Source organism: Phodopus roborovskii, unplaced genomic scaffold (genome assembly GCF_943737965.1).
Source record: "Phodopus roborovskii unplaced genomic scaffold, PHOROB, whole genome shotgun sequence".
Classification (NCBI taxonomy): Eukaryota; Metazoa; Chordata; class Mammalia; order Rodentia; family Cricetidae; genus Phodopus; species Phodopus roborovskii.
This window is the reverse complement of record NW_026126550.1, coordinates 4,837,244-5,082,829: the sequence shown is the minus strand read 5'-3', so window position 1 is coordinate 5,082,829 and position 245,586 is coordinate 4,837,244. Positions and strand designations below refer to the sequence as shown.

Here is a 245,586-nt window from a genome sequence, read left to right as displayed (position 1 = left end):
TGGAGCAGGAACCTCGGCGGTCATCTGTTTCATGTGTAAGTAAATTATCCCGGAATAAACTACACTTTATCCAATACTGAGTCCAGTGATCTTATTTCCCAGGCTTCACACCATCACCAGGTGGGCATAGCCAAAGCACTCTCGGATCTCCAGTACTCTGAGGGGTGAAGAAGACTTTAGGACATCCAGCCTGGCCAAAAGTCTGAGCTCCAGGTCCAGTGGTTAGTGAGTCTCAAGGGAATAGGACAGAGGGACAGAGCAGGACACCCACATCTGTACGTTTGCATGAGCACAGAGTCGTACATTAGAACCTGTAATTTCAGGGTTTGGGAGGCAGAGGCAGAAGGGTCAGGAGTTCAAAGTCAGCTTAGGCTGTGTAGCAAGTTTGAGGCTAGTCTGTGCTTCCTGAGATCTTGTCACAGAACCTGTTTTTGTTTGTTTGGTTTGATTTTTTTTTTTTTTTTTTTGAGACAGGGTTTCTCTGTATTGTTTTGGAGGCTGTCCTGGCACTCAACTCTGTAGACCAGGCTGGCCTCGAACTCACAGAGATCTGCCTGCCTATGCCTCCCGAGCACTGGGTGGGACTAAAGGTGTGCGCCACCAACGCCCAGAACCTCTTAACATTTTTTTTTGTATGCTTGTTTACTGAGGACTTATTGAGTCTCTAACTTGGTGGGTAAAGCTCTCTGCTAGTAAGCTAAATCTCAGCTCACTGTGTGTGTAGGCTGGAGAGTATGTCAACTGTCTGTCTTATTCTCCACCTGTAAAAGATTTTTGTTAGCATATATTATATGTAATAGATTTTATTAAGTTTTCATACACCTGCATGGTGTATTTTGACCATTTTAATCACCCATAACCCTGTCTTGCTGTTCCCACTCCCCAGTAGTCCCTTTTCTGAACCGGTCCCTCCCCTTTACTTTATATTAACTGCTAACCTCTAAACGATGTTCTACAACAAAGGTCTCAATGTTGTTGGCTCAATGTTAAGATTGGTTAGAGGATAGGATCCAGTTCTCCTGATGTGTTTTACACAAAGTCTAGTGCCATGCTCAAACCCTAGGGTAATAATACACTAAGGATATCCCATGAGAAATCCTGTGACACTTGTAAATTTGCCTGTATTTCAGTAGTGTGGTATTCATAATAAAATTGCTTTTGGAAATAGATGCATAGTCCAGTTGGTCAGCCAGCATACCCGTGTCTCATGGAATGGGTGCATATTACAGTTGGAGTGTGTGTGTGCGTGCGTGCATGCATGCTGGTGCTCTCCAAGGCTAGCAGCAGGGTATTGGGTCCACACCATGCAGTGTGAGTGCTGGGAACTGACCCTGAACCTTCTTTCTGTAAGAGCAGCAAGCACTCTCAGCTGTCAACCCTCCTTTTCTCCAGCCCCACTGCTTGTTTTGTTTGTAACAGTATCTCTCACTGACTGAACTAGACTATCCAGCAAGCCAAGTCCCAGTATTCCGCTGGTCCCCACCTCCCCAGTGCCAGGATTATAGGTGCATACAGGGTTATAGGTTTTGTGTGTGTGTGTGTCCCCTGGGTGTGTTCTCATTCCTGTGTGCAGGTGTATATGGAAGTGTGTGGTGGGTGTTTTTTTCAGTTGCTCTCCAATTCATTTATTTTGAGACAGGGTGCTATTCTGTGACAGCCCTGGCTGGCCCTGGAGCTCTATGGATTTGTACACCAAGATGGCCTCAGACTCAGAGATCACCTGCCTTTTCGCACTAGGATCAAAGACATGTGCCTCCACACCACTGAACGTGAGTTCACTAATTTAGCTTCCATGACTGTGTAGGCTACTAGGAAGAGTTCAAGATTGGCCCAAGCAATTTAGCAAGACACTGCCACAAAATGTCAGAGGGGGCTGGGGACCTAGGTCTGTTGGTAAACTGCTTGCTACATAATCAGGAGAATCCCAGTTTGGATTTCTAGACCCACATGAAAAGCCAGACATGGGCTGAAGAAATAGCTCAGCCAGTAAAGTGCTTACCACACAAGAGTGAGGACCTGAGTTCAGATCCTTAGCACTTGGGCAAAAGTGGGACATGACCTCATGTACATAAGGCCAGCACTGGGGAAAAGGATTAGGCAGATTACTAGGGACTGCTAACCAGAGCCCACCAGCTAACTTATGATTGTGTCCTTACCACATAGAGGGTATTGGGTGGTTTCCTCCCATTTAATTAGGGCAAGGTTGGGTGCTCAGCACAACCTGCTGAGTCAGGGGCCTTCATCTGGCTAGGTCATGGCTGCCAGGGATTGGGGGAGGGCTAGGTGAGGGTCTGGTTTACCATGGCAATAGACACAGTATGTGTTTGTTGTTGGGGAAGTATGCCAGGTGCCAGAGGAGGCCAGAAGCCATGGCTCCCCTGCAACTAGAGTTGCAGGTGGTTGTGAGCTGCCTGATTGGGTGCTGGGAACCAAGCCCTGGTCCTATGCAAAAGCAGCAAGTAATTTTTACTGCGGAGCTATATCTTAATACCTACATCTGTGGCTTTTTAAAAGAGGGAGACCTGAGCTGGCATGTGTCCTCTCCTTACAAGATGCACCTGCCCCTTACCTGTCAGGTGTAGCCTATGCATATTGGACTTACCAACCTCCTTAACTGTATGAAGTAAAATTCCATTTTTTAAATGAATCATTTAATCTACGCTGGGCCTGGCAGGACAAGCCTGAGGCAGGAGGATGTCAAATTCATAGCCAGCCCGAGCTACTCAGACTCTTGTCTCGAACATTAAACAGAAGGCCAAGGATAGAGTTCCTCTGTAGAGTTCTTGCTTGGTGCACAAGGTCCTGGCACAATCCCTGGATCATTATGGAAAGACACCCCTAACTGGTGGCTGTCTGTCACAGCTGCACAAAATGGACTGACAGGGTGGGGGTGCCGGGGACTGCACTCAGGGTTTTTCACATGCTAGGAGAGCACACAGCCACCCAATGGACCTGGTTCTTCATGTAATTAACAGCAAGGGTGTCCTTCAGAAAAGCCACTGCCTCTGGAAAGCCAGTATTATAACTGCTTGTGGCACTCCTCTAAGTGCCCCTCCCCCGCTGATTGCCTTGCATTTCCCAGGCAAGCAGCCCCATTGCCTGCTGAGGACACTCACTCCACTCCTTCTTGAATTAGAGTCTCTCTCCCCACCATCTTGTCTGATGGCTAATTGCCAGCCTCCTTGCTCTTCCCACACAGGTGGGTACAGAGCCGAGAGCGCATGCTGTGGGTGAATCAGGTCTCTCAACCTTCAACGGTTAGGATGCTTTCCTGTGATTATCTCTTGGCAACCCCAACCTCCAAAAGTACATTGCTGAGCTAATGTACACTCCACGGCTTCTGAAGGCTGCACTGCCCTTGGACATTCTCCGTTCTTTCTTCCCTCAGCAAGGAAGGCTTTGTTTTCACCTGATGATGAAGCTTTGCTGGCTGCTTTCCCATCACTGTCCACATGCCACCTGGACACCTGCTCCCCAGTTGGCTTTCCTTGCCAGTCTTCACCCACTGCCTGGATGTGGCTGGAGTCCCAACATATGCGGGAGGCATCTCAGTGTCCTGGGTTACCAGGCATAAAGGGAAATCCATTTCCCCAAATCCCAAAAGGCAAAAGGGACTAATATCTACTTGTGATGCCTATTAGCATACCAAAGAGCATGCTGGCCTCCAGTCTCCCAGGGCTCCTCTCTCTCCTAGCCCCAGCCTACCCTAAATTTCTACAGCTCACAGGCTTCCCTTTCCCCATCTGTTCAATTCTTAGAACCTTGCTATTTTGGCTCTGTACTCTACATCTGTCTCCCTCTTTCCTCTCTGCTCTCCCTCTCTCTATGTTCCTCTCTCTACTCTGCTCCTGCTTCTCTCATGGTCTGGTCGAGTCTGCTGGCCCATGCTCAGAGTACTACAGGACTTTCTCTCTGCTCTGGACTCTTGCAGCTGTGTAGCTGACATTTTCTTTGGCCTGCCAACCAGCTCCCCAGTGAAGACACGGAGAGTTATTATTAATTATGAATGTCTGGGCTTAGCTTAGGCTTGTCCCACTAGCTCTTTTAATGTCTATTCATCTACATGTTTTGTTTTGTCTTTGTTTTTCTAGACAGGGTCTCTCTGTGCAGCGTTGGAGCCTGTCCTGGCACTTGCTCTGTAGACCAGGCTGGCCTGGCAGTCACAGAGATCCACCTGCTTCTGCCTCCTGAGTGCTGGGATTAAAGGTGTGAGCCACTACCACCTGTCTTCATCTATATACATTTTTTGATCATAGCTTTTTACCTTTCTTTCATTTTCAGTATGTCCTACTTCCCATCTTCCTTCATAGCTGGTTGACTATTTTTTTCTTTCCCAACCTTAAATTCCTCCTCATACTTACTTTCCCTGCCTGTAAGTCCCACCTATATCTACCTCCTCCCTCTCTACTTATTCAGCTTTTTGTTAGACCAAGAGCCTTAGGCAGGCAAGGTAAACCTGCAACACTTCTTTACATAATAAAACAAATGCAACACATCTTTGCATGTTTAAACAAACACTGTACAACACGGGTGCCTCTCGCTGTTGTCTCTCTTATATCTACAACATAAACCTTCCACTTAACCACACCATGGGGTAGTCATGTCAGTTTATACAGTGTAAACTCACAAGGTGCTCAGGGTCTCTCCAGATCTGGGAAATAGTAAGCTACGGTCCCAGAGGTCCTCATCTTCAGCATTAGACACAGGTCCTGTCTATAACAACATATTCCTGTGAAGCAGATGTTCTGGGGTGGCTAGATACAAGTAACTTGAAAGTTCAGCATGGAAAAAGACATGGAGGTGGGGAAGGTCACCCTGACTCCAAGCTCAGGGAATTTCCAGGGGAGGCCTGTCAAATGGATCAGTAGGTAAAGTCACTTGCTGCCAAGCTTGATGACCCATGTTCCATCCCTGGAGCCAACTGGGTAGAAGGAAAGGACAGGTTTCTGAAAACTGTTCACACACACACACACAGAGCAGACATGCACAGAGATACACAGAGAAATAAACACATAAACTAAATGATTTTATTTATTTATTTTTTGTTTTTCAAGACAGGGTTTCTTTGTATTGTTTTGGAGCCTGTCCTGGAACTCCCTCTGTAGACCAGGCTGGCCTCGAACTCTAAGAGATCGCCTGCCTCTGCCTCCCAAGTGCTGGAATTAAAGGTGTGCACCACTAACACCTGACTACTAAATGACTTTTTAAAAATTATTATGTACATAGTGTTCTGCCTATATTTCAGAAGGGGGCACCAAATCTCTTTACAGATGGTTGTGAGGCACCATGTGGTTGTTGGGACCTCTGGAAGAGCAATCAGTGTTCTTAACCTCCGAGCCATCTCTCCAGCCCCGCTAAATGATTAAAAAATAAATAAATAAATAAAAAACCAACACTGAGTTTGAGTTGAATATATCCCACTTGGGAACTGTACTGGGTGGTTTTGTGTGTCAATTTGATACAAGCTAGAGTCATCAGAGGAAGGAGCCTCAGCCGAGGAAATTCCTCCATGAGATCCAGCTGTGAGGCATTTTCTCGTTTAATGATCAACAGGGAAGACCCAGTTCATGGAGGCTGGTGCCATCCCTGAGCTGTTGGTCCTGGTTTTTTTTTTTTTTTTTTTTTTTTTTTGAGACAGGGTTTCCCTGTGTTTTTGGAGGCTGTTCTGGAACTAGCTAGTTCTTGTAGACCAGGCTGGTCTGGAACTCACAGAGATCTGCCTGCCTCTGCCTCCCGGGTGCTGGGATTAAAGGCATGTGCCACCACTGCCCCGATGGTTCTGGGTTCTATGAAAAAGCAGGCTGAGCAAGCCAGTAAGCAGCATCCTCCATGGCCTCTCTGCATCAGTTTCTGCCTCCAGAATCCTGGTCTGTTTGAGTTCCTGTCCTGACTTCTTTCAGTGATGAACAGCAATGCTGAAGTGTAAGGTAAGTAAGCCCTTTGCTCTCCAACTTGCCTTTTGATCATGGTGTTTCATTGGAGCAAGTGAAACCCTAGGGCAGAAATGAAGAATGTTTTTGTCTTCATATGTGTATCTTTTTCACCAGTGGCTATCTAGGTGTTGGGGTAATGTAAACAAGAGCCCTCAAGCTGATGAAGGGTGCCTGCTCTGACATTTCCTTCCTGTCACACACTTGTTCTTTACAAAAGCTACATCTGGAAGTACTTATTTTGGCTCATGGTTTGTGGTGGTACCGTCCATCACAGCAGGGAAGCCATGGTAGCAGCAGTATAAGGCAGCTGGTTACACTATGCACTCAGGACACAGAGAGGTGAATGCTGGCACTTGCTTGCCTTCTCACTCCAGGCTCTTCACCCAGTCCAGACACTCCTTGACAAACACAACCAGAGCTCTGTTTCACCCTTACATATCTGGTCAACAGCAGCTGGATAGCATGTGGCTCGGTTCAGGATGAAGAAGACCTCAGATTCCCCACTGGGGCCTTCTTCTTGATTGATGTCTATAGTCACTCCTGACTTTCTTCTCTAACTTGAGTCCTTTGGAGCAATTGTAAATAAGCTGTGTCTGCTGTAGGTTCAGTCTATCCCACTAGGATTTAGACACCGCCTGTCACATCTGTAGCCCCATGGGACTGTCAGGATGATGCTGATGAGGACTGTGGAGACTGAGAGCTCTCTGGAGAACACGTGTGTGCAGGAAGGAAATGTCAGAGCAGGCACCCTTCATCAGTTTGAGGGCTCTTGTTTACATTCCAGCCTCTGCAATCAGCATCTCCCTAGAACAGCCAGAAGCCTGTGCACTTGCTGCTTAGTGCTCCCCATGGCCTCACACCTGGAGTTCAGGATGCTCTCTGAGGCCAGAAGAGGGTATTGGATCCCTTGGAACTGGTGTTAGATTTATAAGCCCCCAGCAGCAAATGTTATCAATGACTGAGCAATCTCTCCTAATCCCTCTGTGAATTTTAGCCACATTGCTCATATCGAGAAGCTCCACGGTATAAATGATTGATATTGGGACTCAATAAAGGCTGAGGCTGGGGCAATGATGGCTTTGCCGCCTCAGCTGTGGGTTATTAGCTCTTCCAGTGTGGAGAACTGCTAGTCACTGACACTGGTTGCCACCAACTGCTCTGTGGAATCCTATCTGCATAATCCACCTTCCATATCAATTATCCTTACTTAACTGTGCTTGTTAGGGTTGGGCTATCAAATGCCTCAATACTAACTTCACTTGGTCTTGAGATTCTGCTTTCCACTGACCCAGTTCCCCGATACACAACATGAAGTTTATCACAGAATATTTTGTGGAACATTCAGAAATAGTAGATACTATGATGCCTCCCCAAATAGCAAACCGTTTTATCACCGTTGAGAAGGATGTTTCACCTCGTGTGGTTAGATTGTGATTTCACCTGTTGGGAAGTAGAACTTTTGAGAGGCCCTGGGATTAGAAGTGACCGTTAGAGTGAGGCCTAAAAGTGTCAACAACTTTATGCCAGTGCACGTTTGCTTATTGGCAGCTTGAGCCAGGGTTTCTCTGTGTAGCCCTGGCTGACCTGGAACTAGCTCTGTAGACCAGGCTGGCTTCAAAATCATGAGATCCACCTTCTTCTGCCTCCTGAGTGCTGGGATTAAAGGTTTGCGCCACCACCTAGTCTATTTTTGTTTTTTTGAGACAGGGTTTCACTAAGCAGACTTGGCTGGTCTTGAACTCATAGAGAGCCACCTTCCTGTGCTTGAGTGTGGGAATTAAAGATGTGACCCATCTATCACACCCAGAGTGTTAGCAGTTTCAGAAGATGGAGACCTGCCGTTTCTCTCTTGTAACCTGGAAATATTTCTTTCTTTCTTTCTTTCTTTTTTTTTTTTTTTTTTTTTTTTTTTCTTTGAGGCAGGGTTTCTCCATATTGCTTTGGAACCTGTCCTGGAATTAGCTCTTTAGACCAGGCTGGCTTCAAGTTCACAGAAATCTGCCTGCCTCTGCCTCCTGAGTGTGCCTCCTGAGTGTGCTGGGACTAAAGGCATGCACCCCCAATGCCCAACCTGGAAATATTTCATTGTACCTTTGGGGGACAGAGAAATCCTGGATCTGAAGAAAAATGGCCTCTCATCAAATGTTTCAGCTGATTTTTGTCCTAGGAGTTGATTGAGATCATTCAATATCTTGATAATATTCCCCCATTTTTCTTCTAGGAAAAAAAGCCTAGAGTCATATTCAAGTCATCCATGTTTCTTTCAGAGACATATTATTAGGATCAAGAGGCAGGATTTCCTTTTAATTAGCTTGAACAGCATTTTTGCTGAATGTGGCCTCCAAGCAGCTGTTTCTAGGCATGGCTTCTTTGTTAAGATATCTAGCCCCTTCCTCTTTTTCCTCTTAAAAAAATTACACAGATGGCTTATTTCTTTATATACAGAGACCTTAAAAATCTTAGTGGACCTTTTCAGACATAGATGAGTGACAAAGGATAGTCTGATGACTAGCTATCTCTGTCATCCAGCTTCGATAATTCCAACATTTGATAACCTAGCTTTGAATGGCATTTCTGGGATTGTTCCCCATTTAAGCTGGAGGCAGGAATACATTTATCTCCTGCCTGGTAGGCACTTGCTAGATTTCCTTGTGTCAGTCTCACTGATTCCTGTTATCCACGTCTTCTGGTTAGCCATGCTTATTTATATCTGGGCCCTTGAGTTTCACAGCACAGTTTTGTTTGTTGTCAGAGCCAGCTCCTGGACCCCAGAGTCTCACATAGCTTCCAGCCATCTCTGCATCTTCAATTAGTTATTCTGCGGCCCCCCCCCCTTAGCATTTTCTATTTCCCACAAAGCCCTCCAGGCTCTTCTTCCATTTTGAAGACATTAATTCAGTTCTGACCTTAACAGGAAAAGTAGTTTGAACATGGGCTCCACAGTGGGTAAGCTCCTCATTTCTCTGGCTGGGTCTGAGAAGGACTGGCCATGAAGAGGTCCCTAAGGACCCAGGCTAAATGCAGTTCTGCTTGCCTCCTGTGTCCCTGAGTCCCAGCTCTGCTAGACAGACACACAGAGAGCAAGAGGCTTGGACAGGTTGGCAGTGGGTGCTTTGGAATGCTTCCCTTGTCTTGCTGCTCTTGCTGCACAGAGCCCCTCCCCAGTCCTACAGAGATCCACAGGTCTTTTTTTTTTTTTTTTTTTTTTTTTTTTTTCTTTCCTTCACTTTACCTAGGCTGCCTAGAATTTTCCAGAAGACTGGATGCTGGATGTTACAGAAAGAGCCCCTCCTCTGAGTTACCAGTAAGCTGTAAAGACAGATGCTGGTGGCTGTCCTGTGGTTTGCATCTGTCCCCAAAGCTCATGTGGGGGAAGTTCATGCCTTTCCTCTGCATGAAGGTGGTGGGACCTCTCCCAGGCGGTTAGGCCACCAGAGGCATTGTCCTCAGAAGTCAGGTGGTTCTCTATAGATCCCACATACTGTGAGGGCAGGTGATAAAGACCTTGGCTTCAGCACATCTCTGGCTTCCCATATAGTCTCTCCCTTAAACATGTTCCCACCACGGTGCTGTCTGCTGTGAAGCAAATGCAGCTGATATTCACTACCACAGGTCAAGCGGGTGAGGCTAGTTAATCTTGGACCCTCAACCCACACCTGTGACCTAAAGAACAACAGAGTCTCAGGTGTTGTGTTATAGTAATAGGAAATGAGTTACTACATTAAGTTAGTTAAAAAAATAAATACATAATTAATTAAATAAGCTACCACACAGAGAAAAGGGAGTGAGGGATGGAGAGAAGAGAGATGGTGGCTGACAGGGAGGGAGAGAGGGGAGACAATACAAGGTACAAGGAGGGAAGGAGAGTAGCCAGCACCCAGCCATGTTGAAAGCCACTATAACCCTCAGGTGTGTGAACTGAAAGAACTTGGCGTCCTATCACCTGCATCCTAAAGTGTCCAAACAATAAGGACGAGAAATAGGGCGAGGATTGGAGTGAGGGCACATAGTTAGCTGGAGTAGTATGCTAATGGAGTCCATTGGAGGCTCAGCTGTCTGTTCCTGACCGTTGAATCACAACCAGAAGACATGGTGTCAATCCTGGACAGGAAACATAGCAGCTGCACATCTGACTGAATATGACCCCATCTCTGGAGGGTGGATCTCGGTTCCCTCAACTCCAGGTTCTCCTCCTTAGTTCAGCCCCCTGGGTGAAGCTGCAGGACTCATTCTCATCCTGTGGGTACTGTGCTCAGGGACTTGTGCAAAAATGCTGGAGTCTAGCAAGATTTTCTACTACTCACTGTGTGGGGTCTCTCCGGGTTACATCCACTCATTGGGTAGGGCTAACCTGTTAGCCTGCAAACAAGGGAAAACATCAAGACTATACATCCCCAACCCCCAGGTCAGGAGACATAGGTACATGGTGATCAGATAAAAATTATTAATAGCACACAGCATGACCCACATATCAAACAGCCAGGTGCATACTGCTGCCTCTTTCGAATGCTCTGTGAGCTAAGGATCTTGTTTTTGAGCCCAATGATGTAGCCAGTCTGGCCTTAACCATCTTTCTGGCATCTCTAGTGCTGGGATTATAGGCGTGCATAACTTTCCAGTTTAAGAATGTTTTGTGGGTCTGGACAGTGGTTAAGAGCACTGACTGCTCTTCCAGAAGACTCAGGTTCAATTCCCAGCACTCACATGGCAATCCACAACTGTAACTCCAGTTCCAGGGAACCTGACACCCATGGCATAACACCAATGCACATAAAGATTAAAATTTTTTTTTGAGTGTCTTGAGAGTGGTTAAGAGCAGTTCTCTTGCAGAGGATCCCAGTTAGGTTGCCAACACCCACATGGTGGCTCACAACTGTTTGTAACTTCAGTTCCAGGGGATCTAATGTCTTTTTCTGGCCTCCCCAGGCAGGCCTATGTAGCATATCCATACATACAAGTAAACATTCATACTTACAAATAACACAACAAATCTTTAAGAATGTTTTTCTGCAGTGCTGGCCACACCCCTAGCCTGTTTTTGTCATTGCTATTGTTACATGAGACAGGATCTTGCTTATCAGCCCAGCCTGACCTTGATCTCTCAGTGTGCCTGCCTCAACTTCTCAAGACCTAGGATTATATGAGTTTACCTCTGCTCAAACCTAAGAATAGCCTTTATATTTAGAAATGACCAGCACTCGAGAAGCAGGTACAGGTTGATCTCTGTGAGTGTGACGGCAACTTGATCTACACAGAAACTACTAAGCCACCCAGGGCAACACAGTGAAACCTTGTCTAAAAAAAGGACTTCTATATAAAGACTATACTAGCCTCACATTCTCACAGAAGACTAGAGGGTACCAGCCCAAGCAGGTCTGCAATGATGGAGACCAGCTCTCTTTCAAAACATTTGAACTGTTCTTCCCAAGCGTCTTAACTGGGGCAATAAATTCTGGTCATGAAAGCGATTCTGGGCTGCCGCTGGCTGTTCTGGAAGAAACGGTTCAAGCTCAGAAGAGTCTCCTTCAAAGGGGAACTCTCTGGGGCAGAACAGCTATTTCCACGATTCCGCTTGAACCGATGCTGGTGAACGCAGAGTTTCCCTTTACAGTTCCTCAGGGGCATCTCCACCATCTTACTTTTCTAAAGTATGATTTTCTTGGCATGCACCTCTGCCCTCTCTATCCCAGTTGGGACAGAAAAGATGTCTGCCTAAGACAGAGGCCAACCAACACAGACTGCTTGGGGATCCTACTGCGCTGCTGTAGCTAGGAGCTGCCAGCAGGGGCAGGAGAGGGGCAACCTCCCAGTTTCAAGACTGTTACTTCTATGGCTGAGCAAAAGTTTTGCTACTTGCTCTATATTTTAGCAGCTATCTGCAGAGACGTTTGGGTTAGGCCTTCTGAGTTCAGACCCCTGCCTTGTCACTTCCTGTGGACACAATTTCCATAAATCCATCTTCTGTTTTCTTACCTTTAAAAAATCTATATCTATATACACACATACATATATACATATACATATATATACATACATACATACATACATACATACATATATATTTCCCATCAAAGATGGCTAGCCCAAACCTCCCCCCCTCCCCGGGAAAATCTTGTGTGCTCCTGTTTACCCAACCCTGAGATGACAGACATTTGTCATCCTTGGATCTTTATCACATCCTTACCCATTTCACGGATCATGAATTAGCCAGTGCATCATATTGAGAGTTATAAGTCCCACCAACAGGGCTTTCTTAATCAGATTATCTGAAGGAACAATTGTTTTTATTCTGTGACTCACCTAATAATGTGGTGGTTAGTTTTTATGTATTTTAGATTTATTTATAAGTGTTTTGCTTGCACGTATGATCATCACATCTGAGCATACCCACAGAAGTCAGAAGAGGGTATCAGATCCCCAAGAACTGGAGTTATGGATGGTTGTGACCTACCAGGTGGCTGCTGGGAGCCGCATCTGGGTTCCTCTGAAAGAGCATCAAGTGCTCTTAACTGTTGAGCCATAATTTTAACTGTTATCTTAACAAATCTATAATCACCCAGGGAGAGATATCATTGAGAAATTGTCTAGATCAGGCTGGCCTGTGGGGGAACTGTCTAAATTTCATTAATTCAAATACGATTTGCCTCTGTGGGTAGCACCATTCCTTAGGCATGGAAGTACAGAGGGGGCTGTCGTCAGTATGCACGCATGCGTTCACTTCTCTGTACCCTTGACTACCTGCTTCCAATTCCTGCTCTGACAGCTCCGCTGCCCCCAGTGATGGACTTCAATGTGGAACAGTGAACCCAACAAACCTTTTCTACCTTTAAGCTGCCCTTATCAGAGTATTTTACTACAGCAAGGGTAGCAGGGAAGACACGTAACTGCTGCGACTGTGGATAGCTGTTTCATCTGCGGGTGCCGAGGCCAGAGTTCCGTCCTGACCCCGGGATCCTCTGTGTGACTGCATCTGCAGATGCCACTGAGCCCCTGGGCTGTTTAGACAACATGCTTTTCGGTTTGCATTTGCTTTCACTCCTGTGAATTAAGAATGAATTACTGCTTTTGCCAGCCACGCATGTTGGTACAGAAAGACCAAGCACAGCCTGTAGGTGCCACGTCTGGCGATGATCAATGTCCTGCCCAACAGAGCTCTGCAGCCAACGTTGCAATCTCGGATTCCACCTGGGACGGACTAAACGTTTCGTACGACCCCGCCCTCCCCGTCAGCCCCGCCCACAAACGGTCCCGGCTCGCCCGGTCCAGCCCTGCTCCCTCCAGCGCCGCTCGCGGAAGCTGCCATCGACATGGTGCAGGCCTGGTACATGGACGAATCCGCGGCCGACCCGCGGATGCCCCACCGCGCGCAGCCCGACCGCCCTGTGGGCCTGGAGCAGCTGCGCACTCTCGGAGTGTTGTACTGGAAGGTAGGAGTGCAGACCGGAGCAGCGCGCGCCTGCGCACTGAGAGGCTTGGGGAGCCGGCGCATGTTCAGCATGGCCTCTCCCTCCCTGTATCTCTCTGAAACTATAGGATTTTGGGCCTGCTTTCCTCGTAGCACGCGTCTGCGCTCACAGCTAATGTTTGCAAACGCAGTGCCACCTGTCAGTCACGTGGTAGTGTCACGGGTGACTCAGTTCCAACACTGGGGCTGGTGGAGGGGTGACTGGTTCTAGCTTGTCTGCCTTGATAAGGTCAAAGTGAAATGCAAACCATCTGGCTTAGAGTCACGCCTGAGGAACTTTGCAGTCGTGTCCCTTAAAACCATAGAAGCCTGGGGCTGGAGAGATGGCTCAGCGGTTCAGAGCACTGGCTGTACTTTCAGAGGTCCTGAGTTCAATTCAACCACATGGCAGTTCACAACTGTTTATAATGGGATCTGATGATCTCTTCTGGTATGCAGGCATACTTGTAGACAGAGCACTCATAGCAAAAAGCCCACAACTGAAGTAAGGACCTGTGGATGCATCTGCATAGGGTGGCCATGTGAAGTGGGAACAATGCTCAAATCCATCTCTGCTAGGATACTTTTGAGATAGGAAGCAGGGTGAAAGGTGGCTCTGCATTGGGACACATGTCCAGAAAATGATGTGGTTGATGCACTTTTGGCCTCCTGAATCAAAACGCCACTCGTTGGACACCAGCTCAGGCATGGGGGGGGGGTAGTTTCAAAAAACATACCCTTCTAGTTTCTGAGAAGTAATCTAGGTATCCATGATGGCCCCTACACACTCACCTGGTGACCTCCAAAATTAGTGCCTTTTAGTTAACTGAAGCCATGTCATGTAAGTCAAGCTGTGCCTCTGGGGTGGGGGTGGGATGTTTGCTCAGAGAGGCCCCTGGCATTCCTGTCCAGTGGAGGAGTTAGTCTTCCCTCCCACTGCAGAAGTTCTTAGGGAAAGGGGGCAGCAGGGTGATAAAGACCCCTCTCATGACCACACAGTTGGATTGAGAGAACTTTTGTTTGGAATATTATCTTAGTCCCTTCTGGCAATCCTCACAGATACTTTAGGAGGCAAACTCAAGACTTCCTGCATGTACCAGATTATCTGTAAACAGGAAATTATTTGCACAGTTGATATTGGAATCAGATCAGGTACCTTTGGTGTCAGGTGAAGGCCAACTAAGAGCTGCTCACAGAAGGCTTAAACAGCTCCCTTTGCAGAGCTGTAGGGCCACACTCCCTCATGCAGGAGCAATTGTGACTCCACTGTGGGCCCTCCTTTTATGTTGTCTTGTAGGTGACAAAGATTGCACAAAGGGATTAGGCAGGAGCACATTCAGCACTGAAAATGGCATTAAGTGTGTCATGCTGCAGGCTTGTTAAAAATATATATTAGGGATGGACAGATGGCTCAGAGCTAAGAGCACAGGTTCCTTTGCCATCAGCTCACAATTATCTGTGTAGGATTTCTCTGTGTAGCTTTGGAGCCCATCCTGGATCTCATTCTGTAGACCTCAAACTCACAGAGATCCACCTGCCTCTTGCCTCCTGAGTGCTGGGATTAAAGGTGTGGGCCACAACCATCTGGCTGGCTCACAATTATCTGTAATTCCAGTTGCAGAGGATCTCCTGTTCTCTTCTGCCCCTGCCTACCCCTCCCCACCCCATGCTAGGTCCAAAAGTGGTGTGCAGACATACATGCATGCATAATACCCATACGTATAAAATGTATTGATGCTAGTGCATTAGTGTGCTGTTCTGATGGTGATAAAATGTGCACTTCTTTGCAAAACAAAAACTAAGAATCACTAAGTTCATTGCTAAAGCTTCAAGTAAGATTTTAGATTAGTTCTTCCTGGAGCCTTTCAAAACATGTCAGAAAGAGGGGGGCAGTCCTTGACTTTGGACTTTAGAGAATAGGTAAGATTATGATACACAAAGATTGTGAGCAGGAATTTTAGGTATGGAACCTTGCCAGGAAAGGGTGTGAATGTGTATTATTTTTCTTTTTTTTTGAGATGGATTTTTGCTATGGTGCTTAGGCTGGCCCCCAACTCACAACTCTGTTGCATTCTGAGTAGCTGTAATTACAGTCATGAGCCACCACAACACTTCCCAGGAATTTTTAAAAAATCCTTTCTTGTTTTTTTTTTTTTTAAGTTTATTTACTTTTATTGTATAGGCATTGGTGTTTTGCGTGCTGGTAAGTCTGAGTGAGAGTGTCAGATCTTGGCGTTACAGACAATTGTTAGCTGCCATGTGGGTGCTGGGATTTGAACCCTGGTCTTTTGGGAAAGCAGTCAGTGCCCTTAACCGATGAGCCATCTTTTCAGGCCCACCTTTTCAGTGGATTTTTAAGAATGGCAAGTGGTTATTTTTTCAGCTTAGAATCAGGTTTCTTTAACAGTGGAGGGATGGGGCAGATAGAAGTAGAAAAGCCAAGTCGGGTCAAAGCATAGTAGCTCTCCCAGTCCATCTTGATGAACTTGAGCTTGGTCTGTGCACAGGAAGCATGCTGATCACACAGAGCTTAGTAAGACTGCATGGAAGATGGAGAGTGGCCACACACACGCCGAGGGTATGAGGGATAAGAAGTTCACTTGGAAATGTGGAGGACCCAGCAGGACTGGTGGCAGAAGACAGCAAACTCAAGCAGAGCTGGCACTGTGGAAAACGGATGGTTTATCAAATGGGGAGGAGGAGGAAGGCTGGGCTAGGACTGGCAAAGAATAAAAGATGTCCCGTTAGGTGATCCAGTTGCAGGTCTGGAAGGTGCATGTTACTATGCTTCCTTCATATAGGGCTGGGGAGCAAGCATTGTACCAGGGGGCCAAACTCCTAGCTCACTTGTTACACATCCTTGTGCTAAGATGGCCTCCATTTTGCTTAAACTTACATAGTTGGATGCTGACAAGTACGAGAATGATCCAGAACTGGAAAAGATCCGGAAAGAGAGAAACTACTCCTGGATGGACATCATTACCATATGCAAAGATACACTTCCCAATTTTGAGGAGAAGGTGAGCAGGCCCTGCCTGAAGAGAATCATCACCTTCCTGCCTGTTAACACAAGACTTTCTATTTAGTGTGATTTGGGGCAGGGCGATACTGTCCTCATGGAGTGAGGTGGGTGATTCCCTCCTTTCCAGCTATTTTGAGGGTGGTGACTGGTGGTGGTGCTTTATCCCTTTTGTGTGGTAGATCTACCAGTGAATCCTGGATCAGCTTGGGGTTTTCTCCATGGGATTCACAGCTCCGGACCTGGCTCTTCCCTAGACTTGGATGTTTTCCTGAGATCTTAGGGGTGGTGTCTTCAGGGCACCTGACCACTTCACTGGGGCCATTTGAGTTTGGTGGCACTGAGTCATTAACAATGTCCTCACAGAGCGGAGCATGTAATGGTAGCAGTTGGAAGGTGAAGGCGGGAGGATCAGAAGTTCAAGTTCATCTCAGCTACTTAGCAAGTTTGAGGCCAGCCTAGGCTCCATGAGAACCTGTCTCAGTTGGCTTCTCCTACCATTTGGGGTCTGGGGATTAAATTCAAGACATCAGTCGTGGTGGCAGGTGCTTTTACCAATGGTGTCATCTCCCTGGCTCAGCTCCTAGTACTTTTAATGGCTTGTAGCATTCACCGTAGTCTGGCTGTAAGGGCTGGGGCTTCCTGACAGCTTCCCTCTCCCACTAGATCAAGATGTTCTTCGAAGAGCATCTGCACCTGGATGAGGAGATCCGCTACATCCTAGAGGGCAGTGGGTACTTCGATGTCAGGGACAAGGAGGACAAATGGATCCGGATTTCCATGGAGAAGGGGGACATGATCACACTTCCTGCCGGCATCTATCACCGTTTCACGCTGGATGAGAAGGTGAGAGTGTGCTGTGCTGTGGTCTGGCCTGTGCATAGACATCACAGGTGGCCATGGTGACTCCATAGCTGTGTTGCTAGAGACTCATCTCCTAGACACACGGCCAGTCACAGCTGCCTCAGAGAGAGCCAGTGGAGCCTGCGTGGGAAGGGTTAGGATCTCACTTTTGTTCTTGGTGAACAGTGGCACAGCGTTCGGTGAAAGCAGCAGGTATCTCAGGAGAGAGACCCACACCTCGCTGAATGGGGAGCCTGCACTTGTTACTGATGGCAGGGCACCTATAGGATGGGGGCACTCTTATTTGGGGACCTCAGCAGTCATGCAGTACAGTTATTAGGTGTAGATGGAAGTTTCTGCCCAGCCTCGTCCTTCAGCCGTTCAGTCCCAAATAAACACACAGAGGCTTATATTAATTATAAACCGTTTGGCCTATTACTCAGGCTTATTACTAACAAACTCTTACAACTTAAATTAACACATAATTCTTATCTATGTTTAGCCATGTGGCTTGGCACCTTTTCTCAGTAAGGCAATCTCATTTTGCTTCCTCTGTGTCTGGCAGGCAACTCCTTTCTGCATTCCCCTTCCCAGAATTCTCCTAGTCTGGTAGCCCTACCTATACCTTCTACCTGGCTACTGGTCAATCCGAGTTTTATTAAACCATTGCAAGTGACAAACCTTTACAGTGAACAAGAACATTATCCCACATCAATTAGGTCTGGAAGTAAACACAGGGATTAGGGTTTTAGTAGACATTTATGGTTAAACCTGATATTAAAGTATCATTTTTGGTTTTTAAGGCAGGGTCTCCTGTATTCCAGGCTGGCCTTGAATTCATTATGTAGTTGAGGATGATCTCAAAATTCTGATCTTCCTGTCTCGACCTCCCCAGTGCTGGGATTATGGGTGTTTGCCACCAGACCTAGTTTCTGTAGTGCTGTGGATAGAATAAGGGGCCTCATGCTGGACTGACAGTCTAACAACTGAGCTACATCCCTAGCCCAAGTTAACTAAAACAAATTTTATTTTTAAATTATGTGTTTGTCTGTTGGGGTAAGTGCTCACGGGTGCAGGTTCTTGCGGAACCTAGAAGAAGACACTGGGCCTTCTGGAACTGGAGTTGTGATTGTGGGCCACCTGAAATGGGTGCTGGGAACTGAACTTGGGCCCCCTTCAAGGGCATATGCACCCTTAACTATTGAGTCATCACTCTAGCCCTTCCAAATTAATAGTAAATGCACATGATTTAAAATTCAGAATTATGAAGCCAGGTATGGTGGCATATGTCTGTCACCTCAGCATTTGGGAGGTTCAGGCAGGAGTAATAGGGCTCAATGTCATGTTCAGCTACATACCAGGTTTTGAGGATAGGTTGGGTAAGGTGAGACCCTGAAAAAACAGAGCAAAATAAGAATTAAGAATTATGAGATGGATACAAGGAGGTCATGAACAGTGTTCTCTTCCCTCTTCCTCCAGGCCCCAGTTCTATCCCTGAAGAACGTCACCGGCTGCATCTCCATAGTTCCTTTAGATCACTGGTTCTCAACCTCCCTAATGCTGCAACCCTTTAATACAGTTTTTCATGCTGTGATGACCCCAACCATAAAACTATTTCATTGCTACACCATAACTAATTTTGCTACTGTCAGCATGTAAATATCTGATATGCAAGATACCCCAAAGGGGGTCTCGAGCCCCAGGTTGGGAACCACTGCTTTAGAGGGTGTTAGCATATTCAGAGTCACCATTCTCTCTTTCCTCCTTTGACCCCAGAGGCAGCAGGCTCTTTCCACTTGGTGCACTTCGGGGTGCACAAAGAACCCGCCTCTTGTTCACAGTTGCACAGTAAGACAAGCCTGATTTGTTTAACAGTGATTTACCCACTGGATAGGGAATCCCTGTCGATGAGCTTATTCCCACATTGTGGATGTCAATGGTTCTGTAACATGCATTTGTCAGTTTTCCATGGGTGTGTTTATTTGTAGAATGAAGGTAAGGGCTGCATGGAAACTGCATTTCTGGTTAATATAAGTGCTGACGGATTATTCTCCTACCAGCTAAACGGCAGGGGTCTGGTGATGGAAGGGCTGTGCCCAGGGGAGGAAGTAAGGAGGGTAGGCGGAGTCCAGACCTGTTTCTGCTCAGGTGTGGACCCGGAGCAGGAGTGCAGATGCTTATGCTGCTTGGAAGTAGCCACACTGCTTGCACAGAGGTGTGAAGGAGCTGAGTGCTAAGTGGATGAGACAGCTTTGAGTGCTGCCTCGATTGTTCCCACGTAATGAGTAGAAGTGTTCAGTGAGATGTGGGGCTTGTTTTTCAGAATTATGTGAAGGCCATGCGGCTGTTTGTGGGAGATCCTGTGTGGACACCGTACAACCGTCCGGCTGACCATTTTGATGCCCGGGCACAGTACGTGAAGTTTTTGGAAGGAAGAGCCTAGTAGTGCTCTCTGAAGAGTAACTGCACTATGTGAGGCTCTTGCTGAGGTTACCGGTGGGAAGGTTGATCATCTCTCTGCTTTTGTATATGAATTTGATGCCAGACCAGCTCTGCTTTCCTTGGAAGATTGTCAGATCAGAACCTTTGTAATCAAAAGCATCTATAAAAGTCATTCTTACATGGAAGCCACAAAAATGTGAACAAGTGACCTTAATTTTCCCCAAACTCTGTCAAGGTATGGGAGCCCTGGGTTGGTGTGTGTATTAATGCATAACAGATCTACCAGATCTGCCAGAAGGTCCTGTAGCTGTCTAATGGAGTGTGAAGCTATGCCCTTTGGAAGGGGGCAGTTAAACCCAGCACAACTAACCAGAAGGAAGATGTTTTTCTTGCTCACTGATCTTTGGGAGGGGAAGTGAGGTTATTAGTTCTTTTTCCTTCAGATTAAAACAGCTATCTTAATTATATGCTCCTGGTAAGTGGTGTTACACTCATGCCAGTGTATGGCATTTTACTTGTTTCATTAAAGCCCCCTTCTGGACTCCTTATATGATTTTATATGTGCATGGTTAATTTCTACATCAGGGTAGAAATTTTCCAATGTGATTTCAGCCTTTTTATAATCAAGAGTCAAAAGAAGTATAATGTATGATTTTCCTCCTCAAGTGTTTTAGGTACTTAGAACACTAACCTAGCATACACAAGGCCCTGGGTGTGGGTCCCCAGCACCACAAATAAAGAATAATAATGCTAAATTATGTTTATGTGTCGTGTGTCACAATTACAGAAAAGTCCACAGTCCATGCCATAGGAGGGCAGGCTGTTCTCTTAGTGATAGCTTTCAGTGTGATTTCCTTAGTCACTGTATTGGTTCTGCTTCTGCTGTATGGGGGAGCTGGAGCCATGGGTGGGTGACTGAAGTTGCCTCAGCTTCAGAACTCAAGCAGCACATCCTGGGCTCTACCCGTCTAGAGCTACTGTCTTTAAGTAAGGACTGACTGGGTAGCTTTTGTCTACCGGCTATTGTTGTTTGTTTTGAAGACTATTACTCTGTAGCAGTGGCTGGCCTGGAACTCACAGAGATCCTCTTGCCTCTACTTTCTGGGTGCCTGTGTTCCTTCATGGCTTTGGTTTCAGTTTTTTTCTCCCCCCCCCCCCAGATTTCTGTTGACTTCCCTACATGAGAGACTGCAACCTTGAAATAGCCCTTTTCCTCCCCCAAAAGTTATGGTGTTTATCACAGTAGTAGAAAACTGTCACACAGGCTTCCCTTTGTGTGTGCTGTTTATGCTAGATGAATGTCCACAGGCCAGTTAAAACCCTGGCCTCCTGCATATCTTGTAGCTTGAACACCCAACTACATGTAGCAAGGGTGATTTATGGCACATGAAGGTTTTGGCATTGACTCTGCTTGAACCAGACCTAGGTGAGCTCCAGACTTGGTATTGTCTCCTGTGAGCTTCCTAGTGGTGGGCTCTATATAAAGGTCTTGGGGAGGCTGGTCACATTCTGGCCTCTTACTTCTCACCAGTGTGGTTGGAAAGGGCTACACGGAGGTGTTGTTGTTCAGATGGGTCCAAGACCCACAGGCATTAACAGTCTAGGAGGACACAAGCAAGAAAGGGGGATTGTTCCTGAAGGAGTGTGGCAGTGAATAGTGTGGTATGGTGGTGAGTGATTAGAACAAGGGCCATTAAAAAAAAACTGGTGTAGTAAGCCCTTAAAAAGAGCCTGTTACTCCTGTTTTTAGAGTGAGGACAGGCTGGGTTGCCAGGGTAACTGGGGTCCCTGTGTGAGGGGTCAGAAGAGTGGAGTGTGTACCAGCATCTGCCTTGGTTTCCTCAGAGAACTTGTGCCAGATGCTGTAGAGATGAGGACAGGCAGGAAGAACTTGGGGTCTGCCCATGTGTGGGTCCAGCTCAGCATGTCAACTGTGTGGTAGTTCCCCATGTGCAAATCTAGTTCGCTGGGTCAGCTGTGTGATGGCTGTAACACCGACAGGCTCAAAGCTCATTTGGAGTGACCCAGTCTTGGGACATGATCTCAGGACGGCAAGAACAGTCACTCTTCTGTCTTCGCTAGCCCTCGCCTTGCAATGGGAGGGTGAATAGGAATGGCCCTCATGGGCTTTGAATGCTTGGTCACCAGGGAGTGGCACAATTGAGAAGGATTAGGAGGCGTGGCCTTTTTTGGAAGTGTGGGCTTTGGTGTTTCAAAAGCCCAAGCCAGGCCCTGTGTTTTTTGTTCCTGTAGAGCTCTCAGCTGTTTCTCCAGCACCATGTCTGCCTGCATGCTGCCATGCTTCTTGCCACAATAATGGATGGAACCTCTGAAGCTGTATGGCACCCCCAATTAAACTTTATGAGTTGCCATGGTTATGATGTTTCTTCATAGCAATAGAACACTGACTAAGAGGGGGTGGGGATGCAGCCTTGGAGAGTGTTGGACCAAACTTACCTGCAGATGTGAGACCAGAACTCAAGTTTGCTGTTTCCATTGCCAGAACACCTGGTATCTCTTGGCATGACATCTGATTATGTGGTGCCTGAGGTGAGCAGTGTGAGTTTGCCACTCTCTCCCCATGGCCAGAGCTGGGGACCCTTGTGGCTTTGTTCCCACATCCTGGCCTGATAACAGGCAAGATGTTGTGCCTCAGCCCCTAAGGTCTGGTCTCTGGTCATGGAGGCTGTGAGCACCCGTCTTCTGTCCTTGCTGGCAGTGAATGTCCACTTGGCTCTGCCTCTTCTGTATGCTGTATTCCCTAGTTCCGTCCTTAAGGATGCAGAACACAAGATCTGGAGAGATGGCTCAGGCTTGCTGCACCTGTGGTTCCCAGAACCTATGCCCGGGGCTCATAATTATATGGAGCTCCAGCTCTAGGGGATCTGATGTCCCCTTTCTGGCTTCTGAGTGGAATCGGGGTATGCTCCCATGCAGGAAACAAGTATCATGGCTGATACTTGTTGCTGGCCAGGCCACAGGCCACTGCTCTGATTTTGTTAAAGCAGATGTGACATGCTCTTCAACTGCCCTCTGAAACATCTGTCTTTTACCTCAAAGGTGACTGAGGAGACCAGCTAGTCAGCTCCTGAGAGTGACTGTTGCTGAGGCACTGCGGAACAGTGTTTAGTCACGAACCAACATGTACACAGCACCTGTAAGGCTCAAGAAATGCTGTGAAAGGGAGTGTTGGGAGAATGTAAGCTGGGAATGGGGTGGGGTGCTGTATAGACATTGCCTCTGAACTGAACCGCTACCTCCTGGAGGAACACAAGGCCTCTTCTCAAGGTTACACAGTAGGAAGGAGAGCTGGGGAGTGGAGGCTGGCCAGCTGAGCTGCCTTCAAGTTTTGTAGGACTCCAGAGACACAGCTTTTGACAGGCACCACCAAGTTTCTGTACCTCTGGGTGTCCGTGCTCTCGTGAGTTCCCTCCCCCACACACCCCAAATTCATTGCTTCTCTAAGTTAGTCTTGGGTAAGACAGTATGGTCTGTCATCTTTGTCACTTGAGGTATTTGCCCATGTCACCCCAGGAAGTCACACAAGAGCTTTATCTTTTCATTTATTACAACAGTGAACAGACATGTGGCTTTGCTTTGTCCCATAGACGTTTAGTTGATGGAGCTGAGGTGGAACCCAGGCCCTCAGCACACGTGGCACAAGCTGTGCTGTACTGCATCCCGAGATTGTGTGTCAGCTGCTGTCAGGCTTTACATATGTCAGAGTGGTAGAGGTACACAGGCATTGAGCACACATCCTGACCTCCAGGCCCAAAGGAATGCACAGATGCTACGCCTGGCCTGAGACGCTTCTTGTTCCAGTTGTGTTGAGTGTGCTGATGGCTCTCAACCCGTCCCAGGCCATCCAGAGTAGCCTGTCAGGCCAGGAGTGAGCTGAATAACCAAAGAGATGCTTTGGTTTGGGACATGGTAGAAGGAAGACAGTGAACTGTAATCATTTAGGCCTGTAGTGAGAACAGGCGATATCATACACTTAACTGCTTCTCTGTAAGTATTCAGAAATGATCACTGAGAGGTTAACGTCCAGGAACAAACCAAAGGGGCCCAAAGTGTCTTGTGCTTCCTGCCTCTGAATGCCATTCACACAGCCCACCTTCACCCAACAGGCAGTGCTGTGGCAACTGCACGGTAGGCAGGACAGTGGGTCTGAGAGTGGCCCCGGCTCAAGGCATGCTCCTACACCCTGTCAGATGCGTTTACTGATCCATCTGCTCAGGGGCCTGCAGGGTAAAGAGACAGGAACTAGGCCAGCTTGAGGCACTGTGTGTTGAAGCTGTCCCCTTCTTTGCTGGCAACAGCCTCGAGCAGGCTCTGCTTCTTCTGCATGCTCCTTGAGGACTCTAGCTCATACATGGTGGTCAGGTTGAAGAGCACGCTCTCATGCAGGTAGTGTCTGGGGTCCTGTTGCACCATGGCCTCCAGCTGCCGCAGGGAGTCCTTGAGCTTGCCCAGGTAAAGCAGACACACAGCGGCGTTGTTGTTGGCCTGGGGGGAGAGGACATGTGCTTAGGGGGGGCCCTGCGTGCTCTTGGTGGTCTCTGGTCCCCATGTCTCACCAGCCCCTTTATGGATGTCTCAGGCCAGGCCAGAACAGGAACCTGGGTTTGCTGGTCTGCAAAAAGTAGAGGGGCCTGCTGGGTACCAAGTCTGCATGTCTTACCACTGCGTTTGCGGGGTCCATCCTCAAAATCTCTGTGAAGAACTTGTGAGCGTCTGCAAAGTTATTCTGGCCAAGGTACAGAAAGGCTCTGCAATGCACACAGAGGTAAAGCAGTGAACACAGGAAAGCCGAGAGTTCTCTCCAGCCAGGGCCAGTGCCACGTACACCACGGGGATTAGGGACACATGACAGAGTGAGTTCTGGGCTCTCAGGTGGACACTAGATTTATGGCTGACCTGACCGAAACACCAGACTCACTAGCAAGTCAGCCATCCAGGTTCCAGTCCAGACTCCGAGGCTCCAAACCAAGGTGACTTCCCTGCCTTATGAACAGACCCCCATACCCTGTTCCCTTCCTGGTCTGGTTAGAGGGGGAGCAGGCCAGTCCTGAGGACCATACACTCATGATCTTGTGGCACACGACTCATGAAAGCTAACCCTGAGACCAGTGCTGGCAGGAGCCCGATGGCGGGTGTAACGTACCGGTGTAAGTCTATACTGAGAACAGGTGCACTCTGTGAAGAGCAGGGATCCCTGCAGACTGGTTCTTAGGAGTAAGGAGCAGGGCTGCGGTTCTAGAAGGCCAACAGACTACCTGGCCTGAGGCTCCTGGTTCTCAGCACTGAGGACTGGGGCAGGTGGGAGAAAGACACACCCCAAACTGTGGGCCAGTGAGATTACTCAGCGGGTTAGATCACCAGCTGTCCTTTGAACCCTGAGTTCAGTCCACAGAGCGCACATGTTTCAGAGCCAACTCTCCACAGTGGCCCTCCGAGCTTGGCATGCATGTGTATATGTGCACATATAGGTCACTGAAGGATATTTACCTGTTCATTAAGACCATTATTTTACCCTGCAGTCCATCCAACTTCTTTGTTGCTTTTTCAACGTCTTGAAAATATTTTTCAGCTGTTTTTATGTCTCCAATCTGCTTTGACAAAGTTATCCAGTCAGTCTAGCTGACAGGTTAGAAGACAAATAAATGTAAAGTCCCACTTGTTCCCTGGTATCATGCCACACAGGGGTCCCCAAAGCCCACCTGGTGAGCAGGAGACTTTTAATAAAGACAGAGTCTCCTATAGTGCCCAGCAACAAAGCAAAGCAACTCAGAGTGCCTGGTGCTTCCTGTCTGTTGGGGGGATTACGTTAATGTGAACAAATACCTGGCTTGAGTATTACAAATTAGCAGCTGTACCCCAAGAATAAATTCTGGCACAGCATTAACTCAAAACCAACTTTGGTAACAACACAAGATGCCCAGGTCAATTTCTGGGATATTTATGCCTGGTGACAGAGTAGATACCACCAATTTGCCAATTTCTAAGTAATATTTTAATCAAATAATACAGAATAATACTTTGATAATACTAGAAAAACAAAGGAGCAAACCCATTCATATGCCTTGTGAAAAAGCCATCTGTCCCTCAAACAAAGCAGGGCCCCTTAGGATAGGCACCTATCCTAAGGCAGATGAAAGAACGCATACTCAATAGCACTGGAAGTTCTGGCCCTTCCGCTTACAACTTAGCCCTGGCTCTCCATTGGTGATGGGGGGGGGGGGCGGTGTCAGGGTACAGAGCTGAGACGTGAAGGGAAACCTTCGCTCAAGTTAGAGAAGTGGAAGAAAATAAAGGAGTCTGTTACACACCAACATTATACATACGGGTAAAGGACAGACCATTTGTTCATGGCCTGCTTGGAGGACACTAGAAGTCCCATAGGATACCATCTTTTGACCACACCATACCTTATTATAATGAACACCCCGCTTGCCTCCTAACACCTGGAGGATCACTGAGCAACTGAGCTGTATGAGTTCTCCTCTCCATTCATGTGATGTCTAGCTTATGTATTAGGAAGATAGTTCAGGTTGTCTCAGCCTGGTGGCTCTCCCCTTTGACACCACCTTATCACTGTTTGGGGACACACTTGGGGTGACTTCTGTCTTACATTGTATGTGGGGAGTCAGCGTTTTGGGGAGCAGATCATCCTTCCTGCAGGTGTGTTTTTGGAACCAGAGTGAGGCCCAGGTAAGTCTCTCCAGAGTGACTAGAGTACACTGGGTAGGGAGCTTAGGGGAGAGAGCCTGAGGTTCTACCCTGGTGGAGCACTGCTTTGCCCCACAGGAGGGGTAACAGGCAGTTAGTGACCACTGTCTCCACAGTGGCCCTAGGCCTGGGGAGGGGGGCAAGTGGAAGGAGCCCTCTCTAATTTGGGCTCTTCTCACCTGGGGATGAGGGGGCAGCACGGGTCGAAACACTTCAGCCTTCTCATTGGTGTTCTCGAATATTTGTCCTTGTAATCATTTCTACCCACTAAATGGCTCAAAAAATAAACAAGGAAAGGTTTTGCATTTCCTGGAGAGGGGCTGACAGTTTGTCAAGCTGGAGACCATTCCTTTCTCAGCAGTTTTCCTGAGGTCTGCCTGCTGGTTAATGAGCTGCAGGTATACACACAGATATTTAATGTGATGTCTAGGACACCACCCATCAGGCGTCCTTGGGCCATTGTGTACCACTGTTCCCCACCTGCCCCTTCTCATAGTTGCAGTTCCAACTGACCATCCTCATCTGCTAGGCTGCCACCATCCCTGACATGTTGAGGCCTCTCCTGTTCCTCCCCCGCTGTGTTCCAGCATTCACTCCCTGGCTCGCTGCAGTCCCCTATGGTCTGGCACCTTGGCTCTCCAGCGATCTCTGATAGCCATGGGTCAGCTGCTTTGAAGTAATGAGTCTCCTCTTGTCCTGTCTTGGACAGCAGTGCTGCGGCTTCCATTGGCTACTACACTTCTATGGTGGTTCAAATGCTACCTTGCTGGTATGAGTGATGACCTCCTAAGAGCCAGGTGAAAAGATCTGGAGGGGCAGGGTGTGAGTCAGAAAGAAGTAACTTCAAAGGATGAATGCTCCAGATGTCCAGACATGGGACCACTCTGCTCTGCTTCTGGACTGTCTGAGAGGCTCCCGGATACAGGTGATCCCCAGCCTTCTGTGAATGGGCTTCCTCAGTGTGGAATCCCTCTCATGTGTAATCCCCTCCCCCTAGCCACTGTCCACCTGCTTTCTGAGCAGAAGGCACACATGGTCTGCTGGATGCTATGTGTGATGGTAATATCCACAGGCCCGGGAGACTCAAATATGCAGATGCCACCTGGCCTCTCTGAAGGCTGGCAGGGGATACGGGTAGGAGGCAGTCACGCCTGTGGGAATAGGCAAAGGCGTGAAGAGTTCCCTCTTAACTGGGAACTGAATCAGAAACAAGTCCTTTACTGTGCTGTACTCCTGAGCTGGGTTTCCAGCTGTTACATGAATGGCGTACAGCCTACAGAGGTGGCTGACCCTATGCTCACAGCCAGACTTGCTCTGTGCCCATCTCAGAACGGATGAAGACCAATGCTCTTCAGAATAAAACACCCTGAATAATTTCAACTGGTATGTGTCCAGGAGACCCAGCAGGGGCAAGGGGAGGGGCATGTGCCTTGTCTTCCTCTGTGGTCTAGCCAATTGTGTTTGTGGGGGTGATAAAATAATGGCTCACCTGTTCCTAGGTTACACGACATTTTTGAAAAACCTTAAAGACAAATTTCAATCTAAGTGTGAGTCCAATGGAGAAGGAGCATGTCAATCTCCAATTCACCTGTATGAGATTATCTAGGAGCCCACTGTCTGTCATCTACTTCATCTCAGTCGGTGCAGTCCATCCCCAATGGTACCGAATCTTCCCTGCAGGCCTCTGCACATTTGTTTGCAGCAATCCTCTATTCCCACTCTTCAGCACTGTGATGGGAAGTGTCTTGCCTTATTTGGATCAGTGTCTGATCTTCTATTTCTCTGGTGTACTTTCCTAGACTCAGAAGCCAGGGAGGCCTCTGAGAACACGTGAGAGTATGTCCACATTTGGTTCACACACTCAGACAGAAATGGCTGTAGAGGGGGCTCACTCTGCTCACCCATCAGGGTGGGATGACCAAGTATCTTAAGCCTGGCCATGTTGTGTTGACTAGGGCCTGAGTCTGCTGGGATGGCCAGAGGGAGGCTGCTCCTCTTTTCTCACTGAAGATTGGCCAGTTACTCCTGTGCACCCTAGGCAAGAGACTGGGTATGTAAGACTGAAGGTGCCAACACCACATTGCTTGTAGGTCAAACTCAACAGTGCACAGGGATCCTGGCCTTGAAGATCTAACCTCTTTGGGCTCTGAAGAAACCTGTCCAGAGGACTGTGGCTCTCCTCTGTCTGGCCTGCAGCAGTCCCCAAGGCTAAGCAACCCAGCCCTGCTACACAGCAAATGTATTACCCTTACATTTTGCCCTTTGTCTGCTGAGGGCACTACCTCTCTTTCCTCCCCAGGGCAGCACTGGCTTACAACACCAGTGAGCCATGCTCTCCTCTGACTTGCAGATCAAATTCAGGGTGGAGCAAGGGCTCCCTTTTCTGTCATCATCCCATGCATTCAACATTATCAGCTCCAGTTCAGTGATGACATCAGTTTCATCCCACAAACATTTACCCTTCATTCTGTTCCATGGCCGTCACTGTGGAAATGTGGTCCATAAGGGACATGCATCCTTGGGCCTTACCTGGCCCCTAAACTATCAGAATTCCCACTCTATAGTACTTCCAGTGTCCCCTCCTGTGTCCTGGGTCTTCCAAGCAGGAGGGCCTTGCTAAGGAGTCGGGACATGGATTTGGTACCTGGGAGTTCTAGGCTCCTAGTGTTAGGAAGAGTCCCGGCTAGAGATGCTGTTTTAGATGTGGTGGCCAACTGTGAGGTCATGAGTGTAGCAGTGCCTGACTCCTGTGATCACGTGCCTGTGTGGTTTGGCTCTTTCTCCTCTTGCCATTAGATGTTCCTCACCCATCTGCCTCTCCCACATTCAGAGGCTCTCAAGAGACAGACGCACCGGGCCCATATGCTGGGAAGCCTGCAGTGGGAGATCATGATCCTGGAACTGACAGGAAGACGTGCCAAACATCAGAGAGCCCTGCTGAGCCTCTGCATTACTGCAGCCACCATGTCAGGGTGCACGTGAGTGTTCCCTCCCTTAACAGAACAGCTGCAGTTTGACAGATGTCCCTAAGTGCAACAGGACAGAACAGCATCCAGCAGGATCATTGCAAAAGACACCTTGATGTCACGTTAATTTGAACTGACGTATTTCCTTACTACTCCCTATTTGTATAAGTTCTGAGGGACACAGAATTTACAGGCAAGCCTGCTGGACTGCAGCTGCCCTACTCGGCTTTCGGGCTGTCAGCACTGTAGTTGGTACCTGGAGGAGGATTCGGCCAATGCCACTCAGCAGCTGTGGCTCCTGCTCCGGGTAGTACTTGATAACTGCGTGGTAAGCGTCTACAGCCAGCACGTAGTCCTGTGGCAAGAGACCAAAAGCATGTTTTGACCTGGGGAAGCTGTATAGCTGTTCACAGAGCACTGCACACATACACACACACACACACACACACACACACACACACACACACACACACACACACACAGCAGTGCAGGACCCTTCCCTCTTAATGGGGGTGGGCTGAGATCCCTGTGACATACATTCTTCTGTTGTCACAGGGGCTCTATTCCCAGAGGTAGGCTTAAAGGCTGCTTCTTGTTAAGCAGAAGCCACAAGTTCCCACGCTGGGTCCCTAGCTCTTTTCCGGCACAATTGCTAAAGGACTTGTGGTTCTGCACCATCCCATCCTCCAAACACATAAGCCACACTTTAAAAGTGTCTCACTTTCTGTGCTAGATGCTGAGGTGAAATATCCGTATTGAAACAAATAGCCTACCAATCAACTCTGCTGTGACAGTGAGGCATGTGGATGGCACTGCTTCCTATGATGCATGTGTAGTTACTGCTGCCCTGTCCCTGTAGGGACAGGGTCACTGAGGCGCTCTGGTGCTCTAAGCTTGGTGTCTGCAGACTGCAGAGCCTTTGTCTTCACGTGTTCCAGCTCTGTACACCTTCCTAGTAGTGGCCATGTGCCAACCCTGCCTGCAGCCCCTCCTTGAGGCAGTCTGTCTATTACCCACCTAGTGTCCATCACCCACTTCTGGTCTACAGTAGTAAAAGAGCTGGGAGCTGCCCATCACAGGATTCAGAGGTCAGCTCCTCCTGCATCCTCTGTAGCCGTGCACCTGAGCAAGCTCTGTGATATGATCTGTGCTGGACAATTGTGCCCTTTTGGACATAGCTCATGGTCACCAGCCCAGGGACACCACTGTGGATTTCTTCCTAACCATAATATTCGGGAAGGTATTTCATTTCTGTATTCTAAACTTTGTTTCCTCCAAACTGGGACTATAGTTACTGAGTTTGCTAATTGGGAGGTTAAAAGACAGACGATGAGTAAAACTCCAGTTTGGCAGGAAAAAAAAAAAAAAAAAAAAAAAAAAAAAGACTCTCCAGTCTGGTACCTTCAAGTGCAGCTCGTTAAAACTAATTTTATTCAAGGCCTGATGCTCACAAGGCGCCAGAGCCCACATGCCTTCATTCCCTCTCCCACCCGTCACTGCTGCCTGAGGCCGGGCTGCCTTACTTCTAGTTGTGCCAGCAGGAGGTGCACGTGTGAGAGCGTCAGGTGCATCTGTGACCATGTCCCATGGCGTGTCCACAGAGAGGGCTGTGACTCTATGTGACAGGGTCACGAAGACAGAGAGGGCTGTGACTCTATGTGACAGGGTCATGAAGACACGCCATGCTTGTGTAGTTGTGGATGGACCTGCTCTCACACCACTGTCCTGGGGTCTGACTGCTCTACAGATGAGCAGCACCCAGTCTTACCTCCCTCAGGAGTCAGGCCCTAAGCTCCGCCCTGTTGTCCCTCTACCCTGACATGCACCTCTACATTTGGTTTCAGTGAGCATAGGCAGACGGTGCTGACTGTCACCAGTTCCAAGCCACAGTGCTGCACCTGGGTACATGCTGTCGTGACCTGTGCTCCGTTGTGCTCTTGATGCATCTGATAGATAGCTGTTGACAGGGCCAGGGTAGGAGCATAGAAGGTCAATATGCCTGGATAACAAGTCCTGCTGGGACCCTAGGCTTTTTGACTGGCATTATTGCCTTTCAAACCTGCCTGGAGTCAGGGGTTCATGCTACTGATGGCCTGGCAGGAAAAAAACAGACTGAAATATACCTGACTATACCCATTATAGATAAATGGTCTTTTTTTATTCTGTAAACATTATGTAGCTCTGTATGGCCTGTAGTGATGCAGACCAGGCTGGTCTTGAACTCTCAGAGATCCCCTTGCCTCAGCCTCGAAAGTGTTGGGGTTAAAGGTGTTCGACATCACATCTAGCTTTGATGGAATTTTACTGTAGACCTACAGGTGTGGGAACTATGAGATAAAGGAGCAGCAGAGGACAGATCAGCAGGCAGGCATCAATGTTTGCAGACATCAACAAACCTTAGGCTTTAGGGCAAGCCTGTTAGAGGGTTTAGAGCTGTGCGGGGTACTTCCCAGTTTGTTACGATTCAGTGAAACCACTCATTCTTAGAACCCTTTACAAGAACGAGGCCAACAGCAGCTTCTTGGAGAGTGCCAAATCTACTCTTCTGGCCACACACCTTAAGAACACATACAGACACTCGGTGCATGGGCAAAAGTATTCTAGCACAATCTGTTAGCAATTGCATTGGAGGAGTGACAGCTAAGCCATATTAATGGCCTTTTGCCATCAGAGGGTTCTTTGCCATCAGAGGGTTCATGTAGTGTGACCTGAGGAGGAGGCAGCCTGAGTGCTGCGGGCTTTTTCCCACAAAAGAAGAAGCCACACAGGTGGTGGTGTAGTGTGGGAGGTATGGTTACACAGCAGGGATTATCCAAGGTCCAAGGGAGGCTACAGCGCCGGGCAGGTTGGCTCTGGTACATTTACGAACAGAGGGCTTTGTCTTGCAAGCAAATGACCCAGACAATGCATTGTGGGATACTCAGAACTGGGACATATAACCAAATTTCTTATTGAAAGGTTGATTAACTAAGTCATTGTTAGCTGGCACACAGGCCCCAGCCACACAGCCCAGCCACTGCGGCAATACTGGTTGTGCCCACTAGATGGCAGAAGAACGCATATGCTTGCATTCACTGTACTTGCAATGTTTCTTTCACTCCTTTAACTCATGACAATAAAGATTACACCGAACTTTTAACTTAAATCATACCCATTGTGGAAGTATGTTTGAAACATGATAATCTGTCCTGCACTGAGTCCAGAGTGATGGGGTGACACAGGCAGGTGCTTGTGCCTGTGTTGCTGGTGGCATCACTGCTTCAGGAAAACAAAGAAAAGCATTTTTCTAACTGAGCATCTCAGAAATGCAAGCAGCTCCATGCCTGACATCAGAGCGGGGGCTCCCTTCCCTGAGGGTGTGCAGCTTGTGGTTGGGCAACACCAATGCTGCATGCCTCACAACTCTTGGCAACCAAGACTCAGAGACTGTCAGGTGATGCTGGATGCTCACTGTGGCTTCTAAGGTTGCCCCTAGCCCCTTGGCCACAGCAGTGCTGAGGGAGAGGCCTGTTTAGGGGCAGCACTTGGGGGTGGGGTGGGGCAGGCTCTGCAATGATGTCGGGAGGGAGGAGGGAAGAGTCTGGGAACAGAGTTGCCCTACAGGCAACAGGCCTCGTGCAAATGTGTTAGACACAGAATTTCTGGACACTGTAATGTGTCAAAAAAGGAGGGAAGAGCTGTGTGGTCCATGGCTGGGAGAGATTTTAGGACACCCATTGGTTCTCTGTCAAGGTCACATACCAGAGGACAAGCCTGGCCTGGCTATCTACACCCCGTGTCACACATCACACACTTGCAGAGGTGCAGAGGATGCATGCTGTCCTATAGCTGGGCTGTGGCCACATACTTTCTCCTGCCAAACCCAAGGGCATGGCCACGTGGAGGAGCACGTTTCTCTACTTGGTAACATGCCCACTGATGGACGCTCAGTCAGAATGCATGACCTTGGCTGTGTGAGGAGTGACGAGCTGTCTCGCCACAGCTCGGAAGGCGTTAAAGGCATTGCTCTGGCGTCTGCTGCTGACAGATTCTGTGGCAGCTTTAGTGCCTGCAGCTGGCAGCAAGGCCGCCAGCTCTGTGGCTGGCGGGAGGCAAGCCAGGTACGGGATGTATTTGCAAGAAAGAACCCTGAAAACACGGCTGCCTGGGCTGGCGGGACCTGTGTGGAGAACACACAGTGACTGACAGCTCGGCTGGGCTCCCTGATTTACTCTGGCTCTTCAGGTGGAAAGCTTGGTGTGACCTCCTCTGTGGGTCTAGTGGGAAAGCCTGCCTGCCTTCAGATGTCAAGACCATCAGTCATTAAACAAACAAACAAAAAATGACCCTTACACTGGAGCTAGGAGAACAAAGGACAGTTTTTCTGGATGCAGTTCAGAAGAAAATGGGTAGAATGAGCAATTTTAATTAGACCATTTAGACCTCGGCCTGCTCAATTAAATTCGGTAATGTAAACTGTTTTCTGTGGAATTTCAAAATGACAAGTTTGGCCCCCAAGTGTGAGTGAACTCTACTAAGCAATCCAGGCCACGCAGATACCGCTGAGACCCACAGCCCACTTCCTAGTCAGGCCTGCTGGAACACACAGCACTCCCCCTGCAGCAGGCTCCCTGCTGTCACTGCCCTCTCAGACAGGGTGCTCTGCAGCTCAGCTGTCCGCTTACCTTCATCAGGAGCAGGCAGTTTGCCATGGAATACAGCATACGGCCTAGACGCGATCTCCACAGCTGGATGGAGGCTGTAGGAGAGAGTGAGGGGGAGGGGGGATGGGAGGGGGGGGGAGTGAGCACGCCTGAGCAAGCATGCTCCCACAAGGTGGCAACCACTGCATCCTGTGTATTGATTTCAAAGACCCCCCCCCACCCCACCCCCCTGTTCACTGAACTTTTGTCCACTGCATGCTCCGCTGGAGACAGAAGACAGTGCTCTCACTGGGATGGCCAGAGTGAGCTCTCCTATGAGCCCACCTACACGGATGCAGCAAGAAAAAAACAGCCCAGCTCAGGCAGAAGACAAAGCAGTAATCAGAAGCCCACTTCTATGCCAGAACCCTACACCTATGAGAGGGCCTGGTGCACACACAGCACACCTGCTTCCCAGGGTGGGAGGCTGAGCCATGCACACAGCCCCTGCTGCCGTCTGTCCAGTGGCTGTGGAGAAGAGGTCTGCAGAGGTCAGGCCTTGGTGCCGTTAGCCTGGAACTGACCGCTTCTCCAGGCCTTTAGTCTCAGAAGGGAACCATGCTGCTCTGCCTTTTCACCAGCTTTGTTGAGGGTGTATACTGGTAGTGACCACAAAAGTGGCACATGAAAGGAGAGAACACTCCCACTTGCAAACAGGACAAGGGCAGTACCTGTGGCTGTCCGTGCAGCAGGCGAGTGAGCTGTGCATCTCTGCACACTTCTGATGTCAGCCATCTGGTTCAGAACCTGCACTGACTATTTCTTCTTTGGTTTACAAACTGGCTCTATGAACTCGTTGGGGCTGGCACGATCCCCCCACAGACATTTGATGTGAGCGGAGGGCGGACCGACGGTTTTTGAGGTCATCAGGAGTAAGGGCTGAGCTGGGAACTGTACTACTTTCACAAACTAGGGCAAGCTGACACATCCATGCCTCTGGGCTTCAGCCTAGTCACTCACAGAATATACCCATGTAAATGCACGCACATACACCCCAAGTCACACACGCATACACCACACACCAATCACCCACATGGCACACATACACACCTGTCCCTTCAAACCCAGGGCCCCTGGCATACGCTAGCCAGAATAACCGCTATGGTGGGAATGTGTACACAAAGTTCATGTATTAGGATATAATCTTTAAAGCCATAGATGGTATTTGAAATGGGGGACTTTGGGAGGGCACTGGGAGATTAGATGAAGTTCTGAGGTGAGGCCATATCATGGCATTGGTGGTTTTATAAAAGAATCATGTAATATCTACTTCTTGCTACAATGCAGAAGACCCTTACTACATATGCCAGCACCAACTCATGATATCCCAAACTCCAGAACTGTGAGTCTAAAACAATTCTCTTCTTTATAAACTAACCAGATCTGGGCATTTCATTATAGCAAAAAAAAAAAAAAAAAAAAAAAAAACACCACACTGAGACACAACCTTCTCAGAGGCAGATCTGCCCATGCAGTCCACCATGTGTCTATAGGCGATTTCTAAGATACCACGGAAGGTTGGGATGCTCAGACACTGATCGTGCACACTATGGCTCCCTTCCCCTCCTTCTCAATGGGCTCCTCCTACCATGTGAATCTGTCTAAGCGAGTCAAAAGAACCTAGGACACCAATGGCTGGGTTGGGCGGTACTTAGAACCCACTTATATTTCTCATCATTTGGTTAAAACCCCATGTTTTCCCTCTCACCAGGGAACACAGCACAGCAATGGGAGAAATGGGTGAAGGGACTACTCACTGTTGGGTAAGAGTGAGAACCAACTGTAGGGTTGAGCCTTGCATGCCCGAGAGCAGGAACAGCAGTGGACTGCTTACCTTGCCTGCTCTCCTGGGTGACGTTGCTCAGGCCGCCATCTTCTGCTAAGCCTTGCTCCAAGTTTACGAGGATCTGCACTCATTTCAAACAAGGACAACAAATCTGTGAGTGGATTTGTCCACACTGACAGTGTATATTCTAGAAAGAGCAAACTCCTCTGGGTGAAAAACCAATCAATCAAGGAATGTTCACACAGACACAGACGTGTCCTTTGTGCTGTGATGACTACTGGTTACTTTGAGGCAATGTGAAGAGCAGGGCCCATACCCTGGTGGAAGGGCAGAGCGTAGGCTTATGAGACTCAGACACAGACACAGGAGGTGGGTGGGCAGTGGAGGACATCATTGAGTGTCCTCTCCTCTCTTACCTATGCCACACTGACACACTCCTTTGTAAACTCAGTATTTTGTACAAGCAAGAGAATTATGGGCTGTGGACTGTGACTCAAGATAGGCGTGGGGCTCACAACTGTCCTTTGAGAGATTCAGGGGACAGACATGGGGTTCACGACTATGACCTTGAAGAGAAGAGAGCCGGTTCAAATAGCTGATTTGCTATTCACGAAGCCAGAAACTGACAAGGAATAAAGTCTTCAATCCCATCAGGCTGGAGTGGAGGGAGCCTGGGGAAGAAAGGGAAGGGATAAGGGACAGCAGAGGGCATCAGCATTCAGGATTCAGTCTGAGAGCTCAGTGAACTAGGACAAAGGCTAGCATTTACGATGAGAAAAAGCCACACACAGCAGCAAATGGACAGTTCTCCAGGTGTGAGGGGTCTGTGTGCACAATTCCTTGTGCCGGACTACCACACCACCCATCTCAGAACCCACGTGGATCTCTGTACTGGACATTCAGGCCTGGGGGGGAAGGCTGCACCTAAGGAGCCCTGGATAGCTCCACCAGCACCCATGGGGAGGGTGGGAACTGCCTGCTGTTCCGGCTCTGAGGGAGAAGTAGGGTACTTCCCAGGAGCAGCACAGAAAACAGGGTGGGGGGCGTGGCAAGGAGGGACTTCCCAATGCAAGGCCTCCACTGCCTTTCTGGGCTCTCTTGGCCTTGTGGTCCAGGGAACTGTCTTGTCTGGCAAGTGGTATGGCCTCAGTAGGCTCACTGGTTCATGCCCATGTCCCAAGCTGGTAGCAGTGGATACAGGGGAAAGATCCTTGGAACCATCTATCTGTTACAAAGGGAATAGTCTGTGCCATGTGATCTTCCTGTGATGTTTTGCTGAAGCACATGGGCCAAGAGATCAGCCCTGATTCTTCTGAAACCAGGAATCGAAACAAACATTTCTCTCTGAAGTGGTTTGTGCTGGGTAGTGGGTCCCAATACTTCTAAGAAAAGTAACTATGGTAGTTAATGGCTTATAAGACTCTTTGAGGCCAGAGCAGTCCTCAGCATAGGCCCTGCTGGCATGTGGTTAGAACCTGTGGGACAAACCCAGGTGATACTTTGTAGGAGGTCCCTTGGGTGCCATGTCCAGAGAATGGGTGCAGCACAGCTTCAGGAGGGGTGGGGAGGGGCTGTGTTCAGGTATCTGAGTGTCATGTTGGCTGTGTGGGCAGGCCTAGGCTTCATCGTCTTTCAGAGATCCTTGGGCTTGCAATCTGCCACTGCAGAGACAAGGAGCCCGAGGCCCAGGAGCCAGTTGACAGACACACCTGAATGTTTCCTGGTGATGGGAACCGAGAAAGCAGAGGACAGAGGCCTGGGTTCAGAAAAGAGGTGTCTGTCATACCGTCTCTTTCTGTAGCTCAGTCTCCCTTGAGTGCTAGCAAGACAGAGCAGAGTCAGTAGGGTCATGGGATGGCAGGCTCTGAGGAAAAGCAGACTGGACTCTGCTCTGAGATCTTTTTGAGATCTTTTGGATGTCTTGGGAAGCCATGTGGCCTTAGGAAGTGTAAAGCTGCTAATCATCTGTAGGAAGAGGTGAGGGGAAGATACACGTGTGCTTTGGATCTCAGAGTCTCCGTAAAAGATGAGGAGGGTCTAGGGCAGAGGAGACCGAGGGGCAACAGTGCAAAGCATAAGGCAGAGTGACCACGTGGGACAGTGGCCACGCAGGGCCATGCACTGCACAGGGCTGGATGACCACAAAGGACAAAGTGACCATTACAAGACCACTTACTATGCAGGGCAAAGTGACAACATGGGACAGTGACCTCACAGGACCAGGCACCACACAAGGCAGAGTGACCTGAGATTTAGTGACCACACACTGCAGTGCAGAATGGCCACTCAGAAAAAGTGACCACATGGGGCACAAGGCAGAGGAGCCATGGAAGACAGAGTGACCACGTAAGGCAACATGACAACGTGGGACGGAGTGACCATACAGGACCGGGCAACTGCACAGTGCCGAGTGACTATGTGGAAATACGTGACCAGACAGGACCAGGAAATGTGCACAGTAGAGTGAACACAAAGGACAAAGTCACAAAGGAGTGTGAGTGTGTCCACGTGGGTGAATGGGACATCTGCGCAGGAAGGGCCGCACAGCTCACTCTCCGCTCAGGAAGCTGTCTGTAAACTACAGGGAACCATGTTGTACAGGCCAGAATTGTCACTTCAGAACACAAACAGTTCCTCTAATGGCAGCCCTTCACACACTCGTGCAGAGTGAGGCAGTCTCACAACCGTGACTTTGGGCACAGTGAGATGTGGCCTCAGGTTCAGGGTGACTTGAGCTTATCATCTCTGATTCCTATTTCCTAATCTGGAAGCCCCAAAACACTTTTCTCATCTGCATTATGGGCTAGGGATTTCCATGAAGAACGTACTTGTAGAGTTTTGTAAACTTTAGGAGTGCCGAGGGAAAATTAATTATAGGAAGCCACAACAAGAAATTAAAACAAAGCAAAACAACAACAACAACAAAAATAGCCAGCGGTGGTGGCATATGCCTTTAATCCCAGCATTTGAAAGGCAGAAGCAGGCAGTTCTCTGTGAGTTCGAGACCAGTCTGGTCTACAATAGCTAGTTCCAGGACAGCCTCCAAAGCCACAGAGAAACCCTGTCTCAAAAAACCAAAAAAAAAAAAAAAAAAAAAAAAAGACGAACAAAAACAAAACAAAAATAAAAAACACTGCTCTAGTGCCTCCTAGTTTTTCTGTGGCCTTTCTTTGCCTCTGTCCCTGCAACATACAGATAAAGTTTGGAATGTGTGATCTGGGAGCAGTGAGTTAACACTTGCTGACTGCTAAATATTAGTAAGTGGGTCTCTGGAACTACTGGGAGCTTTCTCAGCAGGCTGTTGAGATGCTATGGAGGAAGCTGCAGAGGGTACTGAGGCCTTGGGGAGTGGTTTCTCCAGACACCTGACCCTAGGCTCCTCCTGGAGCCATGAGCTCATACCAAGAACTGTCAGGGAGAAGAAATGGAGGGCAGGGTTCCCCCGAAAGCATCATCCTTAAAAACAGCAGATCCCGGCCAGCTCACCAAGGAGTAATACTTAAAACACACAACACCTCACTTTAGTGCACACAATTCAAAGGCTGGATTTTGTGACTCTTAACAAACAGAAACAGGTAGCGGTGACACTGGACCCTCCAAGACAGGCCATGCTCTGGGCTTCTTTCTCTTTTCTTGGCAGGGAGTTATCTGCCACATGAGGACATGCAAGCAAGGTGTGAAGTGGGGGGGGGGGGGCTCTTATGAACAAATGGCAAAGCTCAACAGGTGTGAGGGAGCTATCTGGCAGCCTACTCTAGGCCCAGTAGAGCCATCCACCTCAACTGGAATAGAACTGCCCTGGAGGTGGTCCAGACAGAAAACCTGTGGGTGCAGTGACATCCCCAGGCTGATACCGCCTCTCAGACCAGGAGGGAATGGAATGACATTCCCAGTTCTGAAAGAGTAAAAGCTGCCACCAACACATCCCCTTGATGAACTTCAGACAAAGGTGGCAATCTAAAGCAAATCACAGAGAATCCTGAGACTCAGGCCCCAGGTGACACCAAGTGGGCCACAGACCACAGACCATGCTGGCTGCTGCTACAGAACCACAGGGCTTGCCCTGGCTTCTCTGTGCCACTAACACTGGGGCCACTTTGAAGACAGGCTCAGGATAGGAACTCTGCTCTTTCTGGTGTGGTCACCGGGTTAGAGAAGGCTCCTTCCCTGATTTTATCACTGGTTTCTTTGAGTGGCTTCTCGGGATGGGTCCCTGCCTTATATCCATGATCACAACCACCGTGAAAAACAAGGGTGGGAATCCTTTAAAAAAACCTGAAATCTGCACTGCCGCACAGAGGCCTCTGAAAAGAAGGCCCCTTGCCTTTGCAGCCCAGACCCATCTCCCTTACTGCCCTTCCACCCATGGACAGATCTGAGGACTCTGGCCTCCTTCAGGGCCCACCCTGAGTGAGATTGTTTCCTCAGAGAAGTTTCTGTCTCCCTGCACTTTCTGTAGAGTGGTAATGTATGGCAATTCTACAGCCAAAGGGAATGGAACCTGTGTGTCCCACGGGTACCATGTTCCTGCAGCTCTGCCCACCCACAGATGAATGCACAGAAGACATGTGGCATCTTCACACAGAGGTGTTCAGGAGGAGAGAAAGGAAGGAATTCTGTCACCTGCAGCAGCATCAATGGAACTGGAGGGTGTCATGGCCTGTTTGCTCCCCAGGTGGAAGTCAGAAGGAGGCTCTGAGTGTACAGTTGTCAGATGTGGGCAAAGGGCTGATAAAGGAGGCGGTATTTCCATGCATGGAAATACAGCGCCCTAACCCATCGACAGGTGCAATTAAACCACTAATCAAAGATTAAAGCAAGTGCTTTAAGTCAAAGAGTAATTTGCTAGGCAGCAGCTGATCACAAACCAGCAGGTGAGTCAAGGTTACCTTGCACTGATTTCAATGTAGGGCTTCTCAGGAGGAGCATTGAGCCAAGACACCTTGGAATTTCATTCCATCTGATCTGCACATCCTGAAATGTACCCCTCACTGGGTGTCTCACGAGCTCACCACTGCAGTCAACTTCTGGCTTGGAACTGAGTGGGCGTGTGTGAGGAGGAAGCATGGGACTGGAAGAGAGGGGCTCCTGGACTTGGCTGTCTCTCTGATGAGGAGGCTCATGAAAGCATGGGGACTTTTCCAGACCCCCTGGGCACATCCTGGATTAGATCTGGGCAAGAGACCCCCATCCCCACAAAGCAGACAACTATCACTACACACCCACAGCAAAGGAAAGCGGTGTGCCCCAGGGAAATAATGCCTTGAATGACTTTGGCACCCTGCTTGAAACTGTTTACAGCTACCACCACTTGCTTTCCACGGTATTTAAAAAGACAACCCGGAACCTGTGCATATGGAATGGACCCAAGTCCCTGCTTTAAGCTTTACAGTTACTGGAGGAGGTGGCTCAGCAGGTGTCTTAACTTGCTATAGGTACCTCGGGTCTAACTGGGAGGCCTTCCTGCCTTTACCACTGGCACCTGCGAGCCTTCTGGAAGCCACAGGGAAGAGGCTTCTCAGGGTGAATCAGTACACATCCTTACTGCTCCAGCACTGAGTGGTCACTAGCCCCGGTCACCAGCAGCATAGCTAAACACAGCAGGCCAGGGCTAGTTAGGATGAACAGCTGGATGTTTCCACCCAGGCGTGTGATTCCAAAGCACTCCACAGTCAATGACTCCAGGACCTTCACGCCTTAACAAGGGAGAGGGGTTTTCTTTCCATTCATATTAGACTTAGGGAATGTATGTGCTGAGAACAGAAAGGCAAAGAGGGCTGAATGGGGAGACATTTTCCCTAGCTCGAAAGCCTCCTTTTCTGTGGGCTCCCATGTGACCCTCTTCAGTCTTGGGTCCCATGCTTGGTGTATCAAGGTCTCATCCTTGTTTGGCAGTGCCCAGTGGCTTGCTTTATTATCCATGCCCTGGGGTTTTTAATGGTGCCATTCAGAGGTTTCTGAAGTACATTTCCACTGTGAGCCCTGCCAGGGTAGCAATCCTGCAAACCCACACAAAGGGAGGCATGGCTCCTTCACTGAGGGCAATTCGCTCTGGGTCTGAGTGTGAACCTGGAGGTCATGGAAGTGTGCCTGTGGACGGATGAAGCTGTCCTCTCTCATTCTTTCTAGCTCTTTAATCTGCTTGCCAGAGTGCCCCATGTTCTCTGACTGAGTTACAATTAATTTGCTCTCTGCAGGAGGGAAAGGAAATCGGAGCAGGAGGAGCATCTGCATCGGGGGGAGCCAGCATTCGGCAGCTGTCATCAGGGTGCTGGCGGCTGGCCTGCCTAAGCCCATAGCGAGAGGACAGTGGTGGCTGTTGTCCTGCATTTCTAACTTTGTCTACTGTAAAACAGCAAACCCAAGTGCGCCCATCTGTCAGAAACCCCTTTTAGCAAAGACACCAACCCTTCCTGGAACAGAGCTCTCACGCCGTCTCGTCAGTCAACAGTAGAGAAGTGGGCCACCCACATCCCACGCGATTCTTTTTCAGAGTGCAGGAGACAGAGCCTCATCTGCTGCCCACTCCAGCTGCAGTTAAGGAAGCCTTTCCACCTGGCTCCCCAAAGCCAAATCTACTTAGGATTTTGCAGCGTGTGTGTGTGTGTGTGTGTGTGTGTGTGTGTGTGTGTGTGTGTGTGTGTGTGTGTGAGATATTTATATTGGCAAATGAAATTAACCTCAAGCTAATTGGACCTCACTGGATTACACCTATTTATGCAAATGACTCTTAGGAGTGTCTCTATTGAGTGGGTTCTTTCCCAATTGGCTGGCAAAGCTCTGGTGAGACCCAGAGGCACAGATAGCCTGCAGAACCAGAAAGATAGGCTTAGAAGCAGAAGGGCATCTGCAGACACTGACAGCCATGAACTTCTGAGTCACAGCAGCAAGGCACACTTGATACCATTTAAACCAAACAGGTGAATTCACCAAACGGGTTGAAGACAATAGACAAAGCCAACAATGGACACCTTTGTGGAAAGTGAGTGGCGTCCTGATAAAACCAGTTGCCATGTAAGAACATCACCCTAATAGGCACACTGAACACACAGACTCCATCTGTTCCTTTGTGAGTTTTCCATACAGGAAGCACTCATCGGGGCAAACTGGATTATAGACACACAGAATTCTGTAAAGGGTTCTACTCCTCTCTCTTCTTTGGCTCCCAGGCGGTTAGGCTTCATGGCAAGCGCCCTTACCCCATGAACCATCTCACCAGCCCCAAGTCTGTGGTTTCTGAGACAGGGTTTTGCTATGTAGCCCAGGCTGGCTTTGACTCTGCAATCCTCCTGCCTCAGCTTCTTCCTTTCTAGGTCCTTTTCTGAGCAGGTGTGCACCCCATGTCTGCCTTGACTGTGCTTAAGATATAGGAGGAGTTACCATGAGAAAAAGTTGGTTAAGTGTTGGCAAGCAAGCAGGCCTGTCTTTTGGTCGTGTTTTTGGGTACTGTTCTCATATATAGCATAATCTGGCTTAGAACTTGTGCTCTGCCCACCTCAGACTCCAGAGTCCTGGGATTACATGTGACATCATGCCTAGCTCATCTACTTTCTGCATTACAGTGTGAACAGCAAAGTGAACAGCCAAGGGGGTTGAATGCCTGAATCCCTGTCCACATTCTAGTAAGGGCCTCTCTGCACAACCTGGTAGGGCTCTTGTCACTCTGCAGGGACATGGCCCTGGAATACCACAACAGTTTTATAAGGAAACCAAGAGAGTAAAAAGATACTTAACAAATGTTACCATACTTTTCTCAAAAATTATACTACGTTGCCATTACTAACAGGTCCCTAAGCTCCACACTTCTCCATAAAGTCACAGAATGGGAATGAGTTTGAGGTTCTGTTGATTCAAGAATTACTTGGCAGCTGGGAACAATTAGACAAGCACACACAGCCTTCTGACCTCTGGCATTGGTACTGTGAATGATGGCCATTACTGCCCAGGGTCATTCTGAAGATCCCATATGGCTACAGTGCTCTGCTTGGCACAGGAGTGGCCTGGCTCACTCTCAGGGAGGCTGGGCAGTGCTTACCCATGTGCTTTCCAGTGAGGAATACATCCACTGTGAACTAAGGAAAGGGTTTTCAGGACACTGCCCCAAACCATCCTCTGGCCCCCCAAATAATTGTAGGTATAATATAGTTACACTATTCCAGGACCTTGTGTGTGACGAAGTGAGATGGTCTCCCTGGGGGACAGGTGTGAGTGCTGAGATAAAGCAGACTGAATACCATGACAGTTACCTTGCTGCAGACGGTCTTGACCCTATGTAGTCGGTCCAAGGACTCCTGTGGGTTCCCCAGATACTGCTGTAGTTCTGCATGCAGAATGCGCATGGAAAAGGGGACCATGGAGCCTAGAGTAGAAATCAGAAATGAGTCAATGAGCTTGTTATGAATGTGTGTGTTTTCTGACTATGCAAAGGAGGTTTTTGCAGGTGTCTCAGTTATGATTCTATTTCTCTGATGAAATGTCATGACCAAAAGTAAACTTGGGGTGGCAGCGGCGGTGGTGGTGAGGGAGGTTTCTTGTACAGCTTGTAGTTCATCATCCAGGGAAGTCAGGGCAGGAGATCAAGGCAGGAATCTGGAGGCAGGGGCTGATGCAGAGATCACGAAAGAGTATTGCTTACACCTCATCTGGGCAGCATAGTAGAGCTGACCCTATTGACTGGGGTGCAGGTGAACTACCCTGAGAACATGAGCATGGACGCTGTCTCTGCTCCTCATCTGCCATATGGTGTAGGAAGCAGGAAGAGGGCATTCTTCCGCCTCCAGCTGTGGGAAGCAGGAAGAGGGCATCCTTCCTTGGTGCTCTGGAGTATAGGCAGAGTAATGGGAACTATAAATTTAAATCTAACTTCAGCACATCATGTCAGCTGTGGGAGGTGAACTGATTTTGCAGTTAAAAAAAAAAAAAAAAGGAGTCCCAGATGTTTGCAAAATTATGCTGCACATTTAATCTGAGCTACTAGGTCAGGTTTTGTATGGATATAAAAGTTTCAGAATTTAGTTTGAGGATGACACCTGTGAGCTACAGATGCTGGAGGGAAGCAGAGTAAGATTGGAGACTAGGTGAGAACTTAGAGGAACAAACAGTTAACTCAAGAGTCAGTACATCTGATGTGAGGGTGATCTACCAGAACTGAAGTTCTGAAGAGAGGCACCCCAGCATTGATGCAGCTGCTGCACCCTTAATTAACGAACAGGCCTGAGCCCATCGGGGCGCTGCAACACAGGCTCCCCAGTATCAATGCAGCAGCTGCAATCTTAACTAAAGCACAGGCCTGAGCCTGTCAGGGACGCTGCACTGTTGTACTGAAGATAATCAAATTGTGCTTTCCTTCTGGAGAGATCTTTTGCCTCATACCCTCCAGTGCACCAAAAGGGAGGGACTGTTTGATGATAAGCAGTACCATAAAATCCTCAAATTCAAGTCATGGAGTCTTTCCTCCCTGCGGGAGAGGGAGGGACCAGTAATGAGAACTCAGGTCTTGGGGCCTTGGTGCTGGGGAGGGACTTGCAACCATGGCAGGAGAGAGCAGGGAGTGTGGTGGAAGAGCCGGCTCAGGGGCAGAGGGCAGGATGCTTTGGGCACTGGGGCTGCTGGGCTTGAAATCATCATCCTCCTTGCTGATCCCCATGAGCAGGAAGGGGGCTGTGTACAGCAGACCAGCTGAGGGCTAGTGGACAAACCTAACTGGGCTTGCAGAGCAGATGAACATTGGATAGAAACTGCTGAACTGTCCGAGAAATATATCAAGCACAGCACTGTCCCTTTTGTGAATGGGGAAACAAAAACAAAAAACAAAAAACAACAACAAAAAAAAAACAAACTCAACTTAATCAGCTTCACACACAATTCATCAAGCCTTGTTATAAATATCCTGAATGGGTACAAATTATGTCTAATCTTTAAATGAAATATATTAAAGCTTGTTCATAAAAGTTATTTATTTGTTTGTATTACTATAACCTCCTTTTTAAAGCACATTTTAATGATTTGCTTTGCTTATATATTGTGAGCTAAAATGAAATGAATGAATCAAATTCTTACATTTATGCTTGTTATGCCACAAAATGATAAGAGGCATTAGCCAGCGTCCAGCCTATCATTGTGGATGTATGTTAACACTCCAGCACGTGTGATTTATGTCCATTTCATAATGTGAATTAGCTGCTTAATGATGCACAACTCTGTCTTCCCTTCATCCACATCCGGGTGCCATTTAATATCAGACAGAAGCAGAATACAGGCTGCACACCTGCATGTTTTTACAGCCTCTGCATGCTCTTCAGGCTGAACATCATCTGCATTCTCTTCAGGCCGCACATTTCCATTCTCTACAGGCTACACATCTGCATGCTCTTTAGGCTGCACATTTGCATGCTCTTTAGGCTGCACATTTGCATGCTCTTTAGGCTGCACATCTGCAGAATATGGCCTCAGACTGTACAGTAACAAGGGGCTGCTCTAAACCTGGACTCAAACAGCTGCTCCTAACCTTCAAGGAAGCTTGCTCCCTGGGAGTCCCCACAGAGGAATGTGTGGTGCAGACGCCTCTGCATTCCTGAGCAAGAGATCTGATGATGCTGAACAGCAGGGCAGGGGTGGTCAGAAGCCAAGGGGAGTTGAGCTTTTTATCACTTCCTCAGCAAACACCTGCCTTTTAGACTGTCCTACAACACCTGTCAAGATCTCAGAAGCCACTGATATGAAATAGTAATGCTGCATCTGCACTTCATGTGAATGTCACCTGGAAGACGCAGACCCTTTATGAAGCTTTGTGCTTACCAGCTTGGTAGTTCGGTGCCACTGAGAGATGAGTCTCTGGTTCATGCTCTATGCTTTGTCAGTCACAGACAAAACCTAATCAAACCTAGCTTAACTTGGCTCACAGCTTTAGAGCATAGAGCCCATGGCAGTGGAGCAAAGGAACAGCTGGGAGCTCAGTCATGAGGTAGAGCAAGCACCCAGAGCACTGGAGCCTCTTGAAACCTCACAGCCCACTTCCAGTGACACACCCCCTCCAACAAGGCCACGCCTCCTGACCCTTCCCAAACAGGTCCATCAACTGGTGACCAAACGTTCTACCACACTTGAACACAAGGCTTAAGAGAGCCTGTCTTTCCATCTCTCCTCTAGCCTTATTTTTTGCCCCTGTCCTAGCACAGCCCATGCTATGGGCCTGGTGTTTCTAAACAATGTATGATGCCCTTGGCTGCTGTGACCAAATTTTAAAATAAATTACGAACAGAGACTCCCAGCAGCCATCGATACAGGAAGATGAGCTCGCCTCAGGGATCTTTGCTTTTATTTCAGGAGCCTGTGCACTCATGCTGGGCCATGGCAAAATGGCCACGTTCACTTGGAGAACGGTGGGCAACAGGTTCTGACAGGGACTAGTCAATCAGCTTCTAATGGACCCAGAAAACACCAACAAGTGCTTCCAGGTCAGCACATTCATGAGCTTTTGTAGCTTCAGGCTACTGATTAAACTTCTCATAGTCTCATAAGGAAAACCCAGGACATTAATTTTGTATAAACCACAGCAAAGCAGAGCAAAATCCATACAGGACACAGATTAGAAGCAATCCTGCCTTACCTCTGCGCCCTGGGTACACATGCGGGTAGTATTCATAATATAGATCTGGCTGGTCCAGATTTCCAAAGGGTTCAAATTCCACCTCGGCATTCTGGAAAAGACCCAACTTCACCAGCAGTGCCAGCCTTACAAACCAGAGCTGAAAAATGCAGGGTTGGACAAAAGATTACCCCATGTCAGCTTGTCTTCAAGACCTTATGTAGAGCCTGACCTCCAGGACAGGAAAGACAGGACTCAGGGCTAAGATTACTGCTGTCCGCACATTCACACAGTTGAGTGTTTACAGCAACAATATGAACAACTTCATCTCACTGAATCTAATTCAATGATACAAGGTATGTGTCTAAGAAGCATGTCAGCTTCTGAAGAGAAACCAGGCCCTCTTCCATGGGGAATCTGTGGTGGTGGCTAACTGGGTGGTGGGGGCTCGAGGAGATGGCAGTGGAGACATGCAGGGAGGGGTGGGGACACAGGTAGTGTGAGGATGGTCTTTCAGAATGGAAGGGTGGACTCTGAGGAGGGCCTGCAAGCACAGGGAAGGGTGTGGTCACAGGCTGGGAGGGGGCAGTCTGTTATGTGTTCCAGCATGGTGAGCACCGGGGACTATTCATTTGGAAGGCACTGTGGACACAGAAGGGCGGGCGCAGGTGAGGGTGACAGTGTTTGGGCTGAAGGCTGGTGTCCATTCTCCAAGTGCACAGGCTCTTGGTGGGAAGGCACCAGAGAGCAAGGAATGTGCCACAGGCTGCTCCACAGATAACCTCCTGGGAGCTCTTCTCAGTGGTGCAGAGTCTGGGGACATGGTCCATTCTGGGACTTCTGGTGACATTGGAATAGACGTTAGAAACTCCACAGGGAGAGGTGAGCCCTGAGGGACTTCCGAGGCTATCTGTCACTGGAGGTGTTTCCTTCTGTGAACGTCTCATTTTGGAATAGTTAAGCTCTACACTTGCTGGACACTGAGACCCTCAGCTTAATCAGGAGGAATTACACATGCAGACAACTTGGGAAGGAAAGACCACTGACCTCTCATGGGGATCAGGTACAGGTTGTGGAAACCCCTATCCTGTAAATTTTACATGAAAGGCCACAGTCCCCTGTACAACCCCAAATAACAATAAACCGTGTAACAACACAATAGAGGGTGCTCTGACCTGCAAGGAGTCTGTTGTGTGGCTGGTGGGCAGCCCACTCTTGCCATAGCCTTGTCCATGAGCTGTGAGCAGGCGTCCGCACAGGTCAACGGCCGCCCTCCAGTTCCTGCAGCTCTGCAAGAATAGGAACAGGTGGTGTCAACCACGCACACACTTTGTTTTGTGGGAGCAGTCTCATCCAGATCCCAGTAACCAGGACAAAGGCAGCTGGCTAGCTGGTGCAGAGCTAGCTGGCAAGCTGATGTCGCTTGACAACATGGCCCATGTGACTTGGCAGTAAAAGGTACAAGAAGCAGATGTCATCAAGACATTCAGATCACAACATTACAATTGAACGATGGATACAACATGGGGAGGCCACTGAACAGCTCCACCCAACCTCTAATCTTTAAGACTGATTTCCTCTGTAGCAGATGCCTCTAGACTCTGATTTCTGTTGATGTACGGTCAACAGTTCAATTTTCTGTTAAATGTGTTAGATATATTTGTATCTGTAGGAGCATCACAGATTAAAAAATATGGTGTTTTGTATGTTCATCACAACTCTACTTCCTCGATATGGATAGTCAAGTTAACCAGGAGAAGGCAGCGCACGGGAGGACGCCCACCAACACGCCTTTCCTTTATGCTACCTTCAGTTGCAACTTGAAGCTTGGAAAGGCTGGCAACAAGGGCAAACAACTCATTTGTTTGGGCTCTCATGTTTGTTTCTTCCCTGTACAGTAATGGAAAGGGAATCACTGATCACTGGGCAGAACTATGGGATATCAGTGTTTTAACTTTTGCAGGGACTAAAAGGTGCTCAAACCTAGTCTCTCACCGTGACTGTACCAACTACACTGCAGATGTGGTCAAGTGGTGGATGACTCATTACTGCTAGGATCTCACAAGGAAGACAGGCATTCATTGCCTTTCAAGGATGGCTGGAATGACCATGTGCATGTTCAGTGGTTCTCAAACACGAAGTCTGTGTGGGTGAGGTGGGCGTACATGGTGGGTTTCCAGACTTAACCTCATATGTGTTGAGAAGAGGAAGGACAAGGAGGGAAGGGACAGGAGTCAGGAAGGACAAGAAAGGGAGGGAGCTTTCAGGCAGTGATAGGCAGAAGTGATGCCGGGATGTAACCCCCGCAAAAGGGTACTTGATGAAGAGACTAGGACAGCCAGGTTCAGGCAGAGCCAAGAGGAGCAAGAAAAAGTCTTCTGAGCCTAATTCAAAGGGCCATAGGTAGTCCTCGAGGAGTTCAAAGTATGGAAGGGATTTAATATGCTTAAAAGATGTATCAGAGTCTATCACACACATTCTCTATCCACGAACTTGTGCACCCAAACCCCTGCTGGTACTTTCTGCATGGCACACACGCTGAAAACAGCAAGGAAGCAGAACGCCAGGCCTTGTTCATGGAAAGTTCATGTGCAGCCAATGGGTCTCAGTTGCTTCATGAGGTAGCCGAGGCAGAGGGCTGGCTGCCCCATCAGTCAGGAGACAAGGCCTCACTGGTCAAGTCTGAGGCACGACACTTCCAGGTTCAGGGTTTGCCTGGATTTACAATCTGAGGGCATAGACTGTACCTCACTGCTGAAGTTAAATGAAGGGCTGTTGTGGAGACACAGACAAGTGTCTACTCCTCCTTATAGGCATCAATGACAAATTGTACTCCAACATGGGCAACCCCTGAGTATTGTTTTACTTAGAGAGGATAGGTGGGGTTGCTTACAGGAGCCTGTGTGACCTCAAAGTACCCATGCCACAACAAAGTCCCACCCTGGCATGGATGACGACTTCCCCATAACTGCACAGATGGGGTAACTTCTTCAGTAAACCTTCAACAGACTATGTGCTCTATTATCCCCTGGGGAGTGGCACTATAGTGCTCCCTGCCCGCCACTCCCCCTCTGACAGAAACCAGATATTGGAAGGTCTCTTGTGAGTAGCTGCAGCTGGTGTCCAGCAGCACACTCTGGCCAGCCCCTCTCCCTGAGGAGTCCCCTTTCCCCCCTCTCCCATCTTGGATGACAGTGTGGAGGGGTGCAGGGCTGCAGCTTCCAGGTGGCTGGCGCTCTGTGCTGACCAGCTGTGTGCCCTGACATGTTCTCTGACTGTCCCCATGCTGCCTGCAGCTCAGTCCTGCTGTTCTTAGGGAGGCTGAGGATCATCCCACTGAATGGAGGCATGTGTTTCTCCATCCACTCACTGAAGGGCACTGTGCCTGCCTCTAGCTCTTGGCAAATGTGAATAAAGCTGCTGCCACCATATAGGTGTGGGTTTCTGTGCAGACATGTTCAGTCTAGTGGAGGTGCAACCGTTCAGTTCAGCTCTTGGACTATATATGGTATGCTTAGCTCCACAGGAGTGGCCAGATTGCCTTCTGGAGAAGCAACCACCTTTGCATTCCCACCATGCCACCTCCAGGACGGCTCCTCTATAATATCAGTGCTCTAGGCGTGGCTGCTCTAATGGGATGCTGCAGTTCTCATTAGATGGATAGACTTCTCTGCTGCTCCTTTTATCCGCTCCTGCAGAGGCGACAGGACCACACCAGCCCAACCTCTCACATGCTAGCTGGAGGATCAAAACACCCTTTAGTTCTTTGGTGATTCTTTGCTACCTTCTGGTGATGAGGACACTGTTCAGCCAAGTACCTAGACACTGGGTACTGCTTACAACATGGGGACTCCATGGCTTTCCTCGGGGCAGGTCACAGCTCTTAAGGCTGAGAACCAGCAGTCAGCTGCTAGGATGAACCTGGCGCTGTGTTCCTCCGCACTATCCAAATCACGGCCCCACAGTTTCTATGTGGGACTTGTGCTCTGGTTGATAGCTTAGAGATATCTTTAGATAATTTACGCAAACGCTCTCTCTAAACTCAGCAACACTCACATCATGCAACAAACGCCTATGTATACTCACTTGGAATTACAAGTGTGAAAGGGTGAGAGAGGGAAAGATTTGTTAAGCAAGAGCCAGCTCTGATCTGTGTTGGAGCAGACCCCAGGCCAGCTCCCTTGCTATCTGTGCTCCTGATCGGGCATGTTGGCCTTGCCTAGAGCAGCACCTGGTATAAACAGAGTTGGTAGGAAAAGACCTGCCTTACAAACAGGTAAGGGCAGCCCAGTGAGCAGGACAGACAGGGACCCCTAAGGAAGACTGTGCAAAGACTTGGACAGTGCTGGGAGTAGGGGGTGGGGTGTGTAAGGGCAAGGGGACAAAGGTTCACGAGGGTGGGCTGCAGCAAGGGTGAGTCACTGCAGTGATGCCTTTTCAATTGAGGCTACTTCAGAACCAGAGCACACAGGAGCTCTAAGTAACTGCTGAGCGTGCCATTCTGTTTGCTGCCTGTGCCACAGAGCCCTTCAGCAGTCACCATGTTCTTTCCAGTTGCTGAATGGTGGCCCTGTAGGATTAGGCAAGCAGTAAGAAGAGGCCAGGCATGGCCAGTATTGAGAAGTGTAAGGATTGAGATCCAGTAGTCCTCTGTACCTGCACAATCTGCAGGTGCAAAGCTAACCGACTGCTGATGGACAGGGTTACAGGACCACGTGTGGGTTGTTTTCATGCCAGACTTCCCACCTGACACTGCCAAACAGCTGCTTACAACACACTAGTGGGCATCTGCGTCAGAAGGAATGCAGTGGGGACAACCGTACTGGGGGCTGTGTATAAGAAACATGCAGACGCTATGCCACAGTATACAAGAGATCTGAATACCCACAGGGTTTAGTACTCATGGGGTTCCCGAAAACCATCACCATAGATAACAAGTGATGACTGTCAGAGATACCGAGTCTCCTAATGCTAAGTTTTATGAATGCCACACTGTATTTTGTTTTCTTCTCAACACATCAATTAGAAAGCAATCAGAATTTAGGTGTGGGCAAAAATATGTACATGAGAAAAGTCTGTTTACATATTTTAAAAATAATTCTCATGTAGTAAAGGCTCCTATCTTATTTTATGAGCACTCTGTATGGATATCCACCACAAATAAAACATTTAAATGTACAATAAAATTATTTGTAAGGAACTTGCAGATATGAAGTGTTCCATAAATTATTAAAAAGAGTGCAATGTCTTAAAAAACCCACAGAGCCTGCTGGGATTCCACACACTGAGTTGTCTTCTATATCTCAAACTAGATCTGCTAATAAAAATGAAGCAAAACTCATCATCTTAACTGTTCATCTTTTAAGTAAGTGTAAATCTTCTGGAATTGGCTTCTTCCCTGGATGAGCAGAGTGTAGCAGCATTAGGGTATTACCAGCTGCTCCCACAGTAACATTCCCATAGATGCCCGACTAGATTCCCATGGTAACTGCTGTAGCTGTCTATACATGGCCTGCATTTAAACCTCAAGAAGTGACAGCCAAATTCTGGCAAACTCCTTACGGTAACATGCAGTGCCCAGGGCAGCAGCCCGACAGCCCTGCCATCTTCATTTCTCAGGGGCCGTAAGGGTGTTTGGGGACAAGAAGCCTGTGGTAGAGGGCCAAGGACAGGATCCAGTTTGGAACATGAAAGGGCTCCTGGTAACTCTGTGCTTGTGATCTGGATCTTCTGGTTTGGGTCAGCCAGGCAAATGGGCAGACAGGAAGGAGGGGTTTCCTCAGATTGTTATGTAAACAAGTCACCAGGCATGGTAGAGGAAACCACTGCATGCTAGCCAGTAGGTAGCTCTAGCTCACTGCATCCCTGCTATGTGTCCCCAGGTCTTTCTTATTTCCTGATGAGAGGATATAGCATTCTCATTTGACTCAAGTTTACTCTGTGCTTCAAGGATGTTTTTTGGCCCAGGAAAAACTTCTTGTCACTGAGGAAGACAACCGTGACCACAGCCCTCTCTCCTCACGAATCTGCCGTTAGATCATTTGGAATGAGTCAGGACAGAGGAGTCACTGCCCTGTTATGGGTCCTTGAAGAGTGGGTGGGGGATGTTACAGGGTGTGGACCACTGCAAGGGACCTGATAACACAGGGGACAACTTGTAATGGGTGCTGGGAGAGCATTCAGGGAAGGCGCTAAGTGAGCTGGATAGACTACCACAGGAAAGTTCCACTGTGCCTGGATTTCCGAGGCACAGCTAAGGTGTCATCCATCAGTTTTCAAATATGAATATGAATTAGCACCCTTTCGGCAAGCTTGTGTAATTTGCTTTTATTGTTCAATACTGCTTTTCAAATTTATCTGTATTTATGAAAGTAGCTGTGGTTCATTTATTTTAATTGCTCCAAAGTGTTTAATTGACTGCATGTAACATGATTTTCTTTTATTATTTGCTCTTACAGGGTTTTTCTTTAAAGATTCATCTGTTCATTCATTCATTTAATGTGCACTGGTGTTTTGCCTATATATGTATCTGTGTGAGGGTGACAGATCCCCTGGAACTGGAGTTACAGACATTTGTAAGCTTCCATGTGATTGCTGGGAATTGAATCTGGGTCCTTTAGAAGAGGAGCCAGTGCTCTTAACCACTGAGACATCTCCCCAACCTGCTAATGCAGATTTTAATAACATGTTTTAGCAACAACAAATATGTAACAAATGTGATTTTCTGTGTATGTTTTGTATGTGCACATAGGTGCACAGGCCTCTGTGCATGGATGTAGAGGGCAGAGAAGGAAGCTGGGTGTCTCTCTCTACTGCTGTCTGCTTTACTCCCTTGAGACACTGTCTCTCACTGAACTGGAAGCTCACCTTTTTTGGTGGTGCTGGCTGGCCAGCGAGCTCCAGGGATCCATCTGTGTCTTCCCCAGTGTTATAATTACAGCTGTCTACAACCTGGCTTTTATGTGGTGCTGGGGATTTGTACCTGAGCCCCATGCTTATATAGCAAGTACTTTTACCCACTGAGCCACCAGCTGCCAGCCCTTGTAACTCTTTTCTTCTTGAGGCAATGACTCAATGTGTAGCCTTAGCTGGCTTGGAACTTGATTTGTAGACCAGGTTGGGTGTGGACTCAGAGATCTGGGCCTTTCTCTGCCTCCCTGGTACTAGGGTTAAAGGTGTTCACCATTGTACCTGGTTATAAGAGATAACTTTAGAATGTCTTTCCATAAATGCACGCAGTGGGTTTCTTTTTTTAGTCTGTTGTGACTTCTTGCTTTTGTTGTGAGACATGTCTGATGTGCAGCTCAGGCCTGGGCTGGAACCTTCCTGATTCCACCTGGAGGGCTGGGGGTTCTAGGCATTCTTTTAGTTTTATCTTGCCTCTTGTGAATCTTGTTTTGTCAATAATAATCCCTTATGCCTCCCCCTCTCCTTTTTCTTTGGTCTAGAAGACAAACCTAAGGCCTTGTGCTCACCAAGCAAGTACTCTGCCATTAAGCTACACCCCACCCCTTCTCTAGGAGGTTGTTAGGTATTCTGGATCTCGGAGACAGGATCAGATGTACCCTAGGCTGGCCCTGAACTTGCTGTGTAGATTGTAGATGTGAGCTACTACATCTGGCTTTCCAAGTTTCCCAAAGCCTAACACTGGAAGTGGATCTGTGTGGTCAAAGATCACAGAACATCCATGTGATGACTGGTTTCATGTCAACTTGACACAAACTATAGTCATTTAGGAAAAGGGAACCTCAACTGAGAAAATGTTCCCATGAGACTGGCCTGTGGGTAAATGACAGGGCACTTTCTTGACTGATGATTAATGAGGGTGGGCCTGGATCACTGTGAGTAGGCCACCCCTGGGCAGGTGGTCCTGGGTTCTATAAGAAAGCAAGCTGAGCACACCATGGGAAGCAAAATAGTAAGCAGCTCCCCTCCATGGCCTCTACTTCAGCTCCTGCCTCCAGGTTCCTGCCCTGTTTGAGCTCCTGACTTGGCTTCCCTCAACCCAGGATGTTTAAGCCAAATCAACCCTTTCCTCCTCAAGTTGCCTTTGGTCATGGTGTTCCATCACAGCAGTGGGAACCCTGACTGAGATACTACACATCACTGGCTGCTGTGCTGCCAGCCTCTGCCCAGCTGCTGGGGTTGGGACATTCCTACTTTCCTTATGTTTCTGCTGAAGTCAAGTTCTTCCCATAAGTTACTGGCCACCAGATTTCCAGGAACCTCTTCTTGTCTTCTGTTGCTTTCCCCACCAGCCTATTTCTTTTCCTTCTCAGTTGGAGGAGTCCTTTTTAAATCTTGAATGCAGATCTTCTGTCAGTTCTTCATATTCGGTTTTAGATTTATCCAAAGCAGTTGTCTCTTTCATTGCTACCCCTCAATGTTGACATTTTTTGGGGGTGGTGGTGGCGGCTTGCCAAGTGGTGTTGGATTGAACCTCGAACACGTTAGATAATCCCTCCATCTCTAGCTACACAGCCAGCCTCAGAGCTGCCACTTAGGATCCTTTATCCACCACCTGCTGTTTGAAATGATAATTGCTTTCTTAGTGGTTTTTGCTATTCTCAGTATTTTCTACCTTCTTTTTCCCTTTCTATTTTCTTGTCCATTAGGCAACTGGGGCTGACTTCTTCTATTTTCTATGTGAGATGTTGGTAAAGAAAAAAAGAATACACACACACACACACACACACACACACACACACACACACACACACACATAATCTTTGAAGCATGCCATGTAAAACTTGAGGCTTCAAGAAATCCTATGGAAACTTAGTGTCTAATGGGTAGATCTTGCAGCACTCTGATGATGAAGTTAGTTTGGAATGAGAAAAATTTCTAAATTGAAATAAACACTACTTTTTAAAAACTAGGAAATAAGATAAGACTCTGAGAACTGAATGCATGTATGCTCTCATCTCCAAAGCTAAGACAGATCATCCAGTGAGATGTATCCAAGTAACTGATGCTGAGTGCAAAGCTCGCATGCTTGCACTCAAGGGCATCATTCATTCTGCCCATGACACTATGGGAGTGATTAAAATGCCCTTCTCTGCAGGCAGTGACATTCACTTATCTGTAAGTTACAATCTTAGAACGCCCTGATGAGATGTAGGAAACAAAATTTGGAGGCTCTTTCCTTCTTAAGATGGCAAGAATTCCTTTAGGACACAATTAAACACCGAGGTCTTTTTACAAATACACCCCTGTCCTGAAGATGATTCCTGGCTGGGACCTTTGGTTAGATCTCCCACGACCTCAAGCATTTTCAATGTATGGGGAGAAAAATACAAGTGTGTATTAACACCAGGAATAACCAGGAATAGAAAGCAGATGGCCTACAATCAGTGCAGGGCTCATGCGTGACTTCAGAGATGTACTGGGAGATGAAGTCATGCTGCAAGTTTGGCTTGTCCATCATCAATAGAGGGGAGGGAAACATCTGGCCCTACTGTCCATCATCAATAGAGGGAGGGAAACATCTGGCCCTAACTATGGGAATATCTGCTTGCTTTACCAGCTCACATGGGCCACAGAGGTGTTCTCTGATAATCTCACTAATAACTAAAGAGAAGCAGACACTTGGAGTAGTAGTCTCTGACTTAAAAAAAACCAGCATCTTACTTTTTTTCTCTGACAGAATCCTATCTTCTTAACATTTTGCTATGTAGCCCAGACACACAATCGTCCCACCTCAGATTATTGGAATTACAGGCACATGTTGACATGCTGAGCTACATAAAGCTTTTAATTACAGGAATAATTGGAGAATCATTTTAGTAAGAGAATCAAAGGGACATTAGATTGACATTTACTGAAAATTAAACTCTGTTATGTTGTATAATACACTGGAGCATGTGAGTCACTGACCTTTCTGAGAACACATTGGTAGTGTAGTGAAAGATGCTGAGAGCAATGGCAATTCTGCAGGCACACTGCTGCTGCGGCCAGTAGACCCAGGCTCCAGCTGATAAATGCCTGCCATAGTGACAGCTGCCTGCTTCTGTTATGGCACAAGGTCTCTGCTGGGGTTCTATACTCTTTGGGTTATCTAGTGAAGACCTGAGTTTCTGGGGACCACATGACTGTTCTAGAACAAGCAGTGTACAGAGGAGGGAGGCGTGGAGGGTTTGGTCTCTCAGACTCTGGAACAGCTGGGACTTCCAGGCAACTGCTATTTAAGCTCCTTTAAGTGGCTGTCTGTGGATGGTGGAAGTGGGGAGGCTGAGGAAACAGAAGTCAACCTTCACTGTCAGAGTCAGGAAAGGTAGGCTAACCTGTCAGGGCTGAAGATGCTGAGATAGAGTCCCATCAGGTCAGTGAGTCTTGGATGTGAAGTTTTAAAAGTTACAGCACCAAATCTCTAAATCTGAGTACACCGTATAAGTGACTGTGAAAGTAGTAGGCCTCCAGAGAGTGAGAGCTAGCAACTTTTGCTATCTTTTCTCAGAGCCAAAAGACTGATTTCTGTTTGCTGGATAAACACACATAAGCCGAAGAACATAACATAGAATTTGTTTCAAGCCCATCAGAAACAGACAAACAGATACACAGACAGATAGATGGATCAGGATGGAGACACGCACGTGCATGCATACATACACACACACACACACACACACACACACACACACACACACACACACACACCCATCCTGAATTCCTGGACACAGCCCAGTTCTAGTAGCTGTTCTGTGAAGCATCAACCCCAGTTCACAGTTAGTTGGTAGTTCAGAAATACTATGTCATGTGACAGGAAGTAATCAATAATCAAAGTCCATTAGAAAGCATGGTCTTCAGGGGCTCTGCAGAAGATGAAGGCATGGGCACCACGGGGACACCTAGGGCATTTGGGTGTCCCCCTGCCATACTCCCTTTTGGGGGAAAAGGTTTATTTGAGCTCAAACTTTTAAATTACAGTCTATCACAGTGAGAGCGGCATGGAGTCTGGGTTGACTCTTTCCTTTCTGGTGGAAGCCACTCCCCTCCCTTATTTTGTGGATTAGGAAACAGTTTGAAAAAAACAAAAGACCTCCCAAATCTCAAAACTACACTTTGTGAGTCAGGGTGTCATGTTGCTTGGGCTAGCCTCAGCCTCACTGTGTAGCTCAGGATGACCTTGAACTATGGTCTTGCGTCTCCCTCCCCAGTGCTGGCATCACACTGTGCACTACAGCACCTACCACTATTTTCCAACTCTTGTAAAAAGAGAAAAAGAGCTCCTACACTTCCGCTCTTTAGCCCCTAAAAGGGACAGAAGTGAGACTTTTGCATCTTTGGGTCCACACACAGACTGGACGTGGTGGAAATGCTCTGCCCCAGGGCCAATGAGTCCCTGTGCCCTCACCTGCCAGCGGCTATAGATGTTTGAGAGGTGTCCCGAGTCACAGCCAGGTCGTGGTGTCTGTCTTATCTTTAATAGCAGCTCCTAACACAGCAGTGTGGCTTTTTTCCTTCATGGACAGATTCTCTTGAATTCAGATGCCCAAACCACATGAAGGATTTTTTTCTTTGAATGTTTTAAAAAATTTATTATTGTATCAGTCAGGGTTCTCTAGAGTCACAGAATGTATGAAATGAATATATGTACAAAGGGAATTTATTGTAATAACTTACAGGCTGCAATCCAACTAATCCAATGATTATCTGTGAACAGAAAATCCAATAAGCCAGTAGCTGCTCAGTCACATAAGGCTGAGTGTCTCACCAGGTCACAGCAATAGAAGAGTAACTAAAATATTTTGCCTGAAAAATTAGTGGAATAAAGCTGGAAGACACCTCTCACTCAAAGTTTAAAAGCGAATGAATCCTTTAGGCTGTTCATCAGTTAGGCAAGCGAAAGAAAAGGCAGAGTGTGGGCTTGACCTCTCATTTCTGGAGTCAAACATCATTTCCCAGATCCCTTTCATACGGCACACCCACTGACTGCTTGGACATGGGCACCATGCAGTAGCAACACCAGAGTCCATGAATGAGGCAGGGGAAGGGAGTGCTCTCTGAGTCTGAGATGAGGCTACCATTTGAGAGTACTCTGTTAGCAGAAGGCCACCTGAGGATTCCCACAGGAGATATGTGCAAACAACTTCCAGGACCTGCCCCGATAACGCAGAAGAACGAACAACACTGTGAAGTGATCCCTCAATCCAGGAATTCACTGCAGAGAACTCAGCCTGTGTAGGGCTGACAGTGAGGGGCTAGCAGATTAGAGACCTGTTCCTACAACAGGGTGACGTTTGGCAGTGTTTAGGAACTCACCAGTCAAACAGTACACCCGGACCAAACGGAACACATCTGATAAAGACCTTGGAGGCAAGGTGACACGGGTCTGTTGTCATAGAGAGTGAGGAGGATCACTCAAGACTGAAATTGGGGCCAGTCTGGGCGGCACAGTGAATCTCAAAAGACAGAAATGAACAGGCAAGCAAAGCAAAACTATCTGCATTTGTGCTAGCTAATGGGCATCTCTGCTGTCTGCAGCCCTTGATCACTTAAAGGGTTTACCACGTGAACTTCAAACGGCAGCACATTAACGGAGTGTTCTCTGCTGCCCAGGACTGACATGGCATCTGGCCACACTTTCTGTTGAATCAGCTTCTAGTGCTGTATTCAGAGCGATTCTCTTTCGGGGGGAGGGAGAGACTGTGAGGGAAGCCAGGTCTCACGAGGACAGATGTGCTGAAATCAGTATGTTACTTACAATGAGTTGCTTCAGCCCCACGAACGACTGTTCCACTGAGCTGGCGGTTAACACTTGTCTCCTTGCTGCAGCCTTCTCACCCAGGAAGCGAAGCATCAAGTCCTTAACTGCATCTCCCTAAAAGAGTTCGGGAAAGAGAGGTGGGGATGGTGAAACACTCACAGGCCCTGCGCTGCGAAGCTGCAACCAGCTAGAAGCAAAGCCATGACTTCCAGAATATTCCTCGCCTTACAGCCATTCTTATTTTCAGAAGCAGCAAATCACCACCAGATCGGGTTTTTAGCAGAAACCATAACCACAGCAGGACAGGGGCATTCACTGATGGATGGATGGGTTCAGGACAGGCCCCCATCAGGTGACTCACTGAAGACAGGGGCCTGTGGTCACTCGGAGAAGCGTGTGTGTGTGTGTGTGTGTGTGTGTGTGTGTGTGTGTGTTTGTGTGTGTGTGCATGTGTTGGCTTCCATGCTGGTGGCCCCCCTCTTAATGATAAGTTCATAGCCAAGGTGAACAGGGCTCTGTCCCAGCCTTGGACCTCAAGTTCTGGGCTTGCTGGAGGTGGAGGACAGACTTTAAGTCTATTTCTGCACTGGGACAATTTTTGCCTCCCAACTTGATTCTTCTGGTTATGCCCACCCAGAGATAGTGTGGAGGACATGAAGTGGTATTTCAAGCATTTCACTTCCTCTAAAAGGGAAGTCATATAAAGCCAGGGGGAGGAGGAAAAGGTTCGCATGAGCTGCCTGGGAAGGCAGAAGCCTGCAAAGTTACAGACCCAGAGCCACGGTCATCTCGAGGTCTTTAGCTCCTTCAGTTATCCACTAGTCCTCTCTGAGCCTGACCTAATCTCCCACTATCAGGTAAAACCATTGAAATGCACTCTTTTATAAAGATTTATTTTTAGTTCTCTCTCTCTCTCTCTCTCTCTCTCTCTCTCTCTCTCTCTCTCTCTCTGTGTGTGTCTGTGTGGAGGTGGTGGGGGGGGTATGTGAATATGAGTGCAATGCCTACAGAATCCAGAAGACGGTACTGGCTGGAGTTATAGATTGCTACAAGCTGCCTGATGTGAGTGCTGGGAACTGAACTCTAGTCCTCTGAAATTGCAAACACTACCAACCACTGAGACATGTCTCCAGCCCTAGAATGCATTCTTCCTTTATTTAATTCCTTCCAAAATTTATTGACATTCTGCCTAGGAGGCTAGAGTTATAGCTGCTGCCAAGTACCTGCTATACACATTTCTAGAAAGAGATGACATGGAGCGAGATGACATGGAGACACAGAAACATTCCATACCCTACCTGAATGTTGTCAAACTTGAGGCCAGGCATGGTGAGATTCTCCTTGTCTATGAACACAGTGCCATATTGCTGGGTCGCTACCTTCATTAGGACCTCTCTGGTCTCTTGGTTAGGAAGCCATGCGTCATTCCTCCGGTCCATCTCGCTCATGCTCAGGGCTGTGGCGAAGGGATCGTCACTCCCAGCAAACACAGCCTGGATCTGTGAGAACGGCTTTGGAGACTCAGGGATGTCCAGAGGTGCTGGGGAAACACCAGATTGCGATTGTTCCATCCTTGTGGAGTAGGATGGGCTGGTGGTATCTGGGGACTTTTCTCCCACAGGGGCAGCGAGCGAAGACAGCTTTTCTGGAACTGGGGAACCTGCATTGGGATTACTGACTGAGATGAAGGTAGAAGTTGTGAAGGAATCAAAGAAGTCAGAGGCCAAGGAATTGGAGCTCATTGTGTCTCCAAAAAATGTACTCAGGCTGGGGCTTGGCTGGACCATTGGAGGAGGAGTCTTGGCTGATGTCTCACTGGTGCTACTGAAACTCGGAGACTTCACCATCTGGGACTCGAAGCCATCCTGCAGAAACAAGTGTGGCTGGGAGGGAGCAGATGTGGCCTGGCTGAAGATGGTGCAGACAGGAACAGGCTCATCTTTGGAGGAGGACTGAGTGGAAGATACTTCTGAGGTCTGTTCTTCTGGGTGAGCTTGGCTGTCCCCCGGACCCCATGTCCTCTGTGCCAACGTTCTCCAGGGCAGGCATGCCCGTCACATCTTCCTGTGTCAAGTCTTCTTTCAGAGATGCTCTGCTATCAGGTGTCATGTCTGAAATGTCTCTGGGCGTGTCGTCTCCGTCAGTTTCGCTGCCATTACTCAGGGTGTCTGCTGATTCCTTGTCCCTGGTACTGGGCAGCTTGCCATCAGCGTCACCTCCTGGAGGCTCTGCAACATCCCGCAGGCAGCCGTCACCCACATCACCGTCACTGTTGTTGGGAGAGTCGGAGATGAGCACACTCTCCATCATGTGCTCGTTCAGCTTATCTACAAAATTGTGAGAGTCTTCGGATGAGGGCTCATTCTCTTCAGACCCAAACTCATCTCCACCAAGATCGATGGTCTCCTCGTGATAAAGCAGTGGGCCCTCCTCCCCAGACACCACCTCAGGGATATTTTCAGGCCCCGCCTGGGCTGGAGGAGATATCTCACTCGGGCTCTCTTCACCTTCTTTAGTTTTTTCCATGTTGCCTAAAAGTAGAGACACTCACAAATCATATCACTGTCTACTTCAAGTGCTGGTAAATAATTTGTGTTCCCCCCCCCCCCACCCAGAGAAAGGTCTCACATAACCTGTGCAGACCTCTGTGGTTCTGAGACAATAGATAGGTTGTGCTCCTTTTATCTTGTTTCTCAGTGTGTCATGGGTTTTAAAGGTCCCACATCCAATGGCACAAAATTAGAAATTTCTCTTTTTCTAGTTTATTTACTTATTTTTAATTGTGATAAAACAACACACACACACACACAATTTACTGCTCACCATGTTTAAGTGTGCTGTTCAGCAATGTTTAGCACATTCTCATTGTTCTCCAATCAACCTCTAGAATTCTGATCATCTTGCAACACATTCTATACCCATTAAATCCGCTTCCCCCACCCACACACGGATAACTACCACCTTACCTCCTGTCTTTTAGAAATTTCTAGGGACCCTGCTTGTGCAGAATCATAAAGCATTCATCCACTGTGATATAGATTGTTACCAGTGAACAAGTGCTGTCTACGCTTACTGTGAAGCTGAGTCCTCCCTCCCTCATCCCCCATCTCAGGCCCAACCATGGCTATCTCATTGTCCTCCAAGGGCCCTTGTCTAGGTGCAGGCTGAGAACAGTAACACATCTTGACAGTAAAAATACGCTCTTGAGAACAGCTGGAAGGTAACCATTGGCAATAGATACTCATCCTGGAGGGACTTGCTCCATCTACTCTGTCCAGAACTCCAGCAGGATGTTGTGAGCACCAATTCAATGATGTCCTTTGCTCACTGTCCATCAGACCACTTGGGTCTTCTCTGTTGGATGCTGTGAGCTCTGTCTGGATAAGGTTTTGCTCTCTACTTGTTGCTTCTGTCTGTTGCATGCTGTTTGCTCTCTTTGCTTGCTAAATGCTCACTCATTGAGTGAGCTATCATTGCTGAAATCATGGCTATCATAGCTCACTCTCTACACTTTACAGAACATCCACACTGCAGCATGTACAGGTTTTCCTTCCCTTCGACAGGTGAACAACACTGCACTTCAAGCATGGGGACATTTGTTTATGCATTTACCCATTACCAGATACCTATGTTCCAACTAGCCTCTAGTGACCATGCACACTGTTGTGAACAGGATTTGTGAGTGTATCTTTGAAATTCTAATTTCAGCTCTTTGGTGCATCCTGCTCCATTGCCCAGAGATGGAAGTGCTAGATCATATAGTTGTCATGTTTTTTTTTTTTTTTTTTCATGTTTTGTTTTTTTCTCTCGGGACAGGGTTTCTCTGTGTAACTGCTTTGGCCTCCCTATTTAGCTCAGGCTGACCTCAAATTTGCCGAACGTTGGGCTTACAGTCATGAATCACTTAGCTCCGCCAACACTACTCTCTTAATTAAGTGCTCAGGTTAAACCCATCTCTTAAGGCACCCCGCGTTTGGCTTACCGCACTGTTTAATTGTGAGGATATGAGACAGAGGAGGGCAGGAGCAAAAGTTGGGGAAAAACAAAAACATATCGTGAGTACTGGTGATGCTACACGGGTACGTACTATGCATGCACATGAGCCTGACCCTCACTTTGTACGGGAGAAACTGAGGTCCAGGGTGGGGGGGGGGAGGGGAGCGTGTCCCACAAACCACAGAATTGGCTAAAGCCAAAAGCCAATCGCTGCTGGGGCTGCCGCAGATTGGCGGGTCCCTGGCCGGCGTGGGAGAGGGCGGTGACTACGCGCGGACACCGCCCTCCGTGGGAAGGTCGAGGGCCCCCGGCGATCCCTCCTGACTGCGGCCCACTCCTCACCTGCCACCCGCCCCCCGGGGGCGGACCACCCACGGGTGAAGAGGGTCCGGAGAGATGACTGAAGACAGGAGGCCGACTCAAGATCCCAGCTCTACGCGCTAATGCGCCTGCGCGTGCCGGCTAGTAGAGCTCGACTTCCGCATATGCTCAGTTCGGGAGCTTCCACTAGAAGCCGGAAGCCAGGCACATTTCCGGTTTAGGGTCGGTGGGCGGGGCCGTTCACTCTGAGTCTCAAGTCTTGTTTCTTGCTTCCTAGTGTAATGTCAGAAAAGGCTGTGACTGTAAAAGCACAGCTGTCATCTCCAAGGGGATAAGGGTTTATTCTGCAGCCAACGATGAGTGGCTATAGCTTGGGAACACAGATTCAGGTCACCTTGATTAAATTCTGCTGCCTGACACGGTAACCATTTGATTGACTTTTACAGTAAGAACAAGAAGTAAATCTATACACTTCTCGAGCACACTTAGGGAGCATTGGGTAGGTGGGTTATAGCAAAGCAGGGAACCCTCTGCTATAGGCCTCAGGTGCTGTCTGATGACATTGGTAGCTTTGAGATTGGTAGAAGCTAGTGGCCTGAGATCTCACCAGAAAGTCACAATGTTAGACACAGAGGTGGGCAATGGATGGCTACTAAGGGAGCTAATGGTAGTGCTACATAAATTGGTGTCATCAAGGCCGGTCCGAGGTATAGGGAAAAGTCACAAACACAGAAGAAACGTGTGTAAAACCAGAACTCCATAGAACCAGGCCAGTGAATTCCCGGTGATGCGGTTCTTATCTTCCAGCCCTTTCCATGCCAGGATGTAAGAGCCCTCCATCTCTGGCGGTGGGGGGGGGGGTTCTGAGCAGTATAGATCACGGGAAATGTTCACGGCTGCACCTCACGGCTCACCTACACAATTACCGGCTTGACTCAAGCTTGCAGCATCTCGTGTTTAAATGGACGTTTAAGAGCCTGCTCCTGCAGAGATGAGGGGAAGGTGGGGTGAGCGAGAAGAGAGGACGAGGGGGGTGATTGGGATTAGAATGTAAAGAAAAAAAACCCACTAAATAAATAAAGAAAGAGAGCCGGCTCCTGAGGCTGGAGTCAAGATCTTGGCAGTGTCCTGGTGCCCATTTAGTTGCTCTCTTTAGGGAGCAGGCGATGGAAGACCAGGGAGCAGCTCTTGGAACTAGAGCGCCGCTCTGGTGGCCGTCCATTCCCGCAGCCTGTGCTCCCGGCCCCGCCCTCCAACCCAGCAGCCCCCGCGGCTCCCAGCCCGCATGAGAACCCAAATGAGCATGTGCAGGAGAAAAGCATCGCCGCCATTGGTCATCGTGGTGGAGCGTACTGTTGACGCCATGAGGAAAACAGGAAGTGAGCCGTCAGGGAGCCGGCCCCTGGCGCGTAGTCCATTTTTTCCTCGGCGGGGAATGAATGAATGGTTTTGCCCGGTTGCTGGTGAGGCTGGACTCCGGCGCTGAGGCGTGAGCGGCAGGGCGAGTGGCGCGTCATGGAGGACGACGCGCCGGTGATCTACGGCCTGGAGTTCCAGGTGGGCATGGAGGAGGCCGACGGTCCGTGGCTGACCCGAGGGCTAGCGTGCTCACCCTGTTTCCGAGGATTCTGGGCATCGCGGGTGGGACTTGGGGAGAAAGGACCTGTTTGGAGTTTGGACGAGTGAGGCATGGACGTATGGGAGGCGAGGGTGCGCGTTCGGCCCCGCAGGTGTTTTAATCACACTCGCACTACTGTCGCCTCGAGGAGCAGTTATTGAGCACTGACGTGTGTGCTGGATGCTGCACAGTACAAGACCCACAGAGAGAGACGTCAGCGGGAAAAAGTACTGGGTGGGTGTTATGAAGCATTTTGCACATTCCCCAGGTTGGAAACATACTTGTTTCTTTTTTTCCTTGTGAACTTTTTTTTTTAAACCCCAGTAGCTGTTGCTGTTGAATTCTATTTGTTTACCCCTTACCCCCCTCTACCACACACACATTAATCTTATTCGTGATGTGTGTTGTTTAGATTACTGATTGGAGTGAGTAGTGGGATGGGGTTTCCACCTCCCATTTCCCAGTTTTTCTTAGGGGATGCTTGTCTATGAACTGGGATGGTTTGTAAATGAGATGCGTTGTCCCAGCAGTCAGGGTAAACCTCTGGGCTCCAAGTTCGCAGGCAAGCCTGATGTAATTGACACAGTGCACACACATGTTCGACGAAATGTGTTCAGATCGCACCGTGTACTACTAACAGCTTCTAAAATGAGGAATGCTTATGTATGAGCAAAGGAATAGGGGAAGAGGACGCGGGGGAGGGGGCAGTTTGACTTAAACTCTGCACTAAGCGATGCACATTAAATCGCAAAGCCAGGGTGCAGCAGTCCCGTGCTAGGGAGGAGATGAGTGGTTAGCACTGTTGGGAGGAGTCAGGGAATACTACTGGGCCTGTGCTAGAGTCAGCCTGGGGCTTCCTGAGGAAGCCTTGTGCTTGTGTGTCTTCAGAGCTTCAGAGGGTTTACAGGGTTTACACGGGTTCTCTGTGGCTTTGGAGGAACTAAACCATGTGTACCAGGCTGGTCTTGAACTCATAGAGATCTGCCTTCCTCTGCTTTCCGAGTGCTGGGAGTAAAGGCATGCCCCACCACTGCCCGGCTTGTTCGTTTGTTTTTCAGATTCATTTATTTTTACTTTATGCATGAGAGTTTTCCCTGAATGTATGTTTGTGCCCCACATGTGTGCCTGGTGGCCAGGGAGATCAGAAAGAGGGCATTAGGTTCCTTAGAGTTGGAGTTAAAGATGGTGGTGGGCTACCTGATATGGGTGCCAGATCCTCTCCATGATCAGGGAAGGTTTTCCTGTGCTAGACCCAGCTTAGTTAAGCAATAGTTCTCCAGAAGTTTCTTCTTGTTGTCAGCATGTGGGTTTAGTGATTGAGCTTTGTTTTCCTGGTAGGGTGGCTTCATGGGAACCGGGAATTCCCATGCTTCAGGCCGTGGGACAGGCAGGTCAGCATGGTGCTACCTGCCCTGTCTTCTCACTCAATCATGGTGTAGTTCCTGGTTATAGCTGATCAGGTTTCTTATTCTTATTTTTCTCTCTCTCTCCCTCTCTCTCCTTCCTTTCTTAGATTTATTTACTTCTACCTTCTATGTATTAGTGGCTTGCCTGCATGTATACCTAGGCATTATATATGTATAAGTGCTCACAGAGGCTAGAAGAGGGTGCAGATACCTTGGAACTTTGGACTGGAGTTACAGATAGTTGTGAGCCACCATGTGGGTGCTAGGAATTGGATCTCGGTTCTCTGCAAGAACAGCTAGTATTCTTAACCCCTGAACCATCTTTCCAGACCCCCCCCCCTCTCCCTCTCCCTCCTTCCCCCTCCTCTGTCTCTGAGATAAGTTTTCTTGGTGGAATCTATTTATTATTTAGTTAACGAATGTCTTAGCCCCCCCACCCCCACCCCACCCCTAGAGTTTCTCTGTGTAGCTCTAGCTCTGGCCATTCTGGAACTAACTTCTGTAGACCAGGCTGGCCTTGAACTCAGAGATCCTCTTGCCTCTGCCTCCTGAGTGCTGGGAATAAAGGCATGTGTCACTGCTGCCCAACTTAGCTGCTTTTTCTATTTCCATGATAAACACCATGACTAAAAGCAACTTGGGGGAGGAAAGGGTTTATTTGACCTCACAGGTCAATTATGAAGGGAAGTCAGGGCAGGAACTTAAGACAGGGACATGGAGGCAGGAACTGAAGCAGACACCATGAAGGGATGCTGCTTACTGCTTTGCTCTCAGGTTCCTTGTCAGTTACCTCTCCTGTATCTCCCAGGATCACCTACCCAGGGCTGGCACTGCCCACATCAACAGTTAATCTAGAAAATATCCCACAGACTTACTTGTAAGACAATCTGATGGACGAATTTTGTAAGTTGAAGTTCCTTCCCAGATGACTCCAGCTTGAGACAAATTGACAAGAAATGGACCAGGACATTAGATAACTACATCGTGCCTACTGTGTGCCATGCCTTTTGTGTCATTGGATCACAGTAGAGTTGGAAAGAGACAAGTTGCAGCTCTTGTGCATTCCATGCACCCATTCCCAGGGAAGAGGTGTTTTTGTCCACAGAGTTTCAGGGTTCAGTTGATCAGTTGGTTTTTGTGGTGCTGGGATGGAACTTGAGGTCTCCTGCATGGCAGTCCAGTGCTCCACCACTGAGCCATGGTTTGTTTAAAAAAGTTATCAGGTGGCTGTTTGATATATGCACTTTTATTTTTTCTTCCTTCTTTCCCTCCTCTGCCCCTTCAGCCATCCACTCTCTTACTTTGGTTGCCTTGTTCTCCTTGTGACTTGGTGAGGAGGCTTTTTGTACAGGGAGTCTTCTAACTGTAGGAGAAGGCAGGCCTGGCCTTGTTCTCTGGTTAGAGCACTGCTCTCCTTGCTGAGTTAGCATTATTAGGCTTTCAAGGCCACTGCTTTTAGATGCAGTCGGCTGTCTGCTGTGTAGTTAGCCATGCATTTCACACTTTAGGAAGCAGCCAGGTAAGAGTATAAGTTTCTCAATTGCTGGGTTCCTGGTGACTATTTTCTGCCATTGTCTGGACACTTCAGCCTTTCCAGGTCCTGTTGTTTGGCTTACTTTATGGAGACCACAGACTAGAAATCTCATTAAAAATATGCCAAAGCTTTTCTGTATGAGAACAAGGGACACATGGACTTATGAAAGGTATCTGACATTCCATCTGCAGCCACATGTCACCTGATTCACCATAAGAGATGTAGAAACAGCCAGACAGTCTCTACTTCTCTAGTCCTTTACTTAATGGAACCTGTTAGATTCTTTCTCTGATCACACCAAACTGCTAGTGCAGGTTACTTACTTTTGGTTAATTTCTTCCGTAAGTAATGGCATTTAATCCTCTTTTCTGCTTAATGTTGAACCAGAGGGTGATTTTGCTACTGTGGTCTGTGTTGATGTTTTTCACCATTAATACTTACCAGTTTGTCTTGTGGTCTTGTAAAGTCTCTGTCTTCTCTCTGCTAATGAAAAGTCTGGGTGTTGCATGTTATTAGTAGCTTACTGGAAGCAACTGTCATAGAGCAAGATATCCCATGCCAGAATGGCTAGAATAAAATGAACTTAGTAATTCTGCTTAACAAATAACCTCTCCTAAAAATGGGAGGGTCTCAGTTGAAACCTCTGTGAGACTTACAGACACATTTTAGATTTGTTTGTGAGAATGATTTCCCTTATTTGTTTTTCTAGAAACAGAACAAAACAACAAAAAACACAACTATGTGTTGTATGAGATTGAAAAAAAACACCGCGAGGTCAGTAATGCCATTCTGAATTCCGGCAGCTTGCTCTCTGAGCTCTATTCTCTGTCACTTCTCCCACACCTTCCCTGGGCACCGTAGTAAATAGCGTAAATAGCATGCCTGAGGTGACATCATGCCTGACAGGGAGGTATGTCCCTGCCTGTCATCTTCACCTGGGAATGTCAGCATTCTGGAACTGCTCTTCTTTTTTAGATGGCTGCTAATGCAGGAAACTTAATTTTATTTCCTTCTTTTGTAAAATGGAGACATTTAATCTTGTTTTCTACCTAATCTTGAGCCAGAAGATGATTTTGTTAAATGTTTTCCTTTTACTGTGGTCTTTGTCAGTGTCTTTGATATTTAATCCCACACCAGTTTGTCTTTCAATATTTTTAGCTGTCTGTCTTCTCTCTCTTGATGAGTCTAGGTCTTGAACTTCTTGGACATTTCCATGGCACCTGCAGAGCAGGAGGTATATGTATGCCAACCTTTTGCTATCAACCGAAATAAAAAAAGACTTTAAAAATAAGGTTTATTTTATTTTATGTATAAATGGGTTGCCTGTATGTAGTATGTATATCATCGAAGTCAGAAGAAGAATTGGAGTTACAGGTGTTTGTGAGCCACCATGTAGGTGCAGGGAATTGAGCTCAGGCCCTCTGCAAGAGCAGTTAGTGCTCTGAACCACTGTGCCTTCTTCCCAACTCTTAGAAAAGACTTTTAATGTGAAGTAGTCATTACTTCTTAGTTGGGAACTCTCCCTGATCCTATTTTTTGGGAACTCCAGGCCTTGTATCATCTGTGTGATCACAAGTTGTATTTGAAGGGCTTTATATACTAACCTAAAGGCAGAGCTCTTTGCCTGTTTTCTTCCCATGAGGATAGAACTGGACCCTTGGTGATTGCCTTCTTCCCTCTGACAGTCAGTGTGGTATAAGTGGGTTCTTTAGGCACATAGAGTTCAGAGGTTCTGAGGTGTCACTGATAGGCCCCAATTTTTGGTGCATGTCTGTGCAGATATCTACATCCACAAAATTTCACAAACCGGTTTAAGGAAGCCTGAACTACTTATCCAAGTTGTGCAGGTGGAGGCAAGAGTGGCCATGTGTCCTTAGCCTGCTTTGCATGGTGAGTGGGCACCTTCTCCACATGTCATAGTGCGCATGCTGCCCTGGACGGGTAGCTCCTCCATTTTATTGAAATACACTATCAGTTAAGTTTTGTGCTGCTGTCCCTGGGAAGGGTAGGGAAACAGAGGTAATATTGTTGGCTCTTCTGAAATCTAAAACTGCACTAATTGTGGTATAGACTAGATGGTCAAGACAGCTCTTAACTCTCTTGCTGATTTTCAAAGAAAAGAAAGAAGAAAAAAGGAAATAAATAAACAAACAGTAAAAACACAAAGCTCTGCTTTGATAGGAAGGAGGCTCTAGCCGGGGAGTGGCTGTGTATATCACAGACAGAAATTTAGAGGCTTCTACTGTTCCCTAGTAGAGAAGCCCAACAACGGCCTAACTGCTAAAATCAATTCACTGGGAGGTCTTTGTCACCTGGGGATGGCTCCATGTGAGTATCTTTAACCCTGCCTTTTCTCATCATCCTAGCAGCCCACATTCCTGGGCTCATGGCTCCTTCTGCCATCTTTAGAGCCAGGACAGCTGCCTGAGTGAGTCCTTGCAGTTGCCCAAGTCTTTTTTAAGCTCCTCTCACCTTTTTCTGGAGGCTCATCTTACTGAAAACCCAGCGTCTGAGGGAGGAGTGTTGATGACAGAGAGCATCGGAGGAAAGGACGGAGCTGTGTTCACAAATCAACATCTCTCTTCCAGAAGGATCATGGGTGGGAATGATGAGGCTCAGAGAGGCTAAGAAATAGAGGGGTATTCATGTATCTTCTGAGAATGACAGGGATCTTCCAGGAATGAGTATTCCTTCTCTTCTCTCTTCATGGTCTGGAATTCCCAACCATGACTGGTTAAACATCTTTAGCTCTGAAGCGGGAGGAGAAGACTTAAGTCTAGGTCAAGTAAGCCATATATCATAGTTCTGGACAAAATATTTATCAGTGACCATTGTGTCCATGCAGAGCATAATTGGATTTAAACTAAAAGGTAAGGCCTCCAAGGGGACCAATACCAAACCTTTTGCCCCTCTAGTCACCCATGGAACGCTAAGTAAGAAATAACTTCTTGGTAAAAGTGACCCAGGGAACTTGTAACCCCACACAGCAGAGATGTTATCTATGGCAAACTAACAATGTATGGCTTAGTTATGTGGCCTCCAGATTGGCTGGTTTCTCCCTCCTTGATTTCTGAGGAAGGATCTCATTATATAGCTCAGGCTGGCCTTGAACTCATGACCCCTGTGGCTAGGTCATGGGCATGCAATGCCACGTGTGAGTTGGAGCAAATGAAACTAGAGGGTTGATTGAAGTTTCCCCCTGTAACTCCATCTCTGACCCTGCTTTATTTCCATGTGTCTGTGACTGTGGCCACCAGAGCATGTTCCTGGATATTCTCCCCTTCTCCAGTGCTTGACTTTGTGGGAGCTGCACAGTCTCTTGTCTGTGTGTGTGAACACAGTGACAGATCTAGGAATCGGGATGTAGACATTTCCACTGGGCCATTGTGCTTGCAACAGGAAGTAAAGTGTAACTTAATGGGCCCTGGCCTGGGTCCTGGTAATGACTGGACTAGAAGATCTGACTAGTTCACAAGCTTGAAGCGCCAGTCAGACTTGGGTAATCTTTTTTTTATCTGAGCATGGAATTCTTCATTTTTCCTTCTATCACTGAATGCTCTGATTGTAGTTACTACAGTTTATGCTGTCCTCAGTTTCCTAGACTTCACCTTCAGGAAGGCTGGCAGCTTGGTTGGATCCTGTACCTGGAGGTGGCTTCATCTACAAAGGCATTTTGCCCAAGCCCATTCTGCTCTCTGGGGATGACCTGCAGCCCCAGTTGCTGCCTAGCTGTTGGCTTAAGCTCTGAAGGGCTATCCAGCTCAGGTTTCTCAAATGGCAGATGTCTGTGACAAATGGCAAAGTGCCACTGTTTCTGGTACACACATTTTAGAATGTTAGGGCCTGTTTCCTAGTGAATGGGCATTTGCACTTCCTGTTCTTTCCCATGTGGTTTTTTTTTTTTTTTTTTTTTTTTTTTTTGCCTTACTGTACAATGACTCAGTTTCTGCATGATCACTTTGGATGTTCCCTTATGGAAGCTTTCTCCCAGCCTTGGTGCAGAGGTCTGCTCAGTCCTTTTCTGTCGGGTCAAGGGTTAAGATCATGCACAGCTTCAGTTCTGCTCCCCATTACTGAGTTCCTCTGTGGTGAGAGCTGTGCCAGCTTCTTTGTGGAGGATCCTGCCCTGTGCAGGTTTGCACTCTAAGCCTCCTACCTCGTCACAGCTTTCCTCTGCAGGGGCAATGAAACCAGATCCAGGGCCTCTTCACAGACTAGGGCCTTTCTAGTTCTCTGCAGGGAAGTTGGCTTCAGCTACCTGCATTGCATCGCTGGAAGCCATTTCTGTTGTGTTGTTTTGATGAAGGTTAATTTGTTGAACCAATCTATTTATTGCTGACACAGTGGTTTTATTACACAACTTAACTATTGCTGTGTGAATAATTTGTGTCTTTATTGCTTAGATTAGTGCCCACTTAGAGTTATTTCACGTACAGATTTGAAGTGCAATTGTGTTAGGAGTGTGCAGTCGCCTCTAGACACTGCTGATTTATCCTTCATCACAGCAGATGAGATGAGCCGACTTTTCTGTGTCTATTAAGCCTAACTTCATAAATGTGTATGCATTTCTTTCCTCCTTAGGCACGTGCTCTAACACCTCAAACTGCAGAAACAGATGCCATTCGCTTCTTGGTTGGGACACAGTCTCTTAAATATGATAATCAGGTAACTATTTTTGACAAATGTATACATGTTAATTATTAAGCTTATTCTTAGTTTCATATCCATTTTGCTCTTGATTTTTCAAACAATATTTTAAAAAATTTAATGCCATACAAACAAAAATTTTATTAGGTTTAAGTACATATTTCCAAGTCATAACTGTTATCCAACTGTATAATCATTAAGCACAATTAATTTAAACATTCTGTTTAGTATCTCTCTTACATGTTTGTGTGTGTACATGGTGTATGCGCATGTTTATGTGTTGCATGGTTTATGTACATGTTTCTGTGTGTGTAGCATAAGTGCATGTGTATGTGGAGGTTAGAGGTTGACTTTGGGTATCTTTTTCAATTGTATTCTCTTTCTCTCTCTCTCTGTGTATGTATGTATGTGTGTGTGTCTGTAAGTAACAGAGTAAGACATCTTACTTTTTAATTGTGTATCTGTGTGTGTATCTGTGTGTGGGTATGTGTCTATAAGGCCAAAGGTGCCCTAATCCTCTGCAGAGGCAGTACCTACTCTTAATGGCTGAGTTATCTTTCCAGTCCCCATGGTTATTTCTAATACAAAAAGTACATTTGTTTATTTTACAAGGGACTTCTGTGATGTCCTAGATTTTGTTTGGCATTTGTTATATTTCTAGGCAATTAAATTAGATTCTTTTTCTTCTAAAGAAATGATAATACCTGGGACTCTTGTGCCTGTAGCTCCAGGTCTGTGATTTTTGCCACAGTGGATCCCATGAACTTGTAGGTATGGATGTCTGGGAGATCTAGCCAGTTTGCCTGCTAGAGGGACTTGAGGCCAATACCCCAGAACTTTCCACAGACCTCATGTTACCTTGTCCTCCAATTGTGCAACACCCCTTATTTGTGGGTAGTTGTGGTGTGGTGGAGCTTGAGGGTCTACATCCAGGATATGTACAGTTATGTTTGGGTCAAGTATTTCTCAACAGGCTGTTTCATCAGAACTCCTTGAGCAGCCCCAGGATTGGCTGCTGGCTATTCTTCCTGGGATTGTGTACCTGGAGAAGGCTGGACATGTGAGCCAGTATCAGGAGAGACAGAGATCAAGAGAGCCAGTCCCCTGCCATGCTTCCCTTGAAGTGCTGCCTCTGTGAGTCATGCTCTTCACTGTCTGAGAACTCTAGTCTCATCTGATGTATTGATTATGTCCCCATAATTATGCCCCCTCTTTAAAATGCTGTACTTTGGATTGGAGAGATGGCTCTACAATAGGAACCTAGGTTTGATTCCCAGCATCCACAAGAGGGCTCACAACCCTCTGTAACTCCTGTCTCAGTGGACCCAATGCCCTCTTCTGGCCTTCACAGACACTGCGTGCATGTGGTGTGCTGACTTACATGGAGGCAAAACACCCATATACATAAAATAAAAATAAAGGTTAAAAAATTCCACACTTAGACTGTTTCTGAGTTTTAGACTTATATCTAAATGATATAATAAAGAGACAGTTGGTGGCATCCAGTAACCTGGCTGGGTCAGTCATCTCCCTAGCTTTGGCTTCATGGATGTGTCTTCATTGTGCAAAAGAGTATCCATCATATTCATTGCTTTGAAAGACACAGTCACAGGCCTAGGGGTTCCCAGGACTCAGGTTATTTTGGGTTCTCTGTGCTGCCAAGCTTCCTTGGGGTTCTTGTCCTTGGGTGGAAGACTTAAGGATATTAATATATGTAGGGAGTCACACCATTGGCCTAATAAGCTTTGGGGAAAGTGTGACATATTTAATAATGTTGCCATTTCTTCTTCACATTCACAGTGGAGGGCTGGATATTGGCCTTAGTTAAATGGATCTAGAAATCCAATTCTGTAAATTTACAAATGTTGAAGTAAGAGCCCAGAAGGGCTTAGTGACTCACTTGAAGTAACACAGCCAGGAAGTGGTGGAATTCAGGCTGGAACCTAGGTGCCTCAGGTGATAGACGGACACAGACTGTAGTGTTTTCAGTGTTGCCAATATTAATTGGGATTGCAGAAAATTAATGAGATGTGGCCCATGAAAATGACTGCACTGTCCAGCTTTAGTGCAGGAGGGCTGTCTGTCATTGTCACTGAGCTGTGAGTTGAGGGCTGGGTGTAGTCATGGGCCTTTAGTCAAGGAAAGCTAGTGAGTGACTGGAAGGGACAGATTATCCAGCTGGAGCAGTTCTGTGGAGAATTGGGAAAGGCAGCAGTCAGTGTGTGAGGATCCCCCCCAGGGCACCACTGGAACCTAGATAACTTTTGGTGGGTAGGGGTGCATATACCCATGTGTACCTGTGGAGGGCAGCGGTGGGTGTTGGGTATCCTTTTAATCACCCTTACTTTTGGGACAGAATCTCCTTACTGTACTTAACCCACTCCCCCATAGGCCAGCTGTGATCTGGGGGTTCCTGCCTCCACCCCACTGGGTCGGGTCTGCAGGTACCTACAGTCACACCTGTTTTTTTTTTTACGTGGGTTCATGGGAATTGAACTAAAGACTTTATGCTTGTCTGGCGAGCACTTCCCTCACCAAGCCACCTTCCCAGCTCTGCTGTTACTTACTTACTGTGTGTGGGAAGTAAGATGATAACTCCCAGGAGTTGAATCTTTCCTTTCCCCATCTAGGCTCCAGGGTTCAAATTCAGGTCATCAGGTGTAGTGGCTAGTGCCTTTACTTCATGTGCCATCTTATGGGACCCTGCTTTTGACTTGATTTTTTGGGACAGGATATCACCATATAGTCCTGACTGGCCTAGAACTTGCTATGTAGACCAGCTGGCTTTGAACCTACAGAGACCCACCTGCCCCTACCTCCCAAGTGCTGGGGATTAAAGGCATGTGACACCATTTATGGTTGCAAATATTTTTTATTGCATTTTTTTATTTTGTGTGCATTGATGTGGGAGAGTCACACATGCTACCACTTTTTTTCGCCTCTGAGAAAGGGTTTCTCTGTGTAGCCTTGGCTGTCCTGGAACTCACTCTAGACCAGGCTGGCCTTGAACTCACAGAGATACACCTGAGTCTCCTTCAGTGGCTGGGTTCAAAGGTGCCACCCACTTTTGATTTGTTGTTTTGTCCAGTGTCCCCATCCCTTAGCAGCCCTACCACTAAGGTCTCTGCTACCTTAGGTTTGTCTCATCTGCTTCTGAACTGAACTCAAAGGCAGGGAGAAACTCATGGACACTCCTAATGTCTCCTACAGGAAAGGGACTATACCTGTGTTTGCTGGGTTTGTTTGTACTAACTGGCCTGCTCAGCATTGCAAGTGGCCAGCACCGACCATCTCAGGCCACTGCTGCCATTGGATTCCACACTGAGGAGTGCAGGGTGGCTCTTGAAGAGGTCGGGGTCATTTCTTCATGAAACACTTTGGGGGTGGGGGGGAAAGAATGGTGGATAAGCAAGAGGCCTCCTGAAGCCATACCACATAAATATGCTGTTAGCTATTGTTGTAAACACTTTAGTATTAGATGTTTGTTTTGATAGTCACACACATATCAGAAAAACCATTAAAAATATAAGCAGAGAGCCAAAGGCAAACACTGGCTCCCACCTTAGAGCAACTCTTTTAATTTCTTCTCAGTTGGGGACATGTAAGATTTTTAGATAAATATGTGTGTCATATTTGTATAGTTCTTTTTATGTTCCTAGCTTCTTAAGTTTATATATGAACATCTTCCCACATGGCTAAATAGTCTACCAGGTACTAAATAGCTTCATGGGGTTCTACCACAGCCAAGTACTGGCAGGCATCCGGACTCATCCTGGGTATCAAGGTGGCTTTGACTCCTTCATTACAGTAATGAGTGCCAATGGGGAGCTTTCTTGGAAGAAATATTTGCAGATATGTGCATTTTTTTTAAAGTATATGTACATTTTCAAAAATAAGTGTTTTCTACTGGCTTGGGTACTAATCAGAGTTTGCGTGTGAAAATCATTACGTTTCCTCTAATTTTTTTTTCAGGAAAGCATGGAGATGGTGTAGCTAACCTCACTCAGAGACAAATTTAACAGTGTCATAATTAATAATATACAGCCATGGGTGCTGATATGTTGGCCTCATTTTTAAAAAGAAACAAAAAAATGTACTAAAGTACAGTTCCATCCTACCTCAACCACTGCTGCCTTGAGTTGATCTTGTGTCATGGAGGGACCAGGAATAGTTCACCTGGTTTCCACGGGGCACTTGACACCACAGTTATTTTCATGTCTCACTGGGCGGCAGCCCCCACAGTCACTCTGGACCTCACTGGAGAGCAGTCCCTTTCCAATTCCTGTTCTCCATGCCACCACAGAGCAGGTCTGAGGGGATACTAGCATGCCCTCATCCTGAACCTCTTGAGAGCAGAGGTTTAGCCTTGGGGTTTTAGACAAGAGAAGATTGGCTGGCAGCATTATTTAGCATGGCATTGTGGAAGTCCTCCGTGGGGACTTGCCACTCTGCCTTTGGGAAGGGGCTTTGTACTCTTCAAACTGTAGGGGCATGTACTCTTCAAAGGTGCAGCCATCACTAAGTTTGCATGTTCTTCTCTATAATCACAGTACTTTTTAAGCTTCAAGGAAAGCATTTGAGATACTGACTGTCCTTTTCTTGCATTTGTAGATCCACATCATAGATTTTGATGATGAAAATAACATTATAAATAAAAATGTCCTCCTCCATCAAGCGGGTGAGATCTGGCACATTAGTGCCAGCCCAGCAGATAAAGGCGTGCTGGCCACCTGCTACAACAAAAGTAAGTGACATGATTATTATTCTCTCTCTCTCTCTCTCTCTCTCTCTCTCTCTCTCTCTCTCTCTCTCTCTCTCTCCCTCCCTCCCTCCCTCCCTTCCTCCATGTGTGTGTGTGTGTCTGTCTGTCTGTCTGTCTGTCTGTGTGTCTGTGTGTGTTTGTGTGAGCTGGAGGTGTCACGTGAGAGTGATTTTTGTATTGACAATGGTTTCTGTGGGCAATTTAGAAGTTGTGATCTTTCATGTAGGTGCTGCCCTTATACACTGTGACACTGGGAGTGAATGTTTGAGGTTTTTGAGGGTCCTGAAAGGGGGACTCTGCTCTGTGTGAGACACACAACGCCAACCATGGCATCGACTTGCCTCCTTCCCACTGCCTGATGTTGGGGACATTGGGTGTCCTGAGCTTCCATCTAGCCCTCTCTGACAACTGCAGTGTGTGCGTGCACATGCTGGTTGTGTTTCCATGTGCCTGGCAGGCCTCTACTTGCCAGACTAGTGCTCCAGTCTCTGGGACCTTCAGCATTTGTGTCAGACAGAGACAGTGAACCAACCTCATTTCTCCCTCAGTTCTGTTTGCTCTGTCTTTGTGATGACTTTCCTGATGCTGGTTTTTGGGAAAACACTCATCTCATGTCATGGCACGCATCACTTTCTGTTGGGTGTCTACCAGGAAGCTTTCTTCTAGAACCTTCTGACTAGACTCTGCCTCCATAGTCTGCTCCCTCTTCACTTATTTCTGTTATAACTTTAGGCCATCCTGTCTTTATTTTAAATATATAGACTTATTCAGGGCAAAAACAAAAACAAAAAAGTTTGCTGAAAGATCTTTTCCTTCCATAATCCATTGAAACTTTCTTTCCTTCCTTCCTCCCTCCCTCCTTTCCTTCCTTCTTTCTTTCTTCCCTCCCTTCCTCCTTCCCTGCCTTCTTTCCCTACCTTTCCTTCCTTTCTTTTTGATATGTACTTCCTATAGCTTGAGCTGGTCTTGAATTCTTAACCTTCCTGCTTCAAACTTCCATGTGCTTGGGCTACAGAGTGTGTGCGGACGCCCTTAGTGCTCTCCACCATGCCTTTTCCTTCATTTCTAACTTTTAACTTTTTACATGGTGCTACTCCATTTGTTGAGAAGATATTCACAATGAATTACCTGTCTTAGTTACTGTTCTGTTGCTGTGAAGAAACACCATGACCAAAGCAACTTATAAAAAAAATGCAGCATTTCATTGGGAGCATGCTTGCAGTTTCAGAGGGTGAGTATGGTGGTAGTCAGGCAGGTATGGCATGGGAGCAGTGGCTGAGAGTATGTCTGTATCTGTTGAGATAAGTACCATGAGGCAGAGAGGGAGAGCTAACTGGGATTGGTGTGGGCTTTTAAAACTTCAAAGTCCACTTCCAGTGACACACATTCTCAAAGAAGGCCACACCTCCTAACCCTTTCCAAAACAGTTCCACCAACTGTGGACAAGCATTCATATGTATGAGCCTATGGGGTCATTTTATTTCAAGCTGCCACACCCTAGGCTCTCCCTTTCATCACTGAGCTGCTCTAGGTGGTGTTAGTTTGTCTGTTGCTCTGCCTGTGATGACACGGCTTTCCCATGTCTTCACACTGGTATGTCTGAGATGGCGAATTTGTTATACTCCTACCTAGCTGCTGTATTGAACAGTGGTGCAAATGCTGCCCCACATCACTTGAGCAGACTTTACTTACCTCTGAAGGTGACCTGTTTGTAGTCATCTCATTCTGATTGTTGCTTTTGTTCCATGGCTGCCACACTCATCCTACTCTCCTCTATAGACTCTCTGTCCTCCACAGACTCTCCCTCTTCCATAGACTGTCCTCATAGACTCTGTCCGCATAGACTTTCTGTCCTCCATAGATTCTCTGTCCTCATAGACTCTCAGTCTTCCATAGATTCTCTGTCCTCCTTGAGCCCACTGTCATTCTCCCTAATCCTCCCTCTCGGGCATGGTGTCCTGAGGTCAGCCTCTTTAGATTTTGGTGTGCAGAGCTGAGCTTTCCAGTCATCATCGTTCACTTTCTAAATGGCTCTTTCCTCAATTTGTCTCTCTCTCACACTTCCACTGTATTCCATCTGTTGGTGACCCCTCTGGAGGGGCCAGCTTCACACTTCAGGCCAAGGCTGAGCCAGCCTTGCTGTGTCTTCTGCCAGCATGTGAGCACTTCACACTTCCTGCTGGCCTTGCTGCCTGCGGTGGGCTTTCTAATGGCCTGTTGAATCTAGACCATTTTTAATTAATTAATTATTTTCCCCCAGCCAGGTCACAGTTCCCCCTCCCTCCCCCTCTTCCCAGTCTCTTCCCCCACCCTTCCCTCTTCCCTCATCCACTTCTTCCCCTTTCTCTGTAGAAAAGTGCAGGCCTTCTATGTATATCAGCCAGCCATGGCATATTAAATTGCAGTAAGACTAGGTACCCCCTCTCCTATTAAGGCTGGATGAGACAACCCAGTGGGAAGAAAGGGTCCCCCGAAAGTGTAAAAGCTGTCAAAGACAGCCCCTGTGCTCTCTGTTAGGAGTCCCACAAGAATAGTAAACAGTGTAACACATGTGCAGCTAGCCTAGGTCATCCCCATGCAAATTCTCTGGCCAGCTATATGTTCAGTTCAGGCTCTGTGAGCCCTTGTGAGCACATGTCAGTTGCTTCTGTGTGTTTTCTTGTGGTGTCATTGACCCCTTTGGCTCCCATAATCCTTCCTTTCCCTCTTCTACAGGATTCCTTGATGTCCCCTTAATGTCTAGCTGTGGGTCTCTGCATCTGTTTCCATTAGTTGCTGGGCGAAGCCTCTCTGATGACACTTGGGCTAGGTAATGATCTATGAGTATATCAGAATATCATTAGGAATCATTTCATTTTCTTTTTCTTTTTTCTTGTTTTTGCAGTCATGTTTGGTTCTATACTAGGTCTCTGTCCAACCCCTGGGTCTCAGCTCTCAGTTCTCAGCTCTCCAGGCATTGTCAGGGCTGGGCACTCTCTCATAGAATGGGTCTCAAGCTGGACCAGTCATTGGTTAGACATTCCCATAATTTTTGTACCACCTTTGTCTTGAATATCTTGTAGGCAGGGCAAATTGTAGGTCAGAGGTTATGTGACTGGGTTGGGGTCTCAGTCTCTCCACAGGGGATGGATGGCTGGTTCAGGTTCCTTATCTCCCATTGCTAGGAGTCTTAGCTGTTGTCATTCTCATAGATTCTTGGGAGTTTCCATTGCACTAGGTTTCTAGCTTATCTCAGAGATGCCCCTGATTCCAGTTGTCTTTCTCAATACTCTCTCCCTCCATCCTCCTGCAGCCTGATCCCTCCTGTTCCCATGTCCACTCCCCATCTAGACCTCGCCTCCTGTCCCCTTGTGATGTCTATTCTATTTGCCTTCACAGTGAGATTTACCATAAAGGATAACCATGCTACAATCCACAGACCCAGAGAAACTTTGTAACAATGAGGGCTCATGGGGAGCATATGAATCTCCATTTCTTTCTGCTTTCTTCCTTAAGTTTCCAAGCTCTTTCAATTGCTGGGATCTGGGGTAGCTGCCCACTGTAGGGGTTTGCTACCATAGCACCCATTGCACAGTTCTGACCACTCTGAGAAACTGCTATAAAGATGGGCTTTGGGGCAGCACTTCTGCCCCCCAGGGTCCAGAGGTACACCCTGATGGCTTAGTGTATGTTCTGCTGAGTCTCATGACAAGTGTTATGTGGGACTGGATTTGGAGTCTTGGTGGGATCCCTGGTTGTGGGTAGAATTAAGTTTCTAGGGCTTCTGGGTCTGAATGTCAGATTTTCTTGGCTCTCCACTTGGATCTTGCCAGCTTCTCAGGCTGTATTGGCTCGACAGTGATTTGAGTTGCTTATCTGGCAGTGATTAGCAGCAGCAGCAGACTGGTATGAAGAAGCCTTTATCCTGGCTTGCTGCCATGTGCATCGGTTCCTTACAGTGACCTTGAATCTTTTTAAGTCAGGACCTTTGCAAGACTAGCTCCCCCCCCCCTCCCAGATGTTGAAGGCAGCCTGGCCCACCATTTAATATTTTCCTCATCCTTTATTCTCTCTATGAAGGAAGCAGTTTGACAGCATTCAAGTCTGAATTCCAGGAGCCCTGTTTGCAGGTTCAGTCTGCAGGAAGCCCTGGGCTCTTCTCAGTGCAGCCAGCAGGAGCTGGTGGGCCAGAGCTCCTTAGTTAGCTCTTTGCTTTTGAAGCCATGCTTTGTGCTGTGCCTAATCTACTGGAGTGATCTGTGGTGACAGTCCCCATCATGGGGCCAGGTGCCCAACTCTTTTTTTCTAGATCCCTCCAGAAAGCCTTTGCTTTACAGAGCACAACCCTGCCTCGTGTGACTGAATACAGTCAGCCTTCTCAGGAGAGCTACCTTACTTTGCAAGTGAATACTTACGTCTTTTTTTCTCCTTTTTTGCATGTAGATTACCTGTGAACTACAGGGTTTCCATGCTTCTTTAAATTAACTAGGAATTGAGTCAAAAGCACGACATACTAGGGTTAGAGCATGTTGCTTAAGGTATCCTTCTTTATGCAGATCTTCCTGTGAGGAGCAGAGTTCTCCTTCCCTCCGTTCTTTTTGGCTGGCTGTAGACTTCCTGTTATTGATCAGTTGTTAGTGTGTGTTTGTAGAGAGTTCCACCCCTTGTCTCTTCACCAGTGTGATGTGGGCTTGACTCAAGGCTTGAGGTATTCCAGCTGTGTCTCAGAGTGCGCAGCCCACTGGTGGGTAGTGTGGACAGGTGTGGGAAGGAGACTGGGTGGAGGTCAGCAGGCTTTGGGGGACCACTTTCTTTCAGATTGTGCCCTCAGGCCACTGGCGGTGTCTGCTTTCACATGTGTGCTGAATTCTTAGTGGATCTTACCGAGAGGATGAGAGACGGAACCGTGGGAAGGGGGCTTCTGTGAAGATATCTAGACATGGAATGCACTTAGAGATGTGTGCTCTTCTGTAGGAATCTTGGTGTGGACATAACAGTAAACAGCCGTGCTCAGGTTGTATCTTAATTGGGACATGCAGACTCCGTGCAGTTATCAGAAGACTGAGAATGGTGGAACCCTGTTGGATTTATTCAAGATTTAATTTATCTTTATGTGTACATGTGTGTGTTTGTGAATATCTGCCACACATATGTGGGTGTCCTCAAGAGATTACACGAGGACATTGGATCCTCTGGAGCTGAAGTTACATGCAGTTATGAAGTACCAAGGTGGGTGCTGGAAATCGAATTCCAGTCTTCTGAAAAAGTAGCACATGTTTTTAACTGCTGAGCCATCTCTCCAGCCCCAACTATCCTGTTTTAACAGCACTTTTATTTCTCTGAATTAGAGTGTATTTTGTTTTCATACTGTTCCTGTGTGTGCTGTGTATAGTATTTGTGTTTATGCTGTTCTTTGACACATGTATACCCATACCATGTGTGTGAGTGTGTGTGTGTGTGTGTGTGTGTGGTGTGTTCTGTCTCTGTTGACACTATCCTTGCTGTTATTCATGTAGCAGTGACCTTACAGTCAGTAGGGGGCACCATTGACCTGGCTGTGTGACCTTGCCTGTGACCCATCAGTGTCTCCCCACCACCACCTCCCCCCATCATGTGTTCTGGTGAACCTGTCTTTACTGTTGCTCTGAATGGCCACATGTCATTCCTGAAACCTTTTCTTCTGACCTATCCCACAGCAGACTCTGACTTGCAGGCCTTACCTGGAAGACTTGTCTCAGACTTGGGTTGACTCCTGGCACCTGTGCTCTAGTGGCTAGTGTGCATTGTGGGGTGGGCACAGGGTCTACAGAGAATTTAGTTCCTGACTCCTAAACCGCAGGAATTCATGGATGGGTCCCCAGGGCTAGGGAGCCAGTAATATGGTAGATCATGGTGGGTAGACTGGCCAGCTCCTGGAGTGTGGTCTGTCCCTGCCATCTAGGTCCCCATGTGCACACTTTATTCAAGTAGCCTTTCTGTGATGACATCAGGAGCTTCTTCTAAAACACAGGCACAGAACTCTTGGTACAGCTGCAGAGTGGGGACCAGATCCACAGGGTAGATGTGGTATGTCATTCTCTAGTGTCAACTGTATTGATTTTAAGCAATGAAAGGATTATTTATAGTGTAAAATGAATTTAGATATGTTAGCAAGCAGAGTGAGAAATTCACAGGAATCTCATGAATAAAACATGAGACTACTGAGGACCCCTCAGATCTGCTTTGCAAACACTTACCAGTTTGTAAAGGACATAGCCCTGTCGGGACGCATGTTCTTCCTTTCTGTGGGTGAGCTCTGGAGAACAGGGACAGCTGCTCTGGATAGGATGCTCTGGATAGGGGCAGACAGGGTCACACAGGAACTTTCAAGTGTGAGCAGGAAGATTTGCTATGAGACTATACTCCCCGGGACCACTCCAGATCTGGGAGTCCCAGTTCCCCTGCATGTCAAGGTGCCAGAGTCATCATCTAGGTGCTCCTCCTTCAGGGCCTGCCTCTTTGTGTGAGCCTTGCTGGTGGGATGATCCCCCATTTGGCCTCCTGGAGCAGGCATAGTAACAGGTGGCTGGCAGAAGTCTGCTCTGCTCTCTGGGTATTCTGAGGACTGCATATGATCAGGTATCCAGGGCTTCTAACCCACACGATCTCCTGGTGGAGCAGACTCATTCTCCAGAGATGGGGTTTTCCAATGGATGTCATTCTCATCTGTGGAGTCACAAGCTTTTGTTGCCAGGAACAGTGTGTTAAATAATTACCTTTCTTGACATCGTGATCAGATGCCTAAAAGAAATTTAAAGGAGGTAGGATTTATTTTGATTTATGGTATGAGAGGGCTTGGTCCATCGTGGAACAGAAGGTATGGCGGCAGGAGGACCTGGGCACTGGCTCACATTGTGATACACCAGGAAGGGGTGAGCTTGGGCTAGAAGTGGGCCCTGTGCCAGAAGCGGAGCCTCACTGTAGCTCCCCAAACCTGCCCCATGACCCCATGTGCGCCAGCTAGGGCTCACAGCCAGCAGATGCCACAGCCTCCCCAAACAGCTACCAACTAGAGGTTAACTGGTCAGACACATGCTCCTCCAGGAGACATTTCATACTCAAAGTATAACAAGCCATCCTGGAGTGTACCACACATGATGCCTGCGTTTGGTGTGGTATGATATGGTGTGGTGTGGTGTGTGAATCAACCAGTAGTGAGTAGACTGGTGCATTGTGGGCGATTGGATCTGGTGCATGTAGCAGGAGGGTCCATGAGGTTCCACCTGCTCGGGGATGAAACCCCAGGGGGGCAGCTGTGATATTGGACCTACCTGAGTTCACTGTTAACCCTTTAAACATGCACAGTCTGTAGAATGTTCCTGAAATGATGTCTCATTGTGTTACTGTCCCGCACAGAGAAGATGACACTGGAGTTGGTCCCAAGAACTGCTGTGATGATTCCTGAGTTGGTCTGAGGCACGTGCTCTGTCTCATTCTCAGCTGGTAGCGACCATTTCTCAAAGGCAGAAACCAGTTGTAAGAGGGGTCCAGGCCATAAGGGCCAGACAGCCACACCATTGTACGTATTAGCACAGCTCTGGGATGGGTCCTTACTGCCTTTGAGCCCCAGTTCCTCACCTGTAAGGTGGGAAGGAGTGTCTTGACTGTTGTAGCTGTTGAGGTCACAGGAGCTGTCTGCATGAGGTATTTTGAGAACCCTTGTGGTGAGTGAGCAGTCTGTTGTGTTAGGCGGTTCTTGCTCAGTCCTGGAGTTATTTTAACATTGGTGCTGTCAACTCAGTTTTTGTATTTATGCCTGCTTTCCAAATCTAGTGAGAGCTTAAGGAAGTCCTTGCTGAGCACGGTGCACAAACCAGCACCAGGAGAGGAGCACCTGTGTCCCACCCAGCACTAGGCACTCCGGGTAGCACTGTACATGCTGCCTTGCTTGTCACGTTGGGGCAGCCATATCCCCAGCAGGGGTGACAGCCTGCATCTTCAGTTCACAGCTCACATCCCTGGCACCCATGCTTTGTTAGGATAAAGAGAACATAATTGTGGAGGAGATGGTGAGCTGAGTCTGCATCGTGGGTGTGGGAACATGTGAGGATGGGAGTGGAGATTGTCATGTGGAACACCACACTGCTGTCCATACAGTTAGCAAAGGTAAAGGAGTTGCTTATGTATTTTCCTGGATGTGAGCCTTGTGACGGGTCTGTGAGGCAGGTGTAGCTGAAGTATCCAGGACAGAGAGAAGGATACACAGTCCCAGTACAGGGCTCCATAGCATGTGGTCCATAGGGTAGACAGATGTGGCTGGCACCAATACAGGTTGCTGTGGTTTGAATGCTGGATCTTCTCATGAGGTGAGGGGCACAGCCCACTCTGAGTTGGAGGTTGTGAAACGATTTTTCAGAGCAACTGCTATCCTTCCATGAAACATGGGCCCCGACAGTGCTGGGAAGGGAAGTTACATGTATGCCTTCTGTTGTTGAGCTTGCAGCATCTTCAGAGGAGCATGGAGGGACATCCCAGGGGCTCTCCTCGAGTATCCCTGGCTTGTTTTTTTCCCCCTGTAGTGTGGAGGTGCTGAGGCAAGGTGGTCCATGACGCTCCGCGGTCCCGGTACCCTAAGCTCTCTGATTATAGTAATGGCTGCATCCACAGGTCAGGGAACAACTCTCTATGAGAAGCTACCATTTCCCCTTTATCTCTGTGCCATATTAGGAAATAATTACATTTTTCAATTTAAATGATTGCGTGGTGAAAATGAGGGAAGAGAAGAAGGGTTTCCTGGGAAGAGAGTATCTTAAGGCTTCTCTTTATAAAACCAGAATTCTGAGATGAAATGATCAAGAGTCCTTTGAGAATGGTGCCCGGGAGAGACAGAGAGAACAATTAGAGTCCATGAGGATCACTGTCGAGGGGATGCTAATTAAATGTGGGACCAGAGGATGCCAGGCTGCACGCAGGGCCATGCTGCATGTCTCTGAAGCTTGCTGGCTTCCATTTTTGCTTACTCCCCCTTCGTGCTTGCTGAGTAGATACTAACCCTGTACCAACTTTGTTTTAAGGTAATGCATACTTAGAGAAGCCAGGGCTAGCTTTTCTCATCATTTTGGGCCAAGAAAACTCTTTGAAAAGAAAGAGGAATCAAGGGCTCACTGCTGAGGATCTGTCACATTGGAGACCCCTGGGGGCTCTCCACAGGTCAGGACTCCCAGGCAACCTTCATAGGAGTCCGTTGGTGACAGATTTTTCAGAACCTCTGCCTTGCTCAGATGTTGAATGTGAGCCAGACCTTATATGCAATTTCATACTAATTTTCACACGAGAATATGTTTTGAAGTGAAACATTTTTTACTTAAGTTTAAACTTAAATGCAGCATGTTACTTAATGACGTGGGCACATTCTGAGAATTGTGTGGTTAAGTGATTCTGTCATGGCATCATAGAGAGTGCTTACACACCTGTTAGGACCAAATACACAGCAACATGTGGCCGAATCTAGCCCAAGAGAAAGTGATGTAACCAAGAGGCCTGGTGCACATGAGGCAGGCAGCGTACCTGCCCACTGACATGAAAGGTGGTTTCACACTTTTTCTTCTGTAAAGTTGATCAAAGTCTAGTGTGATAAATCCATAACCCAGTAATAGTTCACTATCACAGTATTATGTAGGTGTGCGTAGCATGCCCACACAGACCAGCATCGGCGCTCACATGTGTGCTGAGACATAGTTAGGTGATAGAGACTGTGAACCACTCTCTTGATGTACAGCTTGCTACTGACTGAATATTTATCACCAACTGCATTACCTCATCTTGCAGCTTTTAGTTTTTCTGTGATAAGCAAATGTCAGATTGGTTGAGCTATGTGATGAAGATGACTGCTGGGGAGGCAAAAGCCTAGATGGGTGGAGAGTTAAATGTGTTCATTTTGTGAATATTGATTGGAAGGTTCTGTTCTTGGTTCTCTTTTGGTTTGGAGTTTGTGTAGAAATGACTCATTGAGGTCACTATGTAGTGGGGGAGAGATGGGAAGTCCACACCCACCCAGGTTCCAGTGGTTGTGATTTTGGGAAATAGTTATTATGTTAACTTGGGTATAGATATACTAAATTTTATTCTCCTCAAAATTTTAATGTTATCAGTTCTAAACAGCAGTGATAAACATAGCATAGTCTTAGTCTTGTAAAGACATAAACTCTTCCCATTTCCAAGACTCTTGGTGTATGTGGACAGGAAGTAGGGGTGTGGTCGACCTGTCTAAAGGGCTCTGTGGCCCCACCCAGAGTGGACAGCATTCTCTGGTGAGGGGAGGAAGAACACACAGTGGCCTGACTGAAGCTGCTTTGAGAGTCTTAGAGAGTGAGCAGGGGTACGAGGATACTTGGGGTTCATTCAGCTCATTGCTCCGCGGACAAGTCACTTAATATTTTTGGCTTGCATTGTTTCTATCATCCACATTTTATACACAAGGAAGACTCACAATGACAATGAAAATGGCCATGGCAGCAAAGAACACAGTGATGCTTTTCAGTGCCGAAGACAAATGCTTTATCTGAACACCAACTGTTCATTACCTAGTTCATGCCTTTTAAAAATTTTATTTGTTGTGTGTGTGTGTGTGTACATGTGAGTATGTGCGAGTGCCATGCTCACATACATGGAAATCGGGGCAACCTAGGAGAGTTGGGTCTCACCTTCACCGTGTAGGTCTCTGGGATTCAAAGCAGGTCGTCAGGCTTGGTGGCAAGTACCTTAACGAGACATCTTGTTGTCCCTGTTTTTGTTTTTGTTTTTGTTTTTTTGATGGTGCTATGGATTAGAACCCAGGGCCCTCTGTGTGCTAGGTGACCACTCTTCCACTGAGCTACAATGATTGTTTTCTTTTTGGAGCAGAGTTTTGATTTGTAGACTAGGCTAGCCTCAAATGGGCCTGCCTCTGCCTCCTGAGTGCTGGGATTACATATGTGTGTCTAGCCTGCCTACTCCTGTGTTTTCATTTCCATTTTCTCACTGAAGAATCACTAGTGACTTTGCAGGCCAGCAGCACAAGGCAGTGGTGTGCAGCTTGACTCTAGAGCATGCATCTGCCGCCAGAAGGCCAGTGCTGACTGTTGTTGTATGTGCTGAAGTCTTGAGTACAGAAACGCTGAATGCTACCCGGTCTCAGTTCCCACTGGAAAAGGCTAAGTGGCAGGAGTAAAATGCCTCTTCTGAGGAAGGGGATGTGTGTTGTATCATATTAGACAAAACAGGCATCTGGAGACCTGGGCTTGTCTCTGAGCTTGTCCCCAGAAGTTCCTGTGCAGATGAAAAGGGTATTAGTATCTAATCTCCTGGTAGAAAAATGTGTGAGAGTGTGTGCTTTGAAGAGGGCCAGGCCCTGAAGGAGAGCATACTTCCCATACTGTGAGACTCGGATTACAGCTACTGTGCATGTGGGTCAGCTAGGTCTCACCCTGCCCACTGCCCTCCCTGCAACACTCAGCATTGTGTCTCCAGTTCACATGCTAGGCCCCTGTTGGGGGTGCAGGTGGTATGAAGACCTTAAGACAGTTCTCACTTGCTTTATGCTTTTTTGGCAGTCTGACCCAAGAAGGTACACTGTGCAGTGTTGCTCTGTGTGCTCTGTGCTTGTGTGTGTCATGTCATGAAGAGAGGTCCTCCCTGAACACGAGCATGACATTGGCCTGTCTCCTCTGTGGATGGAGCCTGTTTGTTATGGCTTTCATGGTGACTGTTTTACACTCTGTGTGCATAGTTACCAGCTTTCAAATAACAGGCAGGGAAATTTTGGGCTGCCAGCATTGTCTTGAGTGCTACCATTTATTGCCGTGTGTGTGTGTGTGTGTGTGTGTGTGTGTGTGTGTGTGTGTGTGTGTGTTAGTGGGAGGGGGGAAGTTGACTGCCCCTGCCAAGCCCCTGTGACTTGGGGCAGTGGATGTTGACTCAGGGCACAGAAGTGTTCCCGTCAGCCTCTTATGTGAGGCCGAGCCCTGGACAGTTGCTGTGCTCCTCACAAAGGCCTTTGGGTCCTGTTGTACCATTTCTCTGTCCTCATTGACTTTCTGCAGCACCTCCAAATTCAGAGTCATCTGGATGTGTAATTAATGTGCTGCTTACTGCTCCTTCCAGATCACTAATGAAGATGTTAAATAAGGCCTGGTCCCAGTGCACCCTGGAGCGCTCCTCAAAGCTCGGTGTTCTGCCATTTATCAGTGTGCTTTGTTTATAGTCCTTCTTCCTGGTCTCAGCCCATGGGGGTGCTTTGACGAAACCCAATCTGAATTAATTTTTTCAGTAAGACCATAAAAAACACTATGCCAGTCTCCTCCCTCAGCTCCAGATGGGTCATTTGCTGTGCTTGCCCACAGCCTGGTGCTTGTTCTCCGTCCTTGGCCCTCACCCCCTCCCAAAGCTTCTGCAGTTCTGCTTTGGAGATGCAGAGAAAAGCATGCAGTCACCCTGGCTTTTGGGGCCAGGATTCTGCATTAGGAAGGCAGCCTTGAGGTGGTTCTTTGCCCCAAATATTGTGTACCCTTCTGTAAAGGTGCAAGACTCTGTGCTGGTCTACTCTGCCATATAGCAACCCTATATGGATGGGGTTTAAACAGCAGAGGTGTGCTCCCTTCTGAGTCTGCAGGCTGGAAATCCAGAGTAGGGCCTAGCTGTTTGTGTCTCTCAAGGCCTCTCTCTGTGGTTTGCAGATACCTCTTGTTCAGTGGTCTTGCCTCTGTGTGCTCTTCTGTCTGTCTTCTGTAAGGACACAGTCATACCAGGTCACAGCCCCTATTCTTGTGGCCTCATTTAACCTTAATTCTTCCCTAGAAGCCTGTCTGCATACATGGTCACCTGGGACTTGGGACTTAAACATATGCACATCTTTAATAGCCATGATGTCCTTTTTATTAGTTTATTTATGGGGAGGTTTGGGAAGGGCCTTCTGTCACCGTTAGGTTCTCACACCAGCTGTGAGGCAGCTTGCCTGTCCTCACTTCACACATTTCTGGTGTTCTGTGAGCCTCGGTCAGGTGAATTCCAGAGTGAAGGAGCCTGGCTGAGCAGCCCATGTCTGCTGTGCAGCCTACTCTGTGGTCTTTGGTTTGAAGTTATTTGTGTAATAACTCTTGAGGGAGAAAACAATAATTAAAAGGCTTCCTGTTGAAAAGTAAATTCCAATTAAGACAGAGAAAGTTGGAATTAAAGAGCAGTTAGCTTGAGGAAGGGGCCTCTGCTTGTGAACTAGAGCCTAGGTAAACTGTGAGTAGAAGTTGGATCTGATGCTGAACATCAGACATTGCAAGTAAGTGGGAAATACTGTGAGGAACATATTGCTTGGCTGCTCTTCTGCACGAAGAGGATAGGGTTCATGCACACAGACCTGGGTGGTGAGGGTCATTATTCTGAATGCAGAGAGAGAGACCCTATAATGCCAAGGGGGTGAGTGTTGCTTGTAGAACACTATGCCGAGTTTATGTGCTGTAATTTTATAGACCGGCATTTCAGTGGCTTCATTCACACTAGTACTATTGCAAATGTGGAATGTATTTTGTTGTGACAATTCGGTGATAATAGTGTCAGTAGGTGGCAGGGCCTCTTCAGTTCTATTATGACCTTATGGGATCACTTTTGCATACAGAGTACATTATTGACTGAATCATGCACATGACTCATGCTTATTTGTGAATCTGCAAAATCAAGCATGATGGTTATCTGTGAGTTCACGGTGTGCATGGCCTAATGTAATTTTAGTTTGAAGTGTATAATGTGAGGGTGCACGGAAGCTGTGTTATACTCTAAGAGGAAAGGCTTCCCCAGTGGAAGTGTTACAGCTCTGAAGGGAAAGGTAACTTCGTAGTCAGGAGCCAAGGAGTCAGAGTCGCACAGCAAACCTCACACAAGAGATTTATTGGGAGGGAAGAACCCAGGAGGTGGCTGCCTCGGTTTGGGCAAGAAACAGTAGAGAACTGGAGCAGAAGGCAATGTTTATATAGCATTTCTTAGGGGTGGAGCTTTCCAGGGTGGGGATTGGTGGGTTTTCAAGTCCTGAGCTTGGGCTTTGTACTCTTTAAGTTGGGGGCTGGGCAATTAAAGTGTCTGGGGGTGGAATCTGGCAGTTGGAGGTCCTCAGGGGTAGGGCCCTGGCCACTTTCACACCTGTGGGCTTACATGCATCAGCTGTGTCCTGTGGTCTCCCTGAGGAAGTGGTAAAGGGAAGGTGAAGAGGGTGTTCCGCTGTGGTGGTGAATTGCTCTGTGCACCCTGGTGTGGAAGAGGAGAGATGGTGTGGATATTGGTGATGGGGGTGGGTAGGAGTGATGGTCATGATGGTGCAAATGGTGGTAATGGGGGGGCTGGGTGCTGAGGATCTGGTGGAGTCATAGTGGTGATGGTGGTGGGGATAACATGAGAAAGGTTGTGGTTGGGATGTCGGCGCCAGAGATGATGGGAGTGATGATGTTGGTAGGTGTCTTAGAGTTCTATTGCTGTGAAGAGACACCATGGCCACGGCAGCTCTTATAAAGGAAAACATTTCATTGGGGCTGTCTTACAGTTCAGAGGTTGGGTCCATTATCATCATGGTAGGGAGCATGGCAGTGCGTAGGCAGACATGGTGCTAGAGGGACACTTGAGAATTCTGCAGCTGGATCCTCAGGCAACAGGAAGTGACTATGATGTGATACATAGGCCTTAAGCTTCTGAGACCTCAAAGATTTCCCCAGTCACACACTTCCTCCAACAAGGTCACACCCACTCCAATAAGACCACACCTCCAAATAGTGCCACTCCCTATGAACCTGTGGGGTCCATTTTTATTCACAGTAGAGGTGGTGATGGCAGGGATAGTGGTAAAGATGGTGGGAGGTGACAGTAGATGTGGGTCTGTGTCATACAGTTGGTAGTGCTATCTGGACATGGCTGGGCAACTTGCCAGAAAAATGAATAAGTAAGTGACAGACCTTGCTGTTGGTCCTGTGGATAGAAGGAGGTTGACTGGGAGTTCGGTGAGTACCTCAGGCTGGACATCTAGGGTGTTGTAAGACTGGATCTTGTGAAGGGAGCTAGGGCAGGCAATGCAGGGTTGGAGACCTTCAGAGTGTGAGACTAGGCATGATAAGGTGATCCAGGATAGGCAGCATGGGTGTTGGAGCTCATCACAGTGACCTCATCAGAACCCAGATCCAGGGCCTTGGAATTAGGCCTGTGTTTCCAGGGAATTGGTGAGGGATAGGGAAGGTTCAAGAAGAGAAATAGTCCAAGGCACAAGACAACCAAGGCTGGCAAGTCCCCAGTTGAAACCAGCTCTCCTCCTCAGGCCCTTCTGTCTGTTACTCTGGACCTTTTTCTCAGCACACAAAGCAGCAGAAATAGAATAGGCAATATTGTGAAGCTGGGGACCTCAACCACTGGACTTGAGGAAGACCAAGAGATGGATATGTCCTTGAAATTAACAGCCGTTCCCTATGGAGAACATGGCAGAAGGTTGGCCAATTGGAAGCTTTGTAAGTTTGCTTTGTAAATGAAGACTTGCTGAGCTCTGTCCATGGCCACAGAAGGGCAGCAAACAGTAGCCGATACAGATGTTGCCAGCATCCATCTCCTGCCTTATGCTTGGGCAGGAGCATCCCTCATGAGCACCAGCATGAATTTTTCAGCAGAGGAAGGTGAAAGAAATGTCAGGGAGAGCGTCAATCATTTCAGCACCACATCCTCTGGAAGCGTGAGAGCTGACAGCGCACAGCACACATGAAATACTGACTGTGTCTGGTGCTCCTGCTGGGGCCTTCTGGGATGGCAGGGAAGTGGGTCATGTGCACCAGGGATAGGCAAGATGCCCTTGTAGATGGGGACCACTCTAGCCCTTGTGGTGGTACCTGGTAATCGAGACCCCAGGGTTGTGCAGACTAGCCAGGCCTGCCCTTACCTCATCTCCCTACCCTGACAGGAGCACATTTTCTCCCATCTCCCTCCAGAGCCTCAGCTTATCCCTTAGGCATCCATCTGAACAGTTTCTAGTCAAGCCCTACAATAAGATTCAGTGTAGATCATTGTGATCAAGCCTGAGTGACTCTCAGGGTTTGATGAGAAGAGGCTGGTAAATATGAGTTTTACTCAGGCCTGTTGGCTGTCTCTGTACACCAGGCAAGGTGTAGGCCCTTAACCTCATTCTTCTGTGGTAGACATCATTCCTCCCTCTGTAACATGCCCCCCAGCCCCTTCCCTCCATCACCTCCCTCCATAGAGCTCCACAGTTCTTGGGCTCATATTTTACCTGAAAACAAAAAAATACATTCAACATTAAGCTTTGTAAGATCCCAACCAGGACCTTCTACAAAATGGTGGTGAGGTTATCAGCAGCACTCTATGTTCATAGCATGTCATAGAGGAAGGAGCTGGGTCATAGGGCCTGTGTCCCTTCTGTGGCTCCGCAGGGCCTTCCTCCTCCTACCTTGCTCCTGGCTGTCAAGTCTCTCTTCCCACTTCTTTTCACCTCCCTTCCCTTTCACTGTGCTGTGGGTTCTGCCACATTGGAACATCAGTAGGCCAGGCAGGGGAGCCCCAGCCTCCCCTGAATTTGTGTGGGGAAGACAGCTGTCTACCAGAGTGACTGTGGCACAGACCCACAGTGGTGCTGGAGGGTGGTGGGAAGGTTTGGCCAGGATGGGTAGTCTGAGAAGGCCAAAGGTTGATGCCAAGCCTGCAAGTGCCCCTAGTGGCCTTCATGATGAGCACAACCTTCCTGTGTATTGTCACTGCGCTGGGGGATTGAATTCCAGGGAGCTGGTGAGTGGAGATGTGAAGAGAAGGCTGGTGCCCATAGGAAGGTGAATGGTGTGATGAAGCTGATATTGAATTTGGAGTAGCAGTGGGCACCTTTTTAGTGCTTGAAGCTGTGTCATCTGCAGGTCGCCTTGCATAGTACATGCACCCCACCCTGTGACTGGCTTGGAAGACATTCTACAAACAACTCAGGAAGCCTCAAAACCTCAGTTTCATATTTTGCCTTTTGCTTTTAAAGTCAACTCTCCGTTTGCTTTAGGGTAGCCTTGTGTGTGCTTTGCTACTGTCATAAAAGTCAGCAGGGCCTGTGATCTTTCCACTAGGCACTGCCAGTGACACCCTTGTCACACTAGAGCTACGGGTTCAATAAGTTGTTTCTCTTGCTCTGTGCCGAGAGGCTTTCAAATGGCTTGGAAACCTCAGGCCACCGTGGGAGTATTCTGTATGCACTGTCTCAAGTTCATTACACTCTGGAGATTTGGCTGCAGTGTGTGCAGGCTCAGGAGCCCCATTAAAAAGTCTTCTGCATTCTGCCTCGCTGCATTTGGCAGCTTCCCCTCCCCAAGCCTTCCTGTGGTCCTGTCACGTCCTAATTAGCGTGCAGCCCCACCTCCTGGCCTCTTGACCCATTAGTTCTTAATCCCTTGTGTGCTAATAAAGCACCTGCCACAGCTGAGGCCCAGGGTAGTATAAACAGTGGAGTCAAACATGAGAAGATATACAGTATTATATTCCCTCCCCTGGCACTGTGACTGTGTCTATACTGTGTTTCGTAGTTTGTTACCTGAGCTCACATTTAGTCAGTCTGAATGGAAAGGAAGAACTTTGAACTGTTAGACTAGTGTTACAAGACCAGGCATGTTTTTGGAAAGTTGTTTTGTTTCTAACTAACACAATTCTGGTTTATTAGCTAGGTCATAGTCCTGGTCCCTTGTCAGTTTCCAGCTCTCACCTTCCACTTGGTGATTAGCCTGTCCTCTATAGGAGGAGGAGGAGGAGGTTCTCAAGTTGAGCAGCCTGGTTTGGGAAGCCCTGTCATTCACACAGATCCCATGGCTTGCCCATGGATGAAGCTCCGTGCTTGTTAATGAGGGGGAGGACTGGGAAGGAGATGCATGTCTGTTGTCATAGACACACCTCACTGACATTGAGTCTCTAGCTCCAAAGGGTGTGCCTGCACCTCTGGCAGACTCAGTGGACCTGGCCTCCCAAGCCTTTTCCCTGGAAATGGCCTCTTCTCAATGCAGCTTTCATTCAATTTTTCATGGAAATTGGCTGTGGCAGGAAAGAATTTAGATGGTATCACTGGAGCCCATTCAGTGTGATTTCCAGAGGGTATTTAGAAAGTGGTGTGTGTGTGTTAGTATCTGATGGAAGGCTCTCTGTCAGCTGGGCATTTCTAACTCACATAGGGCCCTTTCTCTACAGTAATCCCCGTTCGGTGCTACCCTTCACCATACTTCCTGAATCCACACAGAGCCTTGCTCTAGACAAGTGCTCCTTGACCTCTTTCCTTCTGGACCATCTGTAATTGGGCTTTCCTTTGGACCACCAGCAATAACGATACAGAGACTTATTATTAATTATGAAAGCTTGATTTTAGCTTATGCTTGTCCCACTAGCTCTTATAACTAAATTAACCTTTTTTTTTTAAATCTACATTCTACCACATGTCTTTTACCTGTCTCCCATTTTATGTGTCCAGCTTGTCCTGAGTCTCAGTGGCATCTCACATGCCTCAATTCATCTCCTGTTTCCTCTCTCTGCATGGAAGTCCCGCCTCTACCTCCTGCCTGGCTATTGGACTTTCAGCTTTTTAGTATACAATGATAGCAGTGCATCTTCACATCCCATAACAACCACCCTTAGGCCCAGGAAGTGTGGAGGAAGTGTATGAGAGGCTGTGGTGATGCAAAAGTGTTATTGAGGTCAACCCTTGGCAAATCATGTCAGCACTCCACAGTTTTAGGTGTGACAATTCCTCAGAGGTGGCTGTATGATGGCATGAAAGGACGTGAAGGGCACATGGGAAATGGGATGTCGTGTGCACTATGGCAGAAAGCCGGTGCTTCAGTTAGGCATTTGGTGCTTGTCTTATTTAATGTGGAAAATCAGCTCATCTTATTCCAACTAATAATTTTGTTTTCTGGATCAAGCCATTATTCCCTTCTCTGTCTTAAACATTAGATTTTCAGGAGTACTTGGATCTGTTATGACATCGCCATTGTTTTGTGCTGCTTTGTGCTGTTGTGGAGGGCCTGAGGGCTCTGGGCTGTCTGTTTCCAATTCATCACAGGGCTGCAAGAATCAGAAAAAGTACAAGTGTTAGACACCCCTGGATTTGAGTGACAGCTCTAACATGGGCCTCTCTAGGACTAGAATCATTCATTACATACAATATGAAGAGGAATTAAAGGGATGTGAACTGGGGTAGAAGAACCAGATCCAGAAGATATTTATGTCTACCACGTAGGTTACAGATGCTGAACCTTTAACAGAAGTGTCTCAGTCGCAGGGGTCCTGTGGACCCTATGTGGTGACTTTTTGATTAGAATACTTCCCAGGTGGACCTACCTGTTGGTAGAGTAAGCTTTCCCAGTGTTGCTAGCATGCAGCCAGAAGTGATAAATCTTGACGTGAGATTCCTTTTACAGGCCAGTAGTGGGACTGCAGTGTCATGGGCTGCAGTGACATGGGCTGCAGTGCCCAAGTACAGCCCATAACCAGTTCTGGGTCAGCAGGAAAGCACCGTGGCACTTCTGCCTGTGGTGTTGCTGGAAGGCACATGGCTGTGTCTGGCTGACACTCTATTTGGTAACCAGTTCTGTCTTAGAATGTGATAACTCTGTGTTCTAGGAGGATCACAGTTGACAGATCTGTTGTACAGTTTACAGAAAGAGTATAGGCAGGACCCTGGGCCATCCCCATTCACACACTCATCGTATCACAGCATCCTGGGCCATCCCCATCCACACACTCATGGTATCAATTTCTGTGTCAAATATGTCACTTGCTTAATGATGGAGAGATAGAAAGTTCTGGTTGCTTTTAAAACCATTGTCTTAGGAGCTGTGCATTCCATTCAGACGAAGGACCTTTAAAACATGAGGGATCACTTTTATAACGTGGGTTGATCTACATCATAATGCATTCAGCACCTAGCATATCTTATATGACTTTGGAAACAGACAACTTAGGAAATATATTCAGTGCCCAGCACACTGGTACACAGAGGCATTCAGGTATGTAATAAGTGTACTAGTCACATAGTATAGCAACTATTTTGCACTGGTGTGGATTCTAATTACAAAACCCCAAGCTCTCACTCTCTAAGTGGGTGTAGTGATGCTAGGTCAGGCCTTGGCTCTGCTCTGAGCTCTCATCCTGCATTGTCTTTACCCTTGTGGGTATTAGTAGTTGGTGTATGAACTTGGCTCATCATGTGCGCACTGGCTTTTCAGTGTCCAGCATATGTCCTTGTCCCTGTTCAAGACAGAAGGACCTCTCAGAAGTGTGAGCAGAAGCTGCCCTACTCATCTGTGGCCCTGGCTCGTGCAGATAGGCAGGTTTCTATGAAGCTGTATCCTGTAAGGCTGTGGCAGGAGCACCTGTTAAACCTGTGAACACATGGGATTGCTGTCAATGAGGTCTGATGGGTTAAATGTCTCAACTTTCCCACTCACAGCTATTTATTGAAGATTAAATTTACATATTAATGTGATGAACTTATTTATTTATTTATTTATTTATTTATTTATTTATGTATACAGAAAATTCATCTTGGCTACATTTTATTTTTCACAACTTTGTCTACACCAGAATTAAAATACTTAACAGAAAATCAGGCAGACAGATTTTTGTGAGTCAAGTCTTGCCTGGTCTACATACTGAGTGCCAGGGCTGTACAGAAAGACATTGTCTCCAAAAAGAAAAAACAATAAAACCCTTAATGGAGAAAGGAGAATGGCAGGAGGTCATTTCTGGCTTCTAATTCTGCCATTGTACCACGATCTCTGCCAGCACTGTTTGCGCCCTTTTCCTCCTTAAGTAGCTTGGCCACACCATCACTCAAGTGTACAAAGTCACCTCCCAACTGCTGTTGCATTATAGCTAGTTGAATATTTAATGTTGCAGACATGGAGCATCTTCAGTTTTTCAGGATTGTGGGTCCTCTGGTTTCGTGCTGAGCAGTGCTATTACAGACCAGGATGTGAGTCTGCAGGGCTTAGGTTCCTGTGCTTAATGCATGTGGAGGTACAGGAAAGGAAGAATTGATTGAGAGATGCAACGGGGCCTGGGCATGTTCCATGTCTCCCCTGTGGCCTGGCTTCAAGAGGGCAGGGAGGGAGGGAATGGGTGAAAGGTAGTCTTTCACTCACACAGTTCCCCTCCTCTCCCAAGACTATAGTTTGGGCTTTTGGAGCTTGCTTGCTTAGTGAGTGAAGTAAAGTTAGTGCTGCAAGACTGGGAGATTCTGCCTATCACATACCAATCCCTGGACTTCCTCCTCCTTTTCTGTTTTAGAGGATTTTTATTTTTGCGCATGCATGCGTGTGTGTGTGTGCATACATGTGTATGGAGCTGGGGTTACAGGCAGTTATGACCCACCTGATGTGGGTGCTTGGGTCCTCTGCAAGAGCACTTATTAGCTCTTGACCCCTGACTCATCTTTCCAGCTCCCCCCTTTTCTATTTTCCTGCCTCACTGCCAACTCTACTTTGTATAAGTACATATTACAGAATGGTAGATAGTTTGGGCTCATTTCAGAAATTGTTGGAGATTCTGCCCTAATCCCAGGCTAAAAATTCATTGAATGATATTTTTTTCTTATGAAACTTAAATCAGCAACTCAAACACCAGTTTTTTGTGTTTTTCTTTTTAATTTGTTTAAATTAAACATTGAAACACACTTTAATCCATGCATGCTGAAGAATGGCAGTAGAAAAGTACTAAAAGATCCCCCCACCCCTCATTTGTAATTAAACCATTATGCTTCTGCAATAGCAGAGTCCTGCATGTGCAGTACACAGATTGCAGCTATGTGTGTGGGCTGGTGTGTTTCAGGCAAAGTTTTGTATGTGGAGTATATGTACTGCAGGCGTGACTGAGGGCTGGTGTGTTTTGGGCAGAGTTTTGCATGTGGAGTACACAGGACTGCAGGCATGCCTGGGCTGATGTGTTTCAGACACCTTTCTTTGGTGTATTTATTCAGAACCAAGGCTATGGTAAGGCTGCTCAGTGTAGCATGGAAGTGTGCTAGCAGAAACACTTCAGATTCAGGGCACATTTGTCTTTGAAGTAATTTGTGCTGTGCATTCAAAACCTTCTACTGTTGCTAATTCAGTTACATGACCTCAGATGGGGTTTGTGACCCCCAGTTTAGGGAACCGACTCTTGGAGAACACTGCTTCTGCTTCTGAGTTTTTTAGTGCTGGCTGCTGAGGTCAGCCACACCTGCTCCATCACTCTTCCTTAGAGACCTACACAGTGTGTCCAGTACAGATGATCAGAGGTAAGGACAGTTGGAAACAGTCAGACCTATGACCTCTGGGAAAAGCTCTTAAAGAACACCCTGCTGTGAACATACAGCTTCAGTGTCAGGGAGCATTTAACAACCTCAGCTCCAACTTCTCACACATCCACCACAAAGTCTAAGGATGAGATATCATCCAAAGATTGTCAGTTTTGTGATCTTTTGATGTTAAAGTATGTTTTTGCATCTCCTCAGTCCTTTTGCGTATATCATATGTCAGCATCATGCACTCACCAGCTACTGAGGATGTGCTGAGAGTTGGAAAGTTGGGCAGTGTTCTAGACCTGAGCATGAGACTGTCTGAGCAGGCAGTGGTCTGCAGTCATGGAGTTTTCATTAATGTGAGTACCAGTGCATGTTTCCTCCACCTCCAAGCAGGTAGCAGCAACAGACAAGGACTTACTGTACAAAACAAATAATGAAATATACTGTATATTCTGAGGCCCAGAGATGTGCACTCAGGGATGATATCTGTGTCTGAGTAGAGTAAGCAGATACATTGTGACTGCCCGTGGGTGGGGATAGAAGCTTGATCTAGGGTGGTAGATAATGAGACAATAAGAAATAGCACAATTCGGTGTTATGTTTAAATGTCTGGTGTGACAGTCAAGACAGGTCAAGATTGGATGTGCTGACTAACCTTGTTGGGAGCCTGGGAACAGGGGTGTGAGTAATGTATGGCATCTCTCTTTGCACTCGAGCCTGTATGGGCCCAGCCTGGGAGCTGAAAGGGAGGCCTGGTGCTTGTGTAGAGAAGAGCCTTGAAATTCAACCTAGTGGGTCTGGAAAGGAACACAGATCGGGGACTGTTTGTAAGCAAAGGAGGTGACTGAGGGAAGCCTGTTAGCTCCAGGAGAGCCTGGAGCAAGAGGCTCACAGAGTCAGAAGGGCTGGAGTTGAGTGAGGTGGGCAGTGAGGGTCCTGGACTTAGTGTGTTCACCCATCCTATGTCTTTTGGGTCACATTATCTCTCCGTCATCAGGACGTGGAGAAAGGACATTCTGAGATCGGTGTTCTTTGTTTGAAAACCACGGCAAAGTGACCAAGAAAGAGAAAGACAGTAGACCCAAGAGTTGGGTGGTAGAGCAACAGATGTCAGCCTGGGGAGGTGGTCTGTCAGTCAGTCGAGGTGATGGTTGACTGACACTTGGAAGAAATATTTGGTGCTTCCAAGGTGGACAGCATGGAGTCAGTGTGCACTCACACAGCCTGACCTGGAGAGGCTCTTCTGGATATGCACAAGAACTGATGTGAGGGTGACTGGATCACATTTGAAGCAATACTCCCCTCCCCCAGCCCAACCTTCTGTGCACATCTCTGTTGCAGCATTTGTGTGAAATATCTACTTTCTGAGGTTAGTATTTGAAGCTGGCATGTGCTTCCCTGTGTCACGGTGTCTAGCTGTATTCTCAGAAAAACCTTTTCTCTCAAGCAGTAAAGGGTCATCCCATCTGCGGTCTGCACATTTGGGCCCAAGTCAGGTCGTTGCCACCTTCTGACAGTGCAGCTGGCAGGTCACACAGCAGATATCTGAGCCCACGGAGGGTAGTGGGGTTGCCTAGCAACAGTTTCATTCTGCCTCTTTAAGGACTGCAGTGATGTCTGACTTTGTTATTGGAAGTACCCCCCCTTCCCCTGAAGCACACATTCTTACCTCCATAGTAACTGTTGTTTACCTGATACCAACAGAGAAGCAGAGGAACTCTGCAAGCACCATGGCAGACTGGGAGACAGACCTCTTTAGCAGTGACATTTGGTGTTCCATGGTCATCTGTTTTTCTGCCCTGTGATAACTTTCAAAGGACTGGGAGAGTTGGAATGAATTGATCTGCAACTGTGAGAGTCCTCCCGGCATGCACTTCAAACTCAGTGTCGATGCTGCAATATGCTCCTCTCCTCTCACCTGAGATTTCTTCTTCTCCTTTCATGATCTCTGTTCTAGTTTCATGGTCCATGTCCAGCTGGGAGTCAGAGAAGGAGAGTCAGGGAGAAGACCAGTAAAAACAGAGTATGTATGAAATGCATAGTGAAACCCATTACTTTATATGTTAATTTACAAAACTATTAGCAAACTAAAAGGATCCTGGGGGGAATTAGTGCTGCGTTGCATCGTCCCAGTTTTGAGGTCCAAAAGCAACTTGTATCTTAGAGGACCTCTGAGCTAGTTAACAGTGCATGTTAGTTAACTTGCATGTTAGTTATCCCTAACATGCAAGTGATATTTTAAGGTTATGGACGGCCTCTTGTTCCTGACCTTGGGCTCAGCTGCTCCCTGTAGCATACACCACCTACCAGTGGGGAAGAGGGTCTGTTTGACAGTCCAGGAGGGTGGGAACAGATCTCACATGCTGGGGAACGTCTTTTGAGAGTGGAGAAAAGAGAGGAGACTGAGCAGGGTCCCGAGAATGAAGAAGAGAGGAAAGTGAAGGAGGAGTTGCTGGCAAAGCAACTTGGGGGAGAAGTCCTCAGGCCTGGGTGTGGGGGCCTCTTTCTTTTCTTTATTCTAGGAAAGCAGGGAACAGCTGGTCTCTGCTTCTGCCTGCAAGTGCGGAGACTGTGAGGAGGCTGCAGCATTCATTCAAGGTATACCATGGAGGCAGGCTACCTTCTCAGCAAGTCTCTGTGTGTGAGTAATACACTCATTACCTCCCTGCAGCCTGGAGCTAGAACTAGGATGTAGCCTAATGCTCTCTTATTCCAAAACCTCTACTGCAGATTCCCGGCACTACTATGGCTCTAGTGCAGAGGAAGAGAAGGGTGAACTCCAGCAGCTGGACTTGTTAGAGAGTCAGGGTGGCCTCAGCCTGCTCCTTGCTAGTGGGCTGTCCTCACATTGTAGTGTGGACATGTTATACATGAAATTGGACACTGTCTTAGACACTTTTCTTTTGCTGTGAAAAGACACCATGACCAAGGCAACTCTCATGAAAGAAAGCATTTGACTGGGGGTTTGCTTATAGTTTCAGAGGTTTAGTCCATTATTATCATGTTGGGGAGCATGACAGCATGCAGGCAGGTACTGGAGCAGGAGCTGAGACTACTACATCCTGATCTGTAAGCAGAGAGAGTGATCCTAGGCCTGGCATGCGGTTTTGGAAACCTCAAAGGCCACCCCTAGTGACACAAGGCCATCTCATCTATCCTGGTCCTTTTAATCCTTCAGAGAGTTCTACTTTCTGTTGACTAAGCATTTAAATATATGAGCCAACTTGTTCAAGTGTGTGTGTGGTAGGGGGTTCTTATTCAAACCACCCAGCCCCAAGCGGCCACCAGCACAGCTTTATGACATGCATCCACAGTGTTTAGGTGCTGTGGGGCCTTCTAAATAAAAGATGCCCACCCTCCAGAGAACTGCCTGTATGTGTGCTTATGAAATGCCCAAGTGCTTTTCAGATGAAAACAGATATCCCATGGAGACAGTCTAGAACAGCATTGAACATAGTGTGCCCACTCCCTGGTTTTCTATGTCTAGTAGGAAGCTGAGTCTGGTGATGTGTGTAAGCACTGCAGCTCGGATGGAAAGGTATCCTGGCAGTTGGGAGCCAAGGAATATCACAAAGTCACTGCAAGTTTGGCAGCTTACAGCCCAGCTGCAGGGAAAGGTTTCCCCCAATGTAGGTGTAACAGCTCTGCCTGACAGGAGAGGGGTTTCCCCAGCACAGCGGTTACAGCTCTGCCTGGGTCCTCTGGAGTGTAACAGCTATCCTGCTAGGAGGGAGTTTCCCCAGCAGAGTGTTGCTGGGCTCCACTCTGCTCTGGTGGAGATTGGTACAGCTGGGCTCTGCTCTGACAAAAATGCCTCACTGCACAGCAAACCACACTTGAGGGAAGGAAGAATCCAGGAAGGTGACCACCTCAAGTGAGAAAAAGCAGCAAACTGAACAGGCTACAGACCTTATATAGGATTTCTTGGTTGCAGGTCGGGAGTAGGGGTGCGGAACTTTTCATGGTGCCTTGGGTTGGTGAATTTTGGTGGTCTGATTATGGGGGAAGGTCAAGGATTGGTAACATTTTGAGCTCAGGGACCTCAGGGGTTGGTGGGATTCTGTAGCCTGACTGGCAAGCTCAGGGATTGGTGTGATTTCAAGTGCTGGTGCTGCATTTTGGGGGTTGTGTCCTGTAGTTTGCTGAAGTGTAAATAAACCCTGATAGCTGGAGGCACATGGTAGTTCATCATACTATCCACACAGTGTGTGCATGAAGGCAGGCACTTTTAAAATGCCTCAAAACCAACCAACCAACCAACCAACCAACAAAAAACCACCTTTGACTTTTTTTAAAATGAAGTTGACATTCTTAAAACAGAAGAACAACCTTTGTGGTACCTGAAGGTTTGAACATTGGGAATCAGGTGGCCATTGTCTTGTGTCACAGGCTGAGGCTCCGGGTTTTGGCCCTGTCTGTAGCTGGAGCCTCCCCATTACTCTCTACCTCCATACCCACAGCCTCTTCATGATTGGGTCTCTGATACATGTGGCTACAGAGTCCCTGGCTGGCTGTACTGCCAGCTTGTTCCAAGGTGGCCATGCTCAGTAGTTCACACTGATGTAATGTAAGTACTGTTCCTTTGGTGGATACTTATCTCTTATGTGGCTGGAGTGTGGCTTAGTGGTAGAGAGCTTGCCTTGCAGGCATGTGGCCCAGGATTTCATATCCAACAATACCCACCCCCCATATGTTCATATACATACATGTGTTCATACACATACAGAAACATTGACAGGCATACATGCATACACATAGACACAGATACAGCACATACCCACAGAGACACACACAGACATACATACAGACACACAGATACAGGCATTTGCACAAGTATACATACAGACACATACACAGATACAGACATTTGTATAAGTATACATACAGACACATACACACAGATACACATATATAAACCACTGTTACAGAAACAGCAGCTTCATGGATGATAAAATGAGACAAGAGTGCCAGATGCCAGTCCTTCAGAGGGTTGTTTAACTAGCTGTTCTGACTGGCTTGCTGCACCTCAGGAGGTGGGGGAGGGAGTAAGCCCCATATGAGAAAAGTAGGGAGCACAGGTCAGGGGCAGCTGGGCCCCCAGGATTGTTCACAGTGGCACAGCTTGTATGTTTTGTATGCCTTTGAGTGAGGACTATAGACATGGTGGAAGACTAATTGGGGCAGAACCCTGTAAAGTGCAGTAAGTAGCTGCTATAATGAAGAACACTGGAAGGGTGGATCAAACTGTAGGTGTGCTGGCTACCTGGATTGTTTCTTTGGACAGGTGCTGTTGAGAATAATCAGGGCTCTTCCTGCAGGTGATTATTTCCTCGTACCTCTGCATGTGGCCTGGGGTGTGAGGGACACTGGGCTCATTAATGGGCAGCCACATGGTGTTTTTGTCACTGGGAAGGTTGGGGCACCTGCAAGTCCCCTTGTCCCTGTGCTGGGAAGCGTTAATGGGTACCAGCTGGGTCTTCATGGCCTCTCTGTGAATAGCAGAGGTGCCTGGTGGAGTGCAGCCTTGGAGCACACACGTGAGCAGCTGTTCCCTGGGCAGTGTGGCCTTTGGCTCCGTCCCATCAGTGTGCATGTACCATCCAGGAGCCAGTTTTGCAGCCTGTGCCTCTCTGTGGGGTGGGTTGTAGACATCTTAGTAGTCAGCTCCAAGGTTAAACGGAAGGGAACTGAGGTGCAGTTCTGAGAATGAGTGGATATGCACGGTGTGGGAGGGAAGAGGGAAGAGGGAAGAGAGAAGAGGAAATGCCATCTGATGGGAGCCCGTGACTGGCCTCTTTGCTCCAGACTGCAGGCCAGGAGGACAGATTTTATTACTTGTCAGCTGTGTCCAGCCACAGTCTCCAGGATGGTGTGTGGGATCCCCAGTGTGAGGAGGGATGGTCCCCCAGAAAGAGCTGGGCACAGGGCAGGTCCTTCTTGACTGGCGAGGAGGGGTGGGGGGTGGCATTGTTCTGTGGACCTTGATGTTCACCAGGTTTGACAGGGAATTTTCACAGGCCAGATCCTTATTGTCATCTGTCCCTCCAAAAGCTGCTCCCCCTAGGCCTGTTGTGCTGAACATGACATCTCTACCTCCTTCCTACAGCACACTGGATCCCAATGGGACCGTCTCATCACCACTTGTGTCCTTAATAAGTAGTCTTTTCTGGCTCACAGGGGTCTTTGGAAAGATCCCTCTTTCTTTAAAAGGATGTTGTTATTTTTTTTTCTTTTTTCTTTTTGACTCATCTGTAGAGATTGGGAATAAACAATATATTTGAAAAGAAAATGGAAAATTTAAATGATTTATTTTGGAATGAAATCTCAGCATAGAGTTTCAATTTGGGATATTGAGATGGGCAAGGATGATTATATTCACCTTGTGTGACAGCTTAGTGAATGAACAGTGTTTTGGAATAGGCCACAGGAGGGGCAGTTGCAGGGCTTTGCTGTGTTTAGGCTTTGTCCCACACTGCTGGCACACCCAGCACTGAGCTTTTCCTGTGTGGCTGTCTCTGAGGAGGTGTGTCCTGCTTCCTTGTCATGCTTTTGCTCCTTCCTGTTGCTGTTGTCCTTCTGTGTACGTGCATATGTGGACACAAGCCAGTCCACCTCTCCACCTCTGAACTGCCCAAGGCCCTTCTTTTCAAGAACGGATGCTCTGGCTGCTGATGTCCAGGACTGTTTTGTTAACTATGGTGTGTGTGTGTGTGTGTGTGTGTGTGTGTGTGTGTGTGTCTGTGTGTGTGTGTCCCAAAACCAGGGACACCTTTGTGTAAAAAGAGAAATGCAATATTTTTTTTACCTTTCCAGTTACCACATGGACTTCTAGCATGCATGTGAGCTAAACCATGATTTCACATGGACCAAAATAGATATAACTAAGTTGTGATCCTAGGGGCAAAGACAGGTCATTGTCCCCAGTGAGCATTTTCACACTTTGGTGACAGTTTGCTTATGAGATGGTCTTCCAAGCTCACTCTCCTTTTAAAGGTATGGTCCCCAGCTGACTGAGGAGGTTGGGTCATGAGTTTTCTAGCATCTTGGGTGCTCATTGGTAAGTGGACTGTTGGGGCCTGAGTCTGTTTAGAGGAAGCAGGGCTTTGAGGAGTGTCTTTGAAGGGACTGTCTTGTATCTGGTCCTTGTTTTTCTCTCTGTGCCTCCTGCCTGCCTTGAGGTGAGAAACTGAAACACTGTGCAGTTTTCTACCCTGTGTTTAGTCTTGTCTCAAGTCCACAGAGACAGGCAAAGGCTAAAAAGGAGTGAAAAGCTAGTCCAGGTACCAGTGGGACTCAGGCAGCCCTTTCTCCCTCTTTAGTTCCAGGAGTCAGTCCAATGGTGCTCAGCCCAGCCCCCAATAGTCCACTTAGCCATGAACCCCCAAGAGCAGAGTTCAGTAGGGCCATGTGGGCGATGCTTAGAAATAACCATGGGAGCTGACCAGGATCCAGAAGTGTTTGGGTAGAACCCAGCCCTGGGTTGACAGGTGAATGTAGGTGAGAGGAGCCATCTACCCTGGAGTGCCCTTGAAGGTGGGCCTCCTGTCCCTCTTGTTGTGTCCCAGTGGGTGTTGCCACATTGCAGCTGTGGTTGTGGAAGCCTTTCATCAAATTGAAGAAGAGCATCCCCCAAACCAGAAGAGAGCAAGGCTTGAATAGGTCAAAGAGGAGCCTGATTGTCTTCTCAGGAGCTCCTTCTCTCTGTGGACATGCTAAAGGGAGTGAGCCAGGTAGCCATCAGCCTCATCAGTGAAGGAGACTGGTCCCTCTGGATGCTGAAGTATCTATCTCCCCAGGTGGAGCTCTGAGATGTGGGAATGTCATGTCCTCCCAGTGCCCCCTTTGTGCAGACAAAGCTGTTCACTTCCTCCCAGGCCTGGGTTTAGAAGAACCCTTTGTGAGACATCAGCTAATACAGTTCTTCTAAAGTGAAGCAATCCTCCCTGAGACATCAGTAGGAGGGGAGAATGCCACGGTGGAGGATAGCTGGGTCCCTGTGCTTCCCAGGGAGTCAGTGTCCATGTATAACTTCTTTGCAGTTTTCTTGACCCAGTTGAGGATGCGGATAACAATGTAAAATGCGTGAAGAGAATGGATGACATGAACAGACTTTGCTGTGTGAGGTGCTAAATAGGCGTAAGGGGATTTTGCTGTATATGACTGGCCATATGGGAAGAATGTCTCCTTTCCTCACCAGCTTGAAAAATCACAAAGTAATCAACTGCATCACTTCCCTATTCACTTTATTTTAAAGTTTTAAATTTATCTATTTTGTGCATGCACATGTATGAGTGTGTGTGTGTGTGCGTGCATGCATGTACACAATTGCTATGGTGTGTATGTGGAGGTCAGAGGACACCTGTGGGAATCTGCACTTTCCCTTCTACCACATGGTTCCTAGAGACTGAAATCTGATCATCCGTTTTGGTGGCAAGGACCTTTGCCCAACTTTATTTTTCTATTTATTGTTTGCTTTTGTTTTTTGAGACAGGGTTTCTCTGTGTAGTCCTGGCTGTCCTGAACTCACTCTGGTCTTAAACTTAGAGATCTATCTGCCTCTGCCTCCTGATTGCCGGGAGTAAAGGTGTGCACCACCACTACCTGACTATTTTTTTTTTTTTTTATGTTAAAGAGATTAGCAAGGAAAAAAAAAAATGATGACCCATGTGTTAGTATTCAGGCATCTGTACTGGCCTGCCCTCAGCTGCAGCCACTAAGAGCACCATCTGTGCATATTCACTATGTTCCCTTTTAAAAGGGCCCTGCCCACCTCACATCTTCTTTCTCTCCCTCTGTCTGTTCCTCTCTCCCTCCCTCTCGATCCCCCCTCTTCTGTTGCTCCTGTCCCCAGAGGCCAGTCTTCCCCATACCCTTTCCCCTTTTCTAAGATCCCTAATAAAAAGCCCCCCTGCTTGAACCCTGATGCATGGCATCTTTTCTCACATGCATGCCACTTTTCTTAAATTACGCCCCCATGGACGATATGGAAAGTTAAGGTTTATGCTGATCTTCTCTGTCTTTTCCAAAGGACACGTGTGAGAGTTGAGCTGTGAGCTAACAGCAGGACACAGTAGGCATAAGGTTCCTTTTGCAGGTGCAGGTGTGTGCTGATGTGAGGTAGCCCTGAGCCTGTGAGCCATCATTGTCTATTGTGACACAGAGTCACACTCCCTATCTCCATGCAAGGCTGTGTGCTGGTCCCCTTCCATGCTGTTCCCAGCTTTGTGTCAGTTTGCCTGCCCAGGCTTGGTGGTGCTGTTCTTACACTGACCTATTGTGCATTAGTTACTGGACCTTCCCATGACCTGTTCCTTTTGGTGTCTGCCTGCCTCAAGAACATTCTTTCTTCCTTTCACTTCTTTTCCAACATCCCCAGAGATTGAGACCTGTCCAAGTTTTGCAGTAAGGCACTGAGGCCTATGAACTCAGCAGAAGAGTTTGCCTGTGGTCACACAGCTGATGAGTAGAATCCAGAAATATAATTTGCTTCCAGTGATGGTCAAGTGGATCCTCTTGATGGCTGGCTGCTCTGTGCACTCTCTTTGTACCCAGTGGGACCACTTCCCTCAGTATTTACTGGGAAAGCTAAGATGTTTTTATGGGTAAAGTGTGTCTAGTAGATATTTTTATAAGAGGGTGTTTTGGTATTTCAGCCTGAGGAAAAATAGTAGACACCTAAACATGACAGTCTGCAAATCGTTAAATTTTCAAAGAATGAAGGTGTGATTTTTTTTTTTTTTTTTTTTTTGGGCAAGGGTGTTAATTAATTTCTGACATGGCCAAGTGCCAGAATAGAGCTCTGATGTCAGTTTAAAGCCTCATCTCTTAGGTCTGATGCTTCAGCTCATGCTGTGGACCGCTATTTCTCAGTAACAAGAGCGTTTTCCAAAGAGCAAAGAGTTTGACATTTTGTGGATACCACTGTCCTGTTTTATGCACTGAGGTTTCCTCTAGAGAGCTGGGGGATGTATGTATCACCCATGTGTCAATCTCTGCTGACTCCTGTTACAGATTGCTTCATTTGCCGGGGTTTGAGGCTGGATGGCTCCTGCCCTGGGCATGACATCTCCATCCGGTCAGGCCAGGTATAAAGGTGGCAGTGCAAGATAGACAGCCACATTCTTTTCTGCTCCAAGCTCTGGAGATATTTGCATCCTGCACATGCTCTGTTTCTAGAAGGACAGATCTTTCCTATAGCCAACCTGAACTTGGAAAGCTGAAGGTGGGAACAGCAGAGCTAGAATCTGAACATTGCTGAGGGGAGGTCCCTAGGGGAGGAGGAGAAAGAGATTATCTCTCACAGGCTAGGCCTAGAGCTTAGCAAGTAGACAGTGGCTAGCAAGCCTCAGTGTTTATTTATTTGTCTCTGCCTCCCCAGATCTGGGAGGCTTTTTATGTGGATTCTGAAGTTCAGACTCTGGTCTTCACGTTGCAACATAAGCACTTTCTGAGATGTTTCACTTGCCCCAGAGAGAACAACACTCTTGGCTGCCAGCCTGTGTTGCTCCTTGGTTGGATTTGTTTATTTCTTGACCTGTTCCCTTCCAGATGTTCTGCAGGTCTGGGGAAATAGAGGCTGTGGATTAAAGAGGGTGGGGCCCTGGGCACTTCAGCTCCCTTAGTGAGTGTTCTCAGAGCCCTTGTGGGTGGAGACATGTTCCTGTGGCTCACACCTAGAAGCAGAAGCCTGGAGAAGGCAGGGCAGCTTCTGTTGGAGAGGGATGCTGCAGGTGGGTCTGGCATCAGTCTTCTTCCTGCTGTTGGTTGACTCCTCCAGACCCTCGGGAGTGATCACAACGTTAGGACCTGGAACTTCAGCTGCAGGTGCATTCCGGAGACTATCAGGAATGGCCATGACAACAGTTTCAGGAACGGCTGGCAGGGTGATGGGGTGAGCCAGAGCAGTTATACTTGTTTTCCAGCTGATCTGTCAACAGTGAGGCTGCCGCTTATAGCCAGAGTGGTGGAGGGGAGGAAGGAGTCTTGGTGATGTCCTCTTCTCTGTCATCTTTGGGGCTCACACACAAGATGGCCACCTTCATAGAGGTTGCATTACTGAGCCAGGATTCTATAAGACACCAGTGTGATCAGATGGAGCACCACCTGAGTGACCCCACATACTCAGGAGACACTTAGGCCCTCACCTACTAAGACTGGTCAGCTATTTAAAAGGCAGCAAACTATGAGCAGGTTGTCCCTTTTCCCATAAGCATTAGTGTTTGCCAAGTGTTTGGTGACTCACATAAAACCACTGCTGTAGATAAACGTGTGTTCGTGTCACACGTGTTTGTGTGAAGGTCTGTACATGTAGGCAAAGGGCATTGGGCTTCCACTGGAGCTAGAGTTAGAGTCGCGAGCCTGCTGTCCTCTGCAGGTTCACCACATATGCACACTCTTACCTGAGCCACCTCTTCAGCCCTGGCTCTCATAGTTTTTATGCTGTCTATGATAGAGATCAGAACATTCCATGGATCTGTACTCCCCTTCTCATAGCTCTCCCCATCTGAACCCCACGTCTGTAGGTCTACCTGCAGTGCATCAAGGAGGGTGTGACAGCTGGGAAGCACAGGCTGTGGTTTTGTGACTCCTGCCCCACATGTGTTTTGTTTGTTTTCTTTTGTTTTTGGTCTTCTAAGCAGGCAGGACTTTCTTTCTTTCTTTCTTTTTTTTTTTTTAAATAGCTTGCTATTATTGAGGCTTTTAAAGAATATTGTACTTCATTGTCACAGTCACTTTTCTTTAGTATTTTAAATCAGTACTTAAAAGAGAAGACGCAGCTGGCATGAATGGGACTTGCCAGTTGAGTTGAGACAGCGGGTGGACTGAGGACTTGAGCTCAGATATTTGTGGGATTCATCTTTTCAGAGGAATCAGACAGCTCTGCTGGGATATTAGTACTGCTTCCATAGAGGAAAACTTTTAATGTGTAATCATAGTGTCTATGTCATAATTTTATTGTCATCTTGTTCCCCCAAGTGACTCTTTATGGTATTACTAAAAGTATAAAGTATAACACTAGAGGAATTTCAGACACTTGACGTCTTCAGTTTAATAATACAGTTGCAGTTGCTGTTCTTTTTAACCTTAGCTATGCTTACATTTTTGTTCTCTGTTAAGACAACTAGGATTTATTTTTACCTACTATTGTTTGAAGATTTATTTGTGTGTGTGTGTGTGTTTATGTGCATACACAACAGGTGCTAGAAGAGGGCATAAAATTCCCTGAAGTCACAGGCAGTTGTGAGTGGCCCCTTGTGAGTGCTGGGACCCGAAATTAGGTTCCACAAGAGCAGTAAGTACTTGTATTGTTGAGTCATCTCTCCAGCCCTGAACATCTGGAAGTCATATGCCGCTGTCTACCCAGGGCATACAGCAGAGAACATCACCTGTGACAAGTGATCCAAGGCCTTCAAGTGTTTCACAGGGCACCAGAACAGTTGCAGAAATCCACAGGCACAGTTGTCCTTGTGAAGTGGGGATAGAGAGGGCATCAGTGACAGCCTTAGACCATGTGGCAAACCCCAAGTGGAGGACACAATTTTGCCTCTGCTGATGGACCCAAGGCTATGGATTGCTGGAGGAAAGGAGATGGTGGCCTGGGCTTCCCCCTACTCTAGAAAAACCAGTCCTTCAGAGTAGCTGGAATACCTTTCTACCCTTGTGGTTCCTTGGGTTAGGTTCCTTGGGGAGGAGCATTTCATGTGGAAGAGATGGACATGTACTGCAGACCTTGTCATCACGTGATCTCAGCATACTCACTATAGATGAACATGGAGCCCGTCAGAGTAGGTGCTGGATATCTGTAAATCACCCTGGAAGAATCTTGTAAAACTCATATATACCATTTGCAACAGCAAGGAAGTCAACAGTCCACCATTGGTCCATTTTCATCCTAAATGGCCATTTTAAAACTGGAACACTTTTATCAACCTCAGAATTAAAGTTACTGATCTCATCATGTTGGTCCATATGTAGATGTTTTTTCAGTTGTTGCCATTTGGTTCTTTTAGCTGTAACTTGAGACCTTCTTCCTTCCATGGTCAGGGGTGCCTCTTTGTTGGGTGTCTTAGAAGCTGCCATCAGAGGGTCTTTTGGGAACAATTTTTTTTTTAAAAATATAATTTATATCTTTGTTATTTCTACTGTGGAGATGATGGGAAAGATGTATGGGAAAGAAACTATTGATCTCTGACCATCTCTATGGTTATACTCAAGAGTCATGTAACCCCCAGTGGGCTGTTTGGCTCCTTTGCCTGCTTCTGTCCACCCTGTGGACCCCAAGAGTCCCTGCTGTCCATGCTTCTTTTTCATAATATGGAGGAATTCTCAATCTGTGTGCCGTCAACCCAGAAGCTCAGTGTTGTCAGCTTTGCTCAGAATGTGGGTCCCTGCTTGATTAACCATTCATATGTCTGTGTATTTGTTTTTAAATTCATGGAATGTTTTGGGCTCCTTCACAACAAATAGAACCCCGAAGGTATACTAGCTCAGAAATAACATAAGCTTGTCTCTTTTAAAAATATTAGTGTGTGTGTGTGCATGTGTGTGTGTGTGCATGTGTGTGTGTGTGTGCATGTGTGTGTAGGTCTGCACATTGTGGGAGCAATTCTTATACTTTGGATAAATCTGAGAAAGCCTGTGGTTCTCTTTTGGGTGGGGAGACAGAGTCTGCCTATGTAGCCCAGGATGTCCTGGAAACTCACCTGCCTTTGTCTCTCATGTGCTGGGATTGTGGGCACAATTAGAGTCCCTGTTTCTTGAGTGTCTGATGGTTCTGGTGACTGGACATTCCTCTGGAGCCCACTGTTCTGGATTCCCCAGTTATTCTGGAGAAGCAGCCACAGGCTATACTCACAGGTCTGGCTGTCTTCAGATTTGTCTTCTCTTTGAGGGTATGCATTTTTCTATAGCTAGCCCAGGAATGGATTTGCTTTTAATTACACTGATTGGAAATTGCCCTCCTTCCCAACATGGAGAATTTGTGTGCCTTTCTGTTTCTTAACGCTTTCTGTAAAGATTCTGTAAAGTTCAGGTCTTTGCACCACGTGTTTCCCCCTTGTGCCGCAATCAATTGTGTGGTAGCTGTCCCAGCACCCCATTGCCTCAGTGTTATCCTCTTCAGTTTTCTGTGCTAAACCCAGTGTTTTCTTGACACCTTTATTCCAATCAGTTTCAATCGCCAGGATTTTACTTGCCAAGTGAGGTCTTTTTTAAAATAACTGTAATTTTTATTTCTAGATACTTCTTTTAATTCTAAAACATAAAAAAAAAAAAAAAAAAAAAAAACGAGAAACAAAACTCCCAGAAGCCCCTGTTAAGACTTGGTAGCATTGTCAGTTGCTCACATTTGTAATTCCTGCACTCACTTAACATGCTTCAAATTATGGTGTCTGAAGTCACCCTAGCTGCAGCTATGTTCTGTTGTGTCTTTGGCCAACTCTCATTCAAGGTCACGATTTTGTTTATGAGTTTTATCACGTTTCATGTAAGGTCCCAGCAGGTTGTTCTACCTCTACTGGAATTGAGGGTGACTTGTGGGTGTGTTCCTCCAGCTATAGAATGTGTTGGGTTCTGGAAATACCTGGGGATGCCTACAGCCTAGGGGGTCTCTCTTTCTCTTTCTCTCTCTCCTACTCTCCCAGCCTTCTTCCTCCTTCCCTCTCTCTTACTCTGTTTTACATGAAGCTGAGTTGTTATTTCTATATAAGCAGCAAGGAGCATCAGCAGCTCTGGATCAGTTGGGCATCAGTCTCCCAAGATTCAGAAATGCTGCCAGGGCCTGGGGCTGCAGCTCACTGGAAGATACTTCAGAAGGCACTGGCTTCAATTGTCAACAAAGAGAATGACAGAGGGAGAGGGAGAAGGGATAGAAGGGAGAGGAGTAAGTGAAAAGGAGGGGCTTGAGAGGTTGAGAGGGAATTGAACCATTCGAGCCTTGTTGTGTATAGTCAGCCCATCTAGGATTGCACTCTGGAGGTCGGGATCCAAACAAAGCAAACGTTAAAGTCTATCTTATTTCCAAGGCAGAGAGGAGTAACTTAGGCTCCTAATAACCTAAGACACTGCATTTCCAGCAATTCTTTTTTTTTTTTTTAAATGAAAATAGTTAAAATGTCAATAGATCAAGCACTGACTTTGAAGATAAATAAGCAGTTATCAGAAGCAGTGCCTGGCAAGAGCACATTCCAGGGAGGACCCAGTGAGCATGCCATGAGGTTTCTCACATAGTTCTAGTTTTTCACTAATTTTTCCCTCTGTTCCATTATTATTGTTTTATTTAGATGGTATGATAACAATAACCCTCAAACAAAAGCTTAAAGAAGGAAAGATACTTAGGCTCACAGTTGAGGGTACAGCCCTTCTTGGTGGGGAGGCATGGTGGCAAGAGTATGAAGTACCTGGTCTTATTGCATATGCCGTCAGAAAGCAGAGTGATGACTGACCCCATAGGCTTTGAATTCTTGGTCCCCAGCTGGTGGAACAGTATGGGAAGGATTAGAGGTGTGGTCTCATTAGAGAAGGTGTCTCACTGAGGGCAGGCTTTGAGGTTTCAAGATGTGTCATTCCCAGTGTGTCCCTTTCTCAAGCCTCGTATTTGCAGATCTAAGATGTAAGTTCCCAGGTGTCCCTGCCCTTGGCTTTTGTTCTCTGGCTATGGATTCAAATGTAAACCCTCAACAAACTCTTCTGTAATTTGTCTCAGACATGGTGTTTTATCACAGCAGTAGAAAAGGAAATGAGACAGCTCACTTTCTATTCAGTCTAGGATCCAAGTCCATGGAATGTCACCGCCTGTCTCAACTAACCCAGTCTGGAAACTCCTATATAGTCACACCCCAAGATTTATCTTTCAGGCACTTTAACAGTCAGTATTTACTTTTTTTTTTTTTTTTTTTTTTTTGCTTCTGTCACTGTGATAAATATACAACAAAAAGCAACCTGGGGAGGTGACAGCCTGTCATTGAGGGAAGCCATGGCAGGAGATGAGGCAGAGACCATGCTGTTTCCTGTCTCCCTCCCATGGCTTTCTCAGTTTGCCCAGTGGTGACACCACCCATAGTGTTCTTGATGGTTCCACTAGCAGCTGAGAGTGCTCTTTTATGGCGTAGGCTTTGATCTAGGAGTCCAGGTCATTTCAGGCTTTGGGACTCAACAGTAAGCAGAGACAAGGAGCACTGTGTAGCAGAGTCTTGGTTGTGTACCCTCCCTTAGTCTCACCACCTTCTCGAGGTGATAGTGTTTACAAGCATAAAAATTCTATGGGGAGTAGGTGGCTGCATCTGCCTGTGCTATGGCCATCAGGGTTTCCCACACTCAGCATGTGACATATCTATCTTTGTACCATGGAGTTCTCTCTCCCAGTAGGACCAGGGTGAGATCTGCCCTTAGCCTCCTGTGTACTAGGGTTGCAGATGTGCAAAGCCATGTCTGGCCTGGGCTGTTTCTTGACAAGAGAAGGTGTGTGCAAAGGACGCTCACTACTTGACTTCCAGACCCCAGCATCTAGCTATGCTTTTCCCATTGGGGTGTCCAGTTTTTCCCCTGACTCTGGTTGCCAGTGTGATGCTGCATGCTAGGATTCAAGTATAACTCCCCACCTTGGAAGGCCACTGGGTGGAGCCCTATTGTCAACAAGTCAGATGGTGTCTCCCAGACCCCAAAAGGCCATAAGTAGTTGGCTTCTTAGTGGCAAAAATGCCCTGGAAGCTTCATTGTAACAGTGCTGGGGACTCCCCAAGCCTACTCACCACCCTGTGTATCTGTTGGCCTTAGGCACCTAAAACTCCACCCCACCCCACTCCACCCCACCCCCATCCCAGGGGCTGCTGTCTCCTAGGCAGTATGAGTTCCTCAGCACCCTGCTGGGTTGTGCAGTCTGGTTGGGGTGGAAAGCATTGGGTAGTTTAAACAGCAATATTCAGTGCAGAATTGCGATGAGAGGCAAGTAGTTGACCTCTTGCAGAAGACTTTTGGTGCTATGCTAGGATACCTGAGGAAGAGAGACCTTGAAATAGTACTGACATTGAGGAGTAGTATTGTAGCTTAGGACCAGAAAGGTGGAGAACCTGAGGCCAGGACAGCCCAGAGCTTGTCTGCAGTTGCTGGGCAAGCCATTGATGACTTTCTAAAGCCCACAGGGTACAGAGGGATTGGGAGCCCCCTGACAGCCTACAGAGGGAATGGGAACTCTGACACAGGTACAAGGCCTTCTAGAGCTGGTGTGGGCAAGAAGCTGTCCATACTGTCTCTGGGTAGAGAAGTTTGGGGCATGACTGGCCAGACAAAGCAGAGGGTAGAGAGGTCTAGGACAGACCCACATTGTGAGTATTTCTCCCTGCAGTCTTCCTCCTATGTGTCTCCTGAGAACAGGGTGCCCTCTGTAGAAGTACTTGAAGGATGGTGCAGATTGCACAGGACAGAGGGTGCTGGTGGTGAGGTTTGTGGCTGAAGCTGGAAGCTGTAATAGGACGAGGGTACAGCAGCTGCAAAGGACCAAAGAGGCAGTGCTTGAGGCTCTGAAGGCCACATGTCCCGCACTCTTTCTCTTGTCCCTTTATGCCAGTCTTAGCACATGGATCACAAACAGGCTACAGGCCAGACTTGGCCAGTACCCACCCCTTTAGACCTTGGCCAGATTCTGTGGAGAGCTTAGGGACTAATGTCGGCCTGTGGCAGGATATTGAGTGTGCACCTGGCCTTGCTAGGTAGTAACAGGTAGTTCTGAGGACCCTTTCATAGTGGTCTGGTGAAAGTTTAAGGGCTACATCATTCTCAATATTAGATTTTTGACTTTGCTGTTTTGTTATAGCATTGGCACGCTCGACAACCTCCCCCTGCTGGACAGTCTCGCCATATGCAGCTTTCTCTATTTCCTTTATTCTTAGGTCTACACACTCTGCCAGGGGGCTGGGAAAAAAGGCAGCAGCCAGCACCAGGACTTAAAGAGGCCTTCCTCTATGCCATCCATGATGCAGTGTTGCCTTTGACTGGCTATTTTCTAAACTTCTCTGGGCTTTCCTGTCCCTCCTAAATGGCTGGCTCTCCTGCACACCACGGGTAAGATGTTGCGAGGAAGAGAGGATTAACCCTGTCAGTGTCAGGGGCATCTTTTCTGATGCTCACTCAGGAATTAGGGAAGCACATGCAGGTTGGACAGATAACCCCTAAGCCTTCTGTGAGCTGGATTTAAGACACGGCCCCATAGGAGCACAGACTTGTGTGTTGAGTCTGTAGGAACTAGCAGCGTTCATAGTCCTATGATCCTAGAGGTAGTGCTTCCAGTTCTAGCCACTTCCTTCTTTGAGAGGACTAGGGTCCTCCTGAGACTGAGGGCTTGGCCTGTGACCTGTCTCAGGTGAAGAATGGAGTAGAAGGCCATGACTGTTCCCTGGTCACTCAGTTCAGTGTTCTGCAGTGAGTCACGAAGTGCGCAAGCGCACCTGAGCTGCTGGGTAGACCTCTTGCACTGCTGACAACACCCCTTCTCTGTCATACCCCCTCCTTAACTAGTCTTTCAGCTGTGAGCAGGAACCTATGCACTTGCCTCCTGCACAGGAACTTTAAGAGTTGCCTGTGCTTTGTTACATCTGCCTGGAGAAGGAGAAGAGCCAAGCAGAGGATGCCTATGACCCTGACCCCTCACTGCAGTCAGCCTGTATATCCTGCACACTCACTGTGCATTCTGCACTGGGCCACAACTCTGAAGCACCATAGAAGCTGCTAGAGAAGGTATTTTTAGTCCCAGGTGCCAAGGCACTCATTGTACACCCGGAGCTATGCCTGTGTCAGGTGATTGCCTCGGCTGGATTCCATCTCACTCACCTGCCTGGCCTGCACCAGATGCTGAGATGGCTGTAGCCTCTAAAAATAGCCCTTAGACTCTGAGTATGCTCATTATGCAGCAGCCCACGGAAGCATCCTCCTCCTCCAGCTGGGGATCACACCACGTCCCCCAGCCAGGGCATTGTTAGCCCTTTAGCAAGCTGGCTGCAGCTGCTATTCATCCCACAAAGGCTCTAATCTCCTTTGAATTCCTCTAAGCCTTTTGACTCTAATCCCTTACAGCAAGCAGCACACTCCACGGGTACAGTTGGCGCCTCAAGTATGCCTCTTCCATTCATTTTGCCCTGATTATCTTTTTATCTCATTAAGTGCTTTTAGCTCTTGTGTTTCATAAAAAAAAAAAAAATAGTTAGAAGCATCAAATTGGCCTTAAAGACATAACTTAGTATTTTCTCTTTCAAAGCAGTGATTCTTCTGAGGCAAGGGGCTCTATTTTTTTCCTGATGCTGGTACTGTCATGAGCCCTGTGAACCTGGAAGTCAGTTACCTCCATCAGCCTCAGTTTCCTCATTGCTAAAAATGGAGAGGCTAGGCTATTGAGTGATAGTTGGTCTTGTGGCTCTCTTGCTCTGTGCCAGCATGAACAGGGTTGGCGTGTGCAACAGTGCTGCCATTTGCTTGTATGTCGAGGCTGTGCCTGGTGACCTGGCTTGGCTGTGTGCAGAGGCTGTGCCTGATACCCGACTTAGCTGTATACAGAGGCTGTGTGTGCCTGGTGCCCTGGCTTGGTTATATGCAGAGCCTCTTTTGTGTGCTGTGGCCTATTTCTGTAAGAATCTGTCCCTGGTGTGCTGTCTTTGTTGCATGCAGATCTTGTCTCTTGTGCCATGCCACAGGCTTTGTTTTATACAGGGTTTGTGCCTGGTGCCCTCTATAGACTCCTATTCATGGTGATATTAATCTTGCCCAGGTGGTTACATCATAGAACCTTATTTCAGGCAAGTGTTACAATAGAGATGAAAGCCAAATGCCTCCCTGGTTATTAGAGCCTGTTGCTTCTGAAGGTGCCCCCCCCACCCCACCCCCCGCCCCTGAAAGTCCCTCTGCTTCTTTGATATCCACTGGATGTGTGCTGACTGCTCTGCTGACTGCTCATGCAGCTATGGAAATCCTCAGTTTCAGAACCAATTTGTGTGTCTCCTTGGCACACCTTCTGTGTTTCTTGCTTAGCTCTGTTTACCTTAAATTTCATCGTTTCTGAGGATGTAGAGTTTCTGGTAGTGTCTACCGTATTCTGTATTCCTTGGACTGACATCAAAGTTCTTATTAAGCTGGTTGTATCTCTAGGGCCATAGTGCTGGCCGTCACTGCCTGAGTGAGACACCTGCAGCTTTCTGGTCTCCTGGTACGTTTTTGTGTTAACATCTTTTTGTGGGTAATTTTAGACATTCTGGAACCCATTAAAATTTCAGTATAAGCTTTGGAACAGAAATTGTAATCCTCCAGAAATCAAAATAAATTTACATAAAGCCCTTTTTGCTTTTTACTTATCAATTTTTAGAAAAATATATTGATTTGTAACTTTTTCCTTTCATTTTTGAGATTATTATTTATCATTTCTTCCTCCAAACCCTTCCATATACTCCCTCACTGCTCTTTCAAATTTATGTCCTCTTTTTTATTATTGTTGTCATGCATATATGTGTATACATATGTCCTAAATGCTCCTGCTCAGTCTGTGTGTTGTTACTCCTGTTGTAAGACCCACAGAATGAGGAGTCTCCCAGTTTCAGTTGGTATCCCCAAGAACTCAATGTCCAGTCCAGTTGCTGCAACATGCAAGAGGCTTTAATAAACAGGAAACATTTGCGCAAACAGGCTCCTCCAGCACGCAGGCTAGAGAGAAGCCCCCTCCCCTGGGCCCAGGTGTTTTTAAAGGCAAACCCACAAGCTTATGGAGGGGGGTGGGACCCTCTGTCCATTGAGTACGTGACCCTTTGAGGCTGGATGGTCTGTTAGGGTCAGCAGACCTTAGGGCCTCAGGGTGTGCTAATTAATCTTGTCTGGGCAAACCGGAGGTATAGTTGTCTCTTTGTTTCTTAAGGACCCTAGTCACCACCTGCTGACTCACAAGAAAGGAGGGGCAGTGTGAATTCTTGGTATCTTGTAATCTCAGGGCCTTGTGAGGGGAAGTTAGCAAATTCCAAGGAACAGATATTGGTTTCCAGGTTAGTCCTTCATTGCAAGTGAGGGGTTTCTTTAACTTTACTTTTTTGTCTTTCACTGTGGATGTTTTCAGGGCTGATAGCTTGGTGCTGGAAATGATACATGTGTTGATTTGCAGCCTTTTGCAGAATGTCTGGTAAGGTTTGTTTGTGTCTACTGCACAAGCAAATTGGTCAGGCCTTGGGATGGAGGCACTTGTGCTATCCTCCACCCCTAGGCATCTCCCAACAGCTCCAGCTAACTGGTTTGTTGTTTATGTTCATCTGGAGCAGGGTTGCTGAACCTTTCCACTTGACCCCCACTCCTTCTTCTTTTTTTGTCTTCTTTGAGACAGGGTTTCTCTGTGTGACAGCCCTGGATGTCCTGGAACTCCCTCTGTAGACCAGGCTGCTGGCCTCGAATCACAGAGATCCATCTATCTGCCTGTGCCTCCTGAGTGCTGGGATTAAAGGCATGTGCCACCACTGCCTGGTGACACCCCTTCTTTTGACTAAGAAATATTTCTGCCATCTTACCTATCAAACATTTCGGTTTATAAAGAAATCTATTTTGGAACAATTCTTTGGTATACATATATCTTAGTATTTATTACAGATGAAAGGAAGTTCATGTACGACATGGATGTGCTTATCCTCAGATAGGGATTGACTCTTGGTTGACACTGCAGGACGTAGGGCATCTTCAACTTCTTCAGAGTTGACCAGTAGTTTGGTTCCATGATTATCATGATCAGTGTTGAGAAAACAGCTTTGAAAAAAATCACACAACAGGAAACAGCAGAAGTGTGTTCAAGGGTTTTAAAAATGGTTGGAAATCCTATCCTAATCCCAAGCCAACATTCCTTAAATTCCATATATATATTGTATGTGTACGTTAGGAGGCCAGAAGGGAGTGTCAAATCCCAAGGAGCTGGAGTGGTTGTGAGCTGCTTGATGTGGGTGCTGGAATCCAAATCAGGTCCTCTTAACTGCTGAGTCATCTCTCCTGACCCACTTTGAATGATTTTGGTTGAGACTAAGCCAGCAACTCAAACAACAGTTTTCAAAGTCTAAGCACTATAAGGTACATGCTGAGGGATGACAGTGAAAAACATTAAGACTCTTGGCTTCCCCATGAGAGCTTGAGGAAAATGGATGGAAATGGAAAATACATTCAGCAAGGCAACCTGGGCATAGAAAGGAAACATCACATGCTATCTCTCATCCTAGTTTGTAATATATATATATCTCAACTTTTATTTATTGTGTGTGTGTGAGACTGTGAGTGTGGGTGCATGTGTGCTACAGAATCCCGATGGAAGGAACTTTCCCAGAGTTTATTTTGTTCTTTCACTGTGGGTTTGGGAGGGGTGGGTCAAACTTGAAACTGGGCTTATTCAGCAAGTGATTTTACCTGCTGAAACATCTCTCTGGCCCCTTCTTTGCTTTGCTTGTCTTTGCATCTCCCCCTACTTTCTTGGAACTAGAGCTCTGTAGACAAGGTTGATCTTGAACTCAGAGATCAGCCTGCTTCTGCCTCCTGAGTACTGAGATTAAAGGTGTGTGCCACCATATTCGGCTCCCTTGATTGTCATGTATGTGTATTTCTGTGAGAGTGTGCAGGGAGGCTAGGGCCCATGAGAAATGGAAAACTAAGCTGTAGGGGAGTTGAGGGGCGGGCAGTAGGACGTGTGCTATGAAAGTGAGTTGGTTTGAGGAGGAGGGGTGTGGGTGGCTGCGGGGCAGGATAGGCACAGTGGAATGCCACTTAGCCTGGGGAAGAGGCATAACCTAACTAATGAGACCTTGGGTGAGTGTGGCCAGCACTGTGCTGGGTGTAACAAGCTAAGCACAGAACAGTTCTGTATTACTCTACTTCATCCAGCCATAGAGGCAGAATGGTGGTTAACCAGGGGCTCTGGTGGGACTGACGGGGAATGCTGGTCTAAAGGCACAAATGCCACTGAGACAAACTAGATAAGTTCATGGTTCCAGAGGTCTATTTTTTTTTTTTAACCAGAAAATTGGTAATGTCCTAAGCTAATGCTTATATTAATTTAGTTCCATTTTGTCATCTCAGTGCTTACACGGTTCAGAACATAGTGTTGTCTATCATAAATACATACAGTTTCTGACAACTTAAAATAAAGACCCTGTGCTGTCACTGCCACTTGTTGGGACACAGTGCTGTTTAATGCTCATAGCTAAAGCTGTGCTGGGTCCCCCTCTGCAGAGCTTGGCAGTCTTTGGAGAGGTGGTGTGATGAGGGTAGTGTGGCTCCTGATGGTCTGCTTCAGTCTGAATACTCAGTAGTAGCTCAATGGCTTCCTGGTCAGATTCTGTATGTGTGAAGGTGCCCAGGGCATCCATGTATGGGCTGGCTCAGAGCCCAGTGGGAAAACTCATGCCTGGAGTAAGTGTTGGTTATAGTGACAATGATCAGTGCTCTTTGAGGGTTGGTGGTGTCTGGAACATCTGCCTGTGGATTTCCATTTTTTTTTTTTTTCTTTTTTGGTGTATTCTCTTTTTTAGTTTACTGATCAGCCCTGTGTTTGTGCCATCTCTGCTTTCATGACTTGAGGACAGAGCAATGTTTAGTGTTTTCAGAAGTGCCAGGCTCTTGACTCTAGATGGCTGCATCTCCTTCCCCCTGGCCGAGGCCTTCTGCACTCTCCTTCTGCCTAGTCAGCATGGTCTCACCAACCACTGGTCAGTGGGGGTTGTTTGCCAGCCTTGGACTGTATCCCAATGGGCATAGCCGAACAGACACATCTCTATGGAAGACTTTGCTCTGTTTTGCACTTTTTGTTTGCATCCAGTTTTTAGCCTCCCTTTTGTTTTTCTGGAAGGGAGTAGATTAATATCTCTACCACCCTCTGGCAGTTGGAGGAAGGGGACAGTTTCAGAAGCTTCTGTGAGTGCACAGGCCACAGTCGGAACACAGATGTCTCTTAAACTGCCTATCCTGTCACATTTTGTTGGTATGGACCATGGAGATGACACAGAGTAGCACATGACTGGAGGACCGTCTGTGAGTAATGCCCAGGGCTTTTCTTGACATTTGATCCCCAGATATCTCCATGATGACTTGGATCTCCAGGTGGTAGTATGAGCACACACCTGGCTAGGCAGGCCTTGTCCTATCTAGGTGTTTATACTCTTTGCCCAGGGATCGACCACTCTGACAAATGGCAGCAGGTGATTCTTGGGTGTGGACTGGAGTGACTGTTAGGGTGTGTATCCACTCTAGGGTTACAGGCCCCTCAGCCTGCTGTTGTCTTTGTAGTTAGTGGGGTTCAGGTTTGAACTAGCTCAGCCTGGGTAAAGCCTGACTTCTCTCAGCTTCCTGCTAACTCACTCTTGCTGTTTCCAATGTCTCTGTACATACACATACACACGCATGTGCACACACTTGCACACACACAGCGCTCCTGTTACTCAGTTGGAGATGCACACACACACACACACACACACACACACTTCTGTTAGGCAGTTGGATGTGTGTTTGTCTCTCTGGAAGTGTCACCTCTATTCCATCCCCTCAGCTTTCTTCCAGTCCATCACTGTGCTTATGCCTTCCCTGGCCTCTGGCTACAGCAGTCTGCATATGGCCAGTATTGGGGAGTAGGGGGAGGCAGGCTTGACAAATTGGAAGCTGCCACAGGGCTTGAGTAGGCTCTTCTAAGATGGGGATTGTTGGGTTGGGTGGTGTCTTTGGAAATGTGTGCACTGTTTTCTCGCCCTTCAACCCATGGGAGAGCTGATTCTACAATTATTCACACACTCAGAGTTGTCCTTTTGGATTAGGCATTTGGCACCCTGCCGAGTATGGTGTGTCTCCCTTCAATTTTATTTTGTGTTTATTTCTCTAATTACTGAAGGTGTTGAGTATCCATTCTTGGAATGTGCTGACCATTTACATCTCCATTGCTGAATTGTCTCATTCAGTCTGACACCCATTTAAAAAACAAACAGACAAAACAAAAACCACATGCTATTTATTTTATTATCAAGTCGAAAGGCTCTTTATAACTTCTTTACACAGCCCTTGGTGAGTTTTATGTATTACAATGTTTCCTCCTAGTTTTGCTTTGTTTTTTAATAGAGCTGTATTTTGATGAAGCCCAAAGAATAGTGTTTCAGTGAGCAGATGTCCTTAATTTTAATGTTGTTTGCTGTTGAAGAACTCAGCTGGCCTCAGGTTGTGAGGGTATTAAATGTGCACCTGGATGGGCCCTACTAACCTGGCTCCTCTTCCGCTTTCATCTCCTGTCATCATCTGCACTTAGTGTTTGAGACTGTTAGGGGCACAAAACTGACCCAGCGTAATTTGTTGAAAGGCATTTGTCTATTCTCACGCAGTGGAATTTTTGTTGGACATCAGGGGGACTGCCTTGGCAAGGGCCCCTGTGTGGACTCTTGTCCTCCTCTGGACCACTTGCCTATTTGTACTACCAGAAAACTGACATCTGGCTTAGAAGTCATTTTGTTTTTTTTTCTCAAGATTGTTGGGTATCTGGGGTGTGCACATTCTCATGCAGGCTTTTGATTTCCAGCCCCCGTGAGTTCTTCACAGTGGTGAGTGTGCTTTCTGTCCATGAACATGGCCTGTCCCACCATTGTTTACTTCTTTGATTTCTTTTCTTATAAGTGTTAGTTTGTTTAAACACACACACACACACACACACACACATTTTTAGCATTAAACTTTTTAATGCTTTTAAAGAAGGTTTTTATTATTTTTGATTATGCGTATGTGTGTGCATGACTGTATGTGCACATGAGTGAAGGAGGATGTGGAGGCTGGAGGTACAGGTGGTTGTGAGTTGCCTGACGTGGGTGCTGGGATCTGAATTCAGGTTCTCTGGAAGAGTGCCACACTGCTCTTAGCCACAGAGCCATCCCTCCAGCCTGCTGTGCCATTTTTGTCTTGTTGCTCCCGATCAGTGGCTAACCAGCTGAGTTCCATGTCTCTGTTTAGCAGCTTTGCTCCCGATAGTATCATGCAGATTCATGTATGTCTTGTAGCTAGCAACAGCAGTGCAACTTCTTTTCCCGTTCTTCACTCTTACTGTTTTCTTGCCACACAGATGAAGTAGCTCTCCTTTTAGCACAATGCGAAGTGGCCTTGGCAGTGCAAAGCTTCACACTTCATCCACAATGTAGGACTTTTCTTTTGCTTCCAACTCTCTCCTCCCCCATATTTCGTCCCCTTGTCTCCTCTCCTCTCCCTCTTCCCTCCCCTTGAAGTAAATTTTCTTCCAATTCTAGTCTTCAGAGTACTACAAAAGCCAAGACTGAATAATAGTATTGGGTGTTTTTGTAGTTTTGGTGATCATACACTTTCTCCCCTTGTTAATGTAATGAACTAGGTTGCTTAATTTGGAATCAACCTCATCTCTTCGTTTGTATTTTTAATTATTTCATTCATCCACTGATTTATCTGTGTTGGTGACACATTTCTGCCATGGAATGCATCTGGAGGTCAGAGGCCAGCTTGCAGGAGCCAATTCTTTCCTTCTACTCTGTGGGTTCTGAGGATAAAACTCAGGTTGTCAGACTTGGAGGCAAGTGCCTTTACCCATTAAACCATCTTGCTGGCCTGACCTCATTTCTTTGCAACGTAGCTGTTTTTTGTATATATTATCAAGCTTCAATTATTGTCATTTTTGCATCTGTATTACAGAGAGTGATGTCACATAATATCTTGTAATTTCTTCTAGATTCTTGTTATCAGGCAAGAAGCTCCCTCTGTCCCTCCCTCCCTCTGTCCCTCCCTCTCTCTGTCTCTACTCTTCTTCCTCCCTCTCTCCTTTCTCCCCATTTTGAGACAGGTTCTCACTATGTATCACAGCAAATTTTGAATTTTTCAGTCTTCCTCCTCTTACTTTGTACATGCTGGGGTTATAACCAGGAACCTGCTATTTTGCCCTTTTTAGATGCTTAGAAAGATATGTGATGTAATCAGCTGAGTCCAGTGGTTTCTGTGTAAGAATTAAGTTTTCACTCATTAATTTACTTATTATTTATTTTGTGTGTGTATGTGTGTGTGTGTACGTACACATGGAGGCGAGGAGACAACTTGCAGGAATTGAGTCTCCCCAGGGATTGAATTCAGGTCTCAGGCTTGATGACCAGTGCCTTTTCCCACTGAGCTTTCTCTCTACATCTTAAATAGATCCTATTTAAACTGTCTAGTCAGAAAGTTTATTTTCTTTGTCAGTTCTGTTAAATGTTGTTAAATGAATACGAAGCATCTTTAGTATGACTCTGAAACATCCCTGTGTGACACTTCATCCTGTTTGTATGTGTTGTGATATCACCTTTCCTGGAAGATGCTGACAGCTTGTGCCACCCTTTGTTGCTGCTCTAGAGACAAATAGCTGGCCTTGCTCTTCTCCTTTGGGTTTTGCCTGTGTTTGATTGTACCTTTCTCATAGCCCAGAAACCTGAAGGTGTGTTTGCCACAGCCTCCCAGGTGTTGGGATTGTGGGTCTGAGACCCTGTGCCTGATGCTTTTTCCTGACCTGTTCTTCTGTTTACCTAGCTTATATAGGCAGCCAGGTGCTGCAGCTCCAAGATCTACTTTGATGTAAACAAGCTTGCTCTAAGCCTCTCCCACTGCTGGTCAGTTTTCCTGTATGCTAAGTCATTTGGCATTGAGCCATTTGCTTTTCACCTACATGTCTGTCTATGTGGGTTTATGTCTTTAAAGCAAAATAGGAGAAAAACATGGGGGGGGGGAGTAAGAATAAGAATAAATAGAACAAAAGAAAATAGAAACAAAGGATCCTTTTGTTGTATTCTAAGTGATATGAAATGGTATGGTAATTGAAGCAAGTGTGTGTTCTATCAGCAGTGTCCTCATGAGTGCTCTTGAGTTGCCTTCTGTTGTGGGTTGGCTAACAATGCTGGGTGAACAGAGAGGAAGAACACCTAATAAGCAGAGTGTTCTGGCCAGCTGAGATGCGCTTTGAAGGGAGAGCTGATATGGGCGTGGAAGGGAGAGTGCTTATCAGGAAGTGGGAACTGCTACACCATAAGCACCTTTTCAATACTTAGAGTTTCAATACTTCAATACTTAAAGACCAAGGACTCTGGTGAGCAGCCAGGGCAGGACAGATGAGCACTCCACAGAACATCTGCTTTCACCTTGGTGACCTCACAGAGCAGCTGTTTGGACATCTCGGGGCCTGCCCCCATCACTCCACAGAGTAGATGCTTTCACATTAGGGACCTGTTCATTGAGGCCATCTTTAAGGCCAAAGGATGCTGTTTAGCATGTTTCCAATTTAATACTAAATCCCAGTACCTTGGAAGTGGAACCTGGAAGATGAGGGGCTCAAAGCCACACTTGGATATATAGAAAGTTCAGAGCCTGCCTGTGCTACATGAGACTCAGAAACAGAAGCACCTAAAATCAATCCAAACTAAAACCAAATGGAAAGCAAATTTAAAAGTATATTTTAGAATCTAATGTAAAATCTTAGTTGCAAACACTTTCCCTACTAAGATGTTTTCTGGAGTGCCTGAGACCCATGTTGGCATATGTCTGGAGAGCTGTGAATACACTTTTTCCGTGTGAGTATTTTTGCTGTACCCACACATGAATTCTCAGGGTGCCCTAAGAATGCCCAGATTCCTAGAGTATCTGTGGAGTACCAGGTGTCCAGGCTCTGAGAATGGCACTAAGCCACCTGCAGTGGGAGCTGGGAGGATGGGTCATGTTCACAGAGGGCACCTGCAGGTGCCCTTGTGTTCTGCTCTCATCTCACATGCAATCTCCCCAGGGAACACACAGGAATTTCATCTTGTAGCACTTCTAAGTGGCCCTGCCCTCTGGACCCAGACACTGACCATTTCAGACAAACTGAGGCAGAGCATTTGACAGATGAAGAACATCTCAGTGTTTGACATCTGTTTATGATCCCATGAGGCTGTGAGTAGAGGCCCCAAGCATGGGCCTGGCAGTTATGGTAGTGCCCCATCTTGTTTCCTTTCTTAAAAAGCTCTGTCATCTTTTGAGGATGTTAAATTCTCTAAAGTGGAATGGTGATGTGTAAGCCAGGGATGTTGGGCTCCCTGCTGCTGATGCAGGCTGTGCCTTGCTCTGCTGGCACTCAGGTGGGCTGGCTGTGCACTGCAAATTAGTATTTCAGCCAGCAGCACATCCTGCTCATAGGCTTGTGTAAGTGTTGAGCGTATGTGGGGCTGAGTCCTGATGACATTTTCCTTTTGCTTAGCTTCAGACAGCCGAGTCCAGGCGTGTGCCGCTGTGTGGAGGATGCCCAAGGAATTAGAATCTGGCAGCCACGAGTCCCCCCGACGACCCTGCAAGCACTGCACAGACCCTGGAGCTGCTCTGTCACCTTGACAATGGGGCCCACGGCAATGTGGCCTGGTAGGATGCTACACATTTTCTACAAGGGGAAGGAGTGTAGAGCCTGCTTAGGTGCTGTGTGTGCGCGCACAACTCCCCTCACTTCATCCTGTTTCTCCCCTCTCGATGCCCCACTTCTGGTACTCTTTCTCTTAGATGTTTACCCTCCGTTGTCACTCTTTAGTGCAGGTGTTTTCCAGGCTACCCTTCCCTCTTCTAAATCAGCATTGCCTGGTCACCTGACTGAACAATAGTCTGGCCAGGCCTGGTGCAGCACTTACAGCAATCAGCCATCACCTCAGCTTGAAAGCACTCAAGTTTCTTTTCCTGTGGACTACTCAGGAAGGAAGGGTATGCCTGGAGGTATCTCCAGTGCTCCTGTGTTTCTGCCCTTTCCTTTGGTTTCCTGTCAGTCCTGTGGCATGTGCAGAGATGAAGAAATGTGACTGCCATTTGTGGGGCCCCTGGGTAGTCACTGTCTGTGTGGTTAGAAGTTGGCTTTATCTACCTAGGGCCTCCACACAGTGAGCAATGGCTGAGACACCATGGCTTCAGACTTCACTGCATGATGCTGGTATGGCTTTTCCCTGCAAGAATTGTTGCTTTACTCGATACCATACACATCAATGTCTATGCCCGAGCCATGTGTGCATGTGCACGTCTGTGAGGAGACACGGGTCATCTGCAGGCAGTCAGCTCACTGATTAAATAAATCTGACCCAGCAAAATGTATTGAGCATCTGTTGCACATACCCTCCAGGCTCCCACGATGATGGGGGAACATCAAGAGACCTGACCCTAGGGAGTCATGGTCCCCAAGGGAGACCCAGAGCTTAATAGTCCCCCATGACAGGATGGGCTGTCATGAATGTGTACTGTGCCCCAACAGGACTGAAGAGGGACTCACTTGGAGATAGCACTTGGAACTGGTCACTGTGGGACCGGACTGTCACTGTCAGCCACAGTCAAGCTGTGTGGGGCTCTGGTGGATTCAGTGCTAACGTCAGAAATTTGTTTTCATGGCTGCTGCTATGTTTGTACTTGGTAACTGGTCACTTGCTTGTTCCAGAGCAGCTCTGAGTGTGGATTCCATCCCAATCTCCCAGGTGAAGGGAAACCAAAGAGTCCAAATAGTCACTGAACTGCAAGAGTAGGCATTTCTGTGCTATCACTCCACTGCCTAAGTAGAGTCATGCAGAGTTTATGTCGTATAGCAATGTGTTCCCTGATTAACAAGGCCTCGGTGTATGGTCATGGGTGCCGTGTGTGTGTGTGTGTGTGTGTGTGTGTGTGTGTGTGTTGGGGGGCATGGGTGCCACGTGTGTATGGCCATGGGTGCTGTGTGTGTCTGACCATGGGTGCCGTGTATATGCATGTTTCCAAGGTGCCCTGTGTGTATGTTATCAGGGTGCCACATGTGTGCATATTTCTGGGTTGTTGTGTGTATTTGTTTTCAAGATTCTGTGTGTGTATGTTTCTAGGGTGCCATGTGTATGTGTGTTTTCAGAGGTACAGCAGTACTAGAGAGCAAACAAAGGATCCCATGGCAGGTGAGCCATCACTTGGAGAGGGCTAGTTCTATCCAGAAGGTTCCCAGCTTGCCTGACAATTACGTCCTTGGCTTCCCAGAATGCAAGTACTCTTGTCATGCACTACTTAGAAGGGCATGCCACATGCGTGTGCACTGGAGGAAACAGTATCAGAGTGCCTGCTCAGTTTCTCTATGCCCATGTGTGGTTGATGCTGATGTCCATGCTCAGATTGGTCTAGAGTGCTCTTGATTCTGACTATGCTGTTGTTCAGAATGTCTCAACTTCTTTTTGGTTTTCCAATGCATCATTGTACATTCTTTTTTCACATGTGCTTGTTTTGGGTGTATTGCTTTAAATAACTACAGTTCTACTACTATTGGGAACTCTGCACTCTTGATTTGGCTTCCTGTGGTAGCTGCACAGAACATTATATGGTTCCACTGTCCCTGGAGGTTTCACAGCAAGCATGTGTTTATGTGTGTGAGTACGGTTCCCACTACCCCATCACTGGAAATGCCATCTACAGTCACTGCAAGAGTTACCTGCCAGGACCTTAATGTGGAAATGTGGTACTTAATAGAAAAGTAATGACTTAACGGTAAGGCAGTGGGGGCTGACAAGTGTTGCTCAGACACCTATTTTCTCTGTACTGTTGGGATAGAAGCTCCATGCTGAGCTTAGTGGAGTTGGCAGGTGACCAGTAACTGTTGGTAGTAACTTTCTGGCTCTGCTTCCACTCTTGGGAGGTCCTGTGCTCCACCTCCCCACCCCCCATCATGACCCGGCATTATCACATCTATGCTATCATCTTTCCAACAGCCAGTTCCAGCCAGTGATTCCTGCCCCAGCTTATACTCCCTGCTTAGTCAGGGGCTGTGAATTCAGCACCACGGACAGCACTGGCCTCAGAGGCTGGGAATGAATCCCGCTCAGCCACAGAGGGATAGGAAGAAGGCCTGTGCATGAGGCAGGCACCCCATCAATGAGTCAGGGTCCTTTCTCCACTGAACCTGCGAAAGTGCCTGCCAGTGTCCTTAGCCTGGAGAGTGATGCAGAGTGAAGAGGCCTGCTGACATCTTAGAGGGCTGCTGGACTTGTGGCAGAAGCCTGTTTGTCTCCCGGCCACATGAACAGAAACAGCTATCATCACTTGGATCTGGCTGCTATTTCATGTGTTGGGAATGCTTAATCTCATCAGAGAAGGCTTCCAGTCCACTCACATCCTGTAGCAGAAGGCAGATACAACATGGGAGGCTTTTGGGGGGAGGCTCTGCTACCTTCCCTAACATGTTTTTATCCCCATTCAGATTCTCAGGTGGCTTGTTGTTGCCCTGGGGGAGGCAGTGAGCACAGGCACAACCTTGGCTCTGACTTCAGGTCCAGAGACAACAACCTACCACATTTTCACTTTGGTCTTTTTTTTCTCCTGTGGGTTGGGTGTTTGTGGGGTTGTCAATATCTTTCCAGCTCTTAGTTAGTGAGATGCCATGTGTGGACTCTCTCCTGACACTCAGTGCCACAGGACTTTGCTACTAACCCTCCAGCAGTGAGTGGGGAGTCTTTTCCCTGGCGCCTTTGCATGTAACAATGTGCCATCTGTTCTGGCTGAGGTGGCTACACAAGGGACTTGCCAGAGAAATGATCACAGTATGTCCCAGCAGAGGACTGGAAGTCACCCAGTGGCATCCCTCTGTGATGAGGCAAGTGAGTCCACAGGCAGCTTCCAAGTAGATGTGGACCCAACACTGGGGCTGTTTTGGCCAGATATTGTTGGTTTACTGTGACATTTTGACCATTTTTGTGTGTCATACACTGAATCATCAGGCTGTATACAGTTGCATTTCTGTCTTTCTTTTACCTACTCCCCCCCTCCCCCCCCCCAAGACAGGGTCTCTCTGTGGCTTTGAAGGCTGTCCTGGAACTGGCTCTTATAGACCAGACTGATCTCAAATGCACTGAGATCCACCTGCCTCTGCCTCCCAACTGCTGGGATTAAAGGCATGCACCACCATTGCCCAGAACAGCTGCATTTCTATAGTTGGAATCTTCATAGTACAATGAACAGAATTCTACTTGTCAACAGTGTAGGATTGGAGCCAGGAAGAGGTGATTGTCAGTATCACATTTCTGAGTCCATTACACCCTTTCACTCTTTAAGAGCAGATGAGAACTATCTGTTTATTTATTATGTGATGAATGTTTTGCCTGCACATAGGTGCTTTTACCATGTGTACCTGGTGTTCAGGGAGGGGCCAGAAGAGGAATCACTGGAACTGGAGTTACAGATAATGTGAGCCGCCATGTGGGTGCTAAGAATAGAATTTGAGTCCTCTGCAGGAGCAGCCACTGAACCATCCCTCCAGCTTGAGGATGATCTCTTTAAAATTCTTCCATTTATGTTTTGTGTAGTTCTCCTTGAGTTAAGTGACTAGACTCATGCATATGTGATGTTTTAGTGTGGAGTGGTGTGTTAACTCTGGATCACCATGCTTGAATGCTTCCAGCACTTTCTCTCTGCCCAGCTGGTATACCCTAGCATCTTTAGGGGTTCTTATGAAGGAGAGGCTTTCTGGAGCCCAGCCTGTGAGAAATGAAGGAGACTTTTCCAAGAGTCATTTGATGCAACAGCATCACCATGGGTTTAATGGCTGATTCTGCCACTCTCCATCTCCTTCTGATGATCAGAAAGCCTAAATTTAGCTGCTTGGTAGTGAGCACTTTGGCCAACACCTCACCACGCCCTGTTGTATGTGCCCCTTCCAGTAGTGTATGGAGCAGTCCTGCAAACCACTTCCTTCTCCTTCATAGGAGAATTGCTTTATTAGTTGTCAGAAGCTTTGAAGATGTGTATAAAATTAATTGCAGCCCCCCTGTGGCATCTTCCCAGCTCCAGCATCCAGGATCTGGCTTGTGGAGGTATCAGTATTAAGCATGCAACTCCATGCAGGTTTTTCTCTGGTAGCATTCTGAGTGACTAGCATCGCATAGTCAACTGACCCCTGCTTCCTGAGCCAGCTGCTGAAGAAGAAACACCCTCCCATACTGATAGAGTAAATATCACACTGAAATGCCAGCCAGGCCGAGCATGCAGGATACCTGGGAGGGCCGATGTGCATAGCAAGATGGTGATTAGGAAGTAAAGGGCAGGCATGGTGTTGAGAGAGGAGAGGGAGGGGACCCAGAGTGTGGAGTAGAGGATCTGGCCCTGTCTCTTTTCTTCTCTTAAGGTTTATGTGAGGAACATTGAACATTGGCATAAGATAAGTATTATGTGGAACAAGTTGATGGTTGTCCCAAGTCCTGCAAAGCTGCTTGAGGGAAGGGAACACATTTGAGGTTTTCAGAGGTTTGTGTTCTGACTGTCCTGAGACAGCAGAGATTTGTCAGTGATTTCCGCAGGTCAGTGTTAGATGGACCACATCATTAGAAGAGTCATCCCATTGTCCCTGCAGTTCATAAGCTGGTTCCCAGCTCCTGGCCAGTACTAAACTTGTCCCTTAGATGGTTGCTTACTTTGTACAGGAAAAGGACAGTTCAACGATGTCAAAGGGCAGTATGAAAATCCTTCCATGATTCCTCAGTTACCACTGTAAAAGCAATGTGTGTCATTATCCTTGCTCCATACGAATATTAGAAAAGTCAGGTGTTAAAATGCAACTTACAGTTTTTCCTGGGAAGAGTCAAAGTACAGAAGTCTAAAAATATAGTGTGGGAAGTATAGGTCATTATTCACAGCAAAGAGAAACTCATATTCTCCCCAAACTTTAGTTCTTCTTTTCATTAAATGAACTGTTTTAGGTGTGTTTTTGCTTTGGTCCTTTTCTGAACCGAGTGTCCTTTTCTGAACTCAGAACATGGTAGGAAACGGAGAGTGCCATTGTGCCCTGTGGAGAGGGAGGAAGCTAGGCCATTCTGCCTGTCACCACCAAGTACTGCAGACTGGGCAGCTTTTAGATATCAGAATTCCATTCCTGTCCATCTTGATATCTAGAAATCTGAGCTCATATACCCTGCAGTCCTGGCATCTGATGATGTCCCTTTGTCCAGCTCATCAATGGGTCCTGTCACTGTGTCTTCATGTATATACAGGAAGATGAGCTCCCAGGGCCTTGTTGCTTCTGATATGGCCACCAGTGGTTTTGAAGTTCTGTTATTGAAGCTTGAGGTCCAGTAACAATTTTAAACCTAAAATTGATGATCCTGTGTGTAGGACATTTCTCTATAGCTGGCATTCCTCATGCTAAGGAGGTGAGAGATGAGAAGACTGAATGACTTACCTGGATGATCAGAAGGGCATTCCAATATTAGTTTGCTTTTTATTTTAAAATTTACTGTAATTTAAAAGCTACCTTTGAACTTGCTGAGACCTAGGAACAAGAATCTCTAGTTATGTAATGTGTCCTTGGAGTCAGGTGAATATCACCTGATCTTGCTGTGTTCTCCCTGAATCTTATGGGGACTCCAGCAAGGAGAGTGTTGGGCATTGGTAGCCTTGTGAAGGAGGCTGGGGCTCTGAGCATGAGCCAGGGCAGGGTTCAGGTTTGGGGTGGATTTTGAATTCCCTGTATTAAGATGACCTGAACCAGCACTGCTCTTTCAGCCATAAGGGTGATGAAGAACAGGCTCTGCTCTGCCCATCCCTCAACCTTCTTCCACTCCAGACAGCAGTGTATCCTGGGGTCTGTGTGGAGTGGAGAGTTTGTGTTTCCCCTCAGTGCATAGCTTCACTTTGCTCTTACAAGGTTGGTAGGAGAGGGCTTCCTGGTTACACTCAGTCTCTGGCCCTCTTTGACTGGTAAAAGGCATCTCTCTCTTGAGCTAGGCATACACACTGTGGAGCTGTGCCCGAGCTGTTAACTGGATGTTATACTTCAGAGAAGAAGAAAGCACCTTTCAAAACCCCCTTCCCCTCACCTTCAGGCTGTGTTTGCCCTTGGCTTTCTGTCTGCTTAAAAGTGGAATTTTTCTGGTTGATGGAGCCATAAGTTTGTCCCAGTGAGATGTAAGAATAAACAAACTTTTAATAACCAAGTCACCTGGTGTCAAAAGTTACATGTTTGCCTGTCAGAAAGTTCCCAGGCAACATATCAACATGACTCTGTCACTGGAAGTATTCCTTATGTCACAGCATGAAGGTCCTACACCTCAGCAGGTAGATCAGAAGGGCTTGTTGACTTTCTGATGGTGGCTCCCAAAGCTGCTTTTTCAAGCCTTATAGCACTTGTGTGAAGTTTATTAACCAGATCTGTGTGTCATGGGAGCATTGTTTTGGGATCGTAGGAAAGAGTTTATTACTGAATTTATTATGCAATATTATTTTTTAAAAGAGTTGACTTGCATAGACGCATTTCTTGCCTTTCCCTACTCAGTAAGTAACACTTGGAAAACCTGGCAGCTGTGGTTACTGCTTCTCATGCAATGGGACCTGTGTGGCTGTTCTGCCCTCTTGCTAGCTGTCCTGTGCTTCCACTTCTCTTCCTTGATGATCAAGGGAAGTTAGGAGGAGCATGGATGCCAATTGCAGATTTAAGTTGTGCTGGGGTTGCTTTGAGAGTTTCCTGATGGCCATGGAGCTGTCCCTTCCCCAGGTGTAATAGAGAATCATTAGTTTTGGGCTCACATGCTTAAAGGAAAGTGTGCTTTTGTTTGGACATGAAACCTGCTGATTTAGAGCTGTCATCCTGTTCCTGTGACCCTCATTGGCTTCCTCCAAGTGCCTCATCTGTGACTTCTTTGGATTTATTCACAGTCAGCCTTTGCTTGTGTTTTTTGTACCATTGTTATATAGGGGCAGAACACACTCCATCTGGCTGTGTGGTACTGTGTTCTTGACTTTTTAATATTGTTTATGTCCTCATTCCTTGGTAGAATGTGATAAAAAGTGGGTGATTTTTATGAACAAAAAATAAATAAAACTTAGTTTGGAGTGGAAGGGATGGCAGGAACCATAGGCCGTTTCCCATTTATAGTAATGTTTCATGAACACAAGAAGACAGAATTTCCCTTTTTATTGCCTGTTGTGTACTACAGCTATCATAAACAGTGATGACCAGAGGAAGGCTCCCTATAAAACAGCACCAGAGGCCATGGCCATGTGTAAAGGTCTCTGGCAGTGAAGCTCTGGAGAAGGTCTGCCAGCCCTGCCCAGTGTTGCAGTTCCACGATGCCTGCAGGAAACTGAAATCCTTTTTACCCATGTCTCATGAGCACATGCTATAGGGTAAAAGACAAACTGCAAAGTAAGAGTTAGGACAAGGAAGGTGGGGCTTATCAACAGACAGGTGTGTCCTGAAGGGCCCACTCAGGGTTCGTGCAGCTACTGGGGAGCATGAAGGGCTCCTCCCTGCAAAGTCCCATGAAGTGCCCGCAGCAGAAGGAAAGCCTGCAGGGCAGAGTATGTTTTCTGTGGGTTGTCTGCCTTCTGCACACAAACTGCAGGACACAGTTTTCTGGAGGAAGAGACTTGGGGCTTCTCTTTGTATTTGGACATGTCTTGTCTGATGGCAGCTTCCCTTTGTTTGCCGTCTGTGTGTCCCCTATAGGTGTTGTGTTTGCTTTGCTTATAGATTCTAATTGGTGAGCTGCCAGAATTTCTTCAAATGTTGAGGTCTCTTACAATGATGACATGGTTTTCTGGGAGTCTACTGTCAGGGATTCCAAGAAGCCTGACTCCAAAATGCCTTGGCTTTTAGGGGCTGGGACTGTGATGGTAGCGGCGGGAAGCTGCTCTGTGTCCCTGACTTGGGATGAGGTGGATCTTGTGTGTGGTGGCTTGTGGTTTCCATGTTGTTTCTTCTCCTCTCCAGTCCTTAAGCCCACTTTGGACTTGTCCTACAAGGAAGTGTCCAGGAGCTTTCTCAGTCTTGCTAGGATGGTTGGTTGCTTCCTCTGACTCATTTAAAAGCCTGACTAGCGAGCTATTAGTGGCAAGTCAGTATGGCCCTGGAGCACCTGGGACCATGGGTGGGCACCTGCATGGCTTAGGGTGGGTGACTACCAGAATAATTAAGCCAAGTACTGTGAAGGTAACTCTGTGTTCCAGTACTCCAGGTGCATAGGGGAGCAAAACACGGCTTAGTGTCTACACTTTACAGATCAATAGCTAAGTGTCTGGCCTCTGCTGGTTACCTTCCTCCTAAAACCAGTCTCTATGGCATATTTATATAAATGGGGTTGTATTATTGACAAAAATACCTGACAACAGAATACCTAGGAAAAGAAGGAAGGGTTTGTTTTGGCTCGAAGTTTGAGAGTAGTCCATCATGTCAGGGAAGGCATATGACAAAAGCAGTTTGTGGCTGAGGTGTCAGGAGGGAGTGTTGATCACTCTGCTGTCAGGATGCATATATAGGTAGGTAGGTGTGTGTGCGTGTGCGCACGCGCACACACACACACACACACACACACACACACACACACTCTCTCTCTCTCTCATTCTCCTCTCTAGTTACTTCAGGACCCCAGTCCCTGAGATGGTGGTCTCTATGGGTGTGATGATTCCTCCTCAGCTAACGCTCTGTGTAGCAATGGCGGGAACATTCACAGTGTCTACAGGACATGGCTGTCACTTGGCCCTGATTGCAAAGCACACCTTCCTCTGCTGAGCCTTGACCTAGGGTAAGCAGGTGATGTTGAGATTCCAACTTTCAGACAGGAAATAGGAGGCAGTTGTGGGCAGTGTTTAGGAATGGTGTTCTTTATCCCAAGCCTGTTACATCAAGACCAAATCCCAGTGCTGGTCAACATTTAGTAGGAGTTCTGGTGGGCAAAGAGTGGTTGCCTAAAGGAAGACTTTGTGTTACTTTTTGGTTGGTCACTTTCCTTATGTTGCTATACTCCACACCTTAAAATTGGGCAGTCATTAGGAAACATGTCAAATCTTTACTTATAACTTTGCCATGTCTTGGAGTTGACATGACCATTTTGAGTCCTACCTGAGAGCTTTAGTTGAAGGACCCCAAGGGTTTTTCTGGCACTGGGCTCTGAACAGAAAAGTCAGACATTTGTAAGGTGAGTGAGAACCTGAAAGCATCAACCTACTGCAGCAACCTTTGAGGTATGGGAAAGTCACAGTGAGCTTTGGTTGTTGGTGTGTGTATGTGTGTGTGTGTGTGTGTGTGTGTGTGTGTGTGTGTTTGAAGCATGCCTCTAGTGACTGAGAGTTGCTGCTGCTACCATCTGCACAGTAAGAAAGAGCCAAAGTTGAAGCCCTGAACTGATACCATGAGTAAGCCCATGTTTAATCCCCAGACTCTGTATGGGGAAGCGAACACATGTAGAGCAAGTGCCATACCACTGAGCTACACCCCAGGTTTGCTCAAGCTGCCTTGAACTCATGCGCCCCCCTCCCCCAGCTTCCCAAGTAGCTGCAATTAAAGACTTCTGGCATCAGTAGTAGGTATATGATCATTCAGCAGGTAAAATATGTATATATTTTAAAGACAGTGTCTCACAGGGTAGCTCTGGCTGACCTGGAACTAACTATGAAGCATAGGCTGACTAAGAACTCACTACTGTGCAGGCCAGGCTGACCTGGAGCCTACTGTGTAGCCAAGGCTGGCCTCAGACTCACATAACGCTCTTCCTGCCTTTGCCTCCTGGGTGCTGGTGTTAAGGGTGTTCAACACCATGCTGGCTTCTTTTTCTAGTCTCAATTTACTGTCTCAGGGATTTTTTTTCTTGCAGGCTTGTACCTTAGCCACTGTTACTAATGGAAATCATTTGTGACTTTCAGTTTCATAAAACAAAGAAACAAACAACAACAACAACAACAACAAAATGACTTCATTGAAATTCCTCACTCAGTTTTTTGGGAAAAGAAAGCATTTGCTTCACAAGTATTTTCTACCTGTGGCCTGCTAAATCCCATGACTTACACTCTCTCTTCTTCAAGGCATGGCTTTTGGCTAGAGACATGTCTGTCTTCTCTTTGCTGAGTCCCACACCAAGGAAAGGTAGCCTTTTGTTGGAAGTGAGGGCACTGTGAGCCAAGGTCAGGGTGTGATAAGAAGCTGTAGTGGTGTTCAGGAGATGTCAAGATGTGAATGCAGATGCTTGTCATATAGGCTTGGAGCACTGTGCTTCTACAGGGACACTGGGGACAGAGAGTGGGGACACAGAATGAATAGGGTAGGCATTCTCTCTCTCCTTCTCTTAGGGTGCCAGCAGCCCTCTGTTCTATTCTGGCCAAAGCCTGGGCCATTTTGATTTCCTTTGAACTCCTGGGCAAGTCTTCTGTGGTCTATTCAGAGGAGTCTGGCAGTGTGGCTTGACAGCTAAGACCATGGCATGCTCTTTCCTCCCAGGTGGTTGTCCTGAGTGGACAAGGGAACGTTGCTACCATTCTGAGGGTTCCATGCCTGTTCCTAAAGTTAGCAAAAAGGATGTCAATGAGGAGGGACCCACATGTTTGGAACAGAGTAGTAGCATGAATGGACATCGAATGGGTGACTTTTGGGTATGTTAGATAAGACTGAGCATGATGGCCACACGGACAAATTAAGAGCTCTGTGTCCCTGCTGATCTTTTTGCTCTGGCAATAATGCAGCCAGCATTTGCCTCCTACTCACTGGGGTCTTCCTGTAAATGAAGTTTTATTATGTCATGCCTGCCAAGGTTTGGTCTTGTGTCTCCTACAACTGCTTTTATGCATTAGGGAGAACTCTGCTGGTCCAGAAGCCACACTACTCATCTAGTCCACACTGTTTACCATCCAGCCCGTGTGGAGGAGACTTGATGACACCCACTGAAGCTGCTTGATGCAGCAACTCCTGACTTGGAGATTTTCACATTTTTGCTAAACAGATTCTGGATCGTACTTAATGTTGTGAGTAGTGCTATAGTTTTTATTTTCCAGTTGAACAGATTTGATTGCATGCTAAAAGGAAGACTAGTGATCCTCTGGCCCGGTAATTGTTCACCTGTCCAGGCTTCTTGCTGAGAATTTGCCCCAGTGAAACAGTGATGAAATGAGTCCTCTCAAGTCAGCAAGGGCTCTGCAACAGCTTCCTTTAGACAAAGTACCCTAAAGAACAAGTTCACAAGAGACCTGGAAGCAGCCACTCACACTTTATAGGGGGTACAAACTACCTCGTCACCAAAGCAACAGATACACTTTTTGGGGAACTGGGAGTTCTTAACAGAATGGCCAGGATCACATTTATGACCAAAAATGGGAGTGCACCTCTGTGGGAAGAGGCTGTAAGCACATCTTTCAAACCAGAAATTGCAGTCCCAAGAACTGTTCTTGACATGTGCCAAAAAGTTTATCTCCCAGATACTTCTGCTTTATTGTATGAATCAGTTATGTGAAAATTTGGAAAGAGCTCAGAACCATCATGTAGCAGTAACCAGATTTTAAAGGCATCTCTCCTGGGGCTGGAGAGATGGGTCAGTGGTTAAGAGTATTTACTGTTCTTGCAGAGGACCTGCACTGGATTCCCAGTACCCACATGGCAGCTCACAACCACTTGTAACTTCAGTTCCAGGGGGATCTGAAGTCCATTTCTGACCTCTCTGGTTACCAGATACTCATGTGGTATACAGACATACATGCAGGCAAAACACCCATACACTTACAATGAAAATTTTAAAATGTTAAAAATTACAGAAGTCTGTATACTGACTCCTGTGAGGCCTTCGAATAGAAGTATATGCATTTGACCTAGGATATTGACCAGGATGTTGACATTTTAATAAGGAACAGAGGTTGCATGGTGATACCAATGGCTGGGGACAGTCCTCCAGGGAACCTCTGTGATTGTGTTATTGGCATCCTGCATGTTAGAGACAGCCTAGAGAGCACATGTCCCAAGCAGTGTGTCATCTCAGGTGGTGAAAAGGTGAGGGTTGCCAGCCTTCCTAAATTCACATCTTTTAATTTGGGCATTTGACTTTGTGTGAGCAGAATAAATTAACATCGAGGTTCAATGAGGTGTCACAAAAGCAGGTGCCATCCTGAACTTAATGCCCAGAGGAGGGTCCTTTAGTACCCACTGAGGGCTGGTTATTATTTTTCTTAACAAGATTTGTTAGATGTGGGTGGTTATATTTTCCAAGCTCACTGAAAAGGAGAGAAGACAGTGCTGGCAGAGGGCACATGGGAACAGTAAAGATGATGGTCAGCTGAGCTGCCATTAGCAAACCTTGGTGAAGAGCAGGGAAGCCAGTGCCACAAACACACACAGCAAGTCTGTGTGCTAAGTCCCCAAAAGCAGCAAGATGGGGGGAGAGTGAGAGAGGGAGGGAGGAAGAGAGAGAGAGAGAGAGAGAGAGAGAGAGAGAGAGAGAGAGAGAGAGAGAGAGAGATGCAGTTGGAAGTCAGTTTTTAAGGGAAATAAATGTCCTAGACAAATGACAGTGGTATCACACACAGCAAGCTCACGGGGTGCAGCAAAAGTACCTCTAAGAAGGAATTTCTTAGTGATGAGATGAGTATCTTCGTGAAGCGTGTAGTGGCAAGTATCTGCATTAAGTTTATAGTGAGGAGTGTATGCATTATGTAGTGGAGAGTATATAAGTGTGTTGTGGTGAGTGTCTGTATTAAGTGTGAAGTGGTGTCTCCAATTAGGAAAGAGATCACATGCAGGACCCAGCATGTGGCAGGTGATGACATGCAGTGCTTGGCATGAGCAGGTGGTGACATACAGTGTCTGGTATGTGGCACCATGTCTTGCATAAGGCAATGGTGACATACAGTGCCTGGCATGTGTCAGGTACTCCTTAAGTGTCGAGTCTCACTGCAATATTGTTGTAGCAGGCTTCCTGTTGAGAGTTGTGCTATGCTAAAATTGGTCGTGCATTATTTCCATAAAATCTGACAAGGTCCCAAAAAGATAAAATTTAACAAGCTTAGTTTTGCCTGTGGAGTTTAAGAGCTCCCAATTTGTGTTCCCACAAGGAGCACCAACATCATAGATAACACTGCTGACAGAAAGGCAGTATGCCAGAGCACTGCATCTGGTACCCTAGGAATGGGTACTGAGAATGGGAGTGGACACATTTGGACATAAAGGACAAAGGGGCCTAAGCATCTGTGTCCATCAAGGGCCTGCAAGACTTTACTCACCTGCTTTCAGCAGTCACAGAATTACTTCCCCAGCAGTTCTCTTCCTGAAGAGGCACCTGTACCCTTGGGGAGCAGCTTTTTTCCCCTGAGGAGGAGACTGTACTCTTGGCGAACAGCTCTGCAAATGGGCTTCTCCTCCCTGAGCTGTACCTCATATGTGGGCTCTCTACTCAATTCTCCTCTGTGCATCTTAAGTACACTGGACATACTTGCCCATGCAGTGCTCTTTCTTCTAGGTTGGGGGAATTGACATTTGGCCAGGAATCCAGACATTCAGCTGTGAACAGTGAGGGGTGGTTCACCTGCCACTTAGAAAAGCAAGGGATAGATAATCCCATGCATCCAGTGGGGGCAGCTTACTGCTTGCTGTCTGTCGGGGAGGTGATGAGAGGAGGTGCCACGTCTCAGGAATCTCAGTATCTGCAGATTGTGGTTCCCTGTAGCTGACTTGCCCTTTCCAGTCTCAGTTCTGGGCCAGTGAAGAGCAATGGTATTCCCACCTCAGATCAGAAGGGAATGTAAGATGCTGGGTGTGCTTCTCCTAAGCTCCATAGCTGCTATCTTTGGTCACAATATTCATTGTGACCTTCAGAACACAAGCAACAGAGACTTTGTGTCTGGGATATGAAGCTTTGTAAATGCTCAGCTGTAAGAAACTCAAAACTGGGTTATTTTTAAAACAAGTGAATGCTGCCTCCTATGAGTCTTAGCACGTGTGGCTTCTCTTCAAATTAGAATATATTTCTCCTTTTCGGATATAAAAGTTACTTCTACAGTCACGTGAAAATAATTTTATCCATTCCCCTGTTCAAAATACTGAGAAATGTGAGCTTTTTCTCAGAGACAGACAGATATGCCCATGAGGAGGCAGGGTGGAGCAGTGTATGATCATTACTCTGGTCAGGGGAAAGGTGCCATTGCAGGCTTGTATTAGCAGGAGTGATGTCTTGCTCACAGGGTCCTTTGAGCATTGGGTTAGGATGGTGTGAGAGCACTTTGGCTGGTTCTTTGTGTATAGGTGACTTGTCTCATTGCTGTGACCACATATCTGGCAGAAGCAACATAAGGGAGGAAGGGTGTATTTGGGTTCATATCTGAGGGGATATAGTCTTCTGTGGCAGAAAAGGCATGACAACTGGAAGAAGCTTCCTGCGTATGTCTCCATGGACAGGAAGCAACTCAGATGGAAGAGAAGCCAGCCTATGAACATCAGGGATCACCCACACTGATGAGACTTAATGGGTGTAGCTTTGGAGGTATATCTAGCAGACGAAATCTCACAGCTAACTTCCTGTTCCTCTTGCTCTTAGAATCTTTCTACCTCTTTCCCACGGTGATCCCTGAGCCTCAGGAATTGTGTTGTAGTTGTCAGCACTGGACACCTCGTAGTCACTTATTCTCTGTATTTCCATCAGTTGTATTTTTTTCCGTAATGATCTTCATCTGTTGCAAGGAGACTTTTTGATAAATTTAGCCTGTGGCTGTAAGGATAAATATTTAGAATATAGTTTGTGGTTTAGTGAAATGGTTGTTGTAACTTCTCCTATGTGACTTCCCTAGCACTGGATAGATGGCTGTGTTTCCTGTATCAGGCATGATTTCCCTCTTGTTGAGTGGGCCTTAAGTCAACCTAGAGAGCTGTTGGGTTATTCCCAAAATATGCATGCCACCACTGTACCCTTGGGGTTACTGTGCCATGCTGGTGTTTCCTTAGTTCATAGGTGTCATAGCTGGGTAGACTATTGGTTGCTTCCCTCCCTTGGAAACTTGCATAGAAACTTCTACCCCCATGAAAGCTAGTCCTCAGTGACCTGAACTGACAGGAATAAGGGTCCTGAATGGTGAGGTATTGAGCAGGAGGACAGGGATGAGAAATAAAGAAGACAGAAGCAATAGGTGGAACCAGGAGGTCATGAGTAAGCTGATGTAAGTTTATTAAGAAGCAAGCCAGACATGGCGGTGCATGCCTTTAATCCCAGCACCTGGGAAGTGGATGCGGGTGGATCTCTGTGAGTTTGAGGCTAATCTACAGAGTGCATCCCAGGGTAACCAGGACTGTTAGACAGAGAAACTCTGTCTCGTAAAATCAAATGAAACCAAAACTACAACAACAAATACAACAACCACTCCACAAACAAACAAACAAAAAAGGGGGGAGGGCACAAAATGGCCAAGAACCACTGAGAGCTAAGACAGTGTTGGCAAGAGAACATGGGGTATCTCCAACACAACTGCCATAGAATTGATGACCACAGCCCATGGGGAGGAGTTTGGGTCCTCAGAAACCACAACCTTGATTTCTATGAGGCATTGGTTCCAGTGTCAGATAGGCTTTGCCAAATTCATTCCTGGACAAGGACACAGAAGTAAAGTTCCCTTTGTTAATTAATATGGGCTGTCTCACTCAATATGATCTTCCCTTATTTCACCCATTGACTTGCAAAGTTTATGGTTCCAGTTTTCTTTACAGCTGAATAGTATTCCATCTGTTTAGCACCACATTCTCATTATCCATTTGTCAGCTGAAAGACATTTAGGTTGTTTCCACTTTGTGGCTGTTGTGAATAGTTGTGGCAATGAACATGGCTGAGGAATTATTGCAGAGTATGTTGCAGAGTCCTTTTGCCATAAGCTGAGGAGTAGTTCAGCTGGGTAACACGGTAGATTTATTTTTAGCCCTTTGAGTACTCTCCACACACATTTTCAGAGTGGCTGGGCCAGTTTGTAATCACACTTACGGTGAATGAGGGTTCACATCCTCTCCAGCATTTGTTGTTGGTTGTTATGATGATTTTTCAATTCTGCCTGGGTAATAAGGAATCTTTAAGTTGCTCTAATTTGCAGTTCTATAGTTGCAATGGATGATGAACTTTCCTTCGTTTGTTCATTCGTTCCTTCCTTCCTTGCTTGCTTCCTTCCTTCGTTCCTTCATTCCTCCTTTCCTCCCTCCCTTCCTCTCCCCCCCCCATATTTCTTTGCATTTCCCCCTTGTTTTGAGAACTCTCTGTTTAGATCCCAGCCCATCCCCTCATTAATGTTTTGTTTCTTTTGTTCTTTGATCTTGTTTTGAAACTTTGTCTTTTGAGTTCTTTATATACTATGAATATTAATCCTCTGTCAGATACATAGCTAGTGGAGTCTTTCCCATTCTGTGGGCTTCCCCTTTAACATCTTCTCCATTGGTTGTTGAGAAGAAACTTTTTAGTTTTATGAAGTCTTGCTTGTCAATCATTGGCGTCAGTTCCTGGGCAAATGGAATCCTATTTAGAAAGTCCTTTCCTACAGCTATGTCCTGTAGTCTGTGACCCATTGGAGGTTTCTTTTCTTTCATTCATTGTTCCTAGCAATTTAGGGAACTGTAAATGAAAAAAAACTTTGAGATTCTATCTTATTCCAGTCAGAATGGCAAATATCAATGAAACAGCCTGTAACAAATGCTGAAGAGGATGTTGGGAAAAGGGAGCCCCCATTCCCTGTGCACCTTGGTAATATCCACCCCAGCTCTCTTAAGACATTTGCCTCTTATTAATCCTTCAGATCCATGGTTGGGGTAGCTGGGCTGCAACAGCAGGAAATGGCTATGACTGACCCAGACAGCGAAGCAGCTCCTGTCACAGGTGCCTGGAATGTGGGTGCGGCTCTCCGATATACCCTACTTACCCTTGTAAGATGTCGACTTTGCTCTACCAAAGACAAGGCCTCACATGTGAAATCTCTTCTCCTGGTGCCTTCTCCAGCCCTTGTGGGCAACTGTTTATTCCTTAGATACTAAAGAGCTGTGTATTATGAGCACCCGAGTCAGCTTGGGACGCTATCATGACTCATGACTTGGAAGGCCAACATCCTGGAATAGGCTGGTTTAGTTCTTGGTGAGATTTCTTTTCCTGGCTTGTATGGTTGCCTTCTTGCTGTGCTCACATGGCATATATATATATATATATATCTGCACACTTTGTGCTCTCTTCTGCACAGGGACTCATACCCCATCCTGAAAGCCGACAGTCATGATCTTCTCCCACCCAATGCTGGGGCGTGGGGTCACAGTTTGACATACGACTTTGGGAACACTGAGACAGCGGTAGTGTCTCTGACATATGTTATTAGATGCCAGTGTTAATAGTAAACACTAGATGAGGCTTTAGGCCACAAAACAGCTTGCTTAAGTGTGAAGGATGTGTATAAAACCTGTGGTTACAGGTTTGGGGGGTCCTCATTGGTCACATTAATATTTGACATTTGTCTTTCTTTAGTGTCGTGTGGGAACCGATGGGGGATGGGAAGAAGGTCATTTCTCTGGCCGACAGCCACATCCTGCTGTGGGACCTCCAGGCGAGCTCAAGCCAGGCTGTGGTAAGTAAGAAGGACAAAGGTTTCACTGGGTGGTCTTTGGATTTGGACTTTTTGGATTGAATGCAGAATACACTTCCTGGTCCACACATTTGAAATTTTGAAATAATTATTTTGTAGGAATGATGTAGGGACTGAGGTGTAACGCAGAGAACTGAGTGCTAGGCCTTGTGGGTACAAGTTGGAAGCACTGTTAGCTAGTCCTGAGCCTTGAGGAGGATGGCTGAATTCAGGTCCAAGTGTGCTCTTTTCACAAGGCTTCTTTAGAAACACGTTTGAGAAGGGACATTTGTGCAGGCTTGATTCCATGTTGCAAACTAGCTTCCCATGTATTTACATGGATTTTTTAAATGAATAATAGCACTTCCTGGGAGTCAGTTTGTTTTGGGATATTCATTTTGAGTAAGTATTCTGTGTATTTTTCATGTTTGATTCCTTAGATCTTTATTTTTTAATGTGTGTTTACAGGCATTCATAATTTCATTATACTTGTTAAAATATGACTTGTAGAAAGAAGAAAACTCAGGAGCCCTGCGTTGAGACCTTATAGTGTTATGTCCTCAGGGGCCACATTGTCACCTTCACAGCATCCGTGGATGGGTGGGTCCTCAGGTGACCATGATTTATGTTTATTTGTTCCCATAATGCTTACTGAGCTCCTTTCCCTCTTGGTGCTCTACAATATTAATAACACCCCTAGGTTAAAGAGAAAACATGAATGATGATGCGTCGTTATTAATATGAGGTGAGATGCTAGGCTTCTTAAAATATTAACTGACTTTTTAAAGCTTAAGAACTCTGGCCATACTACCAAGTAAAGTTTGAGAGGCCTGTTTTCTTAGAGTATTGATAATATTAAGGGGAAAAGTCATTTTGAAAAGACAATTTTTAAACATCACCACATTCTATGTGATAATCTCAAATCCATGGGAGCTTTTTAAGAAGGCCAGGCAGGAGATGTAGTGCCAGGGCTAGCCTGTGGACTGGTCCAGACCTGGGAATGCACTCATGACCTCCACCTTAGGAGATATGGGGGAGGGCTGGGCAGTAGTTAGCCAGCCCTCCAGTTCCTCCCTCAGCTGTGTCTTAGCTGTCAAAGCTTTCAGAAAGGAAATACCCCTCCCCTGTACATCAGGCAGGCTTGTGATGGCCCTGGGGAAGAGCTAGCACAGCCTCTCAAGCACTCTTGGTATCCCTGAGCTGGAACTGGGGGCACACCGTAGTTCAGGAGGCCCTCTTTGCCCTTGGCTGTCCTGCACTGTGGTCAGATGGTGAACACATCTTCACACCCCATGTCATCACTAAAGCATTTCATGGTGGGGTGATTAATCTGTAACTTATTTTCTGCAGAGACCAATTTAGTTTTCTCTCCCCCTTTTTTATCTGCTGTCAGCAGTTCTGTCAATATCCCTTTGTGACCTAGTGCCGTGGTATTTAATACAGAAACCTTCCCATCGATTGCAGCCTCCTCATACTGGTTTCTCCTTTTCTATTGTTTGAGGATATTGCCTTCTGCGGTGAATCTAATCTTATGCTCACTGCATCATTACCTTCGGCAATTAAATTGGAGATCCTTTGCCATTTGTAATCATTTGCTGAACCCTGGGGAGGCCTGGAGTGGGAGGGTCTATGGGGTGTGTGGATAGTGATGAAGGCATGGGTGGCCTCCCAGTTTCCATCTGCTCATCTCCACCTCCTGCTGCCTTCCCTCTGTGGACATTAGTGGCTCTGTCAAGGTGGCAAAGCTTCTGCTAGTGTCCACACAGGAGTTCTTCAGTGTGGATCTTACACATATAGACACAGTGTCATCTAAAGTTCTAAATCAGTGTTCACTGGAATGTTTCCTTTGACTTTTAAGTCTCTTTTTCCAGAACTAGATTTAGTTTTGAAATATTTCTCCTACCATGTCACCTGTTTTTTCTTCTTTTCGTATGGTCTTGCTTGCACAAAAGCCATGGGGTTTTTTGTTTGTTTTTGTTTTGTTTTTCTTCTTGCTTTCTCTTTACTCTTTTTATTTATTCATTGAGAATTTTATACATGTTTTGATCATATTCACCCCCTCCCCATTTTCCCCAGATCCTCCTCCACCTCCCTACCCACCCAACTCATTTTTAATTAGCATACAAATTATAGCTTTCATTATGGCATCTTTGAAACAAATGTTGATTTTGTTATTTCCCTCCTACCACTCTACTATCTCACTACCCTGTACTTTCCCACACAAAAGGTTTTCATTAAAAAAAAAAAAAAAAAAAAGTAAATGTTAAGCAGCACAGGCCTATAATTCCAGCTAATCAGGATGCTGAGGCAGGAGAATTGCAAATTTAAGGCTTTCTTGACTATAGTGTGAATTCAAGGTCAGAATGGACAACTTAGTAAGACACTGTTCAGAATGAAGAATCAGCAGGGCAGAGCTCTAGAACAACGGTAGAGCACTTTCAAGCACTAAACTTGATCTCCAGAATAGCAGAAACCTGAAATTAGTGATATCCCCAGGCCCCTCAGCAGCATTGCTGACAGTACTTCTGCTGTTAGCTGTGCGCATGGTGTTGCATCCCCAAAGTCCACAGTGCACAAGGTTTGCCTTTGAGTTGGACCCTGTGGGTGCAGACAGATGCAGATGTTAGGGCTCCGTGCTGCAGAACTCTGCAGGGGCCCCCACTGCCCAAAAGCCCATTGTTTAGCCCATTTTCTCTCTGTTCTCTTCTTGCTCCTCTGGTAACTGCCTGTCTGCTTACCTTGTCACTTTTTGCTCAGCTTTGTCTTTTCTGGAATGTCACAGAATTGAGACCTGACATGTGTGGTCTTCAGTTCAGCTTCTTTCAGTTTGTCAGGGCAGGCAAGGTGTCTTCTCACAGCCTGATCAGTATTACTTACCCAAATACTGTTCCTCTTGGGGACTGTCCTGTGGTTTAAGCCTGGGAATCCCCAGGAGCTGTGGATTCTGAAGGCATTCTCATCCAGGTATTCCTAGGTGCCTGTGTTTCTGTGTCCTACATTGAGGCTCATGAACCATTTGAGTTAATAATTATCTAAGGTCACATATATTGGACCTTACCCAGAGGGATGGATGATGGAACCTCTCACCAACCATGTGAGTGTGACAGGTAGTTTCTTGACTTGCTTGTGTGTGCATTTTGTAGGGTACATACAGGCTTCCTGAAGTACTTCTGGGTCTGCTCGGCTGGTATTTGTTGTGATGGCTTTTCTGGCTTCACATTTGGGATGAGTGAGGCCAAGGTCCCCTCTGGTCAGCCTCCTGCAGTGGCTGCACCTTTGCTTTGCAGAGGAGGAAGCACCTACTGCATCTTCTATTTAGTAGATGTCTTCTCATCTGCTTTATGTTTGGAGACATGGATGATATAAGAATTCCATGTCTCTAATCCAAGAAATGCCTGAAAGTCCACATCCATATGGATGAATGCTGTGTGTGTGTTTTTACCTAACCAGTGCTAGGGGACGTGGGAGGAGGATAACAAGCAGTCAGAGTGAGTAGTGGTGGCTGGCTCCACAGTGTAGATGACAGGCCTTGCTCTCCATGCAGTTCTTGTGACCTGGAGCTAAGCTTAGACTCTTAAGAGCCAGTCATGTCCCAGGCCTAGGCCATCTGATGTCAGAAGAGGTTGCAGGCAGCTTTGGAGGGGCTTACTTCTCACCAGTGTTTGAGTATATTTAAACTGAGACGTGTTCTTTGACCCTCTGACTTGGCAGATGGAAGCAAGAGGCTTAAAGAGGCCAAGGAGCCTTCTGCAGTGCCCTGGATATGAGCAACAGATGAGGAATTGGCCTCCTTATTCCAGCAAAGGAGATTCCCAAGGCCTCACCTGCCCAGCCCCCTCCATCCTTCAGGATGGCGGGATCTCAGTGGCTGACTCATGACTTCAGTTTGAGCCTCTGCAATTGTCAGTAACATTGCACCCAGGGAGAGTGAGTTTGATTTTTGAAAGAAAATTGGAACAACATGCTGTAAATAAGATCATTACTGAAATTTGTAAGCTGGCTGGTAGAAATATGAAAAACAAATGAAAACTGGTTTTCTTGTGAGACTCGAATTCCGGTGTCTTTTCTGAATCATGAAGGTTAATGCCACTTTTATAGAGTCTGGACTTGAGGTGTGGATCAGTGGACTAATGTTAAGGACAACTAACTGTGCTAGGTACAGGGCCCCGTCTATAACTTGAGACCTGTGGGGCTGAGGCAGTAGCAACAAATGTTCGTCATCTGCTTGAGGCTATAGAGCTAATTCAGGGCTAAGCCTGAGCTTTATATGTAAAGCTATCTATATGTTTAGCTTCTGGATCTGCTACCCCATTTGTACTGCTCTAGACAATCTTTGCAAAAATGCAGTATAACATTCCTTTGGTTCCTGCAACACCTTGGTATAGGGTTCAATTCTCTCCCCTGGTTAATGAACCTTATCCCAAGCATTCAAAGCTGCTGAACGTCATAAAGACAAGATGTGTTTATCACATGCAGCTTGAGTTTCTGAATCAGCATAAAGACCCTCACCAAGAACTTTATCTTGGGGAGCTTTATAACCTTTCTTTAAGCCTTGAAGTTCAAGAGCTTGCACACATGCAGGAGAGTGTAGCCAGCAGAGGGGTGCCCCTAAGGCAGGCACTGAGCAGTTACCAATGTGAACCAGCTCCCAGGAGCTGAAAAACCCGGGAGGCATGCTTGCACATGCAAGTGAGCGATTGCAGATTAGCTGGTGGAATCAGGTGTGGGGTGCTAGCCGAATGCTGTGGCTGGGGCAGAACACGCTAGCAGGGGGATGGGAGCAGTGTGACCTAGGCACAGACGCCCCGCTGTCTGGGTGAAAACTAGTCCCCAGGTCCCATGAACATCCACATGGGTTGGGTGCCATATGCTGATGTATAGATTAAGATACAAGGGACTAGGTTTAGTACAGGTTATTAATTTTATTTGGGGAGAAGTCACTTACATAAGAAACCGCTGACCCTCAAGTCCCTGCTCCAAGGATCCACACCCAGGGTGCTCTCGTGACCCGACCTGAACCAAGAGAGCCCTCTGGGGTCTGGGATCCCAGATGTAACCTAACCCTCCATCACGTCTGTACCTGTAACCATAACCAAACAGGCGTGGTCAGTACTACAGGTGCAGGCCGTGTGGATATCTCACTACAGCTATCTTATTTTAAAAGTTACTGTCCTTAAGGTGTAGAGTTAGTAATTTACTAAGCACATATCTTACTGTGATCTGTGGCCTTTGATTTTATAAATATTACAGATAACTAACTCACTGATTCCCCAGTACTGGAGTCACATGTCTAGCAGCTGAGTGCTGGTGTCCCTGACTGTAGGAGGTATCTTTCCGGCAACAGGTAGATCCACCTCCTCAGGACTAAGTTTATTTACAGAAAGGAACTGCTTGTGGTACAAGCCCAGTGTGTCTGTGTGCTCAGTGCCCACCATTCTACATCCATCCAGGGTCCTCTGACAGGTGTCCCGCTGCAGAACCCTTGGCTGGAGATGGCTCAGAGGTTAAGAGCACTGGCTGCTCTTTCAGATGAATCAGGTTTAATTCTCAGCACCCACATGGTAGCTCACAGCCATCTGTAACTCTAGTTCCAGGACCCTCACACAGACATACATGCAGGCAAAAAAATGCACATAAAATACAAATTAAAAAAGGAGGCATGTCCCAATGACCTACTTCCTCCAGCTAGGCCCTACCTCCTAATATCTCCAGGTCCTCCCCCAAAAATCACACCACTAATTGGGAACCAAGTATTCAAAACATGAAACTGAGAGTTATTTCATATTTAAACCATAATATTCTTCTGTCTACCCGATCCCCAAAGCCATGGCCATCTTATAATGCAAAATGACTTTAGCTCATCTCTAAGAGTGCCCAATCTTAACATTTCAAACATTGTTCAGAAACTCCATGTGGATTTGAGGTCATTCATAGCTGTGTGCCCTATAAAACTCAGAAAACAAATTACTGACTTGAACATAAAATGGCACCAAGTAAACATCCCCATTCCAAAAGGAAGGAGTGGGAAGACAGCAATGAAAGATTGGGCCAAAGCAAAACTGGAACACTAAAACCTGTAGTTTCGTGTCTGGCAACTAGCACACAGCAGTGTGATGTGAGAGCCAGAGGCCTTGGGTAGCCCTGTGGCAGATCACAGGGTTTCTCTCCTGGGCTGCCTCTGTTCAGTGCCTGCTGCTTTCCCTTGTAGATGTTTCGTGTTCTTCTCCTTGCTCCAACATACTGGGATCTCAATTGCAGGTTTGGTTTCATCCTCACAGTCCACACCATTCTCCCAGGGGCCTTGCCCTAGGGGGGCACTGTCCTTCCAAGGGCTCCACACATGGATCCTGATCCTGCCACACACTGCCCAGCCTCCCTGTCTTTCCTTTCAATTCTGGGTGGAAGTTTCCATGATCCTGCAGCTCTTGTATTCTGCATCCCTACAAAATTAGCATCATGTGGATGGTGCCAAGGTCTGCTGCCAGCTTGAGTGTCAGCCAGGTCTTCTTGGAATGGTAGCAGGCTCTGAGTGCCTGGGTGGGCAACCTCTGTAAGAAGGACACCCTGGGCTGCTTTGTCTCAAGGGAAAGTCTTTCAGTAGTTTGTTCTTTCATCCCTGTGGGCTGGTGGGACCTGGCTGGCCAGTTCCCGAGGTACCCTCAAGGTGGCTTCTTTTGTCCCATTGAAAAGCAAGGGCTTTCTAGTAAGTAGCTTAAGTCTCTTTAGCAGCTGTGTCAACCTGTCCACAGTTTCCAGTATGCTCATTTTTTGGCCAAAGTACATGGTTTTTAGGCCTTTCTGCTTTGGTTTAGCCTCTGATTCTCACTGTAAACCTGGTTACAAGCAGCCAACAGTGGCCATGCCACAGCCTTGAGATTGCCCCTACAAATGAGTCTGCCCTCTTTAAACCCAGGCCCCTGCAGAAGTCCATTTCTAGTATCTCTAGACTGCATGGCCTTTGTTCTGACCTCATCCCCAGAGACACTCAACTCTCTTAATATTCTATGTGTTGTGTACTGAGTCATGACAAAATTCAAGAAAAGTACCATGTGTCAGACAATTGCTGTTTTATTTTATTTTATCTTATTAGTGTGTGTGTGTGTGTGTGTGTGTGTGTGTGTGTGTGTGTTGCAGTTAGCATTTTCAGATGGTGTTGCAAGATGGTAGGCTGCATTTCACTGCAATTGCAAGATGGGGCTTAAGAGAAAAGGGAGTTGGACACTGATGAAAAGATGAAGACAAAGCAGGTTTTCAACAGTGTGAAGGTCCTCTGCTCCATATCCAACTGCTCTGCCATTGCTACATATCACTGGTGTTTGTCATGATGCTGGCAAGATGGCTGCAGCTGTTCCTGCCCATCACAACCAGTACCAGCAAAGAGAATCCCATATCGTATCTAAATGAGTCACTGGCTTCAGTCTCAGGCCAAAGGCTGGGAGAAGACTCACAGAGTAAGGTGGCTAGAGCTATCACATAAGCTGCTCCTACCTTGCCCTTCACACAGCCTGTGTGGGCCGCTTTGTGCCATGTAACAGTGTAAGTGCCACAGACAGTCCTGCCTCTTCAAGGAGGTAGGATGGGGTGCTTGGCTCTTTCTACAGGGCAGCTATGAGCATCATGCATGCTCCTGGTTGCTTTCTGGCTCAGTGGCCATGGTGGTAAAAGTGCAGCTCTTTGTCTTCACAACTCTAACGCCAAGACTTTTCTGAAGTGCACCCATGTGAGGTTCAGGGATGACAAAGGTCATTACACTGTGTTCATTGGAAGGTGTTTCCTTTTGGTTGTATCCTGGCATTAGTGATGCTTCATCTGAAAGTGTTTAATCCCTGAGTATTTCTCTTTAATGCTGAAAAACATGACTGTGTTTGTCATATCCTGTGGCTTCATGTCTCAGAAAGACCAAGGTGTGGTGGCCATCCTTGCAGAAAGTCCATGCTGCTGCCCTGAGTGGGTCGCTCCTAAGGTTTATCTTTCCTACTCCTTGCATCAGGAGTCCACACTCTAGCCTATCTGCCTCAAGTGGCCATGTGGCCATGAGTGAGTTCCCCACCCCACTTGAGATGTAGTTTTCTCCTCTGTGAAGTAAGGGTGGGGGGGGGGTTCTGTGTTGTCCCTCACCTTAGCTTCATTTTCATTGTCTCCCCTCCACCTCTGAACTCCTCAGCTGGTGCCTCAGCTGAGGACCTCTGCTGCTGTCTCACACCTGACAGCCCACAATGATACATTTGTGTTTTACATCCCACTTGAGACTTGGGTATGGCCCAGTGGTTCCTCTGTGTGAACTGTCCCTGGACCTGGGCTCCTGCCTGCCATGGTCTTCACACCTTCACACCTTCCCCATCCCCTCCCCTTTCCTTCTACTTTGTTGTTCTCTCCCCAGCATTGGGTGCCTCACTCCTGTGTTTCCCAGCTTAAGTTACAGCTGCCCCTCAGGAAACTGCCCTCCTTCCCACAGCTCAGGAAATCTTAGAAATGTATACCATGATGGCTAACCTGGCCCCACCATTCATTTGCTAGGTTTCTCAAGACAGCAATGGTTTCCTCATCTGTGTCTTGTGAGATGTGATCGTATTATCAGGAAATGAACCAATAGCCAGCCCCATGTGCCTTGCCTGGCTCTGTGGTTGGGGTTTCTGCTTCTGCCTTGAGCTGTTACATACAGGCAGATACTGAGTGCGAGGAGACAGTGCTTGCACAGCAGTAAGCAGTTGCTCTGTGGCCTTGTGATAAATTGGTGGATGGTTGATGACTTGTGAACTGATGGCTTATTGTTTCAGGAATGTAGAGCTGCCTACAGGTGAAGTTCAGTGTGGGGAAGCAGGCTGTGTTTTACTCTGTTGACTAGGCTTGCTGCAGTCCTCACCGGGTGGGGTGGACATCGTGGGGGCGGTGGAGGCTACAGGAGCTTGTGCTGTCTGATGCTGGGGTCGTTCCTTCTGGCATGGTGCCAGGCATTTTCACCTCAGCTTTACCAATGGCTTGCTCTGTCCCCTCCATGAGTCTGCATTCTTTTAAAGACATGACATAGGACTGGAGAGATAGCTCAGCAGTTTAGAGCAGTAGCTTCCAGAGGACCCACGTTTGAGTTCTAACGCCCAAAAGATGGTTTACAATCATCTGTTACTTCAGTCACAAGGAATCTAATGCCCTATCCTGGACTCTGGGGCACTAGGCACACATGTGGTTCACAGACATCCATGTAGGCAAATGCCTTTACACATAAAATAAAAAAAAAATTACCTTAAAAACCCCAATATGACCTTATATTTTCTTTCCTGAAGACTGGCAGCAAATGCATGTGCTTAATGGGAAACTGATGAGAACCCAGTGTTGAATAGGCAAAACGAAACATCCCTGTGTGTTGAGCTTCGGTGTTTTAGTTTAGTCTCTATCACCACCAAGTTGTCATTAACCAGAACACTAGGTTTCCAGGAGATGAGACAAGTGGCTCTTTTAAAGCTTGAGAAGATATTGTAGGAAGTTTTTCATTCACACTGTGCATTTGGAGATTTAGGCATCGAGCCTAAGTTGCCAATATTATTGCCCGAGACTAGCCATTCTACATCCTTATTGTGGAAATACCAAGTGGGTGTTAATATCACTGTCTGGTTAGAATTTCTTTTAGATCTTGACGTAGCATTGCTGTTGGCTCTCCCTTTTGAAACTGTTCCATCATGTCCGCCAGCTCTTGCCATCTTCCCGTGTCTCAGAGTCCGCACTCTGTTGTGCTTCTTGCCTCCTTTCTCTCCCTTCTATACAGCTTCACATCAGCTTCTTCCTCAGGCTTCAGCATGCTCTTCACTTGCTCTATAATGTCTGCCGGTAGCTCAGTCAGGGTCTAAAACCTCCTTCTGTGAACCTTTTTTTTGTTGCTGTTAATTGCAATGCTGGGGATAGAACTGGGCCTTGTGTCTGCTAGTCAAGCAGGACTCTGTCATTGAGCCACATGCCCAGCCCTCCTCATGCCCCTGTGCTAACTGAACAGAACTGCACCCTGGTAGCAGAACAAGGAAAAGAAGGGACTGGGAACCTGAAACAGTGAGCAGAGAGAGCAGAAGACCCCAGTCTCATGAGTGCCTCACCCTCTTTGTCCTGCAGGCTCCCCCACTCCCTATCTTTGACTGTCCCTGGTTGGCAGCTAGACTCTCCGATACCCTTCTATGGGAGTTGTATGCTGAGTTCTGAAAGCTGACTTGCACCTGGCCACTGGTGGCCTCTCAGGTCCTCTGAGCATCATTCCTTCTGCCCTGGACTGAGTGAGAGAAAACATGGAGGTGGGTGGGGTCTTGGCGTCCCCAGAACTCATCCGGCCAGGTCTCCAGCCACCACCTTGAATATGACGATCCTGAAGTAGCTCAGGCTTCCTGGGCTCTAACTCTCTTCCCCTTTGCCGTTTTCTTCCTGGGTTTCTGAGTGTCCTGCCTGTGTTGGGGAGCGTAGGCCTGGAGCTGGACAGTGGCCTTACCTCCAGCTCTTCTCCCCTTCCTGGCATCTCACCATACCCGTCCCTCCTGTTGTGCTGCATGCTGCTGTGTATCCTGTCTCATGAGAACTTAGTGGCAAAGGGTTATTGAGTACCACACACATCTCACATCTGTCTGTGTGTTCTTCCCACTCTTCCCACTGTTGCTGTTGCCACAGCCCCTCTCATTGCACCTTCAGCATCTAACACATTCCCCAGGCTGCCCCACATGAGGTAGGGTTTCCTTTCTCTCTGCCCTCACCCTGTCTTCTTGTTTGGACCATTTTCTGGTACCCATATACCTGCCTCAGTGTCCCCTTGGAACAGGGTGAAAGCTTCTGCACAGAGCCGACATGGCCTTCAGCTCTTTGTGAGGGGGTGAAAGGTCAGGCCTGTGGGTCTTCAGAGTTGGGCTCATCCAAACAGCATGCTGATGAGTCAGGTAGGAGCATGAGGCTTGCAGAGCCAGTGTGATTTTCTGGGGTAGTGAAGTCCTTTTGGGTGGTGACCACTCACTACAGTGGAAGGCATGAAGATTTGCATTGTAAGATGTTTGTGTATTCCTTGGCTGCATGGTCTCCCTGTAGGGAGAGAAGAATACTTTCTTCTAGATGCCCAGGGAAGAGGAATAGGGAGTACATCTTCATAGCCTCTTTTGAGATGCCATTTGGCACACAAGGCCATTCCCGTGGACTCTGTGGGACAGGCTGTTTCACCATCCACTTCCCTGCCAAGACTTCTGTGTCATACCTGTCTGTGACCTCTTCTCACATAGACCCTGCTGGATGACAGCTTCCTGAGTATCTGGTCTCAGGTGAGAGCTGCAGTTGTCACAATGCTGTATCAGATGGGCACCTCCCTCACCTCTGTGCACCTGTCCCGTGCACAACCAAGGCTGTTGCAGGGTATCCACTGCCCAGCCAGCAGGTTGTAGAGATCCTGCAACCCAGCCTCAGAATGCCTCCATTCTGATGGCCTCCACTGGTGATAGGAAAGCCCGAGCCTCAGATAAGGGTGGCTTCTCAGTCCCTCCCAGAAGCCCTGATGACTTCCATCCTGTGGCTTTGCTTCCTAGTGCTGTGATTCAAACCCACAGTCAGACCCATATTCCTCTCATGGTCAGAGGGCACAGCAACACCAGATCCTACCACAGGACATTATGCCCTATTAGCAACCCCAGAAGACCTCTCTCCAACTATTCCTAGCTACTGAGGCTTGGCCAGGCTCCCTGGGTGACTGGCCACACCGCTTCTCATGGGGCTCTGAGAGCACAGTTTGAAGATTAAAATGAATTCATCAGCAATGGGTTTGGGCATGTTGAAGTACAAGAGATGGTGCCGAAGTGAACCAGATGAGTAGAGCTTCAAACAGAAAATGGAAAGACCTGGGGCCTTTAACGGAAGATCCCAGGCAGGGGGAACGTTCAGTGGGCTTCTCTACCAGGCTCAGAGCCCCAAGAGACAGTTTTGTGGGTCCTTTCCAGCCTGTGGAGATGGAGGGAACCCCGTGAAGGTCCCGTGCTTCTCGTGATAAAGGAGAAGAGACTGTATTGGGAATAGCTTTGATTAAAGAACATGTGTCGTTCCGGAAGCAGCTGACCATGGGGACTTGGTTTCCTCTGTCTCTGGAAAAGCCAGATGTTTGAGTTATTCCGTATTGTTCTCTTCAAGCTTGAGCTGATTGTCTCTAATCACACACTTGGAGCAAGCCCTCCATAATAGGGCTATTAATGTGCCTTCTATTTTTTGCTGTGCTCAGTTTTATTTTATTTTATTTTTCCAATAAAGTTCAAATGGTTTTCCCTTCTAAGGGAGGGAAACAAAGACAGAATCCCCTAATTGTTCTAATTATTTCCATAAAATCCCAAGAATCGTATAAGCAGTTCAGATTTTTCTTCTCTCCTTTGAACAATACCCACCATGCCCAGCTGGCCAGCTCAGCAGCTCTGGAAGGAAGGGGACAGCTGAGGTTCACTGCAGGGCGGTGGAGCCCACACCACAACTGCACCCAGGTGGCCACAGCAAGCGACACCACGCTGAGAGGCTGGGATACACGGAGCATGAGGTCAGTGATGTGCCCACACTTTGGATCCCTGTTTCTTTCTCCCTTCCCTTCCTCCTCTGAAGGAGTTGATTGAAAGCCAGAGGTGCTGGGGACATGTGGCTTGCAGTCTTCCCTCTCACTTCTGTTGGAATTATCTTCACCCCAAATTAAGCTGGGAGGCCATTGCAGGGAGTTGTCATGGTGCTGGCTTTGTGATGTCCCTTAGCTTTTCCTGTGTCAGAGGCAGTGTAGAAGGAAACCCAGGCCAGTGCTTTGTGGTGCCTCATAAGCCCCATGGCGACACAGATGCTCCATCTCTGTGATTAGCGCTGCAGGCTGGCACTTTCAGTCCCCAGCCTAAGCCTCCCTTGTGGAGTTGTCTGGCCATTTCTGTGCTCTCAAGAGCCATACCTATTGGGCAATCATATTTTGTCATTTAAGTAATTATACGCAACAACCAGCAGTTCTAATGGAACAAACAAGAGCGATTTTTCTGTTCCAGTTGTGATTTTGATAGGCAGAGGAGTGATGGTGGGATGTCTGTTGCCATGGCAACGGGAGCCTGCACAGGCTCCTTTAAGATGCAGTTTATCCCCTTAGCACACCATCATTTATCACTGAGCTGAAGAGACGGATGTCATGTAATAACGTGAGCTTCTCCCATGGTGGGGGAACACCTTTAATTTTAGTTCTGAGGCCCCTGTGAAAATCCAGGGCTGACAAATAACCGGTAGGCACTCCTCCCCTGTGCATATCTGCACAAAGGAGTGATTTGGCTCCCTGATCAAGCTGGAGGCCGTGGACTCAAACCGTGATGGATATCCTGCACAGCCCACTTCTCTTTGTCCTCTGGGCTTCTCTTCTTGCTGCTCTTTGAAGGATGTGAAGGCAAGAAGCTCAAAGTCTGCCTCACACACCAAAATACAAGATGCATGCAGCATTGGCTGGCAGCTCCCCACAGTGACCTTGTTGTGCTCAGGTTGTCTCTGTGACAAGTCACCAACTTCCAAAGGAAGTGTCACCATAACAGCAAGCCTTTGCTCCTCTCATTGATGGCAACTTCTTTGGCAACAGCCTTATTTTTGTCTAGCCAGGCTGTCTGTACTGTTTCTTCTGGGGTGTGTTAAAGTTGTGCTGCCAGAAACTGAAACAAGCCTCAGTCAAGCACAGTACACCCATGACTGCCTGTGGCTTTCAGAGTGTCCCACATTGTTGATTTTACAGATTAGCCTGTTTCACATGAGAGTGCTAAGGTTTGGGGCATCTGATTTTGGAGGATAGGGGAAATACCTGGATATTGAGAAAGTGTAGTATATGCTATTGAAGATGTAAAATGCCAGGTTGGGGAGACACTTTCATGAGTAAAAGCATTTGTCCCATAAGCCTGACAACCCAGGTTTACATCCCCAGGACCCACACCAAAGCTACATGCAACAACACAAGGGTCTATAACCCCAGCATGCCCTGCTGATGGGAGGCAGAGGCCAGGGAATTTCCGGAAACTCAAGAGCACATGCCAGTTTTACACAGCAGCAAAAAAGGCCTTGTTTCAGAACTGAAAGTGCAAAGATAGGACAAACACCTGAAGGTTGTCCTGATCTCCACATGTGTACACATGTACTCATGTACATGAATGCCCATGTGCACACATCTCATTCATGTATGTGTAAGTTAATTAATTAAAATGTGTTCAGACTGGGGACTCCAACCTGAGGGGAAGGGAAGGGGCTGAGATGATATTCGTTGCAGGACAGAAGACCATGATAGGGTTCCACTATATGAAAGGTAATTATGTCTTCCAGGTTGTACCCCGATCCCCACTGAAGCCATAGCAAATGAGGAAGCCACTGGTAGCACTGGAGGTTTGGGCTCTCCCTGAGGGAGGGGGATCAGTAGAATGTCGAAAGGATGGGCACTATAGGGTTATATTGGGTCCAGCACTGCCTGGGCCTCTCTCCACCCCCACTGGGTGATCTGACCCTGTTTTGGGTATATGACATCGTAATGACTGCAGCCAGAGAAACAGGGTTGGAGAGGTGGGGGGAGGAAAAGAAAGGGAGAAAAGAGAGAGTGAATATGAATATATACAAGTATACATGTATGCATGTGCATGAACATATGTGTGTGAACAATGTGGACATGGGTCAGGTATCTGTGGATGTGCATTGAGCACATGTACTCTAAACCATCATATGGGTAATTCCAAACACCCCCTTTCCACATCTCCTGCCTTGAGAACGAGTGGGGATGCAGACAGACACCAAATAAGCACAGCATAGCAAACCCTGTCAACATTTCTCTCATTGGTTTTTCAGCTTTTTCTGTTTTTCTTTCTCTTTCTCCATGTATCTCCAAACAGTAGCAACACAATACCCTTCACTGCCCAGTCTTCTCCTTTTTCTTCCTTATTCTGTGCTTCAAAGTTGCCAGGGTGTCACACATCTGGTCCAGCTTCTACATGGCTGTCATTGTCCCTCTGGCCCCTCCCCCTCCCAAGAGTGGGTGGAAGTGGCTTCACAATGGTGTACAAGTGTAAATTAGAGGATAACTTGAAGGAGTTGGTTCTCTCCTTCCATAGTGTGGGTCCCTGGGAGCAAACTCAGGTGATCAAGCTTGGTGGCAGGCAACTTTACCCACTGTGTCACACTTTTGATACTTACAAGCCATTGTCCACTTGTCCATTTGGTCCAGGGAACTACACATACACTCCTGGGATGTCAACACTGTTTTTTATCATGAACCATTTCTGCAGGGATTCCCTCTGCTTGGCTGCCAACAGAGGCATGAGCCAGCTCTCCTTCAGTTGAGGGCTTAGTGAAAGCCCTGGAAAAGTGAGGTGGCTACCACAGCCCATTCACTCTTTACATGAGCCATTATCCCTCCAGCCAGATATACTGCATAGAGAACGCTCATGGGCAGCTGGTGCGTGACCTCGACTTCAACCCCAACAAGCAATATTACCTCGCCAGCTGTGGAGACGACTGCAAGGTGAAGTTCTGGGACACACGGAATGTCACCGAGCCTGTGAAGACCCTGGAGGAACACTCCCACTGGTACGGAAACTCATTTGCATGCTGCTTTAGGGAAGGGGGGATTATGTAATTTATTTTGCTAATTACTTTACCATTTGGAAAAGCACAAACCAGCTTAGTTTGTGCTGCTGTGAATCATTCAATCAGCCCAGTTTTATTCTTCCTAAAGAAACACTAATTCCAAATGTGAATGTTTGTGATTTAGAAGTGTAGGAAGAGAAGAAAAACACCAGATTTGGTTCTTCTTTAAACCGCGCCGGTTCAAGTGTGGAAAAGTAAATGTGCGCAGATGTTCACACAGCATTGTTTGCCACTCGAGGAACCTGGAAGCGACCCAAATGTCCATCAGTAGGGGATTGGTTAGGTAAATTTGGTGACATCCATGCAGGGGAGATTATGCAGCTGCCAGAAGGAATGAGGCATATCTGTATGCATGGGTATGGAAAGACGCCCACGACCATTCATCCTCTCCAAATATTGTCTTGATGTGTACCATATGCTGAGAGGAAAAAAGAATGAAATGCAGATTAGTATATATGGCATGAAATCATGTTATTATTCCAACATAGCCTATATGTGCATGTTCACACATGTTTGTGTCTGTGCGTAGGAAATGTGTGACTATATAAGTGTCTGTACATGTGTATGTGTGGGAGATATGTGTGTTCGTGTATGTGCATGAAATGTGTATGTGTGTGTATGTATGAAGGTGTGTGCAGGAAAGTCTGGCTGACAGAGTCACTTTCTTGAGTCCTCCTCTCTAGGTAAGGAGGTCCCTCCAGGGGTTTTCCTTCCTGGGCTGGATTTGCTAGTTCCTTCCCAGAAGTGGTGCTGTGTCTCTGAAGCCCCAGGGTCCTCTGTGCAGCTCTGATGAACTAGATGAATGGCTGTAATCTGCTGCAGCCTGAACAGAAAGCTCAGCTGCACCCACCATGCGGAGCACAGCTTTGCACGTGAGGCCTGCTGCACTGTCCAGCTGGGCACTGGAGTCTTCTGTGATCTTAGCAGGATCCTGGGGGCCAAACTCGGCAGGGCCTCTGGCTATCAAGAGGAAGAAGTGTCCCAAGTATCAGACCTGACACTTGGGTGGTACACAGACCCTTGTCTTGGGTCATGTGGCAGCGCATGCTGCAAAGGTGTGTGGGGCACTGTTAGATGTTCCAGGTTGTGGCTAATCCATGGGTTGCTTCAGGAGGCAGAGTGACAAGCCTTTTCCTGCTGCAGGTGCAAGCTGACATTTAGTATTCTGGTCTTATTTGTTGGGTCCTCAAAGAATATTTTAGAGTAGCACATGGTAGGTTCTGGTTCCTTCCTGAAAGCCCCTGGCATCAGCATATGTGGTGTTGATTACATTGCTACACCTAGTGTAGCCCTGTCCAGTAAGGTCACGGTTACTCGTATGTATTCACTCACAATTGTTTATCTGCTCATGACCGTTGTAGGGTATGGAGTGTCCGCTACAACCACTCTCACGACCAGCTGATCCTCACTGGCAGCAGCGACAGCAGAGTCATCCTGTCCAATATGGTATCTATCTCCTCAGAGCCCTTTGGCCACCTGGTGGATGATGATGATGTCAGTGATGCAGAGGAGCACCATGCTGAGAAGTAAGGGACACAGCTGTGGGTGACTTTCTGGGCAAGAGTTCTCCCTGGACACAGATGACATCTGGGTCCAAGCAATTTCAATGTGTGATACAGATGATGTCCCCATTCTCTCTGCAGTCTACAGACCACAGATCTGAAGGTCATTAGCTCTTAGATAAGGAACAGTACAGTTATAAAGGGTCTGCCTACATGGTTGGAATCCCTATATTTCTGTATTCTCCACAGTCTTTCTAATGCCACATGTCATATCTGAAAGATTATTGTCTGCAAATCTGCAAATTTGAACACTGATAACAATGTGAATGACACCCCCTGGGTCTTGTCGCTCCCCGAGGAACTATCACAGTGTCACAGTTCTGACCATTTCCATGTAGGCCTCAGTTGGTTAATGTGGGTCTCAGTCCAGGACAGCGAGCCATTTGGTCCTCCTCAGCCCTGAGCACGGCACACCTGTCCTGGCGTGTACATCCCAGCCACACCATTGCGGTTCAGTACTTTCCAAAAGCCTTTTGTCGTGTAGCTGCTTCCCATGCTAATTGCCCCTGTGACTGGGAGATGGCCATGGTCCCACCCTCTTGTCAGTACTCCTGTTTCTTGCACACATAGAGGTCTGAGGTCTGAGGTTGCCCTCATAGCTGGTATGTGTGAGTCTGCATGGCTGTTGTGAGAGAAGGCATCAGGGCACATAGCTTGCTTTGTGGAGTCCACACTGGAGGGAGGTGCTCTTGTCCCCGAAAGTGTTTACCCTGCTCCTGTGTCAGTGGCTTCCCCCAAGGCATGCCCCAGAAGTTTATTCCCAGACTGCAGAGGAAGGAGACTCTGGGGTGAACCCCACTGAGTCTGACAGCCAGAGAGCCCAGAGCACAGTGCAGGCCCCTCCCTGGCCTGGTCTGTGTCCACACACGCTCCTTTGTTCACTTGTGTCTGGCTAGTCACTTTGTGAGGAGACACCTCTGTGTGGCTCATCTGCAGTGTGCCCCTCCGCTGTCAGTCTCCTGTTGGTGCACTGCTGAGCACAGGTGTAGAGCCTGCAGCTGTTCTTCCCAGGCGCCTATAGACTTGGCTTCTGCCAAGGAGGCTGTCTCTCACCTCCTCTGTTCCCTCAGTCTGCTAAGTGGTTAATGTGTGTGCTGCCCCCTGCTTGGGAAGCATTAAAGAAGCAGGGGAGAGATTGTGCCTAGCAGACTGTCCTGATGACTTCCTGCCACTGAATCCAGGAAGATGGGGTTCCCTGAGGAGACTCTTCTTGGTATTTGTCACAAAGTATTCTGTGACCACTGACAGGTCCACTTGCTGGGAAAGTGGGGGCCTTGTGATACCTTAGACTGCAGGTGCAATTCAAGGGTAGGTAGGGGACTTTAAGAGTTCCAGCTGTCTCGTGGGGAAAGGAAGCATTTTGTGCAGGCACTCAAGGCCCCCAGACTGCATTCAGTGCCTGGAAGTCATTCTGTGGAATGGGGAGAAAGTGCCAGAGCATCTGTGCCTTCTGAGAAGTGGCCTCTGCATGTGGGGTTTCAGGCCTCCTGATGCAGGCCAGGAGGCCCGCTCCTTGGGAATGCTTGCCACATGCTCACAGCCTGGAGATTCTCCGTGAGGACCACCTGGGCTCATGTCTAAGGATATGGAGAGAGGGTTGTTGGCTTACCCAGATCAGAGCCAGGAAGGCTCCACACCTGAGCGGGGATTAACACCTTTGCTATTATACTCTACTAGGCATAGCATCCCTGTCTCTAGACAGGGCCCTTGTAATACACCAGACAGGTGATCACCCCAGGAACTCATGGTGCCAAGGATGGGGGCACAAGGCATTGCTAGACACTCATGATGTCTGTAATCAGTCATGGGGGCTCCCGGGCTTGCGTGTTCCTGCCATGTTTTGCTCTGTGGACTCTCACCTCCTCTGTGCCTCACTTGGTTCTCTATCTCTTGGGCTGTAGGAGTAAGGAACCCCTGCAGGACAATGTTATCGCCACCTACGAGGAACACGAGGACAGTGTGTATGCTGTGGATTGGGCCTCCGCTGACCCCTGGCTATTTGCTTCCCTGAGTTATGACGGGAGGCTGGTTATCAACAGAGTCCCCAGGGCATTGAAGTACCACATACTGCTCTAGTGGCCCGTGGCACTGCTGGTTGGTACTTGGCAGGTTCTCAGAAATCTGCAGCTATGAGGTAATTCCCTTTGCAGACCGATGCCTCCGTGGCTGAGCCAACCTTGCTTCTACAGGGACTCGAAGGGACATGTGTGGAGCTTCTGTCAGAAGCTCATCCGAAGCTGTCAGCACAGTGCCTGGCTCAGGAGAAAGCCGTGCTGGACAGCCTGCCCTGCAGCGTGAATTGATGGTGGCCCAGTCTCTGGCTTGGTTTCTATTCTCTGTTCTAAGGGTGTTGGGAGTTTAACTTTTCACGAGTGTCTTTCCTCCTTGCTCTCCTCATGAGCTTACAAACTGAAATAAAGTGTACGGGGATGCACACACTGTACTCCTTTCAGGTTCTCTGCCTCATTGAGGAAATCACATAGCTCTTTGTTTTCTGTATCACAGCCTGGAAAGAATGAAGATTGTGGACAGGCGTGCCCTTCCCACAGTGCCATTAGGCAGAGTACCTATGAACTATTGGCCCCATGTGTGAAGGACAAGTACCCAGCCTTGAGAGCCTGGGTTGTTGGTGGTTTGCTATAGTGTTTCACTTAGGGTCACTATTGCTGTGATGAAACGTCATGACCAAAAGCAAGAAGAGGAGGAAAGGGTTTATTTGGCTCACACTTCCACATCACTGTTCATCATTAAAGGAAGTCAGGGCAGGAACTCAAGCAGGAACCGGGAGGCAGGAGCTGATTCAGCAGAAGCTATGGGTTGGGGGGAGGATGTGCTGCTTACTGTCTCGTTCCTCATGGCTTGTTTAGCCTGCTTTCTTATAAAACCCAGGACTACCAGCCCAATTGGCTGAGCCCCTCTCTGCTGATCACAAATTGAAAAAAATGCCCTACAGCTGGATCTCATGGAGACATTTTCTTAATTGAGGTTCCCTCCTCTCAGATGACTTTAGCAGGCCTCAGCAGGACTCGGACTGTTGCTGAGGCAGGAAGGCAAGCAGCAGGTTTGTGGCAACAGAGCTCCCACTCTCCCACGCACGTGAGTCACGTTCAGGGTGGACTGGCACTCTTCCTTCCGTGCATGAAGGTGCGTGGAGTGCAAAGTCACGCGTGTGTGCCAGTGGTGTCTCATTGTGACAGTGCTGCACCTGAGACCCAGATTGTCCTGAGCTGTGCCTGCTGATAGTGAGGAGGTCCTGCAGGTGTGCCAAGAGATGGCTTGAGAGACCTCTGTCTAGCACAGGACTGTCCCTCTTAAGAGTTTACACCTCAGGAGAGGAGCAGCATTGTTTGAAAGGGCTGCCAAGGCCATTTGACCAGTGCTAGGTCATCATCCGTGCACACGGGCAATGAGGCAGCTGGGATGCACATATGACCCTGTGCCAGCGTGGACCTGTGTTGGGCCACAGAAGCAACTGGGAAGCTTGGGTGTCCCAATCTGAGTTGAGTGGTTGAAAGCCACTTAAAAAGCACATCCATCATCCATGTTTCAGATGGCACCTGACCAACTAAGGGATATTGCCAGTGTGGTGCCTGCTTCCTACAATGGGCAGAGAGAGAGAGGCTGGCTAGGAGAGCAGAGGGAGACAAATCAGTATCTGGTATGCTTGCTTGTGGTACTGGTGGGGTGGGAGCAAGGTGATTTTCAGACATCTTTAAGATGCACAGGAGTGCTTGCTGTCCAGGTAATGGAAGTGGTTGATGTCCAGAAGGACTCCAGCCCTTCCTCAGTGTGTGGAAGCTGGTGAGCCGCCCCAAGAAGGTGAGCACCCTCATTGAGGAAGAGCAGATCCCAAGCCCCGTTTCTTGAAGAGCCCTCTCACTCAGTCCCCGAGGAAGCGCAGAGCTTGCAAGTGGGCGGCATGCTGCTAGTCTGGAGCCTGCCTCAGATAAGCTCAAAGTTGCGTAGGAGGCATCTCTTCATCTGTGAAATGAAGTTATACTCTCTGTTCTGTGCACTGAAGGAGACATGTACAACAGTGGCCTGTGACCGGCACATACATGGCCAGGATGCACGTTGGCTTTTGGGTGAAGACACCTGAACAAACACATTGACCATATAGTAAGTACCACATGGCCTGCCCATCAGCAGCCATCTACATGACCAACTTCAGTGTCTCCTGTAGGCAGGCTGTCAGGACAGGCTAACATTGAGTTCTTAGGCCTCAGCATGTACTTCTGGTTGTTGGCTTTTGCTGCAAAGAAAGCATGAGGTCATCACAGAAGGGACAGCAGTGTCTTAGTTTTCTCCAGAGCAGAGCCAGTTCCTACAGCTCCAGCAGCTGCTCAGCAAGGGCGGGGAAGAGGGCAGAGGGAGGGGAAGCACCCTGACCCCATCCAGGTCACTAGCTCACACAGATTAACCACAGGCCTTGCCATGCAGTCCTGTGCCGTTGCTCATGGATCACTGTTGGAATGCCTGTCAGTACTCTGTGATTTAAGACCAAGCATAGCCATAATTCTTAGTCCCTCCCGCTCATGCCTGGCAGTTCCTTGGTACAGTGCCTCACAGCCTGCTGAGGAATGGCTTTGGCGGGTGTGTGTGTGTGTGTGTGTGTATGTGTGCGCGCACACACACTTTGACACAAATATCACACAGGCCCTGCACTGGCCAGCTGCACCTCCACCTAAGGTCAGTGCAGACCACCCCTCCCTACCCTACCCCAGTCCTGTGCAGTGCACATAGCTGTGTGTGTGTGACTGAGCATGCATTTCTCAGGACACCCACCAGCTCCCCACCATGATCTCAGAATGAAGGGGCTGCACTTGCCAGTCTGGCGTGGGCACTGCTTTGATGCAGAAAATAACAGCCTCTCCAGAGGGCTGCAGCCATCAGCAATCGTTAAAAGCCTTCCAGGCCAATCACACAGAGCTGGAGCTAGGAGCACTTGGGCAGACTACTCCAACTCCAGCCATCTGCATCGGGGCTGAGGCTTCAACATGAGAAGGGCCAACCAAGGGACATTTGGGGGTGGTGGGCTGGAGGTGACCCCTAAGCACAGCAATGGCTGCAGGTCCCTCGGTTATGACCGTTGTGCTTGAATTGTGAACGGGTGTTATTGACCGTGGTATCTTGCACAAGGGCCTTTATCTGAGTCTCAGTTTCTCCCCGCATGATTAAGGCTCATTTTGTGTATGGTGGAGAGGCTACACTACTCTGTATTTAGTGGTAGATATTCTTTAGGTTTGCTGGGGGAACTAGCAGAATGTACAAAGTTCACACGCCTCTCCCATCTCTCTTGATATGTGAATTTCACCTGGTGATCCATACTGACCTGTGGTGATGAGTGACGCTGTGGTGCTCGATCAGTTCACTGTTGGTGCTCTACACTCTTGGGGTACCAACACGCACACAAATCCAGTCACCTAGCACTATTCCAGTGCTGTTCAGGATGAGGTGCTGTACCATTAGCAACTCTGATTATGGAATTCCTTATCTGAAGGACGTTCCTGGTTCCTGATTCCTGCTGGTCTCAGGGTATTCTTGTCAGAAGTTTTGCAATTTTTGCATTTGTAGATCCAGAGGTTTGGGGTCAGCTATATCAGATTGGAGGGAGGCAGTGCAGCAGGAGACAGCCTGCTGGATTATATGGTTCAATATCTTCCCATGGCCTGGTTGCTGGCCTTGTGGGGACTCAAGGGGCACTGGGGCAGGTTCTGGGTCAGATGAATACTGTGGCATACATATCGATCTACAACGGCAGATGCAGGGGTATAGGTATTAGAGGAGGTGCATAAGAGGGTACTAACATACATCACAGTGGATTCTGGGGCAGTTATTGGGCAGGTATTGGAGTGGGGTACATTAGGATGGGGTAGATATTCAACCAGGGACTGGACATAGATAATAAAGTAGGTACTGAAGTGAGTGTTTGGGATATTATCAGGGTAGGTGCCTTGGTATAGATGTTAGGGTAGGTATTGTGGTGGTTACTAGGGTGGGTCCTGAGGTGAGTATTTGGGGTATATTAGGGTAGGTAGTGAGTTGGGTACTGAGGTAGGTACTGTGATGGGTAAATATTAGGTGGGGCCATTGGTGCTCTGTGCTGGGATAAATATTTGGGTAGATACTAATGTCGGTAGGCACTGGGGGGTAGATAATGGATTAGGTACTGGGGTGGGAATTGGGATAGAAACTAAGGAAAGTATTACCGAGAAGGTTCAGAAGAGGGTATAACTTCAGCTGATGGCCTTGGGGGAGGGGGGCTGAAAATCAAAGCAGCCTGTCTCAGCCGAGCTATAACCACCTCATTTATCCCCACCAGGTGGCTGGCCTTGTCCTGGCTCAGCCGTGTGGGACTATCAGGGAAGGCACTTTTCTCCACAGGGTGGGTGGGACCTTGAACTCAAATGTCTCCGGCATCCCTGATTTTTTCACTGTAACTAATGAGTCCCACAGCCGGGCCCTGAGCCAGAGCCTACAGCTGGGTGTCTATTGTAATGAGCTACCTCGGGCTGCTGGTGGCACCTCCCTCCGGCTGGCCTGAGGCCATCGTTAATGTCCCAGGAATGGGTGGCCACAGAATCCTCAATTTTCCCTCAAGTCTCTTTAAGGGGCTCTGCAGCCCATCACTGCTGTCCGTTCTTCATTAGGGATGGCAAGGTGCCATGTCCATATTCCTATGAGGACACGGAATAGCATTGAGCTATCCCATGCCCATGTGTCCATTACAGCAGCTGCGTGACTGTGGCTGTCTCCACACTTGTCCCTGGGAGAATGGCCTCCCACCCTGCAGTGTGCTGTTTGCCTTTTGTGCAGGCAGCAGCGTGTAGGCATTGGCATCGGGGGGGGGGGGGGGGGGGAGGGTCGAGGTAATCTAGCTCCCTAAACTAGGAGCTTCCTTTTTTGCTGTATTTTTTTTTTTTTTTTTTTTTTAAAAGCAGGGATAAGAAACCACATATTTATCATCATCTTCTGGCAACAGAGCCCAAACCTAAGTAAAGAATTCTTAAGAGGTTTTTTTTTTCTTCCTTTTTTTCTGCTCAGCGCCTGGCTTATCTTAAACTGTCGAAGTTGATAGCCCAATCCACTTTTTGATGTAACTATGATGGTTTTAGGAGACTTAGACATGATTTTTTATAGCGTGAAAAAGAAAAATAGAACCGAATATATGATAATGATGAATCCGCTGACTTCTGCATCTGAAATTGCTTCCAGGCACGAGTTATTGCATAATAATTCATGCCCTGTTGTGTCTTGCTGCTTAATAAGCGTATGGAAAGGCTTGTGCTAGAATTGTCTTTCTATTGCCACCTCAGAGCTGGCTACACAGTGGAGTGCCAGGGAGGGCTGAAGTGTGCAGCCCTGACTAATGAAGCCGTCAAGGCCGGGGGCAGGGAGTACAGGACCTAACCCATAGTGCAAGGGCCAGGGGAGAAGGCTCCATTGGCAGAAATCCCCTTGCCCAAAGGAGGAATATTCCATGGAAGGATAGCCTCTGGCTTCTCTGGCTACATGCATCAGACTTAATTCTGGGCATGTGTTTCAGTATTGGTTGTACATGCTAGGTGAAAGCCATTCAAATGGGTTGTTGACTACACCAGCTTCAGTAGAACAGGTGTTCCCCAAGACCACCAGTCACAATCGTTAGACCCTACTGTGTGATACACTGCACACAGGCCATGCTGTGTTCCTCTGCAAGTGTATCGCAGGAGTGCATTGTTCAATGTGATTCTGTGTCTTTAACCCCGCCCCTCTGTTGTGTGTGATCTTTTAATTTCAGCATTAATAGTGGAGCAGGTCAAGTGGTTATGATAGCCTGAGGATTAGGGTTTGGTTGTTGGGAAAGACTCCTTGAAGAACTAGGGAAGCTTTCTTTACTGTTCTGGGCGGTAAAAAGGAAGTAACGTGGATCTTGTCCTGAAAGGGAAGGTTGAATTCTATGATGTTTGTGGGAAGCTTGTTGTTCCCAAAGCCCTATGTGAGGTACCCTGGGAGGCACTCCATGCTGACACTCCTGATACACCCAGGCAGTGAGCTACCTGCCAGTGCTGGCCTCAACATCCTTGTCAAGACAAGGGGCACTGTGGAATGAATCCCCATGAACACTACAAGTTGTACATCTGTGATGTGGCTTCAGTAGGGTTCCCTGGGGCAGCCCTTCCCAAATGTTTGTCCCTACATCCTCCCCTTTATCATGGTTTTAATTCCTGGTTCATCCCCTTAGCCCATGGAACACCCTGCAGACAGGCCATGCGCACCCACCTTAGAAGCTGGAGTGGTACCCAGAGTGGTACCCTGTAGCATCACTGGAAGGCCAGTGTGTCACCATCTCTGCACTTTGTCTTATCCTGTTCAGACAAGTATCAGTGATTTTTGGTCACTGGGCTGTCATCAGTACTCAGAGGTGCTATGAGAGATGGTGCCTATGGCATAGAACACCGGCTGCCACTGCACAGGGCCTTGACATGTCGTAGAGCCCCTCCAGGTGTGTCTGGATAAGGCTATTGTCCTTGGCCTGCATATACATCTGAACTCCAGATCGGCTGAACTGTGAACCCCAGAGGGGGTGTTCTAAGCCTGTCAGCCTGTGGCTCAGGAGGGCTGCAGATGAAATGAGCAAAGGGCAAGGTCAGAGTGTGCACTGATGGGGCCCATTCATCCTGAGTGCCCTCTCCTGTTGTATGTTACAGACTCATCTGTGCTGGGCACTTTGCTGTGAAGCAACAAGCTGTGATCAAGGAGGTGCCATTGAAACCAGCTTCAGTAGCCCCAGCTCCTTGGAAAGTGGAAACAGGAATTACTCGAGGCCAGAGGTTCTGAGCTAGCCTGGACAGCATATGAAGACCTCCCACTGTCTCTCTCAATGCCCCAAAAAGGGGAGTAAGAAAGGAGAGAGGGATGAGAACTGGGAGAGAAGAAGGCAAGGGAGAGGCAGGGAGAAAAGATGGCATTTGCTTGGACTCTTATGTTGAACATGATCTGCTCCTGGATGAGGCATTGCTCAGGCAATACAGCTGGGCTAGATGTCTGGTTTGGGGTGCCCTGGACAGTGGGTACCATCTATGCCCTGGGCTTTAGCCAACGGTCATACTGGGGTATCACATACAAACACAAGAGTCAGCTCCTCAGACACTGAGCAGAGACCCAGGAGGACATGGCTGACCCAAAGGTGTCCTTCAGCTCACAGACACTTTGACCTAGTCCTCAGGGCCTCTAGCGTGAAATGTATATAGTTAGACAGGCCACACATGTCCACTTTCATGGTCCTTATACCCACAGGCATCTCTTGTTCATTGACCTATGTCTATGTTCTCTGATACAGTGACTGTTGGCCCAGCTCATGTTCTCACAGGGCCTTGATGCCTGGCATCACCTAGCATGTATGGAGCTTGGGCTGCCTCCCCAAGCTCAATGCTGCATAAAAGGGCTTCATATCTACATACTGGAGCAGTTTGGACCCCTAAGGGAAAATAAATTTCAGAGTGTAGTGTAACCTTGGTTGGAGACGCTTGTGGAAGTATATGTTTTGAAGCTGAAGACATCTGTGAAAACTAATGAATAATGTTAATAGGAGGCAGGTTTGAGCTTGATAAGAAAATCATGGTAGGCCTTAGAATCATGTTTGGAGCCCAGCACAGCATGGCAGATGTCTGAACAGTACATGGACAGACCTGCATCATCTGGCCAGCTATGTGTCATTCACTAGAGATGATGGCTTTTAGGAGGCTGCAGCACCTATAGCAGACCTGGCTCTGCGCTATCTCCAGAAAGGCTTTCTTCTCTTGCTGGACCCCCTGAGCACTCTCTCTGGACTGAGCCTATCTGCTGCTCACATTAGGTGCCTTTCTCCAGGAAGGACATGCTGACCCAGGGTGCATATACTGACTGTGAGGCTGGGAGAGGGAACAGAAAAATGTTAGATTGGGCCACAGGTTAACAGCAGAATTAATCAGGATAGGACAAAGACTTCACTGCAGAGAGGCAGCACAGCACCCTGTGTGTGGTTGTGCTTGTACTTGTGTCTGTACCCAAGTCCTTTCATGTTGGAAGCCTTTAACAGGGTAGGCGTGTGCTCTGCCCCTGAGATGCACCCCAGGCCTCCAGGCTCACCATTATTTCTACTTCATATTTCATGTATTAGTTTTGAAGCAATTTGGGGATTTATATTGAGAGGTTAGAAGTCAAAAGGACAGAGATCATAACACATGCTCATTGAATTTGTGCACTTAACAAAGCCTGGGCCACTGTTTTCCAGAAAATGTTATTACTGAGTGAATAAAGAGATCTTTTAGGAAAGAATACAATTTTAAGGATGGGTATCAAGCATTGAAACAAGAAGCAATAGATTAACTCTCAAAGATTTGTCTCTAGGGATTCAGGGCAGAAGGTTTGTTCTGTGGTCATCACGGAGTATTTTTTGACACCATTCACCCACCAAGCAGATATTGGACCTCAGTGCTTTGCTAAGTGCTAGGGACAAAAACATATGAAAGGTTAGTTTTGGGGATTTAGTTTAGACATTCAAGGCAAGGAAGTAGAGAAGATGGCAAAGGACCACTCCCATCCAGGATGCGGGGTCTAGCCTAGGACTTTGCATCTTAGCAGTGACATCTGTCTGAAGAAGCTGAGAGAAGATTCTAGAGGTGAAACTATGGGCTCTGCTTCTTCTGGCTGTCTTGGGCCCTCCCTCTGCTACAGAATTAAGAGTCCCAGTGTTAGGGAGTTTCTGGAGTTAGTGCTGAAGTGTCTGTCCCTTTGTAATTAAGAGCACTCCAGTTGATGGGAGTGAGGTTCCAAGAATATCCTGGCCTCTGACACTAGCCTAGACCCTTCTCCATGGAAACTGTGACTAAGAATGGCTTGGAACTAACTCACAGGGTCCCTGCAGCAACCTGAGCCCTCTGTCTTTCTGACAGTCTCTCCAGCTTTTTTTCCCAGCCTTGGAGAACAAATCCAGTGTGACCTTCACATGTTCACGACTGAATACTGCTAATGTGTGTTCCTTTTGAAATATGCAAGATGCTGAGTGTGATTAAGTTGAAGAAGGATTAAGGAGAGTCACTCCTTTGTTTAAGCTTTAGCTTCTGGGCTAGACTTACATGGGAGGGATTTAAAGTGTTCAAAGAGCCACCAGACAAGGGGAACATTGTAGTATAGAAGCCATGTATTACAGTGTGAGGGTGGGGAGCTCTTATTACACACCCTAAAGCACCCATGTCACCTTGCCTTGATTTGGATGGAGCCTGGGCAGAAAAGACACAGGGGTATCTCCTGAGCATTCATGGAGTGCCACAGACAGCCAAGGTTGGGCTTTAGCACCACGTGACTTCCTGCTGTTGTAGAGCCTCTTAACAGCTTCTTCCAGTCATATTTGCAGCCAGAGTTCACAGACTGGCCTTTAAAGATGTGCTGTCCCATGCTTCTGTCCCATACCCACTCCATTTCACAAATCCTTCACCTGCAAGGTAAGTCTTCTTTCGTAAGCCCAGTGCACATCTCTTTGGTATGTGACAGTCCTGGGAAACCCATTCTGACGGGACTGTTACAGGGAGAATTGGATTCAGATGTAGGAGAATCAAGTGGGCTGAGAGTCCCCTGTTCCCTGTTGTTTGAGTGTGTGCTATCGGCTGATGGCATTATGGGGATCATACCTGCTGAACACTACCCTCCTGGCTTGCATTTGGATTTTACCTCTGCCTTCTGCCATTGTCCTTCTCTGCTGTGTTTCTTCATTTGTAAAGTAGGAATAGCATATATTTGCAGGGTCTTCTAGATTTAGTGCTATAAGAACCACACCTTTGCTATGTAGGAATGGTAGCTGTGGGGGTGACTGTGAGGTGCAGAGACAACTGCATTTCTTTAACCTCTGCCACCACCCCCACCCCACAATGCACAATCCTAGGCAGCCGAGGAATCCCAAAGGTTATATTGAGGCTGTACAGATGGAAGTCCGCAGCTGCCTATAGCCTGGTACTGCCTCTTGTACAGTTAACAGCTACTTCATGTTCTGATGCTGTGTGCTGAGGGGCCTCTGTCTGGGGTTCCATGAAGGTGGCTGTGAACAGCCTGCTGCTGGAGCAGAATTCATTTCAGACTAAAGTGCCCAGGGCGCTCTGTCTGTGCTGTGATAGGTTAGTTGTGATTTGTATTTTGCAGTTACACACACTGGTCTATAAATTTGCATAAGTAACTGCTTCATGCCCTGTAGGCAGGCATATCAGACCCAACCCCCTTCCAGTTGTTCTAGTGAGATATGCCCTGTCTGCTTCTGCCCAATGGGACTGAGTCTCCCCCCCCCCCTTCTCTCTTGTCTCAGTATTTTACTCTGCAGTCCTGGCTGGGCTGGAACTCTGTATTTAAACCAAGCTGGCCTCATAGAGATCCACTTGTGTCTGCTTCCAGAGTACTGGGATTTAGGGTACATACCTAGTAATCCTCTTTTGCTCTTAATCAAGGTGCTGAATTTCCCCACTGCCCTTACACTTCAGCAGGGCATAGTAAACACCAGCTGACCAGTCAGCACTCAGGCTCAGTCTGCAAACATGGGTGAAGAGGGACATCATGCTTTCAACTCAGGTTAGGAACCTAATACAGACTCATGAAATGAGGGGAAATCACCACGGCATGGCATGTGCCCTGGGCCTTGTTCATAATTATGTTCCAAGGGTCCATGGGAGGCATGACCTGCTTGGGTATGAGTTCAGAGCAGTGTAATGATGTCCTTGCTATCAGGGAGCTCAGACTTAGGTGGTGAGAGAGATGCTTGTGAACAAGGCAATGTAATCCTAAGGGGAACTAGAAAGATATCTTAAGGCTTTGGAAGAAATGAGAGTTGTTTGGCAAAGAAGCAAATGATATTAAAAGAAACCTTGGGGGGGGTATGCTCCTAAAATAACCAAGGTCTGTGCATGGAGCACAGGTGTTTATCTGAGGTTGGTGAAATCTAGCCAGGGAGAAGGAATTGTCAGGGTTGTAGTCTTCAACCCTGGATGGACAGGTTGATATATGTCTGTGATAGCAAAGGAGGAATGGCATGGATATACATATGTCTGTGAATGTTCTATGAGAAGAGGTTCTTGTGGCTGCTTACTGTCTTTTCTGTGTGTCTGTCTTTTCTTCATTCCTGGGGCCATGCTGTATGCAGAACCAACTCCTTTTGTAACAGTAGACAGCACTGAATGTAGTCTGTCAGTTGGCACACGCTCAGCTTACCATACCTATTGGTGGAACATTGGTCATTGCGACTGGGAATGTGGCCAAGGCTCCAAAAGACACATGAATTAGGGACAACGAGATGTTGGCAGAGCCTAATGAGTGCTTTCCTTTCAGTTTCTAAAAATCTGGAGTTCATTCATGGCATGCCGGTTGTCTAAGCAGCCTGGCCCAGCTGCCACCAAAGAGGGGAGTAAACTTCAAATTATCACCACAAATTGGTATTTTGCAGAGTATAAATTATTTTTATATAATTAATAAGTTGCCTCCTCTCTTTTTTGGAACACAGAATCCCCCCTTTCCTTCTGTGTATAAATTAACTTCTTATAAGAGAAAGGGACTTCTACTTTATTGTGTTGGAACAAGGCAGATAATAGGCCTTACATATGGAGGCAAACCCTGGAGACAGCAAAGTGAAGTTTGACTGACCTCATGCCACAAATTAATCTGCAGTCCACTTAAAGTGTCAACAGCAATAAATTAAACCATTGTCCTTGAAGGACATTGAGGAATGCCATGAAGGGGGACCAGGGTCCATTGAGGGGACATCTCATCGTGTGTGTGTGTGTGTGTGTGTGTGTGTGTGTGTGTGTGTGTGTGTTCTGAACCTCCACTTCATTGTTCTGAGTGCCAGGTGTAGGAGTCACCACTTGACAGGGGCAGGGTTAGCACAACAAAGCCAGCAAGATTGCCTTTTAGGAAAGAGCAAGAGTGTTTATTCATATTCACTAAGGCAGAACCCTAGTGTGGCAAGAAGTAGGCTGAATTGCCAGACTCTGGGAGGATTGATATCATTGTCCTTTCTGTCTGGGATCATTCTATCTGCAGCTCCCCATCCCCATAGGTCAGTAATGGCTTTAGTCAAAACATGACACAATGTAAGAACTAGAAACCTGGCTGTGGCGTGCCCCTGGGTGGGACAGCCTCATTGTTATGCATTCCTATGTGGTAAGCTATGTAAAATTAAGTTTATATTTTGTTATATTGTGTTAAATGTTTCCACTTATAATATTTATGCACATTATTTTTTACCATATTCTATGTATGTATACTTTTCTTGTGTTCAAGACATTTTGTATATTGATACAATTTGGGATATTTATCTTGCTGCCCTTTATAGTTCTACCTCTTGTCTTGACACTTATACTCTACCTCTATTTTAGGGATTTACATGTAGGTATATGTAAATAGTTATATTGTTTAAGTATTTGTTCCTGCTTTACTCAGGAAAGTTTTAATCAGTCTTTTTAGCTAAGTTCCCGAGTATTATAGATTATCTTCACTCACATTTCCTGTACCTATGAGATTAGTCAGATATAGATGCTTAATCTTCAATCCTTCATAGACATGCAGAACATGGCATTTAAATGTTTTAATATTAGTACTCCTTTGATATGAGACACTGTTGCTCCTGACAGCACCGTGCATTTTCCCGAAAATATGTTGGACACTGTTGTTGCTCCTGCTGGAGTTCAATCTCGCCTCAGCTAATGGCCTGTTGGGCATAGAATTGCCCCCACCTTGACCACTGATTTGGACATGCAGTCCTATGTGCTTGCAGGAGACAAATATAGAAGACTGCTTGACCTTGCCAAGTCAGGGTAAGACAGCCATTCTATTTCCCTGCTGTTGTTGTGGTCTGTCAAGTTCTCTTGGCCTTAGCCAAATCTGGGTGTACCAACGTCGCTGTGAGACCTAGGGTGACTGTTCAGGTGGCTTGCTGTTTCTGTCCTTGCTGCACCGTTTTGGAAGTTGTCCATCCGCATTTCCTGTCTACTCTAGTATTGTTATTTTCCTTCTCAGGTCTTGATGAGGTTGAAGATTAAACTATCACAACTATTATTCTCTCTTCCTAGTTAGATATATTAGGTACTAGACTTACGTTTTCCAGCTTAGGACAACTCTATTGTAAACTCCATTATGCCCTCACCCTAGGACTAGATATGTAGGTCATTTTGTTCTCGATTTTCCTTTTCTTAGAGCACACTTGTTATTCACTGTTTTGTATATAGTTTTGTATTAAGCCTAAATCTTTTCTTTAGACTAAAAGGGGAATTGTAGTGAGGTAGTCCTTCTGTAGCACTGACCACGCCCATTGGGGGGTGGAGCTATGGGCGGAGGTGACCTGAGGAAGGAGGTCAGAGGGGGCCGGGAAGGTGCTCTCTTTCTGGCGTGACTCGGACAGGAGAGGATCGGGTTGAATTTCCTGGTGTTCATCTGTCTAGGTTGTAAGTTATTTCTCACTGAATAAACATCTATTCGGCCTATTTGTTTATCCTGACCCTTATTTACCGCAATAAAGGGACTTCTACTTTATTGTGTTGGAACAAGGCAGATAATAGGCCTTACATATGGAGGCAAACCCTGGAGACAGCAAAGTGAAGTTTGACTGACCTCATGCCACAAATTAATCTGCAGTCCACTTAAAGTGTCAACAGCAATAAATTAAACCATTGTCCTTGAAGGACATTGAGGAATGCCATGAAGGGGGACCAGGGTCCATTGAGGGGACATCTCATCGTGTGTGTGTGTGTGTGTGTGTGTGTGTGTGTGTGTGTGTGTGTGTGTGTGTTCTGAACCTCCACTTCATTGTTCTGAGTGCCAGGTGTAGGAGTCACCACTTGACAGGGGCAGGGTTAGCACAACAAAGCCAGCAAGATTGCCTTTTAGGAAAGAGCAAGAGTGTTTATTCATATTCACTAAGGCAGAACCCTAGTGTGGCAAGAAGTAGGCTGAATTGCCAGACTCTGGGAGGATTGATATCATTGTCCTTTCTGTCTGGGATCATTCTATCTGCAGCTCCCCATCCCCATAGGTCAGTAATGGCTTTAGTCAAAACATGACACAATGTAAGAACTAGAAACCTGGCTGTGGCGTGCCCCTGGGTGGGACAGCCTCAGATGATCTGGAGGTTTTAATGAGCTGGTTATACCTCTCCGGCATAACTGCATCAAAAAGCAGTAACATCTGGTAGGTATTCCTGGATTCTCAGTCACTCTGACCTTACTGAGAAGGCTAAGACCCCATCCCTTTCTCTTTCCCTTTATCTCTTCTCTCTGTCCTGTTTGTATCAGTCACAGCACACAGACACACTGCACAGTGTCCAGAACAATAGAACTGTGTGCCTGGGGTAGCAGATGACACTCCATGTATCTGGAGAGGTAGGTGACTCACTCCTCCCCATGACCCTAATCCCTCCCTTACTGTTTGATAGTATCACCTGATGCCAATATGGCTGGGCTGTGGGACATAGGGCTCACTGACTTTTGGTTACTGGTGCCACTCTTGTGCACTAGGCCACTGACTTAACAAGACTGGAAAGCAAGTCAGATATTGTGCACTTGACCACAACTGACCACAGCTGTTTAGTGGCAGAAAACCACATGGGTCCCCTCTCAGATCCTCCCATCTAGGCTGTTGAATCCCACCTAGAATGGGTCTTTCCCTCCATTTTTTAAAAGGAATTTTTCATTTCCTCTTTAAGGGCCTCAATCATCCTCATAAAGTAATTTTTAGGTCATTTTCCTATACTTCATCTGTGTTGTGATGTTCAGGTCTTGCTGTTGTAGCACACAGGTTTCTAGTGGAGCTGTATTGCTCTTTATATTGCTGAGTGTGTTCTTACCTTGTTGTCTATGCATCTCTTCCTCTAATTACTATAGGTGGAGCTTGTGCTTCAGGGGTTCTCTCTTTCTCTAATTGGTATAGTTGGGGGCTGTGGCTCCGTTGACCCCTCCTTCAGGAACAAGCAGAGCAGGGCTTCCGGTGAACGCTCCTCCTGGTGGAAGTGGGCCCAATGCTCAGGCAGTCACTCCTTGTGGTGCAGGTGCAGCTACAGCTCTGGGAACATTCCTGGTGTAGATGGGCCTGAGGGTCCTGTAGTTGATGTAGTAGCGGGATGTCTCTAACTGAGAAATGGCAATGCTGACTGGGACACAGGTGCTCTTTCCCAGAGGAACTTTTTGCAATAGTTTCTGGAAGCTTCTGCTGGAAACCACTGCTGTTTGTTTCACCCAGCAATCACTCCTCCCTCATGGGCCTGAGGCTGGGGATTCCCTCTGATAGTGCCCCCAGGTCTGAGACTCATGGCTCCCTTGACATTTCTCAGGGCCTGAAACTCCCTCTAATGCTGCTGCTTGGGGCCTGAAGCTTGACCCTCCCTCTGCTGCTGCTGCCCCAGGGCCTGAAACTCAGGCCTATCTCTGATGCTATTTCTGGGTCTCAGGCTCGTGGCTCTCTTGACATTGTTCTGGGCCTGAAGCTCCAGCCTTCCTCTGACGCTGCTTCTGGGCTAGGGTTTGGCCCTCTTGCTGATGTTGTCTCTGTAAGTATTTGAAACCTTTTTTTTTTTTTTTTTTTTTTTCTCAACAGTGTTCACCTTCATCTTTGGAGCATAGCAATAATAGCTGATGTTGATAAATAGATAATTCAGACAGTGAACACACTTGAAGGCTGGCATGTACTGGTGTCTTTAACCTTGAGAATCAGATTTTCCTGGTTCCTAGGATGAGGAGTAATCTATATCCTGTATGTTGTGAGGTATGCATTCTCTTTAAGTCTGTTGTCTTCAACCAAAGGTGTTCATGCCTCCCTTAGGATGTTTGGGGATCTTTGGAGACAATTTTGAATATCCTAGCTATGGGGTGTTACTGGCATCTAGTGGATAGAGATTAGGCGTGGTATACCACATCTTGGAGCATGTCAAACAGTCTCTGCTCACAGATATCTAGTCAGAAACACAAACCATGAATATGTCAAGAAGCCCTTGTTTAAAGCTGGAGGAGGTGGTCCCAGGTCGAGGACTGTCCCACATGACAGGTGGTTTTAGTGTGTGCCATGGATGGAATTTTGTGTAATGTTGGGAATGACTAGGGTCATATGAGGTCATGGAGGTGGTGTCCCCATCACAGGATTAGTGCATAAGAAGATAGGCCAGGATGATTTGTGTGATTGTGTGATTGAAAACATGGGCTGCCTGGAGTCGGAAAGAGGGGGTCTTGCCAGCACCTGCCCCTGCTCACACTCTGGTCATCAGCTTGCATCTTGCAGGACTATGAAAATGTCAATTTCTGCTGAGTAAGCCACTGGTCTGCTGTGTTTTAGAATGGAGCTGGACTGACAAATGCATTATGCTTCTTTGGGTCTGCCCTAGATATGCACAGCTTGCCAGGAAGCCTATGAGTCATATCAGAGTCCACTTACCAGGGGAATCTTCTCATGGTATCTCATGCTCACGGGGAACCTCTAGCTTGTCTGGGTCATAAGGACATTTTCCTGCAGAACTTTAGCTGGAACATTCTGGTTTCTCTGTCTTAGATATGTCCTCCCCTGTACACTCTGTACTTCACTTGATGGCCTGGTCAGGGCCAGGTAGAGAGAGGAAAGGGAGAAATAAGGTGGATTCCCACTTGTGGCTTGGGTCAGCTGAGTGCACAGCTAACAAAGGCTTCAAGGGTTCAGTAGCAGAGTCACAGTTGCAGACACTCAGGCTCTGTTCCCTAGGCTCCACGGGAGGTCTATGAGCGCTGCTGCCTGGCCACAAAGTGTCTGAGTTAGTAAGAAGTGTGTATTAGTTCGCTACCCTAATAAACATGCTGTCCCTGGCCATCTGAATCTCTCCCTGACTTGGCCACTGAGCGCAGAAGCATCACAATGGTGACAAGGTATTTTTACCTCTCATCGCCATTAACCCCCATCAGACAGGTCCATTGGTCTGACCCACAGATATCACTTCTATTTTTCCTCGGCATTGCTGAGAGAAACCCAAGCAGTCTTTGGAAGGTCTGAGTGGATGAGGTGTTGCCCTTATCATAATTCTTGGCACACTCTGCTGAGCACACACAGAAAAATCGTTAGTTACCCTTTGCTTTGACAGAAGTATCATTTCTGCAGTTGAGCTCTGCAGATAATTAAAAAGCGCGTGGCTCCCGACTCCCCATCCCTGCCTTCCCTCTGATGATGCGGTTCCCTGAATAGAATTATTCTCAGGCACTCTGACTGACAGCTGGAAGGATCCAGCCCATCCACCTGGGAGTGCTAGCTCTGTAGACAGGGATTTCATGGCACAGTGCTGGGGAAACAGCTCTCGGCCTGCCCAGATCACTTGAGCTATGTGGTCTAGTGAAGCAGGGAGAGCCACTGAGAGAAGACAGCCTTGCCCAAGCTTTGGTTTGTATGCTGGCTGCTGGATCTCCTTTAAGAGCCATGTTGTGCAAGTACAGGAGTCACTCACCTGAATTGTTCCATGAGCCGTGGTGAGGCACATCACACCAAGCTCTGTTAAAGGAGCCCACAGGAAGCTGCTCTCCCCAGCCCTCACCTCTCTGGGAAGGAGAGGGGAAAAGCTGAACAGTGGTGCACTGGACAGTGGTCCCTAGAGCTTACTGTTGCCGCCTGTTCCCAGGCCCAGATAGAATTCAGGTTAGAGTCTGCTTGCAAGGTCAGGGAAATGTGTCCTGCTTTAAGAAACCATCTTAGTTTGTTACAATCCCAGGCTCACGGTAAGATTCTTTACCCCGATTGTTTCCATAAAGCATCTTGTGAGCTGGACCTATATAATCATTAGAGCCCTGCTATTGACCCTAACACAGACCACTCCTTATGCAGAGTTCCCTGCCTTTGGCTCTGCCCATTTGTACCCGTGTGTGTGTGTGTGTGTGTGTGTGTGTGTGTGTGTGTGTGTGTGTGTGTGTATGCCATTTCATATGCTCAAGATGGAGATTAGCCCATGACTGCCTACCCTGTGCCTGGGATGGGGCCACTGCATAAGGACCCCTCAGAGTGGTATGGGTGGACCCTCGCCTGCATGGGGTACTGTCATGCCAAGGACAGAGGTGAGAAAGAAGCAGAGAGCAAACAAAGGAGACACCAGAGAGGTCCTGACAGCCACAGCTCTGGGAGCTGTGTGCGCTAACAAGGGCATGGCGTGGTGGCGACTTTTCTTTAGGGAAGCATGAAAGAGATAGGTATGCCCTCTACTGAATAGGTGAGCATCCAGAGTATGATGAAGCCCCCACTTCCAATGGCTTTACCTGGGCTACTGATACAGCTATTGAGTTCTGCTGGCACATGGTGGCAGCTGGCAGGTTTTTTCACAGCACTAGTAGGGTATTTGGACACTTGAGGGTTTTTGTGTCTGGGTGCCACATACTGTGAAAAGGAACTTTGTCCTTGCCACAGCTGGTCCTATGTTCATGTTTTGTGTCAACAAAATTAAGATTTGGTTCATTTTGTCTCATGAGATCCCAGCACATGGGTGTCAGTGTTCTCCATTGAAGCTGATGCTTAGTCTTTTGTGTAGATTGATACCTGTTGCTGGCTTTACTGTGGGGCTAGTGTGGGGTGATCGTGGTTAGTGTGGTGCTGGCATGGGGTGGGCGTGATTAGTGTGGTGCTGGTGTGGTGTGAGTGTGGTTAGTGAGGTGCTAGTATGGGGTGGATGTGGTTACTGTGGGGTGACCATGGTTAGTGTGGTGCTGGCATGGGGTGAGTGTGGTGAGTGTGTTGGCGTGGTATGAGTGTGATTACTATGGTGCTAGTGTGGGATTGGCATGGCTAGCATGGTGCTGATGTGAGACTAGCATGGTCAGCATGGTATTTGCGTGGTGCACTAGCATGGTTCTAGCCTGCTGTTGGTATGTATTAGTGTAGCACTAGGCGGTGTCTGTGTGGTGTTCTGTGGTGTTAGGAGATGGCGGTGATGTACTGGAAGAGCCCTGCCTTTGGGCCACAGATAGACAGGTTCAAATCCAGGATGCACCCTTCTTCCCAACACGAGTGGTCTCCATGCCCCAGTTTCTCCTCTCAGCCCCTCAGTGATGCCCATTTCTTTGCAAGTATAGAAAGTAAGAGAATTCAGGGTCATACTTTACCAGGGCCCTGGTTAATCACTGAAGAGTTCAAGAGGGTTTCCTACACTCATTCTGCACAGCTTTCTCCATTTTCAGTCAGGAAACTACAACAAACCCCTAGTGTTACAGGACTAAATGGTTCTGGACCTGAGCTCTTCTTTCCAGAAAGTCCTCAGTAGATCAGACCCTACCCCTCATGCATGGGCCTTCATCTCCTTGGTCCCAGGCATCTTGAATACTGTATACTCTCAGAACTGTCCCTAGATACACTGTCTTCTCACCCTCTTGTCCCCTGAGAGCTGTAGGACCTGTTGACTATCTTGTTTGCAAGAAGGGGCTAGACTTCTGGCTTGAGACGGCAGGTTGGGTTCAGTGTTTATCTCCTTACTCCCTAAGATCTCTTTAAGATGAGCTGGGAAATCCTGTCAGCACGGGATTTCCAGGAGACTATCTAGAGCACAGTCAGGGGTGCAGGCGGTGTTCTGGCTCAACAGGCACAAGTGGTGTGTGCAGATGGATAAGCAGACCCGATCTAGATACAGAGGGTCACAGAAGAGGTGAACTGGATAGAGCAGAGACACCCAATCCCAGGCAGACCTGCTTTGTGAGTAATGGTAGCTGACACTTCACTCCACGGACAGACCCACACTCTTCCTTCTCTGAAGATCTTGAGAAACAGGGTGAGCACACATGGTACCTCCAAGTAAAGATGACTAATTATGACACCTGAGGACTCCTGCTCAACGCCAAAGAGAAGCCCGTCACCCGCCTACAGAACCTCACTCTCAAATGTGCCTGAAGGGGTCTGGTAGTGTTGCTCAGTGGTAGAACACTCACCTACCAGGCACCAGACCCTGGCTGGACTTCAGTTTCCATACCCACACCATAAATAATCCTTCAAACATGATTGGAAATATTCAAAACTATTCAAAACAAACAAATAAGATAAAAATAGCTCATGTAGGCAAACAATAATGAAGTCCCCAGTAATTAGACTCTTCAGAGACATTGAAGAATAAAATACAGGCAGAATATATGAGCAGTGTGCTGTGAGAACAGATGTACCTCAGGGAAGTGCTGGAAGACCTGAGGGTTCCTTTCCCTCCCTCCCTCCCTCCCTTCCTCCCTCCCTCCCTCCCTCCCTCCCTTCCTTTTCCCCTCCTTCCCTCCCTCCTTCCTTCCCTCCCTCCTTCCCTCCTTCCCTCCTTCCCTCCCTCCCTTCCTCCCTTCCTTTTCCCCTCCTTCCTTCCCTCCTTCCCTCCCTCCCTCCCTTCCTTTCCTCCTTCCCTCCCTTCCCCCCCTCTCCTCACTCCTCCCTCTCCTCACTCCTCCCTCTCCTCACTCCTCCCTCTCTTCAGCCCTCCCTCTCCTCAGCCCACCCTCTCCTCAGCCCTCCCCTTCTCAATCCTCCCTCCTTAGCCCCCTGCCCACATTTTTTTCCAGCACCACATGTATTACTTTATACATTAAACATGTGCATTTATTAAAGATTTACTAAGCAAGCAGGTTTTTATTTTTAAAGCTTATTTAAAGCATACAAAGCTTGTCTGGTTCTAGCACCCAGGCCATCAATTATTTACCGGCATCAGTTTTGCTGACCCTCCTTGTCTCTGTATCTGGGGAGATCTCCAGGCTTCTGGTTTAGGATATTCTTATCATCTGCTGCCCTTAGAGAAAATTCCCGGCTGTCACAGAACCACACTTCCACCATCCACCTCTTTACTCTGTGAGGTCTAATCAGATCTGCTTTCATAGCATGGGAATGACATGCATGTGGATGGGACACAGAGTGGGGCTTGAAGTGCTGAGGACTGACAAGCCCGGGAAAATCATGTGTACCCATCACTTGAAGGAAAGTACAGAAGGAGATGACTTTACAGGCTTCTCACGGAGAGGAGAGACGTAGATTCATTTGTTTGAACAATGATCATATTTACTTGATATTGTTTAATGGGAACACTTTAAGAGCCTGATACCAACCTGGCAGGCTGATGAATCCATCTGTGCAGCTGTAGGGATAACCAACTTCTCTCTGATTGGATCTGAGGCAGACTCTATAAGAGAGAGCCCATGCCTGATACTATAAACCCAGTCAAAAGCCCATGCTTTGGAAAGTCATGGGCTGTAGGTGGGAGACCTACTACCATTGTCTAACTAAGTCAATATAGCACCAAACTGCCCCATAAAAATAATTGTATTTTTATACTCGTGGACAAACAAACCCCTCTTTGCAGCAAACCATGATGAGTGCAGAGACATGTGGCTGCCTAGCATGCTGAGAATAAGTGACATCTGAGACTTCAGTCCTACGGGGGACATTGATGCGACTCCATCTAAGGCTCAGGTAACGTTGTAGAGCATGAAGAGGAAAGAAAGTAAGAGCAGGAGGGTGGAGAGAAGAGCCAACAAATGCTATCTTTGGGCGTGGCATTGCAACCTCCAGTTAGTGGCAGCTCCTTTTACTGGCACTGGCCCTGTTCACAGTCAGCAAGGATAGTGAGGTGCTTATGGACCATATCCCTTACTGCTAAACTATTGGCTACTGACAGATTCTAGGGGAGGAGACATTATTGTCATCAGCTATGTATCTGCAGGTGAGCCTGCCAGATTTCAGTGGAAAGCACCAAACCCATGGTCATATAGATGACCATGTCCAGTGGATAGCACCAAACCTGTGGTCATACAGATGATCATGCCCAGTGGATAGTGCCAAACCTGTGGTCATACAGATCATCGTGTCCAATGGATAACGCCAAACCTGTGGTCATACAGGTGACCATGTCCAGTTGGATAGTGCCAAACCTGTGGTCATACAGATGACTGTGTTCAGTGGATAGCGCCAAACCTGTGGTCATACAGATGATTGTGTTTAAATTCAAGTGAGCCATGAAGGGAAAGGACATGAACATGGAAAACAGACTGACTGAAGAGGTGGGAGGAAGGTAAGAGCTGTGGGGATAGCAGTAAGGACATAATTTATACATGTATGACATTGTTAAATAGCAAATTTAATGAGTAATTAAAAATAAAAGAAAATCCCAGGGCTTCCCTGTCACCTGGATGTCAAGACCAGGCACTTGAGAAATGGTGCTGCTCACGAACCTCCTCCAGTCTGTCCTGCAGGAAAGACATGGCACTGAATCTGCTGCATGGAAGCCATCTGCAAGATGCCACGAGGGAGCCAGATGGGAAGGCTCAGAGTGGCAGCTGGAGGACTGCAAGCCTCCTAAGGCATACCCGACCCAGCCAAGCAGCTCTCTCCTCTGGCTACCAGAGCAGTCCCAGCCTGCAGGTCCTGGTTCCCAGGGCCACAGGTCCTCAGCACAAAACAATGCTCTGGGTACAAGTCCCAAAGGATAGGCAGCATAAGAGCCACAAGCTGGATCCTTGCAAGCAGGGTGCTTCTCTCTCAAGTCCCATTCACAGGTGGATTGGAAATAATGCTGGGTGGGGGCTGGTGTCAAGGATGAGTACCACACTTCTAGTCTGTAAAAATGACATCATCTCTACCATGAACTACAGTGTCCATACACTCAGCTTGTGTTCAGTGATATTACTCCATGGATGATAGCATACCTCAGGAAAACTCGTTTCTGGTGGGTGTATACAACCCCTGCTCCAGCAGATCATAGGTGGGGTGGCTATTGGGGCCGGCCAAGTCATAATTGGTTCTGGGCCTGGGTAGTTGCAGGGTTGGTCAACCCACCGGTTCTCCCCTGTGCTCACCACTGGGGTGAGCTCTTCAGCATTGCCCTGGCTAATTCACCCCTTGTAGCAATGATTGAGGAGCAGGGGGCAGGGCCAGTTCTGTCTTCATGCCCTCAGGGGCTGCTCTTGAGCTCTCGACCACCTGCACCATCAGAACCAGCTCCATTGTGTTGCCCAGGTGAGGTGCATGGACCACTCTGCCAAGTACTGCAGCTGGTGAGGGGCAGGGATAGCCCTCCTGTTCCTGTGACCCCAGGACCAGCTCCTCTACTTGTCCCAGGCATCAATGGGTGGTGGTGGTTGGGGTGGGGAGTTGGGGAGAGGGTTAGGAGGGTGGGAAGATGGGAGAGGGCATCTATCCTCCATGCATGCCACCACATGTCAGATGAGTAATGGGGACAGCCTCTCCCATTTCACAGCATAAAGGCTGGGTGAAAGCCTCTTTTTATTGGCTAAAAACATAACTATTCTTGTGGTTTTAATTGGGAAACTTGGAAGAGGTAGGTTCTCAAGGGAATCATCCCTGTGTGTTACCACAGTGAACTAAAATAATCATTCCAGGGCGCTGTGGACACAGCACAAGGCTGTCTTAGCTTTGCACTGGGCCTTCCCCAGAGTCTGGAGAAGAGTACAGAGGGCATGTTTGAGGGTTAATCCAGCTGTTGTTTTATTAAAACTCAGATTCAGCCTTTAAAAATCAAGGAGCCAGAAACTAACTCCAGGAGAACTCTGTTCCTGTCAGCTCTAGGAATCAGGGGTTTGAAAATAAACCTGGCTAGAGACTGGGGGTCACACACAGCCCAAGCACTTTTTGTTGAGACTGTAGAGCTCTGGGCCTCCCTGGCAGACTTTTACCTGTCCACAGCTTTGCCACATCACTTAGACCAGGAAGGAATCCTTGTTTGTCCTCCACGGACCCTTCTGGAAGCCAATACCACAATCAGCTCAACTCCCCGGAGGACACCTTCCTGGGCACATCAGCAGGTGTGTTATCACATAGCTGTTGATCAGATAGATCCCAGGTGGAGCCACAGGGTCTCAGGTCCGTCCTCTGTAGACCCACACAAAAGTTATTTTGTTTTACCTGCCTGGAATCCTGAGCACAGGTGGGAGTCTGAGCCCTAGAACCCCCCCCCCAAGAAAACCTCTCTATGCTTCTAGGTTGCAAAATCTTGCCTCCTAAGATATTTCTTGATGACTCATAGCAGCCCATGAAAGAGAGAGAGAAAGAGAGAGAGAGAGAGAGAGAGAGAGAGAGAGAGAGAGAGAGATCCTCACCCCCATGCATGTGGCCTAGGGAGGTTTACTGTCTTTTGGAATTACTGGGGCAGCATATACATGCATTCCATCCCTCTCATTGCTGCATCTGGACACACCTCCCACCCGTGTCTATACCTTGCATGTCAGACCCCTTTCATGTCAAGGCCACCACTGGCAAGGATGAGCCAGGGAACTCACTGACAACAGAAGTGATGCATGCTAGCCCAGGTCCCCTGTGCACCTCATCCTTAGGGCTCCGGGACCAGGGCATTACTGTTCCAGTTACAGGATGAGGGTGATGAGTGGACTTCTCCAAGGTCATACGCTAGGAAGGTCCCAAGCAGGATCTTAGAAGTAGTTTCTACCCTATGTGTTTCTCAGACTTAAGGCACCAAGTTCCCAGGTAATCTGTGGTGATGCCAAGAATCCAGATCCCTGTGAGTGGTGGCACCAACAAGACTATGCCATCTGTTACCAAGGACAAAAGTAATGAGCAGGGGTGCTGTGGTGGATTGAATGAAAATGGTCTATTATGGTATCCTTTTTTTGCTCTATTCGTCCCCCAACTCAATCTTCTGGTCCCACATGTTCCCCTCTCCTCCCCTTCTCTTTCTCCTAACTCCCTCTCAACTCACTGCACCACCACCCCACACACACTCCCAATAAGCCCAGGAGATCTTGTTGCTTTCCCCTTCTATGACGGACCTTGTATGAATCTCTTAGGTTCCTTCCTGGGTCCTAGTTTCTCTGGTGGTGTGAATTATAGGCTGGCGATCCTTTGCTCTATGTCTAAAATCCATGTATGAGTGAGTACATACCATGTCCTTTGGTAGGTTGATTCCATTTTCCTGAGGAACCACCACACTGATCTCCAGAATGGCTGTACAAGTTTGCACTATCACCAGCAGTGGAGGAGTGTTCCCCTTTCTCCATATCCTCTCCAACATAAGCTGTCATTGGTGTTTCTAATTTTCGACATTCTGACAGGAGTAAGATGGCATCTCAAAGTTGTTTTGATTTGCATTTCCCTGATGGCTAAGGATGTTGAGCACTTTCTTAAGTGTCTTTCAGCCATTTTGGATTCCTCTATTGAGAATTCTCTATTCAGTTCCATAATGAACTACTGAATTAACTGTATTCAGTTAATAGGGTCATTTGGTGTTTTGGTGACTAGTTTCTTGAGTTTTTTTTTTTTTTTTGTGTATTTTGGAGATCATCCCTCTGTCAGATGTGGGATTGATGAAGATCTTTTCCAGTCTGTGGGCTGTTGTTTGATCTTCTAGAGAAATGTCCAGAGACCTACAAGATTACCCCAACTAACAGTTTGAGCAACAGTGAAGAGGCTACCTTAAATGCCCTTCCCTGATAATGAGATTGATAACTAAACTTATCCACCATCATAGAGCCCTCAGCTGATAGCTGATGGAAACAGAAGCAGACACCCACAGACTGAGCAAAATCCAGGAATCCAGTTGCAGAGAAGGAGGAGTGATAAGAAAAGGGGTCAAGACCAGGCTACAGAAACCCACAGAGACAGCTGACCTGAACAAGGGGGAGCTCATGGACCCCAAACTGATAGCTTGGAAACCAGCATTGGACCGGGGTGGGTCTCAGTTAGAAGGCCTGGGCAGTCTAAGGGACCTCTGACAGCAGAGCCAGGATGTATTCATGGTGCACAAAAGGACTTTGAGAGCACATTCCCCATGGAGGGACATTCCCTTAGCCTAGAGGCAGGAGGGAGGGCCTAGACCCTACTCCAAATGACCTGACAGATTTTTATGATCCCTCCTGGAAGGCAGGGGGGCATGGGAGGGAGGGAGAAAGGAAGAGGGAACTGGGATTGATATGTAAAATAAGGAAAAATAATACGTATATTTTAAAAAGCATTACTAGATAGTCTAAAACATTAAAAAAGAAAAAATGGTCTTCATAGGATCATGCTTTAATGCTGGGTCTTGCAGTTGGTGGAACTGTTTGGGAAAGAATGGGATGTTGTAGGAGGTGTGTCACTAGGGTGCCACTCCCAGTTAGCTTCCTCTCCCTGCTTCATGGCTGTGGTTATAGATGTAAGCTCTCAGCTGTTGCTCCACCACCATGCCTGTTTGTCTGCTGCCGTGTTCTGCACCATGATAATCTCTGGAACTGTGTGAGTGCCAATAAATGTTTCTTTCATGAGTTGCCTTGGTCATAGTGTCTCTTCATAGCAATAGAAAGGTAACTAAGACAGGTGCCTCAGGCAGCTGTCTGATGGTTTTATTATTTCTGAAGGAAAATGAAAAGTGTCATATACGAGCCCTATACATACACATTTCATCTACCAAATGTACACATGTCCATCTCTTCATCCTTTTAGCAACTCTTGGAGGTGCTTTGTATCAAGCCCTGGGATAGAGGTGCAGGAACATGCAGATCAATGTCTGGCCATGGAGGGTTCCGTGTCAATGGTTTTCAACTTTCCTAATGCTGGGATGGGTCCCTTTAATACAGTCCCTCATGTTATGGTGACCCCCAACCATAAAATTATCTCACTGCTACTTCATAACTGTATTTTTGCTACTGTTAGGAATTGTAATGTAAATATCTGATATGTGATCCCCAAAGGGGTTGTGACCTACAGGCTGAGAAATACTGTTATATATAGTAGGTAAATTGAGGCAAGCCTTCTGTCTTAATTAGGGTTTCTATTGCTGCAATAAAACACCATGACCAAATGCAACTTGGGGAGGAAAGTATTTACTGGGCTTATACTCCCACACCACGGTTCACCATCAAAGGAAGTCAGGACAGGAACTCAAGCAGGGCAGGAACCTGGAGGCAGGAGCTGATGCAGAGGCCATGGAGGGGAGCTGCTTACTGACTTGTTCCTCAAGGCATGCTCAGCCTGCTTTCTTACATAACTCAGGACCACAATTCCAGGGATGGCACCACCCACTATGGGCCGGGCCCTCCCCAACAATCACTAATTAAGAAAATGACCTACAGGTTTGTCTACAGCCTGATTTTATAGAGGTGTTTTCTTAATTGAAGCCCCCTCCTCTCAGATGACTTTAGCTCGTGTTAAGTTGACATAAAACAACCCAGCACACCTTCCCACCCGGCCCCAGGGAGCAAGACACCTGGCTTACCAGCTGACAGCACTAGCAAACTGAGATGTGCCATTTGTCCCCATTGACATTTCTGATGCTGATGGCTTCTAAAGATGGGGTCACATCAGGTCAGAACCATCTGGGTTGAATGAAGTCCATTTCCAGAGGACGTTATTGACTCATGGAGAGGACTGAGCAAGGTCTGCTGGTCATAGATGGGTTTATCAGCTGAAAATGGAGTGAGGTCACAGCAAGGTCCCAGTCTTTCTGAGCCTCGTCCTGCTGTTCTTGGTTTTGGGGTCCCTCTTATAGCTGAAGTGTGACCGTGTTGCCATGACCCCGTGGCCCCCACTATCTCTTAGTTCCCATTCATGGTGTTGGGGTTATTGTGGCTCCTGGAGCACTGTGGGGCTGGTGGGAGGAGCCCTGTGGGTCTTTGATATTACTGCAAAGGGCGACGAGGCAATTTCTATTCTGGGGATGTTCCTCACAATAAATCTGAGTCCGGTTTTGAGAGATTGAAGTCCCTGGGAACGAGGTTATGGGGCAACTTGACAGACTGGAGAGAAGTAGATCACCCCGGCGGATGACAAACGGAGCGGAAGGTCTAATCAGAAAGAAGGATGAGGGTCTAACTCAGCAAGGTTTATGGATGGTGGCAGGAAAGTTGCTGATGTGCTCTTTCCTCTGGGGGGATAGAGGTCAGGGGCCAGGGGTCAGGGAGTGCAGAGCGATCGATGGGAACCCCTCTGGAAGACTCGGCAGGGCTGGCAGACACCGAAGACTATCTGGTGTGTTCATTTGTTTATGCTAGCTTCATTTCACGGTTTCACTGAGGGATTAACCTGGCTCATGGGAAACACCTTGCACAAAGCTGATGTAACTATCGAGGCTTAGGAAAGGGTTAAGCCAGGAGAGATGAGGGCAGAAGGGAGAGGCAGAGAAAGCCCACAGTTTCTCTTTATTACAGTGGCAGTGACAGGTGTACTCTGCATTTATGATGTACCAGGCTCCACACAACCCTCTTTAAGAGGTTTGTGTCACCCTCACTAGATAAAGACAGAAGGGAAGTCTGAACTCCTGCTCACCCCTCCTCCCCTTGGGGTGTCACAGTTACACTGTCCTGCCCTGTCTAGCCAAGTGAGGCATGGATGTGTTCAGACCATGGTGGGTTGAGTGGGATGGGGTAGACGTTGCAAAGTGATGTTATTGAGAAGCTGGGGGGGGGGGACAGCAATCCAAGGGTGCTGACAATATCTGGGACAGAGAGTCCATGAGCACACATGTTTCATAGTGCTGAATCCGTTTGCTCAACAGCCCTGGGCAGCACACGGCACTGTGGTACTTTTGTGGTTGGGGCAACTGGAGGTTGATTAACTTACTGGGTCACCCAGTTGGGAAGTGGCAGGGCTGGAGATGGGTCTGGCGCTGCAGCTTTTCTCCTAGCTGCCCTTCCAGGCGCATCTGTGCTGCAGAGGCCACAGCTCATTGGTTACAAGTCATGTGTCACTGAGAGAGAGACAGAGAGAGATAGAGAGAGACAGACAAAGAGGCACACACAACACAAGGAGAGAGGTCTGGATAACACATACAATGGCAGGCATGTAGGCATGTCCCCTCCCCCCACCTGGATACCTTCCCTACTAACCTGGACTGATCCATCCGCACTGGGAGGCAGGATGGAAGGTACTGTAATGACTCTGGTCTCTGCTCCAGGAATCACAGGGGCAGCCTTGTTCTGCCTACTGAGCATGGCTCTGGAGTGAAGCCACACAGAGGGCAAGTTTTGCCCAGAGATAGCCCTGCCACACCCTGATGGGATGATGCTACCTGATTCCTCACATGATACAGCTTCCCACAAAGCACCCTGAGTTGGGAGAGCACACAGGTGATTGATCATGCATGGGGGACCCGCTGTAGCAATAACCCTGTAGGTTTTATATTGACGACCGACCAAGTGGAAGGACAGTAAAGTTAGACTCTGTCTCTAGTTTCAAGGGCAAGCTAAAGCCAGGTGACAAAAGGTAGATGTGGCTACTCTAAGCCCTGCAACCCATGTTCCTGGCCTTTGGGTTTCAGAAGTGGGCAGGGTGTGGGAGTCCTGAATGCAAAAAAGAAAATGTGTCACTTCAGAAGAAAGGAAAACACACAGTGCCAAACCCGTGGACATACAGTTTCTTCAAAAACACAGATTTGTTCTTGGAATGCGCTTTTGAGCCCCTCCCAGGTGAGTGAGTTTACTTTCGATTACTCATTATTTGTTTGTATGCCTCTATGGAAAAACAAGTTTTGGCTATGTGCAGCTTGTCCCTGTGATTACATACAGCTTGAACTCATGAGAACTTTACTCATGGGGCCTTTCTTAACCGCCAGAGTATAAACTGTCTGATGCTCTGAATAGAGTGAGCTATTGCATGAGACTTTAGTCAGCCTCACCCTTAGGTTTCATTCCCCAGGTTTCCATAGCCTTTAGACTGGTAAACTGCTAGGCCCACATTTCCCACTAAAAGGAACTTCACATAGAAACCAACTTTCCAGCGGCTCGACCGACCATGACTGGTGCCCAACTCACACTCAGTGCCTGGGGAGGGGGAGAGCTGCCTTTCTCTGCTCCCTTTGTCCAGTAAGGCTGATTTGTGGCCATGTTGATGAGTCACAGTTCAGACAGAGCAGGTCCATGCAGTTACCTCGCATCAGGAAAAAGGGGTGATGAACCTGGCCCATTAGCTCCGAGTTAATGGTGTGTTAATGGTTCCATATTTCTCTTTCCTGATGTGTGGCAGGAAGCTGGTTCACAGCAGTGGGTCATCAAGAGGGCAGACCCAGGGTAAAAGCCTAGTTGTGAATCTCTCCAGCCAGGAGGCAGTCCTCACCGTGTGCATGCATCCATACATACATAGATTGCTGGCCGGCATCTGCGTGTACACACGTGTGTTATGTGAATGCACTGTTAGCTGGTGTGAGCAGATGTGTATGCATCTGCCGGTGTGCATCCTTTCTCTTTCTCTTCTCTTTCTCCCTCCTTCCCTCTCTCCCTCTCCTTTCCTCCCTCCCACTCACCCGCCCTCCCTCCCTTCCTTTCTCTCTCTCTCTCTCTCTCTCTCTCTCTCTCTCTCTCTCTCTCTCTCTCTCTCTCTCTGTGTGTGTGTAATGCACAGGTCCCATGTGCCCATGTATGCATTTGGGTTATGTATGCATGTCTGTATGCATGTGTGTTCATGAACATGTGTGTACTTTGGGAACTAAAGGGAAAAGTCCCAGGCTTAGAGGGAAATGGAAACCCCTGGCAAAGTCAGTCGTTAGCAGGCCAGAACTGGCTGTGGCTTGCTTGCCTTCTCCTAAAAGGGCCAATTTGCTTCTTTTCTTTTGTTACTTCCACAGAGACAGCCAGACAAATGGAGATGTATGGCCTGCTGCAAGGGTCTGATTTTTTTTTTTAAGAAGCATTTTTTCCGGAAGGACCCAGGGTGGGAGGGAGAGGGCCCTTTCCAATTTTGTTAAAAAGCCACATAGGAACTGTTGGTGTCCCTCGGATGCTCTCCCCCAGTAGTTGTTGGTAGCACTTCCCCTTTTTGTGGTTGTTCATTGAAAGCACTCATGGCACTCAGTCCTCAGAGGGCCCAGGACACTGTGCCATCTAGGACCGCCGGTGAGAGGAGGGACCGTGTAAGTGCAAATAGGCAAGGCTCCTAGGGTCCTGGGGAGGGAGTTCACTGGACTCTCCAGACATTTTCCAAGGAAACTACCTCTGACACATGCCTGCACACATCTCCAGGGCTGCAAGTATACACACATGTGCATCCAAGAGACAGTGCTATGTGTAAGCCTTGTGGGGGCCTGGACCCACTCCACTGTTGACTGCTATAAAGACCTAGAACTGAAGTAATGACCCCTAGAAATTACCAGCCAGGTCATGGGAGTACAGAGTGGGGATGTGTTAGGGATCCTAGAAACAGACAGGGAACTGTCCCGGGACCTTGTTGTGCCTCACTCCATCCCTATAGCTCTCCCTTTTGTCTACTTTGAGATCTTTCCAGACACAGCTGTGCCATTGTTAGTTATTGTAAATTTAATACACTCTAGAGTCATTTGTGAAGAATTGCCTCTGTCAGATTGGCCTGTAGGCATGTCTGGGGCATTTTCTTTTTCCTCTTCTCTCTTTCATTCCTTTTCCTTAAAAGATTTTTTTTTTTTTTTTAGACAGGGTCTCATTATGTATCATAACTCTGGATGTCTTGAAATTCACTATGTAGATCAGGCTGGCCTCAAACCCACAGAGAGCCACCCTCCTCTGCCTCTTGAGTGCTGGGATCAAAGGCAGGCACCACATGCCCAGCTCTTGGGCATTTTCTTGATTGCTGATTGATCTAGGAGGGCCCAGCCCACTGTGGGCGGTACACCCCTAGACAGGCAGGTCTGGGCTGCAAGCAAGAAGCAAGCCAGTAAACAGTATTCCTCCAAGGTCTCTCTGCAGTTCCTGCCTCTGGGCCCCTTCCTTGGCTTCCCTTGGCATGGACTGTTACCTGTACCTTTCATGGTATTTGGCAAAAACATCAAGGACAGCTGGAAGCTAGATTTATTGAAGCTACAGCATTTCCACTGGCTTTGTTCCTGGTCTCACTCGGTCACTGTGACTACAGCCACAGTAAGTCCTTTCTTTTTCCATTTGCTAGTTTTGTAGCCCTCAAACCACACAGCATACTTCCAACAGCTGAATTAGTTTATATAAAGATGGAAGAGCTAACGAGGTCCTGGAAATGCAAGGAGTCAAAGCTGAGAGTTTACACAAGTGCCATGGGTCACTGCAGAGGACATGGTGCCAGGTGGCAAGGCTATCACAACTAAAGGCAACATGGTGTTGAGATAAACTTGTGACACAGATGGGCCTCTCCAGAGGCCATGCTGCTCTCTCAGGTCCCTCTTCTATGTATCTTAGCAAGGCAGCTGTGTCGATCCTTGCTCTGGTGTGTGGCACACCCATGAGCCAGGTGTCTCTGATATAGTATAAGAATCCCACAGGCCACTGGGCCCTGATTTAGTCAGCCAAATTCACAGGTGATAATCTTATCAGACCATGCCTCGTGGTTAAAGATAATGGTTGCTTCCTTCCCTGTACCAGTTTGGTCCACTGTCCATCTGCCTTGTCTCTGTAGCCATCATGGGGCATCCTGGGGACAGCTGTGGATGGCAAGTTCATGCCCCATGACTTGGGTGTTTCCACTCAAACTCGTATTGATATTTAGTTCCCACTGTAAAGTTTCAAGACTTTTAACAAGATGATATTTGCAAGGTGATAGGGTTGAGAGGGTGGTCCATTCATGGCTTGATGGGTTATTTTGAGCAAGAGTCTGCTTCAATAGTCAGCCTAGTTGTATTTCTTAGATGGCCTGTCCTGTGCAACTCTGGAGTTCTGCAACTATTCCCACCAGCAAAACACCCTGATCTTAGATCTCTAAGGTTACAGATTGTGAGACAATACCACAGAGCCTGAGGTATTCAGTTTTTATTGACATAGCACTATGACCAAGGGAGATAGTTTTTTTTAAGTTCCTGCTTCCTATTCCCTTTGAGGTAATTTTAGAAGTGGAGTTGATGGCCTCACAAATAGAACCCTCATGCTATTCCCATAGGGCCTGATTGCTCACACCCAACAGTGGTGGTCACAGGATTTGAATGAAATGGAAAGCTAGAAACACCCATCAACATCCCAGGGATTCATATTCAGGATTCGTCTTCCGAGATCAGTGTGTGAGTTCCAGGACTCCACAAGGCCAGAGGGTCCTGAAGTGGAAGGGACCAGAGCCCTGTGCTATCTTTAGTATTTCATGATTCCTGGGCTATCAGTGGGCCACATGTGGGACAGGCAGGTAGGGTGCAGCCTTCTGTGTCTTCTCTGGCTCTGTTGACTTGTATTGTGGTGGAAAGTCTGGCTCCTGGGCCTACATGGTCCAAGAGGCTGCTTTCCTGGACTTATCATTATCACTTGTGATTTCATATGTATATATGATGTATTGTGATAAGATTCACCCCCACTTCTCTCTCTTGTCCTCCCTGTCATGTCTATCTCTTCATGTGAGCCACTGAGTTTAATTAAGTTGGCTTGCATGAGCATGGGTAAGAGAGATTTATTGGTGTGTGGGCATCTTGACAGTGGCTACATCACTGAAGAAAATGGTTTCTCTTCTCCTGTGCCCAGTTTTTTCTCCCTTTCCTCTTCCAAAGAAACACAGCTCTGTTTGAGTGAGTGTCACAGCCAGACACAAGAGCTCCATAGGATGTGTTGAGGTGACATGCAGGAATGCCATCCTGGTGTCCTCTGAGGTCCTTGAACCTGTTCCTTGTAGTGAGATTGGGTGCTTCTGAACACCTTTGGTTTGGGGGTGTGGACAGAAGCAGTCATAAATCGGTAGGATCTTGTGAAGGATGAGAGGTGAGGGACAAGTTAGCGGGTTGTAACTGGAACTGGACATTTGCCTGGGATGAGCCTTTCAGGACAGAGCCAAGGTCATTGTTCGGCAGAGTGTGGATGATGTCTGCGCTCAGTAGGACAGGAGACAGTTAAACTCTCCTTTGTTGGCTGATAACTGGTCTTTCCCACAGGGGTCCATCCTTCCCTTTAATAAGAGCGACAAAACGACACTGGTGGCAGAGGGCAGCCACAGCATTCCTACACCAGACAGGTGCAGAGCCATCCTAAGACAGTACAGCACATAGCATCTCTCATTTAATTTAAGGCTTAAGCAGCTCCCCAGAATATATAAAGGTCCATGGATCACAGGGAAGTTTTATACTTTATTTTTCTCTACAAATAAGGCAGGCAGGCAGGCACAGTGGCTGTGCTGACAACTCCAGCAATGATTCTGTCCTCTTGCAATCGGAGGGGGACCACACGCAGTGAATTTGCCTTGCCTGCACTGTGAGAAGAGTTTAAAGAGGCAGAGTTCATATTTTCACCCTACTACGTTCTCTTTGTTTTCACTGAACTGTGTTTAAAAGTTCTGTGTGATCCTGGGTCCTGTTCTGAAGCATGCACTTTTTATTTGTTATCAAGAGGCAGAGAAACACTGGGGCCTTGTCGTTTTGGTGACAATGTGAAGTAGAAGAAAACCAGAGCCGGAGACCATGGTTATTTCTGGACATGTCGGGGGGAGTTGGTGTTGGTTGTGTGGTTCTGCTGAAGGACTCTGAGACTTGAACTAAAAGTCTTCATGGCCGTTGGTCACCTGGTGATCTTCCTCTAGGGAGTGAGGCCCATCCCCAGTGTGTCACATGCACTGCTGCCTCCTTTAGACATGGTCACAGCCTATAGACTTCGCTGGCCTATCGGGTTAGAAAAAAAGGGAAGAGGGAGGGAGGAACAGGAGAGGGACGGTGGGATAGGATATCTTTCCTTCAAGCTCTCTGAATTCATTCCCTACTATATGCCCAAGTGCGGTAGAGAATGTCTGTGAAGAGCCTTGGCTCTGGGCCGCAGACTGGCTCCTCCTGGAGTGATCTGTCCCTGCAGCATTGAAGCTGACCTTTTGCAAAGATTCCCCTTTATTCCAACTATTGATCCTTTAATGGTGTCTAATGATGATGTAAAGACGCTGCCAGCGCAGCTTCGGCTGTATTGATTGCTCTGAGGCGCTGCACGGAGCAGACCCCACATGCCCCACACCCCTGACACCCTCCTTCTCTGCTGCTACAGACAGTTCCCCAGTTTCAGCCGGGGCCCCTCGGTCTCACCCAGGGGGCTGCTTTCCTCACCTCTTCCCTTCCTGCCACTGTTCTTGTTCAGCTCTGGGCACCCATGCATCTCCCCTTTTCATCATTCCAAATCCTACCTGTGCTTTCAAGGCACATCTCAAATATCATCTCAAATGTCAGGCAAGAGAGCAATCTTTTAGAAATATAAAGCAGACAAGGCCGTTCTTTGGCTTAAACCCTTGAATGGTTTCCGATTGCCCTCTCAGTGAATCTGAGGCCCCTGCCTGGCTGCCCCTGGTCCTTAGCTCTGTCACCCCCTTTATGCTGGCTGCACCCTGTAGTTGTCTCTCCCTTAGAGAAGGACAGCTTCTTCCTGCCTCAGAGAGTGGGCATTCCCATGCTTTAGGGGCATTTCCCTATACATGGCCCCTCACATGGCCAACTCTGCTTTAGATGCTAAACCTCAGTTGGTCATAAAGTTGTCCTTGCTACAATCTCCAAATGCCCATGATTTACCCATCGAGGCTTTACAGAGGGAATGGAAGTTAGGGTTCAAGGAAGACACATGGTCTGACCCCAGATCTTTGGGAGGTAGAAGAGGAGAGGAGAACACAGGCAGTAGGCTCTCTGGACACAGGAATGCTATCAGCAAGGAAATCCCAAGCCACAAGAAGTGAATTGTTCCACATACTAGACCCTAGTCCTTGCCTGTGATTCTGGAGACTGAGATTATGAGGCAAAACTGCTGTGTTAATGGTTCTTCGTTTCTGTAGCAACAGGGACCAGGGCTGCCCCATCCTCCTCCAACCCTGACCTGTGATGCTACGACACAAATGAACCTTGAGTATTATGGAAGTGGGGTATGTTGGTCTCAGGCAAACCCCCACACAGTTTCTCCCACAGGAGCTTCCAGAAGCAGGCCCTGAGAAATAGAGTAGATGTGTGGCCTCAGGTGGAATGAAGGCCCAGGGCTTCAGACAGCAGGCAGAGTTGCCCTATAGCCCAGGTCCACAGTGATACCACACAGGCTATAGCTGTGGTGCTGGGAGAAAGATTTTCTCCAGATGTCTCTCTCTGATGACACCTGTGCTGTGCTCAGACAATCTTTAGTGTCCTCTGCTTGGGCTTCTTTGGAGCTACTCCTGGGGGATTTAGATGAGCTGATGAAACTTGTGTGGCGTGCCCCAGGTCTCTCTGATCCTTGATGACTTCAGCTCCTCTGAGTTCTTGATGTCCTTCCTTGGCGGCTGGAAACTGCAGGTTTTGGAGGTGCATGGTGGCTTGGCTTCTGGACAGTGTACAGCAAGTATCCCAGCAGGCCTGGCTCTGAGCTGACCCGAATGCCTCCAGTGTGGGAGCTGCTCCCTGCAAAAGCTTTGCAACTCCACAGGCAATCTCTTCCCTGGTACTGCCTGTGGCTGTTCAGGGATAACTTTTAGGGACATTGTAACATCTGGCAGTTCAGTCACTATAGATGAGGGAAGAGCAGATGGTTTGGCCTTTTGAAGTGGCATGCAGTGCTACCCCTTGGAATTAGTACTGTCCCTCCCGGGAGAGATGCCTGTCAGGTGGATGCCAACGCATAGGAAGATCCTTCTTCAGGGAGGACATTTGCCTTCCAGAAGGGAAGTGACCACAGTCAAAAAGGAGCATGATCACTACAGAGAAAGCCCAGAGAAGACAGGCATGCATGGTGTGCACATTCTGTGCTGTGCACATGTCTGTGTGTATGAGTGCTTGCACATGCATGGGATGGCAGTAACAGCACAGTGGCAGCTGTCAGCCCCAAAGCATCCTTTGGACTGGCTGGCACTTTAGCATCTGTTGCAGAGATGGACAAAGATCAGCAGCTGAGGCTGTTTTCCCTCTCTGTGAGTGTCCCTGACCATGGCAGAGCAGCTGTGTCTGAGGCTGCTGGTTTTATGACCCAGTAGCCCAAGGCTCTGGCCTGGGAGGAAGTGCACTTTGTAAGGGTTGTTGAGTAGTTTGGTGCACCGGGGCCTGGCCTCGTGGAGGCCATGTCTGTCAGCCATCTGGAGTGGCGGTGCAGGCTTGACACTCTTCAGCAGCCTTGGGGCCATACTGAGCTCAGACTGCAGCTTCTGGCACTATCTCTGTCATGAAGAAGGAACCACAGCAATGCAAGGCGGCACTTCAGCCCTGCTGATCTGTCTTGTGTGATGCACCGGAAGTTGGCAACATTCTCTAGGGAAACAGTTCCTCCTTCAGTTTCTCCAGGTCTCTGCCTCATCGGGTCCAACTTCCCACAATCCAGGGAGGAAGCCAGGCAGTACTATGCACCCAGCTTATACAAAAGCAAGTTAAATTACAGACTTGAGTAGCAAGGACACAATGAGGTGGAGACATCCTGTGCTTCCACAGGGGCCTCGAGGTAGCCACTGCTCCCTGTGCTACTTGCTCGGGTAGGGTTGCTTACACCTCTGGAAGCATCCCCCACTTTGCAAAGAACTTCCCAAGTCCTCCAACATGTTCAGATCCATAGTTCACACATAATCAGCCACCTTCCTCTTGAGCCTGCACTACCTTTCTGATGAGAAGCAGCAGCATGAGCTGATCAGGGAATATTTTACTAAAGGACTTCAGAAAAGGTAAACAATGAGAACCATTCAGGGTCACCAGGTAGAGATTGGAAGAGGCGGGAAGGAACTTGGGTCCTCTGATCACAAGCTCTTCCTGCTACTGGGACACATTGTCTTTCCTCCTCTGGCACCCCTCTTCAGCCATGGGAATAGTGCCTGGCACATTGAGACACAGGACCCTTATGCACTATGTCCAGTGTGTGGCATGAAGTTCCACAACTCCATGGTCTCATCTCATTGTTCTGGGTTCCTGATATCATACTAGACATCAATAGAGACCTTAAGGGCCCAGAAACCCATTGGATGGAGACAGGTCTTACAAGTCCAAAGGGCCACTCAGGGCATGTGTGGGCAGGAGTTGTCTTCATGGGTGATTCTGGGGGTCACACAAGGTGCATTGCCCTTCCCATCCTGCCAGGATGCTGGACTCTGGCTGGCCCTGTAGATGCTAATTACTGGGCCTAGAGACTGACACAGGTCAGAGGGGGTTTGCTGTCCTTCCTTCCTTCCTTGCTTCCTTCCTTCCTGCCTTCCTCTCCTTCCCCTCCCTCTGTCCCTTCCCCTCTCTCCCTCTTTCTCTTCCCCTTCCTCCCTCCCCCCCTCTTTTCTTTCTTTTTTTGTGGAATGGGACAAGGATGCTGTTTCTTTTAGGACAGTTGTGGTTAGGTAATTCTTGGGAAGTGCTTGGTGGTCCTGCTGGGCATGGAAGAAACTGCTACCCCAGGTATAGAGCAGGACTGGGACTGCAGGTTGTTCTGGTACAGAAGGTGCCAGAACCCCTGCTCTCCCTGCTTGTCTACTTTGCTGAGGGACAGGCATTGTGACAGTGGCTGTGGCAAGCCATCTCCAAACATCTTCAAGTCCTTGCCAAGGGCACGCTGTGCCTCTGCTGAGCCGCACAATGGAGCCCGCATGGCGCTCTCGGATTGTCTGGGGCTCTACTTGACTTGAGGGTCAGCGTCTCCTGGGATAAATCATGGCACACTAGATCAATTGTCAAGGTTTGGCCGACTCATTTGAGAGGCTGGATTCATGTCGTGCCATTTCTTCTTCCCGTTGCAATTTTTTTCCTAAGGACGTGGTGTCAGACTTTTAGTGCCTCATATTTCCTGCAAATGATAGCAGTAAGTTGGCGGTACAGTGGCGGCAGGGCTTCATGTTGTGCGGTTTGATTTGATCCCGTCACAGCTGTCTTTGAAGCGGTGGCTGCATGCAGAGGCGAGCCTGCATTCCCTGCTCATCACTGCCTGCGTGCATCCCCTGGCCACTTGTCACAAGGTGTCGATATTCATGCGGGTCTGTAACCATAGCAAGCAAATGCTGTTGCATAGAAATGGTATATTTTTAATGCTAGCAAAATGACATTTCCTACCCCTACCTGTGTGTCAGTTTGCTTAGTTTTTCTATAGGTTCCCATAAGATGAAACTGGGAAAATGCAGGTGTCCCTAATCTCGTGGTGGAAAATCATTTTTTTCTTCTTCTTCTTTTTTTTTTTTTTTCTGCTCCTTATCCTGCCTATTTTCTCTTCTAGATAGGTGTTATCTCCTATCAGATTCAACATAAATATGGGGATTGGGGATGTCTTAGTTGGTGAAGAGCTTACTGTGTAAGCATGAGGGCCTGAATTCCATCTCCAGAACCTGTGTGAAAATCTGGGTGTGATATCAACACTGGAGAGATGGAGACTTGTGGATGGATCCCTGGAGCTTGTTGACAAGTCAGCCTAACCTAATTGGGAAATAAGCAAAGTGGATGGTGCCTGGGGAAACACACTTGAGACTGAACTGTGGCCTCCATATGAATGTCTACATTTTAGCAGCACACATGTTCAGGGGGGTGTACACACATGTGCACACACACACATACACACACAAGCTCAATACATACACTTACATGGTCTGTCATACACATCTTCTCTCCCTCTGTTTCTCTCTCTCTCTCTCTCTCACACACACACACATTCTCCCTCCCTCTTTCCCTCTCTAACTCACACATACATGCCCAACACATACATTGACACACTCATACACACATACTCCCCCCCCTCTCTCCAACACACACACTCTCTAACACACACATTTTCTCTCTTACACATACATTCAACATACACACACATATACCCCCCCCACACACACTTATTTGCATGCCATGAACTAAGCTCTCATCTTCCTGGGGTCTCTGCTATAAGAAGTGCTGATGTTGCCTGCAGACCTGGCTTAGTGGTTAAGAGCACTTACTGCTCTTGCAGAAGACTTGGGTGCACATACATACACTTAGGCATACACACATGCAGATAAGAATTTTAAAAAGAGATGCTCTCTCCCAATTTCTTAACATTTCACATTTGCTATTCACTTCATCTCCTTTCTTTCTCTGGGATTGAAATACCTGCCATCCACCCACGATTATGGGTTGATGCACCCTCTCTGACCGTTATTTAGCAGTTATGTTTTGTGATGTCCTTTGGAAGTCCATCAGCCATTCAGTTGGGGTGTGGTTGAGCACACGTGCGCGTGCACACATGCACGTGTACACACACACACACACACACACACACACACACATCTTGTTAGTTGTCCTCCTAGATAGCTCATTTTTCAATGCCCCTGTTTCAGTTACTCGATTAATTTTGAGACAGGGTATCACTTTAGCCAAGTTTCCTGAGGGCTGCAATTGCAGGCATGAGTCATAATACCCAACAGCATATACTTAATATGTCCAGACCTAAGAGGGCCTGGCTCCTGTTTATCTTTCTGATACCCCAGGATGACATAGTTTGTTACCATTGTTCTCCACTGTCCAAGCAAGAGATGACAAGGAGCTAGCAGGACATCACATAGACACTGTGGGGTGAGAACCCCTGGGCACTGTGGGCTACCTTCTCAGATCAAGGGCCACAGCTTACCTTGTGTCACTGACCCCTTCGACTCTGTCTTGACCTAGGAGTGTGCTGTGTGTTTTGCCCTGGCTCTCTCTCCCTTTTTTGTCAAACTTCAGCTTTATTTCAACATGAAGTATCTCATGGGCACCTCTGGTTATGTTCTTTCTAAATTCCCTTGCCTGTTGTTCTCTGTTCCTTGAGATGGTCTTTATGGCCAATTTCACTGAAAAATTCTATTACAGCATTGACTAGGTTGCATCCAATTAATAAATTAGTTTGGCATGGGCATGCATCTCCTTTACGCGGATCTGTTGGTGTAGGCACTGTGTTCCCCTTTTCCTGGGGTCTCCTGTCATGAGTCCTGTGGGGACCTGGTTCCTAGTACCAGAGACTGACTAAGGTCATCCTCCATAGTCAGTGTGACCCAGTTTCTTGTTCACTGCTGCCTGTTAATGTTGGCTCCCTGGAGGAACGTGCCTTTTCATATTTATATTAGTGGATGTTACAAGTAAGTGTTTTATATATATGTATGTAACAACAATTAATGAAGAAAAAAGAGGTCATAGGTTTCAGAAACAGCAGAGTAGTATATGGGGAGGGTTTCTCAGGAAGAAAGGGAAAGGAGAAATGGTGTAATTATAACCTCAAAAAAAAATAAAGGAATCATAAAAACATTTTAAAAGCATGCTGTTTTAAGATTCTTTTCAAGTAGGCAATTCTTTTATATCTGAGAAATGTCAACTCTCCCTTTCCCCAATAATTATATGTTTGGTTATGTAGCTGTATGTATGGGCAAATGTATCTACCCATCCATACTACCGTTCCTTTCTTACTTTGTTGAGCTACAAGGTCACACACATAAAGTTATCTTATCCCCTAAGATTTTAGTGACATCGGTGTTGAATTTATCACCAGGTAGTTGTGTTTAAGCCCTGGCTACTCGCTCCATGCTAAGAAGTGTCCCCTTATGGCAGTGGTTCTCAGCCTGCAGACTGTGACCCCCCCTTTGGGGGTGGAACAATCTTTTCATTGCTGTCACCTAAGACCATCAAAAAAAAAATAGAAAAAAGAACCCCCCCAGGTTTTACATTATAATCCATAACTAGCAAAATTACAGCTATGAAGTAGCAATGAAAGTGATTTTCTGATGGGTGTTGCAACATGAGGGGCTGTATTAAAGGGTCACAGCATTGTTACCTTAGGAAGCTTGAGAACCATTGCATTATGGGAAAATGTCCACCAACACGCTTTCAGTACCTGAGACAGTGGCAGTGAGACACTTCTGTCAACACTCAAGCATTCAAGCATTCTTTCTGGGATCCAGCTTGTTTTGTTCCAGTGTGAGTGTTCTCCTTGAGACAGCAGAGGACAGAATTTCATGTGTGTTACAATTCCATATGCAGTGTTGACATCTGTAGCCATCAAATATGTCTCATATTTCCTTTCATCCACCTTTATACCCAGGTCTCTAGGATATCTTAGCTTGGGGAATGCAGGATCCAGGTTCCTTCCATCTTCTTGCATTCCCTGGAAACGCGCAGCATGGACATTATTTGTTCCCCGGCAGTCTGAAAAGCCAGCCCCCAAAATGCTGGGAACTTGAGAGCAGTAATTTTTGAATGCCATTTTCAATTTCATACATGGCTTTTTGTTTATTGCTTATTGATTCAATTATGGTGACTCATTTTCCTAGAGAAGAGAAAGCATACATTGTCTGGATGCCTACATCAAGAATGAAGCATATGTATTGATTTTTCCTATCTAAATTGAGGAAATTGGTACATTTATTTTCTTGTACCTTTTCCTTTGGCTCTGCTGTCTCTCTATCATACTGTCATGGAGGTCTTCTTCACAGGAAGTGTTTTATCGTTAAAGATTGCATGCACAAACTATCTAGTTAATGAGTACTTAGGTTTGTTTGATCAAGTGGCTTTGATGCCATCTGCTCTCTTTGGGGTTTTTCATTCATATTGAAGACAGATGAGGTGGCCAGTTCTGAAATCTCAGCTGGGTATAGAACTTTGGGGCTGTTAACTTTCCTCTTGTTCTGGAGGAGGCAGAGTCTCTGCTGTGCAGCTCAGGCTGGCCTCAAACTAGAAACTATCCTCCTGCCTCAAGTCTGCTGGGTTGACAGGTGAGAGCCCTATTCCCACTGTAAAATATCATTTAAAATTTTTAAAATTAATTAATTATTCCTCAGGGTGATCAGTTTCCTCTCCCTCTCTTCTGTCCTTTTAGCTCCTCCCTGAATCTTCCCTCTCCCCACTATGCAAACTCTGCTACTTTCTCCTCATTTTCAAGTCTTGGAGGTTGTGGAGGGAAACTGAGGCCAGACTGACAGTTATCTGTGGAACTGAGGCTTAGTCTCCCTGTCTGGAGTTTTTGAGAGCCTCTCTGCTTCTTTCATCTGTCATGACTGATTTCATCATGACTATTTTGTACATGTACATAATGCATCCATGACATATTTTGGTCACGTTTAACCCATCACCACTTCTTGCTGCCCTCGTGCTGGTCCCCTCTCTGTCCTCAAGCCTCCTGTTCACTGTGTGTGTGTGACCCAGCAAGTATAGTTGGTGTGGCTTCCAGGGTGGATGCCTTGATCAGGTGGGAGACTTGCCAGTGGTCACACCACTGAACAAAATAACCCCCTCTTTCTCCTAGCAACTGTGAACTGCATAGAAATCCTTGGAGTTGGGCTACCTCACAAGCCCCTCCCCGCTGCATGACAGAACACCAACAGTCCCAGGTTTGTGCAGGTCTTTTGCAGGCAATCACAGCTGCTGTTCAGTTTTAAAAGTATAGAGCCAGGTGCCTTGGTCCTGCCTCAACTAGATGATGGGACAGATTTAGTAGACTTCCTAGGGGAGGTCTTACCCTCTCTGTGAGCAGATGGGAGCGGGAAGTGGAGGGAGTGGGCGGAGAGGAGGGAGAGGGATAATAATAATAAAGAGCACAGTGCCATGTCATACCCAGAAGGCCATGGTCTCCAAGACCCTACCCTTCCTCTGGATCTTCATTCTTCCCACAGCCTGTTTTGAAATGATCCCTGATCAATGGTGCAGATGCTCCACTTGGGGATGAGTATTGAATACTGAGGGGAGTTTCAAAAGAAACTTTATCCTCAGAACTGAGTTTCACCAATGTTCTGCTTGGAAGTTTGAATCTTGTTACCAATTATAACTGCTGTCTGCTGTGGGATGTGTCTATTAGTGTTTCACAGTTTTTTTTCTTTTTTTTTTTTTGCCATAGCTCAGATAGTTTTTCTTTTTTATTATTTACATATTGATCCCAGTTCCCTCTCCCTCCCTCCCTCCCACCCCCACCCTCTCATCCCATACCTCCCCACTCCACAGGGAGGGTGATACCTTCCAGGAGGGATTAACAAAATCTGTCATTTGGAGTAGAGTCTAGGCCCTCCCTCCTGCCTCCATGGGGAATGTGCTCCCAAAGTCCTTTGCTTCAGAGAGGGACTCTTTGGTGTGTCTTCCAGTGTGGTTACAAAACCTTTTCCCCACTGACCTTGGGTTCTTCATGCGTATCTTTGTGTGGTTGGCATTTTCCTTTTGGGCATATGGGACTTCTGTTCTCTTAAGCATTGTGGTCTAGCTGCCCTTATCTCCCTTCATGATAACTTTTCAGTTTTTTTCTGCCAAGTTATTAGTGTCTCCTGATACTTCTGAAGGTACTTCCAACTCATCTGGGGGCACTGCTCATCTCCTAGGTTATTCCCGAGAGAAGCCTCTTCCAGCTGTTGAGTTCACCATGCTGATGGGCTTGAGATCTCCTGGGTTCTCCTGTGTCTGTCTCCTGTCTCTCCAGAAGCACTGAGATTATAGACATGCACCTCTGCATCTGACTTCAGATGGCACTGGGAATCTAACTCAGGTCCTCACACTTTGATGGCAAGTGATTTACTTACCAAGCCATCTCCACAGCCCTCTGTCAATTGTATCCTTAGTGTAGAAGCTGTTGGTGCAGGTTCACAATACTCATTTCTTCATTCCCTTATTTCAAATTAGAGAATACTTAAGAACAGATTATACAGTCGCCTCTTTTATTTTTATTACAGTAGTCACTTCTGCTATCATTCATTTCTTCACATGGTTTCAATCTCCATCCAGTGTCCTTTCAGGTGGGTCTTGAGGACCCTCCCTCCCCTCCTCCATCCCTTCCTCCCTCCCTCCCTCCATCCCTTCCTTTTGCCCTCCCTCTCTCCCTTCTTCCCTTTCTCCCTCTCCCTCCCCCCTCCTCTCCCTCCTTCTCTCCCTCCTTCCCTCCCTCTGTCCTTCCCTCCTTCCCTCCCTCCCTCCCCCCTCACTGTGTGTGTGTGTGTGTGTGTGTGTGTGTATGTGTGTGTGCATCCATGTAATACTGATGGAGTCTCCATTTTTGTCCATTAAGAAATGTCTCTATTCCTTCATTTTTCTACATTAAAATATTTCTTTTGGTAAACATCTTAATTTTGATTTTTAAATATATTAAATGCATTTTATGACTTCATAAAGAAAAGCCACTCATATTTTCTTGAATTTTGTTGAGTCTGAAATGGAGGCTTCCCAAAGTTTGTTTGTGCCTCCTGCAGGAAGCTAGGTCCCTATTCCCCCTCTCTCTAGTGTGCCTTGGCACCCACAGGTCTTTGTCCTCATCCACATGAGGCAGAGTGTGCTACTACCCATCAATTTTCAGTTTTCTCAGTGAAAAGCATAATGCGTAGCCCCACAACCTACCCTCAGCAAGACACCCACTCCACTCTCCAGCAAGGTACCACCCCCATCCCCTAACAATGCAGCTTGTTTGTGTGACATTGCTCTTCCAGGCTCTGTGTGTCATCCTGATTCTACTCATTGCCACTGTCACTGCAGCCATGTTGGGTCCCATTATGAGGCGACAGTGCTCCTGAGCAGAGAGAGAACTCAGGTGAGTTCCAGACAAAAGGAAAATGGAACTTTGCTGCTGCAACTTTTGTTATTTAATGTAATTTTAAAATAGACGACTTTCAGGTGGTTAATATTTTAAGAATAAATGATGGATGAAAATGTCCCCTTCATCCTGTCCGATCTCAGCCTGCATCTCAGAGTCTGAGCATTCGCTTAGCCATGCATCCTCCCAGAAGGTTTTCATGTGTCTAAAAGCCAACATGCCACACTCCTCCTCACCATTTCATAACCAACATCTTGTACCCTGTGTGCTGCCCATGGCTCCTTAATACATGATGCAGATCTTTATGTATTAATATTTTATGCAAGTTTTCAACACCCAGCATTCCAGTGATGGCTGTATCATTATTATCCTTGAAATAGTGACATTTCACCACAGAATATGTTAAGTATGAGATTTTTTTTTATATACCTTCAGGGGCTTTATGTGCTTAGTTCAACATTTTGTGCTTTTCTTAAACCCGTGAAAATTTTATTCAATTTTTTAGCAAACATTTCATCAGCTCACTTCTTTGTTCTCTGTGACTCATGGTGGAATGTTCTGTGTGGCCCTTGGTATCCCAAGTCTTCCCTCATACCTCTCTGATGCTTTGAATTGTTTCTCTGCCATGTTTTTAGGAAAATAAAATCAGTCTTCACTATGTAACAGATACACAAATTTCCAGGCTTTCTCTATAGTTCAGTTAGGTGCCTGTTGCTTATTTTCCTTAGGGCCCTCATCTTGTTAGATGGCTTTGCTGTCATGGGACGCTCTCTCTCATCGAATGGAAACTTCTGGAAAGGTCATCGTCTGGCTACTGAATCTATTTCTCTCGAGAGAGATTTACTTAACCTTTTTTTTCCCCCAGGCTATTCATGATTTTCAAACATTTACAGGTTGACTAATTTAGGTGTTCTTCTTTGACTCTGGGCCTCCCTCCTTTCCTCTCTCCCTTTGTTCCCTTCTTCTATACTTTGGTTCTCCACCAGGCCTTTTCTCCAGTGCAGTGTTGGTCCCAGCTCCATGGATGGTACACTTGACAGAGGTGCAAATCTTCATAGAGTTTGGTAGGAATATTAAAAAAGCAAGCAACCACATGGGCTGAGAGAGTGTTTCTGCTCTGACTGAAGATAGCACAAAGCCTGTCTGTGACTCTTCTTGCCTATGTTGTCTGGTAGAAAGACTTACTCTATTGAGTGTGTGTGTGGCGTGTGGCGTGTGGGGTGGGGGGGATACACTGATTGATACAGTGGGCTTTCTGCACACTGTGTGACATCCTGCACTGCTCATGGTGTATAACATCCTGCCATGCTTAAGAATTCCCTACACAGAACTGTTACCTCTTTCTCTCCTCCTACATACCTTCTGAGGATGTGTGGAGCCAGCTGAATGTGGCCCTGGTTCCTGGGCGCTGAGCTCCTGGAGGAGACACATCTTTTCCAGCTTGTTTTGGTCCCTTAGAACTTTGGTTTCTACTGGGGTCTTGCCTCAGATGTTTCACAGTCTGTCAGTGTGACTGTTTCCTCTCTTCCATGGAACTACTTGGACCCAGGTTTGCTCCCAGCTCTGGCTCCCATTCTCAGCTCCAGCTTGGATTGGTGAATTCTGATTTTCAGTCTATAATGTCTGAGGGGAACAGGGAAGCTTCACAGGTTATGCCACTACTGGGAAAGACTAGCCCTGGGAGTCATGGAGGGAAACACTAGTGTCATAATTAGAAAGGAGCCTCCAAGTGAAGCAAGAAATGCCAGGAACCATGGGAAGAAACAGCAGAGTTCTGGGAGTGAGAGGAAACAGGTGGCAGAGAGACTTAGGAGGACAGGAAATTATTGGAGTTTGGTGTTGGTAAAATTAGTGAAATGTCACTCAATAGAGTAGGTCTTTTCACTAGACAACAGAGGTGAGAAGAGTCATAGGCAGGCTCGGTGCTATCTTTGATCAGAGCAGAAACACTCTCACAGCCCACATGGTTGCTTGCTTTTTTAATATTCCTGCCCAACTCTATGAAGATTTTCACCTCAATCAAGTGATCAGCTTAACTTGTAAAGCACACAATTGAATGCACACAAATATGGGCCCTCATGCCTTCCTCAAGAAGTAAGGGTGATAAATTGGTTAATTATTGTTTTGGAATCAATGTGCTATTCAGGCTTCTGATTTATAGCTTGTGTTGCGGTAGGTAACTTCCCGTTCTTACTGGGTCTATTTGAAGAAACTTAGTGTTCCATCTCACTATTAGCCAAAGGAGGTTTGAAAAGTAAGTTGAAGAGTTTAGTAGCTTTGTAACAATAGCATAAAATGTGGAATAATGAACTGTAAATGTGTCTAATTACATAAATAATGCATTTGTGTAATTGTCAAGTAAGGGCGTGTGCTAATGAACCAATTATTTTTAATTGTAGGATGCTTGATTGTTTCAGAAATATAATTGATTGTAATCAAGAATCAATTAAATGTTGATAGTAATTATGTTTATCAAGCTTAAATACATGACATCATTACACCATAACTACTTCAGGAAGAAGAAAGTAGAATGAGGTTATTATAAGTGAGGGGGAAATAGCTCATGTTTATGCCGACAGCCCACTGGTGGTGGGCCTGCATGGTGATCCAGAGGAGAAGGAAGCACCCTTCAAGGCCCACAGAATAAGCTGAAGAAGCCAGGCTTCTCCAGCAGTGAGCTCCCTTTGCTTCTTAGGAAGCACTGTTTTCCCTGGGGGTATTGGAAAAACAGGTGTGGGACGGCCAGGGCCCCAACAAGGTCATGTTGGGCGACTGTGCAACAGAGATCCTGGCGCTGTAGCTTCTTTTGAAGATCATAAAGTCCATAAGGCACCCCTCTGGGGTGTGTTCCCAAGTTGATATGGGACTCACAGCTCCGAGTGGAGGGGCTCTAAAACACAAAACAAAAAACCCACTGGTGACTGGAATCAAAGATCTGGAGGAAAGGCAGCATCTTTGTGTTCTGCCCACTTGGCCTCTATGAGGAGTTATGTATGGAGGTAATAAGAAGCTCTGCCCAGGCGCTGTGTAGCTACTTTTCAGTGTTCTCTAGCAATTGTCTAAAATGTAAGTATACCCCACCTCCCAGCCTGGAGTGATCGCTGTTCAGCCCAGCTGGCAGGGAAGCATACAGCTTTTTTCAGAGCATCCAGGGCTGTGTCCTGTGTCATGATCTGCAAACAGCAGCATTTGGAGCCTTGGCAGACTCTCTATTTGGTCCAGTCTTATCCTCCAGCCAGTGTCCTCCTCCAGAGAGTCCCTCCCACCCTCCTTCCTCCTTCTCTCTCCCTCCCCTCCTCCCTCCTCCTTTCCCTTTTTCCCTCCCTTCTTTGCTTTCTCCCCCCCCCTCTCCCCAGCATTAGCCCTGCTCCTGCTGTGCAGCATTGAGTCTCTCTGCCTCCTCTTCTAGCCTACCTATTTTCTTACACAGCTGCTTCTAATGTCTTGTCAATTGCACAACACTGCTAGCCTAAAGTTCAACCAGGAGAGCTATTAGCTGTTTCGAAATTCTATGGAAATAGAAAAGGTAGCAAGAGCTGCCTCTAGGATGCAGACCCAGCATCTCTTCTTGCAACCTGCATGTGTCGCATTTTATCTTTGCATTATAGGCAAGTATGTTGAGGTCCAGAAATGGTAGCTAGCAGTAGTTTGTCAGGCAGTGACATAACTGAGGATTGCAGGTAGTCCTGCTCTGGTGCCTGAGCAGCAACCTTTTCACAGGCAGCACGCTAGGACCCTGGAGTCCAGTAGAAATACTGGGAGTGCATTTTGCTTGCACAGGAACCTTTCAGGAAGTGTTATATTTTCATTTCCTTCCGTGGATGGTACGTTTTTTCCCTAGAATTAATAGGCTTTGTTTATTCATGAGCTGTCTAAGCACCTTGGACCCATCATTTCTCTGGACACTCTCAGGCCCAGCGGGGATTTCTTCAGTTTCTTGCTGGGAAAATGGATTCCAGTGGACAAAGCTCCCCATCTCTTCTTGGCTGCCACTCAGCCCTTTTGCTGGGAGCATTCCTTTCTGCCCTGCTGTGGATTTCACCACCCCAGCTCCACAGTTACTGTCCTTCATGAGTTACCAGCATTGGGGCAAACTTTTGATTTCTCCCGTGTTTAGAAACTTGGTAATAGTATGTATACATACAACCCTAGACAGGGATTTATTTGTAATTTATTATTTATTTACATTTATTACATTTGTGTTTATCTCTTTGTGCATGTGTGTGCCACAGCCTACAATGTGGAGGTCAGAGGACAGTTCATTCTCTCCTTCCACAATATGTTCTTGGGGATTGAACTCAGCTTAACAGGCCTGGCAGCAAGCACCTTATCTTCTGAGACACATTGACACCCTTCCATTAGGAATTTTGGACCTTGCTTATATTCCAGGTTTCAATATTACTTTTGAGATCCTCCAGCTAAAGATGCTTCTGCCTCCCTTCTTAATATACACACATACATAACACACACACACACACACACACACACAAACACACACACACATACACACACACACACACACACACACACACACCATAGAATGTGGTCACGAATACGAAACATAATGAACTTATACTGTGAGGACAAGACAAATATATATATAAATAATGAGACATTTGTCCTAAGTTTATGCCCATGAATGTTGGTGCCAGAAAACTCTAGGACCCAATCCATGTGGGGTGACTGAAGGATGGGGCCAGACCTGTAGTGGTGAGTAGATAATTTGATGTGTATGATGGGGAGCATGGAAGGCAGAGTAGAGGACAAGAGTTGACAACATCATGGTTTTGATCCTATATAATTATTCATTCTTGTTATTTAACCCAAGTCATACTGCTTGCTTCTCAATAGACCAACTGAGGGACATTGTATCAAGGCAAGGAAAGGGACTTCAAAAAGTGAGCTCAATGAGAAGATGAGCTCAATAAAAGATGGAACTTTTGTTCAAAGGCTATCTTTCTGGGAAACTAAGTAAATTAAGTAATAAAGACAGTCAATGGTATTCTCAGACTGATAGGCATCTTCTCACAGTGATGATGGGTAAGCCATTCAATCGGGCGCCTATTACTCTGTGGGTGAGCAATAGCCAACTGGGCGGCATCTGCTCACAGTGGGGACTGCACACTGGAGGACCTCCTCATGGTGATGATGAGTGATTGCACTGGTGGGCATCCCCTCACTGTGTTGACTTATGACTGTACACTGGTGGATGTCTACTCACTGTAGTGATTGGTGACTACACACTGGTGATGGTCAGTGACTATACACTGGAGGATATTTTCTTACAGATGGCTGAGATGATTCATATCTTGGCCTGGCCACCTAGTCATGAGATGCTTTTCAATGATGCAACTTTCAAGAGAGACGTCACCATTTCCACACTAATTAATTTGCCCATGTTCAGTTTCTGACAGGCTTGAGAGACCTTCCTGATGATTGCCAATGCAAACCAATGGGAAAAACATGCTTCACCTGATTATTGTAGAAGTCAGGGACAGACAAGAATGAACAGGGATAATTTGACTTTTTCTTTCCTGTTTATATCCATTTTATTTCTTTCATTTGCCTTTTTGCTCAGTATGAGATTGCAAGTACTTTGCTGGATAGGAGCCAAGAAAGTGGCTGCTTTTAGGAGATGGTGTTTTTGTTTTTGTTTTCCCATATAATGCTGACTGTAGTTTCTTGCATACAGACTTTATTGTGTTAATTTTACTACTTTCTTTAAGAATCTTATCTTGAAAGGATGTTGAACTTTGTCAAAGATTTTTTTCTCTATATATTTTGATATAATCATGTAATCGCTGTCTTTGAGTATATTTACATGCTATGTTACATTTATTGTTTTGTGTATGTTGAGCTAACTTTGCATCCCTGGGATGAAACTACCTTTGTTCATGGTGTATTATCTTTTCAATGTGTTGTTGAATTAGTTTATTCTATTGACATTTTTGATATAAATGCTCACCAAGAAAATTGGTCTACAACTTGCTTTTATAAATTATATTCTTGTCAGGTTTGGTGTTAGGGTAATGTAGAATTAATAAAATGATCTTGGTAGTAGTATTTTCTTTAAAATTTTATGGAATAGAATAATTCAAGGAACATTGGAATTATTTTTTAAAATATTGGGAATAATTTAACATTTTATCTAATTTTGGTCTGTTTTTCCCTTTTCTTTTTTTTTTAAATTTAAATTTGAAACAAATTTTTTTACATGTCAATCCCAGTTCCTGCACCCTCCTGCCCTCCCCTGTACCCCCCACCAAATCCCATTCCATCCCATTTCTGCTTCCCAGGAGCAGCCTTCCATGGGGGTCTGCAAAGTTTGTCATATCATTTGGAACAGGGCCTAGGCCCTCACCCATTTGTCTAGGCTGGGCGAGTATCCTTCTATGTGAAATGGGCTCCCTAATTCCATTCCTATGCTAGAGATAAATACTGATCCATTACCAGAGGCCCCATAGACAGTCCAGCCCTCTTAACAGTCCCACTCTCAGGAAGTCTGGGTCAGTCCTCTGCTGGTTTTCCAATTGTTAGACTGGAGTCCATGAGCTCCCCCTTGTTCAGGTCAGAGGTTTCTGTGGGTTTCTCCAACCTAGTCTTGACCCCTTTGCTCATCACTCCTCCCTCTCTGCAACTGGATTCTAGGAGTTTGGCTCAGTGTTTAGCTGTGTGGTTCTGCTTCTGTTTCCATCAGCTACTAGATGAGGGCTCTTGGATGGCATATAAGTTAGTCAATCTCATTATCAGGGAAGGACATTTAAGGTAGCCTCTCCACTATTGCTTAGATTGTTAGTTGGGGTCATCCTTGTAGGTCTCTGGACATTTCCCTAGTGCCAGATTTGTCTTTAAACCTATAATGGCTCCCTCTATTATGGTATCTCTTTTCTTGTTCTTGGTCTATTCACTATTTGCAGATGATATGATAGTTTACATAAGTGAACCAAAAAGCTCTACCAGAGAACTCCTACAGCTGATAAATACCTTCAGCTAAGTGGCAGGATACAACATTAACTCAAATCAGTATCTCTGCTATACACAGATGATAAGGGGCTGAGAAAGATATCAGAGAAACATCACATTTTACAATAGCCACAAACAACATAAAATATCTTGGGGTAACACTAACCAAACAAGTAAAAGAACTATATAATAAGAACTTTGAGTCTTTAAAGAAAGAAATTAAAGAAGATACCAGAAAATAGTAAGATCTCCAATGCTCTTGGATAAATAGGATCAACATACTAAAAATGGCAATCTTGCCAAAAGCAATCTACAGATTCAATGCCATTGCCATCAAAATCTTAGCATAATTCTTCACTGACCTTGAAAGGATAATAATCAACTTTGTATGGAAAAACAAAAGACTTAGGATAGCCAAAACCGCCCTGTACAATATAGGAATTTCCAGAGGCATCACTATCCCTGACTTTAAGCTCTACTACAGAGCTATAGTCCTGAAAATGACTTGGTATTGGCACAACAATAGAAAGGTAGACCAAAGGAATAGAATTGAAAACCCTGATATTAACCCACACACGTACAAATACCTGATTTTTGACAAAGCGGCTAAAATTATACAATGGGAAAAAAAAGCATTTTCAACAAATAGTGCTGGCATAACTGGATGCTGGTGTGTAAAAGACTGTAGATAGATCCATATCTATCACTATGCACAAAACTTATGTCCAACTGGATCAAAGACCTCAACATAAATCCAGCCACACTGATCCTCTTAACAGAGAAAGTGGGAGCTACCCTCCCAACAAATTGGTACAGGAGACTGCTTCCTGAACATAACATCAGTAGCACAGATTGACAATTAATAAATGGGTCCCCCTGAAACTGAAAAGCTTCTGTAAGGCAAAGAACACAGTCAACAAGATAAAATGGCAACCGACAGAATGGGAAAAGATCTTCACCAACCCCATCTGACAGAGGGCTGATCTCCAGAATACAGAAAGATCTCAAGAAGTTAGTTACTTAAACACCAAATAATCCAATTAAAAAGGGTGTACAGATCTAAATAGAGAATTCTCAATAGAGGAATGTAAAATGGCTGAAGACACTTAAGAAAGTGCGGAACATCCTTAGCCATCAGGGAAATGTAAATCAAAACAATTCTGAGATACCATCTTACTCCTGTCAGAATGGCTAAAATGAAAAACATCAAAGACAGTTTATGCTGGAGAGGATGTGGAGAAAGGGGAACACCCCTTCACTGCTGGTAAGAGCACAAACTCGTATGCCATTTTGGAAAACAGTATGGCAGTTCCTTGAATATAGGAATCAGTCTATCTCAAGATCCAGTAATTCCACTCTTAGACATATACCCAAAAAGATGCACACTCATACAACAAGGACATCTGTTTGACTATGTTAATAGCAGCAACCTAAATGACCCTCAACTGAAGAATGGATGAAGAAAATGTGGTACATTTATACAATGAAATACTACTCAGAGGGAAAAACAAAAAACAAAAAACAAAAAACATTGTACTCTTGAAATTCACAGGCAAATCCTGAGTGAGGTAACCCAGTCACAAAAAGAGGAACATGGTATGTACTCACTCATACATGGATTTTAGATACAGAGAAAAGGATCACCAGCCTACAATCCACACCACCAGAGAAGCTAGGAATCAAGGAGGACACATGGTCCCCCACAGAAGGGGAAAGGGACAAGGTCTCCTGAGCAAATTGTGAGCATGGTGGGGGGAGGGAGTTAGGAGGAAGGGGAGAGGAGGGCATGAGGGAGAGGAAGACAGAGTCAGGGGAAGAATATAGGAGAACAGAGATCTATAAGGATGCTCCCAACTAACAATCTGAGCAATAGTGGAGAGGCTACCTTAAATGTCCTTCCCTGATAATGAGATTGATGACTACCTTATATGCCATCCTAGAGCCTTCATCTAGTAGCTGATGGAAGCAGAAGCAGATACCCAGAGCTCAACACTGAGCAGAACTTCTGGAATCCAGTTGCAGAGAGGGAGGAGTGTTGAGCAAAGGGGTCAAGACCAGGCTACAGAAATCCACAGAAACAGCTCACCACAACAACAGGGAGCTTATGCACCCCAGTCTGCCTGCTGGGAAACCAGCATAAGACTGACCCATAATCCCTGAGTGTGGGTGTCATGTAGGAGGACTGGGCTGTCTATGGGGCCTCTAGTAGTGGATCAGTATTTATCCCTAGTATAGGAATTGACTTTGGGAACCCATTCCACACAGAGGGGTACTCCCTCAGCCTAGACACATGGGAAAGACCAGGCCCTGTTCCAAATGATATGACAGAATTTGAAGGCTTCCATGGAAGTCTGCTCCCTGGGAAGCAGAAAGGGGATGGGATGTGGGTTGGGGGGGCAGGCAAGGATGGGAGGTTACGGAAATACTGGGACTGACATGTAAAATAAGCTTTCAAATTTAAATAAAAAATTATCAAAAAAAAATTGCCATCCGCACACTGAACTGAGACCCCACTCTCACTCTTAGGTCACACTCCAGGTAATCTCTCCTAAAATGCTTGGCTGGGAATTCAGAGACTGGCTTTGCCTGAGATCTCCAGCAATATGACACTCCCAGGTTTCGTAATACTTAACTAAAACTTGTCTCTCTCTTCCACTATCATCTTAGTGTTGACGTCTATCCCAGATGCCCCATGCTGGAGCCCCAAAGGTATAATGTTTTTCTGGCTTCCTTGCATGGAGCACCTCTCTCATGCAAAGACCAACACAAGAGTATTGAAAACAACCTCAAATAGAATGGTAGGTGTCCTGATGGCACAACTCTTTAGTCCCTTCATGGTCTCTAAGTTCCTTTCACCCTCTAGCTCTTCTGAGTCCTGTCCGAAGAGTTGCTCTGGGTATCTCAGAAGCCTCACCTTGGAGATGGGACAGGCATGTCCAACACTGCTGCTTTAACCTCTAGGCTAAACGGGAAGGTAATCAGCTTCCCTTTCAGAAGAAGTGACTACTGGCTCCAATGTGCAGGCATAGGACAGATACTGCTAGGTTTGGAGAGTGGGGTTGAACATTCCACCCATGCATCAGTGTCTACGTCCCCATCGGAGGTGAGTGAGTGTGTGGGATCAAATGGAGGCAGCCTTTGTCCCTTTCTTCCACTCTGGGTAAGGTCATCTGAGACGGTAACTTCTGGAAATGAACATTTGGAGAGTCAGTCTCTGAGGTCTCCCAGGGAACTAGGGAGGACCCTAGAAATGGAGCTTTGACTGACCTGGTATTTATGTCAACCCTCCTGCTTCAGCTTCTCAAGCATTAAGATCATGAGTACCATCGTGCTGCCTAGAAGCTGTGCTGTGTGTGACGGGGATCCTGTCTGACATGGTTGGTACTCAAGATGGTCTCCTGCTCTCTCTTGGGAACTGCTGCTGTTTGTTGCAGACTGCACTAGGCAGATTAGATTCTTATGGTGAAGGTGGTGTGTGTTAACCATGGAGATTTGGAGCAGCCTTCCCTGGAAGGGATGGGGGTTTCTCAGAGGTTTTTATTTTAAATGACAGGATTATGCCTACACAATTGTACATTCTTTATGCACATTTTAAACAGAAGAATGAGGACATTTTGGAGAAAAATGAAATCCTTTAATTAGAAAGCACTGGGTAAGCAGAACAGGAAATCTCACCCCCCACTCCCAGCTCTACCCATGTCCTCAGAGGGCCCAGGAACAAGAATGAAGACTTCGGCTCTTCCATGCAAAATGACCCTGCTTCCAGGCAGCTTTGAAAGAATGAGTCTACCAAATGGTGGAGTCAGGACAGACTTAAAGTCTGAATGTCCCCAGAGCATGGAGAAACTGCTATAAGTACGCATCCCTGGGGTGGGCTGTTGGTGTCTTCTCCAGGCCTGCATCAGTTTCATGTCCAGGCTGGAAGATGGTGAGTAGGAAACCTCAACTGCTCAGAGGGCATGGCATTCATCAAGGAATGGTAGGACCCTGGGGTGGTGGAATGGATAAGGTTAGAATCATTCCAGACCACCAGATCCCATGGGGAGATGAAAGCTCCACTCAATGTAATGCCTCACAATCAGGGGCTCTTGTCAGGGATAATGTTGTCACAAGGGACACGGGGATATGTACAAATTGTGTGTGCATCCTAGGTACAGATGGTTTTGCTTGCATCTCATAGAAGCAGGTCAGATGTACCTCCCACCATCCTAGGTACATAGTGTCTTGTGGATGGAGGCCAGTTGTACCATCCACAAGTCCAGGTGTATAATGTCTCATATGTAAAGGCCAGGTATACCACCACCATTCTAGGTTCATTGTGGCTCCTGAATGGGAGTCAGGTATACCATCTACAACAGCGGTTCTCAACCTTCCTAATGCTGCAACCCTTTAATACAGTCTCTCATATTGTGGCGACCCTCAATCATAAAATTATTTTTTCCTTTATTATTATTATTTCTTATTTTATATATTGATCCCAGTTCCTCTCCCTCCCATACTTCCCTGCCCCTCGACCCCCCTCCCATCCCATTCCCCACCCACTCCACAGGGATTGTGAGGCTTCCAGGAGGGATCATCAAAACCTGTCAAGTCATTTGGAGTAGGGCCTAGGCCCTCTCTCCTGTCTCTAGGTTAAGGGAGTATCCCTCCATGGGGAATGTGCTCCCAAAGTCCCGTCATTAACCAGGGATACTGTCAGAGGTCCCTTAGACTGCCCCAGCCTTATAACTGAGACCCATGTTCAGGGGGTCTGAGTCGGTCCAATGCTGGTTTCCCAGCGATCAGTCTGGGGGTCCGTTAGCTCCTCCTTGTTCAGGTCAGCTGTCTAAAATTATTTTTGTTGTTACTTCATAACTGTGTTTTTCCACTGTTATGAGTCATAATATAAGTATCTGATATGTGACCCTGGAAAAGGTTTGTTCAATCCCTAAAGGGGTTGGGACCCAGAGTTAAGAACTGCTGATGTACAAGCTCAGTGTTTACAACATCTTATGGGTAGAGGTCATCTCCTGCATGTAGCATAGCCCACACTGTGGTAGGTTAGGTAGGTTAGGTGGGCTTAAGATATCAATAGTTTTGCAGTTAAGAAATTCTAGTCTACCTATGGCTGGGGAGCCTTCCTGGGACCAAACTAGGCCCTCTGCATGTGGGTGCCAGGTTTTGTTGACTCCTCGTGGGAGACCTTACCATTCCTGGGAGGTGGATGGGGGCAGTGGTAGGAGAATTTGGGGGGGAGGGCCTGTGGTTGGTATGTAAAATGAGTAAAAAAAGAAATTCTAGTCTAAAACACCCCTGGCACAACATGCACACACACACACACACACACACACACACACACACACAAGATCAGGATGGTAACCACTTCCCGCAAAGCATTTTTTCTGATATTGCCCTTATTAGTGCTTCTCTCAGAGAGAGCTAATTCTTAAATCATATTTCAGGTAACACCTTCTCATCCCTGTCACAGTCCCTGCAGACAGGGGGCTTTCTAGCTCATCTACACCTCAACCTATTCCTACCTGTGGTTTTTCTTCATGCTTCATGACACACCAGGGTTGCTCAGGCTGTTTCCTCTGCCTGGAATGTTCTTTTCCACATGTGTCTTGCTTATTTCTTCAGCTCACCTAATGGACTCAAGATGTGACATCAGAGTTCCACCCGGTGTGTCTGAAGGCTCTCTAGCTTCTATTTTAGTTCAGAGCACCTGCCATTTCCTGCTAGCATAACATCTATTTGCTTGGTTGCTCTGTTACCCATATTCCCTACCTGTTGGAGAACACAGTCATAGCAACTATGGCAAAGTCTAGCGTGTACTGATGATAGATATGATAGATACACTTTTGCCAGCTAGCTCACCAGGTCATTAATAGAGGGGGAAAAGTGGTCCTCATTGCAACTTAAAAAAGTAAGCTAGATAAAAACATGTTTATAAACTGAATAAGACAAAATAATAAAATTCCATCAATAAGTTTAAGAACATAAAATAAACATTTGCTGGAACGCATAGATGTTAGGAGTCCTCATCAGATATGTGTTTATAAGAAGGCAAATCACCCATAATGGAATCCTGATAGAAAGGAGACCAATTTACATGGCTCAGGCCCTCATCTTAAAGGAAGCAGGACATGTGGGGTCAAGTATCAGGAAGAATTTGGGCTCAGAAAACAGGGGAGACATTAATGTGTTCACCAACTTGACTTTAACTTGGTAATGTGTCCTGAAGGTGACCCCCAAATTCTCTTATCCTGTTCCTCCAGGGACACACAGAAAACATGCATAAAGCCAGCCAGAACAGGCTCCGTTCCTAGCAACAGACAGATAACTGATATCATGGAAACACTCTCTGGTCCTCCTTGGTCCTAACCTGCTTCCTCCCTCAGTCCCTTCCTTCCAGCTCCCTGTTTCTCTATACATTTAAAATTGATGAGTAGCAAGAACCTAATGGTTAATCAATGAAATCTAATTGCATAGCATTCCTACAGCTTGATAATATAAATACAGTTTGGAAATGCAAAATGGTGCTTCAAATTATTGATAGCCCAAATATATATGCTTGCACCAGTATCAAAATAGGTTCAGTTATTCCAAATTCAGGGGAGTGGCTAACATGGAGAAAGGAAGAATTAGGGACCCTTAGAGGGAGATAAGAACTTTCAATTTTATCACTGATAGAGAAATATTCTAAAAGGTTTACTTCTTTGCTGTGTATATGCATATATGTTAGCACATACATGTGTGTGCCTGTGTATGTGCACAAAGGCCAGACAGTGCAGTGTCTCTGAGGCAGGATCTCTCCTTGAACCTGGGCCTTATGTGTTCTTGGCTAGGCTGGAAGCCACGGACTCCTGGCTTGTTCTGTGGGTGCTGGGATCCAAACTCTAGTCCTCATGATTGTACAGCAAGCATGCTTTACTGCCATGCTGTCTCTCTGATACCTGTATAAATATTTTAAAGACATAAATTATAGATGACAAACGCTACAGCTAGATGGATGGGGCTAGATGTTTGGGTGTTCTGTCGTTTATTTTCTGTACTTCTCTGTATGTGTTTAATTTTTCATGATCACGTGACTGATGTTTTGCTGAGCCGAAATAAGCACTATTTCTTGTTTATAACAAACAAGAAATGGAGTCATTTTCACCGCTGAACTTGTTTGTTATTGTTTTTCTTTTTGAGAGATAGGGTCTTTCTATATAGCACAGAATGGCTTCTAACTCGCTGAAATTTGCCTACTTCAGCACCCCAGCCCCTACCCTTGAGTGCTGGGATTGCAGGCATGTGCTACAATGTCCCCTCACTAATGGTTCTGGTTGCTTCTTTCTCCCCTTCACATACAAATGCCAGGCGGAGCCCACAGTCTGTGGTGGCTTTTGATCTCATGCATATGTTCTGTCTTCATGTATTTCTAGGTCAAGGCTGTTTTCACTTATTGGCCCTGATGCTTTGATGATTTGGCTAACGGTGGCTCATCATTGAGTATTGAGGGGGGCGCAAGTGTATACAACCTCTGCCATCTCCTCCACTTGTCTTAGTTCCTTTTCTTTCTTTTTTCTTCCTTCCTTCCTTCCTTCCTTCCTTCGTCCTTTCTTCTTTCCTTCCCCTCCCCTCTCTCTCTCTCTGTTTTTTTTTTTTTGTTTTGTTTTGTTTTGTTTTTGTGTTTTGAGACAGGGTTTCTCTATGGCTTTAGAGGCTTGCCTGGAACTAGCTCTGCTGGTCTCAAACTCACAGAGATCTCCCTGCCTCTGCCTCCCAAGTGCTGGGATTAAAGGTGTGCGCCACCACTGCCCAGCCCACTTGTCTGACTTTCTATCTGTTCTTAATTTGCTCTGGTTGGGGTGAGGGCTGAACCATTTCCATTCCTTTAGTAATCTTTCTAGTCAAGTCTAGCATGCTTCCTTCTGGAATCTGGTGGAATGAAGAATAGCAGAAGGAAGTGTGACTTTGTGAAGAGGTAGAGAGTATTGTGGCATGGGCATCTGTGGTGATGGAAGCAGCCTGGACGTGGGGAGAGGACGCCAGGGCTTCAGGAAAGAGCAGTGTCACATTTAGTGCATGTGCTGAGAGAAGTGGTAGGGAACCGAGTTACTTCTGAGAACTTCTAGTCCCTGGCCATAGGGCATGTGATCGTTTTATCTGTTGAGTTCCTCTTCCCAGTGTATGTGATGCCTTCAGACACTGTAGGTGCTCAGGTAGACAGATCACAGGTTGCAACTTTGCCATTTTTAAAGTAAATATGGATGAAGTAGCCCTAGTCAAATATTCACATGAATCCTCACAGAAGTAGTTATCAAAAGGGCTCATGCAGGGCGCTTGACATACACCTGTCTCTCTGTATGACAGGGCATCTGGTTCTCTGACTTTGTTAAATTGGGGTTGTCGATTCTTATTTTCTTCTTCTTTTAAAAATAATATATTTATTTTTATTTTATGTGCGTTAGTGTTTTGTCTGCATGTACGTCTGTGTGAGGGTGTCAGATCTTGCAGTTACAGAAAGTTGTTAGCTGCCGTGTGGGTGCTGGGGCTTAAACCTGGTTCCTCTGAAAGAGCATTCAGTGCTCTTAATGGCTGAGCCATCTCTCCAGCCCTCCTATTTTCTTCTCTTACCCCAGTTTCATGCCTTCCTGCTTGGTTGACTTCACAGGTTCTCCTCTCACAGGATCACTCCTGAGACATTGGAGGTTTGCTTCCCTGGGCCCCTTTGTCTCACTAGAGGATAATTTTGATTCCTAGTTTCCCTGTTGCTAACAGTCTTCCCAAGATGGGATGCTTTGTCCTAAGATTTGGTGAACACTAGAGTTGCTGAGGTCTTTCACAGAGTCCTTGTAGGCAATACCAGTTGATGGAGCCTCCAGTGCAGACTCAGGAGCACATGAATCCTCTCCATATAACTTCAGTGACTGAGCCACAAAGTCATATACCCCTGTGGGATAGTCCTTTATGAACTGCCAAGAGATACAACAGGCACCCACCCCATGGCTGCAATCCTTTCCTGGGCATCCCTCGGCGGGGTGGGGTGGGGCATCTTAGCAGACCTCATGTCTGTTAACACTAGCACTGAAGCAGCAGCCCCGAAGTTGCACAAGATAGAAGGAAGAGACACAAGGTTCTGCCAGTTGGGTGGCAACTGGGCCCTTTGTCCTGGGCTTCTTTTTCCATCCTGAGATTTTATGACTTCTTTAACTGCTAGAACCCGCCACGGAGGTGGATGCCACATGTGTGCATGCACACAAAAGCTTCAGAGAGGACAAAGTGACTTCAATGTCATTCTCGACGCAGGAATGAAAAGACATATGGCCTCTGTGACAGGCTGTGGGCAATTTGAGCCCAGGACTCAGGCAGCAAGAGAGGCTATCAGCAAAGAATAAATCTTGGTGCACGGCGGGTAATCACTTTGGATTAAGGCCACTTTTCCAGGGCCAGCAGGAACAAAGGCTATTTCCCAGAGCCCATAGAATGAAAATCAGTTGTTTTTCATGCTGAGAGAGTCTCAGAGAGGGGGAAAACAGACTGTATGTACTTCCTTCCCCACAGCAGGTCAGGATGCCCCAGCACAGCAACTTCAGAGGCCAGCCTTGCATCTATGCTCCATTCCTGCACGCAGGGCTGCTCTCCCTAGTGATTGTGGCCCAGCGAGGCTCCCCCCCCGAGGTCTTAAGAGACCCATTTGCCAAGACTATCAAAAGAGGTAAAGGAAGTCTGCTGGGAACTATCTCCCTACTTTCCTGCAATACTCAACTCCTCAAACAACCCCCAACCTGCATGGTTTTGTCTCTGTTTTTGAAAAAGCCCCTTGCCATTCTTTATAATAGATGTTAAGATACAGTGGCCTTGAGACCAGGAGTTGGAGGAGAACCTTTTGCTCTACCGTGTTTGCTTCTTACCCATAAGGAACAGTGCAGGTGGCTGTTAGTTCGGAGTGGTATCAGATCTGCTGTCTGACCCCCACCGCCTGATGTCCTTCCTGTCATTTGCCACCTCGTGCCATTTGTATTGTGCAGAAAGTAGGAAGCAGGCAACCCTGTTTTTGCCGATGCCAGCAAGTGACAGAGGGCACAGGCAGCCCGGAGCACTGAGATTGTCTTTGGCCTCCCTCTCCTCGACATGTGGCTTTTTCTGTTTTGCACTTTATAAAAAAAAATAAATAAAATAAAATAAAATTTCAAATTAACTTCAGTTTAGCTCTATCTCAAATTTTAATTGCTCGGAATTAGCGCTTGATTTGCATAGCACTTGATTCACCAATTACCCATGGCCATGGGGTAATCTGTGCTAAAACTCGGGACAGCTCCTGATTGCATTCCATCAGACAAAGGGCAGGAATACCCGACATCCTAGGATGGAAAATTCCCAAACCAGCTGTGATTTAATGACTCCATGTACATGTACTCCCTGCTTTCATTTAAGCATGCTTGTGTTGCACCTTCTGGAAGTTCATTTTCCAGAAAGGAAGGGCCAAGAGAAGTTGGGGAGCTGGCTGGTTTACAATTAACCTTCCCCAGCACTCCTTAATCTATGGTTCAAGGTCATGGCTCAGCTCTGACTCAATCTGATGTCACCTTCTAGGGTGTGTGGGGTTGTTATTTAAACCATTTGGATCTCTGAGTCAGGATCCAGTGTACTCCTGTTTATCACTGAGGCAGAGAATTTGCATGTAGCACATAGGGTAATAGTTCATCTCAGCTGCCATCTCGATACAATTAATTACCTCGGCAGAGAGGCTCCGAGAGGGATTGTTTAGATTAGTTATAGTTGAGTAAGGGCCTGTCTTGGAAAACTGTCTTGGTTATGCTAATTGAGACTGGAAGCCCCACCCACCCATTGTGGGCAACTCCATTCCCTGTTTTAGGTCCTGGACTGCATGAAGGAGAAGAATGTGTGTAGTGGCATCTTGCCTTGCCACTGAACTTGTACTAGTGGCCACATTGGACTTGTTAGTAAATTTAAGAGGGACTTTTTAGTATTTTTCTACTTTTTTTTCTGAGCTTTTAAAATGAGCATTGAAGGCGGGGTTTAAATGAGTTCACCAGACCCAAGATAAATGATAAATAGGTGTTTTATTGGGGAGCAACTTACACAGATAAAAGTAAATAACCACCGCGGACATTCTGTTCCAACAGATGCAATCTCTGCCCTTCTGATGTTCTCCATGAACCAAGAGAACACACACCCTCTGCTCCTCCACCTTAAAGGGATCACATCTATACCTGAAACCAGGCCCAAAGGGTGTGGCCACTACTACAAGTTCACTGGCAAGGCAAGATACCACTACAAATGTGATGCATTTTCTTTGCTCTTCACTGTGGATGTGACTAGTTGCTTCAGGTTCCTGTCTTGACTTCCCTGTCCTGGTGGACCATGACCTGGAACTGTGGCACTAACAGAAACTTTTCTCTCCTAAATTGCTTTTGTCAGGGCATTTTATCACAACAGGAAAGGATTCTAGGACACAGAGTCAGGTGACCATTTTAGCCAACAGAAACCCAGGGTGCCAATGTTTATCATCAAGTCCCACAACTGAGAGTGTGGGCCTGACACTGCAGTCTAGTTTGGGCTCTGTGTCAATGGTTTTCTAGCAGGGAATTTTTAGGATTCTTGATAACTTAGAGGTTTGAAGCCACATAAAGCCTGGGGCTATGACTGTCTGCAGATGTGTCCCCGTTCCAGGGGTTGAGGGGATCAATCTTGACAGAGCTGGGTCTCGTGTCTTTCTGACATTAGAGATGAGGTATGAAGGCAGGCACATCGAGAGGCTTGTGTCATCAGTGGGCTATGACACTTTGAAAAGGGGGTGAGGCATCTGTTGAACACTTGTCCCCAGCTGGTAGTGCTATTTTTGGAGGGGTAGTAGGTGAGATGTCACTAAAGAAAGTATGCTACTGGGGACATGTCTTTGAAGGCTATCTTGTCTCTGCCTTAGGGTTTCTATTTGCTGTGAAGAGACACCATGACCACAGCACCTCTTATAAAGGAAAGCATTTAATTGAGGTAGTAGCTTATAGATTCAGATGTTTAATCCATTACCATCATGACAGAGAGCATGACAGCTATGAGTGTGGTGGCGTGCAGGCAGACATGGTGCTGGAGCTGAGAGTCCTATATCTTGATCCAAAGGCAGCAGGAAGTGAACTGAGTGTCACACTGAGTGAACTTGTGCAAAAGAGACCTGAGAGCCCACCCCTACAATGACACATTTCCTTCTAAAAGGCCATACCTATTCTAACAAAACCACATCTTCTAATAGTGCCACTACCTTTGGGGGAACATTTTCTTTCAAACCACCACAGGCACCTTCCTGCCTCTTTGGCTCTGTTTCTTGGTTGCCATGTGGGGAGCAACCCTGTTCTACCCTGCTGCTCATATATCCATGATGTTTGGCCTTGCCCTAGCCCACAGCAATGGGCCCAGCACCCACAGATAGAAACCTCTGAAACCAGGAGTCAACATAAACAGCTTTCTAGAAGCTGTTAATCTCAGGTTTTTGTCACAGTGAGTCAGGCAGCATGGGAAGTCATCCTAGGAGAGAGAAAATGTGGGCTACAGATAGGAGGCCGCAAGGTTGGGGCTGCCCTGGCATGTGTTGGCTTGCTTTGGTCTTATCCTTGGTTTCTATTCCCTCCCTCTTCCCTTTTAGAATGGGAATGGTTATGTAACTTGCTCACAGCGAAGAGTTTGCCTTAAAGTTCCAGAAGGTACTTTAAAATTTTGAGTGGCACTGGAGCTGCTGAGACTATGTTGTGCATTTTCAGCTGCACACAGGATAGCTACACCATGGTAGGCAGAATTACAACTCTCTGTCTGCCCGGAGAGTAAGTGTGGTTTTAGGACATATGTTTGAGTGTCAGGTTGACAAGGGGTAGACTGTATTGTTGACTTAGTTGTTTTGAGAAACACCTTGGCAGTCAGTAGAGCACACTTCTGGGAGGACATCTTTGAGAGGATTTGTTAAGGGAGAGACTCATCCTGGATATAGGCAGCATGTTCTGGCTGTTGACCTGGCTGGAATGAAGGGGAAAGAGGAGGAGCCTATAGCATATGCATTTTCCACATCTGCTTTTTGATTGCCAGGAGGTGAGCAGTGTCCTCTGCCACCATAATGCCCAAGCTTGATTCAGGCCTCAGGACCATAGGCCAGCACGTCTCAAATCATGAGCTGGGATGAATCTTCCTTCCTTTTAAGGATATTTGTCACAGTGATAAAAAAAAAAAGTCCATTACAAGCCAAACAGAGAAATACAAGAGAAAGACAGGATCATGTATGAGTATGACATTGCCCAGGGGGCCATTGCTGTCACTGGAGGGAGGGTGCTAAAAAATCCAAGGTAATCCTTGGCCAGAGACCTTGATAGGAGGTGGCAGGGTGGCTGTGGGGCAGGGCAGCATGCAGTTTGCAATCATGGCAATGGCTGGGTGAACAACTTGGTGTTAAGGCGGATGCCTCTCTTCCTTCTCCTCAGGTAGAAGCATTCACCCCCCCACCCCCCCTTATACTCATTGCTTACGTTGGGACAAACTAAGTACTTAGGGATGGGCTTGTGAATTGAACAGGTTAAACAGAGGTTTTGTTCTTTCCCTCACATACATATAACACACCCATGCCACAGGAGGACAGCTCCAGGGGTAGCTGCCAGACAGCTGGGCCTTTCCCGTAATCTTCTCCTTGTCATCTTGATGGCTAAAGGATGTCCTAGAGAGGCTAGGATCTGAACCCTCTAGAAATGGCTCCTGAAACTATTTCTAGGTCAAAGGCTGCTGCTGGGAGCAAAAGAGAGCCTAAGTGTAACTTGTTCCCTGTATCATTCTCCTCATTGCAAAATGTCGTCTGGTGACTTGTGTTCTGTATACTCAGGGTCATCAGCACATCTGCTTTAGAAGACCTAATTTTGTTTATTACTTAGCCTGCCTGGGGACTACCCTTATTGCCTCCAGCCTGTGCTTCACCATACTCTTGGGGGATATGGTGGGACTACGCCTTACAGAGGGTAGGTATGTTCTAAATTCTGTGCCCTTGTCACCAATAGGCTATGCAATTACCCCAAGTGGTTCCTGTACTCACTTTGCAGCATGTTGTAAGGAGAGTCTTCAATTGACATCATGTGACCACATTTGAGACCATGCAGTCAGAGCTGCTTTTGTCACATAGGAGGGCTCTTAGGTCTCTTTCCAGACCTCCCTATTTTCATACCCACTCTGTCAGCCCCTAACAGGATCCTGTAAACCATCTCCTAACATACAATTACTGCTTGGGTGTTGGCCCAAAGAATAATGCCCAGCTTAGGAGACAACAGTCCTATCCAGAATCCCCCTTTCCAAAACAAAGGAGGCAAGGCACCATTTTCTATGTGGCCTGGCATGAGGAGTTAGACCACATGCAAGCTGGGTTTGCCTCGTGTTTCTCACTTGGTTATTGGGCTACAGGGCACCTGTCTCAACCTGTAATACCTTTACTTCTAGGTCTCTGCCTCACAGCTCTGCAGCTATAACATAGCATTGGGAAGCCAGTGCTCTATTTTATTCTCACATGAAGCTCAGATGTGTTACATGTTGCAAGAGGAGATCTCATTCCAACTCCAATGCATGCCAGAGTTGTTGATGCTGTCTATAGCTCCTGTATGCTTTGACACACCCCACTGCCTTGTTTCTGCTCCTCTTACTCTCTGACCTACCTGCTGCAGCTCTTGTGTACTCTATGCATTGCCTGCTGCAGCTTTTGAATGTTCTATGCATTGCCTGCTGCCATCTTGTGTACTCTATGCACTGCCTGCTGAAGCTCTTGTGTACTGTATGCATTGCCTGCTGAAGCTCTTGTGTACTGTATGTATTGCCTGCTGCAGCTCTTGTGTACTGTATGCATTGCCTGCTGCAGCTCTTGTGTGCTTTGACCCCCACTGCTTTGCTTCTCCTTCCATTACTTTATGTCCTACTTTCATTTCTGTTGTTGTGATGAAACACAGAAACAAAAAACAACAAAGGGAAGAAAGGATTTGCTTGGCTGACAGTTCCAGGCCACAGTACATTATTGAAGGGAAGTCAAGGCAGGAACTTGAAGCATCACATCCACAGTCAAGAGTGGAGAGAGATAAACACACGAACTCTTGCTTGCTTATTCTGAACCACCTTTCTCCTATCATGATGTTTTGGACCTGCTGCCTAGGTGATGCTGCCATCCACAAAGGGTAGGTCTTCCTACATCAACAGCGAAGATAGCTCTCTACAGACATACCTCACAAAGATTCTTTTAAGATGCTAAGTTGTGTTAAGTTGATGGTTAAAACTAAGTATACTCCTTTTGGATTTCAGCTTGGTATTTCTCCATTTTCATCTGGTTCATCTTCTAGTGTTTTTATTTTGTATTTTTCTTGCTTTTTAACACATAGTTACAAACTCTGAGGTGGAGATGTGTGTTTCTACTGATGTGTGAACAGTGTCTTACACAGAGCAAGTTAGCAAGTTATCTAAAGCAGCGGTTCTCAACCTTCCTAATGCTGCAGCCCTTTAACACTCTTCCTCATGTTGTGGTGATCCCAACCATAAAATTATTTTCATTGCTAATTTATAACTGTAATTTTGTCACTGTTATAAATTATAATGTAAACATCTGATGTGCAGAATATCTAATAAGTGACTCCTGTGAAAGGGTTGTTTGACCCCCAAAGGGGTTATGACCCACAGGTTGAGAACCACTGCATTAAAGTTTGTTAACCAACAAATGGGTAAGAGTATATGTGTTTCTTTTTTGAGTATGTAGGCACGTTTGCATGTGTGCACTTATGTGTGCATGTGTGCAGGCTAGAGGTGGACATCAGATGTCTTCCTCAATGGCTCACCACCCCAGTTTTTGAGACAGGGTCTTCCATTGAGCCTAGATGCCACCCAGTGTGGCTGCCAGTGAGACTCAGAGATCCTCCTGTCTCTACCTCCCCAGTATTGGGATTACAGGTGCATACTTCTGCTCCAGATTTTTAACAATGTGAGTTTGGGGGATTGAGCTGACATCTAATAGTTCTATAGTAAGCACTTTACTGGCAGCCATTTCATCGAGCCAGTGTTGAACTTCACTTTATAAACATGAGGCATGTAGAAGATGTTCTACAACAGCCTCGTGGACCATGCCCAGAGGTTCTGGGCCCATCTTGGTTCACAGATGCCCCAGAGGACCTCTGAGGTCAGGATTTATAGCAAGTAACCATGTACACTGTTTACCGGCTTCTGGATGCCTGAGAATGTCAGTGGGAATGGACTTTCTTCATGTTCCTAATCTGTATTGGTGAACCTTGAGTCTGTGGTGTTTAACAAGGAGAAAAGAAAGAAATGGAGCTCCTGGCTTTGATGGGCACCTTTTCTTTTATATCTGCAAAGAAATGGCATCCATGTTGTTCAGTCCATGAGGAATGAGTTTTGCTTGTTGTAGGTCTCCTCAGGCACCAGGGTGGGAAGTTCCATTTGCTTGGATGGTATTTCATACTGCATCCTGTGTAATTATTTGGTTATATCTTATTCTTTGAGGATATATTCATAGTAATCTAGTTTCCTTGCTGAGCCAAACAATATTTAAAACCACAAAATAAAACAAGCTCCCTTTGGTAGTGTTTTGTTGGTCTAGAGGGCTGGGAGCTGATATTGTAGATGTCCAAGTGTACTGTGGATTGCAGAATACTTGGGCATCCATCCAGAGATCCCACTCAGTGCCCCCTTTCATCATATAGTGCAATGAGTGAGCCTGTGTAGAGAACAGGAAGGGATGGGGTTCTACCAGTCAGGCAGTCTTCACAGGGTTAAAGTCCATTACACTTCAACTGTGTTTACATCGTCAAATAATAGTGCCTTCCATCAACTTTGATGTTTCTGTGTTTCAAAGCCTTCAGTCTCAAGAAGGTCATAGAATTTCTTTCTAAAGAAAGTCCAAAGGACACATTTATGTGGAACCCTCAGTTTATCACCAATATTTTAAAAGCTGTAACTCTTAGGAAAAATAAAAATCATATGGAATTCACATCATGACTTTAATCTCATTTTTCCCTTTCTTTCCTCTCTCCCTTTACCCCTCTTTCTAAACACTCTGAGAAGGATGTTATAGTGTAAATCCACATGTGAAATAACAGCTCCAAGAAGGAACATATTAACCACTTCAAGAGGGATGGAGATATCTTCTAGATATTTTAGAAAGCTCATTGTCAAAGCTGGATGGGAAGCCTTTCTCTACACTTTTCAAGAGGCAAATGAGAAGTAAAGGATGAGAGAGACAGGACCACAGGGAAAGGGGAAGGGCCAAGGGACAGGGAGGAGGGAATGTAAGCAGTCAGTAATCCAGGAAACAGGTATGTCCTGGGACCCAGAGACTTGTTTTGTGACTCATACATATTTTCTCAGGGGTGGTCTACTTTTCCTTCCTGTGGTAGAACACCAATAGGAAAGGAATGGACTTATTTCAGCTCATAGGTCATAGTTCATCACTGAGGAATGTGTGGGCAGGAGATCAAGTGATAATTTGAAGCAGAAACCATGGAGGAAAGCTGCTTACTGGCTTGGTCAGGGGCACATGCTTATCTGGCTTTCTTATACAACTCAAGACCACCCTTTTAGGGATGGTGATGACCACACTGGGCTGGACCATCCAACATCAGCTAACACTTAATTACCCACAAACATGCTCACAGGCTGATCCAGTTTAGCCATACACTGTGAATATCAAATAATGGGTTAATGTGGATCCTTCATGCACATAGATGTTAGATGATGGGTTAGTGTGGGTGCTTGATGCACACACTGTATGAGATTATGGATTTATGTGTGTTCTATGATGTGTTGCTATGTGTCCTTGATGCACACACAGTGGGGTTGGTGTGTGTCCATGATGTGCACCATGTACATTAGATGATGGGTTGGTGTGGGTCCTTGAGCACACACTGTGTCAGATGATAGGTTATTTTGGTTTATCGATGCATATACACTGGGTGTTAGGTAATGGGTTGTTGTGTGCCTTTGATACATACACTGTATTAAATGATGGGTTGGAGTGGGTCCTTGATGCACAGAGTGTGCATTACATGATGGATTTGTTTGAGTTCTTCTTGTATGGATTGAACATCAAATGATGGTTGGTGTGGGTCACTGATGCACACACACTGGGCATTAGATCATAGGTTGGTGTTGTCATTGATGCACACACTGGTCACTCAAGTATGGGTTAGTGTTGGGCCTTGATGCACACACTGTGTGTATTAGATGGTTGATTTGTGTTGGTCCTTAATAAACATATAGTAGATATTAGATGATTGGTTGGTTCTTGATACACACAGTGGGAATTAGATGATGTGTTGGTGTGGGTCCTTGATGCACAGAGTGGGTATTAGATGATGGGTTTGTCTGGGTCCTTGAGCAGACACTGTGTTAGATGATGGGTTGTTTTGGTTCATCAATGCACATTAAATTGGGTATTAGAAAAAGGTTTGTTGTGTGCCTTTGATGCACATGCTATATTAGATGATGGCTTGGTGTGGGTCCTTGATGCACAGAGTGGGTATTCAGTTATGGGTTTGTGTTGGTCATTGATCCACACACATTGCATATTAGATGATTGGTTGGTGTGGGTTTGTGATGCACACACACTGTATTAGATGATGGGTTTTTGTAGGTCCTTGATGCCTACAGTGGGTATTAGATGATGAGTTAGTGTGAGCCCATTGCCATCTAAGTCACACTCTTTACTCAGTCTGTTGTGTCAGATACGTTCTTGGTCTTGCCTATAAATTCTCTCTGATACATTTACATGGTGGAGCTTTCTCTACTCCAATCATATACATCAGTTTGCTGCACAGATGGTGATTTCTGTACATCTTATTATCCACTGAAAGGGACAATCATCCTCTACCTTCAAGATGGACTCAAAGCTGTTTGTGAAATGGAGTTTCTCATGCAGAACATGGTCTCTGTTTCACATCATGTAGAGTCACAGCTGGGCACATCCTGTTCTCAACACATGGACACATGCCTGCCTCTTTCTCAGGCTCCATCCTGGGCTGGCTCTAAGTCATGTGAGAGATTTGTTGTACATTGACTTCATGTGGGTGTGCAATAGCCAGTTTTCAGGGAAGTGAATGGAGGCTTTTAAGTGGCAAGCCATTTCTCAGCATTTTGCAATTGGTCACCAGGAAGAGCCACAATCTGAGCCACATGATACTACCACCCATTCTTTAAAAAAAAAAAAAAAGAACTATAAAGATTAAAATATAATTATAGCATTTCCCCTATTCCTTCCTTCCATCCCTCTTATGTGTGCCTCCTCCCCACTTGTGAAATCTTGGTCCTGTTACTCAACATGATGTTGTCCCAATCCTTTGGTTCTAAGCTAGGGGTGATTTGTGTCTGAATAAAGCTTGGTTATTAAACAGTAGAGTTGCAATTGGAACCCAGTGGGTAGAGGGCAGGGATGGTGTATGCTTATTCATTTTTTTATTGAGTAAGTGGAAAGGTCTTTTGGTGGTAAAGTTATCCTACAGATTCTGGGAATCTTGCTAATAAGTGGCAGAACATGGAAATTCCAGTATATTCCTACTGGTCTATGTATATAAGTATATGATTGGAAAGCAGCCCATGCGAGTTACAACTTAATTCCCACAGCTTCCAGTCCAGAACATCTAGTACAATAAGGAGCTATGGATGTGATCATTTCATACCCTTAAAAGGCCAAATTTCTGCACTGTGTCCATTAGACTGAAGACTGTGTAATGGCCAGTGTCCCCCAATCCTTCTATTCAGAGGTTTGGTTTATCCTTGCCTGCATGAGGAACTGCTTTGCTCCATGTTGTCAGAAGCCCCTTCAGAGCTGGGGTGCTGGTGAGATGAAGGTGGGATGTAAAGGTTTCTTCTCAATGAGACTCTTCAATTGTTTCTTTCCTGGAGTGGCTGGAACATAGCTACTCAAATATTCATCATAGGGAATACCTCCCACCAACTATAGGACCTCAGGCAAGAGGGAGCTGAGACTCAGGGCTGTGTGTGTCCCTGTTCTGGCTGGAAGTGCCTTTCACACTCCCTTTGGAATCAGGGGCTGGTGAGTCAGCTGTCTCACACTTACTTGGAGAAGGCTGATGTTTTGGGAGGCATCAGCCAAGTGAGAGTTGAAGGCTTCTCAGGTTGAATGCTTTGCTATAGACTCAGAACCAACAGCCTCACAGAGTAGGCAAGGCAGACAGGGAAACTGAGGTACAGAGGTTAGGTTGGTTGTCTGTGACCTAATACTTCTATGTAGTGGGGAGCCTGGGTCCTGCTGGTTCCAAAGCTTAGGCTGTCAGCCACCTCTGTTACACTGCTGCATGGGACCAATGCAGGGACACAGTTTTGGTTTCTTTCCTACTATAGGAAGTACTAGGGGAAGGCTCTTTTGGAGAAAATGGGCCATGTCCTAGTGTTCTTGTTTAGAGGAAGGACACCAGAGGCTCAGATGGTTAACAGGCTTGCCCATAGTCATGGCAAGAACACTGCCTAGCCTGGACTAGGCCAGGGTCTGCTCATCTCTGTATGCATTCTCCACACTAGGTCAACCCTTGTGCATGTTTATTTAGGTGCTTTGTGCTTCTTGACAACTATGTCTATGAAGATAGCCCGCCATGATACATGAATGATATGTTTCATGTCATATGACTCTTGACAGTTCAAAGGTTAGCATTGCATCTTCTCAATGATTCTCCCAAAAGGTGGTCTCCATTTTGTGGATTTGGGACTGTCCCCTGGCTATGATCTGACCTGGTCAACTGGAGCCTGGTTCAGGCTTTCTGCCTTCTAGCAGTTTGGTCGTAGGAACTACCATGATTCTTCATTTCCTTACATGAGCTCAGATTGTGTTTCTGCCATTGGCCATGGAGATTTCTGAAAATATCTGTGATGTGGATCAATTTGGCTTTCCCTTGGCCTTGTCAAGGGAGACATTAGTCAGGGCTGGTCAGGGCCAATCAGGTGCCTGTCCTGATAAACATGTCAGTCATGGTTTTCAGTATGGTGTTTGTCCTGGCTGACAAGGGCCAGCAGGCAGAGCTGACTGTCCCATCCACTGCTAGCCCCTTCTCCATGGCTGGGGCCTCCTGGCCACACAGCAGAAATGGAGAATTTTCTGAGATAGTAGTGTAGACAAACAGGTAGGGTATTTTTTTTTCTTTTAAACATGGACTCAATACTTTAGGGTAGAATAAAAGAAATGAAGATACATTTTTTTTTTTAAATTCCATTTCCTGACCTGACAATTCCCCTTTAAATACTTTATTACTTTTTAAAATTGCTTTCAATGTCCCCAAGAAAAATTATCCCTACAGTGACAAATGGCTTGTTTGTCTTGAGATCAGATTGTGCTCATGGTTAACTAATCTAAAAGCTTGGGTTAATACACAAAGTCCTGAAAACGTGTGCTTTTCTCTAAGCCAATTATTTTTTTTCCTCTCCCACATGAATTATCAGGGGTCACTGTCAGGGGGCATCATTGTGCTTTTTCATGAATTATGTTTTAGATTTTGTTATTCTCCCTCCTTCCTGAGGTTTTCATATTGCAACTTCTTTGCCTGTAGGGTACAGATGGGCCTATAGGAAGCAGGAGGTAGAAGAAACCATCTTGAGAGTAGTCCGTTTCTTTTAGGCTGTTCTTTGGTGATGGGTGAGAATCATTTGCAGATGGTCCTTACCTTTCGATCTGTCTGATTCCCAATGTCCTCTCCCCCAGAGTCTTGAGATGGCTGTAGCATCCCGCAGTCTAGAGCATCACTCTTGACTCTTCCTTACACTCTGACTCCATATGTCCCTTGGCATTTTTTATGTACGATTCCTTTCTTGAAAAGGAACCATGTGAAACATTTTCCCTCACCTGGTGGTAAGAAGGATGCAGATCTGGATCTGACTGGGGCCCTTCAGCCGCCCATACAGTGATTTGCCCCCTTCAGCAGTTTAACCAATAAATGGCAAGTCACTAAAGCTTCCTCATTAGAAGACGCTTGCAATTATTTGTGGAAGAAGATTAAACAATCCGGACATTTAGTATGCATTCCCTCTGTGAGATACTGAAGCCTGTTCATATGAAGAGCTCTCCCCAGCTGGAAGCAAGGAGACAACAGCAGCAGTGTTTTGCCATTCTGCAGAGGGAAGGTGAAGGAGTCGCCAGTCCTGTGCCACTGTCATCCCCTATTGTACCAGATTAGCCACCAGGAACATCTGTGTGTTGCCACACTACAGTGAGCTACCATGTCCCTGTGTGGCTTAGCTCCAGCATCCAGGTGCTTTCCCCACCTGCACAGCTAAGCCCAGCATTTGGCATGTGGTACATACTCCAAGCTTCCAGAATCCATAATGTCTTACTGGGAGGAGCATTCTTCATCTCCCTGTCAGGCCTGGGGAAACTCCTTGCTCAACTCCGTGCTGTTGGTGCCTGGCCTCACCTCTATGGAAGATGTTGGTTTAATCTCTTTGGCCTCCAGCTCGGGTGCTGACTGGGTAAGGAAAGATGGGTCTTTCCATCTTGGTTGGCTATGGATGATAACAGTCTCTTCCTATACTCCCTCAAGCCACTGATGCCGGCCCCCAAGAGCCTTGTCACTTGTGTTTCCTTTATTTCTGTTCACAGTGTTGTGAACCTCTGTAGCTTCTTTCAGACTCCCTTCCAGAATGCACTTCCCTTTCTTGCTATACTTATTTTTTCACCTAACAAGAAATGCTTAACTTTACTCTTCTGAAGAGATATATTTCAGGATGTGACATCATCTCCTGGATGGACAGGATTTTCATAAAATTTTGTCATTTCCCTTTGGTTTTGAATCAGAAACATTAGTCCTTAAGCCACTCTGCTTGGGCTCTTCCATGCCAGGAACTAGAGGCAGTGGGAACTTAGACAGGATTCCCACCCGCCAATGTGCTTTCATGCCAGAGCAAGAGGCTGCTCCACATACACCGATGTCCCACCTCCACTCACAATAAATCTGTGGTGAGGAGGCTAGTTGGACAGCCTGAATTTCCCTCTGGAATAGACCCCTTGAAGGTATGGTTGAAAATTTCTCATTTTGACCTCTGTTAACCACTGGGGGGCCTGGGTGCAGAAATTGCATCCTGAAAATGTGTGGCAAACTTGTGTCTATAATGAAGACACTCACATAAGATTTTACTCCTCTTCTGAGCTGGGTGGGTCCTACCATGAAATGCTATGTGATTTCACAGTTAAGGCATCCGCATTGGTAGAGCCTTGAGTTTTAATCAAGGTGGTACAGCCTGACCAATTCAGATCGGCAGCATGTAATTTTCCATTCTGAAAACCACTCTTCCAGTATAAACTTTGTTACTATGTGAATGTAATGAAGCAAAATACTAGTTACTGCCTTTGAACATCCTTAGAAACTAAGCTGCTCACAGTAGCAGGTAGTCAGAGATGTGGGTATCTCCCATGTGTTTTGTGTTTGTCGAGCTGTATGCTGAGAAGACAACCGTGTAAATGAGCATGAAAGATCTCTGAGTGTTTCTGATCACAACTGGTGTGATTCCATTTTTGATACCTCAGCTCTGTGTGTGATTATCCCTAGCAATAACTCATCATGTCCTGGATCTACATGCCTGTTGTTTTCTATCTTCTGAGCCCTACACCTTTTGTTTGGGAAGCCTGGGTGAGCAGTTCTGCCAAGGAGATGTGCTTTGATTTCCGATGCCTTTCTCAGTTGGATGAAATAAGGGTTTTTAATCTCTTTCTAATTAGTGGCATTTTCAATCCTGTTGAGGAAAGGTGTGTACACACATTTTTTTTTTTGTTTGATTTTTAGAAAACTCATGTCAACATCTAAAACTAGACCGAGTGTAAGCAAAATTTCTAAAAGTGGAGAAAAGAAGTAAGGGAATGAGGAGAGGGAAGGACATATTAACAAAATCATTACCAGTGTTGCCACCATCATACAATTACTATCATCATAGTGACCATCAGTTTACCACCATCATGGACCTCATCATGTAATCATAATTATCATTTTACCATCGCCACCACTGCCACCTCCATCACCACAACCTTCATCACCACTATCACCACCCTCATAATTATCATCACTTCCCCATCATCACCATCTCTACCATCATCCTCATCACTATTAGCGCAACTACCAGCATCACTGCAATCATCAAGTTTATCACTTCACCATCTCCTCTGAGCTCCATTCATCACCACCACCATTGCCACCGCCATCATTGTCACCACTATTATCAAAGTCACTGAGCTCCATTCATCACCACCTGTTATCATATCATCACCATCATCACCACCACCACCATCGCCACTGCCATCATTAAAACTACCCTCATCACCTCTATGACCATTGCATCATCATCACCACCACTTCTACTGTCATCATCAGTTGCCATCACTATCACAAATCATCCCTCACACCACTGTCACTACTGTAATTATAATCAGTATCATAATCATCATTACTGTCACTTTCACCGTCATCACCACACCCATCATCATCTGCATTATCAGCACTCACCACCACCACCACCATCATCATCATCACTATCAGTTTACCCTCATCACTCTCTCATTATCACCGCAATCATTATCATCATCTCTATCATCAGCATCATCACAATGTCATTTCCATCATCACCGCCACCATTATTATCACTATCACCACCACCACAACTGTTATCATCCCTTCATCATAACTACCGTCACCTACATCACCATTATCCTATTCTTTATAATCATAATAATGGGAATGATAATACCACCTTACCACTCACTTTGTGGTAGTTTTTACGGATGTGCATTTTAATATGATATTTCTTCAGCTTTGCTATCAGTTTTTATGGCAGCTGGATTCTTATCTCTGTTTCACAGTAGGGGAATGGGAGGTATAGGGAAGTTTATATTAATTGGCCAAAATATCTGAACCAGTAAATGGTGAATCTGGGATTCAAAGGGCTATGGTTTGAATCTGAAATGCTCCATCCAGGTTTTTGTTTTGAATGCTCGGTGTCTGGCTTATGGTATTATTTTGAAAGCTTGTGGAAGTGGTTACTGAGGGCAAGACCCAGGAGATTGTGCCTGCTTCTGGTTTCCACCTACTCTCTGTTAGCCACCGTGAGAGGCCACAGCTTCACACTAACGCTGTTGGGCATAGCCCCTCTCCCACTGCTATACTGTACTCACTGTGGAAAACTGAAACCCTGGGGAGACTATAAATCCTTCTTCCTTCAAGTTACTTTTGTCACTGCAGTGAGGAAAGTAATACACAAACCCAGCAGCCCAACTCTCAGGCATAATCGCCTCAGTCTACATTAATGAATATGGTAGACATGACACCTTATCTGCTGGGGACGGATGAGGTGTGTGTGGCCTTTATGCTACAGCTAGTAGAATCACACTGTGGATATACCCCCATACATCCTGTACTCTTGCACAATCTAATGCTGGTTTCCTTCTCTGTGGAATGTCCCTCCCCTGGACTGTTAATTTGCTTTCTTCAGAAGAACCTAGTTCCCTAAGGGCTTGTTTCCCCTAGAGGGAGTTCTGAGTGTGTTATGGCCCCATCAAGAGTGGTAGACATCATCATCAGTTCTGCTCTGTTGCTGTGGGCATCTTGGTTACCTCTTTCTGAACCCCCTTGCACTAATGTCTCCTAGTGATTGTTTTCTATTCTAACACTGTACATGGCTTATCTTACTGGATTTGTCTATGGACAGAGGTGACCTTGATGTCCACAGATAAAAAGGTACTTGTACATCTTTCTCTGGACATCACAGGAATTCTTGGATTGGCCTGTAGAAGGGAATGCAGAGTTGGAAGACTGCTGGACCCTTTGAGCATTCTGGAGTTAGCCAAGCCCAGGATGCCCAGAACCCATTGATCTGTGGACAATAACCAGTGATGATAGGTTAGCTCCACAAGGTGTGGGTGGGTTGTCACACAACACCATCCTGTGAGTACTTGATGAGCACACCAGAATCTGGAATCAGCCTAGGACAAAGGGACACATGGGCAGAAGGTTTTCAGGCATGGGACTGCCTAGAGAGAGGCCCCACTGAGCACTGCTAACCACCTGCCTCTGTCTGAGGCCAGACCACTCTTGCAGCTAGGCAGCCCTTTTTGCCCTGGAAAGTTCTCCATTCTTTTCTATACCATGCCACCTCCTCAGTGTGATGACCTATTGATGAATGAGAAATGTCTCCCATAGACTCCTACATTTGAACACTTGATCCCTGGCTGGTGGTGCTGTTTGGAGAAGT

General features: G+C 46.9%; 3 protein-coding genes across 3 annotated transcripts; 2 read left to right on the top strand and 1 right to left on the bottom strand.

Annotated features, from left to right (window-relative positions):
- Nucleotides 1–13,231: 13,231 nt before the first annotated feature.
- Adi1 (acireductone dioxygenase 1) lies at nucleotides 13,232–20,436 on the top strand. The gene is made up of 4 exons (XM_051201220.1): nucleotides 13,232–13,360; nucleotides 16,278–16,397; nucleotides 17,063–17,242; nucleotides 19,563–20,436. Exons 1-4 carry the CDS (start codon nucleotides 13,241–13,243, stop codon nucleotides 19,680–19,682), a joined length of 540 nt encoding a protein of 179 aa, XP_051057177.1. The 5' UTR covers nucleotides 13,232–13,240; the 3' UTR covers nucleotides 19,683–20,436.
- A 2,824-nt stretch (nucleotides 20,437–23,260) lies between these two features.
- On the bottom strand, nucleotides 23,261–64,562 carry Trappc12 (trafficking protein particle complex subunit 12). Its single transcript, XM_051201207.1, is given in 13 exon segments — nucleotides 23,261–24,187; nucleotides 24,363–24,450; nucleotides 25,190–25,290; nucleotides 29,633–29,731; nucleotides 34,041–34,114; nucleotides 35,893–35,965; nucleotides 44,091–44,203; nucleotides 47,453–47,591; nucleotides 48,607–48,720; nucleotides 60,135–60,251; nucleotides 61,436–62,149; nucleotides 62,151–62,668; nucleotides 64,476–64,562. Coding segments are annotated over 12 exon segments (2,388 nt in total). The 5' UTR covers nucleotides 62,664–62,668; nucleotides 64,476–64,562; the 3' UTR covers nucleotides 23,261–23,944.
- Nucleotides 64,563–65,858: 1,296 nt separating this feature from the next.
- On the top strand, nucleotides 65,859–167,616 carry Eipr1 (EARP complex and GARP complex interacting protein 1). Its single transcript, XM_051201214.1, is given in 10 exon segments — nucleotides 65,859–66,011; nucleotides 73,594–73,677; nucleotides 78,271–78,403; nucleotides 129,916–129,992; nucleotides 129,994–130,073; nucleotides 147,902–148,001; nucleotides 160,388–160,524; nucleotides 163,389–163,556; nucleotides 164,978–165,142; nucleotides 167,080–167,616. Coding segments are annotated over 10 exon segments (1,161 nt in total). The 5' UTR covers nucleotides 65,859–65,969; the 3' UTR covers nucleotides 167,255–167,616.
- Nucleotides 167,617–245,586: the final 77,970 nt, after the last annotated feature.

Bases quoted from the DNA above. Each gene is read 5' to 3' on its own strand.
- Adi1 (XM_051201220.1), top strand. From the start codon at position 13,241: ATGGTGCAGGCCTGGTACATGGACGAATCCGCGGCCGACCCGCGGATG. The intron at 13,361-16,277 runs GTAGGAGTGCAG...AAACTTACATAG, and splicing joins TCGGAGTGTTGTACTGGAAG to TTGGATGCTGACAAGTACGA. The intron at 17,243-19,562 runs GTGAGAGTGTGC...CTTGTTTTTCAG, and splicing joins GTTTCACGCTGGATGAGAAG to AATTATGTGAAGGCCATGCG.